The 234548-nt window shown below is 41.0% G+C and overlaps 1 protein-coding gene across 2 annotated transcripts; it reads left to right on the forward strand.

Moving 5' to 3' along the window:
• The first annotated feature begins 75469 nt into the window (after positions 1-75469).
• LOC137273819 (lachesin-like) lies at positions 75470-218006 on the forward strand. Of its 2 annotated transcripts, none has more exons than XM_067806683.1 (8): positions 75470-75854; positions 205595-205707; positions 206369-206573; positions 207549-207722; positions 209767-209895; positions 211861-212151; positions 213083-213268; positions 213707-218006. In XM_067806683.1, the coding sequence occupies exons 1-8, from the start codon at positions 75815-75817 to the stop codon at positions 213832-213834; spliced, it is 1266 nt and encodes a 421-aa protein (XP_067662784.1). In that variant the 5' UTR covers positions 75470-75814; the 3' UTR covers positions 213835-218006. The 2 variants fall into 2 exon arrangements, with proteins under 2 accessions (XP_067662784.1, XP_067662785.1); XM_067806684.1 differs by having other exon boundaries at positions 75490-75854; positions 207549-207698.
• The last annotated feature ends 16542 nt before the right edge of the window (positions 218007-234548 follow it).

Here is a 234548-nt window from a genome sequence, read left to right on the forward strand (position 1 = left end):
AGAAACATTCTGTTGAGAGTATTGTTATAAGCAAGCATCCATTCTGGATGTAGCCCCTGACCAAGCCCTGTCCTCCTTGCCATGCCAAAGCCCTAAATGAAGCAAGTCTAGGTTTCCCCAGGTTCAGAATCTCTGGTCTCCCTAGACTTAAATGGGTTTATTTTCTAGATACGAGCAATATATTGCCAGGGACTAGCCGTTAGTCGATGGAAGTACCAGCTCCCATCTGTAGACATTTCGTTGATATTGGTCACGGGAGACTTTGAAAAGTCTGTTTACCGACAGTAACACAGAATTGTGACGTCAGCCGATGAAGGAACTAGTGAGTGAGTGAGTTTAGTTTTAAACCGCTTTTAGCAATGTTTCAGCAATATCATTAAGGAGGACGCCAGCAATGGTCTTCAGACATTGTGCCCATGTCGGGAATCGAACCTGGACCTTCGGCGTGACGAGTGGACTCTTTAACCACTAGACTACCTCACCGCCCCTTGAAGGGACTAGAAGTGGGCCCATTTTATCACGATACCACTTTATCGTTCGTTTTATCTGAAACATAAGAAACAATGCATAAGGCCAGCAATGTGACCCATTTTCCTTGAGAGGAACTTGGTTCCTGTCGGTGCGACACGCCCTGACACCGGCACTGGTAGCGGCCATTCATCGCGAACCAGGAACTGAACACCGTGCGGAGGGGCCATGATCGTCCCGCTGCACGTGACGGGCTGAACATTGTCACAGTAGACACTCCATATATGGTGAAGAGTCGGGAGAGTTCGCGATGTGACATCGCTTCGGGTGACGTGGCAGATTTATTTGAGTTCCTCCACAGCGGGTGGTGTGATGTATAGAGATGGCGCAGGGGGGAGCAGATTGGGTCAAGTTACTGGATACTTGTCACAGGCCGTGTTTCATTGTTTCAAGACTTCGACTGGAATGGGGAGACAGTTGCGTTGAGTGTAGCGCTACATCGACATGGAGGGGGAATGACTTAAAATAATTTGTGACAAAGACTTGAGATTTTTCACTATGTGAAATCAGTAAACGTGAGGTTTTACCAACGTGGGCTTGGCTGGCATGCAGTTGTTGGAAGTCGAACAGGTGAAAATAGTCGATATTGCGAGTCTATTAAGATCTATCACAGACAACTAAACACAGCGAAATACTCCTCTTTGTATTGGAATGTAACGGCTGTAAATCAGAAAGCTGACATTACATTTATAAGGGACGGTACCGTATAGTAGCTAAGTGGTTAAAGGGTTAGCTCGTCTTGCTGAAGATTGGGGTTTTGCCCGCTAAGTACATTGCGAAGCACGTCTGGATTTAGCAAGGTATCAAATCTTCCATTCTCATGTAGCTCCTCTTCAATTTATCGAAATAGGTTTATTTTATTACTGTCAAAATAGTAGGTACTCAGAGACTGAGCGATAATATTATTTTATAAATCATTATGTTGCTCCCGATCTCGGTCAGTCCGCATCTCTCTCTCTCACTCTCTCTCTCTCTCTCTCTCTCTCTCTCTCTCTCTCTCTCTCTCTCTAGGTGTGTGTGTAAACACACACACATATATATATTATATATATATAAAATGAACTAACATATATTTGAGGGAGATCCAGAACACACATAAAAAATACATAAGTGCGTTTGCGTGCATGTCTCTTCCTCATGTGAGAAATTTACTTGTTACATTCTTTCGTTTGAATGATGTAATCCTTGAAAAACGTCAGGACGAAGCGGTTTCTTACTCAAATACATGTTTACGATACGAGTAAAGACTTTGTCCAGTCCATATATGTACATACAACTCTTCCCAGATGAGCAGCACGTTGCTGCACCGAGATGCATGTTGATGCCAGTCTGCACAATGTCAATCTGCACAGCGTCAACAACATGGGCTCTGGTGACGTTAAAAACTGCGCAAAAGACGAAATGCTAATGAAACGGAATATGTCACTTGAGCGTTTTTTTTTTGTTTTTTTTTGTCGCTGAAGTTTTGAGCAGTCTCGTGAAAAGCGGTTAATGTTTCGAAGGAGGGTTGTCTGAGACGTGAGCTAGTGTCCTGGGAGCGTCGATGGCAGTGTCGCCGGGAGTGTCAGGTTGTTGCGTGATCAGTACATACACCTATGACTCGAATGTATGTTATATCTGAATCTGTCACACCCGGGTCTTTCTCCTCGCCTAATTTCTACAATTACCGTGGCACGAACCGCACGTCTAACTGCCGTGAACCAACCTCTCCATGTGGTGTGCACGTGTGTCTTGAACGGAGGAGTGGGTAGATGAATTTATCCTTTCCGTTCAAGACAACCTCTTTTCTGTCACCAAATGCTTGAATGGTGTCTTAAAATATATACCTCTGAGAGTAACAAAGAGCTCCATTTTTACTGAAAGGTTTAAAGTAAGGCGGGGGATTCTGAAACAGAGGAAGTATATGGTTCAGGAACTGTGAGACTGCCTTGCCTCAAGACTTTCTTCCTTAAATCGATGTAAGGTACGTTTTGGTGAAAATTAATAGTTTAAATGTTACTTTCTAAAATATAAATAAGTAACAGACCACGTATCTGGAACTGTCTTTTCGAAGGATGGAATTACTACAAATCTATGGACTCAGCATTCAGCAAGGCTACAAATTGTTATACAGACCAGTGAGTGTGTTTTCTGACTAATGGATCGAACCAGGGGCCTCACCAGTAGGAGTGATCTGTTTGTCTATCTTTTGTTGAGACTTTGCGTGTGTGGTGTGTCTATGTGCATTTATGCATTTGTGTACATTTGTACATATTTGTATGTGCAAGTGTATGACTACTACTACCACTACTACTGCTGCTGCTGCTACTACTACTACTACTGCTGCTGCTACTACTACTACTGCCGCCGCCGCTGCTACTGCTATAGACAAATGATCTGCCTCGTAATATATATAATTACATAGATAGTAACAAACTAACCCATAGAAATTGAAAAGGAGACCCAGGCAGGCTTTAGCATTGCCAAAAGACCGAGTATAAGGCAGTCTAAGTACATCTAGGCTCATTAGTGTTATTTATTTTTGTAATTGATATTTTATACAGGTAGGTACCAGAGAATTCTTTGCCCTTTAGGCGAATAAAAAGCATAATGAAGGATTCAGAGTTTTAACAAGATATAACTGTCGCGCACACATGCATACATGTGAACACACAAGGATGATAGCAGTGTGACGGGGTAGTAAGGGTTTCAACGAATGCGAGTTTATTTTTACGCCGCACTCAGCAATATTTCCAGTCTAAGTAACTTACCCTCAGTACTTTTCGTTACACTCCACTACTGAGTCTCAGTGGTGGAGTGTAACGAAATACACTGAGACTAAGTTTTCTTAGCCTGCCATATTTCAGATACGGCGGTGGTCTGTAAATAATAGAACCTGGAACAGACAATCCAGTGGTCAACAGCATGACCATCGATCTAAGCAATTAGGAATCGATGACATGAGTTACCCAGTCAGCGAGTCTGACCACCCGATCCCGTTAGTCGCCACTTACGACAAAGCATGGGCTACTGAAGATCAGTTCAAGCCCGGATCTTCACGGGGCTCAAACGTATGTGATCTGGTGAAAGATATTCAGTACAGCTGCACTTCATCGGTGCATAAACTGCACACTGTCAGTCTGTTACACGACACAAGATGATGGTTCCCTAAATAGTAGGTCTGGAGATGAAAAAAAAAACGATTATAAAGTCGAACATTTATACATATACCGAGAACATTTATACATATACTGAGAACATTTACATATATACCGAGAACATTTACATATATACCGAGAACATTTACATATATACCGAGAACATTTACACATATACTGAAACAACTAAATGAACATGGGAAAGTATTTCTTTAATATTTTATAATTTTCTTCACCAGATTTGAATAGGGCCTTGGGAGAAAATTCGAGAATAAAACAAAACATTGCGATGAAGTGGTGATCCATTTTTTGTTTCCCTGAGCATATTAAAGGGCATACAACATACAGGTGTAAGGGATGTCACCACAGGACAAACTGTATTGTGCTGAGGCCGGGGTCCTCGGTATATGAGTGACATAATGAGGCGGACACGTCAGGAGATAAAAGTTCTCGTGATAATCCCAGTATGTTTACAATGTTTTCCTTATTTCTAAAATATTTCAGTGTATTTGGTTGATTTCTATATTTCGACGCTATCTTTAACTCATGAATATCTTGAAAATATTAAAATTGAAAGCTATAATGGATTTCAGCAACAATATTCTTTAATTCACGGCCCTGTGATCATTTTACAAATACGATCAGTTAATGGCGTGTTTGCCCATCCCCATGTTTCAATGGGCAGGTGGTGTCAGGGCACTAGAAAGATTAACTTAAGGGTTAACGCGAAAGGAATATTTGTAATCGCGTTAATTTTGGTGATTCGATAATTTGAACATTTACATGAATTTGGAGTTTTGATGGTGTAACTTTTCCTGTAGAATAGTCATGGGTCTTAAGGCAGGTTTTCTTCAAAGTACACGATCAGGGTTTATCAGGCACTAGACGGTTAAGCTAGACAGTTATCAGCAAGTTTGTGTTGATTTCACTGTTCCGCGTCGTAGAACCACTGAACTCTGTCGCTATTCTGGTGTGAATAGCCGTCAATCATGATGGCTATCTTGCTGTTCTGATAAAGCGGAGGGTTTGTTGTTGTGGTGCAGGAGTGGAAGGGAGATAACTCCGTGTGGACTAAGAACATGTGACATGCTGAGCAGCTTGCTATTGTTGGGCTGTTCTGCTTCCGTTGCCAATAGTACTGGGTAAGTAGAGAATGAAATGGCAACTGCACCATTATTGAACTATATCTATTGATTTTATTTTTCCTAAGTGAAATTCTGACCTGCCCAAACTACACGTTCCTCTCTTCATATTTCATACAGATGACCTATGAAAAACATTTTTGGCATACTGTTTGCATACCAGTACCCAAGAGGCGGTTACACCTGAAGTAGTAGTAGTAGTAGTAGTAGTAGTAGTAGTAGTAGTAGTAGTAGTAGTAGTAGTTTTGTTTGTATGTTTTTTAACGCTTCAATCAGCAAATATTCTAGCTATATGGCGGCGGTCTGTTAATGTTCGAGTTTGTACCAGACAATCCGGTGATCAGGATCATGAGCTCATACGCAAATGGGATACATTTTCGACCAGATCAGCAAGTCTGACCACCCGACCCTGTCACAAGCATGGTTGCTGAGGACCAATTCTAACCAAGATCTTAGCAATTTAATAGTTGTAATAGTAGTGGCCAGTGTATGAATTAATTCTAAAAAGTAACTGGACAAGGGGGCTAGTTAAGTAAAAATGTTGCTTGTCCACATCATACTTCACTGGTCTTGAGAAATATCAATATCAAAATGCACATCGATCAGAATTGGTGTGGTGTTTGGTAATTAAAAATGGCATGTTACTGTCGTCTCGTGCACTAAACAAAGAACAAATTACTTGAGATATCCAGCGTGCCAGTCGGGAGAGCTTTAACAGTACATTACTGACCCGATTCAAATTCACATAGCATTTGGTTAGCTGGCCAGTAGCTATTCACGACGTTGTTGTACGTAGTAGCATTAGTAATAGTAGTAGGAAGTAATAGCAACAGCAGCAGTAATAGTAGCAGTATCCATTCTAAGTAAACTTAGTCTCAGTGTTATTCGTTACACTCCACCACTGAGTATAACAAAACCGTGTAGAAGGTCGCATCAGGTAACCTTAGAGCGACCTATGACCGTCCTATCAAACGCGAGACGGTTAAATAGATTTAACCAACCAGGCAACGGCTACTATTTAGGTATCGGAGGGACTTGCAAAATATTCAGGTCACTGACACAGATCTCTCCCCAAACAAAAATCCTCTTATAACACAGTTGTTTGATCTGCAGTATATATGCGCTTTGGGGTTTCTGTTGACAATGGTTACCATTAGCTAATATTTCCGTAAGATAACATCCTTGAATATTGCCAAAAGCATTATTTTCAGCGACTGTTTACTCACCGTTGTCATGGTTGTACGTACGCCGTGTACATAACCCGGAAGCGAGCGTACGCTAAATAGCATTCGGAATCGTTCGGGTACGAACCTTTTAAAAAAAGTTCAAAAGGTATGTGCACTTTCGCGATTTGGTAAGCTGTGATCTGATTGGTCAATCTCAAAGGTTACCTGACGCGACCTCCCATAAGGTTTTGTTAGACTCAGTAGTGGAGTGTAACGAAAAGTCCTGAGGATAAGTTTGCTTAGACTGTAGCTGTAGCTGGAGCAGTTGTCATGTTGAAAGTTACAGGACCGCAATACGATCCAAAGTTTTAAGAATTTTTACGAGTGCTTCTAAAGATTTACCTTTCTGCACAAAATTACTCTTGATGTTCAAAAATGCTTGAGTTTCACCGAAAATGTTGAACAAATAACAAGTCCTTATGTGATATATCTTTAAGTCTTTTAGTTTTCTTGGATCTATAGAAAGATTGACGTGTAATTTTACACACCTGACATTAACACTGCGTTGTCACCTTTCAATCACCCTGTTGCCTGAATAGAGTTAATGCTGAATATAGATATGAATGAACATCATCATCAGTATTTTATGAAGAAGGAATTTTAACAAAATGACACACTGACCACTCTGACAGAAACAAGAAGGCAACAGTTGATCGAACAACCACAACCAAAACTTTTTTCACGCGTGACTGAAAAAAGCGCCTCTAAAATATACCATCACCCCATCAAATGGTTCCACTTGTTACCCCTCGCGGTTTGCCGTAAACTGTCCGACTTCCTGTGCCGGTCTCGAACCAGTGACCACAACAGTGTCCAGTACGGACACGTGTCAAACAGACAATGTGAACGTGAACAAAGATAAAACGAACTCACTCAGTAAACGCCATATCCGATAGCTTGAAACATGTCGGGACATTTTCACAAAGTGGGGAGGTAAAATGAAGCGTGTAAAGGGGTGGTGGCTATCACAGGGAATACAGATATGTGCCCTGTTCCGTATACCGACATATACCCAAATGAAATCAAAATACAGAAACGTACAATGTTGGACGAGTCCATATTCCACAGCCCCATATGGAAACCGTACGTATAGTCCGTCTGGTTCAAAAGCGATGAGATGCAGTCTACCTCGAAAACTGATGAACATACCATACTCAGTGAACAGCTGATCATAATCAGAACACCATACAAATATTGCAGAATATATTTCCTTAAAATGAAAAAAAGAACTTGTTCAAGAAACTATCATTAAAATATTTATACAGTTCATTATTTGTTACGAGGGAGAAGTGCAGAAAAACGGACAGCCATGTGTGCGAGAAAACACAGCTGTGGATAATGAATACATAACTTTCTCGGCACATGTGCACGCGCTTCTCGAACGCCTGGCTGTGCCTTTCCCTGCACACCTCCCTCGTAATAAGCAGTGAACGGTGTCAATATATTGATGATAGTTTGTTAACTTTGTGATTATTAGGTCCAAAATTCTGCATAATTACCTCACAGAGTTGGTATGATGTTTTGATTATGATCAACGTTTCATTGAGAATGTTATGCTTATAATTTTTCGAGTTACATTGCAATATATCTGTCCGCTTTTGAGTCAAACGAACTATAGATACTCGAGTTCAATTGATTGCCAGTGGTGGTGTACATTGGGAAAATGTCGTTTCAGTGGATGAATGGGGTCGTTGTTGACATAGGCGCTACAGATATGTACCCCTGGTAATTTTTGTATACAGATATGTACCCATGTAATTTTTGTATACAGATATGCACCCCAGGTAATCTCTGTATACAGATATGTACCCAGGTGATTTCTGTATACAGTTGTGAATCCCAGGTAATTGCTGTATACAGATATGAACCCTGGCCGGAATCATATTACAGACGATCCCCACAATCTATTCCTCATTGCACACGTGTGTAGTTCGGATGCCGACAACGATCCCTTGAGCGAAAAGGTGGAGTAAAAGGTCATGTTCAGGATTATTGCACTTATGGGGCGAGGGTGCGTATGTGCGTGCGTGTGCGTGTGTATATTCCAGAAATACAGCCAGTTTTACTGTGCTGTATTACCCGCTTTAACATTCACATGCCATGATTTCAATATGCTAACTAACTGCACAGCATATTTTGGAAATACGGAGGTTGCACACACAAACGGACAGTGAGGTCGGGTCACATAGTATCGACAGTGAGATGGTGTAAAAATAATCCCGGAGAGTGAGGTTGCGTAAGCACATGGAGAGTTCCGTATTTGTCTCCAGAAACCGTAAATAAGAGGAAAATCCCTTTGTAAGCTAAGTGGGTATATACGACAATTGTTTTTAACCAATTGAACGTTGCATCTATGAACTGGACATAACCGTGGTTTCCATGGTGACGCTAATGTGCGCTTGTCGGATCGTGATGTCAGGTTATTATCAAACTATCTGCAGCAATAACACAACATATCAGTTGATAAACACAATGACACAATAACATGCGCACTAAACCTGAGGAAATCTTCAAGATCCTCATGCGGAAATACATCATGTCGTGTGAAGGATACAGAAAAGAAACGTCTCCGTGAATAACGTTACTGCCATGACTGTGGGGCGTGGTCACAATCGCATATGTTTACGTCAAGATCTCGCGTGGCTGACTGCGGTGTGGACGTGTCGTCCATGGCTTACTGGTGTTCTCACGCTCGGGGGCAACCCATGCTGCCGACCAAAATCCACCGTCATTTCCACATTTTGCCAGAGTGGACGTGTGGTCAATATTGTTTCAAATATAAATATTGTTTGTTTTTTTGTTTAAATCTCATTGTTCAACAAGTAGGTTACCTGGAGGGAAATAAAGAAACGATTAATTAATATTTCTGTAGTTAATCTGTCCCGCCAGGACATAAGGATGTACCACTGCTCCCTCAGTCAGAGATATGACGTATGAGATATATCGCTGAGTGAGTGAGTGATTTTGTGTTGAGTGAGTGAATGGTTGTGTATTGTTTGAGTGAGTGAGTTTGATTTTACGCCGCTTTTAGCAATATTCCAGCGATATCACGACGAGGGACACCAGAAAATTGGCCTCACACTTTGTACCCATGTGTGGAATCGAACTTGGGTCTTCTGCGTAACGAGCGAACGCTTTAACCACTAGGCTACCCCACCGCCCCTTGTGTATTGGGAGAATGAGTGTTTGTGTATAGGATGACTGAGTGGTTGTGTGTTGAGTGAGTGGTTGTGTATTGGGTGAGTGAGTGGTTGTATATTGGGTGAGTGAGTGGTTGTGTATTAGGTCAGTGAGCGTCATTCGGTAGTCAGAATCATGGCCGACATAAGAAGGGACGTGTTTCCAACTGTTAGGACCAAATCAAGCTATAAGATAGTATCTTACTCAGTCGTCCATAGGAACAAACACGTGCTATCGAATACAGTCGCCATCTGAAATGGTCAGAGATCACGCTATTCAGTTGCGATCTGTGCCACGCGGGATGTCGTTGACCAAGCTGGATGAAGCCGAGATCGGACAAGGTCGCCAAATATTGGGGAACAGCCATTGCATTGTCTTAGGTGATATCTCGAACTAAGGTCCACGCATATGTCATTATTAATTATTGAAACAAAAGTTTTGTGTTAATGTTCTGAAATTTATTTTTTGTCCTTAAACACATGGAAAAGTCCACTGAACTCAAAAGTACCCAAACTGAAGAATACACTTCCGGTTCTATACAGTTTATTAAAAGTCAGAATTGTCTCATGTTTAATTACTGATAAACATATAAAGAGGATGGAGATATTCAGAGATGGGAATGCGGAGTTTCAATTTTCAGTCTTGACATGGTTTGAAGATCTTTGTATATTTTCAGGCTCAAATTTAGTTTTCAATTTTTCACTTTCTTTTGCTCACCAGGTTAGAATTGGTGATGTTCCAAGCCATCAAGACAGTTTAGTCCGTTGTTGGAACAAAACATTCGTGTATTCATTTAATGGAATCAGCTCAACTTAAACACTTAAAAGATTAGATATTAGTAGATGTTAAACTTTTACACAAGAAACCAACGCAGTCCCATCGAACATAAATCAATTGACGTTGACGTCAAAACATACTGATCTCACCAAATATCGAACAAATAGTGAAAATACGGATCGTTCCTCTCCGTCTGTCTTTCCCCACACCAGCTCGTTCCCTAATTCCTTGCTGATCTCATTACCAGAGGAAGTCTAATCCTCGAAGTCTTATTAGCACTGTCGACGCTATCATTGTCCTACCTCGTTTGGCTGTAGCGTATTTCTTAATTGTTTTATTTATAACTGCACACCTGGCTGTGAGACAGCCGGGAAATAGTTCCACTCACTGACCTAGTCCACTAGATGGTGCAGTGGCCAAGAAGCCAGGAAACAGGGCACAAGTACTGGGTTCAGTCTTACCCATGCCCGCAGGTAAAATTGCAGGATTGACTGCATGTTGTTTTACATCGCACTCGGTCCTTTTCCAGCCATATCTCGGCGTACAATCCAGTGTGGACCACATTAATATCGTGAGCATTAGTACAATTACAATACAATGAAGTCAAGTCAGCGAGCCAGACCACCCGATCATGTCAGTTGCCTTGTACGACAATATGGAATACCAGAAGCAGAAGTAGTAGTAGTAGTAGTAGCAGTAGCAGCAGCAGCAGTAGTAGTAGAAGTCATTTAACATATAGGAAATTCTCACATTTAGTTTGAAAAGTAAGAGTCATTCACATTTAGTTTGTTGAGTTCAAGTTATATCATTTTTTATCGTCTTAGGTTATAAATGTTATCATCCTGAGTTGTTTTTGGAGGAAAAGTTAGTAGTTCGTTTCAACAATAGTAGCTGTAGTAGTAAAGGCAGCAGCAATAGTAGTAGCAGCAGTAGCAATAGCAGCTTTAGTAGCAGTAGCAGCAGTAGTAGTTAAAGCAGCAGCAGGAGTAACAGTAGCAGCAGTAGTACATATAGCAGTTACTGTAGTAGCAGTAGCAGTAGTAACAGTAACAAGTAGTGGTGTGATAGTGGTGGTGGTAGAACTTTTATCAGAAACAAACAGCAGTATCGAGTCTGGACCAGACAATCCAATTATCAACAACATGAGCATCGATCTGCGCAACTGGGAACCGATGACATGTCAACCATTTTAGCGAGCCTGACCACCCGATCCCGTTAGTCGCCTCTTACGACTAGCATAGTCGCCGTTGATGGCAAGGGTTGCTGAAGGCCTATTCTACCTTTGACCTTCATGGTTCAGATGCACGAGCGATGGTTGTAGCAGCAGTAGCAGAAGTAGTGAGACTTCCAAGAACCAGGTAGGAAAATATATTATTCTGAATCCGGTGTCCAAGCGTCCATTTTACTGGATTATTGCAAATGTAATGCTTATTGGAAATGATTATATTTTCTTAAGTCATGTTCCATGGTGTTAACTGAGCACGCAAGGCAGGAGATGGTGTTAAAATTACGCCAGAACAAAGTCGCCTTCAGTATAGCGTTCTCCCTTACTAGAATTTACGGCCTAAAGTTGGGTAATTCAATTAACTTGAAATCGTTAGCTAAAATAAAATCGATTTATTTCACAGATGAGCAAACAATTAATTCAGTTTGCAGACGTCCTCGTGGAAAAAAGGAGCAACTGTGCTGGGCTGAGATGAAATAGCTGCCTCTTGCACGTGCGCCACGACACAAGAATCACGTGTAGCACGACTATGGCGTCAGTTCTGACATCGTGTATGTTATGTTACTCCGACCAGTTTCCTACACATATTGAAATCCCTTCGTGCCAATGGTGGAGGACTTAACAGAAGAAAAAGTTCCAGCTGATGAAAATTTCCTTCCTCGCAGCACGCGGAGAAATAGTGAGGCTGCTGTTACAAAGGATGTTTTGTCAGAAGATTTTCGAATATTCCGTGTGACATTTCAGCAGGATGAGCAGAATTGCTGTCTGCCGGTGTTTAACCTAGGCACGACTCAACGGATCAGACTTTGTAAGAGGGAGGGAGTTGTATCACTTCCTAGCGATACCTCCAGAGATACCTAATATGGCGGTGCATACCTCTAACTGATGAATAGTAAGTGAGTGAAATGAGTGTTTTTCCGCAAATTCCAGTAATCGAACCAGGGTCACCGACGCCGGTATTTCATATAATAAAACACGAGATATCCACCAATACAATAATACATGTTCTCTCCAAACAAGTAAGGAAACCTCAGCTTTGAATTTGGATAAGATGAAAAGGCGTGAGCAAACTCTCCAAAGACACCGCCATTTCTCTTGACCACCACCCCTGCCTAACACAGTAGCCCTATACACATGCATGGGTTGTCGTTCTTGATTTTGAGGATTTTTCAGTGAGATCGATGAATCACAGTAGACCATTAACATCCTGTCACAAACACCATGCATCTAGGTCACAAACATCATGCATCCAGGTCACAAACATCATGCATCCAGGTCACAGACATCCTGCATCTAGTTGTTAGTGTTTATTTCTATTCGTTTTTCTGTTTTGATTTGCAATGCGGCGTATATGCAACGCCATGAGAGTTCACGTGCAGCTGGGATGTAGCAAACAGGCACTACCCTGCGTAAAATGGCAGATATCGTCAATGTTTGGAACTTAGTCGTTAACAGACTCTGGAACCGGCATAATTAAAAAAAAATCAAAATATTGACGATCGACCGCGTTCAGGTCACCCAAGGTCTGAGCCGTGAAGGTCTACGGCAGAATAGGCCTTCAGCAACCCATCTTGCCATAAAAGGCGAGTATGCTTGTATTATGATACGGAGATACTTGTTAGAAAGGGAGAGATCAAAGGTTAAATGGGATCTGTGCATAATATAAAGACGCCACAGACATGTCATTGCCAAACATATACCATTACGCTTGTCGTAAGAGGTGACTAACGGGATCGGTTGGTCAGGATCGCCGACTTGGTTGACATATATCATCGGTTCCCATTTGTGCAGATCGATTTCATGCTGTTGATCACCGGATTGTCTGGTCCAGACTCAATTATTTACAGACCGCCGCCATATAGCTTGAATATTGCTGAGTGCGGCGTAAAATTGAGTCACTCACTCACTGATCCAAGGTCAACAACAAGAGTACTGGATGATTTCATTCGGAGCCAGTATTTAAGAAATCGAAAGCGCTTTTGTGTATTGAATTCACGACCAATCAAAATGTACATCAACCTACTCTCTTCGACCATCTCAGTATACATCAACTTATCCATTGTACAAACGTATTCACAATATTGTTTTAATCACTATTACTCTGTACATCTACCTACTCTGCTCAAATCACTCATCAGCAATCCAATGTATATCAACCTTGTCATCTGTACATACCCACTTGCAGCTATATATATATTCTCTTATATATATATAGGTCACACTATGTATCACTTGCTCGATAACGGTGTTAGTACCTCCACCGAAACGTCGCACCCATTGCCATAAAGAAGTCTATCTATAGATCTTGGTTTTCCTTCATTAGTATATTAACATTGATTGACTCCAATATATTTCCCAATATTCAATCGTAAATTAAAAAAGACGTTCGTCTTCTTGGTTAAAGGTTATAGAACGAGCTTATTCAAAGGCAATACCGATATCGGCAATAGATACAATGTACGCCCCCTGATAAAACTGGAATACTCTCAAAAGCGGCCTTGAACCCAACTCATCCACAAATTACCCGTTCAATCGCGTAACAACGTTTCAGATGCCGTACCAATCGAGATAACGGACATTGGTTGGAACTGCTCTGAGTGTCGTGTTGACGATGTCCTGTGTTAACCCAGCAAGTCCATAATGGACGCTAATAAGATGTTTTGGAGTTAAATTCATTGTGATAACACCTGAACGAGTAATACAATGACATAACATGAATGGTAAAAGGGTTTATGCTTGTGTTTGTGCGATGTCAAATTGTTTACCCATTTCTGTCAAACATGGTGATTCAGTCAGATAGGATATTGCACCAATTGTATGAGGTGGTATCAGGCGGTACACGGGCATGTTCGGTGAGATGACAATACTCAAACGGTATCAGGTGGTAGACCCCAGAACTAACCGAGTCTTGAGCTGAAACAATCCGAACGCACGTACAAGGATGAATGCGTGGTGAACGATATCCCGGTTATCGCAATATCACTGTTATAGGAGAGTCCAAAGTGATGTAGTTCTTCACATTTATCATGAGAAAAGACCGTATGGGTGTATGAGTGACAGACCTGGAAACAGTCGAAGTCAACTGGCGTTACTGACGTGCATAACGGCCCACTTTGTTCAGCTAATTGCCGCGCCTCCGACCACTGCCCTGTCCTTAACCTACATGCCAGACATTATACTCACGCTTGTATGTGACCGATTCATGGGGAATCGGGTTACAGCTGTTTTTCATGAATCTATGCTTGTCTTCAGATTGAAGAGACCGGTTCGGTTTCGATGACTTTCTATATTGTGTGGCCGTTTGTAGCCTAGTAGTTAAAGCGTTCGCTCGTCACGCCGAAGACACGGGTTAGATTCCTCAAATGTGTGCAGTGTTTGAAGCCCATTTCTGGTGTTACCCACCGTGATATTGCTGGAATATTGCTAAAAACGGAATAAATCCCAACTCACTCACTTTGTTCATTGCATGACTTTTTGATACATGGCCATGTTGTCAGTCACTGGGTTGTTCGATAATTGTTATTTAAATTAGGTCGTCATATAGCTGAATATTACCGAGTGCATCGGAGAACTAATAAAGTCAAACAAGGATGTTTGTTCTTTATCCTGTGCTTCAAGGTACGGAGTGTTATGTTATTCTAATCTAATATCAGAATAATCAATTTAAAGTGTAATAACATAAATGACTGAAATCACGGATGACGTAATTCATTTGGAATCGGTCCCGAAAACACTTAGTGTGTGATGAAGTCCTGGCGTCTGGTGTACATCTCCAGGCCACAGTGTTGCATTAAGTGGAATTAAAACAGACAGGCGATACGGCCCCTTAATCCTTAGCGTCGACTAGACAGCCTGGTAGCAAGAACGGCCCTATTAACAACACGAAGTCCTGTCATTGGGCTCCTTCAAGGGCTAAGAGCCAGATTGGCAATAGATTACTTTGTTTGTGTGTCGATGTTTTTTTTTGGTAAGCTTTCAGTTTAATTCGGTGTTTGAACGCACTCCAGGAATGGACTCCGTCAATAATGGACAAATAGTGTAACGTGTAGTTTTATTAAAGATTCAGTTTGTCCATAATCTCATCGGTGTTCTTGGTTGGTAGAGCACGTTTATGTTTATGTACGATTCTAGAAATTTGCTGCTCACTAACCGATATTGTGACCATTGAGTCCATTGGCAGCAAGTGATGTTGGTTATGTAACACGAATTCATTTGCATTTCGAAAACCGAATACATTATATAGTGACTTTTTGTTTGCAGAACACGATTTTCGGAAAGGTTGATTCAACAACAAATTTATCTGTAGCCTCAGTCTATGTAAACGTCTCAGTACTTTTCGTTACACTCCACTACAGAATGGGCCAGTTGACTCAACTTTGGGAATTGACTCATGCACAGATGGGCTAGTTGACCGCACTTTCGAAAACGGTTGGATTGACTGTACGTCCAGAATAACATTAAGAATCCGATCTAATGACCATGTTTGACAAAGATTAAGGATTAAATGTAATGACCATGTTTGGCATAGGTTAAGGATTCAATCTAATGACCAAGACATTGTTTGCCACAGATTAAGGATTCAATCCAATGACCATGTTTGCCACAGATTAAGGATCCGATCCAGTTGCCATGTTTGTTTCAGGTTAAGAATTCAAACCAATGACCATGTTTTTCTGAGATTAAGAATCCGATCCAGCGACCATGTTTGTCTCAGCTGAGTACTTTCTTTTGTGTGGAACTGGCACACCAGATCCGCTGGCTACGACAACTTTTAATCCTATTCATCATGGGCAGAGATATCAAACGACAACTTGTCTCGGTTGTTTGGACATACTGACAATCAACTGACAAAGGTGCACCCCTTCACAATAATAGACCTAACCAGTTATGACAAGGTCACGCTGTGCACTAGTATTCACTTAATCGGGTCGTGTTGAACAAGCTATTAGCATATAGTCATCAGGAATCACGATAAGGAAGTCATCGTCTGGAGAACTGGTTCTCATGGTCTGGTGCGCTTCCACTAATGCCCCGATACAGCGTTATCGCAGGCGCACCTGACCCAGGGAACCAGACTGGCATTGCCCAAACTCATCATCCAAGGGGAACACTTCTGTTGTATATGCTACATTCTTTCCATATTTCTGAAGTTCTTAGCTGGACACAGTTCTGCTCCATTTAAATAGACGGAAATGACTTTCATTGTGAACAGAAAAATATCACTAACGTATCCGTAGTAACTGACTGTCAGTAAAGGATGCTATTTTCCTCACAAGTAAAAAGAATTGAGCAATAACATTTCGCATAATGCGGGAAAGGTGAAAAATCAGCTATCATTAGCAGCTGTCACGACAATCACACTTGTAATGAGTTGGTGCCAGGGAATACGTATTAAGGTTGGCAAATTTTGACACCTAATCAATTTCTTTTGTTAGAGGCAGTTGTTTGGGGAGTAATATTGCTACATTAACCTTAGGATCGACTGATGCTACATCCAGGCAGAAGCTCCCAAGGGATATAAGGCAGGCTGATTCAGACGACCTTGCCCTGTGATGAAGTGCTGTCGAATGACACGTCAGGCTTTTAAGGTTCAAGGGCCAGTTTCAAGGTGAAGGTGAAATAGGGGTTTAACGTCAAGCTGTTCATTATCATACTCATACGGGGTATTCACGTGTTTGAGTGACTGCCTGCAACAACTTAACATCGGCATGTCTTCTGCAGAGGTATTATGCTGCAGTGTGAAATGATACACTGGAGTCGACCAGCCCTTGTTTATTTCCTTAGTAGGCTGTAGTGTAGCTTAGTCGTCAAAGTCAGGGCCCGGGTTCGATTCCGCACATGGATACAACGCCTAAAGCCCATTTCTGTTTTTCCCCCGACGGGACTGCTGGAGTATTGCTAAAAGCGGGGCAAATTCGTGCTCACTAACTTTATGTCCTGAGTTCAAAGTGCCAAACAAGATAACAAGAAGTATCATCTTATACCATGGTAAATATGGGAAGAAAGTCCGAAGTTCATATCTGGTGATATCGTACACTGGCCACTTGGTTATGGTGTTGCCTAATCGAACAGGTGGATTAGGCGAACTGGGATTCACACCTCTAATCAGTTTGCTCAAGGGACGTAACTCTGTATACCAAATAACGGTACCGGTACTTTATACACGAGGGTAACATGTGCTACGGGGTGACGCAGAAAAACCGGGAACGTGTGAGAAAGCGCCAGTAAATCCCTGGGATACGTTGCAAATAACAAATCGCCTGCAAGCCATGTACAGCGATTCGCCTGACAACGGAGTCCTAGCTTGCAGTCGCTTGCAATCTCACCAATCTCTGTATGAGGTCGCTTCCTTCTCAAACCAAAATGGCGGCTTAGGGAAATTTGAATTGGACACCTGAACAAGAATTGTTTGACTTGATCAGCTGGAAAACTGGCAAAGACAGCGTGTCTTCCAGTTATCTCAGTTTGTTCCACAGGTTCTGTGAAGTCATCAACAATCATAAATTCATCAGCTTGTCATCTAAACTGTTCTAACTCGATCTTCATTACGACCAGGCGAGAAAACGGAAACATTCCGCCATTTTGGAAGACTAAGAAACGCTTTGAGTTGTTGCAAGCCCGGAGTAAGAGATTCATTTGCTTACTCTAAGCGATACTCGGCTTGCAACTCATCCATTCTGTTTGCAACGTAAAGATCGGCCACATTCTTCTTAACTGTTACTGCGTGCAGGAAGACTACATACAGGAAGATTATCCCTGCTGAGAGGGATGATCCTCTTGACATCAGTTATTCATTACTTCGGTGACGTTGAGAGTAAATGTTGTTTTATGCCGATGACCACAATATTACACCTAAACTATTACTGAATCCGTCACGAGCAAGCCAACGAATGACTGAACGGACTTCGATCACTCACCATCCACGTCTTGTGTGACGTCATTGATCATCATACATTGCTGTGTGTATACGTTATCGGGGTCCAGTCAGTCGTATTCTCAGCAACATTGTCCTGGGCGTGGGCAGCTGCACATTCTGCATAAACACTGAAGATGCGTCCATACTCACAGGACTGTGTAAACAATTTCAGGTTACTATGGAACACATTCGGCCTTGACAACTGACGGGGTACCTGATTGGCTGGAAGTAGAGTGGGCGTGGCTTGTATTGAATTATGAGAAGTTACCTGAGTTTGGGAGATGCAAAACTGATGTGCAGACTGAAATAAAATTTCACACATGAATACACTTCTTGAACTCTTAATGAATTTGGCAGCAGAAGTCTTCAGGCGGAGTTTGGTACTAAGTCAATAAGTGACTGCCGGATGTAAAAACGTCTCCTTACACTGGATGCGTGGCCTTTTTCCCTGACATCAAAACAGTCAGCTAAGCACCACTGGTATGAATTTGGAAAGGCACATAACCTCCTTCGCCGGTTGTTTGCAAAAGCAAAAACGCGACAACATACCTGCGTTTCACATTTTTATAGCGACCTGAAATGTTCAGTCCTCGTATATACCAAATCAATTAAGAAGACAAAACTTTTCGTAAACTTTCTCTAACTGTTAACGTTTTAAAAAAACCAAAACCAAAATAAAAACAACAAAAAACCCCACAAAAAACAACACCCACCCCCTAAAAAATGAAAGAGAAAAAAACCCCAAAAAACCAAGACAGACCAACAAAAAAAAACAACCCGAAATCAGTTTCATTTTGTTTTAACAGATCAGGTCTCCCTTTCAGCTAAACCAGGATTTAGTTGTATTTTCCTTGGGTTGTAGAAGAGGCGGTTTGTGGTTCGAGCCCAGACTACGTGTAACTAAAATACTTTAAACTACATTTTGTGGCCCTTAGGGCGCTTGGCGCAAAACACTGGTCGGATCTGAATCACTCCACAGAGTGTGAGTAAGGGATCCATTTAAGGCGCGCCATGTCATCTCAGAGGGGAGCACATTCTGCACCGCATTAGTAAGATGGCCGCACAAACGCACAAACGCACAAACGCACAGCCGGACAGACGTACACAATTAGACAGTATTATACACATTAATACATACAGACACAGTTACATACACTAACACACACATTAATGTACACGTGAACACATACATATAAACAGACATGCACGCCTGCACGTTATATCAGTAGAACAATCTTGCAAGCATTGTCAAACACAATTTCACCTCTCCTCACTCCACCAGATCGATTGTATGTTCGGCTTGCCGTCCTTGTGACAGGAACCCGGAAACGCAAGCCATGTTATCCACGGTCTCAATCCACCACTGTCACGACATCTCTCGAGTCCTAAGCTCGGCAATTGACACCGGAAGCGCGCTTGTGCGGCGGCGTGGAGACCGGAACTTGTTGCCAGGTGAATGGCCCATAAACTTCGATAATGTTGAAGGACTTTTAGTAGGCATGTTATAACCACTGCTTGGTCGTCGTTACTGAAGCCTCAATCAGAGTCGGTCTCTAGGCCCATCTTTGACGATCTCTGCAAATCGTATTCAACTTCTATACTCTAAACTGGAAACGACCAAAGTTTTGGACCCAGGATTATAAGAGACTTGTTCGTGTTGCTAGGATCGCTAACAACCAAGAGTCGGGTGTGTCACCCGGCCGAACACATACACCCGGCATACTGTTGATTGCGGCATGAAACAATAACATTCACGTGATTCTCGTTCTTTGATACTTTGGCATTGAGGCTAATGAACTTATTTAAAAAAAACAAAACAAAAATAACAGATCTCTGTCTTACTGTCTTATTGATGATGATGATGATAATGCTATGTACAATTTTTTAACGGTATAAACGGTAGTGTCATTATGCCATGTTGATAGTTTAATTAGCATCCGTGTTGTGTTATAATAACGCAATATTGATTAATGTCTGAAACAATCTCAGGCAAAATGTGAGTAAAAAGGGACAATTTCCGTTTTTCACATTTACAACCTAGGGAATACAATTGAGATTCTCTATTTTAGTATGCTATTTTTAATGAATCATTTAACGGCTGAAGACAACGTTCGTTTGCGGTGAATTTGATCAGTTGAAAATAAATAAATAAATAAATAAATAAATAAATAAATAAATAAATAAATAAATAAATAAATAAATAAAAAGAATTAAACAAACAAAGTAAATAAAATACAATAAAAGGCTGAAAGTCCCCACCAGCATGCATAGGCAAGATGTTTCTGGAACGGACGGTTCTAGGCTTCCGGGTTTTGCATAAAGGGGCACCAGCTCACCTTCCTACTGACAGTCCAACTTCGATTTGAACTTGAGTTTGTGGCGAACCTTCGTGCGTCCACATCTGCCATTTGCATATTTCTTTACTAGTCTCTACTCAGCTACAAGAATGTGTCAGACTGGCCTTCAACAATGACAGCACTCGATCCTTACTCAAATATTTCGTACCGTTAAAGCCTCCCATACAGGCTCACGAGGCATGTTGAACCCGCGCACATCTGTCCACAAAATCTGAAGACAAATTTATCCAAATTCCTTTACAAAAAAGTGTCTGAATTAGCGAAACAAAACCAGTCCCGCTTAACAAGAGAATTAAACTGGAAGCACTCTCTATCAACGAACGAAGCCAATAAGCTTTAAAATCGATCACATCTGAAACCAAAAAGAGTGACTGAGGGAGCAGCCATTATTTTCAAGTGGGTGATTAAGTGGTTCTCAATGACTGCTCCCTTGCGGGCAACAATGGCAACCTGTGCAGACCGCTCACTATCATTCTGACTCGTTGATTGCATAATTTAGATTTGATTGCTCTTGAATCGAATATGCGCCAGAGGATACGCAAAGATCTGCAAATAAATTGATTCTTGAGTGAAAAAAACATCATTTCGCTTGTCAAGCTAATGTCATTGACTGACAGAAAGGGGAGAGCACTCAAGCCTGAAACAGCAATGGGAGCGCATAATTAGCTTACAGTATTATACATTGTGTTGTAATTACGGTCTTTGATGCTGTTCCGTATTTCGTTTGGACGTGAAATTTTATTGTAGATTTAAGTATGTTCTTAGTTTTGCCATTGAACTTATTTATGACTTTACTTTCTAGTTCGCCCAGAAGGTACAAAATCGGTGAATGTACAATCACAAAATGCAACTACCGAAATTGTCAATGAATGAAAGTGACTTTAGTATAAATATTTATGTTCTATGGCAGCTAGGCGGTGTAATGAATGTGAGACACAGCTAAGACGCCCGACTCTGTTCAGATCTGTAGACGACCTCAGCATTCGCTCTACACAATCCGCAGTCCCCAAGACACCATCCATAGTTGCCTACTAAGTACACACCCTCCAGACGACTGGAAAGCATCCACAGTCGCTTAGACACCATCAACAATCGTCTAGACACCCTCCAGTCGACTAGACACCCCCAAGGATCCTCTAGACACATTCATGTCGACTAGACACCAAGCACGAGTGCCCTAGACACATTCCACAGTCCCGTACACACCCTCTACAGTCCCCTAGATACCGCCAATAGTCCCCTAAACACCATCATCAGTTGCCTAGACATCACGAACAGTCGCCTAGACAGCCCCACCCCCACCCCCAGTTACACAGACACCCTCAACAGTTACTTAAAACCACCCACAGTTCCCGAGACACCCTCCACCGTCCCATAGATACCATCCACAGTTGTTTAGACACCATGCACAGTCCCCTAGACACCATTCAAAGTCTACAAGACACCATTCTTTCAACTTTGCAATAGTTCAGATACCATTCAAAGCGGTTCATCTGCCGTTCACACTGGCTCCTATATATATATCATTCAAAGCGGTTCATCTGCCCTTGACAGTAGCTCCTATACATGTGTACATCATTCAAAGCGGTTCATCTGCCCTTGACTGTAGCTCCTATACATGTATACATCATTCAAAGCGGTTCATCTGCCGTTCACACTGGCTCCTATATATATATATAAATATATCATTCAAAGCGGTTCATCTGCCGTTCACACTGGCTCCTATATATATATATATATATCATTCAAAGCGGTTCATCTGCCCTTGACAGTAGCTCCTATACATGTATACATCATTCAAAGTGGTTCATCTGCCCTTGACTGTAGCTCCTATACATGTATACATCATTCAAAGCGGTTCATCTGCCCTTGACAGTAGCTCCTATACATGTATATATCATTCAAAGCGGTTCATCTGCGTAGCTCCCATATATATGTATCATTCAAAGCCCTCAGTATGAGATTCGTAAAGAAACTAGTTAGTTAACTCTTTTAGATTTTACCTGGAATTCTAAATTAAAAAACAACTATCAGTAAGTGGACGTATTTTGTAGGTAAGTGAGCTGGAGTAAAACATACATCCATGTATGGGCGGGTGGGTGCAGGGGTGGATGGACGAATCACACAATACTCAAGTCACCCTCTGGATATTTCTTCCTGAGCCTCACAGTCGCTACTTCCGAGTTCAAGTTAGAACCAGAAGGTTGCAAAACTACTTTGCTAAAACCTGATCTTTAAACTTTAAGCATACTTGGCAAAAACATATTCGATACTGACATCGCTAAAGACTTCATGGAAGTAGTTTCAGAAAGGCGATTGAAATACACTGTTTGAAATAGTTCTATTTATAACGGTTTTGACATTCAGTGCTACTTAACAAGGAAACACACAATTATAAGAAATGTTTGTCAATTCTCCGTTGTTTCACAACGGTCTCTAAGCAAAAAATCCCCATCTAACTGATATTTCCAAGCTGAACATTTAAACTTTTCGACTTCATTTTAATCAGCCTCGACAATAGGTTAAACTGAAAAAAAATCTTTCAAAACTCAATTTACTTTCAGATTGTTGCGAACACAAATAACCTATTTTTTTTAACTTGGCATGTATATTATTAGGTTTAACATCTCTCACTGCTAGGCTGAGATGAAACCTTTCCAAACGACCTTAACACACTCAGGTCATGTGTTTTGTCCACAAAAACCGTTTTTGGTTTGCCTTGAAACTTCGTAACAACAGCTGTCGAAAAGGAAGACATTGTCTCCAAAGACTAACCAGTTCGAGTATGTTCCCCATCGACACAAACGAACAGTTTTTACAAGATGTATTTAGTGTGCAGTCTTAGACGTGTTTCAATAATAACATGAAATGTGCTTGAGTAAATCGTACGATTTTCACTTCATCATGAACAAATGTTTATGAAAAATTGAGCCCATTCTGACGCGTCATAAATCCATGCAAACTCAAGAATTTACAGTAACAAATATTTATCCAAATAGGGAGTCCTTTGAGTCACTGAAGTGTCGTTTTTTTCAAAAGAACCTTTACATGTCTGCTACTGATATTTTGAAAGTTGAAAACATCAGGTTTTAATGATGTTGTTTCTGCGGAAAAGGCGAAACAGACAATATTTCGTTATGGAAATAATATAATTGAACTAAAAGAGGGAGGCTAATAACATAGAAAATATAGACAGTGTAGAGTGTATGAGTTGTGCAGATATGGGCGGTGTTAAAAAAGGTGACATATATTTGTTTCCTCTTCTACAATACATGCAGTAAATATAATGGTTTTTGAAAGCCTTCATTTTACAAGAAAAAGAGCACAATAGTGAAACTTTAATTTGAAGGACGGTATGTGACATTTTTCTTTGTTTAATTTTACACACTGGGCTATTTGGCAGCAACACTGATGGGCTATTTGGCAAACAACATACCGAATTTTGTCACTGAAACACTCACTTTGAACACCGGGTGTCTTCTTTGAGCATGTCCATACCCCGTGTCAACAACAAACGATTGTAATGATCATGTAGCTTGCGATGTACAAATCAGAACTGGTTGAAATCACGTCTGGTACAACGGACTGGTTAAGAACAAACAAGGTGTCTGGTTGAAAAAGTATCTTACTGATTGAGAGCAAACAAAGGGTCTTACTATTTAAGAACAAACAAAGAAAGAACAAAGGGCCGTACTGGTAGAGAACAAACAAAGGGTCTTACTGGATAAGAACAAAGGGCCCTACTGTTTGAGAACAAACAAAGGGTCTTACTGGTTGAGAAAAAACAGAGGGTCTTCCTGGTTAAGAAAAACCAAAGGGTCCTAATGATTGAAATCGCTAGCGAAAAAACGAAGAAAGATCACTGTCTACATAACAGTCTAATCCATTTACACGGTGACAAGATATGCAGCCATGCCAGAATAATCTGAGTTGTCTGTTACCATATATTGATCTTGTCGTTTGGCAATATTTAGAGGGCCTGAAACCTTACTGTGTTGTTCTTGGCGCTGACAACATCTGGACGACCTGCAACTTAAATTTGTTACCCTTTTAGTTTATCAATATCTGGACGACCTGCAACCTAATTTTGTTGTTCTTCTCGTTTGTCAAGGGCTGGACGACCTGCAACCTTACACTTTTGGTTTTTGTCGTTTGTCAAGGGCTGGACGACCTGCAACCTTAATTTGTTTGCTTTATCGTTTGTCAAGGGTTGGATGACCTGCAACCTTACATTTTTGGTTTTCGTCGTTTGTCAAGGGCTGGACGACCTACAACTTTAATTTGTTTCTTTTGTCGTTTGTCAAGGGCAGGATGACCAGGTCCTGCAACCTTACATTTTTGTTTTTTGTCGTTCGTCAAGTGCTAGACGACCTGCAACCTTACAGTTTTGGTTTTTGTCGTTTGTCAAGGGCTGGACGACCTGCAACCTAACTTTGTTGTTCTGGTCGTTTGACATCATCTACACGACTTGCAAACGACGTTAAGTCCTGTAAAATCATAGGGGCTGATCATTCTTGATTATCAATATTTGGTGCAGTATAATGACTTTCTCAGTTTCAGTGTCTAACCCTCAGTTTCAACGTCTAACTGCTCTATACGAAATAACTATCTTTTCCTATCCTCTGTATCTCTTGTATAGATTCAAATATCAGTTTGAATTCCAATTCCATGATTGCTTAGTAGAACCATCACCATTTCACTCAGGAATATCGCTTTGTCTCGATATCAAGTGGATGGCTCGGGACCCTAATCATCCAGCCTGCTTTTGTTAAATTCTGTCTAAATTTATTCTAATTCTGTTAAATTCTGTCTAAATTTATTCAAATTCTGTTACATTCTGTCTAAATTTATTCTAATTTTGTTAAATTCTGTCTAAATGTATTCTAATTCTAATTGTTGTAAACAGAGACAACATGCATAACCAATGCATAAAGATTCCAAATATGTTCCCTGAACCAGGTGAGTGATCACAGTTTGCTTCACATCGGCTTTACGCATGTCTCATTTGATGTCAGGTTTCTAATGCTGTATTTGGCAAATGGACTGAACAATTTCATCAAAGCGACTTCTTCCACAGAAGTTGGCTTGTAGAATCAGTTGTAGTAAACGTGACAGCAAATACTGGCTTTGCACAGCATTAGACTCTGAAATACGAATCTCATCATTTTAATGTATGATTTTGTGATCCATTGAAATTTCGCATCCGGACGAAACAGTAATTTCTTTTAGTTGTTGATTTCTAAATTGGCACAACTGCAACAGACATCTGCACTTAAATGGTGTGAATGCGTAATACTGCAAACTAACCAAAATGAAACTCCACTACATCGTGGCACTGCACTTATCATTGGCAGTTCAAGCTAACATAGCAGTGATAAAGGCAATCATTTATTTGATAATAATATTCACCTTGCAGCAACAGTTGGTCAAGTGTCCACAATAGCTCAAGGATATCCTAGGTGGAACTCACGATATCCCCAGACTATCGGTCCTGGGGTCAGTTTCATAACTCTCATAAGCCTAAGATCTCGTAACTTTCCTCGTAGCGCTCGTCCCTCCTATAGTTTACGAGGTACGAATGCTACAAAGAGAGTTACGAGATCTTACTAATAGGCTTACGAGAGCTTTGTAGAACGGGGCCCTGGTGGAATGGGATCTAGGATGACAGAGGCACTCGTCTGTCCATCGTCTATATAAACATGCTTCCAGAAGTTTATATACCACACTTATTTGATGTATGTCGTTCTTGGAGCTTCAAGGTTAGCCATGATTCCATGTCTAAATAGCACAGGCACTCCCTCTTTTACCACGGGATATTGGGTACCGTGATTGCAAAACAGTGCAACAATGTTAAACACTGCCTATAACACAACAGTCTACATGAAATAAGCAGTTACCTTTGAAAGTGAGATCTCCCCATTGACTCCCCATAATAAAATGACATGATGTGTTATTAAATATGCATCAAGAAAAGTTGTCAGAACATTATTATGCATTGGAATACAATACTCGGGCGGTGAGGTATCCTTGTGGTTAAAGGGTTCTCTCGTCGAGGACCCGGGTTCGATTCCCCACATGGGTACAATAAGTGAAGTCCATTTCTGGTGTCCCCCGCCGTGATATTGCAGCAATAATCGTAACAGCGGCGTAAAACTAAACTCACTCACTCACAATACAATATCTGGGTAAGTGCTGTTCGTATCATCAAACAAGGGGTGGGGGTTGTAATTATAATCTGGGGGATGGTTAATTAATCTAGTCACTCTGCAGTTCCTGGGATTAATCTGACCCACCTTAAACTAAAATCTCTTGTTAACAGTAGTATGCTGCAGTTTATCACCACGTACATAGATTGGGTGTTATATTTTTATGCTACAGATTTCATGCATGAGTACATGCACCAAGCTGTACAACAAAGGTTTGATTTGTTTTGTTTTCTCTTTCATGCATATACTTCTGGAAACAAATAAGGGAACGTATGAAAGTACAAGTGTTCCTTTATCTATTTAAAGGTTCTCGCACAGTGCAATGCACACCTTGTGAAGGAGCCTGGAAAAGAATACAGAAACACTTGTTCACGTGTTCCCTCATTTGTTTCCATGAGTATATATGTACTTGGTAGTCTCGCGGCGTAGTATTAAATACTCCCAAAGCCATGCTCCGGTACAGGCAAGGGCCGCTCTCTGTTCTCGATCGGAATCCAAACCAACCACACTTTTAGAAAAAAAAACGGAGTTAATGTGTTTTGAGTCACTGGTATTGCTCCTTCAGTAACAGCTTCTGCAGCTTTCTTGACGAGATGTATTTCGATGACGCGAATTTTATTTTGGTAGGGCCACCTGATCGCACGTTTGCCGACTTGAGCGGCACAGAGACTGATAACGGCATTGCCATTAACATGAAAATGAGGCTGTGCAGAAATGTGGGTCAATGAACAGAGTCCGTGGGCATTGTTTGGTAGGTTGGTATGTACACCATACCTGCAGGATGGACGTTTGTAAGTAATAAGTTATCGCGTCTGGATCAGATAATCCGGTGATTAAAGAAGGTTTGAGAAAGAATCTAATCGGTATAAAGTACATTATAAATGCAAAATATATGCATAAAAAGTTCGAAACAAATGTATGACATATATTCACATCATCTAAGTTGCAGATGTGTACATGTACGCAACATAACATGAAAGCGTGTTTGATAAAGAGCATTAGATATAGGACTGACATTTAGAAGATTATTTATTAGACAGTCGTTATTTATATGTTCAATATGTATCAGTTATTTCAGTCGCAGCCTTAGATAGAATGGATATTCTAACATAAAACAAACCCCGTGTTCTTACAAACACAATCTTGATTTGCTGCATACGCTTATTCCTGACAGCATTCTCTATGATTTTTAATTCACCTGATCACGAAAGTGAGGGATATATTTTAAGTCTTTATTATGTATTGTCGATAGATATGGTTCCATTTAGAAAGTTTTTTTAAGGGTAGAGTAGAAATTCAAATTAGAGGGGTAGTTTAATGTGGAGGATATGGCTGGGTATTAAACCTATACGAGATTTGAGGAAATAAGTACAGAAAATGATAAATGAAAATGTTCGTGGTTTAGCAAGTGATTGATGAAGGTCAATAGGAGCGCTGAGTGACTAAGCAAGTACAGGTCGTAGGCGCACAGCACTGTGTGTGTACAGTGAACCTACATGCACTGGTCTGGTCCTGACAGTTTCGTCATCGGTGCCAATAAATCTCCAGCCTATTCTGGAACGGCCATTGGGATAATGACGTCACTTTTTATTATGACTGATATAAAAGTATCCAGTGAGGTTCATCCACTGGGTACCCGCTTGTACATCCAGTGAGGTTACGAGGCGGCGGGGTAGCCCAGTGGGTAGAATGGCTGTGCTCCCGGTGGTGAACATGGACACACTTCGGATCTGCTTCAAGAGATCAGGAGGTACCAAACCAAGGGCATCGAAAACAGTGTTGAGTCTGACGACAGTCTATTGGGGATGCATGCGTAGTAGTGTATATATCGACAGGGGAACTAGTTCAGAATTAAGACGAAAATACGATGCCCAAAGTCGAATTACGTGATAGGTTTAATTCGAACTTTTTCAGCTGTCCACACAATACATTACATATAAATATACAAGACTGCCGTGAGCTGGGTTATCGGTTCATGAAGGCATACATGAAGTGAATGGAGTTTAAGCTCAACCCCAGGGCGTTTCCTACGAGGGGCATGACCCTGCTCGCGGACCTCCTTGCACAGACAGCGCAGAATACCGGACTGGTGACAGTATAGATGTGTGTATATGGTTATAGACAACAAGTGATGAAACTAAAAAATGGAGATTATAGAGTCATATAAATAATTGCAGTTCAGTCTGACATGCCTTGGTCTTTGGTTTTGGGGTCTTTGGAACTATGTGGACGATGGCTATCCCTAATCAGTCGCTACAACACAAGTTTCACATTAAATGCTTTTCTTGAATCTTGCAAATTACATTGCTCTTAGAGGAACGGAACTGATGAACTGTTGAATACGTCGGCAACCAAGGGGCTAGATAAAGAGTTGAATCTTCTTTAGGGAGGTGAAAATCTAGTCAAATCAACATATGAAATCAGATTATGAAAAATACACCTTATAATAACAAGCTTCTGTGAATTTCAATATGTTAATCATTCGTTTGACACTCGAAGTAAGTATTTCATATACAGTTCAGGGAGCCAAAAGCAGCGATATGATTTGTTTTGTCGTACTCAAGAGAAACACTCGTGGGAATAGCTGCGCCCTCTGCTGGCGGCCTGGAAGACAAGAGTCCGCAATGCACCCAAGGGAGACAACCGTGATTTAACACACTGACCAGCGTTCTGACCCAAAGCTTAAGTCAATTCAGTGCTGAGGAAGAACTATTGATTTCAGCCGTGAAGCTATTACGAATACATTGGAATTCGCGTGTCATTGTGAAAAATGTATTCTTAGTCGTGACAGTAAGGTTTCTTCTACTGTAAATCCTGGAAGAACTTAGTAATGCCATGGTGACTATATTTGGTAAAAATGGAAACAAAACCACATACTCAGGATCTGCATTTGGATAGGGAAAACATATTGTGTCACCTCATAACAATATAAGAAACATGAGATAACACAATACTGTTTCCATGTTCAAATACAGATCCTGAATAGATTAAGTATATACTAATAAAACACACTGTTGAATTCATACATATAAAACAGTGTTATACCAGTTATAACCGACAACAGCTTTATGAATTTCATGAAAGCATTGTCTGTCCGTCAGTTTAATCATGCTGTTAGATTCATTTAAACAACATGATTTAAAACATAACCGCATAACCGATAAATGCAAATTAGAATGTGTTGCATGTGTGTGTGTATGTGTGTGTGTATGTGTGCGTGTGTATGTGTGTGTATGTGTGCGTGTGTATGTGTGTGTATGTGTGCGCGCGCGTGTGTGCATGTGTGTGTATGTGTGTGTATGTGTGCGTGTGTGTATGTGTGTGTATGTGTGCGTGTGTGTGTGTATGTGTGTGTGTATGTGTGCGTGTGTGTGTGTATGTGTGCGTGTGTGTGTATGTATGTGTGTGTATGTGTATGTGTATGTGTGTGTATGTGTGCGTGTGTGTATGTGTGTGTGTATGTGTGCGTGTGTGAAGCGGAGGTCAAGTGAATAGCCACTGAAGACTTGACTTTTCGCAGAAAGTAGGATTGTATGTTTCCTACCGAGTGAGCAAATGCAAACATGGTTGAGATGTGACACAAGCACACTCACACTGACATTATAGCGAGGATTAGGTTAAGTCTGCCATACAGACCCTGAAGCAAATATGTCCAAGAAAGCTCACGCAAGTCCTTTTCATCATATTTTGCTTTTTTGTGTTATGAGCTCTTATTCTGGTAAATAAATATGTTCATTTCCTAAAAGGGTTAGTCTAAAGGTTAGGTGTCAAAGAATGGGCGTGACATTAAAGAATGAGCTTGAAGCATGTAAAGAGTAATGTTACGACGAGAAATCAAGAATGAATGAGTGAGTTGGTATAATTTTACGACAACGTTAACGTTAGCAATATTACATCACTATCACGGCAGGAGACACCGGAAGTGGGCTTCACACACTGTACCCATGTGGGGAATCGAACCTGAGTCTTCAGCATGACGAGCGGACACTTTAACCATTACATTACTCCACCGCCTCGGTAAACCAAGAAAGATTAGAGGTGCGTGTATTTGGTATTCAAGATCTCTCCAAAGCTGAGTACCTCTGAGGCCTGTATTACTTCGGGATTGTTTCCCACATAAAACTGAATACTCAGTCCGTCGGTTTACATAGAATGTTTTAAGTTAAACAGTTAAATGCAATCACTTCAATAGAAATGATGACGTATACGTAGTTTTATGAATTTTCTGATTTGTCCAGTTCTTTTCCCTTTTTTTAATGCAAGCAGTTTTAAAACTTGAAACACTTGACCACGAGGTGCCAGTCCTTGATGTGATTCTTGATCTCCGAATGCCAGGAAGGGTTAGAAAAACTGGTATGGGGCTAACGGAAACAGATCCAACGACCTTCACCTTTCCAGACAGACGTTTCAGTGGAGGGTTCATGTTCCAAATGACGTCAAATAGACCCTGCATCAAGTTGAACTGTTATAGCGACGCTCCTCCACAGCGCTACAGAAAATTGCTCCCCTTGTAATGAGGTAATCATGATTAACACAGGTCCAGCTGGTTTTGCTTTTTTTCAAATACGTACTTTGGTAAATATCCAGACTGGGTCTATCTATGCTGTGCGTCATGTTATTCATCGTCGAGTGAAAGGTCGCTCAAATTTTCCTAACTATGCATGCCTAATTGTCCATATTTGGGATGATAGCTGATGTGACCTGTTTGTGTGGATCTCACATCAGGCTGTTAGACTAACAGCTAGTCTCTGCAATGAACATATTTTACTGAAAAAACGTTCATTGTGAAAAAAAAATATATAATGAAATGGAGCCCGGAGGCTTTCTTCGTGAAGCTAAGGAAATCTAGACTTGCCACATTTTCTAGACTTGCGTGGGCTTTCTTGGATATATATACTTCAGGGTCTGTACGACAGACTAATCAGGTTGTGTGCAAGGGAGGAGACATACAGGGTCTGTGTACAGTGTGGACATACCGTGTATACTATTGCAACCAAAATACGTAGATCGATGCTCATGACGTCAGTCACTGAATTGTCTGGTACAGATTCGATCATTCAATACTACATGTAGACAGAGTTTTGCTTAGTTCGAGGTTGAACATGAAACAACACTAAGTCTAAATCATAAAAAAATAACAGATTCCTTCCAAACAGGCAATAAAAAACATTTACTACTCATCAAAAGTTTAGACTCACTGGTGTAGAGGTAGCCACTTACTTGAGGTAAATACTCCAAACTAAATTTGCAAAATATTCTATACAATCTAAAGGTACTATTTACACATAAAACAAATAACTTTGAAAAGATTATTGTCATGATTATTGTCATGCTTATTGTCATGATTATTGTCAATAACTGATAACTAAGTGAAACTTGGTGAATTCTTAGCAAAACGCAGCTGTTCACATGCACAATATTTGGTATGAACCCCGCCCCTTTTGAAAATGACTTTTGATCACATTGAAGAAGGGTTTTTTTGCGTTGTACCCCTCCTTTCAAAATTCCTGGAATCGCCCATGGAATTAGTAAACATACCAGTCTGCAGAATAACTCCAGATGCGTTTGGGGATAAAAAAAAAATCAATTTCATGTACAAGCTTGCAGTTCTTGCTCGGGACCTTGGTATTGCGTTCTAAATCACACGACCAGTCATTAGTTTGGCAAATGAACAGAATGATTTGCTTTACGAACAACCAAATGCGTAAAAATGAATTCTCTTAAAACGAAGTCCATGGGAGGCTGTCATCTTTGTCCGACGAAGTGCGAGAATGTTTCGTTGTCACGTGGAACCAAGCATTTGTTGAAGCCATTAGCACGTGCCCGACGTGTCGCAGTTCGGGATAAGACAACTGTGCAAGTATTCACGTGTTTGTCGTGCTGCAGTATAAAGGTACGACAGTATAACTTGCTTATGTACATCGTGGAACAGTTAAAACCTGAGTGGGTGATAATGTTTGATCAAAGTTTAAAGCATCACTCTAACCCAGTGCTCTATTTGTTCACGGAGTGTCATCGAGAAAAATCTCCTTGTTGCTGTACGCTTGAGTCCTCGCTGCTGTAAGCGTATGTGAAGGCCAGTCATAGGGTCGCATATAACCCTCGCTTCTGGCCAGGTGTGTTTCAGGGAGGTCTGTTGGTTTCGTTATTAAGTGTAATAAATTATACCGGTTTCTTAGGTTAACTCTTGCATTACCACGTACCATCTTCGTACATGTTTCATCTTGTTTTGTTTTATAACATGTACGTGTAGCATTTATTTCAAGTTTTACATGAGTTTCCATTGTGTTATTAAAATATCCCTTGTACATATCTTTTCTTTCGATGGTTAAGAATGAAAGATGTAAGATAAACAAGAAGAGTCGGCGTTGTGGGTTGGGGAGAGGCCAACCTAGTGCCGTGGCTGTCGACGTTGATGCTACTCCTATAAAACGCACTACCATTGTGGTTCACTGGTTAGTGCGTTTGCCCACTACAGACGAAGGTCAAGGTTTGATTCTCAATACCGCCACGCGTTAACCACTTCAGAAGTTTCTGTGATGACCCCGAGCTTTATCGCTTCAGTCTATGATGAACACCCACTATGATGAACACCCACTATGATGAACACCCAGTCGTATCCATATGATTCTGGCTAGAGACGTTACCATCTAATTCCCCCATCCTTATATTTTCTAACATCACCACTCGTAATTGTCCGTAATCTACAAGAAGCAATCGCCACTAGTCACCCCTTTACGTAACCTTCAAGCGAGTGAGTTTCATTTTACGCCGCACTCAGCAACATTCCAGCTGTATGGCGGCGGTCTGTAAATAATCGGGTCTGGACCAGAAAATCCAGTGATCAACAGCGTGGGCATCGATATGCGTCATATCCTTCAAGAAACTAGTTGCTTTGTTCCGAAAAGTCTACAGTCACCCGTCAATCATGACGTCACTTCAGATCGGAGCTCCAGCACAAATCTGTGTTGCACGAAAAACATCACTGCCCACTCTTATTCACATATCATGTGACCGATTTTTTTTCTTGTTGACGTTGAATCTGTAATCAGGATAGACAGGCCTAGTGCAAGCCGTCCAGTGCAATTTTCGTATTGTGTTTTTATACAGATGAACTGCAACAACCGTGACAGTGAAGTGCAGGAAAGTCCCTAGTATATTTTTGCATCAAAGCGTACCCGTGAAGATCCTTGTTAGAAATGATCTTCAGTAACCCATACTTGTCGTAAGAGGCGACTAAGGGGATCGAGTGATCAGCCTCGCTGACATGACTGGCACGTCATCGTATCCTATTTGCGTCGATCGATGCCCATGCTGTTGATCCCAGGACTGTCTTGTCCAGATCTGAATATTTACAGACCGCCGCCATTTTGCTTGAACGTTGTTGAGTGCAGCGTAAAACTAAACTCACTCACTAACATCGATGACAGCACATGGAGCCGTACAACCAATATAAACTAATAACCACTCAAATAGAAATAGTTCTTCACCGTTAGGATGTTTTCTTAGAAAAGGGTAACATATCTATAAGTCTAGACTAGAAAACATAACAAAGATGAAATGATATACCATATACAACACCTTGAATATAATGATTTAGATGTGAAGGCGGACTGGAACTGGTCGCATGTAGCTTTTGGTAGGGGAGTGGCTCAAGATAAGATCTTGAGCATGCTAATAACTTAACTTCGAGCTAACTTTGTATCATCTGAGACCACATAAAGTATGGTATCTGGTGTCATCAAGACACATAGTGATGCATTAGATTGGCTCGTTCAGCACCGCGCCCTGGAAGCAATCTCAAAACGAGGTCAAGTAAACGATTAGTTTCACGATATGTATCATTCAGTTGCCGAAGAAGATAAAGAACCAAAGATGACAAGATGATGACGGTTGCTTTTCGCATATGATGCTGTTGAACTTAGCAGTGTTTGCTATGATATGAGATGCATCTTGTGGACCTAGTTCTCGTACTCGCTGACATCAGTGCACTGTTGATGTCGAGATGACGAATCATCGCCCACGTTGTATACATCAGTTGGTGAGGTGGAAAACATCATTTAATGAAGGATGCTAAGAACCCGTTTTCTGTGCTCCTGAAGCCCATGACAGCATTGCTTCTCAGGTCCCCGTTTTCAGAGGCGTGTTGTCGGATTGGAGGTGCTGGGCTAGTGCGCCCTGTGATGACAGCAAATCCTCAAGGGAAATGCTCCATATCGGCCAATTACCTGTTACATCATTTCTTCAAGCAGGAAGCCATTTTGAAGGATCGACTCTTTCTATAACTGGCAAACATTCTTCCTGATGCTGATGGAACACAAAAAAACAATTCGCTGGAACTCTTGACCCATACTCATGCATCCTGACTCGGTGGCACAGTGGTGTTTAGCGGCTTCCTATTTAGGTTCGAATCCCACATTAGTTTCTCGGCGCCATACCCGTTCCTGTGGTGCTGACTTGTAAAGATCGGGGTGGAAAAGGCCTTCAGAAACGCATGATTGCCAAATTACTCACAGGATTGTCTCATTACCTAACCATCACGTACGGCCCGTGAAGGTCCGTGTTATAATTGATCTTCAGAAACCATGCTTGTCTTAAGAGGCGACTAACGGGACCGGGTGGTTGACACATGCCATCGGTTTCCAGTTGCGTAGATCGATGCTCATGCTGTTGATCACTGGAGTGTCTGGTCCAGACTCGATTATTTACAGACCGCCGCCATACAGCTGCAATACTGCTGTATGCGGCCTAAAACTAAACTCACTCACCAAGCCTCCAGCATATTGGCAGTGATGTTACGCTGTTCACTTCACTAATGTATGTGAACGTTCATTCAGTGACAAACATTCAATCCTACTTCCTTGGAATAGTCAAGTCTTCTGTGGCTATTCACTTGATCTCCTCCCCCAGCCCCCTCAAAAGACCTTAAAAATGTAGCGTGGTCATCAATGTCTTAATGTCAATCAACCCGATATCCTGTTCAATGTAATACACTCAAATGTCATAGAGTTTAGCTCTTGGTGGTAGGAAAAATATAAACATGAAAAGTGAAACTGCTTTGGAACCAAATGATCCATAGTAAATAAATCATAAAACATGTACAGCATGCGTGATGGCATGGAGTAACACATTGCTGAGTGCGGCGTAAAATAAACTCACTCACAATAAAGATATGCTTCAACATACACGGCCTACCAACGCAAGCAAGCAGGCATGAGTGAGTGAGTGAATGACTGAATGAGTGAGAGAGTAAGTGAGTACACCCTGGTTTTAGTACTGCTCCTTTAATATGGGGGCTGAGAACGGATGTAGGTTCATATTTGATGTTTCGATTTCGTTTGCCGACAATACCAAGGAAATGCTGTTTTATTCACCTCAATGTTTAAATGATGGATGAGCTGTTCAGGAAGAACACGGGGGAGTTTTTCTTACAGGAAAGTAGATACATTGAACTGAATCTTAATCTGTACCGAATGCATTGCAATACATACTCTCACCATTGTTGATAGGTGTCCGATAGGTGGAGCTGCCCGCTTGTCACACCTGTGTCGATTTCATATTAGGGTACAAAGTCCATTTCTTATCTCTTGTCGTGATACTGCTGGAATATAAAGAGCGACATAAATTCATGGTCACCCTCTTTGTTCACTGCTTAGTTCCATAGGTACATTGGTCCAAGGACCAAGCAGTCGGTGCCAACATACACAATATTGAAGAATACATGCTTGAACTGGGAACACTTAATGATTCTTATCATATCAAATTCTATATAAAAATGTGATTTATTGTAATATCATAACATATCAAATTTTTCAACGTTTAAAAACTGGCATATATCTTTATCTTCTACTTCTATGAAACATAAACTCTAATTATCCATTTTTATCCAAAATCAATTTCTACAATGACCGAGTCTCTTAGAAATGACGAACATTCTCAAATCCAAGAGAAATAACACTTTACGTAACTTAGTAAAATATTTAGAATTGATTTCAAAAGGATCCAAATAAAATTCTAATTTGTAACATTTACGTTTTTTGATTACTTATACAACCTCTTTTTATATTTATCATAAATGGTGCTGATGTCACTTTGTGAATCCTTGCTATATTGATATTTTGTGCATTCATTTACATTTATTTGTCTGATGTACAACCGTTTATGGGTTTTCGGCAAATAATATGTGAAGATGACTTAATAAGATGCATCAGGGTAAAGGTATCGACGTATGTTTAGTATACAACATGGTGTATATTTATAGAGAATCTTGACATCCACATAAAGTCCTTGACAGAAGGCTCAGCATCCGTGCACGACATACGGTGTATCGACTCTCCCGCGAACACTCACATAATATTCAATCAATTTTCTTTTCACCACTGCTCGAAGTTTGCGTCGCGCTGCCGAGCGTCTAAACGTTACACGGCACGGGAGATCGTACAAAGATATCCAAGGTCGTTCAATTGCCCCGATTATTCCCGAAAAACGACGAGAGCTGTTGAATGACTGCAATACGAATCAGTAAATTCGCTTCTTCCTGCGCTCCATTGCTTTGAGGAGGCCAAAGTGGACATTGCATGTTTAAATGGGACGGAGGCAAGTTTGGGAAAATTGTTACTTTAACATGGAAAGGTTTTATGAACGTTGTCAGAAGCTTCTCAAGGCCGGCGTGATTTCTGGTTCTTTCTTTGGATTAATATTAGCCTAGAGTTGAGGATGTGTGTGTTGTGGTCTTGACAAGTTGTCTGATGGCAGGAGTGGCTCAGAATGGTTGGGAAGTAGCTGTTTGATCGTTTCTAACAAGAAATAACGTCATTCCTTCTACCAGAAGAAGAAGGGTTAGATGCGTGTACACCATATCTCCATCGTTCAAGAACAATAGACCTTCTTCAAATTATCCTTCTACACATGCACATAAGTGATTGAACATTAGAGGTGGGTGGGTGGGTGGTTTGGGAATGGGGTGGTGGTGTGTGTGAGAGAGAGAGAGAAGGAGAGAGAGAGGGGAGAGAGAGAGAGAGGGAGAGAGAGGGAGGGAGGTTGGGGGAATGGGATTGGGGGCAGCCTTGTGGCGTAACAGACATAACCAGGATAACTGTAATCTCTCATTCGGGCACTTGCATCGTAGGTTATCTTCTGTGCCCTATTTGTACTGTACAGGCAAAGAATGCAGATATTTTAATTTTAAAACAGACAATCTGTTCATCAGCGTGTACATCGTCTTGGTGGTCATCCCGTCCATTGTACATGTTATTTGCACGCTTCAAGTACTGAACGACACCATGATCACAGAAGATTAAATGTCGTCACCAATATGATTTGCTGAATAAAAAATAAAACTATGTAATAGGTTGCCTTTGACAGAACGTTCCAAATGTCGCCCTATATGACGTAACGCTGAAAACTGACCTGCGAGGCATTGTGGGCGAAATTACTGCAATGATCCATCACTTGCGATCAACCTGGTGACAGTGTTGTTGTTTTTTGCGAGTGAGTGAGTACGTTCTGTTCAGTTTTGAACAATACTCCGTGGGAATAGAGAACGCTCAACTCCCCACCCCTCTTTTCCTGCCTGTAATCCGGCAGTGTAATGTTTGGTTTATAAACCATTGTAACGCTAACAATCCATTCTTATCTCGAACTACGGATATCTCGATAAACAGTTGTTGAGCCTTTAATGCATTACCGTTACGTACAATATTCGTTCACCCTTCCAACACCCAACAAGAGTATATGAGACGTATGTTTACGTCACTCACAGGATTATCTGGTTCAGACATGATTATTATCAGGCTGTCACGTAGGAAGATTAGTGCAGACTTACACAACAACGAAATAACATCTCATACAGATCATCAAGAAGAATGGTGTTCAATTCTGGGATTCAACGACAGGAGTCAAGTAAACTCCGATCAAATAAGTAGAACGTTGACGTGGTGTTGAAAAAGAATTTAGCATCATCAGGGTAGGAAACACCATGCTGGCCCATGCGTTGTACCCATTTCGGGAACTGAACCCGGACCTTCGACACGACAAGCTAGCACCGTAACCAGTAGCCCTACCGACCGCCACAACATGTCAAGACCCTTTTTGTCAAAATACGTCATAGAAATGTATAGTTTTCGCAAACTGTTTCGTTTAATAGAAACATTTTGATTGACAGAAATCAAAGATCAAAGGTCTGTAGTGAGAGCCGTCGTTAACTTTTGTTGATAGATGGGACACCATCCACGTTACGAGTCTTGTCCCCCTCCCCTTCCACCGGTTTAAATGCGGCCCTTCCACCGGTTATACGAATACTATATGCATCAACAGGTAAGGTAAGGGTGCAGAACAGTAGATTATTTTTTCACTTGATTTGCAAACATTATGTGTCGAAAGTTGATTAATAAGCCTGACATTGAAGTGAAATATATTTTGTAGAAATAACATGATGTCCTGGAGGTATATGTTCAAAAACGTGAAGCAAGTAGTCTCTTTGTTTCGCCGAGACGAATTACTAATATAAGCAGGCTACACCTTCCGACGTAGCCACATTGATCAGGATAATGACTGAAACGGACAGGGAAAACTTTGAAGACGACATATGACCCAGAAGGACTGCCATGACACAATGTCATGATCAGCCCTCCCTGTATGACATGCCGTGACGCGATGTCATGAATTCAGACAGCTGAGTGAATATGGTTTTACACATTTAAGCAATATTCCGGTATTCATGGGACACCAGAGAAATGGGCTTCAAAGTTCATTTATTTACTCAGCCAAGTTTTAGTGCTGACTGTGACATAAAACAACATTCACTCATGCTTTAACTTTCTTTATTCTGATACTGGACAGGTTCTATTCGACTCTGGAACAGTGTTTCCACGTCGTGCTCGCTATCCCTCGCATCACCAGCAAAGCACAAAATTTTCTGTCTCACTTTCATCGCAAGCATAAGCATCACAAAAACTATGACAGTAAATGGTCGATAGAAAGTAGTCCCAGCGGGATAAAACGCCCTTCATAATCGAGGATGACTCATTTTGAATTGCCACTAGATTTCTCCTAGAAGTACTCTCGCTTCAAACTTCCTACACATTTTCTTATGAATATCGATCGTGAAATATTCGGAATAAACGTACATAATACCATAGCTTAACAGTCGTGGGAATAAACTCGCGAAATATGTTTCTATAATTCCCCTGGTCGACTGAGATTGGCGATCTCAAAGACCTCTATTAAAGCGGTGCAGGTGTACATTTGACCCTCGCGTCAATTATTACCGGGACTCAATTCTCACAGCACGCAAAGTCGACGTCGTATCCTGACCGTGATTGGCTAAATTAACAGGTCAATCTGGGAGAACAAATGAGTGGACGACTACATGACCACTGGCCAGAGTAAAGACGGGTCATTCCGTCAGCAGGAATGGTCAAGTCTCCCTGATCGTCTCGTCAATGTAATGATGACTTGCCGACTTCTGACGACGTCAAATACAGTTATTTGCAGGAACTGCCGTTCAGCCATTTCCTTATCAGACGCTGACAATCACCTGGGGTTCCTTACTTAAAATTTATGATCTCGAAAATATTTGCAACTATTCGTGTCAAGTAAAATCCGAGCCTGTTTCCATCATTACTTCGTTTCCATGGCAACGGAGATGTAGCATTAACTCGATAATAACTACTATGCAATATATCATAATTATGCCGAGATAAAGAAATAGAATTTTAAATATAGACTTCGTGGAACCTTGAAAGAGACGGATCGATTGAATAAAAACACTTCACACAGAAGAATATCAACCAAACTGTACGACCTTTATACAACTATCGACCCTTGATATTTGGAATATTTTTCCAAGTATAAAATACATATCATTTTAAAATCCATTTCTGCTTAACCTCTCTTTGTGGCAAAATTATGGCGATGTTCTGAGTGATTATATGTAAGAATCTTTGCCTCGATTTCGTGTTTAAATCGATGCTATAACGTACATGACAGTGTGAAATTAGAGACAAAATACTCTCCCATCAACATACTGCGAAAGACACTTTTCGCCGAAATCAACAATATCACTGAAAATATTTGATCCGTGAAGATCCGGGTTAGACTATTTGCCTTCAGTAACTCGAGTTGTCGTAAGAGGCGACTAATGGGATCGGGTGGTTAATTTGGTTGACACATGTCATCGGTTCCCTATTGCGCAGATCGATGCTCATGCTGTTGATCACTGGATTGCCTAGTTCAGATTCGATTATTTTCAGACCGCCGCTATATACAGCTGGAATATTGCTGAGTACGGCGTGGGACTGTTATCGCTCATTCAATCACTGAAAATGTTGAAGATTTAATGTTTAAAATATACAACAAACCAGCATCAAGATTGTACAAAATTACATTCACAAGTTTCAAATTATAAATCTACCTTCGATGTGAATATTCAGCTAGAAAACACAATTCAGTGAGACGACATGGATACCCATATCAACGCCAGTTGCAATCAGTCTGAGAAGTGTTTCATTTCTCATATAATATCCATACTGTCGCTATAATCGTTCTGTTGGCGTGACAACAAAGACGTTTAGTTTCTGATTCCACAATACAATGACGTGAACATTATTCCCGATTGTCCATTTGTCAGTGGTTTGTTTTCTCGATCAGTTGTATTATATTTGTCTCAGTACAGACCACAGTGACTAAACGGAGGTTTTGTCAACTCTCAATGTTAAAATCAGCGCTTCAGACTGACATTTCCATCAAACTTTGAGAGTATTGGATTTGAAAAAAAAATCTCTGGAGCTCCTTATTATGACAGTGTTTGACGTATAGTCTGCTCGCTCCGCCATCCGCTTTCGAACCATTACGTATCTTTATAGACAGAAGGACACATATAATATTTCCACATTGCATCATGTTTTGTGCATACACAGTACTTGTATAAACTACCATTAAAAGAAAAATGTTTAGCCATCTCATATCGAGCAATGTCATAAAATGTATTCCTTTTCACATTACACAAGTATTACTTTTCACGAAGCGAGTATGCGTGAAGATATAGTGTCTCGCCCATAACCATATGTCATGTGTAAAAGCAAATATTATTTTTTTTATATTTGTTGTTGAGAAATTGGTATATGAAATAAACACATCTCAACAAAGACTGTGCAATAAAACATGGAATGTTCAGTAAAACAAGCGTAATATTTCATTATATGTTGTTCGAGTTAAAAACACATCAACGCAAAAGAAAAATCACTCTAAAATATCTACAGATGCGGGATTCACTGGATGTAAAATAATAGGTAAATAATGACATCAAGGTGTCGAGCATTTCCTAATACAATGGTCAACAGACGTGCGGTTGAGTCAGGAGGTGACAAAGTTCCATGTAAAGTTTACGATAAATGAAACTACAGGCAGTTTATCGTGACTCAAGAAAACGTCTCGAGATCACAATCACAAAAAGGGTAACCTCCCGGTATAGCCCGTCTCACTATGGCCCGCAGGTTTTCGCCCCTTAATAACTGATTCTGCTCTGAGCTCCCACTATGGACCACCTCCTTATAAGGCTTTCCACTATGGACCACCTCCTTATAAGGCTTCCCACTATGGACCACCTCCTTATAAGGCTTCCCAGTATGGACGGTGACTCCATTACAACATAGTGAGCTACTGAGAACAAAAAAATAGCATGAACAGTTAGAAATTCATGTTACATGCGAACATAAGTCATGAATCACATAAGTCATATAAGTTAACAGTGCTTCTTCAGAAGCGGGTGTAAATGATTTTACAAGCATGGATAGTGTGAAAGTGAAAGTAGTTAATCTCGCCATTGCTTCTGCAGCTGAATTGGCTCTCCTTAATTAGTTCATCCCTCCCAGATTGGGCCACCTCGTTATACCAACTCCCAGATTGGACAGTGTACTCAGTCGCGGGCCATAGTGGCACTAAACCGCAAAAAGTCTAGTTACTACAATCAATTTCAGTACGCAACAGAGGGGGTGAACAGAATAATGAATATTACTACAAAAGTAACTTTAAGAAAATATTTTAGTTTCACTTGATGCTATAATAATTTGATATATTAATATATTTAATATATTTAATATATATTTGCTAAAAGTGGAACAGTCATGTAATACCTTTCCGGACGGAATGATTTTCTATGCAGGTAACATTGTTACGTTTTCGCCTCAGATTTGTTGTGTTTAGGCGATCGTTTCCGACCTGCTCACTTCGTAATGTTTTGGTCAAACCTTAATATCAAACCTTTCTCTTACTGATAATCAACCATTGCAATACCATATGAATATTTGTCAACCGACTCTTTGTTCTTTACTGTGTGTTACTTTTCGCGAATAAGGTTTATTATTCGTCAAAATACACTTTATATAAACAATAGACTTCATTTCTCATAACTGTCCCTACCCGTGAAGGTCCCGGGGTAGAATAGACCTTCAGCAACCCATGCTTGCCGTAAAAGGCGACTATGCTTGCCGTAAGAGGCGACTAACGGGATCGGGTGGTCAGGTTTGCTGACTTGGTTGACACAGGTCTCCTGTTCCCAATTGCGCAGATCGATGCTCATGTTCTTGATCACTGGATTGTCTGGTCGAGACTCGATTATTTACAGACCGCCGCCATATAGCTGGAATATTGCTAAGTGCGGTGTAAAACTAATCTCACTCACTCATAACTGTCCCATTTACGTCTTGGATCACTATTTAAACCTTTACCGTCGACGCCATAATTCAATGCACCAATCATTCATCATATTTCAATATTGTCTTCTGGTGCAATGTAGGGGCATAATATAGTGGCCGTTATATAAAAATTCAAATGGGTCGTGTTTTATCCTTCTCTTGTGGCTTTGAATAGATACACATGTTTGATGTTGATGTGTCTAATGGAATGCAGAGTATTTCGGTTTAATGTGTGTAAACATAAATTTTTCCAAAATTTCCCTAATTATATATGACAGATTTGCAAAGATTGCTTCAGGAAGCATGCGAGATATTTTCATTAAACATACTTCAGCCCTCCTTGAAATATAATCACTCTGTTGGGTTAACGATCCCAGTAACAATTAGTATCTCGGTGTCGAGGTTGCTGTGTATGACAACCACGTTGCTGGTAGCCAGAGTCATAGACGTCAGAGAAAGTCTGTCCCAGTCAGCGTTTGCATGCAATAAAGATATTTCCTTAAAGGGCAAATAAGTTTTCGGTTGGTCATATATAAGACGGTTCATCTGACACAAGCTGTGATATTTCATTACAAGGTTATTTGTGAGTCAACAACAATAATATATTGACAGTCATTCAAAAGAAGTAATATACAACCCAAGGAGCCAAAGAAAGCATGGGATCTTAATAAGTTTTATTGTGTATAGTTTTACCGTCACTCATTCAAGCAATATGTTGTAAAAAAAGTAATCTCTGTCTGTCAGCTTTACGTAGAAGAAATCTAATTCAGTGAGGTAATAAACAAAACCAAATCACCCCAACGGCATAAATATTGATTTTGAAAGATAAGATGTTTATGACACCTATCACCAGGTTCATATTGTGTTACGTTTTAAGGTTAGACAAAAACCACAGACTTCCATATTACGTCATATTGTCTTAAAAATATTCACCAATAAACACAAATTTTGGCCAGGGTAACCAGTTCCTTTTCCGAGTACAGGAGTTGAACACACCAACCCATGCATTCAGCATCAGGCATTGTACCCCTGAAGGTCCAGGTTAGACTATTGGCCTCCAGTAACCAATGCTCGTCGTAAGAAGCGACTAACGGGATCCCGTGATCAGGCTCGCTGACTTGGTTGACAGATATCCTCGGTTCCCATTGCGCAAATCGATGCTCATGTTGTTGCTCACTGGATTGTCTGGTCCGGACTCGATTTACAGACTGTCGCCATATAGCTGGAATATTGCTGGGTGCGGCTTAAACCTAACTATCTTAATATTGAGTTATTCGTTGCTTTTCATATTGTATTTTGATATGTTTCACGTGTCTTACAGCAATGAAGTGAGACTAAAATAAACTATTGTCCGCCTGTCTTGGCTGATCACGTAAGTCGCCTCTTACGGCAGGCATGGGCTGCTGAAGATCAGTATTCTTACTCGGACCTTCACGTGTCTACAGAGTTATGGGAGACTAGCCATTTTATACAATAAATAAATGCTTTAAAATATATGTACAAGCCCTATAAAATTCGTAGAATGTTTTTAATTACCATATTTATGAGTTAATGTTTTTAAACATACACATGTGAATATATATTTACGTTCAAGGAATATCACAGTTGAGAACTAAAATAAAACAATATTAAATATTATTTAAAAGTGATTTCCTACTATTTAAAATATCGGTGGGAGTTTTGGCAGCAATAGAACAATGGAACAATAGAACATATATCATGTGTGTATGTGTGTGGGGGTGCGCGCGCGTGCTTGTTCATGCGCAAGTGTGTGCGTGTTTGTGTATGTATGTGTGCATCTGTGCGGAGGTGCCATTAGTTGACATCGGAGGGGTTTTTCGGCAGTGTCCTCAACGATCGCTCTGAAGGCAAGTACTATAAAGAAATCCCCTTAGGCTCAGATCGGTACAGAAATCGTCTGAAGGTAAGTACTATAAAGAAATCCCCATAAGCTCAGATCGGTACAGAAATCGTCTGAAGGCAAGTACTATAAAGAAATCCCCATAAGCTCAGATCGGTACAGAAATCCTCTGAAGGCAAGTACTATGAAGAAACTCATATTCTGGAATTCCCAGAAACTGAACCTTACACAGGAAATCTCAGGAGCTATATCAGCCACAGAAACTCCCAAGAACCCAGTCATACACAGAAGCAAATTACATACAGAAACTTTCAGGAACAAAATCATGTGTAGAAACTCCCTGGACTCAAGTCATATACAGATACCCCCAGGAATCAAATATACAGAAACGTCCAGGGCCAAAATCATATATAGAGAAACTTCCTGGAACCAAATCACATGCATAAACGTTCAGGAACCAAATGTGAAGAAACACTTAGGAAACAAATTACATATAGAAACTTTCAGGAACAAAACCATATACAGACAGAAACTCCCAGGACCCAAATCATGTACAGAAACTCCGGGATCCAGGATTATATACAGGTATCAAATATACAGGAACTCTCACGGCCAAAACCATATACAGAAACTCCAGGACCCAAATCATATACAGAAACTCCCAGGACCCAAATCATGTACAGAAACTCCGGGATCCAGGATTATATACAGGTATCAAATATACAGGAACTCTCACGGCCAAAACCATATACAGAAACTCCAGGACCCAAATCATATACAGAAACTCCCAGGACCCAAATCATATACAGAAACTCCCAGGACCCAAATCATGTACAGAAACTCCGGGATCCAGGATTATATACAGGTATCAAATATACAGGAACTCTCACGGCCAAAACCATATACAGAAACTCCAGGACCCAAATCATATACAGAAACTCCCAAGACCCAAATCATATACAGAAACTCCCTGGAACCAAATCATATGCATACAATGTCAGGAACCAAATAGGCAGTAACTCTTAGGAACCAAATTACATACAGAAATTTTCAGGAACAAAATCCTACAACAGCTATCAGTAGTCACATTATTTTGATTTATTACATGTGCCAGGCAAAAAGGAATGAATATTTGCACGCCTCTGATTGATTATGACAGATATAATTCAGATTTGAATAATTCCATCCAAAGAAACATTTAACCGTCTGAAGGGTAAAATTGAAATTGATCATCAACAACAAGAGTTTTTATTTTTTGTTTAAATCTCGGTTCACATTGTCATCGAAATAAATAACCTCTGGCTGTTTTAGGAAGGCAATATCGATGTCGCACGCAGAGCTGCCAATAAACAAGTGTAAATATATGAATGTTTTCTGAAAGTGCGATTATATACACAAACTGAACAATAAATGTTGTGTAGTATTCATTTATTCATTTTCAAAATGGTTCCACACCCCCCACACCCCCGCCCAACTCAATCACCCCACCCCTTCACCCCCCGCCGTCAAACCTGTCGTGTTAATGCACACGCTTAGCTGATGAAATCATATCAATAACCTGACAAAGATACACATGTACATTTCTGAAACCTACATCCACACATCGCGGGCGACAGACAGTAAGACAATGAGGATTATTTTCTCCTGAGGCAATTTACCACAAGCGCGCAGTAATATAAATAACACGACTGGTCCTGCTTCTACAATAGCGTCCGAGTCTTTCATCTCAAAAGTCAGTGTTTACTCGGCGTCAGACTCTATTTATTTGATTTCGATCTCAAAAGCTGTCTGACAATAACTAATTGAGCCAATGACATCAAAAGCATGTTTCTGAATCGAAAGCAAGATCCAATGTGCGTTTGACCTTGGGTGTCTCTCGAAGTCCTGATACACCTACACGACAAGTGTATTTTAAAATAAATAATTACTTTAATAACAAAAATAATAACAAATAATTGGTAGTTATTGGAATGGTTCCATGATTTTCAGGATGTATAGTTTCTGCACGTTCGTTTGGTACAGACATGGTGATGGGTGTACTTGATGACAGTGGCGTGAAGGTTATGTCACCAACAGGTTTTTGAATGATCTTCCTGACAATAACCGTGCAAAGTATATCTTATTGCCATGACATCCAGAACACAGTAGCCATTTGGTCTAAGGTTCCAGAAATCTAACCCGTGAAGGTTCCGGGGTAGAATAGGCCTTCAGCAACACATGCTTGGCATAAAAGGCGACTATGCTTGCCGTAAGAGGCGACTAACGGGATCGGGTGGTCAGGCTCGCTGACTTGGTTGAGACATGTCTCCGGTTCCCAATTGCGCAGATCGATGCTCATGTTGCTGATCACTGGATTGTCTGGTCGAGACTCGATTATTTACAGACTGCCGCCATATAGCTGGATTGTTACTGAGTGCGGCGTAAAACTAAACTCACTCATTCACTCACTCACTCCAGAAATCTAGCGCATAGTCTCTTAGTTTCGGGAGTCAATTACGGCCAGGCCTAGTTCAAAATTAGCTCTGATTATGGTCCTTGACCATTGCATTGGCTTGATGAGGGAGTTAGCGTCCAGTGTCTGGTTAGCGAAGGAAATGCACGCTACTACGGGGTCGGACATATTGGCAACGTCGGAGATACAGAGGAGGGTGTTGCTACAGAGTCAGACATGCTGACCAGAGTGTTACTTCTGGGTTAGACATACTGACCAGAGTGTCAAGGTCAGGCATAGTGGTCAGGGTGTTACTGCAGGGTCAGACATACCGACCACGATATTACTACAGGGTCAGACACTGACCAAGGTGTTACTACAGTGTCAGACATACTGGCCATGCAGGGCTTTACTACAAGGCCAGACATACTGATCAGGGCTTTACTACAGGGTCAGACATACCAAGATGTTTCCAGAGAGTCAGACATTGACCAGGATGTTACTATCGGGTCAGGCAAACTGATCAGAGTCAGATACACTGACCAAGATATACATATACTGACCAGGGTGTTACTACAGAGTCAGAAATACTACCCAGGGTGTTATTTGGTGTTGGTGTTGATCAAATTATCAATGTAAACTCATGCAGTTCGCAGAAGATGGTAAGGACAACATTTTTCGAGTGCGTCTCGCACTGAAAGGGTTAAACAAAGCTGCGATAACATAACTACTCAAAATGTAGACAGTGGACAGTGTTTTTGTTCCCCAGTCTATGTTTCAATGAAACAAGTCCATGCTGTGTCTCAAAACCAAATACATTATGGCTAGCATTCAATATTTTGAAAAACGTTCTCATAGAAACGTTTTCCTTTCGTGAATAGCATACATGTATACTCTATCATGCTTTAAGTTTGTGCTGTGAACATTATGGCTTTTAACAAATGGGGCATTCTTCTTGATTAAAATATTGAACATGAGTCTGGTTCACAGTTCATAAGGAACATCATTTCTGTTTCAACAGCAGTTACTAAATATTTATGAAATCACTTCCCATTGACAGAACAGGTTGGAATAAGGTTGAGTTTCCCCAGAAACTGGTAAAGGTCACGCTACCGCTAGCGCTAAATGTTTTATACATGTACACACATTAACACCACGTCGCACACTGCGGCAGATGATGCCTCTGCTTGAAGGTAAATAGCTGACACTAGACGGAACCAAGTCTAGGACAGTGACAGCCCCACTGGTTGCGACAGCTACCTTTGTGTCAGTCATGAGTTACAAGTGGCCTTCCTCTTTTACCAGTCGAGCAATCTGCCTTTTCAAGTACGACTGAGATAGTATTGTGTTTTGCTTTAATGTCATAATTCTTGGTTCTTTATTGTTTTCTTTTAAAAGAAATAGAGTGGTGTCGACGAGATACTATGCTATATAACTGGATAAAAAAAACAAAAATAAAAAAAATGAAATAAAAAAAAACGGAAAGAAAAAAGCCAAAAAAATAAACAGAACAAACTTCCCACGACTTGCAATAATTGCAATTACTGGTATAGCTGATGTACGAGTCTACCGCTCATGCCGTAGAGTGGCGTTGCTCCAAGCTGAGTATCTCTGGCATCAACTTGTACCACCTGCAGCGAACTGATAGGAACTTGAAAAGAATCTTCAAGAATTATGGAACAGAACTGCTACTGAAGTCGTCCTCTGACTGACAACGTCAAAGAGACGTGTGTATGGATGCCCGGGGATCGATGTCAAACTCGCTATCAATGATGTGTCTCCTGACCCCTGTCTCATTATGTAACATTTTGTTCACTTTTATAAACTCTGATTAATTGCAAGACCAGAATTACAGTGAATTGTCTGTCAAAGTATTGGAAAGTGTTTTTCTGTTTGCAAACATAATTATCGTAAATCTCAAATACGTCATTATTCTACCTCTTGGTCGAGTGAAGTCGATTTTGCTGGGTTGTTTACTTGAAAATGTGACTTCATCAAACGATTGCAAACGTATTCAACAACTTTACTTCTCTGAAAACAAATGCTGAAAAACTTCAGACAGTGGTTTCAAACCACAACCGTGATATCCATATCATATTATCCCCAGGGAGTAATATATACAAACCCGTGAAGATCTGGGTTAGAACCCTAACCCGGATCTTCAGTAACCCATGCATGTCGTAAGAGGCGACTGACGGAATCGGGCCGTCATGCTCGCCCACCTGGTTGACACATGTCATCTATCCCGATTGCGTAGATCGATGCTCATGCTGTTGATCTCTGGACTGTCTGGTCCAGACTCGATTATTTGCAGATCGCCGCCATATAGCTGGAATACTGCTGACTGCGGCGTAAAACCAGACTCACTCTAGTAACCCACAAATATGGGCCTGCGCTTCCCGGAACTGTATACGTCACGTGGTCATAAACACGTGACAAGTGTACATGAAGACTGCAGGAAGGCATTATGTCACACATGAATATCCAGTGTTCTATATCACAATCGATTATTCAGTGCTTTATATCAAACTCGTTTATTCAGTGCTTTAAGATATATCACTCTCGATTATCCAGCGTTTTTATCGCACTCGATTACCCAGCGTATACGACACTCGATTTTTCGGTGTTTTGTATCACCCTCGATTATCCAGTCTGTTTATCACACTCGATTATCCAGTGTTAAGTATCACATTCTGTAGTAAAGTGATCCCGGAAACTACTCGGAGCCTCAGCATCCTTTCAGAAGTGAAGTGTCCAACCCTATCATTGATTTAGGGGTCCCTTGGTTGCTTGATTAGGTTGACTGGCGCTGTTCTGATAGCGTCTACGACGAATAAGACGATGGCGGTATATATCGCAGTATTTGTATCTGTTTTATTCGTTTCAGATAATCCCATACGCACCGGTGCTTGTAAATGTTTGTGATTAGGTCCCTATAGTGGCAAGGGATGATGCTCCTTGTATCAATCACTGGTTTAACTGGCCCGGATTACCTAGCTAGCTTCAGTATTAAATACCAGTATTATATACCTCTGTTCCTGCTCTTACCTCCCTCTCCTCCCCATGCTTGCTAAAACGGTTGTCGTAAGGGACGACTAACGGGATCTGGTTGACAGACTCGCTGACTTGATTGACACATGTCATCGGTTGCCAATTGCACAGTTTCTGATGCTTATGTCGTTGCTCACTGGATTGTCTGGTCAGACGCGATTATTTTCAGACCGCCACCATATAGCTGGAACATTGCTGAGTGCGGTGTAAAACTAAACTCACTCATTCAGGTGACACCCACACACTCGCTTGTGATACGTCTTAGTTGCCTTCTTCCAGAAAATTCCATGATAACATTATCAGTATTTTTAAACAAACATTCTTTTTGAAATACGATATAATGCAATCAGAAGAATCATAACAGTGTATTAATTATTCATGATTATAGTTAGATTGAAAGTTCCACAACAATGTTGTAAAGCCGTCCTGAAATAGGATTGACGTGGCGATGTGACAGGTTCAAATTGAAACTTTATAGCTCAAATAATTATTGATACATTGATATTGCTGGAATATTGCTAAAAGCGGCGTAAAACTATGCTCACTTACTCTCTCTACACTAAAACAAGGAACTGCATTCATTATATGAAAAGGTTGCATCCAATACTGTAATTCAGAACAATGTTACTTTGTCTCGGTGCACCTCCTACTTTGCGCAACGCCATCATGCGAACTGCTTTTTTATATTCCTGGGGATCGTCTCTCAATGTGCCAGTGTTTGATTTGTTAGTCGGAGGAGAAAGATATAATCTAATATTCAAGGGTTTATGTGAAGCATGTGAGTCATTTATTCCCAATTATCTTCACGATTTGTGAATCAACCATGAATCATATTTGGTGTCCGCTCCCTGCTTGGCTAACATAGTATTTTAGCGAGGAACATCTGCCGCAGATTAAACGCTCACCAATAACGAAGATATGTAAAGTGTCCACGAAACAGTTGGCAACACGCATCAACGTGTAACACTACTAGACACGTCACACATTAATGCACCAATAAAACGGTCAGAAAAGCAAAGGATACTGGGATTCGAACCCGATATCCTTAGTTGGAGCACGTTGATGGATGTGATGTATGTTGCAGGTCAGTTAAATTCTACTCACAACTGCATGAGAGTAGGAGTTCCAAGCACCGATGTGAAGAGTTACGTCTTTTGGTAGTGCCAGGATCTGCTGCATTTTTGCGATACATTCCTGTTTCACAAAACATGCTGCATTCCTCTTCCCAGTGCCGTTCTGGGATTTGGCGATGATAAGTAGGAGCAACAACACCACACTAAGTCACAGTTACTGACACGCGGGTACAAGCGAGCAGATCGGTGATTGATGTTTAGTGTTTTAGATGTGTTCCAGGCGCTAGGTAATTGAGAATCAGTCACTGATAACCTTTATAAAGCGTAACAGTACAATCTAAGCGCTCATACCACAAACAAAACAAAGGTTTCACTGTCGAAACGCAGTGGTGTCAAGTTGAACTGAACTGTTAAATATCGCCTGGAACAGTGTATAGCGATCCCATCGTCACTGTCTTCGGAACTCAAAAATGAAACACAAAACTTTATGGATGACAAGTTCATGTTTAATGCATTAAGCGACTTTTCGATTCTTACATAATTGTCAAGCTAAACGTGACTGGAGCCACATGACGAGAAGTATATATACATGGTATGTTGTAACAAGCAGCAGATAAACATTAACAACTATTGACATTGTCTACTTGGCTGAATGTGGTAGTTTTCGTTTTTCAATGATGCTGATCCTTCCAAGGACAAGCTTTTTGGATGCATTTTGGAGAGTGGCTTGGGCGGCTACTGAATGGACTGGGGAGGTCATTCACAGACCAGTGGGCATGATTTTGAGGTCTCTGCGTCGCATGAGGGACAGTGGGGTAGGGGTGGGGTTTAGGGGGGTAGGGGAGTAGGGGGGAGGGCGGATGACAGGTTGCGATACTGGATGTACTTCTTCTCAAGAAGGTTGAGGTTGTTCATTGTGTTGATTGCCACATCACAAAACTGACGTTTTACTAATTGTTTGAACCACCTCAAAACAAACAAATCCACACAAAAACGAGAATGAGCCAAAATGTCACAAGCCGCGATCTCGCGTATTTATTATATTCCACTTCTTAAGTTAAATAGAATTGAGATCACTCATTCTATCCACCAATGTCGTGATAATTCACTAATTATCAGTATTCAATGTAATTCAATTCCATGGAAATAAATGCACTGGATTTGAAACGCAAGTAAATCGCATTATTTGTTATCGGTTTTTATGCTAAAATGCCAACGACCACATTTTTTGAAACAAAAGTCATTCTCATTATGAGTTACAAATTTTCAGATGTAAGGAAAGTCATAGAAAAGAAGTACAGGTACCTACAATAGCGGTGCCTATTGCCTTTCAGTTTGTGCAAATAATGTAATGGAATGAAATCCAGCTGATACCATTATCAGTTATTACCAACCAGATACAATAAACAAACCATTCAAATCATGTTCTTCAACAATCGGAAGTTCTTCTGCATTATCACATTTCAAATCATAATAAATAATAGAATATAATTACAAATGTTATCATCCCATTTTCAGTTATTTCATATCTAAAACCTGATCATGTTTTCTTCATAACGAACGATTTGTTCATTTCGTGTCGGTCATCACGTATAATACAAATAGAACCTGGACATTATTTAAACAATAGTGAGTGAGTCAGTCAGTGAGTGAGTGGGCGAGTTTAGTTTTACGCAACCTATAACAATATTCCAGCAATATCACGGCAGCGGGCACCAGAAATAGGCTTTACACATTGTATTTATGTTGGGAAGCGAACCCGAATCTTCGGCATGACGAACGAACGCCTTATCCACTAGGCCAGCCTACCGCCCCTTTGAAACAATAGTATTGTGCTTTGTTCCACTCAGGTTTTTCCTGAATAAACAGTAAATAGTAATTAAATAATAAAATATACTGCTTGAGACAGAAGGAAAGTGTTTCGTCATAACTCAGTTATCTATATGTTTCTTCTTTTTATTGAATTACTTTGGTTTTCGAAATCAACAGCATCAGCATAGGCTAACAAGCAGTCCTTGCTGAACACCTTAAAAATTTTAACAGTTGAAACAGTTCTGAAATAATTATGTCATAATGAACAGGAGCCTTGACACAGGAAATTTAGACTTGCTTCACTTACTAATGTTAGGGCTTCAACATGTCAGGGTGGGTTAGGCAGTAGGGAAAATAATGTGGTTCAGGGACTGTGGGGGACTATTTTAAGGTCTGTAGGACTACCAATGGCAGTTACTGATTCAACCAAATATTACTCAATAGTGGCCAATCCCGTATGATGTGATGGTGAAACAGGCACTACCAAGCAGGGACCCCTTAAATGTTGCTCACTAGATCAAACGTAATCTTCAAATATATGAATAATCAAGGCCACAATTACCGGTGATGACTAAACTGGTTCCAGCTTTTAAAGACGATCGTACTTGGGTTGCGCGCATAGGTCGTCATTATTTGTATAGGACGTCTCGACCGCAAGACGCACTGGGCTTGGCATTACTTTTGACACGCGAAGTATTCGTTTTGTTCTCTTTCTGGGTTGGATAATGGAATCGATGGCCAACAAAATGGCACCGAGACCACTTTACTTCCAGCATTGTCCGTCCAATTTCTCTTGATCTCTGTAAAGGGAAAATGATGATATAGATGAGCCACTTAACGTACGAATCACTCCACGAAAGAAAATAGTTCCCTAAAAGCACATATTCTCAATCATGTTCTTGGAGTTTGAACAAACGGAATAAGATGGTGGCGCATCATTCTTAAAGTCAAGTCGGCACCCCGCCGCCAGGGAATTTGTATCAAAGTGTGCAGACAAACAGACGTCTTCTCTCTCCTCCCTCCTTCTCCTCATTGATTGGCTGGGATTTATTTACCCAAACGTTGAGGTGTCACAATCATCTGTGTCTGTTTGTACGTAAACGTTTTGGTCAAGAGAGTATTTTCTTAATCTGGACCCCAGCGTGTCGGAACATCAAATGGCATGAAAAGCGCGTCTGTTGGTAAACTTGCCCCGCTGATTTGAAACTGACACTGGGAAGAATCGACAAAATTCGCCAGGAAACAATCGCTGTCACTGGATGGCAGGAAACTAGTCACGTTCTCCCATCGTCTGTCGAAACCCAGCTTTCCCGCCATTGTCCGGTGTGTTTACTTCTTGTAACCGCGTGTCAATTGGCCAAGAGGACATTCCACCTGACAGCAGTTACCTCCCTTTTACGATAATCGCCCTAGTTCAGTAAATATAAGCCGGTGTTGAGTTTCAGGAATTTATTCAAGTTTCATGCGATACGTCAGAAAAACTATGGCGGCTTCAACCGCCATTTTAATTTTGCATACCAATGCGTCGAAAGGGGGCGGAACCGTTGATCGGGTCTCTCTTAACGTGACGATTCTCTGTTTTCTATTGACTTTTCCATTGGGGAGTTAATAAAAGTGGTTTCACTTCAAAATGGCGGCCTTCCGCGTTATACGAAAATCTAATCCTGCCTTCTATAAATTTACCACGTCCTCATAGGATCGCCTTCCGTCTGAGACCCTCTCGAAAAGTCTCTAAAACTCCCCCTTGATTAATTAAGCTGAGAAAAAACGACGCGCCCACGTTGACAAGGTTCGTATTTCATTGGTACCTGTTGACAAATGAACCTATTCAGTCGTTATTGTGGTTGAACTGCTAAAATATCTCACTTATAGCTGTTCTCCTTCAGGGTTGGCAGGACTTGAGCCCAAGTCAAATTTAATGAGACAATGTTGGAATTATACAGAGAGTTAATAGTTGGATGAACCCGACTCCAGCATATCCTTATATTATCAACAGCCGTTCAAACATTAACTATTCACGGAGTTGATATTTGTTTGTTTTTGTTTTCATTTTCCTTTTGTCTTTTTTTAGAAATCGTTTCCAATATTAACAGATAAAGATATCCACTTATGAAAGTCTCCTTTTTTCGGAAGAATATCAGCATATGTAGATGTGATTTTCCTTTGGGCAATACAACCAGATTCCATTTTAACAAATAGTTTCTGATTGACAGTTCTACAGTGCAACGTCAAGCTCAACATGAGCTTTCAAAGGATGAAAAGATAATTTAATAACTTATTATAATAGCCCTGCCATGAGTTTCATGTCTCGGGTTTTATTTTTTGCGAATCACTTAGGTGTACTGTGGGATGCAAGTGTGTGCTGGGGCTGTGAACACATACTATTAACACAATTCAGTTTGGTGAATTGGTATTGTGTTTTGACATCTGTAATATGTTCTCATCATACATTTAATATCCGTGACAGTCACGATACTTTCTTCCTGACACCGACAATCCGTGACGGTTTTAGTTGTCATTCTTAGGAACTCTTCTGGTAGAGGGACATACAGAATATGACCATGAGTTTCTAGGAGAGGCGAACACCTGAGATCTGGATTGCGGATTCTATGCCGTTTCTGCTTTCATTGGGTAACGACGCTTAAAGATATGATACAAAACATGTGAATTCTATGCCGTTTCTGTTTTCATTGGTTAACGACGCTTAAAGTCTGTATTAACACTGATCATCGTGTCAAAGTTTTACCAGCATTCCATGACACCATATATTTTTGAAAACTGGAAATATTACAGGCTGACTGACCATGTTCGTTTATCTTAAAACTAACAAGGGTCACTTTGGTAACAAGCATAGGACATAATCCGGGACCAGTGTCTCTAAAGCGTCTCAATTATAGAATGTGTGAACTGTGAGATTTTCGGGTGTCCTATTTATTGTATTGCGTTGTCACGTCCACTAGGGTGATATGTAAGATGTGCTGCGTATCCTACAGTCTGGGTGGGTCAAATCCACGATCGTAGGTTTTGGGCGTGGGTAATCGTGAAATAAGGCGTTCCACACTTGAGGGGGGAAAAGTTTACATCCAAGATGCTAAAATTTCTGACATATGTGGTTTATAGCTTTGCTGAGATGTCTGAAAAATGACTAATGTCACTTCTGTTTTTCCTCACACATCAAACTGACTCACTCAAAATGGCTCGGGTGTTTCGGTGAGCCACGTTGATCAAGACGTGGCATAATACACGGACAGCGAGGTATTGACCCCTGAAAATATATTTGAAACAATGCTGAGTGAGGCTTTCAGCAGTGTTGTCATAAAACAAGAAACAAATACGAAACTGAAACTCATTTATATAACCACATGTGAAGAGTTATCCATGTATGACTTAAGTTGCATCGGATCGGATGGCCAGGCTCAATGACTTGGTTGACACATGTCATCGTATGCAAACTGTGTACATGTATGCTCATGCTGTTGATCTCTGATCCAGACTCCATTATTTACAGACCGCCGCCGAGTGTGTCTTAAACCTATCTCATCCACTTACTTATTTACATAACAATGGAGTTCCGGTTGTGTACAGAAGAACACACAAATTAAACTTCGAACATTAAAAGAAATATCGTTAAATTCATAAAGAATATGAAGGTAATGAAATAGGTTTCTTCCACAAAATCTTTGTGCGGGCAACGTGTGGTCCTCGTGTCGAAGTACCATGTAGATTTCAACTTAACCATGATATTCACACAACGACACTTCAATCAGTAGACCGGAGTTGCCCGAAGGAGAGCCGAACACCTCATCAATTATTCATATCAACAATCGGCTATGTCACTTCGGCTCAGCAGTATCTTGGTTGGAGCATCGTTGCCGTTGGCGCCATTTTCTTAGATGTGTGTACGGTAGCACGTTGTGTTAGCTACAGTTTTCGGTAATTATCAACAACGGTATTGCAACATCAATGTGAAAGACTCGTTTGGTGTACTTTGATCTACAGATATGATGTTCCATGCAAAATTATTTTTGGCCAGGTCAAAGGTGAAGGTTGCAAATATTTTTTTTTAACGAACTGCCCTGTCCCTCACGGTGAAAGACCAGGAAATAGTTGGGAATCTCTGCAGAAGTGAAGGCTTACCCGGAAGAACTTTGCCACTCAGGAATAGCTCAAGGGCTGAAGCGTTTGGATGAGTCGGTGAATACCCGAGTTCGATTCCACGATGGTAAGAACCACAAAGGTCATGCGTGGTCTCACCTGGATATATACGCTTCCAAAAACGTAGGGTGACCTGAAATTTGAAGTCTGGTAGAAAGAAAACCCACCGAGGAACGTTACAATGACATTCATTTTGTGTATACAGCATCATTTCACGTTATCACCACACGCAAACACAATGCATGAGAAACACGTGTACAATGTGAGAGCTTCCTACAGCTTTGCTTTAAATGAAATCCATGTGGTGATGCATTCTCAAAACATCAATTATTATTGCATCAACATTGATTCAGTCCCATATATCTCCCAATTTCGACAATTGTACATTAAAAGTGCAGTTCGCCTACTTTTATAAAGAGTATAGTTCACTGTGGTATATTGTCCAAGTCAATCGTCCGCTCAGAGAGAGAGAGAGAGAGAAAGAAAGAAAGAGAGAGAGAGAGTAGTCTGTAGGATAATGCCACTGGCTGGATCGGTGGGGCTGTATAACTATAATCCCACAGTTGCCGGGACCTGACCCACTTGACCCAGTGTTTGACAGCATGAGCAACCACCCAAGTGAACGATGACGCCTGCCAACATTTCTGCAGGATCAGCTGCCGTCTGTGACAAGCATCAATACATCCAACTAAGTGTCAGCGCATGTCTCGGGGCGACTCCTACAGGGACCAAGGCGGGCCACAAATGAAAAATCGAAATATCGTGAATTTTAAAGGTATTCATGTACTTCTGATTGCAGACAATCGAATTGCTCTTGACTACAACCCATGCTTCATCAACGTTTCTCTGTCCATTCCGGCAATAGAATTAACACATATATACAGGCGATACGGTTCCTCCCTTGGAGTCCAGTCGGCTGCCTCCGGGGCGTGTTTCGTCGCCTTCTTCTCGGACAACGTCGACGCTTCTACGTGGGGGGAAAAGCCAGAACGTACAGCGCAGCAAATTGCTCGTGGATCTCACTCAACAAAAACTGTCCATTTCCCGCCATCTCACAAGAGCCTAATCTGATAAACACGTGAAAAGAAAATGGATCTCGTTCCCGCGAGAGTTGATTTCTAAACATGAGACTTCGGGTTCTTCGGACGACGAAGTAATTGCACGAAAGTATTGACCTGTAATAAAAATATGTATCACTGCATTGGGGGCCTTTGACCTTCACGCTAATGGAAAGTGAAAATTTTGGATAGTTTACCAGTGAGTTTAAAATCTGATCTTCCCGCAGTGGAAACTGACGACGCCGTCTCGGATGACGACTGCATCGACAAGTCAGGACGTAAGTCGTGATCTACGACGGTTTATCTCTGTTTGAAATAAGGTTTTACACTGTCATCGTTAAAATGAGTGTTCTGGTAAGACATGTAGGTGGTAGATGACAATAGGCTGCTTATATCAATGTTACCTCAAACATAACACTTTACAATAGTCTGGACCCGTGAAGGTCACGGGGTAGAATAGGCCTTCAGCAACACATGCTTGGCATAAAAGGCGTAAGGGGCGACTAACGGGATCGGGTGGTCAGGCTCGCTGACTTGGTTGACACATATCATCTGTTCCCAATAGCTAGATCGATGCTTATGTTTTTAGCCACTGGATTGTCTGGTCTGTCTGGAAAAGACAATCCAGTGATCAACAGCATGGACATCGATCGACGTAAGTGGGATGCGGTGACATACTAGGGACTTTACTGTCACGGTTGTTGCAGTTCATCTGTATAAAATCATAATACGAAAAGTGCACTGGAAGGCTTGCACTAGGCCAGTCTAACCTGATTACAGATTCAGCGTCAACAAGAAAAAAATCGGTCACATGATATATAAATAAGAGTGTGCAGTGATGTTTTTCGTGTAACACAGATTTGTGCTGGAGCTCCGATCTGAAGTGACGTCATGATTGACGGATGATTGTAGACTTTTCGGGAAAAAGCAACTAGTTTCTTAATGGGTATGACGCATATCGATGCCCATGCTGTTGATCACTGGATTGTCTGGTCCAGACTCGATTATTTACAGACCGCCGCCATATAGCTGGAATATTGCTGAGTGCGGCGTAAAACTAAACTCACTTACTCACAATGGTCTGATCTTCACTAACCCGTGCTTGTCATGAAAGGCGACTAACGGGATCGGGTGGTCAGGTTCGCTGATTGGGTTGAAACACGTCATGGATGCCTAGATCGATGCTCATGCTGTTGATCAGTGGATTGTTTATTCCAGACTCGATAATTTACAGACTGCCGCCATAGAGCAGGGATGATGCTGAGTGCGTGTAAATCTTAACTCACTCACTCTAAAATGGATTGTTGATGGAACAGTGTGATAAACAATATCCCATTAATATTATATTACAGCTACAACACGGTGGTTAAAACCAACAGTTACATAGTAATTCATGAAGTTGATATTTGTTTATTTTTGTATTTTGTTGTTTTTTGTGGTTTTTTTGTTTGTTTGGGTTTTTTTCAATCGTATCCAGTATTAACCCAGGTCAAGTACAGATAAAGATATCCACTCATGATAGTCTCCTTTTGTCGGAAGAATATCAACATATGTAGACGTGATTTTCCTTTGGGCAATACAACCAGATCCCATTTTAACACATAGTTTCTGATTGACAGTTCTACAGTGCAACGTAGATTTGTGGTGCTACATCAGCTTTCTAAGGATGAAAAGATAATTTAATAACTTATTATAATAGCCCTGCCATGAGTTTCATGTCTCGGGTTTTATTTTTCGCAAATCACTTCTCCGTTTGAGACAAAGGCGGTTTACTGAGGGATGCTGCAAGCGTGTGCTGGGGCTGTGATCACACACTGTTAACACAACTCAGTTTGGTGAACTGGTATCGTGTTTTGACATATGTAATATTTTCCCATCATACATGTACATTTAATATTCGTGATAGTCACGAAACTTTCTTCCTGACACCGACATTCCGTGACGGTTTTAGTTGTCATTCGTTGGAGAGGAACTATACAGAATAAAAACATGAGTTTCTATGAGAGGCGAACACATGAGATCTGAGACAAAACATGCGGATGCTATGCCGTTTCTGCTTTCATTGAAAGCTTCACGCCAGGAACGTCCTTAGGGTGAGTGAGTTTAGTTTTACGCCGCACATAGCAACATTCCAGCTATATGGCGGCGGTCTATAAATAATGAAGTCTGGACCAGACAATCCAGTGATCAACAGCATGAGCATCGATGTACGCCACTGGGATACGAAGACACATGTGGTAGCACATCTTCACGCATCCTTGATATCTCCAGGGTATACGTTCCGACTAGTCTCTGCTATACCCTGGACGCATCTACGGGTCGGCCCGATAATTTTATTATCTCCCTTTGCTGGCTCCGCATTCTCATAATAGCCAATCAGCTAGGCCGTCGTTATATAACCTAGCTTGCCAGTGTCAAGAAAGGTAGCGGTCGCGAAAGTTTGCTCGCAGTGCGACTCAGATTTTGGGGAATTCATACAGACATATATTTAGGTCCGAAGCTTAAAAAAAAATACATGTGTATGTGCAAAAACTCCTTCTACCTCTTTCAGAAAACCACTTCATGGTTTGCTTTGCCAACTTAATCGGTTAGATAATTTGAAAAGCGAAAGCGAGTTGTGATTGGTTCGCTCAACTTCCCAGCGTAGACACCTGATTGAATAAAGAGCCAGCCAAGGGAGGTAATAAATTTATCGGACTGAGCCGTGGATGCTATACCCTGGACGCATCTACGGGTCGGCCCGATAATTTTATTATCTCCCTTTGCTGGCTCCGCATTCTCATAATAGCCAATCAGCTAGGCCGTCGTTATATAACCTAGCTTGCCAGTGTCAAGAAAGGTAGCGGTCGCGAAAGTTTGCTCGCAGTGCGACTCAGATTTTGGGGAATTCATACAGACATATATTTAGGTCCGAAGCTTAAAAAAAAATACATGTGTATGTGCAAAAACTCCTTCTACCTCTTTCAGAAAACCACTTCATGGTTTGCTTTGCCAACTTAATCGGTTAGATAATTTGAAAAGCGAAAGCGAGTTGTGATTGGTTCGCTCAACTTCCCAGCGTAGACACCTGATTGAATAAAGAGCCAGCCAAGGGAGGTAATAAATTTATCGGACTGAGCCGTGGATGCATCCAGGGTATAGTGCAGACTTATCGGAACGTATACCCTGGAGATATCGAGGATGATCTTCACGGGGTACTGTTAGTTTTTATCCTGGTCTAATACTGGTGATTCCATGCTACAGTCTTGGCATTGGCCTATAATGGATACTTGTCATATTTCCCATGGAGATTTCACTACTGCGAAAAATGTGTAGCTGCATAAGGATAGTGGTTTCATCAATTTTGGTATGCCCGTGGTCAGTGTAGTGACAATAAGCTGTTGACATATCGCTTGTTTAAACATTCGTTAGATACTGAACCCTATGTTTCGACTTCTCTTGAAAGTCCACACCTCAGTACCCTAAGTAAACTACGCTGTGGCACCCTTCCCCTAGAAATAGAGGTAGGTAGATTTTTCCACCTTAGAGTATCACTTCAACACAGAAATTGTAAATTTCATAACAGTACTAGCACTGAGGATGAGACCCATTTTCACATTGTAATGTCTACAGGCATGTAATGTCTTTGAGGCATGACGTTTGGAATGGAGTTTTGAAATGATCTGCTCATCCTGACCAGACTGCGTATATATTGTCTAATATAGTAGTAATCTGGGTAGGATTCTGACTGCCCTGGTATATAACATGTATAGACGGAGGCTGAGCTTCACTCAACTCAACTCTAACCTAGTTTACTCTAGTCTATCCGTTTTATCCAATGTGTTATGTATATTTATGTACATTCTACTTCAAACCAACGTATTGTAATGCATCATAGCTCTCTCTAGGCCGTGTGCTTTCATTGTTCCCTGCAATATTTTATATATTTTGTAAAATGTTTTATCGTGCCTAGTTCTGTTTTGTATGAGCAGGTGACGCCGAAATAAATTTCTTCTTCTTCTTCTTCTTCTTCTTCTTCTTCTTCTTCTTCTTCAGTGTACAGAATTGTGTATTGTCATGCTGATAACGGTCAACAATATTCTATATGAATATTCATTAATCGGTTGTTATGTAAATCAGAGTATGTAATAGCAGTACAATTAAGTTGGCACCGGCGTCTGCATAATCCATGATAATTAATATTCAGTGGCATTCGCCAGGCAAAAGAGACATGCATATCTCAGCGTATGACTAGGATGACGTCATGTTCGGCGTTGCGTCTTTGCGTATGGAAAGTAGAACGAGAACAAATAGTTGGGTGAGTGGGTAAGTGAGTGAGTCAGATATAAAGGCAAACTCCCATCGGAACAGGGAATAAGCTGACACCGTCACATGTAAAATCTTAGCTGGAATGACGCGAAAGGTCAGCCTCGGTGTTATGGAACTTTTAATACACAATATATGCCCAAGAAAGGAAAGAATTAGAGAAAACACAACGGTTATCTAAAGGTGTGCACGAGGCAAACTTAGCTCCAGTTAATCTTCTACTAGAAGCACATCCTGCTCGCTGTTGCGAGAGGATTTGGACTCGTACATGAATCTCTACGAGTATAAAAGATAAATATACTACAACACAAAACGTGGGCACTCACATATAAATGTTACAGGTGTTGATTAATTGGATGCAGATTAGGAAGATGTTCTCATTGAGAGTTAGTAAAAACAAACGACTTCTAAACGATAAGGGTTGGTACTACAAATCCGCACGCTCTACCACAAACATACGTACGCTACTGCATACAGAAATGCACTCCTATGTACAAATACGCATTCTCTAACACAACATATACACGTTCCTACATACAAATAACTACCCTACATTACTATATACGAATAGGCACTACTACGCACTCTCTAACTAACTGAGTTGGGTTATAAGTCAAATCGGCATTATTCCAGCCATTGACACAGCATATGGACGTGACTACATACAAATATGCACTTTTACATACAAATACGCACCCTTTAACACTACACATGGACGTTCTTACAAACAAGTACGCACTCTCTGACATTACTTATACACATTCCTTCATACACATACGTACTCTCTATCACAAACATACGTACGTCAGTAACTACAAATACGCACTCTCTAACAAACATAGGTCTCACACGTTAAAGGTTTGAAAAACATACACACACTGGTAAACACACCGATGAGCTCTATTATACACGTATGAACATTCTCGTACACATACGCACACACTGTCAAGAACATATGCATGCTCTCACGCACGAGATATTTATGACGCATCGTATGAACCGAACATAGCGGTAAAGGCTCATCTGGGACAATCTCGACTGAGAAGATAGCGTTGACGTCAAGGTGTTTGAGGCGGGCTTCGGCTCAATCGGGGACTAATCGTGGCGATCCTATCAGATTTTCAGATCAGTCTCGCCAATCGTATTGATTGTATAAACATTTTGGACGGTTCAAAAATTTTCTGCGATCAGCTCGGTCAGTTGTCAGTCGCAATCGTCGCATCAGATCGTACTGCATCGTAACAAAGCGCAACATATCGCATGTAATCGTGCTTCTCAAATCGTGGTGATCGGACTCAGTCCGATGGTCCATGGTCAGTCGGGCTGTATGCGTACCCGTCGGGGTCCAGTCGTAGCTCAAATCGTGGTGATCGAACTCAGTCCGATGGTCCATGGTCAGTCGGGCTGTATACGTACCCGTCGGGGTCCAGTCGTAGCTCAAATCGTGAACACGCCGATCATGATCGTGAAAGACATCGCAACCACAATCGTATCCTAGCACAACCGTGCACATCAGTTCGTGATGAACGTATCCGAGCGTACCTGCACGTACCACATCGTCCCAAATCAGGGACCCCGATCACGATAATCGTGTCAGATCGCCACCAAATCGTGGAGTCGATAACGACAATCCCATCACATCGCATGTGATCGTACCTGAACGGGAGAGCAGATCGTGACAATTAATATCGTACCCAAGCACAACATAATGTATCAGAACGTATCGACTCGCATCACCTCGTTTCCAAACCGACCCGTGAAGGTCCCGGGGTAGAACAGGCCTTCAGCAACACACGCATGGCATAAAAGGCGACTATGCTTGTCGTAAGGAGCGACTAACAGGATCGGGTGGTCATGCTCGCTGACTTGGTTGACACACATGTCATCGGTTCCCAACTGCTCAGCTCATGCTGTTGATCACTGGATTGTGTGGTCCAGACTCGATTATTTACTGACCGCCGCCGCATAGCTGGAATATTTCTGAGTGTTAAACTCACTCACTCACGCGTATCCAAACCTGAAATTTCCACGATAAGCCACGAATGGTCAATCGTGGCATTATATAAAGAATCGCACGACAGTGTGAACCTAGCATAATCATTGGGCTATCATCATTAGTTAGATGTGTGCTCCTGCTCGTGAGTCAGTCGCGATTTCAATCAGAAAATCAAGATGAAACTACATTTTCTGAAACGGATTACCGGAAACGCTTGCGAGTTATTCCATCACCACCCTTATATACCTTTGCGTGGGAATGGAGCAAGGAGTACACCTCCATTTGAACTGTTGTAGGTGAATTAGGTACTTTGCCGTGGGAGTACAATGCTGTCCACCTTTCTGAGCGAGTTCTTATGTAGAGTTTACAAGTGGACGACGGTGTTCAAAATGTAGGGTTTAGAGATGCATCAGCATCAATATGCAATGTAAGTTTTCAGAAAGATAATGCCGATTGATTTTGTATTGTTAGTAATACCATTATGTATACTATCAGTAATGGATGTCCTTTATATATATAGAACTCGAAAGAAGTCCAAACAATAGGATGTGTTTTAACTTATTTTTAGTTGCATCCACCATTAAAGGAGGTTGATAGCCAGGTCACAGAAATATGCATGGTCCTACGTATGCTACCTGCGTACTGCAGGTGACACAGGTCGCCCCGTCGTTGGGGTGCATCTCATTGCAATAGCAGGATTCGTCCGTGTAGACAAGTGGTAAACGTACGAGACCTCAAGAGTCATATGGCGTGTCTTCATCTCTCAGATTGCTCATGAAGACATTGTCTAACACTGTATGTCCTCGTGAAGACACTGTGTATCTGTGTCTTCGCCCATGAAGACTGTCGCCCGGGTATACGCCCATGAAATGCACATATACGCACTCTCATGAAGACTGTCTACCCAAGTATCCGCTAATGAAGACTCTGTCTACTTTGACATACGCTCATGAAAATTCTGCCTATCCAGATGTACGCCCATGAAGACTATCCACACATGAAGACTATGTCTAGCTAGGTATACACACATGAAGATTCTGTCTACCCTGGTATACACACATAAAGACTCTGTCTACCCTGGTATACACACATGAAGACTCTGTCTAGCTAGGTATACACACATGAAGACTCTGTCTACCCTGGTATACACACATGAAGACTCTGTCTAGCTAGGTATACACACATGAAGACTCTGTCTATCCTGGTATACGCTCATGACGACTGTCTACCCTGGTAAACGCTAATTAAGAGACTGTCTACTTAGGTATGTCTTCATGAAGACTCTGTCTACCCAGGTTCACGGTCATGAAGGATATGTCACCCCAGGTATACCATCAAGAAGACTCTGTCCAACACACATTTGTGAAACCACATGATCCTAGCAATTACAAACTCCTACTGATCTATAATTAGAATTACTCGAGCTTGAAACTATGTTTAAAAAATTAGCAAAGTCTGAATAATTGAAAGGACTCGTAGCTGCTAATAAACCGAATGGTCGCCTCACTCTGGACAAACGGGAGCATCACAACCACAATCAATATTGGTTGTCTTGCCCAGGTGGGATGTGGCCGACTTCATCAAAGGCATTTGTCAGTAGGAACATCTGGTGAGTTTGTTGTTGGGTCGAAGTATATTCATTCATTCATTCATTCATTCATTCATTCATTCAGTCAGTCAGTCAGTCAGTCACTCTCACTCACTCAATCATTTATCTATATATGTATCCATTCATTTATTTGAACTTACTTGTTAATTCATTCAATAAATTATACTTAACTTACTTCATATACAAAAGTAAATACAAAAGGTAAACTACTAGTTTAACATGATCAGTAATAAGTTATAGATAATGGCTATGAGAACCCATCTTCCAAACATTCATTGACAAATACGACCAAATCCGTCTAAACCATGCTTCAAAATAAATTTTGTCTACTTGACATAAAATCCTTTGACACATGATTCAGTCAGACGAAAAGATATGCCCGCATAGTTCAACAAATTACCTCCATCTTATTTAATGGCAGGAGACCACATCAAGGTACCATACCATGGTGCCATTTCGCGGTACCATATCACGTCATCATACTGTGGTACCATACCACAGTACCATACCACTGTACCCTGTCACTGTAGGATACCACAATTATACTGTACAGTACAAACCACTGCACAATACAACAGCACAATACCACGGTACGTATACCTTACCAAAAAAAACCCATAATATTATTCATGTTTTCCACGCTCCTTCTTTGCAATGTCATACTAAATCTACCCCTCTTGTTAAGAACTAAAGAAGTTCTTTTAATATTTCATTGGTCCGATCAGAAAGATAAGATGATTGACTTTTAAATTCGCTTTATCTCTCAGTGTTTTATTTGAAAACGCAAGTAACTGCAGTCCTGGTAAACGTTCCGCCTCCCGGCTAAACAATAGAGAGGTTGCGTACCAATTGGAATCATATTACATTTCAGCATGGCCGTATAATGTTTCTTTTAACAATATTCTATTTCCCCATGTACATTTTATTATTTCCATTGTGTTTTCTTCATAACCCGTTTAGTCGTAATCATAGCTGGGAAGAGCTGCTTTATTGTTATCTGTAATACCTGCCGTTAAATTAAATCGTCCTTTTATCTTGAATCTAGAAACATTATTAAAATGTAGAGAAAAACGTTATTTCCGAGAAGATAAGTTTTGGCGATACATACTTTTGTGAAATAAATTGTAATCGTAGATTGTTTGACATATTGATCCTACTGCAAATGTAATTCGAACAAGAATCCCTTTTTCTGGAATCAAAAACAAAGATTCAGTCTAATCGATAACATAACATCGAGTCAAACATAGCTGCGGCTCTTTGTTGTTACAGGATACGCTGTTAAAGTTCGAATCTTAGGTTTTGTGTTATTTCCTATGTGGGTACAAATTGTGAAGCCCATTTCTGGTGTTCACCTTTGTGATATTGCAAAAAGCGGCGTAAAATCATATTCACTCACTCTTTCTCTGCCAAGTTACGACTGTTTGATAAGTGAGCATGCACACAAAGTCAAACAAACCAGTCTGTTTGAATCAAATAGAATTCATTCAGACACTCGCAACACTCGTAAACTGAAAATTACATGGAAACTCAGCGTTTTTTAAATATTATTCAATACACAGATTATCTCAAATGTTCAAATACTGGCTACGATTTCAGTCTGTAATTATTTCGTTTCATTTTCTGTAACACGTATCTATAGGAAACCAAAATGTCGACACCCGTTTTATGAAACAAGGTATTTCGGCTTTCATGGTCGCCATGACGTCCTCTATTGCGTTCTGGGCGCCCACATGTAGTTTCAACTACATCTCCGACAACACCCATCTAATTGTACGCACGACGAGCACGATGACATGGGACACTGTCCCCCTCCTCATGTATGTGGGTCGTCATGAAGATCGGCTCTCGAATGAAATGTCATCCCACCGGAAACAAACAATACAAACTGCCAAACAAGGATCAACAAACAAGACACACCGACAGCTGGAATACATCTGAAAATGGAGAAACATTTACACTGATTGTGTGCTTAAATCTATGTGGGCATTCACGGGGCACGGGCAGCCTTGGTGTCTTATTTGCTAAAATTAGCTGTGAGTTGCGTCCCTTAGACGCGCCGGAAACAGTGGTTAATCTGAATTTCAGATGTACTCGATTATGTTTCTAGGTGGGTTTCATGGTATTTTTCAATTTCATCAGCTAAGGCTTTCCCCTCACATCAAACTTTGCTCATATCAAAATGAAATTTTATTAAGTACTTGTTTTGCGGACTTTTTATAAAAATATATTAGGTCGGGAGGGAGGGAAAAAAGAAAGGACTATGGAGATGTTATTTGCACACGTGAGTATGGCGTGGTGTTATGGCGATTTGTGTGATTGTTTCTTGTGTTTTTTGGTAAAATATTGTGGCAGTGACAGATTTTGTATATTTTAACATGTTGTGTATTGATTAGGATTCATGTAATAAATTCTTCAAAATTTTCTTTTATTCATATTATTTACCCTGTTACTCTGTCTTAACTATCACTAACAGGCAGTTCACTGAGCATGCTTACCACATGTTCACCACACAACACAATAACATAAACCCTTTCCCATTTAGGTCCTTTTGTCTTCATAGCCAGCTTGGGCAATCAGCTAAGCTTTACACTTTTACACATTACAAGGTTTGTGTTGACTCCACATTCAATCGTCAGTGTGTTGATATGACATGTCGATTTTCTGGGACATATCTTTGGACAAAGTCGTTGGATCGCATTCTGAGGTAATTTGGCTATTTTATTTACTTATTGTTCATGCGATATCATTTTTGGACATATCTAGTAGTTGTATAAGTGTTTGCTATTCTCAAATACATGGTACTGTGAATTTGATGTTCTTATTGGTGTAAATGGCCCAATAAATACTCTGCATTCATTATAATGTAATATTAATAACATGATTAATAAAAGGCAAGGTTTGTGATAAACAGATGAACAAAGTACATGTATAGCTTTGTAACAATGAATGAATGAATGAATGAATGAATGAGATCTTATTTTTGCATTATTTTATGTCTTGCTTAGCTACGGTCAAATCTGTATGTTTTAATACTGTATCATTGCTAAGGATTCTTTGTATATGTTCGTTATCAGCATGTACTGCTACAATATGAAACAGTTTCAGGTAATATGTGAAAGGTATAATTTGCTATATTATTTTCTTTATTTCATGTTTCTTGGCTTTTTGTATCTGGTCGGCGGCACATAAAGGAAAAAATATGTAAAAACAATTTTTGATAAACTTTCTTCACCATGAACTTTCTTCATTCGAAAACCTAGTACACCTAGTAATTATTAAAGGTCTAAGTACTCCCCACACCGAAATGTGAAAATCCGGGTTAAAATTAAACTCCAGCTACCATGCATACAGTAGATGGCTACCAGAAGGATTACTGACTTGGCTTATGTGTGTCATTGTATTCCAAATGCGTTGATTGAAGATCATGATGTCAATCACTGTATTGTCTGGTCGACATCCGACTGCCAAAAGACAAACATAAAGAGCAAAAAAACCCAAACAAACAAAACAAAAAACAAAACAAAACAAAACAAGAAGGGGTGTAAAACCAGTAAACCCAAACGCGCCCACGTTGAGCATACTGAATCTCTGAAACCGTGTTTATCCGAGCGCAAGATTGTTTGAAAACAGAATTGTCCGCTTTTACAATTAACGTTTCAGATTAACGATTCTTGCATGGAGTATGACTTGACTATGTTATGAACTAAGACCTACCCGACAATTCTATGGTATTCTGCGGTATTTGTTTCGTAAGAAAGTAAGATAACAACGTATGATGCTTTATGGATAACATGATGGATGTTTCTGTATAGATTCCTGTACCGTTGTCTAGCGGCATGTTTCGGCTCAGGTGACTATGCTTGTCGTAAGAGGCTAACGGGATCGGGTGGTCAGACTAGCTGACTTGGTTGACACATGTCATCGGTTCCCAATTGCACAGATCGATGCTCATGTTGTTGATCACTGGATTGTCTGGTCCAGACTCGATTATTTACAGACCGTCGCCATATAGCTGGAATATTGCTAAGTGCGACGTAAAACTAAACTCACTCACTCACTCACTGTTTCGGCTCATTTCAATCAGCAGGGTTGACAGTGTGTTGTCCAAACCGAGCGGCCATTGGGGTCAAGTAATCTTACGTTCCACAACCCTCTTGTTTCAACAATATTTCGACACCAGCATTAGGCCACGCGTGGTCACTATGTAAGGCTTGCTGTTGCAGAGTATGGCTGTAGCCCGCTTTCCAGTCAATATAACTGCCCAGGAGACCATTTTTTGGCTTCACATGTTGAAGCGAGACGAGCGAGCGCTGTAACCACACTTCCCAATGTTTCTAATAGCTGCAGAACACCCCTACCCCCCTCCATAAATAAATAAATAAATAAATAAATAAATAAATAAATAAATAAATAAATAAATAAATAAATAAATAAATAAATAAATAAATAAATAAATAAATAAATAAATAAATAAATAAATAAATAAATAAATAAATAAATAAATAAAACCACAAACAAATAAACAATAAAAAAAACATTCAAAGCAAAACAAAAAACAACAAAACAAAAACAAAAACAAGGGAAGAAAAGCCCGAGAAAAACAAAACAAAAAAACCAAAACAAGCAAACAAACAAGGCCCCCCAAAATATATACAAAACAAACCCCACAAAACAGTGTGTTGAGCTTTACGCCGCACCTTGCAAAATTCCAACTACATGTATATGGTGGCGGTTTGCAGATTGCCGAGACTGGACCAGACAAACTAGTGATCAGCAGCATGATCATCGATCTGCTTTGTGTGTGATCGAGCATCATATTGGTATTATCACAGACTGATGTTGAAGAAAACATGAACTGAGATAAACATCACTTCGGTAAAACCTTGTGTGACTACCTTATAAGTACATCAACCGTCAAAGTCGGGACGGATGAAAGATTCAAATCGCCTAAGCGAGCCCAACCACCCGATCTCGTTAGTCGCCTCCTGGGTGGATTGCCTCTCTGAATATGAATACACCCCCATCTCTATCCCTATCCATGGACTGACAGACAGACAGACAAATAGATAAATAGATAAAGTTTGAATACATGACGTATTACTGTTCCATTGTGATCACTACTACTCCATAACCAGTTTTGTTGAGCTGAGGTTCCAATTGTGTGGCATCCAGCCTCATGTAACGGTGCAACAGACATGTTTAGACTACCGGCAACTCACATCGATATGTTACATGGCAACTATCAACGGTGGGGTATATGTCACCACGATCCAGTAATATTTAATTCACACGTAGATTATGACACGATGACAGACATAATGGGGAGCTAGGACATACAACATCAAGTGAATTATATTCTTGGCTGCATTACGACATTAACATTAGCGCTGTCAGCGTATGTCGAAATTGTTTTGACCTCTGTCAGACCGCTTTACGGTAGAAAGAAAACAGGATAGGTCCCCGGAGGAAATATAGCGGTTCTGTTATAAGGGTGCGCTTACCACACAAAGGATCTCGTTGCCAGGGTATTAATTCCGCGTTCACCATATTGGACAGGAGAGCTCCTGTGTTTTATCTGTGATTCTGTCTGTCCAGAAAGAGGGAGCGTTTGACATTAAGTGTGTGCATGAGTGCGCGTGTGCGTATGTGCGTGTGTGGGCGTGCATTAATGATACAGAACCGCAGTTTACCATGAATAACAAAGATCCCTGTCCATATTCACTTATTATATGTGTAAAATATATTATTATTTTACTTCAAGGCTGCGACTTACAAAGACGTAGCGTGACTTACAGTGACTTACAATGATGGAAGGAGGCAAATTTTGTTTTAATGTGACATACAGTGACAAGACGCGACATACAATGTCATATGATGATAAACTGTGAAATAGAGTGACATGGAGGACTGTACAATGACAGATAGTGACATACAGTAACACACAGTGACAGTGATGAAAGGTAACTTACAGTGACAAATACTGATATACAATGACAAACAGTGACATACAGTGACAAAAAGTGATATACGACAAATACTGATATACAATGACAGTTCTGATATACCGTAGTGAGTGAGTGAGTGAGTGAGTTTAGTTCTACGCCGCACTCAGCAATATTCCAGCTATATGGCGGTGGTCTGTAAATAATCGATTCTGGATCATGGCAATACACAATGACAAATACTGATATCAATGATTAATGCGGATATACAATGTCAAATGGTGATATATAGTGACAGGTAATGACATGGTAACATGCAGTGACAAGTAGTGGTAAAGAGTAATATACAGGGACAAATGATGACATACAATGAGAAATAGAGACATACTGTAACCTGAGATGACAGACAAGGACATACAGTAACATACAGTGATAAAGATAAACACGCGGTGACAAACAGTGAAATACAGTAACATACAGTGAAAAATAGTAATATACAATGACAAATAGTGGTATACAATGATAAATGGTGATGTACAGTACCATGCAAAGACAAATAGTGATGTGCAATGACAAATAGAGATACACAATGACAGAGACATATAAGAACGTACGTTGATCAATCGTGATAAACAGTAACATACAGTGACAAATAGTGATATACTGTAACATACAGTGACAAATTGTGATATACTGTAACATACAGTGACAAATAGTGATATACTGTAACATACAGTGACAAATAGTGATATACTGTAACATACGGTGACAAATAGTGATATACAGTAACATACAGTGACAAATAGTGATATACTGTAACATACGGTGACAAATAGTGATATACTGTAACATACAGTGACAAATAGTGATATACTGTAACATACGGTGACAAATAGTGATATACAGTAACATACAGTGACAAATAGTGATATACAGTAACATAGAGTGACAAATAGTGATATACTGTAACATACGGTGACAAATAGTGATATACTGTAACATACGGTGACAAAGAGTGATATACTGTACCATACAGTGACAAATAGTGATATACAGTAACATACAGTGACAAATAGTGATATACTGTAACATACAGTGACAAATAGTGATATACTGTAACATACGGTGACAAATAGTGATATACTGTAACATACGGTGACAAATAGTGATATACTGTAACATACGGTGACAAATAGTGATATACTGTAACATACGGTGACAAATAGTGATATACTGTAACATACGGTGACAAATAGTGATATACTGTAACATACAGTGACAAATAGTGATATACTGTAACATACGGTGACAAATAGTGATATACTGTAACATACGGTGACAAATAGTGATATACTGTAACATACGGTGACAAATAGTGATATACTGTAACATACGGTGACAATATATAAATTGTTTACTGGCTAAGAGGGGAACATGTTCTTGAGTGTTAATGTGTTATATATTACACGTAGCATGGTAATATACAGTAACATGCAGTTACAAACAATGACAAACAGTAACGTGCAGAGACAAGTAGTGATAAATAGTAACATGCGGAGACAAGTAGTGACAAACAGTAACAAAGAGTGACAAAAGATGATAAGCAGTAATATGCGGTGGCAAATAGTGATAAACAGTAACACACAGTTGCAAACAGTGATATAGCAGTAACAAAAATTGACAAATAGTGATATACAATTATATACAGTGACAAATAGTGATATACGACATACAGTCACAAATGGTGATACACAATGACATATAGTGACACAGTGACACGCAATGACAAATGGTGACATACAATGACATACAGTGACACAGTGGCATACAATGGCAAAAGCTGATACATAATGGCATACAGTGACTGTGACATGCAATTACAAATGGTGACATACGGTGACACATGGTGATATACAATGACATACAGTGAAAAATCGTGTTATACGGTGAAATGCAATGACCAATGCAACAGTAATATACAATGACATAAATTGAATCATAGTGCCGTACAATGCCACACAATGACACAAGGTGATATACAATGATATACCGTGCCATACAATGTCACAAAATGATATACAATCACTCGTACAAAGAGCCGAAGTTGAAATTTAAGTTGAAAACATCGTCGCCCAAAATCGTAAAGAAAATACTACAAGGGGAAGATGAAAACAACATACTCAGTTGAACCAGGCCTACTACCGATAGAGATCGATACCCAATATCATGTCTAAGAACCCATTCAAAGGTCAGGCCTTGAATAATAAACTCAGGCAACCCCGGTGTTTCTTTTGTACATCTTGTATAACATTTCATTCGGTTTTTGTATAATTTAATACAGAAATATCCCATACTGTCGTAACCATGGGTCGCTCAGATCCAGCCAGGATCAATTTCTTTATATCCTATACACTCATACTGGATGCACAATCATTAATTTCATTTACGCTTTACAAGAAATGAAACTGTCGTTCTATATTGATCTGACTTTTCCATATGATAATATATAATATAAGAATTATTCAGTCAAACTTGATCTAGTGCTCATTTTCCGGACACTCCGTCAGTTTAATCGCATGATACATAATAATGACTTTCAACAAAGCGTCATCCATCAGAACAAAACCCCCAAAAAACAAAACCAACTGGAGCAGTTTCCACTCAACCTTTGACAGTTCGTCCGGACGTCCTAGCACGATCAGACACGGAAGAGACACCCTGAAGTTGCTGCAAGCGACAGAGGATGTTGGCGAACGCTAGACGCAGTCACAACCACAACGACCCTTTCACACGCGGCCTCTCTGGTAGACAGTGAAGGATCGTTACAGCGTGGCGCGCTGTGCGGAGTCGCTCGCTCAAGTCAGATACTTTGGGGAGATTTTGGACGGCGCTGTACAGCAGGCAAAAGTGCTGAGGAGGGGGCATTGTCACGTGACCTGTGTATGCATCACTGACTGTGTGACCACGCGAGCTGAACGGTCAATATGGAAGGTGATAGTTGCCGAAGTGGAAATCTGACCATTCGGTGTGATTGAAAACAGCTTTAATCTTTTCCGGAACTATTGGATAAAACTTGTGACTGTTGTTTTTCTTTCACTGGAACAACGTGATATTACTGTGAGATCTTCTCAGCATGTGGATTGTCGTTGTAGCAGTTGTGGCTTATGTCAAAGGTAAGTAGCTTAACTTTTTTACGTTTTATTCTATTTTGTCACTGGCTTGTTTCGACATGAAGTTGAAACAAGAACTTGGTAGTGTGATGACAAGGGGAGGGGAGGGGCAGCATTCAGGGGAGTCTTGTGAAAGTCGTCATGTCGTCATCTGTTTAACTCAGTCGCAGAAACAGATGTGCAGATCTCCAGATTTCGGTTGCGTTTATTTCACCAACACATCACAACTTAACGTAACACTTTCAGAACCGTGTATGAGAAACCGGAATGCTAGCACCAGAAGTGTCGTGGTACGTTTGTATTGGGTGTTACCCACGATCTCAAATATCTGTTACACATGATCAAATATCTGTTACTCTACAGCTTGGATACAATGTCTGTTACATGTCTGTTGTCATAATGACTAAACCACGTGGTGAGGTTTCATAATAGTGATTGATGCACAAGATGTCGAAGAACTGTCCTTGTAGATGGTGTTCTAAAGGATAGAAAACAACACCGATCTCACGCGACTCTGTATCCTTCCACCATCTATCAAACCATCTCTGGTTCTTGTCGTCGCTCACATGAAGTTTTTGTCGTCCTAACACGTAACATGTCAAACGTTAATGTGCTGATTATAATAATGACATTTACTCACTTCTTATAAATGTCAACGCATACGCTGTGCACCATGAAGGTTTATAGTTTATCCGTAATATATCTACATATACCGTTAATGCAAGTCGTAATTCGACACACTGATGAAATTACACTATATTAACAGTTTTCGTATTCACAGAACCATGCAGATACCATACCAAATAAAAGTCTAATTCGTCATGATGATCCTATGTATTTGATACGCCAAACACAGTTATGTAAGTTTCATCTGTTGTAGCATGTCTATTACTCCGCATCAGTTGTCAGACTGTGTCGGTGATGAAATTAACACGTGTCGATTTCATCAATCGATTCATTTGGCAATGGGTTTCATAAAACACGTGCATTTTCAAGCATAATCTGAGTAGCATCTGCGCCAAGTGATACATTCCACCTCGAGTGGACGATGTTAATTGCGCATGCATGGTAGAGAAAACAACGCGTGGCAGCTGAGTAATCGATTTCTTATCAACAACGAATTGGCTACATCGACCAGATGTAATCACTTTTCAGAAACGTCTCAAGTGAACTACCGCATGTACCTGGTGTGTATTTCGTAATAAACTCTTGATCATAAATGATCAGCTCCACACTCAAGTCCGTAGCCACTCAACAATCGTCCTTTATCGCTAGAGACTCCAAATGGTATTTTTAACGTCGATTAGACAAGATTTGTTTGCTGTGAAAATACACTGTCGATTTCTGTCATTGATTATATATCAAGAAGTGTAAGTGATGAAAACAGCGGTTCGAAGTCACCGCTTGTCACCAACTACTAGGGGTTATTGTGAATTGATAGCCTTTGCAGCGTTTCATTCAAGTGTAAACGGAATAAGTAACTTCAGAACAGAATATAGCAGTACAGATAATCATGTTACTATAGTTTCTGCAACCAGAGCAGATGTGAACTTTGATAAAATATTATGTAAAAGTTTGGACTCTTATGGTTTCGACTGTCGTTCACTGACTGTCGTTCTACATCACTATTTTATTATACCGAATTTCTCTGCTTCCTATATCGACTTAGAACACATTCGGAAACTCGACACATTTTTCAGTCTAAACTTTTAAAACAATAGTCCAGGTTGTTTTTTAACTAACAAATAATTTCCTATTACTAACACGTTTAAAGTGAATTCGTAATGCACATACTGCAGGAAGACCTTTGATATTTAGAAAAGTACTCGAACTTTTCTTTCTATTTACAAATGCAAAACACACGGTAATATACTATTGCTGAATGATACAAACATGACAGAACACTGAGGTAGGTGCTGAGTGCAGGTGATATAACTCGAGGCTATTCAATAATTTATAATTTATCACTTTGGGGATTGTTAATAAAGGTAGATGCAGAAGCAACGCCTTAGATATATGAGTACAAGTAGGTACTTAATTGCAAACTGCTATTGGTTGATACTGATGCAGATGCATGTGGTTGCAGATGTATTTGGTTGCAAATGTATTTGGTTGTAGCACGTCTTACGGAGTTGCTACTAAATATTAGCTTTGATAATAATGGAACATATTTTATGGATAAGAACTTCTATATTGTATATCAAGCATGATACATAATAAACAAGTTGTCATCCATTAAGTTTCTTACTCTCATAATTTCTCAGCAACCTTTAACATATCAAACAGATATTAACTTTGAGGCTGAAAGTGTCGATATTTCACTGTATATGAAGAGTTTAAGCTTTTGATAACTATTTGATGGTGATTCCTAAGTCATACGCGTCATGGGGCGGCATACACAATAGAGCAGACATGTGATCTGTTTAAAGGAACACTTTGTTGCTTTTATTTATTATATCCACATATGCTTGAATCTAGATGTACAAAACTCACCGAATGCTCACTGAAGAATCATATTCTTTCTGATCATTGTTATCATTGCCCCATTAATGATGATTATTGGCGAAACCAAAAATCTGAAATTGATCCATTATTCAAAGTATAGTTCAGCATAGTGCTGCGCATAGTGTGTATATGTGGAGTGCTTACAAATTGTCAACAAATTGTCAACAAATTGCCACTTGAAGTACCGTCATTAGACATTCAGAGGAGGAACTATTGGAACATATTGTCGGTAATATTATCACAGAGATATTATGCCACTTTGTCCAACTCGGTATGTTTACCGTTACATTAAACCGTTATCTAATGGACAAATGCGAGTTCCGTGAAAACGGACAGATTTATACTTTCTACCAGTTGTTTTGCCCGGCACAGGTTTGCCATTCTTGGCCTCCATTCCCGCAAAAGACGCAACTTTGATGCTTATAGACAGCCGGGTATCCGAAAGTACCGCAGCTTGTATCTATCTTGTGCATAACGGTAATTTTCTTTTTAGTTTTCCTTGTAAAGAATCTGGATGTTCTCTGTAATTTATGAGAATAACCTCCTCCTCCTCTTCTTTTTCATCTTCTCATTCTTCTTCTTTAACTGACCATATAGCCAGGAATCATGAAACGATAATGAACCCACTGAAGTATTGACATTTAGTTCAAAACCATTGATGACGATTTTGATGCGCACAAACATGCTCATCACGTTGATTATAGTGTGCCGTAAATTTCCTCTGTTATCTGTCTAAAAAAGCGACTCAAGTTTCATATTTCCTTTGATGTGAAATATACATTTCTAATGAAACACGCGCGACAGTGTACTAAACCACCAACATCATTTCTGAGCTTGACTATATACATACTATATGTCTTTAACATTTAGGTTTATTTACTGTTAGTATATCAGGAATAAGTCTTTAAATATACAATGGTTTGAATGTATCTTTTCAGATAAAGCTGCATCAAAATTGAAAATGACTTAATGAATGTATTTTTTATTAACATCCTAGATATATAATTCTACATTTAAACACCTCAGCATGTTCGTATTGTGTTCAACGCTCCATTAAAGGAAATTATGTTCAAATATATTCATTCCACGATGAATATATGGAATGAAAATATGTGCATTTCTTTACAAAACACTCTTTGTGTAGATGGTGTTGATAGACATGAATTTCACGAGATGTCCTGTCATATATTTCTTGTCAATTTTAAGTTATAAAATCAACCCGTTACTTCCGTGTTTTTCTTGCGTCAATATTTGACATGTTTTGATAAACAATCACGGATATTCCGTATTTTGACAGGTAAATATCAAGCACGGGGAACATATGGCCAAATTATCCCATTCAGAATACGTTTTATGCTTCAAAGACGGCAATTTCAATAGCCCGTAAACATTTGCCGAACTCTTGCCTGGCAAAAAGCGTGTTAATTGCAGTCAGTCAGTTCGGCAAACGGGGTGTTAACGATCTCTTTCAATAGTAGCAATTACATCGCAATCGTTACGACATCTATTGTTGACAATCAAGAATCGGGAGATAATGATTGTTGATTGCAAGTGCAGTGATTCATTTAGACCGATGGAACAGAGTTGTTTCGCGGTCCATGAAGTGTCGTAGTTGTTCGTGATTAAATCTTGTTACGTATTATTTTCATTTCTGTTTTGTAAAAAGCAGCGGTTTAATCAGGAACGTGACTATTTCTTTTCTCCTCAATCGGAATGTGTTTTGCGGTGACTCATTATCGATCTCTAAATTGTTTTCATTTATCAGGTAATAAATGGAGACGATCCAATAAGAATGTTTTATCAATATCATTATCATAATACCTATTGCCATTATTATAATGTCTTTCTGTTTATGCCGTACTATTTTAAACTTCCAACATATGATCGTAGAGCCAACGTTTGTGTTGAGTCAAAGGCTACCGTCGGATCTTGTAACTTGTTACCATATAAACTTCCTCCAGTGCCACTTAGAAGTTGGTGTGATGAAAAACGAGGAGAGTTCCACGTATACACAACTTCTTCAATTATTAATCACTTGTTTGATAAGATGTTAGTAACTGCACCAATACGTCGTTCATTACTTACTATTAAAAAAAGTTGTATATCCACAGAACTCTTTTCGTTGTTTACCATACAAGATTGAGAAACTTTTGTCTTCATTCTGACGATATAGTTTTACTTAACAGTTTTAACCTCGAAGTCTTTTTAATTTAACACGTAAAACTATACAATCGGTGATATTACCCAAACAATTTCACTGTGGTGCACGAAACTACATAGCGGTGAAAAATATTAATGGTTCACTGAAAATCAGCAGTGACACCGGGTGTTCTATGGTAACCATGGCCAGACCGCCAGTAACACCCGCCACACACACTTTTTAATCATCAGAATGTTTATGTTGTCTGATATCACACAGAACTATCCTTGTCAAACAGTGACTCCCTGCAATAAAACAACCACGAGATGAGGCTTAAATCCAGTTACTCGATACAAATTGATGACTTTGCTGAAAATGAAAACCATAAGTCATTTGAAATATGCTGTGCATAAGTCCAGACGCTGCTTATGAAACGAAAAATATTGCTATAGATCGGCCTTTTGAAACTAGATATCAGATCTACGATGAAAGCGTATTTCAAACATTGCATGAACTGGTTCCATTGTGATTGTCAAATACCAACTCCATAAAAACACCCGTACATGAAGTTGATGAGCGCTTCTTATGCAAACAACGATTCATATCGTTTATCACAATTGTGCTACGAGCATCTTTATCCTTATAAAAATAGTTCACTAGCAATAGTGATTCGGATTATGACCAAAATGAAATGTGACACGACAGAATGAAACATGACCTGCCTTTGTAATTAAGTTTTGCCAGCTAGTTCGAACCTTCATAACCAGTGCTATCACTTCTAAAAATACCAGCCTTGTCACTATTAAAAGTGGAGTGTGTGGAGAGTGTATCTACTAGCGTGGTTGGAGATAGCTATTATTTATTCACTGCAGCTTTGTGTGCGAAGTCTTGAGACGCCATTGGCAAAAATAATTCATGAAGTAACGTGGAATCCATACTGCTGATGCCATTTTGACTCCGTTGCCGAAATTCCTGAACTCCCGTCAAACCACGAGGAAGTCAGTTTGTAAGCAATCTACGATCAGCTAACCAATAGATCGAACACTTTGGGGAAACGTTTTTGAAGCATGTTTTTTAAGTCGTTGTGGTATTAAACCTGAATCAAATTGTATTTTGTACTGACAGGCTATAGGATTTGATGTTAGTTTCTATTGTTACACGTATGTTTTAGACAGGTAACTTTAGGGAACTATTAAGCAGTTCTTATTGTGCTAAGACATTCACTCTCAGAGGCAGATATATTTGAACTGTGTTTGTGTATGGGGCCTAGTCCATTTAAGTCAAACTCGTTCGTGTAATTTATTATTTATTCGCAAATACTGTAAATTATTTACAATTCAGGTTGGGGGTTAATGAGCAGTCACCGTGATAAACCTACCGCGAGGATAAATGCACCTTTACATTAAGTTCACATGCACTGATATCAAAACTAGATTCTTTACTTCTGCTACAAGAAGCTGATATCAGAACATCATCAATATTTAAAGGGGCACTCATTTATGCAAGAAAATACCACGCGGCCAAGAGAGTCTCAATTTTTGAGAGCTGTTCATAACCACCGTTTATTCAATTAACTCTTATGTTACATCTGTCTTGTCGATTTTTCACTATCAGTACCTTTTTTCTAGGTCGGCCTAGGAGTTGCCTTTCAGATTGGTTTGGGTTTAATAAAGTGCATATATTTCACAGCCATACTGCTGGACTGCACAGTCATACAGTAGCCTTTGTCGAGTCAGGACAGGTGTGCAGCAAGAATGGTTCCTGGAAGAGGCGATTAACGGGCGGTCAAGCTCACTTCGTTCATGCTTCCCTTCAATAGCATAGATGGGTGCTCATGATTTCAGTCACTTGACTGCGTAGTCGAGAGTCGATTGTTTACAAACCGCCGTCACACGTGTGTTATATTGCTTGGTGCGACGTTGCAATTGAACCCCTAAAATGCCATCACAAGTCTCCGTTGATTTTTAATGTTCCCCTTTTTACTGTTAAGCTTTAATGGAGGCTGGGTGTGTGCCTTAGTGCCCGCGTATTGTATCAGAGATACATTTGTATTTATGTTTATATCTGTCAATTCACATATTCTAACAATCGTTGAGTATAGTTTTACGCCGCTTTCAGCAATTTTCCAGCAATATCATGGCGGACGACATCAGAGATGGGCTTCACACACTGTGCCCATATTGTAACATGTTTAGTTCACAGAGAAGATTTGGTTCTGTGTTCACGTCCATCAGGGCTTGGGCGAAGTTAATCTTTTCAGGAGTGACCATTACCCGGCTAAAACATATACCGGTGAAGTCGGTTTAGACCTGAAAGCAAACCACTTCAAGTACTTGTATGCCAGCGACTTAACGAACTGGGCTAAGGTCTAAAGGTCGCAATGAGCTAGTTACTCAAGCTGGAACATACACAAGGCCACATTATCGGATTTAAAGTTCCTCAAGTTCGGGAAATACTAAAACAGCGGTGTCACTCATCTGGCAGTCAGACCCATCCATTTTGATTGTGGAGCCAATAAAACGAGCATTAGAACATTCCAACCCGGGGCAGGTAATTGCCCGATTCTAGTACCCTGCACTAATGAAGTAAGGTTATGTAATAAGGTGTAGAACGTCTGTCCATCAGGTTTGTAAAGTATCGGATTTGGAGGAATCGACTTGGTACGGGTTGGAAATGGTATGAGCTGGTATTGAGGCCAAGGTACTGAATGTGTCTGACATGGTTCTCACCTTGTTTGTTCTATGTGAGTTAAGGTAGATGTGTTTATTTCGGATATATTTTATTTAAATCTTGTGTAGATGGATATTGTGTTAAATATAATATCTAAATGTGTGTTTTTCAGCGACTTTACCTGGGCTTAATTACATGAGCGTTAAAATTGAATTTGGGATCTGTTTTCCAAAATGTTGGGAAATAATTTTGTTTTAAGGATTTACACACATACACGCACACTCACACACACGCACGCACGCACGCACACACGCACTCGATCGCGCCTACACACAAGCATTCGTTTTGTTTCGGTTGCCAAACGGAATTTTCTGAAGAATACTCGTGCTCTGATCCAGATCGAAATGTTTTTTTCATATTTTTCAAGAGGAAAAAACACTGAAGCGCCGACTTTAAGCGAAAACAGATTTTGTCTCATACAAAACGTCCGTTCACGGGTCGGTCTCATATTTCCTAATGTACAGATTCAACCACACAGCGTGTCGAGCGTCAGAAGCCAGCGTGTGTTTTTGTGTAACATACCGCTGTGGCTTGAGAGTTTGGTAGTTTTTGTTCAGCGCCAGTTTGAATGGGCATTTTCGATTGCATGTGAGTGACGCTTTGGATGAGGTTGAGATGGGATGGAGTGAGTTGTTTTCATGAGCATGATATCCGGTCGTGTGACACGGAATAATCAGTTATTATCGCGAGAAAACATTAAAGTGTCCGTGTATCGAGGGAGGTGAGATTTGTCCGCGTGCACCTGTCTCTTAGCAACCACGTGACATGACGCCCCAGCGTGCTTCGCGGAAATGAACACGCCATCTTGAAATCCACATGTCAGTTGTACTGAGAGGACCTTTTTAAATAACACCGACAAAATCCTGTCCGTAATCACACGAACTCTGCTGCAAGCGAATCTATTGTACAAGTCACTCTTTTCTGGCTGTGATGCCAGGCAACAGATAAATAATACATTTGGGTCTTCGAAGAGTCATAGGAGGTTTTTGCTCGGAGGAGAACTTCCGTTGTATATTTGGATTTATGGATGTTGAGAAGGCTCTATTCTCCATTCCATGCACTTCCTCGTGGGTGGCTTGCTACGGGTCTAGTATTGCATCACTCCTGTCACGTCAGCAGTCATGCCCCGATCGAATGGAAACATTGTTCAAAGCAACAAAGCACGAAACTCACGCACGGCCCAGATAATGATATAACTAAGCAAATGGTGGATAGTGGATGGTGGATTGGCTCTATGGATAACGTGTTGAACGACTCTGAGTAAGGTGTGGTTTGATTTTTTACCCATTTACAAGGGGTAAATGCTTTCATTACTGAAAGAAAGGAAATCTCCACCTCGTAACTTTGTTTTGAGTGACATGACAAGCATATAAATTTAATGTCTAATGTCGGACCGACTTAGACAAGAGTTACACAAAAAAATCCTATAACGATGCCTGAAAGCTCGAATTCCTTGGCGAAGCGGCTGGAGATATGTCCACAGAACTGTCTCTCGTGACCATCTCTAGTTTTTCAGAAAACTGTATGTGTGGCTCACTTTATCAACCACAAGTTTGCGAGGCCAATGGTTGTGACAGAAGCATACAATTATCTCCGTGACGTAAACTCTACCCCCGAGCATTGACCGACTGCTGTTTAGCTGACAGCATTTGATGAAGTCACTTAGTGGTCGATCACCTGATTGTCTGGGCCCTTATTCTCGAAACGTTCGTAGCCCTAAGAATTCGTACCTTGGATCGTACCCAGTGTGTTACGAATAGGCCTAAGATGTTCGTACGGCTACGAACGTTCGAGAATAGCTAGTCTGGTTTGTATGGCCGCATGGCAGGAGAGTGGATAGGAGAGTAGTTAAAGCGTGCGCTCGCCACTCCGAGGACCTGGGTTCGATTCTCCACTTGGGTGTTCTCTGCTGTAATATTGCCGGAATATTGCTAAAGGTTGCATAGAACTAAACTCAGTCACCGTTGTGTTGTCATTTCCAACCAGGGCACTGTGTCTACGGTGAGATTGACGACTCGTATTTACTTTGATAGGCATGTCAACATTTCTCGCAGTGATAGGCATGTCAACATATCTCGCAGCGATACGTTGCAAAATTGTTGATACAGCGTTGAGCAATAATACTTCACTCAGTCACTTTACACATTAATTTGGTGTTGATTAAGCTTATATAACTGGCGTTTGAACTCGCAAACCCATATAATCCCATAAGAAAGTAATTGCTGGGCCGAATCTACTATATCATACCAGCGTTTGATCAAATCTCATATCATACCTTTCTTGTTTCCTTTCCCCATCAAATCAGGCGATTGTGTGCTGCATTCATCCATTCATCATTTCATTGAGAGCTCTTCTCATATCAAAATACAAATTAATCAAGGGTCATTAGGCTCGAATGAAGGAGTCAATATTCTATTCCGTCATGACACAAAGGTCAATATTCAATCCGCATCAATCACAACTGATCGATTTCCGATCACAGATGCTTAGCAAGCTTAGTAATTAATCTAGCTCTTACGGAAAGGGCGACCTACTATCGGCTAAGACGGAGACTTCATAATTGAAGTGCTGTGATCTCTGTATCATGTTTTATATTACTCGGAAACATGTCCGTTTCAGGTGTTGATTTCTGCTCTGTAGATCCATAGCAACGGTATGTCAACCACTTTATTTTGTTATGCTCGATAAGGTCTACAATGTAGTTCTCTCTCGCCCCAACGGCGTAGTCTCTTACGGGGTAATAAATCTTAAGTTGATGTCATCAAAATCGATTACGTCAGTTTACACATGGCTCTTTTCAGGTAAGGAGCTTTCCGCTGTAATACTAATGCGGTGTGCTTTGCGAATAAAAGAAACAAACAAACAAACAAACAAACAAACAAAAACCGTTTGATTGATTAATTTGAACTCAGTGACACACTGAGGTTACAACCAGCTGTGTGGTCAGATTCAGTGGTTAAGGCGTTCGCTCGTCACGAAGAAGACCCAGGGTGGATTCCCCACAGTAGATTGTGTGAAGCCCGTTTCTGGGGTCCTCCGCCCTGATATTGCTGGAATATTGCTAAATGCGGCGATAAACATTACTCACTCACTCACTTACAGCGGTCCATAGAAACTGTCTGAAATGTTCCACCGAGTCGTAAAACAACATTCATTCTCCATGACGACTATGTGTGATAACCCCATACCGACATGCCGTCTTCATCATCTGTCCTGCTCTATCTACCTTTACCCACCGTTTACATCACTAGAATTAAGGTGAGAAAAGGTGAGATGAGGTGAGATGGGTTTTCTATCAACTTCCCAGATTCATCTGACACGCCGTGCCAGAACCGGAATTCTGTGCAAGGAGACGTGAAACCATATTAAATATAATCTAGCCTATAATCGTATCTAAATTTAATATATACGAGTCCTAATTACTAACGGGTGATGGGGTAAGCCGTCACTTCGAAGTCGGATTCGATTCTCACATGCTCATCCATTCCTGGTGCCCATTGCTCTGATATTGCTAACAGCGGCGTAAAACAAAACCAACTCACTCACCAAGTTACAATATCTGACAGTGATGAAGATAACTGATTTACATACAGTTTTAGATCCATCAACCACACAAACAGATCATACTAACGGGCTTTGTTTTGTTTTTTGTGAAAGAAAAGACCAACATTTCGAATCGATTCATCTTCTGACAACCAACGTTGGTCCTTTCCTTCGTGTGTATGCAACATGACGCTGGTCAGCCTGATGACCAATACAAGGGTAGAGGTTGTATTCAAATAAGTCCTCTCGATTGCGGATTTATTCCAGCTCATGTCCTGTATGATCTTCTGTGTGAGGAAACCAAACCCCTCGCTCGATGCGTCGTCATGGTCCCTTTGATTTCACATCGGTTTCACCTTCACGTAAACTTTGATGTGTGGAAATATTAGGTTTATTAAATATGATTTCTGATTGACTGGCGAGAGTTTGACCTTGGTTTAACCCAGGGGTATGATCTTTGTTTCGTCTTAAGATTCCTTCTGATGTCATAACAGAAAACCAAACTGCACGTTCAATTAGTAATATGGGACTTGAGACTGTGATCACCACCGTAGCTAAAGGTTTGTGTTGGAGTGAAATATTGGACTTGAAACGTTTAACAAACAAAATTGTCGTCTAAACATGCTTTGTTGACTTTGTCAACGTCTTCCTACACACGTCGCTTTACAATCCATTCAATGTGGCGATTGATCTCGATAACTGTTTGATACAATGCCTGTTCGATAGATATATTATTGAAAGCTAATTGTCACAAAATATCTTTTAACTGGTATTTGTATAGGTAACCCGTATCCTCTATATTCCAGCGAAATAAGATACATGATGCATCTGTCGATAGACTATGTATAGTCTAGGTATAGTAAAATGAACACATTTTACAGAAAAAGTCCATAGTTTTAAAAAAATAAAATATGATAAAAAGTCTACACGTGCTGCCTTTTCTAGACTTGTGTCGTCTTCTTGGATATATTTGCTTCAGGGTCTGCATAACAGACTAATGTATCCCCTTTATGTGGCGCGGTTCGATGGGGGTCAGTGTTAAGTCATCCCGCTGAAGGTGTGGGTTCGATTCTCCACACGGTTCCCGCTCCCGGTGACTACGGTCACCATATTTTTAAAAGCGGTTTAGAACCACATTAATTGATATCCATGGTAAAAACGTATTTTGGAGAAATATTCCAGTTTGATTGTAATATCCCGCACAGACCCCGGAGTAGACTAACCCATAGTCCTTGAATATGTATAATTTTGATTTTAAATCTAAATTAATTTAAATGGAAAAAGGAGCCACAGTGAGTTGGTTGATTCCCCTGAACCTGGAGAAATATATACGAAAACACCCAAGCGTACAGTCGTTGCTATCCGAAAACACCCAAGCCAACGATCCTTGCTATCTGAAAACTAGATTACTTCAGTTTCTGATAATAAATGTATCCCCTAGTCTCCCATGTTATGCATTAAAATATTAAAAAGAAAATTTGAAGTATATGATTTCAGAGGCTACAGTGTAGTCTGAGATAGGATGTAATACCTTACCATTGGTCGAACAGACACATCTAACTCCGCGTGCAAAATCATCTTTGACATGTTTGAACTATATATCTTGTCAACGACGAATCTTCTCTGACGTTTCATTTACTTTAACCCTTCAAATGACTTTAACTAGTGAGGGATGCCAGATGATCAAAGGTTAAAGCCATTAATTAAAGCTTATTTTCCGAAGCACTGTTGACCTCGGAAAGGTCAGGCAGCAGGACGCCTTTTTCTTGAGCTCTGCTGTATCTTAATTCATGATGCGACTTCCGTAGAGCTGGGGATCAAAATATATGAAATAATATTGATTTTCATCGATCGGGCTATTAGGCTGTGGAGCGGCAGCTTTATAAATGGGGTTGAGCTCAGAGGCACCTGGTTCCAACTACACAATGGATATAATGAAATCATATGATTCCGGGGCACTGTTTAAAGGAAATGAGAGTAAATGCCAAATGAAAAAGTAAGTTATGATTAATAGTGTTTTTTTAACGTAATTATGACTCGGGGTAGAATTGACCCTCGGTGATCTATGCAGTTGTAATAAATGTGGATTCATTAAGATCACACTGGATGGCGAGTCATCGAGCGATATGTTCAAGCTATCCATCACTAGTTTAAAGGGCCAGTACTGAAGTATTTTAGGCCGTTTTGATATAGCGGGAATTTCAACCGTGGCTTCAAAAAACGTTTACCGTTAACACAATCTCAGGCTCGGCTGAGTGTCATGGTGTCCTGTGTAAAGCGATGCTCATGGTGTCAGTCACTGGATTATTTGGTTCAGATTCAGCGTTAGCCCCCCAAGTTAAAAATTTAGTGGAACTTGGCGAACTGATTAAGGCCGTAATGTAACAAGGATCTGCATTAGAACATTGCTTTATCTTCCTTTCACGGGGCTGCCCATGGCCAAGACAGGTTTCAGTACAATGTGTTGTTGCCCTGCATTCAAGCCGTTTCCGTTTGTTAGACCATGGCACTGTGCAAGCATATTCCTGTGAGGACATAAAACCAGAACTGGACTTTGTTTCGTCATGCCATTCCTGTTTGAATTAATGCCATTCGGCAGCAAATGTCTTTTAATCTTCATTGGCGTTGATAAAAGTGAAAGTGGAATTTGTGGCTTTTTTCAGTCAGGTTGACGTTGTTTTTCTGAACCGACAGCTGAAATGATAGGCATCAACGTCCGTTCCCCATCATTTTTCGTTGGGGGAAAGTTTAAGACAAAGGTCAGTTAAAACGACATAATCACAACTCCTGTCGGATTCAATCTCCGAACTAAGCCCTTGGTGATTTCAATTGGACATTTTAACCATTTAAGGTCTTACTGCGTGGTCTGCAACTCTTCGTATAGTGATGCAAGCAGACGTTTGATGAAGCGGTTGTCTCCTTCTTCAAGGTATAATATTTCCTTGAGATCAACTGACAGCTGAACAGGTTGTCTGGAAGTGACAAACAACCTTCCATTGAAATCTTAATACCACGACAAATATCAAATGGGTTAAGCGTCAAACGACACATTTAGCGATTAAGCTGGCATCGATTCGACACAAATCTCACGAAATGGCTATCCTAAAACTGACACAAATGATAAACAGTAAAGTTAAATACGAATTATGCATTTAAATGCTAATTTCTTCCCCCAAACCGGATCCTGCGCGAGCCGTGGTTTGGAAGCCATTGCACACTTTGTAGATGTTTTTCACCGTCGCCTTCAGCAGTCAACAGGTTAAGAATGAGCCAGCGGTTGCATGCAAATTACACATCGGGAATGCACGGGCTCGGTTCTGCCATGATAGCCCGTAATTCTGCTTAGTTAACCTTGTCACGAAATGTGAAAATGGTAGAGGATAATCACCCAAGACATGAAAGTGATCATTATTGCATAATTTATACTTCATATTTTCCTCTTTATAGGTGAAACTGCAAGTTATCAGAAAAATGCCACGGACCACACTGTGTCTAAGTCACTTTTTGCGTGTATTAGTGAAATTATCGCTCAGCGTTTCACTGCAAAGAAAAAGGGGCTTCAGTATGAGTTTGTTAACGCCATGGCGTAAAGAGCGGAATTGTTTGGCCAACGGCTATTCACTGGATAATCAACACATCGGAATGGTTTTGTTCTATGAAGGAAATGAAATCCCGTTAGCTCCGCTTCATTATCCCGATACACCGTTATGACGTTATGAAGTTTAGATCCACTTAAATATGCAGATGTGCTGGTTAATTAAGAACTTTGTTTCTCTCGAACAACGGGAATCAAACGAAATGAAATTGTCCATGGCTTTTGATTTAAAACGACATTATCGATGAATGGTACTTTCTGTCACCACTCTTTTGATTTTAGACCCCATGGAATCTGGTTTGGCAGTAATCTAGGTTGGTAGAATATGGTTTGGCAGTAATCTAGGTTGGTAGAATCTGGTTTGGCAGTAATCTAGGTTGATAGAATCTGGTTTGGCAGTAATCTAGGTTGGTAGAATCTGGTTTGGCAGTAATATAGGTTGGTAGAATGTGGTTTGGCAGTAATCTAGATTGGTAGAATTTGGTTTGGCAGCAATCTAGGTTGGTAGAATCTGGTTTAGCAGTAATCTAGGTTGGTAGAATCTGGTTTGGCAGTAACCTAGGTTGGTAGAATCTGGTTTAGCAGTAATCTAGGTTGGTAGAATCTGGTTTGGCAGTAACCTAGGTTGGTAGTGCTTGGGCGTGGGCAATCCCTATCGAGATAGGCATTGCCAACATTTATTGTTGAACCTAAGTCCAATAAGATTACAGTGATGGCGATCTCTTAAACGGCGTTTCCATCGAAACGGAGAACCCACTGGATTTGGGCATAAGGATTATGTATAGTTACACCCCTTGACCGTGACAGGAACCACTAATCGTAAGTCGAGTCTACTCAGTCTTCCATCAAGTGTGTCTCTTGATCGTATATATACGAACTAATGAGATAGCCTTTCTAGAACTGATACCTCTCTCGTTTATCATATGGTTCAGCTGGATCAAATACTGTAATTTGTATCAGGTATAAGTGAGTGAGTTTAGTTTTACGTCGCACTTAGCAATATTCCAGCTATATGGCCTAAATGTCAGTAAATATATGTCTGTAAATATTCGAGTCTGAACCAGATAATCCGGTGATCAACAACATGAGCATCGATCTGCGTAACTGGGAACCGATGGTATGTCAGTGAGCCTGACCACCCGATCCCATTAGTCGCCTTTTATGGTGCTGATGGTCTATTCTATCCAGGACTTTCACTTGGTACAAGCATGTGTCAGCATCTAGTGAATTAAAATTTTGTTTCCACTTTCATGTCTATATGTTGCGCATACATATGTTATACACATATGTCATGTATTACTGAGCTATTCGAGCAACGTTAACCCAGTTCACAGAGTAGCGTCCCTTGCCTGATTGCCAATCCTAGTTTGAATCCGGGTTTCACCCCATCTGCGACTTCTGATCTGTGAGAATTATGTGAAAATTGTCGTTGGTTGAAATTTTCACACCAAATATATTTACACAAACAAAATGTCTTAAACATGGTCCGGAAAATGACGAAAAAGCAACAACTGGATGTTACACATAAGCATATTTACGAGGTGAAACAAGTATTATTTTTCTTACAGATGAAACAGTAAGTCTTGTGGCGGTGACAGCAAGAATAGTTTTGTACTGACAAACCAAGCCAATATCTTTCAGAAGCATTTTTTGTGAAGAATATCTCATCACATTTATTTATCCTTTCAGTAAAAGAAAAAGGCTTGAAATAAGCATTTCATTAGACAGAAACGTGATAGTTATCTCCAAACATGACTCTAATGTATTGTCTGCAGATCGGTAAAGGGAGTGATTATGGCATAAATGAATAGTCGGTTAATAACTTTTTTCTGTTATTCGGTTTACACACCGAGGTGTCTGTAAATCGAGATGCACATATTTAAAACAATCTTGTGATGACATTTTAATAGTATAAAATGTGATACAGTTTGTTTGTTGTTAACACCACACTCGGCAGTATTTTACTTGTATGACACTGGCCAGTAACAATCAACGATCAAGTCCAACAATCCAGGGATTAACAGCATGAGCATCGATCAACCAAGTCAGCGAACCAGGCATCCGACCCCTTAGTCGACTTGTAAGACAGGGTGTTGAAAACCCACATATTGAAAGACAGACGATTTATTGTTGTGCCTTGCAGGGTGGTATGATGCTTAATCAATGAGAAAAAATATTGTCCTTTACACATCGTCGATTTCTGAACGACAGTGTAAATGATACACGTGCTGTACGATCGGGTTCTAAATCCGGCGTTGTGAAACGATCCCGACATTTTACAGATCACATGCTGCATGTGCAAATCGTGTTATCCTTACACTTAACAACATAATCTTGGAATGCACGTGCAAGTCATACGTGTCACTCACAAGATCAGGTTACCCGGCACCGATTGTGAAATGCACGGCGTCCGTACAGAAATATTGGTAAACATGGACCTAGTGAGACTTGTGCTTCTTGCTACTGATATCCTTATGGCTAAATGGCTTTGATGTCCTTTATTGACATCATGATAGCTTGATATAAAATATTCCCAATCCGGGAAGCACTGCAGGTAGCTTGTGAACGGTTCAGTTCAAGTGGTAAGGTTTTTGAATTAAACCCCATATGATTAAATATTAAAAATTCATAACATTTGGAATTTGGCGAGGATTGTACTTTATTGATTTGTGTAGCTGCTGGTTGTCATAATTGGAAGTATTAAGAATATCAAGTGACTGTTTTTAGGCTCCGCGCAGGGTTGGTGATATTAGTGATAATGGTTGAATCAGATGGGATTATCATAACTGAGATTTTTGCGTTGCAGTCGCTTTTCATGTTTGCGATCGTAAATGGAATTAGATTTTTCATTAAATTCTGCTTTGAAATCTCCTGGATTTGTGAGATGGTTTTGTTCTATGAGGACACGGGTTCGGTATCCTCTTGGTATTAATTCATAGAAACTGCACCTAGACAATCATCAGCTTCCTTTATCATTTGTTTACATACACGTTACGTCTTGAAAAATATAGGCATTGTGGTATCAATCCCGGTGAGAGAAAAGTAATTCTGATATTATTTATCTCAACTAGTAACCTATATGATAATATGTATACCATTTAAAACAGCAGATAATTCATTATTCAGTGCAAATATGTTTAGTGTTGGTGGAAATACACTGAGAATATCTAACATGGCGAAGATGCCCTTGGTGAAGTCCATCACATCTAACAAGGAAGGGTGACAAGAGCTGGAAAATTACAGTCGCCAGTTAAACAGTGGCTGGATGGTCCAGAAATGGATGTGTGGTCAACAACACCTGTGCAGAGTTGCCTGTCTTCATTATGTAAGGATCATATGGTCTTTGATTAGAACTTCTGATTGTAATTCTCCAGACGACAGGACCTGCTTCGACTATAACACATCCTATAACGCAGTCTCTCTCCCTCTCTCTGTCTCTCTCTCCCTCTTCCTCTCTGTCTCTCTCTCTTGTTATTAGCCAGGATTCGAACAATACAATACTGTACACTTTGTTCAAATGTGAAACTGCAGATATACCGTACAGACCTTAAAATACAGGTCTCCTTTGCAATTATAAGAGTTTCAGAAATTTTTTTCCCGTTTCCTCACCAGGGTTACAATTTGTTACCAGCAAACAATACTTGCCGTTATTATATGTACTGCCGACTATGCGTGTGTATCCATAGTACGAATTTTGGCGCTCATACCGCAGATATACCGTACAGATCTTAAAATACAGGTCTCCTTTGCAATTATAAGAGTTTCAGAATTTACTCTTTTTTTCTCGTTTCCTCACCAGGGTTACAATTTGTTACCAGCAAACAATACTTGCCGTTATTATATGTACTGCCGACTATGCGTGTGTATCCATAGTACGAATATGGGCGCTCGTGATGTCAATCACTTGATTGTCTGGTGCAGGAAGACCGGCGTCACGCCTCAGTGCGCTGTCAACAACAAGCAAACAAAACTCAAACCCGTACTATCTGGAATCTGCAGAAACCGAACAAATGCATATCTGAAGCACTGTCGTTGATGACGGGTCGATGGAAGTCCAAAGAGACGAAAGGATTCACGTCTTTTTCCATTTTACCCACATTGGGAAGGATGCAGGCCGCCTTTTGACTGAGATGTTTGCTAAACTTAGAACCGCAGCATCCCCGTTCTGAGCAAAATCAGCACACGATAATTGGCAAATTCAGGAAAACTTTGACTTGTACCCGCTGGGTATATGGCGCATCTACGTGAGATTAATTTTGCATTAAAAGAAAATTGGATTTTCTTAGATCGGACTTTACTGCATGGCGGTGCTTAACACAACCCTGACGAGACGTGGCTAGCATAGTGAGACACAGTTTTGCTGTTTCGCCGAAGGTCAATCAATGTATCTGTCAAAGATCGCAGTCAATAAGTTGTTAAGGCCACAACTAGTTGATTATCTGTTCGCCGATGTGACTTTAACCTCTTTCCGGAAATAATTTACAGTTGTCTCTTGTTAGACTGAACGTGGTTGCCAAGTGGTTAAAGCGTTGAACTTCACTCGTCACGCCGACGATCCGGGTTCGATTCCCCACATGGGTGCAACGCGTGAGGCCCATTTATTTATTGCTGGAATAGATGTATTGCTAAAAGCGAGGTAAGACCATGTTCACCCAATCACTGTTCAGACAGGCGTTATTGTCACCTAACTAACTTGTCTCGACTTAGTAGCTATATCGACCACACAGTATTCACTTACTGTGTATGAGAGTGAAAGATGTTTTACGCCGCAGTCTGCAATGTTCAAGCTGTTGTGTATGCGATCAAGTCAACAAGTCGTTGAAATCATCAGCATCCATCACGACGTGTCTCGGAGATCATCCAATCTCCAATTTAGTGGAATGCAGGGACCATCACGTCGTGTCCCGGAGATCATCCAATACCCAGTTTAGTGGACTTCAGCGGCCATCACAACGTCTTGGAGACCACACAATCCCTAGTTTAGTGGACTCCAACAGATAAATACAGTGGGCTGTCCAAGTATGTTGTGGCGAGGTGTGTTCAAGGGGTTGATTGTATTGAAAACTTTCAGTTGTAATTAACGTTATTAGCTGAAAAGCAATCAACACCGAATTGCCTTGTTCTCTCTACTACGAACAAATTAGGTTCTACATGTTCTTTACACGAATAGAGAAAACTATATCGCTTTTTTCCTCTGGTGAGTTAATTGCCGGTGGCTGTGTGGAGGTCGTTTGAAGCAAACGTCTTGAAAATACGCCCAAAGTGACTTTGTTGGTTTTTATTATGTTTTATGATCCCGTAAGACTTTGTAATGAAAGATGGTAGAACCTCCCGCTCAAAGTCTCTGTAGATGCACAGCGACGGGCATACGCGTGTCATTTACGCAATACACATGCTAACCCTAAGCATTCTGAGTGAGTGAGTGAGTGAGTGAGTATGGTTTTACAGCAATATCACGGCGGAGGACAACAGAAATGGGCTTCGCCTCCCGTATCCTTGTAGAGAATCAAACCCGGGTTTTCGGAGTTACAAGCGAACGCTTATTCTGACGCCTTGCCGGAAAGTCCGCGGCAGGGCAGGGTAACATCAAGTTTCTTTATTTAATATATTTTGGTATGAAGGGAATGGCGATCGAATCACCGGCCTTGCACCCATTGGAAACACGTTATGTCTTTATGATCACAGAGGCGGTCAGGCTGAAATAACGATGTCATGACGCTGTGTCCATGTGTAACGCTCTGTACGTGTAGTAGGATCCTGTGTTCGAATCCCAGATGCGTTCCGTTATTTTATCTTGCTGTGGGGCTTGTTGGTTTCATCGAAATGGTTAGAACACATGTGTTGTCCGTAGCTCCGTAACATAGGTAAAAGATGTAATGAATATTTTAATGTAAAGGGTCCTTAGTTTGAAGAGATTTAGTTCGGAGAATGGTTTCTGAGAAGGGGCTATTGTGTCAATATATGACGTGGTGTCTGTAGATAGGACGAAAGACAATAAAGATTTCTCAGTCACGTCTGGGTCTCAACTGCACTCGATACTGTAAGCCGTTAGCAGATGCTACTTGTTACTTAGGGTACTTGATATTACCCTGCCTTGCGCTCGGCATGGGAACAGTGGAAGAACTGGTCGGCCAGGATTTAGTAACACTTGTTTATGTCACAGTTCTGTATCCGAGCTTGAATCGATCCTCGGTGTTCCATGGTTAAATGTCCTATGAGGCGACTAACGGGATTGGATGGTTAGACTGGCTTACTTGGTTGACACATGTCATCGTAAACCAACGGTGCTCATGCTATTGATCGCTGGATAGCCTGGTCCAGATTCGATTATTTACAGACCGCCACCGTCTCGTTGTAATATTGCTGAATATGGCGTAAAACCAAACTCACTCAATCTACGTTCTGTAAAACCTGCTTAGAGCGGAGCTAGTACGCACATCCACACAAAGACATGCACACACACATGCTGCAGTATAAAAGCAATCGTCTTGACCGCACCGATAGTTGCTATTTTGGCTATCTCACTACGCTAGAGTGATTCCAAATTCTGTTCAAAGGGGCGACTAACGGGATTGGGTGGTCATGTTAACTGACCTGGTTGACACATGTCATCGGTTCCCAAATTGCGCAGATCGAGGCTCGTACTGTTGTTCTCTGGATTGTCTGGTCCAGACTCGTATATATAAAGACCGCCGCCATATAGTTGTAATATTGCTGAGTGCGGCGTAAAACTAAACTCTCTTACTCACTGTTCATGGGGATGTCAAACCGACTCACTCGTGACAAATTCGACGGTACGAAGTGTTGACGTTTGCAACGCTGCGATCGCTGTTTTTATCTTTGTCGCAATGCAACACCCACACCATCAAAGTAACAGAATCCATCTCTTACGCTGAATGTGTGATGTGTAAAAGGTCACTGTGCCTAAATATTTGACAAACTGAACGCATTAATGTCAATAATCCTTTAGTGCTGTCATCTCCAGTCTCATCATTGTCAATTTCATCACCCCTTTCAGTCTCCTAATCTTCTCCCTTCCTCCACAGTGACGTAACTGTCTTTTCCTGCCAAGCCCGTGTTTATTTCTCCAGTCTCCAAGCGCGAGGGCACCTGCCACTTTGGCTAAATATTTGTATAGAGTGTGCCACGGATCACTCTGGCCGATACACTGACCAGCGGTCAAGCCAAGGGTGGTAATTGAATGATAAGCCTAATGCGGTTGGGCTACTGATAATCTTTGATAAGCTGACATGGAACGAGATAAGCTAGTAAAGAGGTCCGGATTTAAATTTTGCAGTTGAAGCGATGTGTTGCTGACATAGAATACCGCAACGTGTGCTGCCTGACCGCATCTACAGAAGTGTTTGCAACGACGTTATTCCACGGCAGCTACTGCTGCTGGTACTACTTCAACGTCTAATTTGTGAACGAGCAACAACAATTATCATTGTACATTTATAAATCGCTTAGGATCCATCTGACTAGTTGCTCACTGGATGGTGTAATCAGAATCTGATTACTATTACCACGGATAACCCAAGCCACCCGTGAGGCGCTAGAAGGTTAGTGGTCACATGACTTAACCCACCGGGTACCCATTTTGTGCTGGGTGAACAGAGGCAATTTTGAACAAACTCACATGCTCAAGGTGGGAATGTGTGTGTCACATTTGCTCCGTTGTAGAGCGAGGCTGAAATCTTACAGACTCTCTGGACTCAAGCTGCCAAACACGGTCACCCATCCAAGGACTCTCCGTGACCTTGGATGGAACCTTGGAACTTCAACTGACTTTGTGACCTGAGTTCTATGCACATAACTCATCCACCAGCATATTGACATTGTCAGTCTCTAACGCTCAGTCAGGATGAGGAGTTTCATCTCAATGATATAACTCCAGTTATGATAAGGGCGGTGGGGTAGTCTAGTGGTTAAAGCGTTCGCTCCTCACGCCGAAGACCCGGGTTTGATATCCCACATGGACACAATGTGTTAAGCCCATTTATGCTGTTCCCTACCGTGATCTTGCTGGCATATTCTGCCCCCTTCATACACATGACATCTGTAAAACTGTCACATGGTCTAAATCGCACAAACTAACTGCAGTAAAAGGCAGTTTCTTAGAAATGTAATCACTAACTTACTACCTCCCCCACCCCCCCCCAAAAAAAGATATAAAATACTAAAAAATAACTAAAAATCTAAAACAATAAAAAAAACCCAATCAGACAAAAAAACCCCAACTTTATTCCTCGTATTTTATTTTTTTTATATTGGAGACTGGGCGCAGTCTCGGGATTGGTTGGAGGACGCGCACTTGGTACACACAGTGCAATGAGATACGATCGATGGAGAGACACATGTATTATAAAGCGTTTGATAGCAATGGAATTAGAAATGTATTGAGTGCACATCGTCATCATCTAATCATCATAAATGCGGGTTTCTTGAGGAATCTAATCACAAATCATGTAACCTTGAGAAGTATCCGGAGTCATTCACGGTCGACCCGCACATGATACGGACTTAGACATAAATATGTGGCATTTTTGCAAGTTGTACATTTCACAAGGGATAGCATTTAACATCTTGAGGAAATCGTTAGCTGTCATAAATCATCTGGTGTTCATTTCAGTGCTGGTCAAGGGGTGCGCGGCAAGGTGTGTCGGGTTCAGTGGTTGTTTGAAGTAGCGCAGATAAATTACGTTTTCTGTTTTCTACTCGTATGGCTGTATTCCAGATTACTCACTCACTCTCAATATTAAGTCAGAATTCAGATTACACCCTAAGGTGGTGGAACGATTATTTAGTGAGTTTAGTTCAACGTCGCTCTTTATAATATTCCAGCAGTATCACGGCGTGGCCGCCACAAACGAGCTTAACTCATTTTATCCATGTGGGGAACCGAACCCTGCCCTTCGGCGTGAAGAGCGAACGCTTTAACCACTATGCTACCCTACCGCCATGGAGGAACAATTAAGTTCTTTTTTTCCATCTTTTTTATTGTTCTCCATTATAGTGAGTACAAAGATATGGAAAGGCATGTAGTAGAATAAATGTACGTACAACAAGTGAAAGGAATAGAATAAATTGAGTACATCACATATCCCAGTGTAGTGGGTACATAGATATTAAAAAGCATACAGTTGATTAAGTGTACATCACATATCAATATCAATATCAGCGGTATGTATTTGTGGTCATCAGAGTTTGAATTCATGGACGAGAGGAAACCATTTAGCTAAACATCTTCCAAAATCATTATTTATGGTAAATATGTCTTTCAATATCTTCAAGTACTTATCAACTTTTGGAATTGTTTTTTTTTCAAAGAGCAAGTGTAAATATACCCAAAAAGTCAAACCAAATCAATTTTTTTGTCAAATGATATGCTTGGATATGTGTAGTAATCCACTGTTCAAGTTTCTTCCAGAAAGTTTTGGTTTCCTCACAATCCCAGTATACATGGCATAAGGTCTCATCAGATCCATTACAAAAAGAACATAATGTATTGTCAACCAGATTCATCCTAAAAAGTTCTTTTTTGGTATATACAATTCCATGCAGAAATCTGTATTGGAAATCTAATAATTTCACATCTATTAAATTCTCTCTGCAAGTATAAAAAATGAAACACCAATCAAAGTCAATACAATTAAATAATGTTTCCCATTTTTGGCACCTGTGGGGTTTAACATTTTCAGCTAGCAATTAATCATAGAAAACCCTTGCACCTTTTCTTGGGGCTGTGAAATCCTTTTGGAACGAATTTATGGCGAGGTCATTTGTGTTTATATAACAATTAAGTTGATCCAGTAACGAAAACGTCGGACCGGCACCACTCTTTCATGATTAGCTGCACGTCAAGTACAGATTAAAAGGCTCCTGGTGTCGTACAGCTCGCCTCCATGTTTGAAACAAAACGCCAGTGACGTCAGGTGACGTTAGGTGTGTGTGGGACCTTGCTGTAGGACTTCCTGCAAGTAAACCCCACTTTCTTGCACAGAAATTCACATGAAGCATCACGCAATCGCTTAAACCCATACTCCGTGGTACACCGACACTGATGTCCTGTTATCTTTCAAAATCACGACCTAAGAATTCAATTTTGAGCACGTGATAGTAATTACATCACGCGGCAAGATCCCGCGTCACGCAAGATGGACCAACCTTGTGCAGAGATTGGAGGGCAAGTCCGGATCAACACGACCGGACCGTCAGTGTAAATACAACTACTTGTGCGGTCTAAGTTGTAGCATTTGACAAGTACTTTTATCTTAATGAACTGCCAGCTATTTAATGGGTTTTCTTGATCAAAGGGACAACTGACATGCGCTTTAATTTATTCTCTGTTCATTTCTTGCTTTTACTGGGTGATGTGTTAATTCACAGAAAGTATCGTAATTACTTTCAAAGACGTTTGGTAGGACATGTTCTAGATAGTCTATCCAAGCAAAGGATGTTCAAAGGCTGTTCAAGGTAATCTCACAATGTAAGAGATGTTTAAGGTAGTCTATCAAAGTAAAGGCTGTTCAATGTAATCTCACAATGTAAGTGATGTTCATTTTAGTCCGTCAAAGTAAAGGATGTTCAAGGTAATCTCACAATGTAAGAAATGTTCAAGGTAGTCAATAAAAAGTAAAGGATGTTCAAGGTAATCAGCCAAAGAGAGGGATGCTCAAGGCAGTCCAACAATGTAAGCAAGATTTCCAGTAATGATAATGGTTTAAACAAGCAAGGTTTGAGTAAAGTATGTTAATATGATCGGGACTTGTGTATGTCAGGGTAGCCTTGGATCTGGTTACGTGTGCCTTTGTAAGCGTGGCCCGTGTTAGTCAGAGCAAAGTATTGATATCAGTGTGGGTTGAGCATGTTTCTTAGTCAGTCAGCACGGCCACATGAGACCCAGGCATGAGGCCAGCCAATCATAAACGGATGATGAACTCTCTGTAATCTCACAATCATCTTACATATGAACCTTTTGTTATCTGCAAAGAACTGACAGCAGCCCAATCAAGATAAAGTAGCCGATAACTGGCAGCTTTGACCAGCTATTCCGACTTTCAGTATTTTTTTTGGAAATAGTATTTTTTTCGGCAGCGACAGTTTCTGTCTTTCTTCACACCGACTCAATCCTTCTCCCATCCTGCATAATTCAGAATTAATCTCACCGTCGAAACAAATGAGGAAGTCTCGAGGGAAAAGGGCCATCCCGTTCATTCATTGACATTACCGGTGGTCTCGTCATGCTCATCGTCAAGAGGGTAAACAAGGTGTCTTCTGCCTACCTCCCTGTTCCTAATTTACCTCATCGTGATCATGATAAATTAATTCATTAATTATCCAGTAACCATCATTATTTAGACTTTAAAATGTTTTTTCAATCACTATCTATTTTAAAATCTGACATTTTGGTATGTATTTTGACAACTCTCTATGACTTGTCCTTCGTGAATGGTAAGATTTTGACGGCGTTTAATATCATTTGTGATACCAACGTCTGTTCTAGTGGTTTTCTGCCAAAGATGCGCTTCGCCTTGATGTACATGGCCTTTATATGCCGATATCGATTTGACCACTGGGATGTGTTTTAATATGTATTCAGTTCCTGTGCCCTCTTTGTTCAGGATATGATGTTTTATTACGACTTTGGCGAGCATAGAATTTTCCCGTGTTAATCGAGAATGTTCAAACAACGTGAACTAAGGCAACAGTGTTGTCCATCGCTGTTGCCATCTCTTCCAGGACGCGACGTTGGCGACAGAGCACTGGCTGGAATTACCAGGGGGCTTTCTCCAAGTCACATCATGCTATCCAAGTTGGAGCAGGTGATAATTGCAGAAATACCATGATTACGTTATCGTCGTATTTTGGTTAGTTGGACCAAACTGGAAACATATCAAACAGTGGAAATTATTGTAGAATCACGCCAAAATGGAGCCATATATTTCTCAGAATATTCAATAGAAAATTCCCCCGGCGAATACGCGCGAAAGCAATTACAAATTAATTTAGTATAGAGGCATGCTCTTGCTGTGTTTATGCCAAAGGTGGCGCATGATTTTAACGAGCGGGAAGGAAGAGATGAGAGAACTGCACATGCTCCTGGTGGAAGGTATGCAGACGGATTAGCATCGTGGGGAGGGGGTGGCCAATCGAAATACCGGGTACAATTTCTGTTGAAGTGCCAGTGTTAGTGAGATGTGTGTCCAGCAATAGTCTTCATGTTTGAAGACAAAACTGTGGAGTATGATATAATAATCACTGGTTTGTTGTCGTTTTCATATAGGTAATATTGCTGTCCATTGACAATTGTGTCTCAGTTTTAGCCTTGCTACATGTCTGTACTGAATGCTGAGCTCATTGATTTTTACATTTTTTTCCTTTAAAGAGGCAAGTTTCGACAGTTTGATAGGACAGAAATATTTACGTTTTACTGAAATTAGCATTTAAACTGTCTATATTTACTGCCTTCGACATTTGTGAATGTCTTTCCTCAGTTTGAATATACATTGTTAATGTATCACACAGGAATGGGTAGTTATTTGGGTTTGCTTGGGAAATATCTGATGTACATTGTACACTTACAACCTGCTGGGACTAATCTGTCGCCATCACCTGTATCAGGTGTTGTGAACAAAAGTACGTCCACTGATGTTAAACCCAAATATCAAAACAATGCCGAATTCTCTGTTTAGTTTCTTGAGCGTGAAATAATTTCGCTGTGCCAGTATGTTCCACTAAGGTGTAAACGTCTCAGACGTGTTTTGTTTGTCGACGAGGGTTTATTCGAGTGTGGATCACACAGTCTAGTGATTATCATCATTAATACTGATCTGTGTAACTGGGATACGATGACATGCATCAAACGATCCCGCTAGTCAAATTTTACAATGAACAAGAGTTCCTGACACCGATTCTAAGCCTAATCTTCACAGGTTCTAAGCCATGCACCAATATTGGTCTTTCACTACACGTCGTGATTTGAAATAATGTTCAAAGCAGTTTACAAATAGAAGTTACTCACTTGCAAGTGATAGAATTATTACAGCCAGGGCGAGTCAATCTCATCTTCAAATATTTATAATGTTTCATGCGTTTATGTAAACACACAAATTAAGCTACGAAATAAATAGATCAAACTGCCATTAATGTGTTGATATCGTGAAATACATTCTCACGTGTTGGCAGGACGTGCTGCACGTGTTTATACGGTTAGGATCGACCAGCGTACCACCTGCTGTGATGTAGATTTCAGTGATACTGACAACACCTGCCTGTCATACACATGTTGCACATTCTCCGTTGCCATTTTAGATGAAAATATGGTTTATGCGTCTGTTCGATAATTGCGCTTTCAGTGTCGCCGTTGTGTGGCAAAACATATAATTCTGGATAATCAATTTTGATTCATGTTTGACATAAAGAATATGTTGAGTCAGATATATTTTTTGTGACATCCATTTTTATCCGATGAAATGCGCGTCCAATTATGCAGGCTTATAAACATTCATTTAAGTCATACTTTTTGAGTATGTCTCATTAACACTGTATTCCCTTTATAAGACATTATTTTTAGTCAAAGCGAGTGTTTCAGATTTCTGATAATTATATAATACCTTGCGAACGTGAGTTGAAAAAGAATTGATTGTATGGGCGTGTTGGTCCATTAAATGTTTTCTACCTTTTGATTGACATGTCAAATGTCGCTGATGATGAAATGCACATCTCATCATTTTGACTTTTATAGAATCTAACTTCCATAGCTTTTTTAGCATCCATTGTCACATGTGCAGTAACAAAATAATGACCCTGGTGGCAATTGAATTTCATTTCAAAACTCGAACACAAAGTAAAACGGGTGTCATTACCTCACAGGCAAAACACTTCAGCTGCCGTAAAATCAGATCAAATACTTTGTCAAATGGTGAAGCAGTTTTTCCGTCCACCGAATTCATTATATTTCTTCACAGTTCGATACCCGTCTTTGTCAATTTCACCCAATCACTCGTAGAAAGGAAATCCGATATCATCCTTTACTTGATGTGCCATGAAATAGCTCCCAGGGGCATTTCTTATCAAAACAATACTGTCGCTGCAGCCTACAGTCGTGATGAAATAACTGTTAATGGACTCGCGCATTAAATTCTCATCTGAAACATAAAACTGTTTACAGACGTGGGCTGCAAGGTGTGTATAGAAGGGAGCAAGACGGCACGGTTCATTTGAGGTGATCTCCGACAGATTCGGTCCCACTGCTGGGGAAGAATTTCGATTTTAGTGAAGTTATATTGTCGTTTGGGCTACATGAAACACAATGAGCGACCGTTAAGATCTACCGGCAAAAATATTTAAGCTGTGAAACTGGATTGTAACCCAATAGTATTTACTGTCAATTGTGTGTTTTAAAAACATTATTTTGAAATGTTCAAGATGGTGAGGACCTGTGGTTTACTTTTTGTTTCTGAGATGTTTAATGTAACTTATCAATATGCATCTGAGGGACACAAGGGCATCAGAATCAATTTCAGCATGATTATCACATACACTTAAATATGAAAGGGACTTGTGCATTCTTGAGTCTGAAGAAAACAATGGTTGTGTTTCCGAGCAATGAGCTATACCGATTCCGTTACACGCCTCGCATGAGAAGCACGGATTTCCCAGGGCCGTCCAAGCCCAGCTCGTCACGTGTTTACTGGTAGCCACACTGGTGGGTGTCTGTACTGTGAGTTGTGTAGGGTGGCATGATACGGGACTGGATTGGATAAGTGCACCTAGACTAATGCTTAGTCTCTGAATGTATATAATTTTGATACAAAAAAAACTAACTCATATAAACTGAAAAGTAGCCCCAGGCAGACCAGAGATTCCGAACCTGAGGAAATCTAGACTTGCTTCATTTAATGTTTCAGCGTTGCAGAGAGGGCTTTGAAGTTGGGGGATAATGTGGTTCATGGACTGTGAGACAGACTAAAGTGCACCTAATAACCCGATTTATGGCATCTGAGGGAAACAGGTGCATTAGAATCAACGGTAGCATGATTATCACATTAATATGTTTTTCAGTCGAGAGATGTTGAAAAGCATACCATGATATTATCGGTCTGTTATCGGTCCATCTTGCAGTGCGTTTCAGAGGTCGACTGTACAGATCTGCGTTTGCATTAGCTTGTCTGATTTCCATTTAAATTCCGTGTAGTTGAAAATACTGCCTTTAATTTCCTATTTCCTCGACCAGTACTGATTGCCATATCTTCATCAGCTGTTACAACGATGACGACAAAGAAATGCCACGACCTCTCAATGAAAATTCAAAGGTCAGGCATAAACGGTCTGAGCGAATGCGAGCGGAAATGAATGTCGTTTTCATGGTCAAGCACGTATTCACTGACCCGTGACGTATGTTGGTTTGTCTGACTGCCTGGAGCTATATAGTGACCTTGGAGCTCCAACGGGTTCGTCCGTCGTTTAAAAGTAATTTACATATCTATTTCAGTGCAGGGTATGTTGGATAATGACACTGAATGGTATACATTGTATGTCACCTTGTCCCTTTTCACTGATGAGGGCGAAGTATACAATCATATGAAATAAGCGTTGATCTGCATGATATGTTTGAATGATTCTACTTTCCTATTGATTTTGCTTTCCTATTGATGAAACAGTTCGTGAGGTCAGACTGTTTTGCTCTATGTTTTGTCTGTTGTTTATGGTCCGGGCTTTGACCGTTGTCGGTCTCTTGTCTTGTCGGTTTGTGAACTGGACAGTGTCTGTTACTGGTCTGTAGTTTTGTCAGTGTCTGTTGTCGGTATATGTTCTTGACAGTGTCTGTTGTCGGTCTATGGTCTTGACAATGTCTGTTGTCGGTCAGTGGTACAGACAGAGTTTTTGTGTTGGTTTGTACATCAAGATCTACAAGCAGTAGGATTTATGGTCGCGAAGAACCCAAAGAACTGTTGATTTAATGAGTGAGGTTTTACGGCGCACTCAGCAGATGAATTAATGAGTGGATCGAATTTACTGGCATGCATCCAAGATGTAGATGTAGATCCCGTGGTTGAATCTACGTCACGAATGTGAACATTTGTGTCAGGATCTTTGGTGTCGGTCTTCGATAATCTGGGATCGGGAGCGATGGTTTGGGGATTGGTTACCTATATATACTCATGTAAACAAATAGGGAACACATGAAAGTATACGTGTTCCTTTATTCATTTCCAGACTTTCGTCCACAGTGTAATGCATACCTTGTGGAACACTTATACTTTCTTGTATTTCCTTATTTGTTTCCATGAGTATATATCTAGGTCGAGGACAAGGATGTGAATCTTGGTTCTGGACACGATGGACGATCTGGAAACGCCTCTGAGAACTAGCAGCTCATACAGTGATATTCACAAGCAAGGCACTAATACAAGCGCAGCTTTGTTGTATCACTTGAGATTCTGCAAAAGTACAACCATGTATACGAGAAGCAAACAATTTTGATGAAGCTTTCATTTGAAGAGGAACAAACAGTACGCCAGTTAGAGTGACAACTCACATTGTTCTGCGCGATTTGGGGGAGACGAAAGATAGTGTCAAAATTTGATTCTGAAGATTAAAAATATTAATAATTAGGATCACTTCCCCCAAAACTATGATCTTTTCCTTTTTTGAAAAAAAAAAAAAAAAAATTTTTGTTCCGGAAATCATTCATCTGAAACTTCAAAGATGTGCCTTAGAAAACTTCATCCGCTTATAGCCGTAATTTGAAGCAAATAAAACACGTTCAGACCTAAATCTGAACCTGATATGTCGCATTAGCTTAAACAACACGATACCCTTATGCACAAGATCAATCATACATTTAATACATCGCATTTCGTGATATCGATTAGTCTTAATAACTGGCGAACCTCAGATTGCATTGATAAGGCTATTTCTCTTTTTGCTAATCAGTCGGTGCTACGAAGGAAAACTGCCATGCGACATGTTATGAACGCCCGATTCAGAGATTAAGTTCACGATAAGTAACGATAAGCCGCAGCTGATTAATTATCTTGGTATGTTCGCGAAGAGAATCCATTTGAACGTTTTCACCCATCAGATACGAGGAACATACAGGATGATCTTACATTTGATTCATATGGAAGGCGACAGAGGTTGAATTTTAATCGCCCAGGAGAGAGGCTTGTCAGTATCGCCCGAAATATCACTTACCTTTGCATGTAATTCGATCGCACTCACAAACGGCTGTCAGACCAGGAACGATTTTGATTTATTACAGAAATATACATATCGCAACCTGTACACGTGTTCAGGTAGGCACGAGTCCGGGAAAGTGTTTTATTCTGTAGTTTGCATTGATCATATGAACATACTGCAAATTGTCAACACAAACACGAGTTGGGAAAGTATTGTTTAAGTCCATATTTTATTTATTGCTGAAATGATGATATATCAATCATTGTAAATATAAACAGTGTGGACACCTGTGAAGGTATACATGTGGCGGATAAGATTGTTTGATGACGTAAAAGATTCTGTGATAGCGCACATGAAATTTGATATGCCTGTCATATGAAGTGAAAATCAAGCATCACCAGTAATACTGTTGTCATTCAGGTAACATGACTGCATTGAACGTGCCCGAGAGGAATTCGCTTTGAAATTAGAAAACACGTCGAATATGAACATTGGCGTTTTATTCTTTCTTGTTCGAGGTGCAGATATATTTGCTATGACATACAAGTCTCTCAGTCGTTCAGGAGTCAGGACTCGTTAACTCCCTCATCAACCATTAGTTAATACCATAGTGGGTGAATGGTTTAGTAACACAGTGAGTCAGTTAATACCATAGTGGGTGAGTTAGTAAAACCAGAGACCATATGATATGGTCTCTGGTAAAACAGTGCGCGAGTGAGTTAGTTAATCTCATCGATGGGGAGTGAGTAAATAATAGGTCAAGTAAGTATTTAACAAGTACAAACTGAATATACAAGGGCTTGTTCTTACTGCGCGTGTCTTACTGCAATTTCATTTCAGCGTGGTTCTTCCAACGGTTCGACACTGTTGGTATATCACGACCTGGGAATACTAAGTGCCTAATGACGCCTGGGAGAATGATGATCATTCGACGTCAGTTTAGGCGATCTTACTACTCCACGGAGTTAGGTAATACACACTCACACATTAACTCACTCCTTGTCTCACCCCTCATTGACTCACTCGTTAACTCACTCATTATCTCATACGTTAACTCATTCACCCATTAACTCACACGATAACTCACTCACCCACTCATGATTTTGGTTTTTCAACATTGTATTTGCAGACACAATAGTGTTCAGTCTAAATACCTTAAGCCGAAACAAGTGAAAGTACATCTTTTCTCACAGCCTGCATTTACCCTCTAGGCTTAACGCAGAATGTAAGAATTAAGAATAAAGAACTTGAATTAGTTTAGAACAGAAACATCTTTGGGCGAAGAGTTCGTTTCGTCAAATGCCAGGTGAAGTACATATTTTGTATTACGTCAAGTAACCCAGAAGACGTCAATTATGGATAAGATGTATGAAATATGTTTGAAATTGATACTCAAATATATGTATACCCACATGGATACCTGAACATCCTTCCTGGTGAAACACAACCTGTACCCGCCAACATTACAGGTCAAAGAACGCGAAAATCTGAAAACTGTGTTTGTGAAACCTATATTTACGGTGTAACATATTTTCCCGTGTATTGATGATCTATTTGAAACCATCTTTGTAACACCCTCAGTATGCCTGCAGGTCAATTTACGACTGGCTTGCATTAATCTAAAAAAACCAAACATGTGTTAATACGTTATACGCGTAATTGATTACAGCTTGGAACAGTTTTTCGGTATCACTAGGGAAACAATACTTGGAGCTTGTGTCCATCAATATGTAAGTAAATGTTAGACAAAATGCCGATGGGCGTGGTGAATAATCTGATTGATTGTGTTTAGGTTTATAGCCACCCCTTAACCACATGGCACTGTGGACACTGGTAATGCGTTTCATCAGCACAGAGACCGAACCCAGGTCTTGCAACAACAAGCTTGCTTTGCCCATTAGGCTTACCCGCCACTCTTAGACTTAAAGTGAGTGAGTTACGTTTTTATCGCCTTTAACAGTATTCCATTCCAGCAATATCACGACACCTGAAATCGACTTCACACATTGCACCCATGGGGAATCGAACCTGGGTGTTCGGCGTGACGAGTGAACCCATTACCCACTAGGCTACCGGACTGACCTTCTTAGTCACAGACTGACGCTTAGTCTCTGAATATTAGTATGTATTTTTGTTTGAAACAATAAGCACCTTTGCAACAGGAAACCCACTGAGATGGAAGTCTAGGACATCTAGACTTGCTTCATTTAGGGTTTTAAAGAACATTGCAGAAAAGTCTAAGCAGAAGAGAAAACGACAAGGATCTGGGACTGTAGGACAGACTACTCTTAAACTGAATATCATGATTCGTGGTACAATATGGAATTGCAACCAATTCACAATACGCAGGAATCATTCCTGATTAAGATCAAAGTTTCACGGGCGCAATTGGGATGAAATGGAGATGGTTGTGGTTGACGGAGGAGGGATGGGGGAGGTTGGCCGTTGTAAGGCAGAGATAAATTATTAACGATGGACACGATGAAGTCGGCTGCGGCTGCAGGTGTTCCCACCGATGATGCAACCGAACATCCAAATCAACCCCGTTGTCTGTCTTGTCCAGTAAGGTATCAAAGTGGTACATGTGAGACCAAGTGTTTTTCATGTGGAATCACTACCTGGTAGAGTAGTAGACAATGCTAACCTTGCGTTCGTATTTACCCTCAGTAAAGTTGCCGTATTCTTTTCAAAATGTAGTTCCGTGGTTTACCTGCTGATGTTCTGAGAAATATGAACCAGATAAGTTTGCTTTCCTGTATTGGTGATTTATACATCTTCAGTCATGGTGTGGGCCTATAGATCCCGAGCCTTGTACAACTGTAGGATGAACAATTTACATGTGAGTCGGTGTATGAGTTAATAACACAATGGGTGAATGAGTTAGTTAACATCATAGTGGGTGAGTTAATAACAGTGAGTGAGTTAGGTAATACCATAGTGGGTGAGTTAATAAGTTAGTATTAACTAACTCCCTGTGTTATTAACTCACCCACTCAATATGGTATTAATTAACTCACTCCCCCGCTATGGTATTAACTCACTCCCCCACTATGGTATTGACTAACTCGCTATAGTATTCACTCACTCACCAATAATGGTATTAAACAATGGTGCCCTGTTATTAACTCACTCACATATTCTCATATCCACTAATTCACTGTTATTTACTCACCCACTATGGTATTACCTAACTCACTCACTGTTATTAACTCACCCACTACGATGTTAACTAACTCATTCACTCATTGTGTTATTAACTCATACACCGTCTCACATGTAAATTGTTCATCCTACAGTTGTACAAGGCTCGGGATCTATAGGCCCACACCATGACTGAAGATGTATAAATCACCAATACAGGAAAGCAAACTTATCTGGTTCATATTTCTCAGAACATCAGCAGGTAAACCACGGAACTACATTTTAAAAAGAATACGGCAACTTTACTGAGGGTAAATACGAACGCAAGGTTAGCCTTGTCTACTACTCTACCAGGTAGTGATTCCATCTGCGATTGTCAAGATGGTTCTGAGCCAACAATGTTTTTAAAAGTTTTTTTTTCTTTTAAATACATCTTCATATTTGCTGCGGATCAGATTAAAATAGAAGGTGTTCGGTCACTGAATTCGACAATACGTATTAATACATAACTGAATACGTCCATATTGCCAGACAGGGCAGTCTGTCCCTTTGGAAATTATACTGCTCGCGTTCAATCCGATTGGGAACACCTTTAGTGAAACTGAGCGTGAGGAAAAATGTTGAAGAATGTAAATATCGAGGTAAAAACAGCAACTGAAAAACCAATAAAATTTCAACATGATTATCGATTTCCCAGCGAACACACACAGCGATTGATCATAAGGTAAATAAACCTGTACCTACAACAGTGTATTTTCTGGATGACAGTTGTTAAGTCCGACAGTCAGGCCTTCTTTTTTGTGTGAAACGTCATCAAAACGGTGACTCAGCAACGGCTCATATAAATTCAGGAATGTGTTTGAAACGGCCTCCGCTGTAACACCCTCTATCCGTCACTGTCAGATTAGTTAGATCGCCTCAATTGACGTCGAATGATCATCTCACAGGCGTCATTAGGCACTTAGTATTCCCAGATCGTGAAATACCAACAGTGTTGAACCGTTGGAAGAACCACGTTTAAATGAAATTACCAGACACGTGCAGTAAGAACAAGCCTTTGTACATTCAGTTGGTACTTATTGCATACTTACGTGACCTAGTCTTAACACACGCTTGTATTGTTTCTCTACAGTGGACGAAAAGTAGAACTGTCCTCTCATCATAAACTCGCTCATTTAAACTAACTCTCAGTATGGTATTAACTATCTCAATCACTCATTGTGTTATTAACTCACTCACCCACTACGATATTTATTCACTAACTCGTTCACTCTTCTTTTAACTAACCCACCCACTATGGTATTCATTCACTCACTGTTTATAACTCACTCAATCAATATCAATAAACTAAATCAATAAACTAAATCACTTACAGTGTTATTAACTTACCCACTCACTATGGTACTAACTAACTCACTCAGTCACTGTGTTATTAACTCACCCACTCAATATGGTAGTAATTAACACACTGTGTTATTACCTCGCCCACTCAATATGGTATTAACTAACTCACTCACTCACTCACTCACTGTGTTATTAAGTAACCCACTCACTATGGTATTAACCAGTTGTTAAGTCATCTATGTGAACGTATTTCTTGAAGTCAGACTTCTCAAGACTCACGCCGAGTACATGAGTCTTGCCCTTAGCGATATTCCAGATATATGGCGGCAGTCTGTAAATAATCGAGTGAGGGACCAGATAATCCAGTGATCAACGCCGTTGGAATACGATGATGTGGGTCAAGCAAGTCAGCGAGTCTGACCACTAGATCCCGTTAAACACTTCTTACAGCAAGCATAGGTTACTGAAGATCAGGTCTAACTCGGATCTTCACGGGTCTATGCCGAAGGACAGGATATGTTTACTACGTCCAGCTGGGTGATTTTAGAAATTATCCAATCCTAGAACATCAAACGGAATATATTCAAAGAACAGATGAATAGATATCGTTGATTGTTAAAATGGCCTGACTCTGTGTCGATTTCCCACCCATCTGAGCATAATTTTAGAAAGACTTGTACAGTTTCCTACACACGAACATGCTGAACAAATGTCATGTCACTGGAAAGAGAAAGTGTAAATTTCAAGCTCGGAACTTGTTACCCAAATTACCTCAACTGATGGGTACCAGGTAGGTTTAAGGTTTACTTAGAACATTTCCGCTGAAGCATAAACAAAACGTTGATCCAGAGACACTGTCTAGTTGTTTTACCCATCGTGATGTTGAGCAGGATGATGTATATTTCAGACAATGACATAAGAATGTGTCACACATCAATCATTCACTCCCGACAATCGGTTCCTCGGTTACAGATCAAAGACGAGAATTGTAACGAGGCGCGCTGAAGCGTACCTTCTTGCGTTCATTAGATGCAACCGTAAATCAGTTAATGAAACTTGTATGTAACCTTGAGATTACCCTTATCAAAGATAAAGCGATAAAAGTAGTCTGTGGATGCAATATGGTGTAAGCCACTCGCCTTCTCGAACACTTTCGCGGTTTCTTTTGTAGGGTTGAAAATATATTCGGCATCGAAGCGATTTGTTTGAATCACGCGATGACTAATATTAGGTTCAATTATTTAACCCAAACGAAAGAGGACACGATACTTGCGAGTTTTAAGAAGCCTTAAAATGAAATTGAAAAGTCCGTATCTCTCCGTCTTCGCCATAATGATATAAGACGTCTGTGGAAGAGACGCATTCGTTACCACTCGCCCATTTCCGTAGACCAGTCGGCACGATTCGGCACGAGGTGGGAAGGCACGGGTTGAGATGGCACGTATCGAATGTTTGCGATGGAATTTTGCAAAGAGCATGAACATGTCTGCATGATAAACAATATTCGAACTGTTACGTTACATTATGTTATGTTATGTTATGTTACATTATGTTATGTTATGTTATGTTACATTCCAGTTCTGACCGTTTTACTTTCTGGGATACGAACTCGGATTTACGATGCGTGTTCTTGTAGCAATTAATGATTATCACCATCAAACACAGACTGAGTGACTGAAAATGCAGTATTTAGCAATATTTCAACCAGAAATGACACTCACACCACTTTGTTGCGTATACAGGGTCGAACCTAGGCTTTATGCGCGACGATTTCATCCACTGTGCTACACGATGTATAGTGTCTTAATGGACAATTACGACCACCGCAATTGACCGAACTAGGTCTCGTTGATGATTACGGTCGTTTTTTATACATTGGTCACATATATTTTTATTCTGTCGTTTCGCTAAGCTGCATTTTTATCTCTTTATTTTTTACTTACGTGTGATGTTTGCAGTTGTAGAGCTATTGAAGAATACAATTCGATATCAATTATACAAATCGTGTTGCCAATTATTGCGCTTGCCTGTGTCCTTGCCTCGAGCTATGTAGAATCCATAACGCGCACTGTGTCAACCCGACTAATATCAGGTCCACGGACAGAAATAATATAATACCCTTTAAGACCTTTTAGTAACTCTGATTTCAGGCAAATTACAAATTCTGTAACACGTCAATCTGACTACAACTGCGCGAACACATTGTTGTAAAAGTCACGTGTCACTGATGCAAGATTCAGGTTAAGTGAAATTAATTCCTGAAATCCTAAAACGGTAATAACCGTGTCAATTGCAGCGTAAGTGATATTGACAGTATTCACCGCAACGATGTCGTTTTAACACCCAAAGATAAATAGCCGTGAGGTCGTAGGGTACGCCCTCATACCAGCACCCGACCCTCACCATCTCGCCAAACCCACCCCCTCTGCGTGTTGTTACATTTACCATAATTTCCCTGTCTGCTACCAGACATATACAAGCTATATACAACGCCCATGTCAATCACCGACTGAAATAGACAAGGTAATCACGTCACTGATAACACCAGTAGTCTACACGGGTCAAGTGGGTTATGACCCTCTGTCACTATCAGTGTGAAATCCGATGCTTTTATGACACCAGACAGTAATTGATTCCGAATACGTTACACCAAGAGGATGCCCAAACTGTGTCGATGGCTCCAAGTCCATCCTGTTCGCTAAGCTTTAATGCAATCATTTGGAATTTACAACGGTTTCTTCCGTCTGACCATGCAATTAATTGTCCTGTTTGTGCAGGTTTTCAATTCGTCTTGGTGTGAATTGATTGTGTTGTGAACATTGCACAATGCAAGCTCACACCAGTTGTCGAACAGCGAGTCAGACTGGAAGAAATGAAACACCTTTCCTTATGTACAACTAACAGTTACAAACAGTTAAATTTAGCTCTTGTGTTGTTCCTTTTTAATCAGGAGCAAAAAAAGCTCATCACAAGTTATCTCTGCCGTGAAGATCTGTGAATTGATCTTTAGCACTTGATGCTTGTCGCTAGAGATTAGTAACGGGATCGGGTGACGTGGCTGTCACATGTCACTGCGCCCCAGCTGCGTAGATGGATGCTCATTATATCCACCATTGTTGACAGGAAGACAATCTATTTTTTACGGAACAAGCCGATTTACAGCGATGGCGCATTCGCGATTCGTGACCGTTCGTGACACCCAGGGATGTACCTACCAAAAAGCCCGGGTTTAAACATACACTATGAGGGCAAGCCCTCAATGCTGTCTAAATATGCAGCTTGCAGCCTATCGAGCCTACGACAATATTGGCTTGCTACGCTCCTGACATCAAGGGCAAGTCACACAGCTTCTTGCACGTTACGTAAAGATCCGAGAGGTGACGAGTGTGAATATAAGCTGATGAAAGGAAACTGTTGTTTTCTGTATCATTATTTGTTATTATCACCTATCACAGACGCTTTACGTGGGCAGCAAGGTAGTCTTGCAGTTAAAGCCTTAGATCGTCTGACCGAAGACAGGGGTTCGATTCGCGTGGATGTTTGCGTTCTACTTGTGTATGAGGGAAGTGCAATTGACTCAAGTCCTTGCGCCATGAGGGAATTAGTTTCTAAGTCTAGTCTGATATATGTGGTCATCATCTGTCCAAGCTGACCTTCACGGTTTTACTACTCACTGTAGTACCTCAAGCAGAGCCTTTGGATGAAAATATCCGTCTTACCATCAGTCTTCCTTTCCCCGAGCTTTACATCGTAGGTCGTGTTTTATCTAACTCTTAATTTAGTTGACACCCGGTGTTGTAACTAAAATACTGTTCAAATTGGCGTTATACCCATTTCCCACACTGAAAGAATTTATTTGCTAATTGTTATCTATGAGGTGGCACGGAGGAATGGTTGTAGGTTGCCATGGTGATGTAAACTGCAACAAGCCTGTTTGAGAGGCTTACCGGAAGGAGGGCTTGTGTGTGGAGTTGAGATCTGATAAATGACGTTAGGTAGTCAAGGCGTATTTGGCTGGATCACTGCCTGATTGCAAGACTACATTGGCTCTCTGGCTGTCGTTATTCTGTGTAGAAGAACCGTCGGGTGATGCACGTCGATTATATTTTGTGGTGGGATTGATTCTGTGGAGAAATATATGTATGTATGTATGTGTATATATATGTATGTGTATATATGAGAGAGAGAGAGAGAGAGAGAGAGAGAGAGAGAGAGAGAGAGAGAGAGATTGATTCTGTTTGCCATGCAATATGGCCGCTCTCGTGTTTTAAACACAACAAATTCCATTGATCCTGAGTTCAAATCCCGTGCGCAGAGCGATACAAATCTCAGGTAGATCTTGTGGCAGTCTTTTTGGAATTTATCAGGGCATGCATTGTATCGTTTGGCATTTCGGGGGTTGAATCATATTCAAGCTTAATGTATTCCGATAACACACATTGAATATGGACCATTTTGACCTTGGAATGGCGCTGGTTTCGGCGTTACGCATGACCGTCCCTTTTGTTTGAAGTCCCACAAATCGGTGTAGCCTCTCAGAACCTTTAATAACATCCCCGGCAAACACAGTGATCGCTCGAGTCCACAATTCGCCCCTCCGTGTCAAACAAACCACCTGGGACAACCTTCTTATACCAAACAGGCCGTCGTAGAGTAGCCGCTGCCGCCACAACAACACCCTCGGTACGTCCCCGCGACGGTGATTGTTGTGTACAGTCATCCACGAGGCGATGAACGCTAGCTCCGTCACATTATCCGTCTTCCAGAGAATTCAGGGTCATTATATCAAAATAAGGTGTACGCTTTTGGCGCCCATCCGAGAGAACGGGAAGAAATATTCTTGCAATTATCATGAAATATTTACTAACCAAGAAACCAATAATCTTATAACGCCATAATGACCAACATGTCTCTTGATTTGACATCAAATATTTACGTGGCTTTGTTGACAGATTATGTCCCCTGATTATTGCCCTGGCCTGTTTTCCAGGTGCATTATTCATGCATGAAATAAGCCTGAAACCCGTGCGGATGCTCTTACACGACCAATCAGCATTAACCTTTCATCACGGCAATACCGATCGTCAACTGCCCGTCTTCGTGTGACGTCATTGCTTCTTCAGTTTGCTGTATTTTGTTACGTAACCCGTAATTACGTCTTGACCCATGGCCTAGCACAACCGATAGTGATTTGAGGCTTTTGTGTATGAGACTAAAACTGAATTTAAACTTCAAATGGATGATGTCTAAAAAGGTAAATCAAGGCATGATGGTTTGCCACCTATCAGGTAGAATAACATATGTTTTGTTTACCAGACGCTATTTAAGATGGCGCCGCTCCAGTGTGCGCAAAACGGGACTCGACATTTGAAAGCACTTGGTACAAACTGTAAGTTATGTGGTTATGTTTTTTGAGTGTGTGGTTTTCGTGTTATTATTGCCTCTCCTCTACCCATCACTGCATTCTACTCCTCACAACCGCGAACACACCTCAGACAGAAACACATACACCTACTGGCGCGCACGCACGCACGCACGCACGCACACACGCACAAACACTCGAAGTTACCTCAAAGTCACACACACTTGCAAGGCATGCAGTCGCATTTGTAAAGACACACTCTCAAGCACGCACTCTTCAAGCTGCCACAAAGCCAAACATAGTGCATGACACACAGTCATATTCGTAAAGGCACACAGGGACAGGCACACGCACAAACACACGCACACGCACACGCACACGCACGCACGCACGCACACAAGTCAGATGCAGACACACACAGATCTGGCACGTCGCATATACCTCAAATCACAAGCGAGGATAGTCTGCAACAACGACAGTGACACCGCCGCCGCCGACATCCCGCTGAGCTGCTGTTGTTGCAGCTTCTAGCTCACTGTCAACATTGTACATTAGGGAATGTAAAAAAACAACAACACAAAGTCAAATGTTGAAGGGCTTATTTTAATGGATGGCCTAATATGTTAGATGCGACAACTTTATCACGACTTAATTCACGAGTAAAGATCTCCAAATCTGCTGCATCATTATCTTAAATCAGAAAGGATGGCATTTAATCAATCGTCATGATTTGATATTCAACAGGAGATTGTAAAACATTTGTCACATATTGAAAGGTTTACATCCCCGCCAGCCCGACAACAAAGAACCCGACACAATCTGTTTACATATAAGTTTGACAGACATGACAATTTCCGTTTGACTGTCGAAATTGTGGACCTGATATTTTAAACGAGACGAGAAAATAGACCTAGCGAAAAGTATTGGCTAAAACCTATTAGGTTACTATGACGTTTGATGGTTCGTGAAACATATTTATGTTGCCCCAACCTTTAGAACCGCCTCGCCTTTCTAGCTTTTGTTTTAGGCGGTTGGTTTAAGACAACTTTGAACTGTTGCAACGACACAGTAGCTGGGCAAGATTTAACGCGGGAGACTGTGGAGTGGGCAAGACGTTAAAGTCTTCGCCCTTTACGAAGAAAACTCGAATTCGGTTCCAGACCAGGGTCAAATTAGATTAACACTTAGCCCCTGAATAAATATAATCTTGATAGTAACAAATAAACCAAATTTCCATTGAAAAGGAGCTCCAGTGTGTTGTGAGATACTGAACCTAGGCAAATTTAAATTCCCTTCGTTAGGGCTTTAGTATTTTAGGGAGGGCTAGGTATTAGGGAAAATAATATGGCTCAGGGACTGAGAGACAGACAGTGTGAAATGTGTGCAGCCCAGTTTTGCTGTCCCCCACCGTGATATTGCCTGGTTAATGCGAGAAGCTGTGTATAACTTTATTCATTTGCACATAAGACAAAGCCATTGTTGTGAAATTCAAGACGAATAACTCTTTCTCTTTCTCTCTCTCTCTCTTTCTCTCATCTACATTGCTGTGCGTGAGGGGGGGGGGGGGGGGGGGTGTTGCTGGTGTCCGGAATGGATCCCGTGTGCCTTGGGGAGAACTACTGTTGCGTAAATAGGATAATCGCGTTGTTTGTCTACATTGCTACATTAGAGCAGCAAGCAATCACAATTGCACAATTGGTATTCCAAATTGGCCAGGATCTCGGCCAGTGTTTCTTGTCTATGTCGGTTGTGACTTGTTTCCATTCGAACAATTTATGTGAACAGAACGAACTAACGTTTAAAGGGGAAAAAGCTTTGGGAAAATTGGCACGCCCAGCCAATACCACTGTTAACTGTTTCAGGCTACATTTTTGAAGTTAATTTACAACTATGTGGAACTTTTCTGCAGGCACTAGGCATTATGTGTTGGTGAAAGTGGACAAAATAGCGAAACTGGTCAGTAATATGGCGAGCTAAAATGGTTACCTCCAACAACCCTTCATGCTGATATGATGTCACTTATAGGATACGATGCTCATTGTCGTTACGAAATATCTACAGACCATGATGATGTTGATATATTTTCTGACTGTGGCTGAAAACAATATGCACTTGCAGTTTGTCCTGCATCACTAGTGAACCGACACACCCAGAGTTATGTCTCCAGGATTATTGCATCCACGATTACTGTCTCCAGGGTTACTGTCTCCATGGTTACTGACTACAGGATTACTGTCTCCAGGTTTACTGTCTCCAGGGTGACTATCTCCACGGTTACTAGTTCCACGGTTACTGTCTCCAGTGGTACTATGTCAAGGGTTTCTCAAGGGTTACTATACGCAGGGTTACCACATCTCCAGCGTTAATGTCTTCAATGGTATTCTCTGTCAGTCATACCACGCGTGCTGTAACTCATCCAGCAAGTTAACATTTACCATTATGTCTCCCGGTTATAATGAAGATATGAAGGGTTGCTATATCTCGTTGGTTACTGTCTCCAGGGTTATTATCTCCTTGGCTACTGTCTCCAGGGTTACTGTCTCCAGGGTTATTATCCCCTTGGTTACTGTCTCAAGGGTTACTGTCTCCAGGGTTATTATCTCCTTGGCTACTGTCTCAAGGGTTACTGTCTTCATGGTTACTGTCTGCCAAGTTAAGTACATCTCCAGGGTTACTGTCTCCAGGGTTACTATATCTCAGTCATGCCACACGTGATGTACCTCATTCAGCATTTATCATTATGTCTCCCGGTAGGAAAGAAGATCAAGATATTGACAACTTCGGGTGCAAAAAAAATAATTGTTGACATTTACGCCATCATGTCATGTCCCGCAGGTTGACCTCGCTCAAGATGAAAGTGGTGAGGAGATGACATTGAGCACACGGTTTCACTGACAGTGAAAACATTTTTACGCCCCTGGTGGGATGTTCTATCAATAGTGCGACAGAGGTAATAGTCTCAACAGATAGTGACACGATGAGGAATGGAATCGGGATAGTCATGATGACGAGCGATCATGTAACCCACTCAGCTACCCTACACCCGTCAAACCCAACGAAAACCTTTAACTTGTGGTATTACAACTATCCGCGACAACGCAACTCCGATATATCACAAACGATGTTCAAATATTCAGTCCTAAATGTGCCAGCAAACAGCTTTCGTTAATACTGCCGTTTAGTTTTCTGATGTAAATATTGCAACACCTTTTAAGAACCTCGTATAGCAAACAAACTGAAAGTTCAGTTTAATAACAATGCTTAGCTGACCACGCCAAATTTAGCGGGGAGTGATGAACTGCAAGCATAAATCTTAACATGAAGAGCTGAATTACGAATTAATGCTTGATATCCGAAAACGTATCTTATGGAACACTCGTAAATTCTATCAGAAATATTTCAACAGAACCCAGTTTGCGTTAATTACTTCGAGGCAGCACTTTTACCACGCACGCTGTTATTGCGTAAAGAAATCATGTTTCAATCAAAATTCAAAAAATCTAAAAGCATAATGATGGAGCTAATATTCCAAGTGTGAATATAAATTATGTTCTATCAAGTTTCGAGATAATGCAATTACATCGACTTTCAAGTTCACTTTTCATTTCGTTTTCTAAATAATACGTCTGTTGACGTGTAAGGAGCACTAGTTAGGTCGAATTAAACAGGGCCTTTAGGCGCCTAATGCCACCAAACGTAATCAATCAACAGCGACGAGGTTTTGTTCAGAAGTTTTGCCACTTTGTGAAGATTGAAAGAGGTGTTTCAACCATTTCAAGTTGAGAAATACGTTTTTCCTAAGAATATCACTCTTACTATCCCAAATGATGGAGTAGCTAGCGCTGGCTTCAATCGTTACCAGGTTTTATGAAGACCTGACCGATGTAGCCCTTAAACTGTCAAAGCATATTTGCTTAAGGCGGTGCATGCGTAATAATTTACAAATAACAATGTCTTATTACAAAGATGAAGTTCGCAGGAAGAAATGTATTTACATAATCAATATGTTTTTACATCATCTACTTAGAGGCACGTTGTGTGATAAATATTATAAGATACTGCCATTGCTCATGAATAAATTTTATTGTATTTTAGTCGTGATCGTACTGAGAGAAAGAGAGGTACGTGGTTGTGTCCACGGTCACAACTCAAATCAACTTCAGCTGCTCTGGCGGCGTAGAGAAGGTGAATGGGTGTCTGTGCTCGGCAAATCTACCTTACATTAACCCAGTGTTGGAAACTCTTGGTGCCTACATAATAACCTCACATGTTCCGTTGTCTTTGTTGATCCATCAATGAAACGATACCTGTACGATGAAATGCTTATTTTGTATGTTCCCCAGTGAACTGAGAACGTGCACTGGTCGTTTGCCGAAGCGATGCCACTGCGCCACCAACGAAATCAAATATGGTTGAAGATATCATTATTCTGCAAGGATATCAGAAATGCATATAATTCTGATTACTGTTTTTTTCAACACTTGTCGATAAAAGTTTAAAAATCCGCTACATTCCTCATGTAATTAAATATTTGACTCGCTCGGTTGAGATCATCTCTGTGCGTTTTCCTGCTTCAACGTCAGCCGATTTTAGCGCTCTGGAGCTGTATGAAGTTTGTCCGATTCTACAAACGAATGCATTCTCGAGGCCCTTCCATTTACGCTTTCACTTCTTGCATATTACAATCTCAAAGTACGTGTCCAAAGCTAATAATAATAATTGATCCACTGATTCACAAGAAGCAACGCTTGGTTTTACGGCCTGTCCGCCATTACAGTGACAGGCTGACGTAACCTTTGACCTTGCACTGCCAGTCACCCGCTGTCCGAGGTCTTTGTGGTTCTGGGGGTAATTTAGTAAAGTATTTACACGTGCGATGACCACCGACCACAGGTCACCATGTGGTCTGCGCGGACAATGACAGTTTCATGCTTCTCTCTGCACTGAGAGTGAATCTCGATAAGCAGCCTTATGAGTGCCCTGACGGAAGAATTGAAACAACGGTCGCATCTTATCACGGGATCCGTTAAAATATTTTCATACCCCGCTCTTGACTTCACACATTCTTCGTATTGTTGAGAAATCATGGCGGAGTGTCTTTGTTCCTGGACCAAGGTTAATGGCTTAACCTCGACTAATTCTGGAGAAACTAAGTGGTTTCATTAATATGCAAGTACTTGCCATAGACGTGATAATGGCAATTCTAAAATCATGTCAGCGTGACGTGCTATAAAATATGCTTTTCAAGACTTTTAGTCAACCTTCTTTCAAAACTAAAGTTGACCATAAAATAAATAATATTTAGATCCAGGTAGGATTTCCCACATGGGTGCAATGTGTGAAGCCCATGTCTGGTGTTCCGCAGCGTGATATTGCTACTGAATACTCACTCACTCACTCACTCCGAACGCCTTAACCACTAGGCCCTTCCGTTGCCCCTGGTGGTGATCAAACCTGTTTTTTAAAAAGGCCTATCCAAACGCCATCGGTGTAACAGTGAATCGTTTCAGTTACGATTCTCTGTTTCACTTGTACATTTCAGTGTCGAAGCGGTTCCAATACCGTGACGGTAGTAGTCTTGTGGTATCATCCTCTTGTTCGTCCCGACCACATTCCGGTGCTGTTGTACAAACCAACATCAGAGGTACGACTATTGTGAATCTATGTTAAAGTATGGCAATTACGATCTCACCAGCTTTAAGATTGCTCTGTACAACGTGAGACCATTGTACGTAGAGACATTCTTGGGGGCTGTTCTTGGCGTCCACCGTCATGGTATCCAATAATTTTACAAGAAAATACATGATCTCAGTAAGTGGTACCTTCAGTATGTTATCATCTAAATTTATTCTACTTGCCATTTTTTTGTACACGTTTGTCGTATGTTTTGTTTCACATGCTTATAATTGTAGTACATTAGATATATTCCTGAATACACACGCTAAAATAAACGTGTTTGAGGACATTTACGATCTGAAATGGAATTAGCAATTTCTCATTCTTAAGACTTCAATTTCCCAAATGATTTTCATTATCAAAGAACTGTTTGAACCCTGTTATTGTTTACGTACAAACAAACCCTCGTATATCTAACGATTCCCACTAGAAAACAATAATTGATAATCTCATCTGGAGTCGATTCCAAGTCGCGACAAATGTCAACACCACCAGCCCTCTTGTCGTCAACGGTCTGTCATTCAACGCTTCGACATCGAATCGATTAAGTCCTTTCAATACGGATGGAAACACAAGGGCTCGAAATCGGTGTTCTTAAACAAAAAATAGAATTGATCGGCCAAACTCTAGAATTGTAGTGGATGATGGAATCAATGCGAAGCTAAGGTTCGTGGGTTTAGACAGGTACATAAACTGCCGAGATTTTGAATAAAACATTTCATTGTCTACGAATGTAAATGTGAAAGTTTTATCAGTGCGGTATCTCGGGAACGAAGTCATGCATTTATGTGATGCGGTGAGGTTAACCCTGTCACATGTCACTGACTAACGTGCAGTTTTCTCCAGTTCTGTTCTTCTGGAAGGCTCTTGGTCGGTCCTGTGTTCGAAGCTCTATTTAGGCGTATATAAAGTCAGTTAGCGCCAGAAATACGAACAGGTGTTAAACAGAAACAGTGACGTTCTTCTCTGTGTTATAATTATCACATACCCTTCGTGGATCTAGTAACACATAGAAAGCGCATATGATCATCATATCAATTCCCAAAATTGGCGTCTTGGGAAAGGTGCTATAGCCAGATTTCACTCAGCCCCTTTGGCGATTCACTGTGAGATGAGACCCTCTGTCACGATAGTGTATGTGACTATTCCCACTGTCACGATACCCTATGTCACGATGTTGTTTGAGACTGTTCCCACTGTTACGATACCCTGTGTGATGATGCTGTATGCGACTATTTCCTCTGTCTCGATGATGTATGTGACTCTTCCCTCTGTCGCGATGCTGTACGAGACTATTCCCACTGTTACGATACCCTCTGTGATGACACGACGCTGTATGCGACTATTACCTCTGTTGTGACACTTTCTGTCACGACGGGTATGTGACTATTCCCTGTTGTACGATTCCCCCTGTTACGATACCCTCTGTCACGATGGGGGTATGTGAGTGTTCCCTTTGTTACGATACTCTCTGTGACGATACCCTCTGTCTATACTCACGTTAATCTCCACGGGGATCATAACTCAACATGCATATTGCCAGATTAATGATGTACACAGTTGCATTAAATGAAGAAAACGACAGCAATATGTCTGGGGGACACGAGATGTCAGTCTCAGGGAGATCACATACATCGTCATCTTCATGTTTGCTGCAAGGCCCCTGCGGATTTAGCCGTTAAGATTCGAATAACAATAGATTACTTTTAAGGCTGTTTCTTTGAGTCAACAGGATTTGTGTATATCAAAGTTCGTTGTCCTTGCGTCCGTTTTTACAAGAAGAAATAATGATATTTGATCTCAGACGAGGCGTTATTGATACACCTGTGATGTATCTATTGATTTCTGCCTTTAACGCTTCGTCGCACCGAATGATCGTCAAGACAATGTTTATCGCTCACAACTCTCACATCATGATATCCCAAGAGCAGGGCGCACAGTGCATCTCTTGTACATGATACTGTAGACTGTGCAGAAAAAACACCATCCGATATATATTCACAGAGCGTATCAGAAACTGGAGTTGTTTCCCTTATGTATGACAGGAAAATGTGATTCTGGGTTCTACTCCTGATTAGGTTCTGGGTTTGTCGGTACCATACATGTCGTTGTGGGTTAAAATTTAAAAATTAAGATGTGAAATTTACCAGAGGTTTTCATACAGTCAGCGACGTCGTGATATGACATTGCGAATATCGGTCTCCATGAATGAAATGTAGACTGAGCTCAAATAGTAAGCAAACACCTGAAACACGATTAAATGGAATTTATCTACTATCAATGAACTCTTCCCATCGACTAACATGTTAAAACATAAAGATCGGTCAAGTCATCTATAACACCAGAGAATTATGTAATATTATTTCATTGTAACAGGAAAGCTCTTCGATCACACTTCTCAATATCATTGTTAAGTGATCATTAACTCAAAATTGAAACTGGTAAATAACTACAAAACCTGCAACCCCACTAGAGGTAGTGAGTCGAGTTTTACGCCGCACTCAACAATATTCCAGCTAATTGGCGGTGTCTGGATCAGACAATCAGGTGATCAACAACATGAGCATCGATCTGCGCAATTAGGAACCGATGACATGTAAAGCAAATCAGCGGGCCTTACCACCCGATCCCATTAGTCGACTTTTGAGACAAGCACAATCGCCTTGGAGCAGGAAGTCTGGGAATGTGAAACGATTACACAAGAGGAGGTGGAGATTTGGTCCCTGTATGCTTGTTTCCGTGTTTCCGAAGATGCATGGAAATGGGCATATCTGTAACGTTCATCAATAGAAGCGCACATACACGGGACTCGCATGCGTCTCCACACTCACGCACGTGCGTTCACACAGGCTCTCCTTTCGCTACACGCACGAACGTTCATGTGCCATGTGCACATTTTCTTTGATTCCGTGGTTGCAGCATCACAGGCGATGTGCATTTGAGTGGGAACGAGCAAGACATTGGCCTACATTTCTGTCAACGCAAATATATTCGTCAGAAGGCTTGAGTAATTCTCACCATGGGATTTGGGGTCAGGATGATCGCCTTGAATCCAATGCTTGGCGTAAGAACCGACTTCAAAGTCGGCGGTGGACTCAATGAATTATCTGATTTTGTTTTATCGTTCGTCGATCGTTGTTCGTGCCTTTATCCTCGTCGTTATCGTCCTCATTCAAAGAAACAGGCTGGCCTTCACAAAGATCGAATAATTCTAATTGTAGCGTAAGAACACTGCACTCGCTCACTCTTAATGAAAACTCAGGTATGGGCTTAAGACCATTTCCAAATAAATGAATAACTTAGGTTACTAGCTGACAACTATGGTGACGAGAAATCAGAGTATGATCTGTGGTATTTGAACCCTCAACAAACGGATTGTTGCTAGTGTCTCGATCAGCCTTGGGTCGTATGACCCAGCACCCACCCATTCTTTCTCCTCCGCGTATGCAAACAACACTAACTGAAGCATTCCCTGTGAGGAGGGGATTTCAGGCGTAGAATAACTGTCCGTTGCGTTTGAATTAATACTGGATTTGTTATATTTCATATGTATTTGATGACATCATCAAGTGCAAGTGCATGTTTCGAGCACGGGAGGTAATAGTTGACCTTTCAGAGAGATTCACGTATTTATTCCTTACAGGGATGGATGGGTTGATTTGGATGCATTCCGTTGAATCGTAAATACATGTTCATTTCATATCATCAGCTATGTGACTGACACGTGTATATATCAATCACATGGTTGATATATACAACACATCCTACATTCCCACGCCGCGGAAGATTTCGATTTCACATGCGAGCGGGAGCCATCCGTCAAGAAGACCCAGTCTTTGTTGATACACGGTGGCTTTGATTGCTGACAGATTTAAGCTTTATAAAAACATTTTGAAATTAACGATCTTGACCGTTTGATGGATGGCAACGGTCACTGATCGGTCGAGGAGGGTCTTGCATGAAGACTTTAATGGCAGGAAATGATTGTTTGAACTCTTCAGGAATGTTGTCGTCTCCCAGAGTCGCAAGAATGGCTGAGTTCCAATCGTTAGACGAATTATTACAGAAATGAAATGAAAAGCACATTGGTTCAAGAGTTTATTGATCTGAGCCAATACTCTACCTGTAACGAAGCGGAGCGATATTTGGCAGGTAGTTGGTTGGTTGGGTCTGACATTTGAAGTTACTCGGCACTCTCACCCGATTAAACCATACTTACATAAATCTGATATGGAGCAATGATGGTCGAATAAACCTTGAAATATCAATAGATGAACTGCACCAAAAAGAGGTTAATAGCAAAAAATGTTTAGAATCAATACACTAAACTGTCGCTGAGTTGGTGTAAGGCTTAATGCACTTATCAGACTTTCAATACCGGTTTGACGTAAACTTTTCTGAATGGCTCTGTAAATATTCATCTTTTAAAGTTTTCTACTCAAGGCATTTTAAAATATAACTAGTCATAGAACAGTGTGGATTCTTTCATAATACTTTGTGGTACCTGTGCCACCCGTTTCGTTCATATTACAATATTTCATTTGTCTTGCCATGACACTGAATGAATAAGATTTTACGTCACATTCAGCAATATTCCAGCAATATCACTACGGTGGGCACCAGAAATGGACTTCACACCTGGTACTTATGCGGGGAATAGAACCCGAGTCTTCGACTTGATGAACGAACGCTTAAACAGCAGGGCCACCCACCCACCCCTCGCATAACAGATTAAAATTTGCTAAAATGCAAACATCAGCTGTCGTTTAACTCATGTTGAGTTCTTTTATAGTAGATTTATGTCATTTATCTTCACAATACAACTACATTTGACATCAAATGTTAATTCCGGTGAATAAAAGGCCCTTCGGAAACTGGTTATTATACCCACTTACAACCAGGTGCATCAGTTGGATAAAATGGCAGTGGTGATATGGATAATCGTCTCATCATAGTGTACTTCGGGAAATGTTTGTAGTTTTTGTGTCAAAGCAGATTCATTCTCTCATATGATCAAGATCACAATGAACATTCCATGCGATAAAATAAGTTACCGTTGCAGAACACTGAATGCTATGTCATTCCACCATGGTCACACGGGGCTTAATTAATCGCCTTCAGCACGTGCAACGTTAATGACCCCTTCCTGTACCTCCTGCCTTCTATGTCTGACAAGTTAGTCTAGCGATGCTGATCACTCGTGGACATATTCCAGCTGACCATCAATCACTGAGGTTAATTACAGCTTGTCAGAATTGGTCAATCCAGAACGGACAACGTACACCTGAGTTGGAATCAGCGTCTTGGGCAGGGACTTGACGTGCTTCCTTCCTCATCCTATATCTATCATACATTGACGTTTCCCAGCACCCCCAGGGGACCCCTCATCTCGGCCTGACCCACACCAACTCCCACATCTCACCCCTCTAACCCCAAAGTCCCTCCGCTCCCTAGCCTTCTGCATCATGACCCCTCATCTCGGCCCGACCACCCAACAACTCCCACATCGCACCCCTCTAACCCCAGAGTCCCTCCGCTCCCTCTTCTGCATGATTACCTCTCATCTCGGCATGAACACCCCCTCCCCTTCTAACACACACACACACACACACACGCACACACACGCACACACACACACACGCACACACACGCACACACACACACACACACACACACACACAAGAATCACTCATAACTACTCAGCAATGAGATTCTCGTCACCTCAAAGCATCAAGAATCTTGTCATCGCACGAATGTTTTCCCAAACACGGAGCCATATTCAATGTCAAGTATCTCACACCAGAGACCATATAATATCATATGGTCTCTGCTCACAATGAGCCATGCCAAAAAAACGTCGGCTACATAATACCGGCAGTACAATTTTAACATTTAATGGCATTGTATAAATACAGATAGGTAATGAAAGAGAGTAATTATACAACATTTTGACCTGACCGTTCACATTTTGTTCGGACCTGAGTTAAAACAGAACATGCTGAGTTAGCTTCCAGATGAGACCTCGGGGTATATAGACACCCTGAACCCCCTCCAAGCCTAAACTCACAACTCCCTAAACTCAAGATATAATCACACACATCATACTGCAAACATACCGTCTAACCCACCAACTTCACACGACAAGTATACCCTCTAACCCACCTGTGTCCCAAACCTCCCCAGGACACTCAAAATCATCTAACCCTCTCTCCTACTCCCATCCCTACCCTGTAAGGCCCTCACGATGCCTGTCTCGTCCATCACTGCCCACCCAGTAAATGTCAACCAGAATCCCCACCCCTTATCACATCCCCCAGGGTACCTGTTTGTCTGAGATACAATGGCTCCTTCACATAGCTACCACCCGTCCTGCACTTCATTGTTGCCGACTGATCACCACACTGTTGGTCAAGCTATCGGAGGCTTCACTCGGACAATGGCGTGATTCCTAGTCATAAACGTCATTGTTCCGTGAAAGCCAGACAGGCGCGAGGGAAAGAAAGATCGAACGATGCTGACGGAATTAAAGATTTGTTGAGACTAGCAGACGGCAAGACCGCCGAGCTAACACATTTCTTTTACATCGTCCAATTGTATCGTCTGCGGGAATTACACGCGACGTGTTTTCTGGCTACTGTCGCTGATGTTGTTACAGCATGTTTTGTTAATCAACTCGTCAGCGCGACCCGCCTACTCAATTTTAAACCCGCACCACAAGCCCATCAAAATTAGAGACCTTTATTTTTGCAGTTCTTCATGAACCCTAACCTTTGACCTTTAGAGTCATTTCCGTAAGTGATAATTACTGCATTTCCTCTGACCGGGTTCTCTGTAGCCTCCGGATTTATTGCTTGGACAATGAAAATGGTCATTTATTTTTGGCAGCACATTATCGCAAAACACCATTTTGCCTCCTGCTCATCTTCATAATCAATTAGCAGTAATCATGTGATCTCGCCGAAATTACAGATAATCACTCCTCCGGCTAAAACTGTGACCATTGCCATGACTTCCGACTGGTTTTCTAACCGTGTGACTCCCAAGCCTCTGCGCCAAATTTCCTTTGATGTCCAAGTGTTTATTGTGGCTTTGTTTACAAAAGCCCAACAGCGAGAAATGATATAACAAGCTTCAAACACCCGCGATCGATCTCATCTTGTATTTTGGTATTATATTTCCTGTTCAAATCATATTACGAAAGAAAGGCTTGACCTTCAGGGAATTGTTCCAGGCAGCGTTCTAAGACCGCAAAACTCACCGATAGAATGCCAGTCAAAGAAACCTGTACATATTACTAGATAGCTATACATATTAATAGTTTTCTGTGAAACCGATCTCTGTCGTATTGTCGACTTCATTCTTCTGCTACATAAATCGTGTCTCGGGACAATTTGCATAAATATTTGAAGCCTGCCTATTTGCATATATAAACGTTGTTAAGTTTTTCTCTCATAAACATATTTCTACAAAAAGAAATACTGAAAGCTTGACATTTGTCTCACGCATGTATAAGTGACAGGGGTGTCGCAACAGTCACCATTTCACTCGAGTTGTCTGTTTCATTTTGCATAATACACTGTAGTTATTGGACGTATTTGCCTGTAGTTGTGATCTTATTGAGTGGAGATAGTTGTTTTTGTTTTTTTTACAGACGTGTGGAACAAATATACTTTATTCAAAGACACGTCACGTTAGGGCAAATTTGAATTTCACGTCTTACAATTTATCATTGATAGTATGATATATTTTATGCATAGAATCTGTAGTAAAATCCGACCTGGTCTAGACAGGACTCATTGTAGTGATGTATGGTGGTTCCGTAAACTTCACTTCCGGAGAATAACACGTGTTTAGTGTGACGTCATTCCTATCTGTTACTCGCTAGTCTGAACATCGTGTCTTAGATTAACAGGGTTTAATATTTGTCTGTTTTTACCATGTGTACGATGCGAGTAATACAAGTGAGTGGGTCCGGTTTAACCTCTCTACGATCCAAGTAACACAAGTGAGCCCGGTGTTATACCCTCTTTACGATGCAAGTAATATGAGTGAGTGAGTCTGATTTTACCTTCTATGCGATGCAAGTAACACTAGTGAGTCCAGTTTTACCCTCTTTACGATGCACGTAATACATGTGAGTGGGACCGGTTTTCCCCTTTGTATGATGCAAGGAATACAAGTGAGTGGGGTCGGTTTTACCCGCTGCACGATGCAAGTAACACGAGTGAGTGAGTCTGTTTTTTTTGCCAATACTGCAGCAGCATCAAGGCGAAGGACACCAGAAGTGGACAGTGAGTGTACTTGATAATTTGTTGTTCCGCCCCCATAACTCGGAAACCCCAATATCTTCCCCCTTCCTCTCCCCGCCTCTCTTATCCCTCCACACCCATCTCCACCTCGCTGATTGCCAACTGAACATCTACTGATAAGCTCAACGATATATTGCAAGAACTTATTTACCCACATTTGCCTTGGGACACAGAACAGACTGTAATCATGGACTGGTCAGTTCTGAAGCCTTGCCTTAAAATAGCCAATGTCCAGACAATCGAATGATGACCCAGGGATATTATCCATGAATCATTCGGTTTAATCCAGTTGCTTGCTGGCAAAAATATCTGAACCTTCTCGTTCGGGATCAAATAGTCAAATTAGAAGTGTCCACAGATTGCACGTGCTCATCCTGGTTATATTCAACACAAACGGAAGCCACTGTTGTCTGGCTGGATTAGAAATGAATTTGTACTTTACAGACAGTCTCAGTAAACTAAGGCCCAGTATCATTATTGCTACGCTGAGTCCAACAAACCCTAGTAGAAGGTCGCGTCAGCTAACCTTTTGAAATGACCAATCAGAACTCAGCTTGCCCAGCTTCGAAGGTTAACACATATCGTTTGAACCGTTACCTCGAAAACTCGAACGAATCCGAATGCTATTTTCCGCACGATCGCTTCCGAGTGATACAGATGGAGGACGCCATTATTCACAACAATGAGTAAACAGTCGCTGTTTTTGGCAGTTTTCTATTATTTTATTCCCTTTTGTGGAAATATAAGCTTATAGCAACCATGTCATAAGAAACCCCTTAGCTTATGTACTGCAGGTCAGTTATCTGGGTTATATGAGGACTTTCGTTTGTTGAAAGATCAGTGTCAGCGATTGGGAGAGTGAAAATCAAAAAAAAAAACATTTCGTAAGTCCCGCCGGAGCCTAACAAGTAGCCGTTGCCTGATTGGTTTAATCCGTTGGACCGTCACTGGTCGTTCAAAGGTCAGTTGATGCGACCTGGCACTAGGGTTTGTTAGACTCAGCGGTGTAACGAATAATACTTAGTCTAAGTTTACTTAGACTGACTTTACTGGTGACCTGAAATGTTCAAACATTGTGTTTTACTTGAAATCAGCTGAATGAATTCTCCCCTTTGAGATGATCCATCATATTTAAGGGAAAGAACTATCGTCGTGAAATAGTTACATACCACGAGAAAAAAATGACAGAAGCGGAGCTCAATGTTTAAACAGAAAATGATGAAAACACCATTTGTCAGTTAAAGGACATTAAAAGATACACATCAAAGCATGTTTTCGTTTCTAGTGTTTGTCTCCCAAAGGGAATATCGACATGGAAGTATGGCCGTGTAATGACAGCGTTCAATACTCGTGCCCAAGGTGGAGTTTTAATCTCAGTATCAACAATGTGTGTCAAAAGTTGATGCTTGATACTAAACGACGTATAACATTTATATTCTGTTCACACATGTGTCCGTAAAATCCTACAAACTGCCCCTGAAACCATCTTGTTACTAGGAAACAGAAGGTAAATGTAATTAAGTGTAATTCACCGCCTTCAGGAACAGTTTTCCCATGCAAATGTATATGTATCTTTTACCATGACTGAAAACGACAAACGATGTTTTCACTGATTAATGATCTATTCAAACATGTGTTATTCATAATTTTTCAATGGAGTCTTAGGGAAACTGCTAATGTTTCTCTGGCTTTGTTTTTTTTAAATAACGTAACACGTGTTGCCCTTTGCAAGACAGTCATGTGATACATTTTGTTCATGTTTGGAGTTTGTGAAGAAAACCAACTAATGAAGACCCCATGAAGAATCCCTTTGCTCATCCTCCGTTGTCAAGGGTGTTTGCACAATTTTCTTCATAAGCACCCTAGATCTATTATTAATCATTCTCGAATAGCACGGCCCTAAAACAGAACAGTGAGTATTATTTTAAGGGAGTTAACTGACAGGGCCGATCCCGAACTGACTGAAAGTTTTAATGTTACGGATGGCTTTCACTTTGACATGCTTCACATTTCCACGTCTTGTGCTTAAACTGAAATGGCGTTTATAGCGGCACTCAACTCTATTCACTCTTTCAGCGTCAAGCTCATAACTAAGCGGCCCATTGCTAACTAAGCGGTCTTTATTGGTAATGTTTTAAAATTATGGACGCCTACCAACCTACAGATGTAATAACAAGCTCGGCGCCAGCCCGGGTTTGCAAACATTTCTTCCAGATTTATCGTCACTTGAGACAAAATTGCCTTCAGTGGTAAGGGTAATGGATATTACTCTGCCAATAAAGTCGACATTGTACCTAACTTGCCATAGTTTGTCAGAATGTTTGGCCATTTGGCAGTATTATTTCCGACGTAGCATATGTAGAGATGAATTAGTTCCACAATGACATATGGAAGAGAGCTCTGATATGTGGGGATCGATGTCTTATGAAAGAGATGGATGTCGTCCAGGTTGAACATGGATCGGGACATGCAACATGCTTAGTATTTCATCTGAAAACTGTTTTTGCACATATATATCGGGTTGGGGTGACCACTGAGGTAGAAACCAAATTTGCCTCAGCGATAGTCTGTTGCGACCAGCTACCAACTATTGCAGTACTTTTGCAAAGGTTTCCTCCTTGTATAGTTTATATGACGTAGAAACAGCCTGAAGTACTTTCAGTCTCTTTTGATGACTGACAAGAAACATGCTATCCAGATCAAGTTTGCTGAAGAGGTAACAAGGGCGAATAATTCTACATCAAAGTGAACGTATCTGGTACTTCCTGTATTTTGCGGTGTCAGTTTCTAAATTGTCGATGGTCATACATACTGATGCATCGATAGTTTTTTTCGTTCTTTTCTACAGTCAGTTAATTGCTAGCGGAGACTTAACAATTGCAATCCAGCAATTGTTCGATGCATCGTGACAACCCTAATATCCAACCTGGATTATCCAGAGCTATATAATATTACAAGTCAAAACACTGATTTCACAACTAACTCGTTTCCAGTCTGGCTTCTGTCCTCTTGCACAACTCAGTACAATAACCGGTCCAGAATTTTTAGACCAACTCATTCAAATGGATATATAGATATTAATGAGTATTATTTGATACATCTAATCACTTTTATATTGCATTTTATATCGCTCCTTCCAATTCTTGCAAACACGTCCTGCAGCTTGCTCCTTCGTACAGCGAGCACTGACAAACGGAAACCTGGAAATCTCAAAACGAGGCTCGGTCGCGAGAAACGTTTGGAGGTCTGGTACAGACTTGATACTATACCAATAATATTGTACGTTCAAAAAGTAAGTTCAAAGAACACATAACAGATGTAACCAGTGAGCCAGATGAACTATGAATCATTCTGCGACCTCTTTTAACAGGGGCAGTTTGTGACGTAGAAATACGATTTTATTAAAATTTAAAATTAAGATTAATTGTAAATTACATTTTTTATGGTGCAAGGAATTCAAAATCTCTGTTTTTAGCGTTTCCTTTCACTTTCACTGGAGAAGATTCGGATCGGTTGAAAAATAGGTCATTGTCTGAATTTGTCAATGAGACACGGTTTTTAAGGTCTTAACTGGGTCGTGACGCTTCACTGGGAGCTAACCAACTTAGTACCGGAAGTAGCTCCTGGTGAGACTGAAAGGCCCTAAACTCTGGGCTCGTTCACTACCAGACCTGGTTTGAGCCTGATTCACCCGAATGAAGCACCCTAACAATTTAATTTCATGATCGTGACAAAGTCTGTTTTTGATAACGGACAAACGACGCCATGACAGTCGATGATGAAGCACATGTCATGCCGATGTAGAACGTGTACACTCCAGACTGACGTAGTATAATTCTGCTAACCAACCAGTCCTTGTTTGAACCGCTGACTGTCGAGAGCAAGGCGGGGTGAAAACAAGCACCATCATATTAATATCTTTTGTTATCGAACCGCCGTCTTACCACTGTGTGAACATACTCTCTTCTTCATTAGATCACTCAGGGGATCTTACGCTTAGAACAAAGATGCATATCATTACAAGATATCTACAAGGAATTCGTGATGATATTTCATTTATTCGAGACTTTGGTTGTATTCGTTTATACCTCGTTTAGTCGAGACTATCTCGATGTATTCGTTTAAGTAAATGTGCCGTTTTCACTCCGTGTGCATGGAGATGTGTGTCGTCTCGATAATTTGGTAAAATTATATCTCTGTCCTCCACACACAGAGAACGCGACATTTATTGAATTACTAAAGCTTATTTCTTTCTATATGCATGTCAGTTATTTATCCCTGGATTTATTGAATATGAATGTGTCGAATTTCGGCCAATTAGACACAGAGGCTGTATTTAGTCTCATTAAAAACAATGGGTGGCCTGGTGGTAAATGCGCTCGTTCTTAACGGTAACTTCCTAGGTTCGATTCCCTACTTGGTGCAACTACTGGAAACGTTCTCTGATGTCCCTTCCTGTGTTGTTTGGAATATTGTTCAAAGTTGCTTTGAACATACTACCCATTACATCTCCGAGTACAGTGAAGCAGATGTGGTCTTTTATGAGTTCCATGTAGTCATGGAAATGGTACATGTTTACAGTCACGCAGTTATGACACGACTACCAGTGCTCTCTGTAGTCTCACGTGTTGTGGTCGACAAAATATATTACTCTGAATTGGCATGTTCCTCCAACATGAAAGCTTCAAGTGAAAGTCTTTCAAACTGAGTAGTTTGGGTGATAGAAGACGTTGTTTTACCTATACTTCGTTTTGGTTGCCGAGTAGATTGGTAATTACTGCACTACAACCCTGCTTGTTTACAATCAACACACATCTACAAATCACTCGGTCTTCAGAGAGGTGCGTCTCATGCCGGTTTGAGAAGGATTCCTATCAGTTCACAGAGTTAGGTTCATTCAGGAGGCACACCATGAGATGAACTTTGTAGAGGACTATCTCTCTGTGTTCAAACTCATGGGCTAGATGCTGATGCTGATGAATCGAACATCACAAACGGGGGTTCGCATGGATTTTGAACAGCGGTTCCTGTTTGGGCAAAGGGACGCAACAAAATGTTTGGGTGGCATTTAGCCGTTATCAAACATGTGTTGATATCTCCAATGAAAGGACACAATGGTTGACACATGTGATTTTATCCGAAATGCGTAGAATGATGCCATGCTAATTACACTTTTGACTAGCAGGGGTAAGAGAGCTCCGGAGGCCACGGTCTCTTTAATAGTTCCTACGTGAATCACACATTTGTTTTGATATCGGAATCGCGTGTGCAGGCCATTGTGTAGCATCAGGAGAATGAAAAGAATTTTAATCTTACTTAATATGCGCAGTAACATTATCCACGTGACCTTATTGATCTCATTAACCGGAAGTACTCCGGAGAAAAAGGCATCCAACAATTTCATGTGCCCTTTATATTAAATGCGAAATATCTTTGTTGAACGTTCACTAAATGTCAAATCATTTTAAACTATTATTTTCATCATAAAAAAACCCAAGTTTTTTTCAAGGCATTCCTTATTCCGAGCCCACAAAATACAAACCAGGCGGTATGTCCTGTCATATTTGATGTTACACCCTGGGGCTATTCATTCCGTATCGATAATACATAAACAGTTACCTTGGTATAACCTGATTGTTCTTGATCAAAAACACCTGAGCTTTCAGCCTAATAGCCGAATTATTTCCAGGAACTTTATGCTGCAGACAAGTTCGTTCATGAGTCGTAGACAAAGATCTGACGAGTTCCGCTACTCATGAAACCATTTAAGATTTTTCCGACAGCAAATTAGCCTGTCTATGACAAACGTCTTGATCTTATCTTACGACCGCAGAATCTATTTCCCCGGAGAACCGATATTTCATCTTGAGTCCAAGTCTTCTTGCAAGGCGCAGAACAATGTGTTCTTTGAAGCAGTTTGTTACAGCGTGAACGACGTCTTCACTGTCCAAACACGTCACAACAACGTGGTATAAACTGCGACGTTGTAAACGTTGTGATCCCGACCTTTGCTGATTTAATTAAGTTTCTGTATTGATGAGTGTGGATATAAGGGTCGTTGACATGAATGGAACCATGTGGGTATATAACGTGTAAAACGGCGATTTTTTTGGCCTTGACGAGTGAATGTGAATTAAGGTCCTGCACGTGGCAGACACTGTTTGTCTACAGACTCGGGTTTTATTACATATACACCTGGGATTCGTCTACCACCGACACACATATTTACTGAGGGAAATACATAACGGAACACCATTTCATGGCAGCTTTCCTTTCTTTGTCTCAGATTTCCTCCACAGCGCTATTCGTTTCCGAAGAAAGTAATCATTTTTTTTCGTCGTGACCTTGCTCAATTAATGGCATATGGTGTTCTCTGAACGTTCAACTCTTATATTGACTACACGTACACTTATTTTATATCAGATCATATTACGCACTTCTTGAGACCACCTGTTGTGTTGGTCAATCACACTGAAGGTCCGGGTTCGATCCCTGGTGGAGTACCCGTAAAAAATGGGTACCCGTATGGATGTGCTGGCAATGTTTCTGTTTAGTTCATTGCAGCCAACAGTCATTATGGCTGTATAATCCCCATGGAGCTGAGAAAATATCGGAAAGTACGATACATACTATGACCAAGGATAGTAATGTACGTAACGCCGTGCGCAGGCATTTTACCTGGATATGAGAGCCATGTAAGCAGACTAACACTATTACTATTGTTATTTACTTGTAACAACTGCCAGGCTTTATCACCTGTCTCCGGAGTTATACGCCCCATCTTTTCAAAACGACATAACTGTTCCGTGCGAATGTGTCCAAACGTGGTTGGAAGTTTGGACTAAATGAAAGGTAAAAGGATGGATGATGGACGGGTAGATGGGTGGATGGTGAATTCAGGTGGATGGGTATGTAGTTTTATCAACGGTCAAACCTAAGGACATTAATTACCTGGAAATGATCTCTTAATCCATGGATCTCTTAATCCATGGCAGGTTTCAAAGTTACCGTTAAAACATCATCCTTAAATTTCCTCAAAGTCACCTGTTCATCACCGTATCGCCCTGCATTCATACTTACTCTACTCGTATTTCACCCTTGCATTACTTCTTCGTTACTCTTATATCGCCCTTATAATTCCCTAGCATCGCTGTTTCATCTCCCTTGTATCGCTCTTACTTTATCCTTACATCACTTTTATGTTACTCCTACATCTCCCTTACAATTACTTAGCATTGCCGTTTCATCACCTTACATCACCCTTACATCACTCTGACTTCATTCTTGCATCAATACTACATTACCCTCACATGTTTCTTACAATTACCTAACACCACCTTCCTTTTCATTACCCTTGCATCACTATTACATCTAACGGCACCTTTACATCAAGCTAACATCACCTTACATCACCCTTACATCACTCTGACTTCATTCTTGCATCAATACTACATTACCCTCACATGTTTCTTACAATTACCTAACACCACCTTCCTTTTCATTACCCTTGCATCACTATTACATCTAACGGCACCTTTACATCAAGCTAACATCACACTTACATCACTTTTGCATCACCTTAACATCACTCTTAAGTCAAAACGTAAAGGCAGAATTAGAATATTAATATGGTGTTTTGTCAGTTATCGAGTAAGTGAGTGGTGAACGGCTCCTGTTGCTTCAAGTCGACCAATCAGTACAATGACTTCCCCCTCCCTCTGTGCTGCTTAACCCTGTCTGGACATGTTGACCAGTCTCTGACGACTGGACATTGCAATTAATCACGAACTCAGACTGGTCATATTTGCTACTTCAATTGTCCAGGACGTTTCCCCTTTCAGCTTCCGCCCATGTAGAATATGGTGGCCTCCCGACTCCGTCGTCAATTATTCTAAACGATGTTAGTAAAATGTTTCTACCGTGTTTGCCAAGCTAGCTGGATCTGCAAGACGTATGTTCGAATCCCAATTTATTTGAGTTTGGTCTTGGATGCGTAATTTGCAAGATTCCGTATTTGTGGCTTTTGTCTACCTGCCGTTACTCATCCTCGATAATGAGGTGTATTGTCTTGATTCTGTCATACCCTCGGACAAGTAGGTATCATTTATTCGCTTTCAGGTGAATAGAGTGAGTGAGTTGGGTTTTACGCATCTTTTGGCAATATTCCAGCAATATCACGGCTGGCGACCCAGAAATGGGTTCACATATTGTGCTCATGTGGGAGATCGAACCCGGATCTTCGGCTTGACGAGCGGACGGTTAAACTGGTATGTGTCTGTGGTCTGTAAATAATCGAGTCTGGATCAGACAATCCAGTGATCAACAACATGAACATCAATCTAACGCAATGTGGGACCAATGACATGTGTCACAAGTCAGCGAGCCTGACCACGCGATCCCGTTAGTCACCACTTATGACAAGCATATGGGTTACTGGAGATGAATTCTGTGCTTTCGTCACTGTCCATGAAGGTTTCATGACCCGTGTTCTGATCATTTGCCAGCCACTGGTTCCCTCGAGATACCTCGAAATAAGTTTGATATACAGAGTGAATAAAAGGATTCCACAAACACACTGAAACGCTTGCTATTGCCAAATCCCAACTCACGAACGATCGAACGAGTAATGAACACCTGATTACGTATTGACCCAAGTATCGACTATCAGGGGTGACAGAAATAACCCACAAATGTAATCCACGAAGTCGACCGGTGCTTTTATACTTCACAAACATCACGTTTAAAACCAGCACTTAACTCCACTGCACATCCTCTTCGCCCCAAAGGTCAAGGTTACTTTAAAGATCAATTGGAATCCAAGTCGCTATCAACACGCCTCGGTGACTCCCGATGAAATAGGGGAATGTCTTTCTTGGGTTCTTCTTTGAAATCTACTGATGTTGTTTCGTAAGCATTATGCCTATCACGGCCGCAGAGCGTTTCCTCGGTGAATCGGTGGGAATGATCAGTCGAACCTTGAGGTCTATTAGGTAGTGAATAGAAGTGCTAATGCTATTTTAACAGTCGGAGGAGGGGCCGCGATACTCCGTAATGATTGATAAACGTGGTCCTTTCACGTGTATATTTTCAGGGAAATGTACTTGTCTGTATGGCTAGTGGACCTGAGTGACCCATGGGGTTCCGAAGCGGAAGAGGTCGCTTTAGTACCCGATCTTTGTGACAGGCCATTCACTTGAAAAATATATAAATTATATTGGAATCAATAACAAGAAAGAAATTGTAGATCCCCGAACGCGAGTAAGTTAATCTGGGTTCTCGCCGTCTCTCTCTCTCTCTCTCTCTCTCTCTTTCTCTCTCTCTCTCTCTCTGCTTTCAAGTCCTCAGTTGCGATATCGGAAAACTCCGTAACTCGTCTCTCACGCAACACCATTACATTTTCTCCTCAAATTTAAGTTAACATATGATTCATAAACAACACTAAAAGCCAAATACATATTGTATTCCTTATGGAAAGATCGTTTTTCTAAAAAAACAATAAACCTGTTCTCTCCCAATGAGAGCTCGTTCCCTGAGACAGGGTGGCAGTGTCGCTGCCAAGCAAATCAAGAACACGGCGACAGGTGGACCCTAAAATGCCAGTCTTTATAAGCATAAACGTCCGAAAATACGAACATTGTGGTATTTTATCCTAAGTCCATGGAGACAGGCACGTAGTTTGTAGAAAGGGCTCCAGATATAAGAGGCTCACAGGCGTACAACAATCAATAGCCCCTATCGGAGCTCTCTCAACAATGTACCGACCTGACAAAGACGAATTTCCTTTTGAATTGCAATTAGATGAGACATAATACACTTTACAACAACTCGCCGGTCTGTTCCCTTTTCTAATTCTATTTCTATCCCATCTCAGCTCAGGGTGATTAAAGAATCAATTTATCTTAATTTGTGGTGACCAATGCCACACGGAAAGTGTTCTTGCTGATTAGCCATGCATCGTCCCAGCATGTTCGCTGACAGTTAAAAGATGGCGAGCCTTCTGAACAGCCTGGCTGGATAAAGTTGTGAGGTTGTTGATGTCTGGAGTTGAGTAATTGTGATGAAGTTGGATGGGATGCGTGGTGGGGTCGGATGGGGGACTAGGTGGTTAGGTTGGTGGGTGAGGCTGGTGGGTGAGGTTGGGTGGAAGACTGGGTGGTGAGGCTGGGTGGGGAGTGAGTGAGTTTAGTTTTACGGCGCACTCAGCATTATTCCAGGTATATGGCGGAATCTGGATCAGATAATCCAGTGATTAACAACATGAGCATCGATCTGAAAACCGATGTCATGTCTCAACCAAGTCAGCGAGCCTGAACACCCGATCCCGTTAGTCGCCTCTTACGACAAGCATACTCGTCTTTTATGGCGAGCCTAGGTTGCTGAAGACCTATATTTATTCTTCCCCGGATCTTCACGGGTCGGCTGGGTGGTGAGGCTGGGTGGTGAAACTGGGTGGGAGGTTCAGACGGAGGCTACGTTCAATAGGAGGCTTGGTGGGAGGTTCATCTGGAGGCTGAGTGGTGAGGCAGGGAGGTGAGACTAGAGGTCGGACGGGTCGCCTTACGATGGCAGAGGATGGCCGAGGAGACATGTTTGGTGATAGTGAGGGGAAGAAATCAGTAAGCAAACTGACTGGGCCACAGCTAAGATTGGCTCCCAGTTCCATGTATCTATCAACTAGATTAAATTGTAACAGGATTTGAAACTCGACAGCTCAGTCACTGAGAAGATGCACAGAGGTTGACGCTGCGCCCGAAGAAATTAACCTTCTTCACTGCAAACCCAGATGGACGAAATTCTTCAGTGCTTTCTGAGTGGCCGAGCGATTAGACTTCTCCTGGAAGCTGTCATGTAAGACTAATATTAATTGGGTTGCGTTGATCACTCCCATTTCGTCTTAAACCACCTCAGAGCTAGTGGGATTACTACAGGCGACGAACAGCCACTAAAAAAGATAAATTAGACATCTTTGATTACAACTTAATCGTGACAAGCAACAACTGTATGTAAGTTTCGTGAGAAAACAGATCAAAGGGTTGACAATATAAAAGAGGTTTCTAATGCGTCTCTTTCCGGCATATTCCGTAACTTGCCGAAAAGCATTCGGTATCGTTCGTAACAATTCGTATAAATCCGGCATACACCTAATATTTTTTTCCCGATACGAAATGATTGTACGCATCCTACACGAAAATAAAAGAAGAAAAAAAATCTACATGGTTACGAGAGTTTCCTGCCCCTCATAGATACTCGAATACTGATGAATTTATTACATACCATTGAGAGCCTACATTTCTGCAGTTTATGGAAAGTGTGGGTGATAGCACACAACATGGCCGTTGCCTGTAGCAGCGTGTTGAGCGACATGCTCAGATGCTTTGATTAATTCTGATCGGTTCCATCATTATGTTGGCTATTAAAGAGTGTTTGAAGGGTCGCTTTGAACTGAAAGGTTGAGAACGGTTAAGCGTTAATTAAATGTAATTTTGTTCCATACTGAATATTTTGATGACATCGGTTCCTGATAGCTTCGATCCATGGTAACTGAATTAAGTCAAACGAAGAATCGCATGTCGACTGAAAAACGAGTGCTTCTAATATAACACCATCTGAGTCTTGGAGTTACTCAGCTTTTTAACTGGCTTCCTAGAATCTGAAATCCGAAAGAATATACCAAACCTCTAATCTAGAGTTAATTCAGTCTCATGAGCACAGGAATCAAATCTTCCATTCCATATGATACGACGTGGAAGTCGAGGATCGAAATATAATGTCTAAGTTGTTCCTTACAAACGAACGCCATATCGATCACGTTTTTTTTGTTATTTTATACATATATATATATAAACAGAAAAGCTTTCTATCTTATCTCATACTCTAGGTAGCATGCTGACTTCTATAACTAAAAGTCTATGTCACCAGAGAGGGATCGTAAGTCTAGGTCTGTTGGTTAAAGGTTCGTCCGTCCCGTCGAAGACCCCGGTTAGATTGGTTATTGCTAAAAGCGGCGTAAAACCATACTCACTCACCTAATACTGGCGGATCGATGTCCATTATGTCAGTCATCATTGCCGAATGCAGCGTTAAAAAACAAATAAAACAAACCCAAAAGAATATTTGTAAACTAAAAAAGAATTATTCACCTTCAAAAAAAAAAAAAAAAAAAAAAAATGCCCCGGAGAGCGGAAGGTGGGTGACGCCCACAGTGGAAGGTCAATACCGAAAGACGTCACCAACTGGCCTATGTTGTCATCTTTTCAGTGAGGGAAGACAATTAGTGCTGGGCGTAGCCAGGGTCTCAGGAATATATGGAACTACAACTCAGCATCTCCATGAGACTGTACCCACATCGACATTTTCATCACTCACTCACTCACTCACTCAGTCAGTGTTTGTTTTCCAAGCATTGACCTACAAACTGTCAAATGAGTTGATTGACGGAAACACATGCCGGGGAGGTTATGTCAAATGCACCACTCAGAGATGGCAATAAAATTATTTTATTTCATTTTACCGAGGCTGGCTGCAAGTTGCGACCCGTTACGACATGGCCTACGGTTCTAAATGTTTATTGGCTTAACACCGTGGCGATGTAAAAAGAACGTAGACCAGCACACAGCAAGCTGGAACTCAACGATTTATTGTAAAAGCCCTATTTCATTGATTTGACCCTCCATTTCGATAGTAGATCAAAGAGGTATCATTTTAAAGAAAAGAACAGCCACTCTAAAATGTCTAAAATGGCGGTTAAGCATGTTGAAGTCACATATGTCATTGTGTGTGATCTTGTTGTTTTATGTGAGATCCTGCAAGATAATGCTCTACATCTGAATGATTCTAATAACTCTAATAGTTTCTGTGAGCGATCGTGTCTTCCAGAAAAGGCGTCTTGCTTCACCAACATGACCTTTTTTCCATAAGTTTGTCTTACAATTCTCCTGCTCATTTCTCTGTTATATTTTTAGAATTTCGATGCAAACAAATGGGAATAGCGCACACTTTAAATGTTTGATTTCGTGAGTTGTCAATTTCATTTCGTAATGCAAGGTTCCCAGTGACGCACGGTCGTGATATCGGACACGGGAAACCTAAACATTATCAAGCTGAATAATGGAGGACAATTAGCGAAGCAATTAATGGGTCTTGCCCTCGTTCACTATCTGTATCCTTGATGTGCGAGATGACTTCGGTATCTCTGTTCTTTAAAGGGTATTTGTGTCCTTTAAAGGGTATCTGTATTGTTTCCAGGGTAGGTGTGTTGTTTAAAGGGTATCAGCGTGATTTCAACGGTAGCAGAGTGATTTCCAGGGTAACTGTGTTGTTTCAAGGATATTTGTGTGAAAACAATCTGGGCAATTTCCTTGGTAGCATTGTGATTGCTATGATAGCAATGTTGTTTAAAGGGTATCTGTGTTGTTTAAGGGGTATCTTTGTTGTTTAAAGGGTATCTGTGTTATCTGGAAGATGTCTGTGTTGCTTAAGGGGTGTCGGTGTTGTTTAACGGGTATCTGTGTGATTTCAGGGGTAGCCGTGTTTTTGAAGGGCATCTGTGTTTTTGATGGGTATCTCTGTTGTTTGAAGGGTATCTGTGTTGTTTGAAGTATGTATGTGTTGTTTAAAGTAAAGCTGTGTTATTGTCATGTTTTCTTTATGTGTGATATGCTGGATACCCGAGATGAGGTCCTGATATCTAAAATGGTTTCATAAATTCAGACAACTTTCAATGTTATACGAGACATGCCATTGTATCCGAGATTGTTCCACGATATGCAATATTTTTCATGAGATATGACATTGTTCCATGATATCCGAGATTGTTCCATGGTTTACATGATATTCAAGATTGTTCCATGTTTTATGATATCCGAGATTGTTCCATGGTATACTTGATATTCAAGATTGTTCCATGTTTTATGATGTCCGAGATTGTTCCATGGTTTACTTGATATTCAAGATTGTTCCATGTTCCATGATATTCGAGATTGTTCCATGTTATACGTGATATCCGAGATTGATCCATGTTCCAAGATATTCGAGATGCTTCCATGCAATATAAGCTGATCCGTTGTACTGTAAGTCCAACATCCACCCAAGCGCTACTAGCTCGCCGACCGACAGTGGAACCAACTGTCTAAGATAACCGAGTCGCAACCAAAATGTCTGGTCAATCAACAAATTTAAATCTGATTTGCGGTGGCGAAATTGCCCCAAAGGATTGCAGAAATCTTATTTTCTTGGGAACAGGATTTATTTTTCTCAATCAAATGAACGCTAAAGTATTTTACATGTTTTCATTGAAATGTGTTCAGTCGAACTTTGTACGTACAATGCGGCATATCTGTTCGATTTACGTCTAACAAGTCGTAATGGCATCACGATATGATTAATACCAAAATACCAATTCCACAGGTATCAAGTCGTAAATGTACAACGTCATGAGAAGTATGACACGTGACCGTCCTTAACATTCTACATATCACCATTTATACACACTTCTGTGTTCTGAATAGAAAATGTTCTTCTATAATTATTTCGACAGTCTAGGTCTTTCAACATGTTTTTCATTCGGGCCTTTGTTTATTTGATATTATGAGGAAGTGAATATTTTTTATGTCTCTTTCAGCAACAACTGACTTTATCACGTCGGTTGTAAAGGGACGAAATTAGGTTGACCAATTTCACTCACCTCACGTATTTTGCCCTTGCCATGAACACATACAGAGAACGTTACAATGCAAAAATGTAACGCCAGATCGACCGTGTGCTCAAATGTTTATCCCACGAAGCGAGACATAAACGTCGATTGTAGGGAAATCAGTCGTTCAGACCGTAATTGTCGCTTAGAAGTCCTCGTGTTAACCTTCTCGAGGTCGGATGAATAGAAAACACATTCCGAATGCCACATCACTGATCTAGTACGCGGCGCTGTGATTGGTCGGAGGAAAGGTCGTTCTGACATAATTGGGCCTGGAAGTCTTGCGAGTGTCTTCCCAACTTTGCGCGCCAACTTGCGATATGCGACACAGGGCCCAACTTTCATGCAGTACGAGGTGTCTAGTGGCAAGCGTATATTCAAGAACTAGACAAGCATAAATTATTAGGCTGGACCAAATGTACAGCCAGCTCTTGACAGTCGTTATAGTTGGCAAATTTGGGGATGGTTAGACAGGAAATTTGTTATTCCTGCAAGGATTATCGGTTCTGTACTTTCAACCAACAACAATGAGATCATTCGAAAATGTATGAAACCTTGCACCGGAGGTACTAAGGTCTCATGAGGTGCTGTGACCTACTTAAGGGCCCAATTGAGAATAGAGACAAGTGGTCGACAGCGCATGACCCTAGCCGTCGGGGAAACTTTAACTGACGTCGAAAGGCATGCACTTCTTTAATTGTGTGTTGAGTGTTTCAATCAGAAATTAAAATCTCCTGTCAGATGGAAGTTTATGATTCGATCCCGTGTACGGTTCATAGTACCATAAATCCACATACAGGGCCTCTTTGGGTTGTGCTTGGCTGCGTCTCAATTACGAACTGAAACTCTGCCCATAGACTGAATACATATCATTCAAAGAGATATACCGAGAGAAACAAGTAAAGGAACACAGGAAAAGTCATGCCGTTATTTAGTATCATCCATATTCAATCACTAGCTTTGATTAGCGCTCGGTTGTGTGTGGGGGGTGGGGTGGGGGTGGGGGGGCAGGAGGATAATAATGCGGGTGTGAGCGGGTGGGGAGTGAGTGACGCGTTCCCTTATCTGTTTCCTTAGGTGCAATTCCTTTTGAACTGAAAGAACCCCCTGCGAGATGAGAGTTTCAGAACCAGGGAAATTCTAGGCTTGCTTCAGTTAGGGCTTTAACACAACAAAAAGGACTGTGATTGCAGGAAGATCCATTCGAGGACTCTGAGACGGGCTACTCTGCCCGTATGACCAGCAGTCTCTCAATGACGTCATTGCCGTAATCGTCTTCTCGGATACAGTCGTGCATGTTCAGTCAACCATAATGAAGTGAACTACTTTTATGGCCCCATGCCTTACAGATTACCTCTTTAATGTGATTAACAGGTATACAGGTAAGGAACTGCGGTAATTACTAGTACTTGAATGGTCACGGAAAATGATTAGCCAGACTTTGGGATGAGGAAGCTGATTGGTGCTGTAGCATCGTACTTGATAGACCAACGCACTGTAAGTTAATGCACCATTACATCAGTCTTATAGAGTATTGTGTTCGATATTACACGGCCGTTAACAAGAACATGACTTGACCACAGCATGACTGTTGCTACTTAACAAATGGTTAATCATTCCGTGCTTGGAGTTTGGGTAGCGTGTGTGCTTTTTCGTTTGTGTGTGCGTGCGCGCGCTGTTAGGATGTGTGTGGGCATTTAGGTAAGCGCCTGAACGCTAAATGTGTCTTTCTTTTGGAAGATCAGCGTGTATAATTAATTTTCGAACGTTTTCCACTTTTCTGATAAATTTTAACGCTTTCCAATCAAGAAAAAGGTGACTTGTTAAAAATCCATAACTTAAAAGACTGCTGAATCATTCCTATTTCTGCAGTGTCACGTTTTACAGTTGTCGCGCTCACTGAATCAGTAAGCATGCTCTTTTTGGATGTTTAAAAATGAATATATCGCTAATAACAAATTGAAATGGATATTGTCATTTTTTGTATGGAAAAAGAACGCGGAGGATATTTTTGCCCATTACACCAAATCTAACCCGGATGTTCACCTGGAGACAAGCAGGGGCTTTATACGTGATGTTATAGAAAATGAACGCGAAGAACATTTCCAGAGCCCGGGAGGGACATTGCACTGCAGTTCAATATTCATGGCACACGAGAAGAGTCAGTGAGTGAGCTTTGTGCCTCTTTAAAAGACATATTTTGGGTATATCAACATCCGAGGTTTTGTTTGGTTGATGGTCATATCACATTTAGCAATATTCCAGCTATATGGCGGCGTCCTGTAGATAATCAAGTCTGGATCACACAATCCAATGATCAACCGGATGAGCATCGATCTACACAATTGGTGTACGATGACATGTGTCAACCAAGTCAGCGAGTGACCTCCCGATCCCGTTAGTCGCCTCTTGATAAAGTGTTACGGAAGATTAATTCTAACCAGATCTTTACGGGAGACAAGCATGGGTTACTGAAGACCAATTCTAGCCCAATGGTTCACCGGGAGACAAGCAAGGGTTGCTGAAAACCAGTTCTAACCGTGGGAGACGTTCTTCATAGGGAGACAAGAACGGGTTGCTGTGGCGCAATTCCACCAATTTGTGGTATCAAACATGGGCCCACTTGCACAAAGCGATCTTAGCGCTACAATTATCTTAAGCCTATACTGGAGAATGGGAGTTACAATCATTGTAGTGCTAAGATCGCTTTGTGCAAGTAGGCCCTGGACCACTTTTGTCAAATCCATAAGTACAGTTATTGTACTAAGCATAACCGTGGTGTCTTTGTCTTCAGGGTGGACAATGCTTGAAAACACCGTTTATACAGATAATTTTCTCAGAAACCTCCGGTTCAACGAGGGTCCAAGTTCAAGGCAATATACTTGTACGCATCTTTAATGATATACTACGTTCTTTAACGACGTCGGGAACTCGAATCAACGTGTGTCTGTACTAATCAGGTGTTGCTGTACATGTGACTGACATGTCGAATAGCTAATTGGCATATTGAACATCTTAATTGGCAGATTTCCTTTGAAGCATCTATGGCGATCATTCCCGATGAATTTCGTCTCTATTTTCTTCGATTAACACCTGCACGAGCTTTTCATGCCAATAAATATGACGATATCATGGTGAGATGTCAATCAAGGTTTTCATCATCTCGCTAGCTGGTGGGAAAGAAGCGGTAATTAACAGATTGTCGTGACATTTCCAGTCAATGTGTCTTGATTATTAACATTGTAAATAGCAAAGCTCAATGAAATCAATCAGCTTTTTGATTCAGAAGCTTTATTTAACTTTGCATGGATCAATGGTCAATAGCACCCTGTCCCGTAGAAGATCGATGCAGATTTCTAATGACAACGTTCTTTTCTAACGTGACTGAAATCGGTGAGAGTCCATTGATGGGCTGTAATTGACAAGGGGGCCGGGAGACGGGAGGGGGAGGGAGGAGACACAGAAAGGGGAGAGGGTTTGAAATTAAAGGCAATGTTTTCATTTCAAAGATTATGGTCATTTCGTTAAGACGTCTTCGCTTTGATTGTTAATAGCAAGCCTTGTGTGCTTCAACCATGCTGTCAATATGTCCATCACATTGATGCGATGTAATTGACAAGGATGAGTTAGAGATCACCACATGGGGGTGCAGAATGGAGACAGAGACTTCAATAAACCTAGTTAAGGACTAATAGTTATTTTTAGAGGACTTCACACAATATTCCTATATTTAGTGCGGTTTTTGTGTCAAAATTTGTCATTTAAATTTTCATTACCTTTTATGTGGTTATATTCACTTGAACTAACTGATGAATCCCAAATGGAGCAGAACTTTAGAAATGTACTTATTGCGTGTAAAGTGCAAGATCTCATTTCCTTCCGTAACATGTGATGCGGACTGAGTGAATAATGTTTTATGCCGTTTGGGGCATCACGGCTGGTTTTTGAATCTTTCAAAGGTCAGGGTGGTTTGTTTACCTCAACCATCTCGTACGACGTGTGTCTGCGTGCGCGCCCGTGTGTGTAGGGTGGGGTGGGACTGCTAGCAAGCGTATGTGCATGCATGAGTTTGTGTGCACGTACCAACGTGTGTGCGTAAGGGGCAGGGGGTTATGTGGTTTGCATGTGTGTCTGTCCATCTCTTCTCGCACTGTTTCACCATCCCATCTGCACGAGGCCGCTGCCACTTGCCCATTCTTAATTACTGGATTGACATTTTATTATCAATTTATAGTGGTGATTAGCATAGGTGTTCATTTCAACCCGCCAGGCACTGACTCGTTCTGCAGATGGTGTTTTATATACACTGTGTCGTCTTTGTAGATGGCGGTAGCAGATGACCTCCCAGGTAGCTGTATCCGATGACGTTGAGAATCAGCCAGTAGTATGTCCTTAAATGTCCTTAAATCCCAAATTCTTTTGTTTAATGGTTTTCTTTTGATGACGTGTTAATGAATTCCTTCCGTGTGGTCCTCGCAGCTCATTTCATTTTGCTGTAAAACCTGTATGCCATGTCGGGAAAATACGGTCAATTCGTAATATACGAAACTTATGGACATCGTTAGGATCACTTGTATTCGAATTACAACTTTATTGTGATTTAAGTATTTCTTTTGTCGCAATAACATCACAGCAAGAAAAAACCCAGAGCATAACAAGAACAGAGCATCACAACATCACAGCAAGAACACAGCAGTGCAGCAAGAATACAACACAGCAATTTCACAGCAAGAACACAACATAGACATATCTCAGCCGTATAAACCACCACTAAAATAATTTCAGTGATTGGTTGAGTGAGCGAGTCTAATTTTATGCTTTACTCAGCAATATTCCAACTATATGGCGGCGGTCCCTAAATAATCGAGTCTGGACCAGACATTCCAGTGATCAACAACAGGAGCATCGTTCTGCGCAACTGAGAACCGATGACATGTGTCAACCAAGTCAGCGAGCCTGACCACCCGAACCCGTTAGTCGCCTCATAGTCGCCTTTTATGGCAAGCATGGGTTGCTGAAGGCCTATTCTACCCAGGGACCGGACCTTCACGGGTTCACATCTTAATGCAATCACTGACTTATGCTACTATAGAATTACACCAATACATAATGACACTTTTACAACAATAGTGCTCCTAACGTTTGTAACTATTATCATAGAAGCAGTTCTGCAATAGTATTGCATGTAACTATTAACATAGAAGTAGTGCGGCAATAGTATTGCATGTAACTATTAACATAGAAGTAGTGCTGCAATAGTATTGCATGTAACTATTAACATAGAAGTAGTGCTGCAATAGTATTGCATGTAACTATTAACATAGAGGTAGTGCTGCAATAGTATTGCATGTAACTATTAACATAGAGGTAGTGCTGCAATAGTATTGCATGTAACTATTAACATAGAAGTAGTGCTGCAATAGTATTGCATGTAACTATTAACATAGAAGCAGTTCTGCAATAGTATTGCATGTAACTATTAACATAGAAGTAGTGCTGCAATAGTATTGCATGTAACTATTAACATAGAAGTAGTGCTGCAATAGTATTGCATGTAACTATTAACATAGAAGCAGTGCTGCAATAGTATTGCATGTAACTATTAACATAGAAGTAGTGCTGCAATAGTATTGCATGTAACTATTAACATAGAAGTAGTGCTGCAATAGTATTGCATGTAACTATTAACATAGAAGTAGTGCTGCAATAGTATTGCATGTAACTATTAACATAGAAGTAGTGCTGCAATAGTATTGCATGTAACTATTAACATAGAAGTAGTGCTGCAATAGTATTGGATGTAACTATTAACATAGAAGTAGTGCTGCAATAGTATTGCACGTCTGTTTCACGTTTCACCATATGCAGTTTGGGATTGGGGGTGCGACAGGTCCCCTAAAACGATATTTTCGCGAATTGCGAGCCCCACGCACTATGCAAATATCGTTGAATGATTGCTAGTTTTTTTCTATTTTTTGCCAGTTTTGCTAGATTTTCCCTATAGTGCTCAGGTTGAAATGCATTTTCCCCAGCCTTTCAAAACCTGCTAACAAACCCGATATGTGAAAATGTTCATGTCTTGATCAAGTGTAGTGGGAGGCTGCTTAAATACGTTACTTTTGATAATGTTCACATTGACGTCTCGCAGTACGATGCACGTACGTGGATTAGTTGTAACGAGAATATTATTAACTATAATCAACTATAACTAAATCAGACAGGTGATACGCACTGACTAAACGTGAAATGGGAATTTCGTTGCGTCTCTTTGTGTGACGAACAGCCTGGGAGCGAAAAATTCTAGATTAATGCGGTCCTGTATGTTGTCATAACAGTACTTAGTGTGTTTTTTTCGTTTCAAATGACCCACTTATTGGTACGAATCGATCTTCGTGTCACAGTCATTGTCGGACGGTATTCAACAAGCCGCTCTAATTACTCTCAAATCCAGGTAGAAATATGTCCACACATTCCCAACACAACAACCTGTCCATTATGAATGATGTATGTTTAAGAGCAGAGCAAACACTCTTCTTCAGTGCGCATGTGCATTTAATCGTCTATATATTGAATACGAGGAAGTATTTTGGTATTAACAAGCCATGAGGGCTATTCAGGCGTCCCTCGTCGACTACAGCAATTGTACTATCAGACCAACGAGACTCAGAAAATTGCTGTTGGTTGAAAAATGAGCACCCTTCATCCACGGTGACTAGTGACATAAACATTATTGGATTTGATAAATCAAGGCTATATTGGTAAATGCTCCTGGCGGCTAAAAGAGGGTTGTGATCGAACGACAGCTCTTGTTTCAGGGTTTATGTCATTTACGACCAGAAGATGCTTCTCCAAGACTCCGACAATAAAGGCTTCAGTGCCATCATCTCTTCCAGGCCTTATTAGCTTAAATGTTGACTCGCCGGATCAATAGAGGGTTCATTCCTGTAGTATTTCTCCCTTGTAACAGCATTAAGGCAATATTGACTCGCCTCCGCTGCAAAAACCAGCAACAGAGGAGCATGGCGGACGCTCGGCTGAAGTTTGTCTTGGGCTGGCTGTATGAAAGCGTTTATGTGTTGAAACAACAAAATTCCACCGTTCCTGCTACTACAAGACAGAATATTTACAGGAAGAGCAATTTCCGTGTTTTTTTGACGTGTTTGAGATTATGATGATTTAACGATCCCCTGCTCCAGGGTGTAGAAACACCGAAAGAACATAATGAAATGATAACATACTATATCGTCAAGAATTGGCGTGAGAAATTAGGATTGTTTGTGTTGAGAAAAATGTGGCTATCACTCTAGATTTTACACAATTTATGGTCATAGCAGTGTCTCTCACAACCAAATATCAAATAGGGACGATTTACTCTTACACAGTTATTTGTACAGAGGCATCAGCGAAATGTAGACAGTAATCACAAAACGCAGATGATATTGTTGTTTGAATGGATTCGTTACTAGACTCTTGAATTGAATACAGAATATCATGTAGAAAAATATTTAATATGTATAAGATTCCTCGCATTTGGTGAAGTTACATAAACAAGTGTTTTAGGACTCTGAAGTTGGATCTGAGGTGGTACGTGTTCGTTTCACGACGATCTGAACAGCGGTGGGGCAATGACAGGGCGGGCCAGTTGGATGCGGTGGGTGTAGGTGTGCAAGCTGGAGATGGGGGAGGGCGAATTTCGGAAAGATACAAGGGTGAAGCCGCTTTAGTGAAGCTCCCTTGAATGGATCTGGTATCACATGATGCTATGTGAAATGCAAGATAAGGGCGAATATCGGATTCAAACTCATGTTCATGAAGATCCTTACAGCAAAGGGGCGCAACTCTGTAACCCTACGTTTGAAGCACTCAGCTGCGCAGAGTGTACTGACGGTGTCTGGGAATACTGCTTTAGGCGAGCGGCGTGCGTATGGATTGAGTCAGTGACTTAAAGTTGTTGTAAACAGTCCGCAGCTTCTAGTTTTGTTCCTCTGATCTACAGGGTTTTTATTCCAGAAAGAATGAGTTCACGCATATCTTTGTAATAATGACGCAGATTGCTTCATAAAACAACGTATTTACCTGATGTAGTTAACTTCCACCCCCAACCCCTCCAAAAAAATTCAAAAAGTAAAAAATATAAAAAAAACCCAAAACAGCAAACATATAAATGAACTAATAAATAAGTTAATAAATAAACTGCCTTTGCCCCTTCTCTTCAATCTATGTCTTGATTCTGCAATTATAAAAATAAATGACCGACCGCGAATAACAATCACAGCTCCCCTCCCTACAGAATATTAAATAAGTGAATCCTATAGAAGGGGATACTCTCCTCCAGCAGTCACTGATGCTGTAACTGTATCTGGAGCTGCTAACATCTCTCCCTTCAACCAGAGTGTTTGTGACAGGGAGGCGCTAGGACATAATTTCTTCTGCATGAACAACTCTTAATCCAATATATTAAAGCAGCCCTCTCGATGACTGGAATAAGGACATGTGTCACGAATTCTGTTATGCTAACTGTTGACGAGGTACACACGCATGTTAGACGTGATGTTGGCAAGACACAGTTGTCCTTAAAGTGACCTGACAGGAATATAAGCATGGGGATTATTTACATTTTGATCGATGCGCAAGTAACAGTCTTACCCGGTATCTGAATAATGAAGTGGTTTTCCTGAACAGCGTTTTGAAAGGCTGAGAGTACAGTGTGTGTGCGTGTGTGTTTATGTGCGTTCGTGCATATGGTTGTGTCTGTAGCCAATCGTGGAGATGTGCGTGTGTGTATGAGCGTGTGTGCGTGTGTGTTTGCTTATCTGTCGCCTTGCTGGCTTCCATTTGACTTACAGGGCGGTAGGGTAGCTTAGTGGCTAAAGAGTTTTTCCCATCACGCCGAACACACGGGTTCGATTCTCCACGTGGGTACAATGAAGCCCACGCGGTGTATCCCCCACCCTGATATTGCTTGAATATTTCTAAAAGCGGCGCAAAACTAAACTCACTTATTTGCTGTATTTGACATACACATGGAATTACCATGGTTATACGTTATGAGTGAGTGAGTGTCACCAGACAAGTTTGGGTCAGCTGAGTTGAGGGAAATGCACCACGGAACTCTGCCGGATGATGGAAAGAATGTAACATGTTTATGTGAGTGAGTGAGTGAGTGAGATTTGTTTTACACCCCTTTTAGCAATGTTGCACCAATATCACGGCGAGGGACACCAGAAATGGGCTTTACCGATTGTATCCATGTGGGAAAACTCGGGTGTTCGGCGTGACAGGTGAACTGTACCTTGCTGCCCCTTATGGGCGGGCCAGCGTCGGAGTGAAAAAACAATCCATGCTCTGTTATCGAATTGTATCAGTATACAGCAGGTCAAAGATGAGACTCCGAAGACGTTGCCAACGTGACGTTGGTAACACAATGCGCGGAGAGGATCAAGTACAATATATTGATATTCTGGTTCCCATACTGTTATCTCATTACGTTGCATGGCGTCAAGCGACCGTAAAACACGATCGTCTACGCTTCTTATAACACCCATATCACAGCACGTCGTCGTCGGTCGAGACCGCTTTTAACACCTTATCAGTGATCAGTTGTAATTTGGATGAATTAATCCTATTTTCTCCTTTGATAGTTACCCGTACCACGTGGGGAATTGTTCCGCTTGGCTTATCAATTGGTCATTTCCATGTCATGTAATATATTCTTTGTTATAGGAGACATCGATAAATCACGTATTCAGTTTTCGGTCAACTGTCGATCAATTTCGGTTTTGTTTTTACCTCAACCGCCTTTAGTAATACCCCGACAGTAATTTCTGGATATTATGCATCTTTCGAGACCGTTTCATAGAAAATCGTTTTCGTCTTATTCTGGAATGACAGTAATTTTTTTTATAGGGAAACCGGTTTGTTGCTTGTAAACTGTATATTATGTTTGCAATGAAAATTATAACCTTGTTTAAACCGGTTCGTATTTTAAGTAACTCCGGTTTCTATTGATCTTATTTTTCGTTTTGATAAAATGGCGGTGGATGTAACGTTTAATGGCGGCTAAAGGGTCGTTATATCATATTGTGTGGGTTTATGGAGTGGGAATAAATAGGGCTTATCGCTTTTCATTAAATCTTGACTGGATCTTTACGCCCCAAGGACTTTTCTTTCGCAACCAAACACACTATAATGTCATTTGCCGTTTGTATGGGCTGTGGAGTGTCGCTTAAATTTCAATTTGTGGTGCAAACTCGGAAGGCATGTATTTTCAAGTTCGACATCTTTTTTTTTCAAAGATAAATCTTTATGACTGTGCGTACCCAGCACGACAATAAACGTTGATTAATATCGAATAGATACACAATGATACTGACTTTGATACTTCGTACAACTGAGCTGTGGGAAAAGGGCGTGTATTTGGGGGGCAACGACAGGCAGAATAATATGGCGTCGTGGGGAAGGAAATACGAGACTTAACAATTCAACTACACACGAAGGATCCTCGAGGAAGAGCACTTGATAATTACACTACCTACTCACGAGGTACGAACAAGTTAAACATATTGAAATATGATGTGCCCTGGGAGAGTGAGTGGTTGAGTGAGTTAGTTAATTAGTTAATTACGCCACTGTTAGCAATATTCCAGCAGTATTACGATGGGGGACACCGGATATGGGCTTCACATTGTGTACCCATATGGGGAATCGAACCCGGGTGCTCGGTATGACGAGCGAAAGCTTTAACCACTAGGCTACCCCACCACACCGAATGAATAAATGAATGAATGAATGAATGGGCATTTGTATATAGATGATGAACAGATAACTGAAAAGCTAAATTATTGAACACATATATAATTAAACAGTGTATCAGATAATTAAAAAAACCCAGAAATAGTCACGTCGGAATGTTACATATACGATTTATGCGTTTGCCCCAAAATGTCTATTATGGTGTTCGTTAGTAGTAAATAATAAATTATAGAACATGCAGTAAACATACAGCAGACATTGATGTAACATGTATGTTGATGTAACGTTTGTCTCAAGGTTATTTTGTAGTCTTGATGTCGCTTGGCGTCATGATCTGTGACGTCACATCATTGGTCTGGGTTTTCCTAAAGTTTAATAGCGATACCAGAATCTTAAACAGGCGTTACATTGTTTGGTGAGGTAGTCAATATGGGAAACAATTCTTGTATGCTGACGACTGAATCTTACTACATGAAGTGTTATCTCCCCTGTGTAGAAACGTCTTCTTTTATTGACATGGCAGATTTGACAGCAGAAGAGAAAAGAAAGCTGGTTGTAGATAAATTTGAAACGGGAGTGACTGGTGCGAAAGAGCTACAACCAGGTCTTATCCCTGTTGGAAATGTGTAGGGACTTGTGAAGGACATAATAAACCATAAAGGACTTAGAAATACTGAGGATTTTAAGAAAGAAGTGCCTGATTGCCTACAAACATTGATGGTAGTGTGCTAGTACTTAAGCGCATATTCATTCGTGTAATGCAGGGCAACGAGGTCTTACAAAGTACTGAAAAGTCACTTAGACTGTAAGAAAATCGTATCTTAACATATTCATTTACATAAAACTTCTAAACTTTATGTCATAAAAGGCGGCGACTAACGGGATCCGGTAGTCAGACTTGCTGACGTGGTTGACACAAGTCATCCGTTGCGCTGATCGATGCTCATGCAGTTGATCACTGGGTTGTATGGTCCACAGACCGCCGTCAAATAATATTGCTGAGTTCGGCGTAAACCTAAACTCACCCACTCACCGTAAAGCCTATAACATGTATGTGTACATGCCGAAACTACTCTCTAAATATGCCAGGGAATACTATTCTTACGTAAGCTCCGTCTATATGCCACCACGACACTTGTTTGAGTGTGTTGTAAGTGAGAGTGCATAAATACCAAGATAAGGAGGCATCACAAGTGAAATATGTGACTTATTTTTGTCCCTGTATGCTCTTTGGTCGTAGCGATATATGTTTGTGTAACATAAAGTGAAAGGTAAGGTTACTTAAAATCTTTAAACAAAACCGAAAGGTTAAACATAGCGGGTATTCTCCTTAACCTTTGTAATCGTGATCTTCTTATTGTCTGGGTTTTCAAATGTTGTTGACATTTTACAAACATAACGAATGGTGGTTTTATGTGGAATATTTAAAGTGCACACGATTAAGATAACGATAATGATACCATTGCTGTAGAACACCATCCATACGGTTGGATGAATTCAGTTGAATGAGATATATATCTGATCCAATACCATGTCCGTGTTGGTGACGTTGTACAATGCAGTCTTATCCAGTGATCAACAGCATGATCATCGATCTGCGCAATTTGGAACCGATGACATGTGCCAACCAAGTCAGCGAGCCTGACCACCCGATCCCGTTAGTCGCCTCTTACGACAAACTCAGTCGCACGAGGCATGGGAGTGACGATACCTTAAAATAGAAGTAGCGTCAAGGTCGCTTTGTTCCACGGTACCCTCGACAAAATTCACGTGGCTGTTGGGAGTCTTCACATTCTCCGACAAATAGAGCCCGGAAGTAGGTGACGGCACTTCGCGAGATCTTCGTACTTCCGGTGACAAACAACGTTTCATATCTTTTCGAATGGTCTCGTGGTGTTTAGTTGACAGTATGAACCCTATAATCATTGTAGAAAGAACAAATTTCCGATCTTATCACCCCAAATTAGTCAGCTATTAACGACTGTTAGACTGATTTAATCTCTGAATATATATTATTTTGATTATAACAAAGAAACCTATTTAAATTGAAAAGGAGTCCAAGGCAGACCAGAGATTCAGAAGGTAAATCAGGGGAAATCTAGCCTTTCTTTTTTAGAGCCTTAGCACTGCAGGGATAGCTAGGCTTTAGGGAAAATAATGTGGGTTAGGGACTGTGAGACAGCAGTGAGTGCCAAGTATGGTTGTACACTTGGTCCGGTCTAGTAAGGTCATATATGGCTGTCGCCTAATTTGGAACCAGAACAGGTTCTTGAATATACGCTTGTCACCGAAAATCAGTTGAGTCCATCTAGCACATCGCATGTTGGCGCGCGGACGGAGCCGCGAACCAGCTTAGTCCCTGAAGTAGTGCCTCACGCGAGACCTACCAATGCCTTCTTGATGGGTTCGACTAGGCACTGCATCCGCGGAGAAGTCCCATTCGGGGCCCTTTTCTGGGCTGCATATAGAGTAGGGAAGGGCTATGAGCCTTACTAAGAAGACTGTGCCAGCATCATCCAAACAAACTTTGATAAATGTATATGTTATTATGTGTAAATAAATGTAATAATTGTGGAAACAATAAGAAAACAAAAACTACAATAACTGTAGTAGTAGAGGTCGTAGTAGTAGCAACAGGAGAGGAGGAGGCCCACTACACAATCCTCATTTCAGTCTCCTAGGGAATAGAACGCCACCAACATCAGCAATCAAACCACTTATGTGTGAAATCCGTACAACACGAAGCTATTTAGCTATGTTATTACACTATGAAGGTGAAAGCACCTATAAAGCGGCCATTATTTAAATGCACTCATTCGAACAGGCCAGAATTAACTGTTAGCACTTTGTGGAAACGTCCTAACAAGTGTGTTTGTCAAACTAACCACTGATATCCGCTCAAACATAAAGTCATTTACAAATAGCTTTACCATTCCAGTGTCCAATCGCTCCAAATAAATCCATGTTATCCTTTTATAGCAATGACACGCATACCTCATATTCCCGTGCAATTACGTGCGCCACTACCGCTGTAAATGTCTATTACTGAAATTGATTGGTGTGTATTTCATTAATATTTAGCTGTTATCATTCGCCTCCAGTTACAGTTCCCTTCCTCCTTTCGATATTGACATACGTTGTCGTGTTTACAGTCATGTCAGTTGTGGTAGCGTGTTTGACAATCTCAGCGCGAGATAGTCGATGAACGTCCGATTCAGGCTTCGCTGAAATTGTGATTGACTGCAATGTACACTGATATATTTCAGCTACACCATATTTCACTATAGGTAATGGAGGTGCCATCGATTGCAACTTACACCGCTACATTTCACCTACACCATATTTCACTAAATGTAATTAGAAAAAGGTGGCCTGTTTTGGCTTGTGTCAACTACCATTAGCACATCGTTACGGTCGACCGTCTCTTATGAATACAGTTAGGCTTTCGCATCAGATATCAACGTGACCTTGGCGAGTCGCTTCCAAATTGGAGTCCTGACTGCTATTTGTGAAACGTTGTCATTGGAGGTGAGATAAAACTGATTATATTCACAGTGAATATAAATAGAGTAACACATGTTGTTCATGTGCTTGAAGTCTGTTATGTTTAATTGGGTTCACGATAACTGTGACTCCACTTCGCTAATGACGTCGTACTTGTTTCTCGGAGTGATCTCCCTTGTTAATTAATAAGCTTATAATATGGTGGAGGTGATGGAAAAATTTTGATGGCGATGATGATGATGATGATGGTGGTGGTGGTGGTGGTTGTTGTGGTGATGAAGTGGAGGAGGAAGATGGTGGTGGCGATGACGATGATAAGGACGATGCTGGTGGTGGTGATGACGACGATGACGATGACGATGATGACGACGACGACGATAATGACGATGACGATGATGATGACGATGACGATGACGATGACGATGATGATGATGACTATGATGATGATGATGACTATGATGATGATGATGATGATGACTATGATGATGATGATGATGATGATGACTATGATGATGACTATGATGATGATGATGATGATGATGATGATGATGACGACGACGACGAGGTAATAGATATTCTATTATGGCGATGATGACATGATCAGTGAATTTGGGTTACGACGACGATGTGAACATGAGATCAACATAATCGATCTTGCTAATGATGATGATGATGATGATGATGATGATGGTGATGACAGCTATGACAGTGTATCACGGTAAGGTACAGTACCTGCAGTACATGAGTACATTTCCCAGCACGTGTTCAGTGTACCTCCATTATAACGGAAAACCACTCAAAGGAAAGTACACAATGAACATGACGGCCTAAATTGCGTGAATGTTAGACACAAACTCACATACAGCAAGACATTTAAGATAAGATCAATGTTTATTCAATATAAGAGTCGTACGTATCACGCTTGTGTAAAAGAAAGCACAAACGGGCCTTTGAAACAAAAGCTACTCCGTTGCAGATTATGGAACTTTTGTTGACATAATATTTGGCAAAGTGTTAAGGATTTCTTAAGACCCTGTATTGAATACGACTTAATGTTTAATTGTTATATTCTAATCGCTTTACACCCTTGTCTACGCTTTCATCAAATCAATTGTGTTAAAATATGGATGCTGCTGTTGTCATGGCAACATGAAAAGCTGTCTTGTAGCTATTCCCTTGATGGCGTTTTTTGTTTGAACGTTTTTAAACGGAGTTCAAATAGTTGCTGACGTCATTACAATTCTGTTGCGCTCCAGACACAAAGCTGTCATCTTCTCAAAGACCACACAACAGCCCTTTTTCACCATTGTTACAGCTGTAGATCAAAATCGCACCTAAATGGCACACATGGGTCTCCAGACATAGCCATTTTGATTCCATCTGTACGGGAGCCCTAATTGAATCCAAAGAAAGGAAATATTCTTCGAGACGTGCACTTCTCGGGCCTAATTAAACCAACATGACGGAGCAAGCTTTTTTCAAACCGATTTACTATCTGCTCCGACACGAAATGGAACATTGGAAGCATTGTAGCCAAACAGCACGTGCAAAACATGCTCTCGAGCATTGACTAATTAACTTTCCTTTAATTTAGCACGGACCAAGTTAACAACTTGGTAGTGTCAATCAAATGTTTTTCACTCTGATCAAATAATTCTCCTCAAGTTTATGCAGAAAGATATGGCGCAATCACAACAAAAACAGATTGTATAGAACTGGGTGAATCTAATACTCGTCGAACGTGAGGCTGGAAATATTTACATTGAATTTATGTGACACTATAACGTTCTTTCGTTCTATTAAATCACGTAATCAACATTTTACTCCAAATTCACGACATCACAGGGGTTTTTCACGTTAGAGAATGTGGCATTCAGTCCTGGCTCACAGAACACAACTGCCATGGCGATTTGTTTTGTGGATAGGTGTGAAATATTAAACTTTTTAAGCTTATCACAAGCTTTACATCTTTCTGCGTGGTTGAAAAATCAGTTCTTAAAAATCACACTCGTCGATTTCTAAATTGAAAGAATAAGTTAGCTAAGTAATTTATACGCCAAAGAATTCAATGTGAAAACAGAAGCAAGAGAGAATTAGCACGGTATGAGCAATTGTTAGACAAATAACTATGTTTTCAGATCTAGACAAAATGTTTTGAATGACAATGCCAGTACTTAACGGAATGGTAGTGCACAATCCTATGAGGTAAAATGTATTATGGTTATTGATAACAAGAACGGCAGTGATGACACTATTCACCACAAAGTGGTCAGACTGTCGGTACCATGTTGGACATTCAGGGTAGAAATGAGAAGTAGTCACTGTTCTTCATCTAAAGTGATGACAGGGGCGTTTATATAGTCTTAAATACATTCCAGGGCTGTCGGGTAGCCAAGTGATCAAACATTCGCTCGTCAGGCCGAAGACCTGGATTTCATTCCCTATATGGGCACAATGTGTGGAGCCCAGTCATGGTGTGTCCCGTCGTGATATTGCTGGAATGTTGCTAATAGCGGCGTAAAACCATACTCAATCACCAAAGGATGCTTCACACGATGCAATGTCATGCTGGTCTGGAAGATAACAGAATACATCTAAATATAGAAGCTTACTCGCAACTCTACTGAATCTCAACAATGTGGTACATCTACGAGATGAATATTACATCATAACGCCTCATAGCTAGTCTGTCTTACTGTACGTGAACCACATACGTTTTCCCACAGACCAGACCTCTCTGTAATGCTGAAATCCTAAGGACACAAGTCTAGATTATGTAATCTTATGATCCCCCGTCTCCGTTGGATTCCTTTCCGTAATCTCGAAATGATCGCTATGTAACTCGAAGAGTGAGTGAGTGAGTTTAGTTTTACGCCGCACCCAGCAATATTCCAGCTATATGGTGGCGGTCTGTAAATAATCGAATCTGGACCAGACAATCCAGTGATCAACAACATGAGCATCGATCTGCGCAATTGGGAACCGATGACATGTGTCAACCAAGTCAGCGAGCCTGACCACTCGATCCCTTTAGTCGCCTCTTACGACAAGCTGAGTCGCCATTTATGGCAAGTATGGGTTGCTGAAGGCCTATTCTACCCCGGGACCTTCACGGGTCTATAACTCGAAGAACTGTTTACGCGAAGTACTGTGGTCTCGACAGAAACTTTGAAACAAGAATCGCACCAAGGTCAATGGATACATTTTCGATAGCTCTGAAGACTTTCTGTAAAATAATTCTAATTTATGTGAGTTTCTATCGTTGATTATTTTGCATGGAATTCTGACTGTATGAAATTTAGTTTAAATCTGTGGAAACACAGATGAAATGGTAGTCTTTATGGGTGTTGATGTGTGTCAAGGGTGTTTGAAATCTCACTCGGCAGGTCTCCATTCCAGCACAAAAGGACATGCAACTCGCCAATCTAGGCATCACGTCTCTGATGAGCTCTGATGAGCTGAATTACTGTGGTTGTTTTGCTCATTTGCAGCAAATGATGTGGAGAGATTTTCAACAGCGTGTTACAATGACGCCCTTCGTGGGTAATCTTGTAATCTTAATCATCACTCGTTACGCCCATGGTCCGTGTTCGATTCCTGTAAAAGGGTATTCACATATGGAATATACTTTGGCAAATGTGCAAAATGCCATTGCCTTGGACAGTTTACGAAATAACTAAATATTTTATTTCTTTCGTTTTCTTTTAATCCTTACGTTTTTAGACACTGGACAGTGAATCTACATATTGTACTGTTTGCAACTCGTTTCATCAATTTAACGGGCAGGGTTTTCAGTAAATTTAAAACTTGCTTGATTGAACGCTCAGTGATTTTACGCATGACTAATTTTACCTGTAACATACTCACTTTATAGGTCTCGTGGTACAACATGTTGTGCTACTTTGTCTTTGTTATGCCTGTCCCCCGCGTTGTGCATTTTGTAGCAGTGTGTTGGTTATGACGAGGAATACGTTGTTGATTAATTATTGTCAACCGCTACACTCAGCAGTATCCCAGCTATATGGCGGCAGTCTGTAAATAATCGAGCCTACATCAGACAAACCAGTGATCAACATCATGAGCATCGATCTACGCAAATGTGATGCGATGACATGCCGATGATCCCGCTAGTTGCTTCTCGCGACAAGCATGGGTTACTGAAGACCAATTCTAACCCGGATGTTCATGGGTCTGTTGTTGAGGTAGATTGTGTTATGCTGTATCATGTCCTCGTGTTATTGTGCCTTGTTGTGTAATGTAACCTTGTGTTGTGTCGTGTTGTGCTTGAGGACGAAAAGAGGAATTACTTCACATCAGTCAAAGACATTTTTTTGGCTTGTGCGATTTCACGAATTAAAATGATGCCCATATAGGTTACATCTAGTCGAGTTGGAACATGTTCAAGATGGAATTTCACCCGGGAACTGTCGTAATATGTGTTGTTCTGTGTTGTCATACATTTGGTATGTTCCAACTACATGTGACTGACGGTGTACATTTGCTGGCTTACGATGATCGATGCACTATACATATGACATTTAACTTGAAACCACAATGGACATCTACGTACATCCACGTCGTTAATACATGGATTCTAAAAGAAACAGAATCCCTGTGCCTATTTCAGAAGATGGGTCGAGTTTGGCCACGCCTACTTTGGGAGACCGTATACCTTTAATAATACCGTTTCAGATTCCGAATTCATACACGGACCAGCTTTCACCGTAATTCGTGTGTAGAAAAGATTTAAATATTTACCTACAGTGTCGAGTCCAGGTTCTCGAAATAGCGAAATAATCGCTTGGCTTACAAGGCCTCAATCCTTGCACAGTAATGATGAACTTCCGGATTCAGAAGCCTCCCAATTGTTCGATCTTTGTCAAGAACTACTGTGTTTAGGCGCTGATTCCGAACTACATTTACCGGAATTACAGACAGGTATTTTATCCTCGACAGGGTTATGCTGTACACATACCATGCCCGGATCGAGCTTTGAATACAACCGTTTGTACAAAACAAGGGAGTGAACCCACAGGAAGACGATTATTACATACCGCTAAAATATGTATCTTGATCTATACCTTGATTCCATGTTTTGATGATGGATTTGGCTGAATTCTGCTGAAACAAAAGGTGGAGGAGTATGATGCTTCTGGTTTTATTGGGTCATTGCGTGCTTTCTAAACAACAAGAGCCAGGATTTGATATCGGGGTCAGGAGAATTTCCTACTAATTCTCCGCATCCATAAAGCGTTTTATTGGATACTGATTCCCTAAAAACAGCAAAGCACTACTGGCTCTATTGAAATATTCCATGCAGAACCAACGTTAGAGTCACGAAAATATGGAAATTAGAAACAAAGATAGCTTGGCCACGCAGTCGTTTTGTAATTTCTCCATTTTACATCCGAATAGATAGAATAGGGTCACCAAGTCACAATTACTGTATTATAAACTCGTTTATTTCATGCAAATTTCTCTTTGCAATCTCGTGCTGTAATTCAAATCTCGCCGAAACTGGCGATTCATCACGTGACTTTTGTCGTCTGCTCGCAATTGAGCCGGCGATTTTCCGTCATCAGCAAAAATTATTTTGGATAAAAATGTCAATTTTCCCCCTACGATATGAAATTGCCTTGCCATCAATCAGATACTTAGCTGGGGACTACGCTTCTTGTGCTTGTTTAATCTGCGCCGCCATTGCAGACGAAATCGGATGAGGATTGGCCGAAATGATTGTTTATAATGAGTCTAATATATCACGTGCCTCGCTGTGTTTGGTTAGGGCGACATAGATCGTAAGAGTTTCCGAATTCATAGGATTTGGCCAGAGCTCCGATGACCTGGGTAATTGTTCTTCGGGGCGAGCATACATGTCTTTCTTTCTAGAACCTCCGGAAAATATTGACCGATGTACACGCGAAAACTTGAGCAAGTTTTATGGGCGTATTTATCCCAAATCTGCTTACCTGTGTGCTTACTTTGTCAGTTTGCCATGTGTCGTTAACGTGGGACTAATCACAAGAGTCAACTCTGCCCCTGGTGGAATTTAATATTAGGCTCTGTAGTTTGTGTATTGTTTCTAATTATATTAGTAAATTGACGGCGTTTTATGACCATGTTATCTCAGATCTGCTTTCAATCGGTTCTGATCGGGAACGAGGATCAGGAGACACGGAAAATCAATTAATGTCGAAAGTCCGTGATCGGATGAAAAGCTTGAAAAGTCCAAATGTTAGTTCAACTTTAGGTGCCGCAGTTTGTCCAAAGTCACGCACAGATCCCACATTCTCTGACGCCTGTGAGAGAGTATAAACGATCATAAAAAATCATTTGATCTTGGGTCGCTGTCGAAATGTGACACATTCGTATCATTGCTTGGCTGTGCGTGCCAGTAGCTTCAATTGACTCCCAACAACCACACTTTTGCGTAACATTTCAAACGTCTGTTTAACACAATCTGGTCAAGAGCAGTTTTATATTTGTGCTTACAAAGTGCACAATGCGGCATATTTACACAGGGGAATTCTTCACAGCTTGTTGGGAGAAGATGGTAGGAAGGACCGAAGGGTACAAAGAAATCGCGGAACCTTTGGCAGCAGCGCTCCTTTCCGCGAACAGATGGAGGCGCTGAGACGACAGTCGCTCCCGCTCTTCATCACAGCCGTACGGCAGTCTTGACGTTCAGGTCGTTCTAGGGTAAGGGGCTGTCGTCTATGTGCCGTGATTTCGTTCTGGACTTGGGTTTCATAGATGTGCCGGAATCGGTATGGGCCTCGGTTCTCTTGGTTTATCATGTACCAGCAGTCATGCCCAACGGTTTCAGTAAATAGTTAACCTCTACATCAGCTATATCATGTCTCCCATGTTACCTGATATGCAGTGGTGTTACCAACGTACCAACACATCTTTCCATCTTCCCATTCAGTGTCTCACTCACGCAACTCACTCACCAACCCATCTTTCACCTTCCCTTTCAGTCACTCCCTGACTCACCAACCCATCTTTCACCTTCCCTTTCAGTCACTCCCTGACTCACCAACCCATCTTTCGCCTTCCCTTTCAGTCACTCTCTGACTCACCAACCCATCTTTCACCTTCCCTTTCAGTCACTCCCTGACTCACCAACCCATCTTTCACCTTCCCTTTCAGTCACTCCCTGACTCACCAACCCATCTTTCACCTTCCCTTTCAGTCACTCCCTGACTCACCAACCCATCTTTCACCTCCCCTTTCAGTCACTCCCTGACTCACCAACCCATCTTTCACCTTCCCTTTCAGTCACTCCCTGACTCACCAACCCATCTTTCACCTTCCCTTTCAGTCACTCCCTGACTCACCAACCCATCTTTCACCTTCCCTTTCAGTCACTCCCTGACTCACCAACCCATCTTTCACCTTCCCTTTCAGTCACTCTCTGACTCACTCACTCACCACCCATCTTGTGCACCCCGGCAACCTCCCCCTGGATCCGCCCATACTCACTCACTCTATCACTGACCCACCTACTCACACACCACTCACTGACCCACCGACTCACTCATTCACTCACTCACCCACCCACTGACCGACACGCGCATTAACCAATTCTACGACTCACTCAGACACCGACTGGATAACAACACGTACACTCACTCACTCACTCACTCACTAACCAGCCACTCGTTCTACACCTCATCATTTGCCATTGTTCTGCTATTGTTACCGCATATATGTTATTCACCCCTCCTTTGTTTCAACGTTACCAGATTCTGTTACAGACACCAAGGATAATAACAGTAACACTACGATAATCATGATGATTATTATGATGATTATTATGATGACAACGACGATCCGCCCGCATTAATGATATGCTATATGAAAACTAGCTTCAGAAGAGAGAGCACTTTCCTCCGTCACCTTCTCAACGGCCAGAGTACCTTGATCTTCCAAAGAAATTACCGATCAATGCTTATCATATTCGGCAATTAATACAGAAAAACAGCAATATGTCTTCTCGGATCTTCCCTCTAGTACACGACGCTGTCCAGCAGCGAGTGCTGCCTGCTTCTTTCAAGACACTGGGGCTTTGAAAGGCCCCAGATGAACTGATCTTCATGATAAAGGCATTGGCTGTTTTTCATCCAGTTCTCTAACATCGTTGTCCGGAAAAAGCTATCGGGGTTAATTAACGTGAATCGCGTTCTGAAGCGTTTGATAACAGATCCGTGGCCAGCATAAGGCCTTTCACAGTGTCACAAAATTTGATTGGACAAAGTCGGAGGTTGTAAATATGTTCAGTGTAGGCCAGTGTGGGTCTTATGCGGTGACGTCGTGAAACAACCTGTGCGTCTGCGAAGTGTCGATGGCGGAGTTTTGTCACGGGTATTTAACCAAATCAGAAAAAAACATGCAGATGGGATTCTTCTTAAACATTTTAAGACCTTCACTTAAAGACAGTAGGTATGTGTTGATGGATCCGTAAAGAATAAACGCTGTTTTGCGCAGACCTGCCAAATATCGATTACCTGTAACGTGTTATGCAACTGTATACGACTTAGGATAACATGACTTAGGATAACATTTAATTCTACCAAGAATGTTTTTTGTCAAATTACACGACTTTGTGTATTTATAGAAAGGGAATAGACTATATGTTGATTTTTTTAGAAAGAAACCTAGACTTGCCTAAGTATTGGAGTTGTCAGGTACTTTTTGTTCCGGTATTTGTGAACGATTAAACTCATGTGCTCGTCAATCTATTTTGTCACCCCGTGAAACATGGCCAGCTTGTCGTTGCTAGATTTTTGCGTCAGTTTCGGTTTTCTGGTGAACTACTGATCCTCATATAGATTTTTCAGTCTAAGTTCTTTCCTCTTTAATCTAATTTTCAACCTCGCTGGGGTGTTGTTTTATTGTAAGACTAATAGAAACATTTCAAACAGTCGGCACGTTTTTAGAAGACTCCAACATAAGGAGACAAGTGTTAAAATGATGTTTGACTTTGCTTGAAGTAATAAGCATTGAAAAGAAGGATCGTATTAATTATTAATACAAGGTTTACCGCCGACATTATGTATGTATGGAAAGTTACGTCACTCTACAGTCCGTATCTGTGATTACTCATATGAAAATACATATGAGTGAGTGAGTTTAGTTTTACACCGCTTTCAGCAATATTTCAGCAAAATCACGACTGGGTACACCAGAAATGGGCTTCGCACATTGTAGAAATGTAGGGAATCGAACCGGGTCTTCGGCGTGACGAGCGAACTTCTAGACTACACCCAGATAAAACTGAAATGCACAGGAGGGAAATTCGTGTTGTGTCACTATTTCGTAAAGGTTCGTCGCAGTGAAATTGTTTTTTAATCTCCGTGACAATTCTGCAGCAAATCTCTTATGAGCAATATCGTTGGTTTCATTCTGGCAATGAATATTTACTATAAACTATACCTAGGTTGAGATACTGGACAGAGTAACTAATTCTCGTCCTATGTGTTGTTTTACGCCGCTGTATACCTACGCCGCTGTAATACTGTTCATATTCCACACCTTGACCAGACAACTCAGTGACTGATGCTTCTGAACGCCTTCTGGGATCGATAACACGGTATCAGGCTCGCTGATATGGTTGACACATACCATCTGTCATCGGTTCCCAATTGCGAAAGTGGATGCTCATGCTGATGATCACTGGATTGTCTGGTCCAGGCTCAATTATTTACAGACTGATTCCCTATACCTTGAATATGCAGAGTGCGGCGTAAAACCAAACTCACCTATTCACCCAAGACACCCAACAATTAACCAGTCCCGGTTGCTGGAGATCAATTTAAACCCGGCGTTCTGAATTTCAACAAAACCACAAAATTTAAGTTATGTTTTGTTATAAACATCTGTTTAGAAGTTACAACTACATCTTTGAAGGCTAGCTAGTACGTTCAAAAGTCACTACCCCCTGGCTTCAGTGAAGTACCATATTTCAGACGGGAGACACTTTTTTTTACTAATTCTTCCAGGAAACACGATCCGAGGCGGAATACAATTCCCAACGGTAAGTGCCTCTGTCAAGGTAGAGCGTCTTCACTGCAGCACATTATAGTCTTAAATAGGATGAAAACTCATCTGGCTTCACTAATCCAAGTCAGGCCATGTTGGATCTGCGTAGTGCACACTGGTGATCTATGCGTTTCTTTACGTAATTCCACTGGACCGACCCGCCAGACACCTTGCAGCAATTACTTCCAACTTACCTAGGTGCTGCTCTGGGATGTTCCGTAGCCAGCTCTAGTGTAAATTACTGCTTGGTTGAGAAGCCGTGACAGTTTGTCTGTTGTGGCGTCTGGCCAGTCATCAGAGCTTGCGCTGTTTAAATGTGAATGTATGGTTTCATTACGACGTTCAAGAGGTGGAAAGTCTGCCGCTGGAGCAGGTTGAGGACGGATCGACGGCGAGGACGGGGTCATAACGTCAATTTATGACGTGGAGAGACGCAATAGTCAAGATCAAAGGCACTACGTGTAAACGGAAGGCGTCACTGCCGATCAGTTAAATCGTATACGTGGGTAGAATAGAAGCGGGGAGATTTATCTTTGTATAATTCATTTTTGTAGTTCACATAATTTTTCAACTAGTACCCTTACTGGCTCGGTCTAGACTAACAACTAGTCTCTGAAATGAACATATTTTACATGAAAAGAGTTCATAGTAAAAATCTAAAATATATTGCAAAGGAGCCTTGAGACTTTCTTCATTTTCCCGATGCTGTGGAAATCTAGACTTCTACACCACATTTGCTAGACTTGCATGGGTTTTCTTGGATATATTTGCTTCAGGGTCTGTATGACAAACTAGGGTCTGTCATGAGGGATTGTTTCGTGGTTCACACGTCGTTGAAGTTGAGTTTTTTGTGGGATTTTTTACGCCGCAGTATTCCAGGAATGTAACAACAAGGAACACCATAAATGGGTTTCACAAGTTACCCATTTAGAGAAACGGAACCCGAACGTTCGGCGTGACGAGCAACCCTACCTCACCGCCCTTACCCGTGAACATCAAGATTAGACATTGTTCTTCACTAATCCAAGCTCTTCTCCCTGTGAACAATCTAAGCTAGATTTGGTCTTCAGAATCTCTCGCCTGTCTCCCCGTGACGGGGAGAACTGGTCCTCAGTAACCAATGTTTGTCTCACCCCCTTAACATCTGGGTTAGAATTGGTCTTCAGAAACCCATGCTTGTCGTACACGCGACTAACGGGGTCGGGTGGGCGAACTCATTGTATTTCATTTGCTACGATCGATCACCGGATTGTCTGGTACAGACTGATTATTTAGAGACCACGTTCATATAGCTGTGATACTGGTCAGTGCGGGGTTGTAAAAATCAAAGAAAACACTACTGTCTCATGATGCGTGAAACCTATTCTCTGTGTGCGCGTAATCGAAGACGGCGCAACTCTAACAGCGTTACGCCCCTTTGTCGTACCAGAACCCGCTTATCGCGGGTGCATCCTGATCACGTTCATTCGCTTGTCATCAATATGCTCATGGGTTCAGGGACATGGAAAACATTTAAGACATGCATTAGTTCGGGTCTTCCTTCCCTGTGAACCAGAGCCCTGACGTCACTGAAATTCTCTTCAACTGGTGTCAGCTCCTACACAAGTCAATGGTCCATGATTTGAGTGAGCGACATTCACTGTACTGATCGAGTATCCCAGCTAGAATGTTCCAGGAGCACTACGCCCAACCTTTATCCCCCGGGAGTTATACTTTCTGCTCTGATTATGTGTACAAGTCATAAACGTGAAGAAATTACTGAGCATATGAGTTTCGGTCAATGGTTATCGAGGGATGTTTTCCTCTTATGTCTCGTAATACAACAGTTGTAGACTCATGGGTAGGAGTCCAAAATTCTTCCTCCTAGTTCGCAGGTAACATTATTCTCCCTGACTATATCTCCCTTTTCGGAAAGGTTACATTTGAAGTGAAATCCAGAAATGGTGTAACCAGAATACCTCACCTCACCTCACCTCACCCACTCTCTCACTCCCTCAGAGTTAAGCTTTACTTGAATGGAAATCACACTCAGCAAATTGTGATTCACATTTGCTGGAAATGAGAGTTCCAGGAGATGTTTTTTTGTAGCTTTAGGTAAGATACATGTTGACTTTATTGCTCGGCTTTCCTCAAGTACAAGTGGGTTTTCTTTTGTAAAGACGCCGTTCCTTTAGAAAGTTACTGCTGTTTTTTTTTTTTAAAAAAAAGAAAGAAAAGAAATAACGCTGTTTGGGGGAGCTTGCAATGTAATTTGAGTGTCTGGTGCGTGATGCAAGACACAAAAAGAAATTCAGGTTCGGTGACGTCATTGACTTAGGGACCCGTGAAGGTCCCGGGGTAGAACAGGCCTTCAGCAACCCATGCTTGCCAGGAAAGGCGACTATGCTTGTCGTAAGAGGCGACTAACGCGATCGGGTGGTAAGTTCACTGACTTGGTTGACACTTGCCATCAGTGCTCATGTTGTTGATCACTGAATTGTCTGGTCCACACTCGGTTATTTACAGACCGCCGCCATATAGCTGGAATATTGCTGCGGAAAACTAAACTCACTCACTCACAAGATATAAGGATAAATCCACTCCTTGAAACCTCTATAATACGGACGCCGTCAATCCGGACGAGACCAGCGTAGCACGTAACTCGTTTGTCGTAGAATCCTACACTCTTGACGATTTCTTTGAGAACTCTACAATCGTGATAAGCGAAACTTAACAAACAGTTTCTGTCACACAGTGCCTCTTCGTCGGTGAACTAATTTGTTCTACTCTGATTGATGGAAATGCTGATCACATTGCAAGTTACTTGGCCTCTGATAACTACTGGTAATGTGTGTACATGTTCGTGGACCCCGTATGGGCAACGCAGATAAGAAAATTAATTGAAGAATGTAGATAAGAGGTTCGATTTTACAACCACTCTCCGTTATCTATTAATTTAACAAGGTGACACTGACTGATTGTTTGGCTAATGGATGATCGGATCGGTCAAGAAACCTGGCCCTCATGCAGATAGCCGCTTGTAGACATCCTTAGACAGTCGTCAAATTAGTTGTTCGGTGATGACGGTGTTACAGAAATGGAGGATCACGACTTTGACAAAGACGTCGTTTTACTTCTGGGAGTGAGTGAGTATTGTTTGACGCCGTTCTGTGCCGTATTTCGGTTATTTCAGTGAGACCAGTCAGCTTGATGTTGGAGGTCAGGTCGCAACAGTGCAGGTCTTTGGCGCATTGAACCTCCCAAGCCTTACGAGTATATTTCAGAAATAGATAGGTTAATAGTATCCTGATCTCCCTAAGAGACGTATCTCTTCACGGCAGTTCGAGTTGCTTTAGATGACTACTTCAGGTGTAAAGTCGACATATAAAGACATGCTGTGACTTAAAGATCATGTTGACATGCCATCACATATGAGTTCACGAAAACAGTAACATAAAATACGCGACTCTGATAACAGTAAAAACAATCAAGTATTTTTTTTAAAAAAATACTTTAGATTAAATTTTCAGATAACTTTCAACCACATTTTATTCAGTGTCAAGTCATATATGAATACTTACTACTGATTTAGATGAGTACACAACAAGTTCTTATAATAACCATGTACGCTTTTTATTCATTATTCATTCTTTGAAAACATTTAACGAATTTTGGCAGAAATCCACTACTTTTTGCAGCAGTTTGTGGCCAAAATACAAAATTGGGTAAATTAGGGTTGGGATCTCTCTTTATATCTCACATTCAAAGGTTTAATGTAGCGTTAGGTATGCCTTTATGTATAATTATAACCAAAGTTTCTATATTCATACAATCACGAATTTTCATATAGCAGAGTTACGATTATATTTACATACTTCGATGGATAGTGAGCTGTTTAAAGCGTTCGCCCCTCTCGCCACAAATCCAGGTTCGATTCGGAGTTAGGACAAGTTTCATGATGCTCATATGATAAGACTGATATAACCTTTAGCATCACCCATTCAGCACCACCCTTTTCGCGGGCAGACAAACAATCGTTTGCTGGTTACTGGTTGGTACGAGTATATGTGTCACATTCAAACTGTCCTCTTGGACTCAGTCATCATTGTTCGCTCTGGTTTTTTATTAGGTTGGAGGCTCTTTTCGACTATTTTCGTTTTGTTTCCTAGTTTTATGTTTTTGTGAGGGATTAAACCAGTAAAGTAGGGACAATAATATGGAGTGAGTGAGTGAGTTTAGTTTTACGTCGCACTTAGCAATATTCCAGCTATATGGCGACGGTCTGTAAATAATCGAGTCTGGACCAGACAATCCAGTGATCAACAACATGAGCATCGATCTGCGCAATTGGGAACCGATGACATGTGTCAACCAAGTCAGCGAGTCTGACCACCCGATCCCGTTAGTCGCCTCTTACGACAAGCTGAGTCGCCTTTTATGGCAAGCAGGGGTTGCTGAAGGCCTATTCTACCCCGGGACCTTCACGGGTCAAAGAGGGGGACAGCAAAGTGGAGGCAGTAAAGTGGATTTAGTGAAGTGTAGGTAGTAAAGTAAGGACAGTAGATTGGGGAAGGGCAATAAAGTTGGAACAGTAAAGTTGGAACAGTAAAGTTGGAACTGTAAAGTTGGAACAGTAAAGCGGGACAGTAAAGAGGGGGTTGTAAAGTGGGGACAGTATATGGGGCAATAAAGCGGGGACAGTAAAGTGAGGACAGTGGATCATGGGGGCAATAATGCGGGAGCAGTAAAGTGGGGCAGATGATTAGGGAGGCGCAATAAAGCGGAGACAGTAAAGTTGGGAAAGTAGATTTGGGGCAATAAAGTGGGGACAATAAGGCGAGGAAAGTAAAGCGAGGATAGTATAGCAGGGACAGTAAAGCGGAGAAATAAACCAGAGGCAGTAAAACGAGCAATAAAGCGTGGCATTAAAGCGGAGACAGTAAAGTGGGGGACAGTGAAGCGGGGACGTATTCTTTAAAACCTCTCAAGACGTGATATACGTCTGACAAAATACTATTTTCTGCTTCCCCAAACAATTCAAACGAAGTGCAGACCCTCGTCTTAGAGATGGAACAGTAGCCTACTTTACGGCGCCGCAACACAATATTCACTCACTATTGTAAACACTAATCTCCAAATCCCCCTTTTATTAAAACTCCTTAATATTGTAGCAGCTCCAGCAAGCGGTCGCCGCTTACTAACCCCAATTACATAACCCTATGATGGAACTCTGAGACTTGGCAATAAGCCGCCACGTTGTCTTGACATCGTAAATCCACTTTCTAATGCCCCTAATACGGCCTTAGACGAACACACGCTTAGAAGCAATGTCGAAACAAAGGCCTAATATCGCGACTGCCCTTAATTAAACCTAACTCCTGTGGGAATGCCGTCAGATGCGAGTGACAGGGGCTCTGAATGTCCCCTTGCAGAGATTCGTGTCGATTAACCCATAATTTGCGATGTGTTATATCAGCTCCTAAAATCTCGAATCCAATTACACTCTCGTGAGTGTTGTTGACACTGCGAGATCAAATATTTTTACGTTGTTTCCCGTGCGGCACGTGCAAGCCAGGCTGTCAGGATGCTCGAGGTGGAACTTGATTTATGAAGCTCCATTGCAGGACAATGATTGACAACAACTCTGATGACACTCGCAGCACGGCTACTGTCATTTCGCGTGCTGACGTGTGATGTTTATTTCAGGGTGATGCGTCGATTTAGATAACGCTTTGATAAATGGCAACGTCCTTCACATTACGAGAAGCATATTGTTATGTGATTGGCATTTTGAAAAAAGTACAACATTAAAACGAAATTTTCAATTCATTTGCTCGGCTTTCAGTTATGAAATGTCAATCTTTACATCTCATTTGTTGATCTTACATAAGTCGCGTTACGTTACTTTTACACGAAATATGAGTGACAAGAGTGTATATTACAGATGTCAATTTTCAACAAATTTGAAACTTGTATAAAGACACTGTAATATACTGTCCTTGTAATCAATATGTAATCCAGTGCAGCTTTGTGTTAAATTTCCCTATTACTATCGTTCTGTGGGTAATCGCGCTGAACAGAATTCTTGTTAGAAATAACCAGACAAGCTCGTTTCTGGTTCTAATGTTAGTATCTTAGTTTCAAAGAGTTGGACAACGCAAGTGATGGTACGAGCCAGTTTAGCTGCATTCCACTATATCATCTTCCTGCGTACATCTGGGTTTGCGTTAGCTGATAGCGACATTAAACCAATGAATGAATGTTGCGTAAAGAATTTAAATAATATGTAAATAAATACTTCGGAGGAGCAGTTTTAAGTTGTTTTACTTGTTTCCAATCCTTTTCCCATGAAGAAAATATATTTAAGTAAGTGAGTTTATTATTACGCCGCAAACAATTGAGTTTGGACCTGACAGTCCAGTGATCAACAACATAAAGATCGATCTACGCAGTTGGCCAGGATACGATGACGTGTCAACCAAGTCAGCAAGACTGACAACACGATCCCGTTTGTCGCCTCTTACGACAAGCATGGGTTACCGAAGATCATTTCCAGCCTTGCGACTGTGAAGAGTTGACACACCATTCATGATACCGGTATAAGATAGGAAGGGAAGATTATGAAATTGTTCCGTATTTGAGAGTAGCACCTCGTGACCCGCTTATTTCAGTGAGTGAGTGAATGAATGAATGATATAGATATATTCCCACTACCGACAGTGGTAGGTCTGTATTTTGCTTCTCGCTTCTACTATCACCCGTCAGTGGTAACGATCGCGCAAAGAGCAACTAAGTATTGGCAACCCGAGTCACGGGGTCAAACAACATAAGGCAGTATTGTTGTTGTCGCGCATCTGACGTGAGATCATGAAATCAACTTTTTAAGGTTCACGGTTCGGTTATTGGTAATGTGTTTTCGTAAAGCGACCCTGCCGAGATTTGTATCTATACCAGCACAAGTGAGCTTCAAAGAGATTGTAAAATAAGGACATTTATATTGTTTACGGTGCATGTATGTTCCTTTATTCAGTTCCTTTATCCTGTGTAAAACGAGCACTTGTACATATATGACATTACTAAAGAACATTCAGTACGGACACTTATTAAATCGAACAATGCCTCATGAGGGTAGTGATGACATTAGTGATATTTTATTGTATTCAGTATTACACGAGGCTGATTAAACATTCTAACTTGTTTATTGACTGTGAAGTTAGTTTAATACGACGAAGTTTATTCAAGAAATGCATAACGTAAATAAAAAGAATATTAACGTGGTCGTGTGATCATCGTGACGTGCAATATCTTGTGGGAATTCTAGTCTTTTGTTTTAAGATGCCTCATCGAAACTTGAAACAGGTTTTGCTCTTAAATAGTGTTACAAAATCTCCAATACAGCTTCCACAGAGAAAAAATCCCGAATTAGAATTTTCTAAAAACGCGTTGCTTGTAATCTTTACTAAAAGGTTGAAAGGAAACGGTATCACCGACAGGGATGTTTAAGACAGGGCAGGACTTTCAAATTTCGGTAGTGATTTGCTCCTATAGGTGAGTGTGTTGAACATGCTTGGTCGGTCCCCAAGGGACCAATTGCACATTCTTACAGCTGGTTATCACAACTCGCCTTCCTTATCTTACGAGCCTTGGGAAGGATGACAGATTTCCTGATCAATAGTCTAGCTCTGTCTTGACTAGGCTCCTGTCTATAATACTTCTGTAGGCCAAGGCGCACAACTTTTGCGCAGGGCAAGAGTTACAAGTTAAATCGCAATCATTATAGGAAATTTCAGTCTTTAAAGATTAAACACACAGGGTGGGTTCATCCCAAAAGACGATCTTAGAGTTTGTGAAAGGGGTAAGTGAAACATATATTTACTTGCCCGCTACAGTGTTTTTGTGGCTGAGATTGATCTGCAGCTGACTGTTTACACTAATTGAATACGGACACTTTCATGGAGGGTGTAGGATGCGGTGTCTAGACCCCCACTGAACACCGGAATCAGACCGTAGAGACTGAGATGGGTTTGGGTTGGCAGAGAGAACTAGTGACGGCTAGATTTTGTTTTACATTGCCGTGTTTCATGGGAATGTGTCGACTGAGTAGCTGGCTAGTGGGGTTGTTGAATGAGTTGACTGGATAAGTTGACTGAATGAGTTGACTAATGAATGACAGAGTAATTTGACTTCGTCAGTGAGTGAATGTGTAGAGTGAATTATTTGAGAGAATACGTTAGATGGAGACAGGCGCGTAGCAAGCAAATTTTTCTCGTGTAAGGCCGATAATCTGGAACGGCTTGTACTTAGATGGTATTGAGGACTTGCCCAGCCTTTTCAGCAACTAAACTCACTCACTCATTCCGCAACAATCATGTGTAAGCTCGTGTTTTATGATGGCAGCTACGCCCCTGGGAGAGATCAGTTGAGTAAATGACGGAGTTGCATGGCTGAGTGAAATAGTTTAGTGAATGAGTTGAGTGCACGAGTTGAGTGAATGGGTTGAGTGATTTAAGTGAATGAGTTGAGTGCACGAATTAGGTGAATGAGTTGAGTGAGATAGTTAAGCGAATGGGCTGAGTGCACAAGCTGAGTGAATAGGTTGTGTGAATGAGCTGATTAAAGGAGTTTATGGAACGAGTCAGATGGAGAGACGAGCTGAATGTTGTGAATGAGTGGGGTGCACAAGTTGAGTGAATGAGTTGAGTGAAATAGTTGAGTGAATTTGTTGAGTGAAATAGTTAAGTGAATGAGTTGAGTGCACGAGTTGAATGATAAAGGGAACTAACAGAATGAGTTTGATGGAGAGGCAAGCTGAATGCTGGAGTTAATTGAGTAAACAGGGAAAACAATTTTAAGAAAACAACTTACATTTCGGTAACAGATCTGCGAAAGCACCACTAATATCAGGACAGGCTGGAATTGGCACAGACTGTCGACCACCCTAGCACCAAGATCGCTTCGAGAGAAAAAATAAGGCGAACTCTTGTGTTTATAGTAATGTGAATTCACTGTACATATTGAATACTGTTCAGCGCTACATGTTACGCATCACCCTTAACTTAACCTGATCTCGTGTTATGACGCGAGTTTTAAGCCCGACGCTTATATCAATACATAAGAGTTTCATACATGCTCACAAGCATCTCCTCTCTAACAGTCAGTAAACAGACAGACCTCGTCTACCTATACAGATGGACGACTTAATGTTTATTTCTTTCTAACATATGGTCTTACTTCGGTCTGTTGATTCAACTAATCCCCCAAGGAAGGACTGTGTTTATCTTGCACAGAACATTCACCGCATCTAAAAGTAGCTAATCCGTTTGAAACGTTGGCGAACCTATATTAATCGTTATCTTTTGTAATTCGAGGTTCTCAGTTCCCAGTAGTTAGAGTTCGAGTTAGCTAATCGAGATCCTATTTCTGCGAGCAACACCTTCGTGAGTAATCGCTCGACGTCATAATGGTGACGCTGATGTCATTCTGGAACCTTGAAGTGTGTTGCGGAAAGTCATATGCTTGGAATGAGCGTTGTTAGGAGAATTGAGGTCAACACTGTGCAGTGTATATGACTTGTGTCTTCACGTTCTTAAGCGTTACGCGATCTGTCGCGAGAAACTGAGTATCACGTTCATCATTAGTTTTGTGTATGAATTTTACTCCACGTTATATGTAATGCTAGCAACATGATTTTGTTTTCATCTGCGGTTCAATACTAATTATATTTACACACAGTTGTAACTTGAATATTTTACAGGAGTCAGATATCCATCATAACAGAAAAACAGAAACATGTGCTTGTGAAAATTGAGTATTTATACGGTTATCGATAGTAATCTCCAAGGGGTGTGTTGACGAATGAGCCAGTCATCTTAATTGAAAGTATCACCGTGTGCCTGTGCGCATGTCGATAGATGCCACATACTGTGATGGACAGCGTCGTGTAGATATCACTGTCTTGTGAAAACAAAATGTCATGTCTTTGTACGTTGTGTTTCAAAACAGCACTTGGGTTCCTTCATAGAACCACTGTCTCCATCTCGGGATGGAGGAATTGTGGCCAGGTTAGGCGCTTAGCTAGTCTGTCGTACAGACCCTGAAGTATATATATCCAAGAAAGCACACGCAAGTCTAGGAAATGTGGCAAGTCTAGATTTCTGAAAAATGGAGAAAGTCTGAGGGCTCCATTTCATTATATTATATTTTTTCACTGTGAACATTTTTTCAGTAAAATATGTTCATTTCAGAGACTAGCTGTTAGTCTAGCGGTTGGCGGACGTCTTCAGGTTCATGTTGTTCACTGTATGTGTGTAAATGTATTATCCAGAAGTGTGTAAGGTGATTTCTTTGAGATGTGTGTAAGCGGATGTTTTTTAGGTGTGTGTAAGTAAGTTTCCCTGAGATGTGTGTAAGTAGGTTTCTCTGAGGTGTATGTAAGCGGATTTCCCTGAGATGTGTGTAAGTAGGTTTCTCCGAGATATATGTAAGTAGGTTTCCCTTAGATGTGTGTAAGTTGATTTCTCTTAGATGTGTGTAAGCGGATTTCTCTTAGATGTGTGTAAGCGGATTTCCCTGAGATGTGTGTAAGCGGATTTCTCTGAGATGTCTGTAAGCGGATGTGTGTGAGTTGATTTCTCCGAGATGTGTGTAAGTAGGTTTACCTTAGATGTGTTTAAGCGGATTTCTCTGAGATGTGTGTTAGTTGATTTCTCTGAAATGTGTGTAAGCTGATTTCTCCGTGATGTGTGTAAGTATATCTTTCTGAGATGTGTCACAACGAGGCTCGGCCGCTATAAAAGTTGTGCGACCTTGTATGCAATCACATTGTAAGTAATAAAATACACTTAATAAACGCAAAGAATGCATAAAGGGTGTAACCAGTCAGACAAATGAATCATTTTACGACTTTTCAAACAGGGACAGTCTCTGACGTCATGATACCCGAAACTCGACATTAGATATAGAAATTCGATTCCTTTGAAGTTTAAAATTATAATCCATTTGTAAGTACCAATTTATCATGAAACAAGGAATTTGAATTTCGTGTAACCATATTTGTTAGCACTGTCTCTTTTCACGATCACAAAAGACATTTCAGATCTGCAGAAAAGTAAATCAATGTCTTAATTGTTTCACGAGTCTCTTGTTCCGGTTTGTTATTCATGCAGGTTAATAGATTTGATTCTTGGACTTCTGTAACCGAAACGGAAACAAAGACATAATCAGGTTTTGGAATAAGAGACGACATATTCCTCCTTATCATTCAAAATGTCAAATGATCATCATTGATGATGTTATCAACCACTATACGTAATTACATCTTCGACCATGAACAGTATGCTACTATAGCTGGATATATATAGCAACTGTAATTCAATACAGTCCCCGGTATAGTCAGTAAGAAGGCGGAAGTATCGCCATGGTGTCATGAAAAAACATTCACAGTATCATTCGTCCACTTTTCTTCTCTCTATCTCTCACAACCTCTCTTCTTATCTAAAGGTTTCTTGTCTTTTTGTATTGTATTTCCATCGAGTATTTGGCCTTCGGCATATAGCAATACTCTGTATCTAGTGAAGACAATTGATCCTGCGGCACATAGAACTTGAACACTTTGCGTTAAAAGCTCTGTACATTGTATATCACACAGACATCAAACGTGCCCAGGACCTCCCGCGTTTGTTATAATAGCGTGGAAAAAGTGGACAGTGTTTGAACTGAGGAATATTGTGTTACATAACCGATTTTACGATGTACATCCATTGGGATAAACCTGTTATCGCCCAGGTAAGTGTCATAGACAAAGAAGCTGACTATCGACATACAAGGGACGTGCTCTCAAACACACGACAGTTGTCGAAGAGAAGCCGGTAGATCATTGTCCACGAAACGTCTGGTATTGATACCAGCGTAAAACTGGAGTGGAGGGTTGAGTAGAAGGGACTTTAGTCTTTATGATCTACTTCAGTTTTGTTCCTGCTCGATCCCACATGGATGCAGTATATAATTTATATATTCGTTATGGGATGCCGCGGGGTGATGACGGAATATTGCTAAAGGCGGCGTATAATATCATTTAAGCTCACTGTTTTGAAAAATGAAACTTCTCGCGTTTGTTTTGGGTTCTCACGGTGATGTCGATGTATCACGACGTGTCTGCTTAATGCGAGAAAAGACCCGAAGTAATGCAGATCTTAGATGTTCACCACCGGGGGAAAGGTTGAGTAGTAGTATCATAATCGTAGCTAATCGGGATTCGATTTGGACCAAGAACTCTGCATAGTGGACACAACGTCGAAACAGACCACTGTGTGAAGAAAACACGACCGCCGTTACAAGGCGTTAAGAGTAGCCTCCCTTGAATGAATGTCGGCCATGGTTCACACAGCTTTGTAGAATCGCCGGGCGAACCTAAGACTACCAACCCCACCATGTTGGTCCAGCATTTGAATTCTTGCTGGGCAAATTACAAAACCCATGATGCCGACACACAAAGAACCATAGTGGTGCCGAACCATAGTGGGGACTAATTCGGTATTCGAACATAACTTATGGGGATTATAGAACGCTAAGGGAGACAATTCTGCATATGGAAATACTTCATAGACCTTGAGTCACTTGTTAATAACTCTTTGATTACATATCTTCAACTTTATACTCGTAGACTAAACATATCACTGAGTCGACCATTATCTTCAATGAACCCTGATATATACTGCCTAATATTTAGTAAAGCCCCTACTTCAAGCCCCCCCCCCCCCCCCCCCCCCCCTTAATTACGAAATATGACGAGCGCCGTACTTACGTTCATAGAATGGCTTGTTTAAGCTGTCCGTTAAGGTTTTGTTTTGTTTGTAAATACAGACCCCTTTGGGGAACGATCTCGAACCTCTCTGAATGTCTCCCGGGACACGTTGAGAGGTAATCCATCACTACCCACCCCCGGGGAAGGCCTCCTCCAGTTCAGCTCCATCAATACCGCCACCCTGTAGCTCGCTAGGAATGTATACATGTTTTAAAGACTCTGCGGGCACTCCAACAGTGTACGTATACGTATTACGTTTTACAATCTGTGAAAAGGTTTCACCCTTGGTAGCGTGTACCCATAATGCACTGTGTCAACAGGAGTTTACTCTAACATCTAATCTCTAAATCAGTCATTATTTTTGTTTGTGTTGAATTCTCTTTAAAACCCAGAGTATCTGTTCGTTTTCAGGAAAAATGATAAAAAATGAGACTTGCAAAAAGTGTAGACTTTGGGAGGGTTTACATCTTTATATCTCAGTGTTTGCTTTAGGGGGTTTCTACGCCCCGTTATGAGACAGTGGATAAGTGCATTGCGATTAGCATGCCGGTCCGTTCGTCTGTACGGATTTACGGTATGGCAGTTGAGTTTCTACCCGTGGAACATTTTAGATACACCTTGCTACTCTTAACAGTCAAGTGAAGGGACAGCTCTGGATGACTGTGGGTCTTTACTTATTTTTCATGACAACAGGTTGGAGTTTCATAATGGGTAGTGGCCGTTTCCAGAAAACTGCATAGGTCGTGAAATATCACTGGCTTAACTTATAGACCTGAAGTCCAGAAGCCTAAATGTCTTTCTTCAACAATGTGAACCATTTTTGTTTCAAGAAGCATGTGCAAATTGTGTTCTAGAAAGCGAGATATATATTTTTTTTGCTTCGTGTTATATTTTGCTGCCCTTTAACAGCGTACGCAACAAACATGGTTCCATTTGCTTTTCCACAAAACGACGCTATTTCTTTCAGGGTTACATTAGAATATGACCTTATGTTTTCAATTTGAGATAACTAAAATTATGAAGCTATAAATCCCCAATAAACCTAACGCTCCAGAAAAATGGCATTTTTTAAACAGACATTGGCTTTAATTTTTCACCCGTTTATGACTCGATGAGCTGTTAAGCTATTTTTTATAATTCCCAAGTGTGTTTTGGGACGAGGCGCCGGGATCATGTGTATCACCTGAACTCCGGGGCACCTCCGAAAATCAATACGGAGCTCGGGCTGAAGGTGTCATATGTTTAGAACATTTCTGCGAGAGTCTCGGGCGTTATCCAGAAGTTAAATCACTTTTTTATTGCCCAGTGGGATTTTCGGCCTGCAAATGTAATTATATCCAGCAGTACTTAGTGGGTGGTCAAGGCTGATACTGTAGGATATTGACTGTAACGGGTCTTGATGGCGAACCTTGGTCAACAGGTGCAATGGTGCGTAGAGTATGCAAGCAAACACCACCTGGTGGGCTCCAAGTTAGATAACTCTGATTGTCAAGTTCCAACTTCGGACCCGGTTGCATTGTTTATGGAAAGGCTGGAGCCTGTTTTGTCTGCCTTAGGGCTTGTTATGTTTGGGATGATATGAAACGACGTATTACTTCACTCATTCACTTTACCTACTGCGTTATTTCGTCGCTCGAACCTCTTTACATGTGTAATACCACCCGTTTCCACTTATTCAAACCCACGGAATCCCGTTTCTTTGGGTGTTTTGGTGCAGGATGTGGAGCAGGAATGGGAGTGTTACTCGGGTAGGAAGGTCCGTCATGGTAATGACAGGCGGGCGGACTGGAAGTGGGTGGAAGATTTGAGGTTTTGGCACTTTCTTTCCACCGCATATATGAGGCAGTCACTACATATTTGACATGAAGGAGTAAACGCATGCCCCAAACGTCGCCTGCAAGCTTTGGGTTGACAAAACAATACTTGTCTCGAACGAAAAAGTTCCTGTCACCGTTATTGGACAGGGTTGCCGAGAAGAGTTACCTCCCATAGACGTGACAGGATATTACGAAAATAGTTGGCATTCTGAATTTGCTTTTCAGTCTTGATCACTGAGCGCTATGCTCGTGAGTTTCCTCAGTATCATAAACGTCTGAGCCATTTTTGGACTTTGACATATGAAACAGACCTTTACGACCTACTTTCTACTCATGACACTCCCAGAAAACCTGCTCGCAAGCTGATATTCTCACCACAAACCGGTTTCAGTCGCAGTCAGTATTTCGGTTTACCTTGCACGTCAGAAAGGTCACTCTGAAAGAAGGTTACTGCTGTTATTGAAAGGTAATGTATGCCACGAATGCTAATCAAGAATTAATTAGCAGTCCACTTGGTCAGGTCAGGTTTGATGAGTATGGTTTTACGCCGTTTTAAACACTATTCCAGCAATATCTCGGCGGGGGACACCAGAAATGGGCTTCAAACATTGTACCCATGTGGAGAATCGAACCCGGGTCTTCAGCGTCACGGCCGGACACTCAAACCATTAGGCTACCCGACCGCCCCCTAGATTTAGTGACCTGAGGGTGTCGATCACTGGATAATCTGGTTTAGGTGATTATTATACGGGACCTGTTGTTAATGAGAACGGTGTTTGGCAACAAACCAGAATTATTGACAACTTCCTAAACTGAGTGGCAACTGGAACCCTTCAAATGTCGGGCACGTTGACATTTACTGCATATAAGAAATCCTAAACTTCCACAAGACCGTTCAGTACCAATCACGGGAGCAGATTAAACAACCTGGCGTCGAATCCCATTTAGCCATGATCCGTTTCAGTTGTATTTCTATCTGTACAGACTCATTACCGAGGTTCCAGGAACGTGTTATGAAGCTGAGCAGACTTGGCCTGGATCACATTCCCTTAACCACATTATTTTCCCTACTGCCAAGCCCTCTCTACAATGCTAACTTCGTGAATGAGGCAAGTCTAGATTTCCTCAGGTTCCGAATCTCTGGTCTCCCTGGGGCTCCTTTTCAGTTTATGTAGTTTGTTACTATCGCGCACGCACGCACGCGCGTACACACATACATCTACGGCTATCCTACTGCTGAAAAAATACACTGAAAAATTACATAACTACAATTGTACAATTACCCCCTGATCTATATTTCTCATGAACTCATTTTCGTTCAGTTCTCAAACTTATGATAAAATGCCATGTTTTACTCGCTAAACCAACACTGATTTTACTTCGAATCATGTACAGGCATTTTATCTCTGATCAATAGACAAAAATAACTTGTATGTTCAATTTTGGGACAGCGTTTGATATCGAATCCGTGAGTTATCTCCCCCTGGTGATTGATGCACGGGCTATTCATCCCTAAAACATGGAAATCATTATCGAAATTCCTTTTTTCTCCATATCGATGAATTGTGAGTCTTGATAAAATGTTTAGTCATCGTCGACAACAGCAGCGGCGTAAGATTACGACATCACAGAGGTAATTGTACAAGCATAAATTGCCTCAATCTAACAAAGCACAAATATTGTGCTATCGTGTTCTCGGGGAAGATATTTCTTTAACAAGAAATGTTATTTTGTCGGTACAGCGACACCGTTGTATTATTTACAACATCGCCGACCTGGGGCTTTAATCAGATAATGTACCGCTTGCCATTGTTTTACCGGGCCCACTGAGGCGTTGTGATTACCTTGAAGTATCACCCAGGCTTGCTTACTCGGCAAATATAGACTTGTTTCTACAACAGTGAATTAATTATTTCTATGGAGGAGTCTGATAGAGTTCAAGTAAGCTGCTAGATTGGTGTTTGATTAGAAAAAATCATGAATTATTTACACGCTCTTTCACGGGAATCGGGACAAATGCGTCACTATAATTAAAGGTACTTTGCAGCCGATTTGAACGTTTGATTCGGTTAAATCACATGAACGCGCGGGAGTTAAAATCACATCACGATAGTTGGGAGTCGAAGAGAAAAACTCCGATGCAAATGGCGAGGAGGACGCTGGACTGGAAACTCTAAATGTCCACACGTGTCAATATAATCAAAATCAGATCATTCCTTCGAAAGACACTTCAATCGGAGGTCACACCAGGTGAACTTTTTAAACAGCCAATCAACGTCGAGGTTTCCAAACCAGCTGGGCAGTCGGACAAACATATCTCATTTCAACCTAAACTGTGATAACAACATTACAATAATTGGTGTTTGTGCTCCCTGGGGATGTTATTTTGCTTATATCAAAATTCCCAAATCGTGTAGTTCTTGAAATATGAAAAATACCTATAAAAGGTATAATGAAGCGCTCAGTGAGATATGGTTGTGAATTTGGGGGATTCCGACGCAGAGACTTGGCCATTATGGCTGTCACTAAAAAGAAAGTGGTCTTTTTTTTTCTTAATTGAACTTTTCATAGTAAGTCAGTATCGCTTGTATGTAGGTGAAATACGTTTTTACTTGAATTTCATGCTTTTCTTTCGTTATTTGAACCATCTTGCCATTTTATGTCGATGTGCAGCATTGCTGAACCCCGGACTTCCTTGAAGAGGAATGGTTTGTCTCTGCTTAAAAGATCGTCATTTTGTTGGCTGATACATATGTGAAAATAAGAATTGTGAAAAACATATAACTATTTCTGTAAACGTCTAACCCAGTTGTAGGCAACTTCAATATAGGCGAAAATACTACGGGAAACAACCAACCAAAAAGACTCTATCTAAAAACATAAAAATAACATGAGCCAACGTCACTCCTCCAACACGTTTCCCTTACCCCCACCAATCCTCTCTTCCCACGCCCAGACACCATCACCCACCCCCAGACATCCACGCCCACCGCACAGTGCGTTCTTTCCGCTTAGACACAGCAAGCGGCAATGTGACTGTAACCCAGAAATGGTAAAAACTGTCACACGTGACGTCACCCCACCCATGCATCTCCAGGAAAAGGAAAACTCTTTCAACCTCCAGAATAAAACTGGTGGTTTTTTCTGAACATTAAATTCGTGAAGTTTGAAAAAGGCAATTAAGCAACAACAAAAAAATCAGCCAAGTCGAATCTGTTTGATGTTGTTGTTTAAGATCATAGACAACCCTTCACCCACATGCCGCGTTGTATGTTTCACCATGTGTTTTTTGTGTATATTTCAACTGAGGGTTGTCGATTTCAGAAGCATTGGCGTACCTACCAGCGGGGAACGCGATACATTTCATGACTTTGTCATGGTGAGGTTGTAAATGTGTTTTTCTTGGAGTACAGTTGTAAATTCTGATTAGTTCTGGAGATGGTGTTCCCTTACACGGAGTCGTTTCTGTAGTGAGAGAAGTAGTTAAACAAGTGTCAATTTCACACCAGGTGTTGGTCCTACTATGTTTTACTATAAGTCATAACGTGTGCATAACATGTTCATACACATTGGCGAACGTGACACGCTGTCATCTACCATTACACGCGCCACAAGTTGAATCAAACTTACACCGTTTCAAATTTCGTTCTGTGTTTAAGATATTAAAGGAAACGTACACATGTACCAGTGTATATGAGAAGAGATACTGAAAACGACAAGCAACTTCTCATGCAGAGGAGATGGTTATTACTTAAATTAGTAAATATTAAACAACACCAGTTCAGTGTCGTGGCGAAGTGTGATGCTCAATAATATATGTAGTTATCGACACCAATTTCTGTATACATGAAGGCAGCATCTTGCTGTCTGAAATCCTAGGATATCTTTATAGGCTTACAATTCAGTGTTAGAAATACCCGCTGCCCGATCGCTCGTGATGTGTCATTTTCAACACAAACTGCCAAATCTCAAATTCACCTGCCAGACGGTCGGGTGAAAATTTAGACATGCATGAGAAAATTTTCATCGTATTTCATTATAATAAATCATTATTAATTCGATCGTGGAAATAAATGATGAATTCCAATTGGATGATAAATCACGTCTCTTGTCAGACCTAAATTATTAGCGGGCAGGTAAATTTTGGTCAGGGCTGGCAAGTTTCACATCTAACCTGCCGTGTGGTTTGGCCGAATTTTGGGTGAGTTTCAAAACATTTAGGGGAGGAAAAAATTAGAGGAGAGCTGAAAAACCTGCCAATGTTAATCACGATCGAACTTACATGTTCTAATGACTTATTTTGTTTTGCCACACACCAAAAAATGTAAACTCGGGGTGGGGAAAAAGTAGTCTTGCTCCAAGGCTGTTCTGAAACCTTAGCACATGATATCATAATTATAAATATCATTGAACCTAATGATAAAAAAGTATTGATTTTTACCTTAGAGACGATACAGGCTTGTACATGTGTAGGGGAAGAGTACCGCATCACTGGTTGTGCGTTTCTGAATAAGATCAAATTTAGTTGTGTCACTCTCGACAAAATGGTGATATCAGTTACCGAGTGATTCATGACTTATCAAGATTTCATAGAGGGCCATACAACCTAGAAGTCGGCCGATCAAGGCTACAACATTCAAGGCCTCAGTAAAGCCGTGCACGATATTACAAACGTTGGCGCATCAGTGATTGTAATGTCCTTTCCCAATTTTAACTTGCATTTTGTACCATCAGTTTCTGTGTTTTTTACCCAGGTGGACGAGTTTCATGCCTTTGCATGTGTTTATGACGTTGGACAGGATACTCTCACGTTTTTGCAAGCACATTGTATCATTATCGCTTGAAACTGATTCATAGACTCGTGATCATGATATACATTGTACATTTCTGTCTGCCCTTGGACTTCCAAGTGATACGGAAAGTACAGTCATTATTTTTTTCGTAGTGATAGATAGTCAGTTGGTTTTAGGAGACTTTGAGCTGTGTATTTGTTCTATCACAACGTACCGGTTTCTTGATGTGGGAGGGAAGCCCGAAGTTATGCATATCGGGTATGTTTCCGACTCCATAAACCAAGGGTACTGGTATGGTGCATAGAAGCATTGATGGCGTCATTTACGAGGTCCGACTGCACAGCCTTAAACGACTAGGGTATCCAAATAACGCGATAGAACGAATACATCTATACAAGTTATTAATAAGCATCTCGGTGTTTTAAGGAGTGTAAGAAATGTTGTTGCTGCTTTCCTCCGATACTATGGGTGTAGTATTGTGGTTAAAGCGTTCGCTCGTTTCGGTGACAGTTCGAGTTCGATTCTGCATGTGAGCACGACGTGCTTTAATTTAATATTGTTAAAAGCATCGAAAAACACAACTCACTCACTCTAATAACTTGACAAGGACGTGTTTGTCGCACTGATGGTTCCTGTTGACAGTGGTCACAGGCAGACGACGTGCTCAAACATTAGGCACACTCCTGTTGATCGATCCACGAGCGACACAGCGGTGTACTTATCTGTATCGATCTGTTACGCAAACTACGGACAACTGACCACATCAATACAGTTGCTCACCTCTCGAAACATCAAGAACCGCGAGTGCTTAGAAATAATCAAGTCGGTTCACGTCCCATCAAGTCTCGTTACCAAACAATAACTGCCATCATCTTGCCTTCAGCATTTATATCCGAACTTGCAAAAACCGAAGTCTACTATCGCCAGTGGGGCCCCCTATGCCTAATGAGTTCTACTATTCTAATTTCCTTCTAGAATATTACTTCATCCGTGTTTTATCGCGAGTTACTTTCAGTGAATTTCTGCTCAACCGGAAGTAAGGTTATCGTCTGCCCATCGCCTTCCTGTTAACGGCACCTTGAGGGAGAAAGTTCATTTTCCAGCAGTCCGAATAGAATTTCTGATGAGTTTTCATGCATTAAGATTATATCAACATGTAACAATATGGCAGTACTGTTTGCGTTTAACTGGGTTTTATAGTCTCACATTTCCATATAAATGTAAAGAGGTAGCTTTTCGAGCCTTGGTCTATGCTGGGTTTGCTTCTGCCTGAACGGGTCGCGGTGTAACGGAGAGTGGGACTTCGTTAGGGCCTATTTTCTCGTCTCTTTGATCTTCTGGGGTGTTAAATGGTTGGTGCTCGAGACCGAATGTCGCAACACACACATTCTAAACGACATTACCTTTGCGATGCTGACTTCGATAAACTGAGGAAAGTGGTTTCTACATATTGGCTTCTGTATAACACCCAGACTATGACGATATAATGGTTATGCTATGAACCTGAGTTCAATGTACATGGAGGCCTTTACCCAGGGCAGCAGAAGCCTGGCATTGAAATAGGATACACGCATATTAAATATATATGAAACGACACCTCGTTAATCCAGATACTTCGCATTCCGGACGTTTTTCTTTCCTTGTTTCATTCTTGTGAACGACTAAATAAATGTATATATGGTCATTTCGTGTGAATAAGGATTAATAGTTAAGATTTGAATTTGTTTTTCCTGAAACGTGTGTGTGATACTTTAAATTTAAGAGGTATATATACATATGGAAATTAATTAAGCAACACCAAATTCAAAGACACATAAAAACTTAACAAAGTTTAACGAAGTAATTTTGATGATTGATTATTCAATTTTGATGTATTGACATACAGCATGAGCTTTTCATGGGTTGATATGACGCACGTGAAGCTTGCACAGCGCACGTGCATTGCTTTAACCTCAACTTTCGAAAAATGCACTTTTTCCCTGGGGTGTTTACAAGCGCAGGTTGTCGATTGCATTCGGTTTTTCATTCATTTCAATGTCATGGCACGTAGGAAATTATCAGAGGCCACTCGTTGGCAAATAATCGGCATGAGGAATGCTGGTATGTCTCTAAGACAAATCGGGACTCAAATCGGACGACATCATTCCATAATTTCAAAACTTTTGAAAAAATACCGGGTCACTAATGAAGTTAAAGACCTGCCTAGACCAGGAAGACCCAGGAAGACCACAGTCCGGGAGGACAGAGCTTTACTGAGACTTGTACGGCGCAGGTCCTTCGACTCGAGCTCTCGGTTGAGACAGGAGTGGCTTCCAGGGAGACCCATCTCGAACAGGACTGTTCGGAATCGTCTGAAAGCTGCAGGATACCGGGCAAGGAGGCCAATCAAGCGACCCAGACTGTCTCCAGCCCATAAGGCAGCCCGACTGGCCTGGTGTAATGACCGTTTGCACTGGAACATTGCCTCTTGGAGGAAGGTCCATTTCTCAGATGAGAGCCGGTTCTTGCTGCACATGGTGGACGGTCGTACTCGGGTCTGGAGGCAGAGGAACACAGCAATGGCTCCACGGAACATCCAGGAGACTGTGGCCTTTGGGGGAGGTTCCGTTATGGTATGGGGGTGCATTTCCATGAACTGCAAGTTGGATATCATTACCATCCGTGGCAACCTTAACGGTGTTCGTTACCAACAGGAGGTTCTTGACAGGGCTGTGGTACCTCATTTTGAGAACCATCCTCTGGCAACGAGACCCATATTTATGGACGACAATGCTAGACCTCACAGGGCGCATGCTGTAAATGATTTTTTGCGGCAAAATGCAATTGACAGAATTCCATGGCCTGCCATGAGCCCTGACCTCAACCCCATTGAACATTTGTGGGACTTTATTGGCCGTCGTGTGAGGCAGAGAGACCCACCAGTCCATAATCTCAACGAATTGACGGCTGCCCTGCATGAGGAGTGGAACAGGATCCCCCAGAATCAGATCCGGAGACTCATCCAAGGAATGAGGAGGCGTCTGGAATCGGTGGTGCGTGCGCAGGGAGGACACACTAGATATTGATGAAAGTCGGTGTGCAGACTCTCAGATGACTGTTCTTTCTTTCCATGTGACATTTGTGTTAATACACCTGACAACAACGTCTGTGGATGAATAGTAAATTGTGTCCATTTTTTCATGAATTTAAGACAGTTTTAAGAATTTGGATTTCGTTGCAATAAAGCAAAGTCTTGATACTTTTTCCCTTTAAGTTGTTTGTCAGAGATCGTCTGTTGAATAAAAAAGTGTCAAACTATATCAACCCGGCATATTTTGATTGTCAGAACACTTCAAAGTTGCTCCAATAGAAAAAATTGGGGTGTTGCTTGATTAATTTCCAGGTGTATATATGTCAACTAAACTGACGCACAAAAGAAAGTATACATCCGGTGTGTGGTTTGGATAATGACATAATGTTTGTGACTTACCAGTTACAATCAAATTACCTGTTAAAATATTTACGTTGCATTTTAAAAGTAATTTCAAAATACTAATACTTTCTTTCACACGTGAGATATGTGCGTTCAATCACGGGAACGAACAGTATATCAGATATGTCATGATATATATGAATCATTTAAACTCTTAATTTTTACCACAGAGACTTGTTCAATCTAGCCCTGGCGTCACCACTCTACTGAGTAGCATCCCCTTATTGTGCCAAACATTAGATCTTGGGTTTGAATCCAAGACTCGCCACGGTGGTTCTTAAGTTGCCTAGGTAACCATTGTTATGGATTTCAGTAATGCCACCAATGCCTGAATCATATCTGTCACGTCAAACAGATACGCCTGGAATGTACAAGGATGTATGTCATTCAAGTTGAACCAATCTCGGTCAGGTGTGAGGAGTTGTCTTTGAAATGAACATATTTTACAGAAAAAAAGTTCATGGTAATGAAAAACAAAAGATAATGAAAAGAAGCCCCGATACTTTCTTAATTTTCAGACACTGGGGACGGGACACATTTTCTAGACTTACGTGGGTTTCCTTGGATATAATTGGTTTAGGGTCGGTATGACAGACCAAGCCAAACGTTACCGTGGTCCTATATGTCTGCTGAAATCCACTTTCATGGAGCCAATAGAGAAAGTGTCATCACTGGGGCACACTCTAGGATTCTAACACAGGACCTTCGCATCAGGGTTTAGCTTTTGCCCTCATCCGTTCATAGTAACTGATAGTTCATATGTACCTCCGGTTAAGGGGATCAGGTGGCCCGTGCATCCCAACCGTGTAGATTGACACTCGTGATGTCAGCGATTGTCTAGACAAGTCTTGATTATTGACAAACCACGTGGTCATAAAAGTAACACAGACAGTGGGGCCCTGTATGATATATTAGCGCAGAAGGATTTACAACCACTTCTACTGGATTGTGATTGGTTAATCAAAGTCATTCAGGGGTATATAATGTGATTATATATATATACCTGATTTTCCAACACATTATGTATTTGTTTAATATCTGAATAACGCGGTTATGGTGGAATGGAGATAAACGTATTGTGTTGGAAAATCAGACGTATATAACGAAATTATAATACCTCTAAATTTTGTATTTAAAACCTCACGCTACGCGTTCGTTAAATGTCGTTAAATACCTCTGTTTTTCCAGCACAGTATGTTTATATCCTAACTATTAGCTATGAATTATAATAGTCTCACTCGCCTGCAACGTACGCTTTGTTTCTTTGAACATGATTTTTGAATAGGTGTGATCCAAGAACGAAAAGAATCGGGTTTTGGAAACAAAATGGCGGCCATATCAACCGGGACCCTCTTAAAGGGCTCGCCACAAATATCTGCAACATTTGCTAATACGACGAAAAGCAATATTCATTCACTCACTTATCACCTAACTGAACTGACGAATTTACAAACCCCGATATTACACTGGACCTAATGAACGGTGTGTGTGTGGCGGGCGGGGGTGGTGGTGGGGGGAGAGATTCGGTAATCCCTGATAATCCGTAGGAATAAGAATCGGAATTCATCTACTTCTGGCACATCAGACCACCAGCAGAGCTCTAATGGGGATAAGGGACAGCGATGTGATGCCATGTGTTCATGTTTATAAGTAAAAACGCTCCAAATCGTATTTTCCGAGATTAAAATAGGAACCAGCACCAGTCCATCCCGGAGTGGTATAGTAAAACATGGCCATGTAGAAAGCCTCCATAGAACTAATACGGAAAAGGGATCTCGCACGAAGCGGTGTTGATATCTTCATTTCAATATTAAGACGGTCGTGACATCAAAACATTTAGGATGACTCCAGTTGTAACTGGTTGTTATCACTTCACGGGACATTCATATAAGGTTACATTCTGTTTACATGAACAGAGCACAACCCTTTTATTGAGAAAATCCGCCAACAGCCGTCTTCATCTGAATGTGTTCAAACGACAGACGCCAAACAACTGTAAGTTAGATAATTATATAAAATTCATGTTTTTGCCCACTCCATTCATTAATAACCACACGACAGAAATATCATTACTCGTCCATTTGATACAGTTCCCGTCCAAAGGCCATTGATACTATTGGGGATGTTTAAAATATTCATTATGAATATTTAGTAACATACCTTACCCAAAGGTTGCATATCATGGTTTTATACCTCTGCACTGTGAAACCCATGTGCGAGGATCGTCTTTAAGACAATTATTGGAATTTTTATCATTTATTTCAGTGTTAGAGCGGTGATTAATAGGCCGCATCTGTTTCGTTGGAAATCCATGCTGAGTTTTATTATCTCCCAACAGACAACACACAGCTAAAACGAAATTGGATCCGGTTTTATCAAAGTTACGCTCGTATAATGGAAATAATTCGCTTCTATAGCGTTTGTTTCAGAATGTATGTTTCAAAAGCCATTACTTGCGCTACCTTGACGCATGCGCATAATAGACTTGCATAAATTGAATTTGATCACAATAACAGATAACGAGCAATGTTGATTTCGTGAAACAACAAATCCTCATTTTAGGAGGTCTGAAATATAATGACCAGACTCACGTTTCCCAACGATATATGTCTCAATTAAAATGTCTGCTTTCTAAATATGATAGAAAAGTCGAATATTTCAATCGAATCTTGTCGTTCGGTGTGCTATTACCCTATTCACAAATAGTAACACCTCATGGAAAAGCTACCATTATGAAATATGGTCATATCTTATGTAGAACATTTGTCTCGGCATCATATATTTGTCGTTTCTATTTCAAAATGTTGATAGAACAATGTAAGATACGATAGGCACATAATCTGACTCCGTAATGATTACAGGAATATTGTCAGCACTGCAAAATGTGCTTCCGGGTGAAAAGGATCTTGCTCACTCCGATCCGTGTCAGGGTGATTGAGTGAGTTTGATTTTAAGCCACACTCAGCTGTTGGTGGCAGGTTGTTAATACTCGTGTCTGCATGGAAGAGACAATCTCGTGATCAGCAGCATGAGCATCATCTACGCATTTGGGAACCGATGACGTGTGTCAACCATGTCAGGGAGCCTGACCACCTGATCCCCGGGTCGGTATGCTTAATAACAAATATATTTACATGACCAAGCTGAAGGACGTAATCCCAGATTAATACTCATATTTAAAAGACACATCTCGACCAAAGCCGAATTTGATCTGAGTGAGTGAGTCTAGTTTTACGCCGCACTCAGCAAAATTCCAGCTATATGGCGGCGGTCTGTAAATAATCGAGTCTGGACCAGACATTCCAGTTACCAACAACATGAGCATCGATCTGCGCAATTGGGAACCGATGACATGTGTCCACCAAGTCAGCGAGCCTGAGTCCAGGCGATCCCGTTAGTCGCCTCTTACGATAAGCATAGTCGCCTTTTATGGCAAACATGGGTTGCTGAAGGCCTATTCTACCTCGGTACCTTCGCAGGTAATTTGATCAGGAATAGTCAGTCTGTATGAGACAAACTTGCGCATTGGTGTGAAAGGTTTGCTGTGTAGGGTTATGTCCCTTAGTGAAGTACGGATTCGTTCATTGTGGGTTCGAATTCCATGCTCGTTTCAAATGTAGTTATATTCAATGAGTTATCCTGAAACAACGATGCGTTTCTATCCACACAAAACTGATCCGATATCACCGACCTATCACCGGCAGTCTCTGTCTAACAACATCGGCGTCGGCACCGATACACCCTCACTGACCTTGTTATCATTGCGGGGAGATACACGTGTCAAAAGGTGCTGTATGCACTTGATCAAATCGTTTTAATAGCCAATAGGTATATATACACATCGTTGAGATTGTAACGCGATATGGTTCTGTGCGGAGCATTATGGCCCTGAAGATCAGTGGTCTGGAAGAGGAGGTGTGTTTAAGATGGCAGGAGCATGAATAGAAAAGATTGGGAAGCGAGTGCATCACGATTGTTTTGGGGAAACGCATATATCTTGCATGTAGCACGGCCCCAACAAAACAAACAGAAGATAGAGAGACCAATGCTGCCCCAGTGCGGAACAGCGGAATTCCAGCTTCTTGTACTTACCGTAGCGCTGTATTTATACATTATGTGGCGCAAATTTATAATTTACCACCTTTTTAACTGAATGCGATCTCAAACATTCGGAAATTAAAATCAAAACATTGAAACATCCAGCCAGGGAACCAGGCTGTGAAACATCAGGAATTCAAAACGAGGCTTTCAAAGCTCTGTACATTGCTAGTACGTCTATTTGCATACGCTGTAAGGAGCTTGTTTCTCTGTACGTAAATACTTCTTTGGTTTGCGTTTCCGTGCGTTCATTCGTTCGTGCGTGTGTATAAGAGTATGTCTGTAGTATGGTGAGCATGTCTGTTTGTCTGATGTGAGGGTGTGCTCATCCCCCAAGATGATGATTTATATTCGAATTCTGAATCCACCCGGCTCTTACCTGTTCCACCATGACCAGCCTTCAGAACTTAGCAGTAATGAGCACAAAGACCTTTTTAATGAGACTGGCACAACTCTCCTCTAATTATTCACTACTAGCAGGGGTGGTAGTGAAAGTAGTACTAGAAACATAGAAATTGCCGTGAAGGCAGCTATTGACTGGACATTCTAGGCCCTGTTGAATCCAACAGCTATCGATTCGTTATCGTCCCTTAGTTTTTTTCTGCTCGTAAGTCCAAGCTGGTTGTTATTACATGGCCGCCTTGTCCAGAGAGGGAATTCCGTTGTAACGTGTTCCGTCACGTGTCATTTTACATCGTCCAGCCCGTTGGTGTTGCTGGGGGAGATAACGATATGCTTTATATTTCCTTGGATACATACTTAAAAGATGATGATGGTGGTGGCGGTGATGATGATGATGATGATGATGATGATGATGATTATGGTGCTTTATTTGCCTCCCGTTAAATATGATGATGATGATGATGTTGATGGTGGTAGTGGCGATGACAATGATAATGGCGTTTTTGTGTTGAGTTCGTTTGACTCCCGTTCAGATTTCTGAGAAATCTTAGGCTTGCTTCGGTTAGGGCTTTAGCTTTGCAGGGAGGGCTAGGCTTGGGAAAATAATATGGTTCAATGACTGTGAGATGATGATGATGATGATGATGATGATGATGATGATGATGATGGTGTTGATGATGATGACGACGACGAGGTAATAGATAATCTAGAGATTGTCACGCTTTCATTTGTCTCACGTCAAAAATGTTCCTAATTCAACGTCACCAGACGCAGGAAAAACATTGACCCCTCAACTCTCAGTCAGCAACGACATGTCGAACATTCATTCAGATTCAATCGGATTTGATATCAAATTCCGTGATCTAGTCTTGACTCTGAAGCCTAACCAAACTCTATTTATCATAGTCGACAAGTGGTCATTACGGATTTAGGCGGATTACGTGGGCATTATCTGGACACTATGGAGTGGCCAGACCTGTCTGGACCCATCACAAATACTCCCATGTCAAGTCCGATATGTCACGTTGAACTATAATCCATTATACTCTGAGGAGAACCGATGGCGATTACACGAGGATAGGTTTCTTTTGAACGTGGAAAGTCGCACTAAGACAGGACCAAATTACTTACATTTCTCTGAAAAATCGATTGATTCAAATTCGCCGGCTTACGGCTGGAGTTTCGTTTTCATTTCAAAATTAGGCTTCCGAGAAAATGTAGACATTTTCCTGTCCACCGTCGACTCCCGTGTCACAGCTTAGAGTTGCGTCCCTTTGGTTCGCAAGGATCCTGCGATCGTTGGTTCGAATCTCGGATTAACCCTGGTTATCGGTTTTTGCTTGTCAACACCGCAATGTTCGTTTGTGCCAACTATCAAGATGTCCAATCTTGTATCACGTCTGGCTTGACACTAGTAGACAAACAAATAAACACGACTGATAAACATCAGAATAACAGTGAAATCACGTTTTCGCTCATTCTCGAAAATGGAAGCAGGGAAACCATCTGAAACGGAAATATAGCTCATTATATGTGGCTTCCAAGATTGTCAAACATGAATCAGTTTCTGGGTACGTTTATACATCGAAGAGCAAAAGAAACGCATCTCTTGTTATTTTTCACGTTTTTAAACAGAAAACGTAAACATGAACACTTTCAGTTTTTCGAAATTTGCGTTTCTTTTGCTGTTCAGTATATAGCGCTCCCACAGAATCTGTTTTACTACGACGTTATCTTCCTCGTCCCTTACCTCACATCAACCATCCACGTCTAACGCTACCCATCCGATAATCGCCCACCCTGCCCATGTCGCGACAATCTGTCCTTGCAGTCTTGAAGCTGCACACTGTAAAACACCATACTTTGTACAACGAATTGCACAATATCAATTTTAGTGTCTGTCTCACAGTCCCTGAACCATAGTTTTCCCTACAGCCTAGCTTTCCCTGCAATGATTAAGCCAATGGAGCCAGTTGAAATTCAAATCTCTGAATCTCTGATCATTTATTTATTGCAATCAAAATGACATTTTCAGGGACTAAGTATTAGTCTTGTCTCATACCATACTGTAGGTAAAGCCAGGGTCATATTATTGTGTTGCTGTAATTATTGAATCTACATTTACCGAGGACGCTAGTATTATTGTCTGTTCTAATTATTTTTATTCATTTCAGTGGATCATATACAGTATATGAATGTGGTACAATGGAATGGATCTGTTGGCAAAACAAATCATGTAACATAACATAATAAATACAGTACCTAGAGCGTTGTACACCTATAAATGAAAGCATAGTCGGGTTACAATTTCAATTCCTTAAGGACACCAGTACTTGATTTAAGCAAAGCAGCGTCTTTAATTCAAAAGCTGAAATTCCAGAGTGAAGGGGTTTGGTAGATTACATGAAGGAGAATATGTCCGTTACCTGGTTCCACGCGGGCGGTATTGCCAAGGCTTAATTATGAAATAAATCATCGATTTAAAAATTAGGTCATTATAAGTGAATGGAGAGCCGTCAGCCGTGACGGATCCATGGTCGTGTTTGGAATCCACACAATAGTGTTACGACCTCCTCAACATAAAGGTCAAAATATTCTCTCTGAAATTGGGCCCCACTGTCACACAAACTGTCTCACTTTACAAATTCGAGCAATTAGAGAATTACCCTGGATAATCAGCTGTGATTTCAAGACAAACGGTGCCTGACTCACCACGTCTGTCAGCAGCGTTTCAGGGTTGTCGTTGAATGGTCATTACACTGTAGGGAATAGGATTTATGTGAAGTTGGCAACTGTAAAAAATGACAATTTCGGTCCATTTGGTTAACAAGGATATGTGACATTTTGTGTGGTGTGATATCATACCGTTTCGTCTGTGTGTTTGCGAGTGAAGACGGCAGCGTCAGATCAACGCCTCTTCAGGTCCTATCTGACGCACTCACTCACTCAACCACTCAACCACTCAACCACTCACTCAACCACTCACGCACTCACTCAACCATTCACCCACTCACCCACTCACCCATTCACTGACTCACTGACTCACACACCCACCCACCCATTCAATCAATCACTCACTCCTTTAATCTCACTCACTCACTCACTCACTCATCCACCCACTCGCTCGCTCATGCTTTGATTGAACAAAAATCACACCCGGTTTTCTGGAAAGAAAGTTCCATGAGGTGTTTTCCATCTTTAGATAGATACATGCTTCCTTAAGTGCTGTGTTGTCTCGGAGTGTAGGTGTATGGGTCTTCTCGTGAAAATCACCGATTTGTTTGGCCTCAGTATCCTCACATATTACCGCCTCGCCACTATGAAGGTCCGGGTTCGATTCTCCATAACGCTGCGACATCGCGGTTTCTGTATAAAACTCAGGGGCAGTTTGAACTCCAATTCTCTGAAATTAAAACACAAAACACTAGATTATAAGCTCGCGCATTGCTCCACAGACATTTAAATTAATTAACTGTTAAAACATGATATTGCATTACGTGTTGGTACCTCATCAGGACTTACGTATCCAGTTATACTTTCCCAGACGCTATCTTGGCCTGGATGCTAATTTATTACCGGCGGCGTCTCACTGGGGAATAATTCCACAGTATTCACTGCGCAACATACATGACATTTTTAACGAAATTAAATATCTCCGGCTTTTAATCATCTTTCACTATACGGAGCTTTCAGCAACGTTCCCACGGGAGACCCACAAATGTGATTTGTTTGTGGATGAAATAACTAAGTGACGAGTAGGAGAAATTAAATTTAGAATAATTCAGAATGTTCTGCATTTTATTGTGCATGAAAACATAATTCTCCGCGTTTTTGTATGTGGTTGGTGGATCAAGGAAACGGGTAATATCAATTTCTGGACTAGTGAATATAAGGTAGCCCAGTCGTTAAAGCGTTTGCTCATCACGTCTAGAACTGGTTCGATTCCCGTGACATCATTTAATTGTCTCAAAAACCCTGATTGTTATAGCGACGTAAATCACAGTGCAATACTGCTATAGGGAGTGAGTTTAGTTTTACGCCGCCTGTAGCACCATTCCAGCAGTATCACGGCTGGGGACACCAGAAATGGGCTTCACACTTTGTACCCATGTGGGGAATCAAACATGGGGTTTCGTCGTGACGATCGGACACTTTAACTATTAGCATACCCCACCGCCCCAGTACTGCTTTAAGGAGGTGAAGGTCATATTCCCGAGTGGACAACGTGTGGCTGTAACATTCTTTGCCGATAGTGGTCATATTACCAAAGGGGATACACGGTAGTTTATTGGTGAAGGAATGAGTTTAATTTTACGCCGCACTTAGCAATATTCCAGCTATAAAGCAGATCAATAAATAATCGAGTCTAGACCAGACAACTCAGTGATCATCAGTCTGAGCATCGATCTACGCAACTGGGATACGATACGATGACATGTTACCCAAGTCAGCGAGCCTGACCACCCGACCCCGTTAGTCGCCATGCGTGCTAAAGATGAATCCTTACCCGGATCCTCACGGGTCCTGTTCAGCTTGAGAACATAATTCACTTTGAAATCGCATTTTGTGTAAACGGCAAGTAAAGTTATCACAGAGTAGCGGAAACGGAACTTGTCGCAGAAACACTCAGTTCTGCCCTTTAAAGAAAATATGTCCGAAACACGAATCCCAAGAAATTAAATGGCCGACATGTGACACTGAAACTTCATCAGTGATTTTCCAATCCATGTCTTAACAACATGTTGCGATCGTTTAAACACGTGTCCAGGTTCTGGTGTGATCAATGCTCAATAACAACGAATATTTATCAAAGACAGGGATTAATTTTAATGATTTTAAGGCGTCACTTCTCTACATTGATTGTCAGTGATAGCTGATAGTGGCAACTGCGGTACAAAATAACGAATATATAAATTCGCGATTTCTCCATATATTGTGTATCAACACATTATGACTTGTTTGTTTCTGGAACTCCGCTGAGTTGATACGACATGTCGTAAAATGAACACTGAGACTCTTCCATGGTCTCTCGGCCCGTGTATAATACGGTCACTGGTTCTCAAATACTCTCTTGTCTTATCTGGTGATACAGCCGACTATATAAGCTTTTATCGGGCTCGGGATTCGTTACCGATGTCTAATGGCGTGATAACCTTCTTAAATACGATCTAAAATGATTTTTGACCAATAGGGATCATGGCAATCAATAACACGCTTACCGAATTGTGATTGACAGTCCGACAAGTAGGATGGTGTGAATTTCAGAGATAAGTCATTGACTGATTGAAAGTACGCGCTGAAGAAGATGGATTGTTAGTTAGAGTGATAAACGAGATCTGAACGAGAACTCACGAGAGCTGAACAGGGACGGTAATGAAGTGAGCGTTGTCCATGCTTATGTCATGGAATTGACAAGATTGCGAAAAGAAACTTTTCGATCGTTGTGCTTTGTAACAACTTGTTCTATTTCAAACTCTGGTGCGATATTGGCAAATTATTTTGTAGTGACATCTAGCTTCCCCAAACTGGGTCATTGAATGGACTGTTGAGGATTTGTTGGTTAAACATGACCTTGGTTTGAAATAGCTGTAGTTGATTGCTCGTTTCCACTTGCTCAAGTCAAACACAACTAAATAAATATTTTTCGCTCATGATAGAACAAGGGCAGATAACTCATGTAGTCTGGTGTCAACTATCAGAAAAAAATTACATGATATCGCGTCGATATCCGAAACTGTCTCCACAAAATTACGGGTACCACTAAATAAATACTCGTTCATTCAATCACCGCTTTCTGATATGTCAACGTTATATGACATCGTATAACATTTAGAATTATGTACAAAATAATTCACTTTCAGATATTTGTCAACACATTTAGTTGTACATACCACTTGCGAATGCCTATCAACACATTTAGCAATAACAAGTTTATGCAAGTGTGGACATAACTTGACTGCTACCACCCATTCTAGTGTGTGCACAAAACATGTCCGCACACCTGTCCACCACACACGTATACACACCTGTCCACCACACATGGATTGTACCCTTGAATATGTTTTCATTTTCAATTAATGTAACAAAACTAGGAAGTAGTGCAATCTCTTTGAAGCCAGGGAAACAGGAAGTTGTTCACGAAGAAAAAGCGGATGTTGTACGCCATATTGATTTTAATTTCATCACCAATCAACTTGTCACTGAGAAGAAAAATGAACATGTGAATAATTTATTCCCATTACGATATTGGTAATTATAGGGGGAACAGCTGGTTGGGGGCTTTCAAGGCATGGTTAGTCATTTGCGAACGGCAAATTATCCACAGTTTACCCTAACCTTTTGAAATGAGGGTTTAATAAGCTGGTCTTCCCTTTATCCCCGGCCAATCGCCTTGCTTTGCGTCAGTTCTAAAACATTACACCGGTACCAAAGGGTGCCATTATTGAACATGTTTCAACCGATGCGGGGTTCTTTTTACCGACATGAGCCGTCATTGTGATTTATATGACTTACCGTATGTGGAGGTAGGCATAAGACCGCGCCAGCGTTTTGTAACATTTTTTTGTTCAGTGTGGGTCCCTTTCATCAGCTTGTTAGATTACTCTGAGACGAAAGTGAGCACACTGTACATGATACATCAAAGAAGAATCAACATCTGAGAAATATATGTCGCTTGTCGCGTATGTTCGGGATTTGCTGCCTGAAACCCATATACAGCGTCCCTTACCTGATATGACGGACAGTTTGCTAATAGTGATGTGGAGAGACGCTCACTCACTCACTCACTCACTCACTCATTCACTGCCACCCATCCACTCATGATTACGGATGTCAAGATTGGCTTTCCTCATGCTCTCACTCAGTCAAACCCTTTCCCCCGATGTGACGAACGCTGTTGTCATTTGGCTACTCTGCCTTGGTTCAATGGTTGTGAAGAAAACCGCCATCGACACAGCCATACTCGGTGGTTCTGTCGCTTCGTTTTGTGTTTCAGTGTGCTTTCTTCATCACAGAACTAGACATGGGGCTTTGACAGGATGAGTGCTTCTTTGGACGAGAAAAAGTACTTTCACTGCAAACGAATCGCAATTAAACAAAACTCTTTATTGTGTATCCGTATCTTTAGATCCCCATAAAGAACCGTCACAGATGCTCTGTCTTCTGTAAAATACAAGTAAATTACCACGTGTTTTTGTGGCACTTGCTGTAGATTTGCTCAGCAGCATCAGCTCCATATACAACAGACGATGTAATGGGATAAATATCTGCATGAGTCTTCAATTACTAATAATGATACACATGTTTACTAGCCGAAAGAGTTTTTGTCATAATAAGGTATTTTCTGACTCAGTGTAACAAACGTCTCTCTTGCTATGGATGTTTGTCCCCGTCCGGGTTAACACTTACACTACCAAAGGACATGAATGTTGTTTTCAGTCATCCTACTGTCCATAACACGCAACTATAACAAGCGTGTACAGGTGTTTATCAAGATGTAAACGAGTGAGTGAGTGAGTTTAGTTTTACGCCGCACTCAGCAATATTCCAGCTATATAGCGGCGGTCTGGACCAGACAATCCAGTGATCAACAACATGAGCATCGATCCGCGCAATTTGGAACCGATGACATATGTCAACTAAGTCAGCGAGCCTGACCACCCGATCCCGTTAGTCGCCTCTTACGACAAGCACAGTCAAGCATGGGTTGCTGAAGGCCTATTCTACCCCGAGATCTTCACGGGTCAGATGTACACGAACCTACGAGTGATGAACGACGATCTGTACTGTACAAGAAACTTGAAGTTTGATTTCTGTCAAGGATTTTGGTACTTAAGAATTGTTTCGCTCTATTTCAGTGTCCCTTGCCACACAGGATCCGACGTTTGAGACACCCGTAGTCAATGTGACTGTTGTCGAGGGCGCGACGGCGGTGCTGCCATGTAAAGTCAGTCACCTAGGACGCCACAAGGTATGACACTACTTTGGGGTGGGTTTGTTTCTTCAGAAGGAGGCAGTCTTTCAAAGCCATCATATTTGCAAACGTTTATACACGGTAATAAATAAGCCAAAAACCCAGTCAGGCATTAGGGATGGTAACTTCAATATGTTACCAGCCCAAAATGTATTTAACTGGACCAGACAAGCTAGCAGATATGACGCAGGTCTTAGTTCAAGTAAATAGTTCAATGAACCCGAGACTTGTATTTACTCTCGAACAGTCTATTTATAGCAGTCATTTTCAGAGAATCCGACTAAAATGTTACCATGTTTTTTACCAGGCCGTCGGGCTGGTCAGCTATAAATTTAGACCGTACGTCTAGCCTGTCTCGAACGGTGGAACAGGGATTATTTCATATACAGGTTTATAGCCTCCGAAAATAGAGAGAGTGTGTTTCTTTTCTTAAAATAACCACATGCAATAGCGTCTGCATCGTTTGAGGTTGAAGGGTAGTCAAGTAACCCTATCACTGTTTCATGAAACGAAAAAACACAGGTTCAAGTCCCACTGGGATAGATGTCCCATAATTTGCTGGCATCGTCTTTGTGATCTGGCTTAAGTGATACTGTTGAGAGCGGCATAAAACAACATCCAGGTATTCCTTCAATGTGAACTTGTGTTGTTGATGTAGGTGGCGTGGACGGATCAATGGTCCACACTTTTGGCGTTCATGGACACGAGGATTATCGACGATGAACGCATCTCTGTAGATCGACCATACGGCAACGACTGGAACCTGCACATCTCGGGGGTGAAGCTGGATGACCAGGGCATCTACAACTGTCAGATCAACACAAAACCGGTCAAGATACAAACAGTCGTACTGAACATACTAGGTAAGTGACAGGTTGAAGCCATGTAATAATGGTTGAAGTCACGTAATAGCTGGTTGAACTCGTGTAAAACAGGTTGAAGCCATGTAATAATGGTTGAAGTCACGTAATAGCTGGTTGAACTCGTGTAAAACAGGTTGAAGCCATGCAATAATGGTTGAAGTCACGTAATAGCTGGTTGAACTCGTGTAAAACAGGTTGAAGTCATGTAACAACGGATGGAAGTCACGTAGCAACTGGTTGAAGTCTTGTAGCAACAGCTTGGAGTCATGTAACAACAGATTGAAGTCATGTAAAAACTGGCTGAAGTCATGTAACAGCTGAGTAACAATTGGTTAAAACGTTGACTACCGTTTGAATGGAATCGGGGTATAATTGGTTAACAAAGGGAATGGTACCAGTTGATAAACCAAGTGGCAAATGATAGAGAGTAACGTTATAATTCAATTTAATTGAAGTAATGTTAATTGAAGTAATGTTAATAGTTGGTTCGAGATTATTAGTTAACTGATTTGAGTGACGGTTACCTAAAGTAATGTTATCAATGAAAGTGATTTTATAAATGTAATGTTAAGAACTGATTTTAAGAGAAAAAAAACATTGCTATGCGTTCGTTTGTTTAAAGGTGGATGAAATTAGTTTTACCAGTGATTGATTTCAGAAATGGTTGATTGAAACAACGGCAGATACTAGAACTCATAAAGGGATATATCTCTTGAATATTAATTTGCGTTTTTTTGAAGAGACGTTACTATAGAGGTAAGGTTACAATACCTGCCCAACGACTGACTTAGGAAATTTCAAATGTATTTTTTAATAGTTTTTCAGATAAAACAGGGAAAGATAACATTAATTGACTCAGCTGATAATTCAGGTATGATTTTGTTGGAGTAACACCCAACTGACAAACCAAGCAGTTTTGCACTTTGAAACCATTCTTAAAGCAAACGAGGTGGTGTAAACATGGTCTACTTTCAGTTCCTCCGAGGATTTTAGGGACGCAGTCGGATACGGAGGTTGTTGTCAACGAAGGACTGTCGGTCAGTCTATCGTGCAACGTGTCCGGAATTCCTCGACCAACGGTCATGTGGTACAAGAAACCCACACAGCCAGGCCAATCGAAAGATAGTGAGTTCTGCAAAGCAACATCTAGTAAGCGTTTTTACTGTGTCCAGTTCCTGCACGTAGACGTCTAGGCTGTCCTGCACCTTGACCGGATTACCTCCCTTTGACCTTCCTTCTGACCATTCGGAACACTTCGGGATGTTCCTTTCCGAATTTGTTCCAAGTGTTCTGACTGGTTGTTGAACCGACTTCCGCTACTGCTTCATGTGTCAACTGGTTTGATTGGATTGGATATAACGTTGTCTTTTTCGTTGGCGGTCGACTTCTTTACTCTACGTCTTGAGTGTTAATGTGCATATCCTTTGCTTTACTTGTCAGTCGGATATAGACGGTAGAGAAGGTCACACTTGCGCGGACGGTTGTTTAATGCATATATGGACATATGCCGTTTCAGACAGATAACGAACAAACGTCCTAATCAGCAATGTAGAAATACATAGAGTATTATAGACTTTTCTCATCAATCGGAGACCGGTTCTGATATGATCAGAAGGGACATGACACCTATCACAATTCACTAACTTAACCTGTCTAAATCGGATTTTTCGTCCGGTTTAGACAGGTTCCACTTTATCATAATACATAATATACTACCAGACTCTAATTATATAGTCTTTAGACTAATACCGCACATGCTGAACTAACAATACTACTAGTCTTATATTTTTTGAGACATGGAATTTACCGCACGGTGTCAGGAGACAAGAATAGTTAACTCCTATATACCATGTAGACAAGGACAGATACCTCCTTATATCTTCCTTTCGTTCTGTATAACCACTCAGTGTTCCTTATTCTGTTCATATTTATGTTGCAATCGTGCCTCAGTTATCTTACAGAGAACCTCCTTGCATAATATCTGCATCCCCTGCTTAGATTCATGTAGAATATTGTGTTTGGTGTAACTGAGAAATAACCTTCTTTAGCCTTGTGATTGTTTTAAACCGGGTGCCTTTATCGCAGCCAAGCGCAATGGCGGACGCGCATTCTCACGCAACCAGTTGTGAATGCAGATATTTTCATCTTTCTAAAGTTCAAAATATTTTAGCTGCATGTGTAAAGATGCATCGTTAATAACAGAGGTATCTGAATTAAATTTAAAAATATTTTTGCAAAAATTCACCTCTTCGAGGTGTATCGTAATTTCTTCTACAATACACATATCGTCCTTGAATCTGTAGCCGACTACTCACCGACAGTAATCACAGTCAGTAAAACCAGGCTAGCTATTCTCGAAACGTTCGTAGCCCTACGAACTTCTTAAGCCCATTCTTAACACATAGGCTACGATCAAAGTTAAGAATTCGTAGGGCTACGAACATTTCGAGAATAAGGGCCCTAGTAGCTTCTGATTAACGGCAGTACCATATCACCTTTAAAATTACACTTCAGTCCATCTATGGCCTATGGAATATGCATCCCATTCACACTCTGGCACACTCTCCCTGTCGTGTCACACACCCCTGAACATCCTGCTGGCGATCGGCCTTCTACGACCCATGTCAGAAGTGACTAACGGGATCGGATGGTCAAGCTGTTTGTTAATGCGTGTCGTCATATCCCATCACAGATGCTCATGATCACTAGGCTCGATTCTTCCACGCCGCTGTCATGGCTGGGATATCGATGTTGCATAGTGAGGCGATAAACACACATGCAGACAGAATGACAGAAAAAAACGGGGTACCTCCAGCTGTCAGTTCATGATACTTCAGCGCTTTACACTTGTGTGTTAAAGATGCTCACATACTTCCTCACTCTGTATTCAGCGCAGTGTTTGGTATACCTGTTTGTACGGTTATACCATTATGTAGATAATTATGTGCCGTTATGTACCGTTCTACTATCAAACCGTTATGAACCATTATTCCGTTATGTACTGTTATACTACCATACAGTTCTGTGCACCGTTATGTACCATTATACCGTTATGTACCGTTTCATACCGTTATGCACGATTTTATCGTTAGTCTGTTTTTCCATACTCACAACTGTGGGTGAACAAACGTTTTCAATTACGTTTGTTACACATGCGCGGGTATGTGTCAAATGTGATGTGTTTTCTCTTCAGGGATCGGTTTCTCTGGAGAGGTGCTCTTGATCCACAACGTCACACGCCACTGCGGCGGCAAGTACGAGTGTGTGGCCGACAACGGAGTACCCCCCGCTGTGAAACGTCAGATCAACGTTGGGGTCAAATGTAAGTACCATCATCATCATCATCATCATGAACATCATCATCATGATCATCATCATCGCCATCATCATCTGTAGGGAAAGGTGGCAATGTGTCTGTTAAACGTCTACAGCCCGATGGGCGTTTTGGTCTGTATACTCCCTAGGGAGCTAATAATAAAATTAGCGTGCGCTCAGATCAGACGGGTAAGGTATAACTTGATTGAAGCGCATTCCATCGGCCGGGAAAATAGTGTACTAAACAAATTCATGATGTAGTGATCCCCGTGGTAGATTCAAGTCATCTCATTGGCTTGTTGGGTCCGGTAGAAGCGCTAGTAATAGGCCTATATAAAGAAAACGTCGACCTGAGGCGTCAGTTTGATGTATTCAGACAGTCGGAGCAGCTGTGGCACAGTATGGCTGCTTATTATTACAATGACTATGAGGCGAGTATATGGATGGCAACTTCTTCTTTATTGCGTAACATGATATTTCTGCGCTACCCCTTGCACCTGCTTCAGGTGATTGTGATCTGGAGAAGGGACAAGATGGGACAAGAGGTAGGCCAGAAACATCGTGTTGTACAATAAAGAAGAGGTCACCATCCATATACCCGTCTTATATATTCACCAACTTCTAAATGCCTCTCAAGAATCTTATTGCAATAACGTGTTCATACATAACGCGATTATGGAAAACAAATTGACATTGTGTTCACTGTCTCGCGTCTCTGTGGTCGCTCAACTGTGCAGGCCGGGTGGGAATTGCTTTTCAGCAGCCCTGAATAACGGAAAGCGAATAAACGGTATCTCCAACCTCTCATTGTATAGATTCCTACTGCGCAAATTCATTGTTCATTATATCGATCACTAGATTATTATTTACAGACTACAGACAACATATAGTTGGTATATTATTCAATGCGGCGTCAACAAAGAAAGACAGAAACAAACAAACAAACAGTGACTCCTGTTGCCTGACGTCACAAGCTGGGCATACACATGATGGTGCATAAGTCATAAGAACATCTAATAACATAGTTATCTCGTTGAGGACATGCCCATTTCTCAGTTACAATAACGCTACCGTGCTCGCGAAACAACTCACAACGCCAGACAGAAAGTTGGCATTGCAAGTTGTCACAATACATTTTTATCATTAAGGATATTTCTCACCACGCATATTTCCGAGACGAGCATTCTCGGAATGAGACGATTTCTTCACCACTTGCCGTCTCCTTTACCTCCCATAAAAGGTGACCGTGCTTGTCGTAAGAGACAACTAACGGGATCGGGTGGTCAGGCTCGCTGACTTGGTTGACACAGGTCATCGGTTCCCAATTGCGCGGATCGATGATAATGTTGTTGATCATTGGATTGTCTGGTCCAGACTCGATTATTTACAGACCGCCGCCATATAGCTGGAATATTGCTGAGTGCGGCGTACAACTAAACTCACTCACTCACTCCTTTGCCTCCAAGGAGATACAGATTGTCCCGAAATCAGACGAGATCGTCAGGAATGATCGACTTGTCACGGTCAAAGGGAGATAACCACTCTGTGTGTCGGGCATCTTTGAAAACGGAATGTACGCTGTGTACCCAGTTTAACCCGTATGAAAATAGAAGTCATATTTAAATGCCCACCTGACCACATCTAGTAAGTGATATTTTCAGGGGTGAATGTTGGTAAAATATTAGGGTGTTGATTTCTCATATATATTCAATATCGGTGACGTTAGTTTGTATTTGATTGACATTTGTTATCATGTTCAAGTAGAGTGTATATTATTTGTTTAGAAATTTTAATGCTTATATTATTATGCAATTGGACTGTAAGTCATAACCATTTTTAAAAATAACCCAACAACACAAAACTGTGTAGGTTTATTAGTATGTCAGTCTATATTTGCTATTTTCGTTGACACGTGTACGAAACCGTGTCATTTGTAATCATCACCAATGTCCGCAACACCTTTCTGTTCCAGTCCCTCCAGAGATTCATATTCATAACAAAAGAATTGGTCAAGTGCGCGGCAAGGATACAATCCTCGAGTGCGTTGTGACCGCACACCCCCAGGGCGTGAGTGTGTGGAAGTTCGAGAACAAACAGTTACGTAAAGCTCTGCAGAAGTATCGAGTCGAGGTGTTCGAAGAAGGAAGTCACACCATAACCTTAAGTCTCCGCATCAGCAAACTAGATGAACATGATTATGGGGAATACACGTGTGTTGCATCTAATTCCATGGGCAGCGATTCTAAAAGAACGATACTGTACGGTAAGTACTATCAAAACAGGGGCGGTGGGGTAGTCTAGTGGTTAAAGCGTTCGCTCGAGGAATCGAAAACCCGGGTTCGATCGTATCCCCTGCTGTTCCCACGCTCATGCTGTTGATCACTGGATTGTCTGGCCCAGACTCTATACTTTACAGACCGCTGCCATATAGCTGGAATATTGATGGATGCATCGGAAAACTAAATTCACTCCTTTTTGTGAGCGGGGCAGTGAAGCTGCATTTGGATTTTACTGAAGCACCTGACTTATGTATGACAATATTGGTCTTAGCTTTTTGTTCAGTGAATCTGTCCGGTAAGCTTGGCGCTAATTTCTCACTGTTCCAAGGTGAACTGAGAATGTCACCTTTACACATCATTCGTTGCGAGTCAGACCTGAAAGACCATGATAATCAAAATACCGGACACCCAGACTCCCGACCTTGAAGACAAAACCACACAGAGACGTTTACGTTCACACAGACCGATCTCTGCAGTGTTCGAGAGGGTGTTGGTGTTAGTTGTGTTGCAAGGTGACCTAGGGTTGGGGGTAGGTATGGGAATGAATAGACACGCGGGTTTGTGAGACAGATTAGTACGCAGTCTGAACACAACCTTTAACAAACCCGGGTCCGCGTTAGAATATTGATCTTCAGTAACCCATGCTTGTCGTAAGAGGCGACTAACGAGATGGAGTGGTCAGGCTCGCTCTCTAGGTTGACATATTAGTTCTCATTTGCGCAGATAGATGCTCATTCTGTTGATCCCTGGATTGTCTGGTTCAGACTCGATTGTTTACAAACCGCCGCCATATAGCTGGAATACTGCTGAGTGCGGCGTAAAACTAAATTCACTCAAAATTGCCAAACAATTCATTTACCGTTGGATCATCTGAAACAAGTGCTGAGTATGAATTTCGTATAATTTTCTCTGCAGAGCATATAATACCTACGAAACCACCGACTACAACTACCACGACAACGAGATCAACAACAACGTCGTTGCGCCCTACGAAGGGAAAGACAGACCTGATGCCCGGAGTCTATGACTACCCATCGGAGAACGGCCCACCAGAGTACATACCCAGACCAACATTAAAAAAGGTCCACCCGTTACTACCGGGTAAGAAACTCTGGAATATAACTCCACTTCCACCCCTTTTCAGAAGTTGAAAAAACATAATGACATAACACCTCATAAACCTAACGGCTCTGGGGTAGCCGAATGGTTAAAGCGTTCTCTCTTCCCGCCGCAGACCCCGGGCTCTATTCCTCATATGGGTACCATGAGTCCATTTCCAGTGTCCCCTTCGTACCACAGTTGTGATACAAAGCGGTGTAAAATCCTTGGCTGCAAGAGTTGTATGATCCCCGGGGAGTTGAGATGGATAATACGGTGTGTCGTTTAGAGTGACATCCAATGGCTGCGGGAAAAAATACCGAAAAAATACCAGCATGTACTACTTACGTGGATATGGGCGCTATATAATAACAATAATCATGATAAACTCACTCACTCCTATGACTATTTTCATCTGCAGTGATCATTTTGTTTCCACAGGTGGAAAGAATGAACCGATTGTCGTCGGCTCAGCCGGAAGTACAGGGCCAGAATCCGGAGCCAGGAAAAATTCAGTTTTCATCATTGTTTTCCTAATGTGTATATTTTCTCTGTTGAATCCCCTTTAAAAGTTCTGGGAGTCCCAATTAAATGTACATAAAAGTACGAATATAAGAAGAATAAATGTACACCTTTTTTAACAAAAAATGTGCAATATGATTCATATAAGTCCAGTAAGTAATATGCTTATTTTACAGTTTTACTGTGCGACTAAAACATAAATCTAAACACGATACTGTTTCACCTCGACACACAAGTCCAAATATTTGCAACATTCCGCGTTTTCAATATTCTGGTGTACAATTGAAAGGAAAGACGCGTACGTAAAATGACCACGGCGCCATGGCCACAATGGCCAGGTTGACAATTTCTCGTAGTCGAGGATGACGTCAATGATGACTGGTGGTGTTTGTGTTGAAGGTGTCGCTACGGACGCTGATGCTTTAAGCAATATATTTAATGTATTTCGTCGTGTTGTGAACGGCAGATACTGGATCAACTATTTGCCTGAACCTGTGTGTCCTTGAGATCGTGGTATCCGTTAGCATGACAAGACAATCCTTTTGATGGATAGAGAATATGGCCTTTATTTTTTCGATTGAGTCCGAAGCCAAGTTAAGATCGAATGATCATATTTCTGAACCGCAGCGGATAATAGTCATCGCATTCGGATCCCTTCCGAAAAGGCAAACGTTAAACGTGTAGCGTTATATCGGGAAACCATACAATCGGTATTGCACATTAAACTTTATGAAATTGATCGCTACACTGAATTATCTAACAACGGTAGTTTAGCAGAGTTGCATCCCTTGATCGTGCAACGATCCGCTGCTGGATGATCCCCATTCATTGTGGAGGCCCTCAGCTTATCGGTACATATCCATTTCTTTGAGTAACTGAGCACCAAATTGTGAAAACAACAACAACAACAACAACAACAACAACAAAAACAAAAAAAACCCAAAAAACAAAGCAAAACGCGAAATCGGAGATCGCGCCAATATAAGTCCAATCTCGTTATACGTTTAAACAAATGAGCACGTTTCTTATTGGACTACTATTTGTTTGCATTCTAAGATGTATATTTCTCCTGCACACAACATAAAACATGTCTCATTCAGTGTCTTGGGTTGAAATGTTTTTCAGGAACATTTATGATACGACATTCGTGTCACTTACAGTGAGTCAATTCTGGGAGAGCACTTTGCATATCTTATATGTTGTCTTGTAATCCCATCATATGCGTGTGTTTAACACAGGGTTCCTTTATGTGAACGTTTGGTTTCGGGGGTGGGGGATGAGAGATAAGACTGACTAATGGAAAAAAGATGGAACAAAGATGTGCAACGGGGTGTGCCTACAGTTTTGCCTTTAGCTGAAGCTGAAGTGTATGCTGGACTGAGAGTTCTGTCGACCTTCATTCAGGAATCTTATCATTTTCACTAACACCCGATCGTTACATGGTGAACTCTGACGGAGCTACTAGTCTTTGATATCGTTGGGCGGTGAGGTAGCCTATTGCAGGGTTTGCACGGGCCTTGGAAACTCATGGAATGTCGGGTGTTTTTTCTATTGTCTGGGTAACTGATGAAAAATTGAACTAATTGTCATAATCATAGAGAAATCATGGCATTTTAAAATATTTACTGAGTGGTAAAAGCGTTCGCTCGTCAGGCCAAAGGTCCGGGTTCGATGCCTCACATGGTTTCATTGTGTGAAGCCCATTTCAGGCGCCCCACCGCAGTGTTATTACTGGTGGCCATATTCACTCACTCACTCACTCACTCACTCACTCACTCACTCACTCACTTGTGCCAGTGGATCACTGAGAAGTCAAATAGAGATTAGTGTCGGACATTGGTAGAATAGGTCAAATGTGAGTATTAAGCTGTGAGTCGTTTACTCCTCCATAAGTTTGTCTTGAGCTTCGTATGCCCGTGGAACTCGGACTATATGGGAAGTTGTTTTGTAGTCATCGTCATGGATACAGTTATCACCTTTTGACTTAGTGTCACCTTATCATTTTGTCACAGTAGGGATAAATAAACACCATTGTTCGTCAGAGTCTGTGAGTAATGCTGCTCAGAATCACCATCTTTGTGGTCACCATGGTAACTACCAAGTGCCATAACCACTGATAAAAACTGAACTGAACTGAAAATTTGTATTGAGAGCACAACAAACGAACAAGTACCGAACCCTATCACAGCCTGTAGCAACGGGGTGGTTGATAGTGTCGATGACTTGAAAGGACCTTGACCTCGGCTGCATGAGCAGAACCCAGAAAGATTATGAAATGTCCATTAAAACTCTAGTGAAAATGAAGTGTGCACCACCCCTCCCCCACCCCTCCCCTGTTCTCCATTCTTTCAAGAGCGAGAGTAATGAACCCCAAGGCTTGAGTTTGCTGAGTGTGATCTGAGTTTGTGGTTTGTTTGTGGTATTCATTGCTAGCCGTGCAGGATGTTGCGTTTCAAAACGGTTGTCGCTGTAAACGCGAACCCGCACCTGAGTACACCAGTTCTCGTGTCCTGGACGGACACGGAAGCTCTCGAACTGGGCATTCTGTCCCCAAGTAGCACGCATACCGTACAATGATTAAACAGTTACACCACAACCCAGACAGCAGCTTAGAGATACAATCACACAATATTAATTAAGATCCAGATCATCCGTTTGTGAAAACCTTAATTCGTAACCGTCAAATCAGTAGACGAACAGGCCAAAAACATGGGACAAATGCTTTCAAGACTGAGTGGGTTAAATGATAATTTTTGTCAGAATTGAATGTTTGTTTGTACCAGTATATTCACATTACTGTAATATTGATAAGAATATATGTGTCCGATATTTCAATTTGCATTTATGACTATTTGATTCACTATCATAGCTGCTCTTCACCTTTCTGTGTTCATATGATTAATCTGACACATTTTGTAATGGTCCCTCTTGAAGTCCATCTATTAAATACTTGTCGTTCGAAGATATTTTCTCGCGTCACGAAGTCATTTGTCTTTACAATCCCCTCGACAGAATCACTTTTAGGTAAATTTATCTCCAATATTATCTCCTTTGATATTAAATATGTCATTTTAAGCGTTGTTCATTCCACAAAGCGGCGTTTGCAAGTATATAATTTAAGGGTTACCCATGAGGTATAAACCGACTCATTCATCACAGGCTTCTAAACAGACACGCGTCATAGCTGTACTGCATGTCTGTCCTTTATAGGATGTTCAAAGTTACCCGAGGGGTACTGAAGCCTACATTTTTGTGTATATCTCTAGCTTTATATATCGATGTGAATCATATACCCTTCTTGATGTTGAGAGTATCACACGTCTATTAGACGTATTATAATTCCACCAACTGCAGGGATATGGGATTATCATCACTTAACGTGGGAGTAGAGAGTGGGCGAGATTTCAAAATCTCCGCCCTTTATGGACAACAGGACATAAAACTCCCTTTAACATGTGCTCAATTGTCAGAAATGATCTTGGTGCTCCGGAGCAGAGGTTCCTGCGATGAGAACTAGCATTTAGTTCCAGATCCCTACACAAAAGATCATTGGCTCGTTTAGTCAAATTATTGCAAATGAATTTTCCTGACATGTCATCATGATTGTGGTAGATGTATAGTGATGCTGTATAAAGGTGACTTGTATATATGATATTCAGTTACAGTTATGTATTGATGTTACAGTCAAGTTAAACTGAAACCTTGCTAATCCGGATGGTCTAGTTCAAATCACTCGGAATACAGTTTAGGATCTTGGATCATGGATCATGGATCATGGATCCGGATCTCCTTTGTACATATTGTCTGTATTAATCCAATGAACGGAAGTCGGGACGTCCGGATTAGAGAGGTTCTGTTGCGTTTGTTTCAGAGTGTTTAAAGATTTCTGGCTTTAATAATCAGTGTATAGTCAGCAACGTGTACAATGTTTAGTTTTTAACTACGAATAAAAGGTGTCTGTATGTTCCACAAGTGGTATAGATTTGTATCTGTCACTCGTATTATATCTGGTTACTATTGTTCATGTAAAATAGACCTGTTCTCTTAATCCTAGAGATTCTATGTACATTGTTTATTTTGGTATTTGTCTACTACTTAAGATGGCGAACATGTTGTAAAAATCAGGAAGAACGTTGCCAAATTGATCAATTTCAGCTTGCATTTCAATGTACATGTTATTCACTCATCGATCGTATTGTAAATAAATGCATTTATCGTTTATCATGCGTTCTGTGCTGATAGAAGTCCTTCCACTTTACATCCCGGATTGTTGAAGCGATGATGTTTGTTGTTTTGTGCCGCAGTCTGCTGTAATTCTGCTCCAACACGGAGGTCTGATCAGGCGGCATGTGCAGTCGAATTAAGATATTAGTTGATAACACATGAAAGAGAACTAAGATATCAGTTGATAACATATGAAAGAGAACGAAGATATCAGTTGATAACATGAAAGAGAACGAAGATATCAGTTGATAACATGAAAGAGAACTAAGATATCAGTTGATAACATATGAAAGAGAACGAAGATATCAATTGATAACATGAAAGAGAACTAAGATATCAGTTGATAACATGAAAGAGAACTAAGATATCAGTTGATAACATATGAAAGAGAACGAAGATATTAGTTGATAACATGAAAGAGAACTAAGATATCAGTTGATAACATATGAAAGAGAACGACGATATCAATTGATAACATGAAAGAGAACTAAGATATCAGTTGATAACACGTGAAGTTTCCCGATCAACAGTCACCCCTACTGACTTGTGGCCATCAAGTCTGAAAACTCAACAGTAATGTAGTGATCAGGCTGACACAGTTTGCAAAACAATTTTATTAATTGGCGTTTCGACACTTCTAAACATTGGCTGAGCTTTTTCAAAACGATTCTTTGAAACACAAGCACGAATTTTCGGAATCATTGTTCTGTAACGTTATTGGGAAATTCACATTATGATACTACACGTTGTCACAGTACTTGACACTAGGATACATTGGAAGTGTCTGGTACTGTGTCCAGGTGTTTCTGCGTAAGTCTACGTAAATGGTCACTGTGAGTGAGTGAGCAGTATTCCAGCTATATTCGACTCTCAGTGTTTCTGGTTTTTTTTGTTGTTGTTTTTATTCTATTTTTATTATTATTTTATTGTGTTATTATTATTATTTCCTTTTTGGGGTTACATTTGCACCCATTTCATAGCAATACGTATACAAAAATATGAGTGCAAATAGATGTGCAGAGGATTGTGTCTCGTTTAGATGTACTGGAAAGGATACATACAAGGGCATCATAAATGTACAGTAGGTTATGATTAATGTAAAGATCATATCTGCATTACACCAGGTTACTGAAGCAGAGAACAACGCCATAGATGTACACAGGATTGTCAATCATGTCAAGGACTGCACACATGGTTACTACAAGAGTATGTAGAGAATGTTTCCGTTTGTTACTCGAGAGTGGTTCTATATCCTAGCACTATTGCATCTCAGTGACGTCACATTGTAATACTTTTGGCAAACTAGTAACTAAAAGCATGAATGTATATCTAATTTCATCAGACGTGGTGACACCATGCTACGATGTTGACCTTGCAACTATTCAAGGTAGGTTACTGGGGATGATCGCGGAAACTATACTGTTCCGACGAATCAGAACAAACGTTTGAGCAGAGTCAACAGGTCCCCAAAGAACAACAACGTAGCAATTGTTGACAACAGGGCAATGCCGACATAACCCACATTCTGTGCAGTTGGCCTGTGATCTTGGGCGCTGGTTTTGCTTCTGATATAAGACGACAGACGCTGATGGGAGAGAGTCAAGTTCTTCTTCTTTGCCATTAGCATCTGCTGGAACTCTTGACTTGTGACGTTCAGGGACAGCAACATCGTCCGTCCACAGTGACACCGCAGGTTGCCGGAACGTTTCGGAACGTGCATTCCTCCAGTAGTGGGTACTGACTGAGTTGTCTGTGCTGTACCAGATCCTGTCAAAACAAAGAGAAGATGACTGACCTAGTCTGTTTGTTTATTTTTCTGTTGTTCAACAGCGTTTCCAGTAAAGGAGCGGTAAGTAGCTAAAAGTTTAGCCAGTCAATCAGGTGACCCACGTTATGAGAATCGATAGACGCCCCTTACGACAAGCATGGGTTGCTAAAGGCAGTTTCAAGGCGGTGGGGTGGGTGTTATCGTCTAAAACAATATTTCAGGACATTGATTCGTAGCTCAATGTGGAAGGAAGGGTACGTGTGATCACACGTATGAACTGTGTATTGTTTAAAATTAATGATCATGATCGTTACTCAAACCCAAGATCAGCGGATCCTGACATAACTAAGAGATATAAACGTATCGAAGTCGTAAAGATTCAGTTACAAAACGAATGTGTTACAAATACTTACAAGGCAGGCAAAGAGCTGACTGTAATTTCCGATATTTACATCTTCGAGAATATGTCTTTTAACCAAATATCTGAAAATTTTTGACATGTATGAAGCGCCCAGCTATTATCATCTTACATGATCGGCAGTTTAGTGAAGGTCACTTTTCACCCTGAATCCCCAGCCTACGTCTATGTTGGCAACATGTCCACTGGTGCTACCAGATACTGTTTCCATCACAACTGCACGTTTAGTTATTTTATACTGCGATTGATTGTGAAAATCGCTGTGTCAAGTACAGCATTTGTACTAATTTGTACTGGTTTGTACACCAGATGGGTTTAGACTATAATTGGTACCTGAAAAGTATTTCTTTGCTCCTTAATTATCGCACTTAATTCTTGTAGGTAGAGATTTATGGGTTCACTCATCGTTTCAATTTTAAAAAAGACCACCAAGCAAGAGGCATCCGATCACTGACAGATGACATACCTGTTGTGGATGATACTGACGAGGGAGTGATTGATCCGATGTTAGAGGAGGTTACCAGCTCCAGTTCATGTGCAGTCCAGCTGGAAGTGACAAGATGGCTTAGATTTTCTGTGGTGCTCGATTGACCAGAAAACCAAAAGTTGTGGGCGCTATACGGCGAATAGGAAACATCCTGATAAAGAGTAGATGGAGAAGACAAAGAAGCAGTAGAGTCTTGACTCTGTGTAGTTTCAGATGCAGAAGGATTTCCATCTGTAGGCGACGATGGTGTTGAGGATGATGGCTCTGTAATTATGGAAACTGTAGCAGAGGATTCCAGGGTTTCATCAGTAGATGCCGCAAAGGTTGATGAAATGATAGTTAAACCTACTGGTGTTGCAGATTCCGCTACTGAGTCAGTACTGACTGGTGATGGTGTTGATAGAGTCACAGACAAAGAATCATCCGTTGTAATTGTGTCCAAACCAGCACTTGAGAATACAAGGACGTCGCTTGTAGCAGAAACAGAAGATACTGATGAAGAGGATGTAGTCGGAGATGTCGTCTTGGTAGAAGTAATCTCAGTCGTGTCTGAAGGTATAAGACTGGCATCGGCAGAAGACGGTAAGGAGGACGAAGATGGTGTTGAAGTATCCATGGCAAACATCTCACTTGTGTCCGAACTGCTTTCTGGATGTACACCGACGAAAGATGAAACATCAGTTGCAGCTGAATACGTCAAAGCGTCTGTTCCTGACGTTGACGAAGGTGTTGACAAAGACAAGGACGAAGCAACAGTCGACAATGTTGATGCATCGGAGAGATTACGGGGCGAAGGTGTGGATATTGATGAAGCAAGATTCTCCATCTCAGTAACTGGAGATGCTGTAGTTACTGATGTAGTTGTAGTTTCTAGAATATAACATAATGGAACAATAACTTACGCTTATACAGAACTACAAGGGACCTCAAACTTTAATTAATTACACCTGTAGGTCCTTATGCGACTTCCAATATAATCATGATCATTCCCCCCAAACAGTTGGTTATGTTCGCCAGTTCGGCATGCGTATGTTTGGTAATAAATACAGCTTGTCCACAGAGAGGAAATAATAAAATATTTAGCATATAATAAACACATGAACATCCCAGCTATATTCATGTATAGCTGCCCAGTGACTTATAATAAAGTGGTTAAAACCTACGATCCGATTGGATACCTCAGTCCAGCATTACTTTCGTATAATTTCAGTGAGCCTTATCATAGCTGGTTTGATGGCGTCAAACAATATTTACTGTCTCATTCTTACCTGCTGTTTGCTCCTGGATCGATCCCAAAGCTTGGTAACTTATGCCTTGCCCTTCACGGTACCCATACACTACAGCATCGAATGCTGCTGAGCGACTGGTGCTCTCTATGACGTGTAGACCTTCACTGACAGCAAACCTGAACAGACTCTCAGTTCCTTCCAGAAACAATTCAGACGCAAAAGCAACGATATTGCCATCGAACAACAATGTTGAAGTATCTTCAGTTGTGATGAGGATATTTACATAAGTGTCAAATCCACCAGCGGCTAAAATATAAAACTTTGTGGAATAATATTCCATTGGCCGAACCACCATCATAGCTGTCCCTCCAGTTCTGTCCACTGAGGAACTCTTGCTGAACTGGACAAGAAGTATGGGCCTGGTACCTCTGACATCATCGCCTTGGGAAGCCATTTCCCATTCCAACACATCCCCCGCCTGAAGGCTGAATAAATTCCCATCACTGGCTCTATGTATTGTGGTATTGCTATATAGAGCCACAACTCTGAGGACAATTCCGTTTGTACGTCCAAGTAGAGGTGCTGCTAAATATCGGTATCCCCAAAGATCTACAGAAGGCAACTGCTCCAGGATATTGTCACAAGAGGTCTCTCCAAGAGGAATGGCAGCGCACACGATGCCAACAAACACAGTTATGGGACCGTTGCTTCTGATCACAGTTCCTGTCAAATCACGTTTGGATGCCAGTTGAAGAACTTCTAATTTCTGGAGAGTCAGTTCCAGTGTGTCTCCGTCAAAAAAATAATTATTTCGGAACCTGACTCTGTCATCCGTTTTAACTTTGATAGAAACCGTAATATTGTCTTCCGAAGATGCAATGGCAAAGTATACAAGAGAAGAAGCAGTTTGGTCATATGTAACGACGATGAAGGTAGGATTTTCAGGAACAGGAACAGGAATCGCCGAATATCCACCGGCTGAAGCGGAACTGTCTTTCTCTCCGTAGATGATAGAAACGGTGAAGTCGTCATCGGATGAAATACGGACTCCCTTTGTCTGCAGGTCGAATACATTTGTCTCGAGATAGTACAGGGTTCGAGACACGGCTTCCTCATAATGTCCAGTGACTCCTAAATTCAAAATGCTTCCTCCTTGCGTATGATATGGGGTCTCGATCGTCACTGTCATTCCTGGTTTGCCGACGATGTGAATTGTATATTGATCTCCGGTAGTGTCGAGTTGACTGGGAAAGGTCACCATGTATACAGTGTCTCCGAGAGCCGTGCTTCCTGCAAACAGATACTCATTCGTAAGCTTACGATACATTAAGTAAACGGACCCATCACTTTTATAATCATAAAGATTAATTTATATACTACCCAGTAGCCATCTGACTAGTTGCGCAATGGACGCTGTAGTCAGAACCCTGTCCCGATTTCTCGAAACAAACTTAAGTCTGAGTTTTGACTTGATTTAGAGTTATTACTCAAATTTGAGTAAATGTATTTCCCAGAATGTTCTGAAATTGATATTACCCTTAATATAAACAAGTCTGAGTTTGATGGCTGGTTTACTTAAGTTGTTTGGCCTTTTTTATTTTAATAATGCAGCTGAGTTAAGAATTCAGCTGCTTCAAATTGTCAAACTCAGATCGATACTTGAGTGAAAACTTAAGTTTGTTTCGGGTAATCGGGGCCTGATTATTATTATTACCCGGGATTACCCAAACCGCCTGTTAGGCGCCATAAGGTTAAAGTCACATGACTTTATTCAACTGTCTTCCGATTTTCTGCTGAGTGAACAGAGGCAATTTTGAACAAACTCACTTGGCAAAGATGAGACCACAAGTGTCACAAGAGCTTCGTCCTCGAAACTCTCAGGAGTCAAGTCGACGGTGCTTAACTCACAGAACCTTACATGTATTTTGTAGTTTTGTCCATCTGACAAACATTTGACGAAGTTTTCTTTATTTGTAACATGGAAATAAACCATATCATCTTCTGTTCTGTACATTTTTCAGAAACGTTTGATACAACCTAAGAGAAAAGATGATACATTTAATATGCGCTTTCGATCAGATATGTGTTGCCTCTGCTAATACGTACATGAAGTTATTTCAAACTAATGTTGAAAGCTTCCGCCGATTAATTAACAATACACCAGCAATGGCACTCTGAAAACAGCAATAGCATTCAAGGATAATATCAGCAATGAACATGTGGGTTATATAATTAGGACTAATCTTCAATAAATAACCTTGCTTCTTCTTTAAATGGCGAAAATGGGATCGGGTGTTCAGGCTACATGAGTTTGTGAGTGTGTTTATTTTCTGTCGCACTCAGCCCTATTCCAGCTATGTGGCGGCAATCTGTAAATAATCAAATGTGGACCAGGCAATTCAGTGATCAACAGCATGAGCATCGACTTACGCAATTGGGATGACATGTGTCAACCAAATCATCAAGTCTGGCCACTCGATCCCGTTAGTCGGCTTTTACGACACGTATGGGCTACTGAAGATCATTCTAACCCGGATCTTCACGGTCTTCAGACTCGATATGTCTTCATATATGAAATGCAGACATTACTAGGTTGTATCTTCAAACTAACTTCACAGAGCTGAAATTTTGTTAGATTGATCGTAAAGGAAACTGCATACAAACAATGAACATGTATGTTTTAATAGATTTATACAAAATCAGCACATCCGCAAGCACGCACGCACGCATGCACGCACACACCTACATACATGCACGCACAATGCATACACAATGCACGCACGCACCTACGACGCACACCCCCACACACATACATACAGTAAGGGATAACAATCAATGCGCCGGCCGGCACACAAAACATTTATTCACGACGACTGGATAAGACAGAAGACATGACATGTAGCACGGACGACCCGCTTACAGTAGTCTACTCTGATTGGCTCACCGCGTCACGTGTGATGCCCGGGTATCGCACTAATTAAAGGGACATAAAAGAGAACTGGGCAGTTCGGTCAGTCAAACATGGATTTAGAAAATAATTCCATTTACAACGCGTCATGAATTTTGTGCACGTGAGCTTGGCTTGGATCACATTTTAAATTTATAGTAAGACTTTCAGTGATTAGATTTATCTCCCCTCATCGAGTCATCGCGTCCCAGATAGTGAACGTGAAACGTTAAACTCCGTCCCGTGCTCGAGAACTCGGGTACCCTTGGAGGTCATAGTTGATATAAAACAGACTGAAAGTTGTTCGAAATTTTTTGACATGCGATGAATGCCACGTCAGGAACACCTACGTGTTAAAGCCATTCTGGAAGCTGGAAGACAGAGGTTACTGATGGCCTTCGTCGTTGATAAGTGTTAAGTTCCCGGATGAATCAAAGTTTATACTGGACGTCTTTTGACAGGTGCCGGAGAGATTGGCGTCAGCAATAGGTATGTTTTCGGATGAATCAAGTTTAAGTTGGACGCCGTTCGAGTGGCGCTACAGGGTTTAGTGTTTAGGCAATGTTTTCGGATAAATCAAGTTAAATTTGGACGTCTTTGAACAAACACCTCAGAGTTTGGCGTTGGTGGAATGAACGCCATGAGTGTTCTAGTTGAACACCACGATCATTTCCAGAGAGTTAAGTAATGGTGTGGTTAGGATGACTGTAGAACACCGCTACATGTTATTCGCGGGCATGCCGCTGGTGCTGTACTACCGTGACAATACCCTGGAGGCACGCGGACATACCGCAGACGTAATGGACAACGTTCCAGAACGACAACGCAAGGGCACATAGGATCTATGTTGTTACTGCGTACCTCCGACAAGAGCACAACTGCTTGACAATGGTGAAACCCAGTCCAGGCTTGTCCAGACCACTGGAGATGTCCATCGACGGTGACCATGAACTAGGACCTCCAAGGGTACCCGAGTTCTCGAGCACGAGTCGGGTTCAATTGGACTCGTGTTCATTATCTAGGACGCGAGGACACGATAAGGTAAGATAGCTCTACATGGGTTACGTTGTCTGCCTGCAATGTGCCAGGCACATGACCATTAACGCATGATATCATACATCGTTTGAGACTTCAGTAAAAACCTTATGGTAACTTGACAACTAAAATTCCCACGAAACTAATCCAACCAATATATATATATTAAATATATATATTTAATATTTGGTAGTATTTGATTTGACATTATTATTGCAATAAAAATATAAGTCACATGACGATATCAAGTCGGAATTAAGTAAGCCTGAACTTGCATGATCGGAACACGTTTTTCGCCTTAAACAGTACTGGTTTCATGGCATGTATGCCTATCACTAAGTTAATAACTTCAACATTATTCAGTCATCGTGCTGTGTTACGATATTCCTGAAATACTGCCGAAGTGACGTTAAATATTAAGTCACTCACTCACTCACTCGTGTTGTGTTATGTCATGTCAGTTTCATGATGGCTTGTTTCAAGGGTAGGATATTTTTAGTACTCGGGTCTGAGTGTAGTCTCACTTCCCGCGTTCACGAGTCTGACTGCTCGAGCACTTGAGGAGTACATTTCATCCAGACAGGACTCTTTAGAATAGCAGCGGATTCTCCCGGCACAATGATACATGATTAACGATGTGATGGACAGTAGGAAACTTTGACCATTCTTCAGACAATGGCCTGGTCATCAGGCCATTCCTACATGGCTAGTCAGTTAATATTTATAGTTGAACTATTCATCTAACTGAAGATAACAATTTCCTCTACTTTTGTGAATAGTAAAGCATCATATTAGTTTAACATGGCGGGCTCTAAACTATATGGTAAGTAACTCCATCAGACCGTTCATATTTCAAAACAGTATATTGTCATATTATGACGACTTGAAAATAGAAAAAAACATCCAGAAAAGGCTATAATAATATTAGTAAAGCATCATATTACTATAACATGGAGGGCTCTAAACTATATGGTAAGTAACTCCATCAGACCGTTCATATTTCAAAACAGTATATTGTCATATTATGACGACTTGAAAATAGAAAAAAACATCCAGAAAAGGCTATAATAATATTAGTAAAGCATCATATTAGTTTAACATGGCGGGCTCTAAACTATATGGTAAGTAACTCCAACAAACCGTTCATATTTCAAAACAGTATATTGTCATATTATGACGACTTGAAAATAGAAAAAAACATCCAGAAAAGGCTATAATAATATTAGTAAAGCATCATATTAGTTTAACATGGCGGGCTCTAAACTATATGGTAAGTAACTCCAACAAACCGTTCATATTTCAAAACAGTATATTGTCATATTATGACGACTTGAAAATAGGAAGACATCCAGAGAAGGCTATAATAATATGTCTTCAGTTGGTAAACACAATCTTTTCTCGCTAGTGAATATGCTTTGGAAAACTAAGCTTTTACAAATGGAGCTGAAGTCGACGTAGGAAAGAAAATATTTGCACGGTCTGAAGCAGTGATGTCGGCAAGTGCTCAATGACGATGACCAGATGCAGATAGTATGCGAAATAGCCAAAATTTAATAATTCGCAGATCCTGTTTGTATTAAATACCCTTACCACATCTCGTGCTTTCCGATTTAGAAATATGCGCAACAGGTAATTTCACAGGGATGCCCTGTAAGGATTTCTCCGGATAACAGGGGTTCCGGATTACGAAGGTTTTTGTCACATGATCAACACAACAATATTTACCATTTTGATATGGTATGACTGATTGTAAAGCAATAACAGAAGAGTAAGAAGAATGTCTCACCCAAGAACCAAAGAAGCACGACCACGTTCACCATGCACGGCATCTTCCTCTGCTACAGCGGCACTGAAACGTCATCACAAAATAGTGATCATGATCCAAAAAGTGTAAATAGATAAAAAAAGATCAGACTTTTATTTCACACATTTACTTTGGTACAGTGCACCAAATGACAGAATCGATTTTCCACACACAGTGGCCAAAGAATAATGAAGCAATACCGTAACCATATCACTATAGAGCGCCCTATCACTTAAACAAACTTTGTGAGACAATGAGAAAGTCGGTATTCAAGTCCTGCTTTGTTAAAGTCACCGCATCGGATGTTTGCAAAAGCGGGCAGCTTTCAATTCAACATCCTTTGGAATATGTCATCAATGAATATACAGTCAATCACGAGAAATGATATTCTTATTTCAAAGCAGAATGGTTTTTACCATTATCGCCAGGGAAGGTATGTAAAAATCAGTATTTCTAAGATGTCGTGGTATATATACTCAGAACGATATATTAAGGGACAGAATAGTTCGAGTTGACATGGTTTCCCAGCTAAGCGGGTGACGTATCATTACACTCTAACTCATATATTCTGGCAGTAGTTCTGGAACCTATTCCAGGCATTGAGAATATTTCAGCTAGTTCTTGTCGGACAGTGGAATCGGTACAATGGGTCAAATGCTCAGAAATATGACACACGAATTTGGACCCATCCTGAGGATGACGTCATAAAACTAGCGGTCTTTAATGAATTGTGTGGTCCACGGTGATCGCCTTTTTTGGGTCGGTGACCGTGTTGTGTGACATCCCATCGCCGTGATCGTGCATGCGTAATCGTACCCTAAGGTTGTGTGATGTCCTGAAACAGTCTTGTGACTTCAGAAAACGACAGTCATCACTGTGGTTTCGTGGGATATTCTCGTTGTCAGAAAAAATTCAAAAGGTCAGTTTTATCACATGGTAGACTGCCTGTCCTTCATCTGAAAAATACTGTTCTTCTTCTCCTTCGAATTCTTCATTAACCTGTCCTACCTGAAGTAGATATACCTACCTTCTTCTCTACTCTGCTCTGCCCTCCTGCTTCTTTTTCTTCGTATTGGAGAATATTGCTAAAACGGCGTAAAACTAAACTCACTCACACTTCTTCTTCCGCAGAGGACTCTTTACATCAGCCACAAACTGGATAGCTGCTGTATCGGTGTGGTGTTTAATCCCTCTGTGGAAGTCGACAAGTTTATAATTATATTGGAATAGGTTCTGTAAAACACATTGTTTAGGTCTTAAACACGTGAAGATCCAGGGTAGAAATCCTGTGCAGTCATATCATGAAGCACATGTTTATGATTAATTGTCAGACTATTACAGATATATATGTTGTTCAGTGGAATGACAGAATGACACGGAGCTAGAACCACTGACTGACACAATCGGACATCTCAAAACAATTCACTCTTAAGAAAGACTTCTGCAAAGACACGTCAACCACTCGCACGTTTGCTCTGATAGAACGACACACAGTGAAGTTACACAAGGACAGACACATGTGCACAGACAGAGGTGATACAAAGACAGACGCACGTACACATAATGACATAGACAGAGGTGAGACAAAGACAGACACACGTACACATGACACAGACAGAGGTGATACAAAGACAGACACACGTACACATAATGACACAGACAGAGGTGAGACAAAGACAGACACGTGCACACAACGACACAGACAGTTCGTACAAAGAGATACACGTGCGCAGAATAACACAGGCCGAGGCGATACAAAGATAGGCACACGTGCACAAAAAGCACAGACAGGGGTGATGGAAAGGCAGACACACTTACACAGAAAGAGACAGACAGAGGTGATATAAAGACAGACACACGCGCACAGAATAGTACAGAAAGAGGTGATGCAAAGACAGACACACTTACACAGAAAAAGACAGACAGAGGTGAAACTAGGACACACATGGGTACAAAGAAAGACACACTCAATGATTCAAAGACAGGCAGACACACACAGAATGACACAGACGGGTGATACAAAGACAGAGAGAGGGGGAGACAGGGAGACACACACACACACACACACAGACAGAGAGAAGTAGAGACCAGACAGAAGTGACACAAAGACAGACATACGTACACAGAAAGGCACAGACAGAGATGACACTTCGTCACATTACAGATAAAGGTGCAGCAAGGATGACTTACATCTGTAGCAAGTGTACTCAGACGCCCTTCTTTCGTTACACCTCACCTGGAAACAATCAATCATCGACCTTAGCCCTCTGTATGGGCTGAAATCAGTACAGTGTTACTATAGGAATCGAATAATCCAGAAATAATCATCTGTGTGAAATTAATCACGTTAATGTACGAACTAATTTAGTAAGTCGTTGATTTAATCCATTTAGACAAACAACGTAAAACAGTTCATGGTCCTGCTCGACCAGGAGAAGCTTACGCTCATGTCATCAGCATTATTAGGCATTTTTTTCTCGATAATACAAGGAAGTCCACGGTGTCAACCTTAAGACATGCATCAACTATATATTTTCAACAGGTTATTGAAACAGCTTGTATTGTTTGATGCCGTGACATCCCTCAGTGGGCAAGATTAGCATAATTTCCAGTTCCTGTATCATTTCGATCGGCTCCATATTTTCCTAGTATAATTTTGGTACACGTGCAGATTAAATGTGGCTGCTTGCTTTTGGAGACAGTGATAAACTACAGGAATGAATGAGAAAGTTTGATTTTACGATGATTTTAGCAATATTCCAACAATATGATGACGGTGTATACCACATTGTGCCCATGTGGAGAAGCGAACGCGTGTCTTCAGCGAGGCGCCTTATTCACGAGGCTATCCCACCTGCAGAGGCTTTCATTTCAGCAGGTGCTCATATATATTTGTGTGTCATGTTTGTTTGTTAGTTTCTTTGCGCGCGTGCGATGTTTCTGTGCGAGTGTGTGTCTGTGATGTTGGAGTCTGTGATGTGTGATGCTTGTGTGTTTCGTATGTATCTTCCGGACAGTCACTGAAGTGTAATAAAACAGTTCTTAGCGGTTTCAGAACACGTTTCACAAGCATCCTCCTTGCGAGGCGTGCGGACTTTGTAGAAATACAGTAACATAATATTATACTCCAGCTCAGATATGCTTAAAAAGGCTTCTCCACTATGGCTTTTATTCTACATGCTATCAGGTAAAATATTGAAACAAGGAGACAGAAAAACTTTTCTCGTCTTTATTAATTTAAAAAAAGCGATAAGCTCTCCCATGACAGCTAATTCAACTGACTATATTCTGATGTATCTGCCAAGGTTCGCAATGTGGAAAAGAACATGTGCCGGCACATAAAATCCAGTGACAAGCTACATAAGCAACCAGTCATATTTAACTCCTGAAAAACTGGAGTAAGTCAAGGCGAAGATCTCTCGCCAATTCAGTTTCCACATTTTGGTTATTGATAATCATCCATTTCTAATAAAACCAGAAAGTAAATGGGAAAAAGTTAAATAATTCTGTCTTTTGCAGTGAAATCCCCTCGACTCACATCACAATGAAATGTAACAAGAGCACTTCCATACTGCTCAAATGATGAAATGATTCTGCCTTTTGAGTGAAATCCCCTTGATTCACATCACAATGAAACGTAACAAGAGCACTTCCATACTGCTTGGAGATTAACATGTTGAGGTAGTTTTCTACACCATTTGTGGCCTTAAAAAGTTAACATGTTTGGACCTTTCCACAGTCATTTCTACCACTGGCCGACCATTCCTCGCAGAGTCAATATACATATCTGTACAATTAGTTCTGGTTGAACGTTGCATGTAAATACATTTAGAAAAAATTAAGATTCGCTCCTTTCTAAATGGGTTAGGAACAAGACACATAATTCCTGTTTTTGCTTTGTTTTTACACACAGCTATCTGCCTGTATGAACACTCATCCATGATATTTTTCTAGGGTTCATATTGCAAGTCTAAATGGCCAAGGATACTTTTCCACCCATGAGTGTCCAGCCCATATCCACATTCCAGCATCATTTGGCCTATATTTACCAACCGCTACAAAACAGCTACAAGCACGGTGCTGCACTTTATTTATAACAATGAACCCTTTACTTCCCCAAATTGCTTCACCGTATGTTATTACGGGTAGAACTTGTGAGGTAAACAGTAAATTATTGTTTAATAAATGGGTTATCAGACATACGTGCTATAGCTTTACATTTAGCTAATAAATGACCTAGTGTCCTATTGTTAGACTAACTAGCAGGAGTATTTAGTTCCAAATATTTATTTCTAAGGCAGTTTAAGGTAAACATACTTACCTATATGTCTAAAACTGTGACGCCACATCCAAACAATGTGTTTGCTGTTTTTTTTTAAAGATGTGTGTGTTTGTGTTTGTGTATGTGTGTGTAAGTGTGCGTGTGTGTCGAAGAGTAAGGGTGGTAAAGAACACTGTTAATTGTAAACAGAAGCGTTAAAACCTTTTCTAGGCCCATAAGAGGTGACAGCTAAAATTATGTATATTTATTGATTGATCGTCTTTGGTGGACACGCATGATACTAAATTTGGGTGCTGACTTTTGAAATCACATCTCTTCAAGAGCGTGTCACGATGCCTTGAGTTAAATCGTCAAGATTTGTGTAATATGCTGTCAACAGTTAAACAGTAAGCACCTCAAATAATGCTGTCATGGTTTTACATTGGCGTAGCAACCAATAATGCGCAGTTACTTTATTCCAGCAGTGTTTAAAAATTCATACGTAACGCCAGTTGACAGTTCTACTCTAGCATCGCCCAGATCCCAATCCTACGAGGACATATAAAGAATAACATTCACTCACATTTCGATAAAACGTGAGTCAATGTTTTTCACACAGAATCCAAATTTGTTGTCGAGACGTTGGTGATGACGTCCGTAAGATGTGACTTTAAGTATCTCGCTCAGCTTTACCAGCCACTGTAGCGTCTTACTTCACATCATGTTGGACAAGATAGTTCTGCTCGGCCATGCCAGGGCGGGGAAAACCTCACTAATCCAACAGTTCACAGAAAGAACATACCGCCGCACCTACTCCCCCACCATTGAGGGCCTTTACACGCAAGTGGTTAAGTGTCCAGGTATGTAGGTTATTTTATAGCATACAGTGTTATCAGGCACGATTGAATGGTGTCGTTTTCGATTGTTCTGACTTTTCTCTGTTAATGTAATCACAATAATGGGAATGCCTAGACAGGAGAATATGTATAGTCCCTGAAGTGAATGTTCTCTAAGCAGGCTCTCCACTGGGTTAACAAAATAACAAGAATTAAAAGCAACTTTTAACTCTGCAGCTCAGTGACCCTTCCTCCGGTAATGAAGCCCAAAATACGTGAGATGGGACTTGACCCAAGCACTTGAACCAAGGAATATCTTGGTCAAACCCTCTGTGAAACCACCTGCCCATTAATGTATGCTAATGTATTATTACTTGATGGTGCAAAGTCTCCGAGGACAACTTCGGCGTCGTAAACTTCGCGTGGCTGTGATACACTTGACCTTCCTGTTTTAGCCCCTCAGGAAAGCTTGCATGAGCAGAATGCTGAAGTGGCAGCAGGCCTGAAACGTTCGTGGCAATCTCCTTTCTCTTTCCTGTAAACACTCACCTGGCACAAATGCCAAATGGTACCGATATTTCATCATCATCATCATCATCATCATCTCTTCCCTCTTCATTTTCTTCTCCGTCTTCGTTTTCTTCTTCTTCTTCTTCGTCTTCTGCACCTCAAGAGTCTTGGGCAGTAGATATGTGACGAAGAAGTTTGTGATCCTGACTATGGAGAGTAGGAACCTTGGGCAGTAGATATGTTATGAAGACGTTTGTGATCCTGACTATGGAGGGTAGGAACCTTGGGCAGTAGATATGTGATGAAGAAGTTTGTGATCCTGACTATGGAGGGTAGGAACCTTGGGCAGTAGATATGTGATGAAGACGTTTGTGATCCTGACTATGGAGGGTAGGAACCTTGGGCAGTAGATATGTGATGAAGAAGTTTGTGATCCTGACTATGGAGGGTAGGAACCTTGGGCAGTAGATATGTGATGAAGAAGTTTGTGATCCTGACTATGGAGGGTAGGAACCTTGGGCAGTAGATATGTTATGAAGACGTTTGTGATCCTGACTATGGAGAGTAGGAACCTTGGGCAGTAGATATGTTATGAAGACGTTTGTGATCCTGACTATGGAGGGTAGGAACCTTGGGCAGTAGATATGTGATGAAGAAGTTTGTGATCCTGACTATGGAGGGTAGGAACCTTGGGCAGTAGATATGTGATGAAGACGTTTGTGATCCTGACTATGGAGGGTAGGAACCTTGGGCAGTAGATATGTGATGAAGAAGTTTGTGATCCTGACTATGGAGGGTAGGAACCTTGGGCAGTAGATATGTGATGAAGACGTTTGTGATCCTGACTATGGAGGGTAGGAACCTTGGGCAGTAGATATGTGATGAAGAAGTTTGTGATCCTGACTATGGAGGGTAGGAACCTTGGGCAGTAGATATGTGATGAAGAAGTTTGTGATCCTGACTATGGAGGGTAGGAACCTTGGGCAGTAGATATGTTATGAAGACGTTTGTGATCCTGACTATGGAGGGCAGGAACCTTGGGCAGTAGATATGTGATGAAGAAGTTTGTGATCCTGACTATGGAGGGTAGGAACCTTGGGCAGTAGATATGTTATGAAGAGGTTTGTGATCCTGACTATGGAGGGTAGGAACCTTGGGCAGTAGATATGTGATGAAGAAGTTTGTGATCCTGACTATGGAGGGTAGGAACCTTGGGCAGTAGATATGTTATGAAGAGGTTTG

The sequence above is a fragment of the Haliotis asinina genome, chromosome 2, assembly GCF_037392515.1.
Source record: "Haliotis asinina isolate JCU_RB_2024 chromosome 2, JCU_Hal_asi_v2, whole genome shotgun sequence".
Lineage (NCBI taxonomy): Eukaryota > Metazoa > Mollusca > Gastropoda > Lepetellida > Haliotidae > Haliotis > Haliotis asinina.

What these genes read in the sequence shown, in the direction of transcription:
- LOC137273819 (XM_067806683.1), top strand. Translation starts at nt 75,815, where the DNA reads ATGTGGATTGTCGTTGTAGCAGTTGTGGCTTATGTCAAAG. An exon ending in AGTTGTGGCTTATGTCAAAG is followed by an intron (nt 75,855 to 205,594) that starts GTAAGTAGCTTA and finishes GCTCTATTTCAG; the next exon opens with TGTCCCTTGCCACACAGGAT. An exon ending in TAAAAGAACGATACTGTACG is followed by an intron (nt 212,152 to 213,082) that starts GTAAGTACTATC and finishes TTTTCTCTGCAG; the next exon opens with AGCATATAATACCTACGAAA.